This window comes from Hoplias malabaricus, chromosome 1 (genome assembly GCF_029633855.1).
Source record: "Hoplias malabaricus isolate fHopMal1 chromosome 1, fHopMal1.hap1, whole genome shotgun sequence".
Taxonomy (NCBI): domain Eukaryota; kingdom Metazoa; phylum Chordata; class Actinopteri; order Characiformes; family Erythrinidae; genus Hoplias; species Hoplias malabaricus.
In genome coordinates, this window is record NC_089800.1 from 9,390,430 (window position 1) to 9,643,400 (window position 252,971).

At 40.1% G+C, this 252,971-nt stretch overlaps 14 protein-coding genes across 32 annotated transcripts; 7 read left to right on the forward strand and 7 right to left on the reverse strand.

The window, feature by feature from the left end:
* Nucleotides 1–26,757: 26,757 nt before the first annotated feature.
* On the reverse strand, nucleotides 26,758–30,655 carry mix23 (mitochondrial matrix import factor 23). 2 transcript variants are annotated; one of them, XM_066681895.1, is made up of 5 exons: nucleotides 30,209–30,655; nucleotides 29,408–29,533; nucleotides 29,142–29,288; nucleotides 28,065–28,124; nucleotides 26,758–27,955 (listed from the first exon to the last, which is right to left on the reverse strand). In XM_066681895.1, the coding sequence occupies exons 1-5, from the start codon at nucleotides 30,305–30,307 to the stop codon at nucleotides 27,905–27,907; spliced, it is 483 nt and encodes a 160-aa protein (XP_066537992.1). In that variant the 5' UTR covers nucleotides 30,308–30,655; the 3' UTR covers nucleotides 26,758–27,904. The 2 variants fall into 2 exon arrangements, with proteins under 2 accessions (XP_066537992.1, XP_066538001.1); XM_066681904.1 differs by having other exon boundaries at nucleotides 26,762–27,955; nucleotides 30,315–30,647.
* Nucleotides 30,656–31,283: 628 nt separating this feature from the next.
* fam162a (family with sequence similarity 162 member A) lies at nucleotides 31,284–42,148 on the forward strand. The gene is made up of 5 exons (XM_066678163.1): nucleotides 31,284–31,479; nucleotides 35,614–35,694; nucleotides 36,132–36,243; nucleotides 38,537–38,645; nucleotides 39,932–42,148. Exons 1-5 carry the CDS (start codon nucleotides 31,425–31,427, stop codon nucleotides 40,043–40,045), a joined length of 471 nt encoding a protein of 156 aa, XP_066534260.1. The 5' UTR covers nucleotides 31,284–31,424; the 3' UTR covers nucleotides 40,046–42,148.
* A 420-nt stretch (nucleotides 42,149–42,568) lies between these two features.
* Nucleotides 42,569–89,720, reverse strand: kpna1 (karyopherin alpha 1 (importin alpha 5)). Of its 4 annotated transcripts, none has more exons than XM_066645949.1 (14): nucleotides 89,634–89,720; nucleotides 51,048–51,181; nucleotides 50,394–50,507; nucleotides 50,109–50,208; nucleotides 49,287–49,381; nucleotides 48,937–49,068; nucleotides 48,631–48,719; nucleotides 48,441–48,540; nucleotides 46,610–46,773; nucleotides 46,118–46,196; nucleotides 45,797–45,922; nucleotides 45,565–45,692; nucleotides 44,587–44,762; nucleotides 42,569–44,456 (listed from the first exon to the last, which is right to left on the reverse strand). In XM_066645949.1, exons 1-14 carry the CDS (start codon nucleotides 89,653–89,655, stop codon nucleotides 44,269–44,271), a joined length of 1,647 nt encoding a protein of 548 aa, XP_066502046.1. In that variant the 5' UTR covers nucleotides 89,656–89,720; the 3' UTR covers nucleotides 42,569–44,268. The 4 variants fall into 4 exon arrangements, with proteins under 4 accessions (XP_066502046.1, XP_066502055.1, XP_066502071.1 ...); XM_066645958.1 differs by lacking the exon at nucleotides 89,634–89,720 and adding an exon at nucleotides 54,642–54,757; XM_066645974.1 differs by lacking the exon at nucleotides 89,634–89,720 and adding an exon at nucleotides 54,326–54,443.
* Nucleotides 57,480–59,906, forward strand: si:ch211-161h7.8 (thiosulfate:glutathione sulfurtransferase). Of its 2 annotated transcripts, XM_066644429.1 has the most exons (5): nucleotides 57,480–57,618; nucleotides 58,382–58,504; nucleotides 58,828–58,990; nucleotides 59,094–59,152; nucleotides 59,577–59,906. In XM_066644429.1, exons 1-4 carry the CDS (start codon nucleotides 57,480–57,482, stop codon nucleotides 59,146–59,148), a joined length of 480 nt encoding a protein of 159 aa, XP_066500526.1. In that variant the 3' UTR covers nucleotides 59,149–59,152; nucleotides 59,577–59,906. The 2 variants fall into 2 exon arrangements, with proteins under 2 accessions (XP_066500526.1, XP_066500517.1); XM_066644420.1 differs by having other exon boundaries at nucleotides 59,094–59,906.
* drd3 (dopamine receptor D3) lies at nucleotides 61,874–79,254 on the forward strand. The gene is made up of 8 exons (XM_066678022.1): nucleotides 61,874–62,192; nucleotides 66,355–66,655; nucleotides 67,543–67,655; nucleotides 71,242–71,378; nucleotides 72,678–72,868; nucleotides 75,767–75,832; nucleotides 76,929–77,286; nucleotides 78,587–79,254. The coding sequence occupies exons 2-8, from the start codon at nucleotides 66,368–66,370 to the stop codon at nucleotides 78,781–78,783; spliced, it is 1,350 nt and encodes a 449-aa protein (XP_066534119.1). The 5' UTR covers nucleotides 61,874–62,192; nucleotides 66,355–66,367; the 3' UTR covers nucleotides 78,784–79,254.
* Nucleotides 89,721–103,509: 13,789 nt separating the features above from the next.
* On the reverse strand, nucleotides 103,510–118,760 carry qtrt2 (queuine tRNA-ribosyltransferase accessory subunit 2). 3 transcript variants are annotated; one of them, XM_066646805.1, is made up of 9 exons: nucleotides 118,661–118,760; nucleotides 117,763–117,973; nucleotides 117,497–117,552; nucleotides 115,185–115,261; nucleotides 114,769–114,978; nucleotides 114,249–114,448; nucleotides 110,966–111,117; nucleotides 105,735–105,840; nucleotides 103,510–105,325 (listed from the first exon to the last, which is right to left on the reverse strand). In XM_066646805.1, exons 2-9 carry the CDS (start codon nucleotides 117,960–117,962, stop codon nucleotides 105,103–105,105), a joined length of 1,224 nt encoding a protein of 407 aa, XP_066502902.1. In that variant the 5' UTR covers nucleotides 117,963–117,973; nucleotides 118,661–118,760; the 3' UTR covers nucleotides 103,510–105,102. The 3 variants fall into 3 exon arrangements, with proteins under 3 accessions (XP_066502902.1, XP_066502903.1, XP_066502901.1); XM_066646806.1 differs by having other exon boundaries at nucleotides 118,651–118,694; XM_066646804.1 differs by lacking the exon at nucleotides 118,661–118,760 and adding an exon at nucleotides 118,554–118,644.
* Nucleotides 118,761–119,050: 290 nt separating this feature from the next.
* ccdc191 (coiled-coil domain containing 191) lies at nucleotides 119,051–143,789 on the forward strand. Of its 2 annotated transcripts, XM_066645998.1 has the most exons (17): nucleotides 119,051–119,306; nucleotides 125,696–125,734; nucleotides 125,829–125,964; nucleotides 126,218–126,358; nucleotides 126,772–127,171; nucleotides 127,557–127,680; nucleotides 131,363–131,562; nucleotides 135,842–136,091; nucleotides 137,657–137,827; nucleotides 138,310–138,557; nucleotides 139,635–139,726; nucleotides 140,462–140,544; nucleotides 140,745–140,846; nucleotides 141,480–141,623; nucleotides 142,613–142,765; nucleotides 143,071–143,225; nucleotides 143,600–143,789. In XM_066645998.1, exons 1-17 carry the CDS (start codon nucleotides 119,229–119,231, stop codon nucleotides 143,769–143,771), a joined length of 2,688 nt encoding a protein of 895 aa, XP_066502095.1. In that variant the 5' UTR covers nucleotides 119,051–119,228; the 3' UTR covers nucleotides 143,772–143,789. The 2 variants fall into 2 exon arrangements, with proteins under 2 accessions (XP_066502095.1, XP_066502102.1); XM_066646005.1 differs by lacking the exons at nucleotides 119,051–119,306; nucleotides 125,696–125,734 and having other exon boundaries at nucleotides 125,843–125,964; nucleotides 126,223–126,358.
* A 52-nt stretch (nucleotides 143,790–143,841) lies between these two features.
* On the reverse strand, nucleotides 143,842–150,911 carry zdhhc23b (zinc finger DHHC-type palmitoyltransferase 23b). Of its 2 annotated transcripts, none has more exons than XM_066646018.1 (5): nucleotides 150,683–150,911; nucleotides 149,326–149,519; nucleotides 148,329–149,036; nucleotides 145,914–146,081; nucleotides 143,842–145,434 (listed from the first exon to the last, which is right to left on the reverse strand). In XM_066646018.1, exons 2-5 carry the CDS (start codon nucleotides 149,460–149,462, stop codon nucleotides 145,161–145,163), a joined length of 1,287 nt encoding a protein of 428 aa, XP_066502115.1. In that variant the 5' UTR covers nucleotides 149,463–149,519; nucleotides 150,683–150,911; the 3' UTR covers nucleotides 143,842–145,160. The 2 variants fall into 2 exon arrangements, with proteins under 2 accessions (XP_066502115.1, XP_066502122.1); XM_066646025.1 differs by having other exon boundaries at nucleotides 143,949–145,434; nucleotides 149,326–149,513.
* A 730-nt stretch (nucleotides 150,912–151,641) lies between these two features.
* gramd1c (GRAM domain containing 1c) lies at nucleotides 151,642–167,619 on the reverse strand. Of its 3 annotated transcripts, none has more exons than XM_066646045.1 (20): nucleotides 167,575–167,619; nucleotides 166,258–166,342; nucleotides 165,673–165,773; nucleotides 164,523–164,632; nucleotides 164,073–164,205; nucleotides 163,873–163,973; nucleotides 163,504–163,599; nucleotides 163,237–163,317; nucleotides 158,890–159,011; nucleotides 158,586–158,739; nucleotides 158,290–158,449; nucleotides 157,376–157,519; nucleotides 157,104–157,222; nucleotides 156,803–156,945; nucleotides 156,406–156,509; nucleotides 155,719–155,886; nucleotides 155,452–155,512; nucleotides 154,506–154,625; nucleotides 154,126–154,231; nucleotides 151,642–153,254 (listed from the first exon to the last, which is right to left on the reverse strand). In XM_066646045.1, the coding sequence occupies exons 1-20, from the start codon at nucleotides 167,591–167,593 to the stop codon at nucleotides 153,186–153,188; spliced, it is 2,196 nt and encodes a 731-aa protein (XP_066502142.1). In that variant the 5' UTR covers nucleotides 167,594–167,619; the 3' UTR covers nucleotides 151,642–153,185. The 3 variants fall into 3 exon arrangements, with proteins under 3 accessions (XP_066502142.1, XP_066502134.1, XP_066502150.1); XM_066646037.1 differs by having other exon boundaries at nucleotides 158,890–159,014; XM_066646053.1 differs by lacking the exons at nucleotides 165,673–165,773; nucleotides 166,258–166,342; nucleotides 167,575–167,619 and adding an exon at nucleotides 165,465–165,492 and having other exon boundaries at nucleotides 158,890–159,014.
* Nucleotides 167,620–168,492: 873 nt separating this feature from the next.
* LOC136665546 (uncharacterized) lies at nucleotides 168,493–173,189 on the forward strand. 3 transcript variants are annotated; one of them, XM_066643170.1, is made up of 12 exons: nucleotides 168,493–169,052; nucleotides 169,283–169,543; nucleotides 169,632–169,724; nucleotides 170,019–170,234; nucleotides 170,323–170,454; nucleotides 170,558–170,836; nucleotides 170,925–171,017; nucleotides 171,312–171,527; nucleotides 171,612–171,674; nucleotides 171,998–172,581; nucleotides 172,661–172,941; nucleotides 173,090–173,189. In XM_066643170.1, the coding sequence occupies exons 1-10, from the start codon at nucleotides 168,723–168,725 to the stop codon at nucleotides 172,442–172,444; spliced, it is 2,130 nt and encodes a 709-aa protein (XP_066499267.1). In that variant the 5' UTR covers nucleotides 168,493–168,722; the 3' UTR covers nucleotides 172,445–172,581; nucleotides 172,661–172,941; nucleotides 173,090–173,189. The 3 variants fall into 3 exon arrangements, with proteins under 3 accessions (XP_066499267.1, XP_066499276.1, XP_066499284.1); XM_066643179.1 differs by having other exon boundaries at nucleotides 172,682–172,941; XM_066643187.1 differs by lacking the exons at nucleotides 172,661–172,941; nucleotides 173,090–173,189 and having other exon boundaries at nucleotides 171,312–171,682; nucleotides 171,998–172,061.
* Nucleotides 173,190–175,771: 2,582 nt separating this feature from the next.
* On the reverse strand, nucleotides 175,772–183,719 carry atp6v1ab (ATPase H+ transporting V1 subunit Ab). Its single transcript, XM_066676220.1, has 15 exons — nucleotides 183,568–183,719; nucleotides 181,154–181,250; nucleotides 180,717–180,845; nucleotides 179,769–179,983; nucleotides 179,379–179,516; nucleotides 179,127–179,278; nucleotides 178,727–178,889; nucleotides 178,485–178,593; nucleotides 178,267–178,389; nucleotides 178,053–178,167; nucleotides 177,744–177,807; nucleotides 177,446–177,649; nucleotides 177,247–177,341; nucleotides 176,712–176,883; nucleotides 175,772–176,370 (listed from the first exon to the last, which is right to left on the reverse strand). Exons 2-15 carry the CDS (start codon nucleotides 181,233–181,235, stop codon nucleotides 176,278–176,280), a joined length of 1,854 nt encoding a protein of 617 aa, XP_066532317.1. The 5' UTR covers nucleotides 181,236–181,250; nucleotides 183,568–183,719; the 3' UTR covers nucleotides 175,772–176,277.
* Nucleotides 183,720–186,321: 2,602 nt separating this feature from the next.
* naa50 (N-alpha-acetyltransferase 50, NatE catalytic subunit) lies at nucleotides 186,322–193,668 on the forward strand. Of its 2 annotated transcripts, none has more exons than XM_066677387.1 (5): nucleotides 186,322–186,462; nucleotides 188,663–188,799; nucleotides 190,559–190,678; nucleotides 191,008–191,074; nucleotides 191,210–193,668. In XM_066677387.1, the coding sequence occupies exons 1-5, from the start codon at nucleotides 186,455–186,457 to the stop codon at nucleotides 191,385–191,387; spliced, it is 510 nt and encodes a 169-aa protein (XP_066533484.1). In that variant the 5' UTR covers nucleotides 186,322–186,454; the 3' UTR covers nucleotides 191,388–193,668. The 2 variants fall into 2 exon arrangements, with proteins under 2 accessions (XP_066533484.1, XP_066533493.1); XM_066677396.1 differs by having other exon boundaries at nucleotides 188,666–188,799.
* Nucleotides 193,669–194,990: 1,322 nt separating this feature from the next.
* On the forward strand, nucleotides 194,991–206,357 carry LOC136668510 (basic helix-loop-helix domain-containing protein USF3). 4 transcript variants are annotated; one of them, XM_066646066.1, is made up of 8 exons: nucleotides 195,008–195,091; nucleotides 196,708–196,838; nucleotides 197,077–197,169; nucleotides 197,280–197,344; nucleotides 197,460–197,497; nucleotides 198,036–198,118; nucleotides 198,224–198,320; nucleotides 198,502–206,357. In XM_066646066.1, the coding sequence occupies exons 4-8, from the start codon at nucleotides 197,298–197,300 to the stop codon at nucleotides 205,236–205,238; spliced, it is 7,002 nt and encodes a 2,333-aa protein (XP_066502163.1). In that variant the 5' UTR covers nucleotides 195,008–195,091; nucleotides 196,708–196,838; nucleotides 197,077–197,169; nucleotides 197,280–197,297; the 3' UTR covers nucleotides 205,239–206,357. The 4 variants fall into 4 exon arrangements, with proteins under 4 accessions (XP_066502172.1, XP_066502163.1, XP_066502181.1 ...); XM_066646084.1 differs by having other exon boundaries at nucleotides 196,708–196,834; XM_066646090.1 differs by having other exon boundaries at nucleotides 195,043–195,091; nucleotides 196,722–196,838.
* Nucleotides 206,358–206,730: 373 nt separating this feature from the next.
* Nucleotides 206,731–242,980, reverse strand: boc (BOC cell adhesion associated, oncogene regulated). Of its 2 annotated transcripts, none has more exons than XM_066676610.1 (19): nucleotides 242,764–242,980; nucleotides 225,306–225,420; nucleotides 224,588–224,878; nucleotides 218,503–218,649; nucleotides 216,757–216,900; nucleotides 216,236–216,529; nucleotides 214,456–214,719; nucleotides 214,042–214,307; nucleotides 213,641–213,806; nucleotides 213,494–213,556; nucleotides 212,955–213,173; nucleotides 212,427–212,605; nucleotides 210,043–210,142; nucleotides 209,817–209,939; nucleotides 209,501–209,683; nucleotides 209,023–209,222; nucleotides 208,718–208,803; nucleotides 208,432–208,607; nucleotides 206,731–207,959 (listed from the first exon to the last, which is right to left on the reverse strand). In XM_066676610.1, exons 2-19 carry the CDS (start codon nucleotides 225,403–225,405, stop codon nucleotides 207,835–207,837), a joined length of 3,126 nt encoding a protein of 1,041 aa, XP_066532707.1. In that variant the 5' UTR covers nucleotides 225,406–225,420; nucleotides 242,764–242,980; the 3' UTR covers nucleotides 206,731–207,834. The 2 variants fall into 2 exon arrangements, with proteins under 2 accessions (XP_066532707.1, XP_066532699.1); XM_066676602.1 differs by having other exon boundaries at nucleotides 208,718–208,806.
* Between the last annotated feature and the right edge of the window lie 9,991 nt (nucleotides 242,981–252,971).

Sequence of the window (252,971 nt, forward strand, 5' to 3'; positions counted from 1 at the left end):
AAGGAGCTCCAGAATTAATAATCACTCCAAAAAGTGATTACAGGCTGTGTACAGCTCAATATCCTCTGAAAAAGGAGGCCATCAATGGAATAACCCGTTTTCAACAGTTTGTTGGAAAGAGGGATTATTATAGAATGTCCGGACTCACCGTGTAGATCTCCAATTTGGCCTGTAAAAAAATCAACGACTCCAGGAAAACCGGAGCAGTGGCACTACGTGCAAGCAGTAAACCAGGCTATTCATTTTCAAGCACCAGAAGTTCCAAACCCGCACACTATTCTGAGTCAGGTGCCAGAAAATTCATGGTGGTTCTCAGTGATTGATTTGGAAAATGCTTTTTTCAGTCTGAAAGTGCACAAAGACTCTCAATTTTGGTTTGCTTTCTCTTTTCAATGGAAATCATACACATTCACACGTGTTCCACAAGGATATGCTGAGTCACCATGTTTTGCTCAATACAGCTAAGTTCTCTTTTCTAGGTACTAGTACACTTCTACAGTACGCAGATGATCTTTTGAGATGTTCTCCTGATCAGAACACCTGTGTAACTGACACTGTCTCTCTGCTTCATTTCCTAGCACAGAGTGGACAGGGACAAGATGCAGCTTGTACAACCAACAGTCACATATCTGGGACATGATCTCTCAGCAAAGGGAAAGTCACTGTGTGCAAAAAGAGTTTCTGCAATCGCATACATACCAAAACCAACTACAAAAAAGCAACTTCTCTCTTTTCTAGGTATGACTGGATACTGCAGAATGGGGATTCCAAATTATGCACAAACCTCTGCTCCACTACATGACATGGCGCATGTTTGGATCCAAAATGGCGGCGCGTGCACACGCAGCGGCTTCTCTCTCTCCTGAGTTAACAGTTTACAGCATTTAAAATGTGTTTGTCTCGTAAGTTGCAGTGTCTCCATCGTACGTTCATGTCCCGGAACACTCATACAGCCATGAATCCCTGCTTGATGTCGGCAGAAGCTCGTGTTTGGAACTGAACCCCGAACTTCGCGAGGAGCTGCGAATCCGCGGCTTGCTCAGGATACCGGCACCATCACCGACCCACAATGCTGCGCCTCGCCCACAATGGAAGTACCACAAGTGGAGCGAGAGGCTGCAGAAGAGGGGGAAACGCGGAAGTATCAGAACGAGGCTAGCAGCTAGCCCACACAAGCCAGCCATGCCCACCATGATACTGGCCAATGTACGTTCACTGGATAATAAACTAGACTATATCCACTTACTTCAGTCAACTCAGAAGACCGTGAGAGACTGTTGTGTTTACGTGTTCACAGAAACTTGGCTCAACAACAGCGTCCTGGACCACGCCGTTCAACTCGAGCGGCTAACTTGCTACCGGGTGGACCGAGTTCTCACTGGAGATAAAACACATGGCTGCGGGCTCTGTGTTTACATTAGCGATGCTTGGTGTCATAACGCTGTTGAGGTCTGCAAATAGTGCTCACCGGTAGTGGAACTGATGGTTATTAAGTGCCAGCCATTCTATCTACCAAGGGATTTCTCAGCTGTGCTGTTAGCTGCTGTATATCGTCCCCCAAGCTCTACCAACATCAGGAATGAGGCGCTGAATGAACTGTACCAGCACATCAGTGAGCAGCAGACAGCCCATCCGGATGCTTTTCTCATCCTGGCAGGGGATTTCAATCATGTAGAACCAAGGGCTGTGTTTTCTGGACTTTATAAACACATAGATTTTCCAACACGGGGCAACAACACTCTGGACCAGGTGTTCACCACATGGAGAGGAGCTTACAAAGCCCTGCCCCTCCCTCACCTTGGCGCCTCTGATCACCTCACTATTATGTTAAGTCCAGCTTTCAGACCACTGGCTAAAGTCATCAAACCAGTTCTAAAGCAGGTACGGGTGTGGCCGGATGGCTCATCAGAGGCACTTCAGGACTGTTTTAGAACCACAGACTGGAATGTGTTTAAAGTGGCTGCTACTTACAAGAACTCCACAGATATTCAGGAGTACACAGAAACTGTCTCTACATCACCAAGTGCATTGATGATGTAACTTTCCTCAAGACCATCACCATTCATGCCAATCAGAAGCCATGGCTGACAGGTGAGTTCCAAAAGCTGCTGAAAGTTAGAAATGCTGCCTTCAAAGCTGGAGACCAGGCAGGCCTGAAGACAGTTAGGGCCAACCTGTCCCGTGGCATCAGAAAGGCTAAAAGGCAGCACTCCAAGAGGATAGCCCAATGCTTTAGCGACAGCAGAGACACTCAGAGCCTGTGGCAGGGAATTCAGTCCATTACGGATTACAAACCCCCCGCCACAGACCTGTGACAGCACCTCCTCTCTACTGAACGACCTGAATGGATTCTTCGCTTGGTCTGAGACACTAGACCACACCCCGGCGCATAAATCCACCCCCTCTCCTGGAGACCAGGTGCTCACACTGTCCTCAGACAAGCTGAGGAGTGTATTCAGCAGGATCAACGCTCGGAAAGCTCCTGGACGTGACAACATACCTGGTCGTGTGCTGAAGGACTGCGCTGGCGAACTTGTAGAGGTGTATTCTGACATCTTCAGCACCTCACTGAGTCAGGCTGTGGTCCCTGTATGCTTCAAAGCCACCACTATAATCCCTGTCACAAAGAAGTCATCACCCTCCTGTTTCAACAACTACCGCCCAGTTGCACTTACCTCCATCCTCATGAAGTGCTTCGAGCTAGTCATGCAACACATCAGGTCTTCCCTCCCCCCCTCCTTGGACCCCTACCAGTTTGCATATCAATCAAATCGTTCGACTGATGATGCCGTCTCCACTGCTCTCCATTCAGCCCTTACTCATCTGGACAAGAAAGACACCTATGTCAGAATGCTTTTTATTGATTTCAGTTCTGCATTCAACACAATGATCCCCCAACAGGTCATTCAGAAATTGGACAGACTGGGACTGAACACATCACTGTGCAACTGGCTGCTTGACTTCCTGACTGGAAGACCACAGGCAGTATGGGTTGGCAGTAACTCGTCCAGCACCATCACTCTGAACACGGGTTTTCCCCAAGGATGTGTGCTGAGCCCCCTTCTATTCACTCTGCTAACCCACGACTGCTCTCCATCACACACCTCCAACCTCTTCATCAAGTTTGCGGATGACACGACTGTGGTAGGCCTCGTCAGCAACAACGATGAGTCACACTACAGGAGCAAGGTGAGCCAGCTGGCCTCTTGGTGCAAACACAACAATCTCTCTCTTAACACTGAGAAAACCAAGGAGATTGTTGTGGACTTCAGGAGAACTCGTACACAACATGCCCCTCTATCCATCAACGAGGCTGCTGTGGAGAGGGTGAGCAGCACCAATTTCCTGGGTGTGCACGTCACAGAGGACCTCTCCTGGGCCATCAACACAGCATCACTGGCAAGAAGGCTCACCAACGGCTCTACTTTCTCCGCAAGTTAAGAAGAGCAAGAGCTCCCACCCCCCATCATGATCACCTTCTACAGTGGGGCACTGCGTGGTACGGGGCCTACACAGCATCCTGCCACAGAACCCTCCAGCGTATTGTGAGAACTGCTGAGAAGATCATTGGTACCTCTCTCCCCTGCCTTCAGGATTTATACAGCTCCCGTCTCCTACGAAAAGCCCTCTGCTTGACAGGTGATCCCACCCACCAGCTACACAGCTTCTTCAGCCTGCTGCCATCAGGGTGGAGACAGCGTAGTCTCAGGGCTAGGACTAGCAGACTCAGGGATAGCTCCATCCATCAGGCTGTGAGAATGCTGAACTCTCTCCCTGCTCTGCCCCCCTCCCACTTCTGCCCCCAGGGCACACACTACTCAGCAACCTCATCAATTACCACCAATATCCAACTGTGACTTTGAAAATCAGGCAGGCACTCAATCATTTTAACCAGCCTCCAGGCTTCATATCCCTGTATTTGCACTACTGTTGACACCGGTTCTGTTTATATTGGTACTGTCACTTAAGCTCCTCATCAGACCTAACTTGTGACTTTTTCAATAGGTATGCACTTGTTCATGTTATTTAGTTGTTATACGATTATCTTGCACTATTGTCTACTCTGCCCTGTACATCCAGTATCCTACCTCCAAATCAGGTTATTGTCTTCAGTCAGTGTCCCATTGACTCATGTATGTCTATCAGTGAGCTGCTGGTATCGTATGTCCTGCACTTGTCTTCCGTTGTCCTGCACTTGCCTTCTGTTTGTTCACTTTCATATATTTATATACTTAGCTTAGTTGAATTTAGTCTATTTTTTATTAAATGTTACTGCATCTTGGAGAGGACAGTAACATAATTTCAATCCTTTGTATGTCCTGTACATATGCACAATTGACAATAAAACTCTCTTGACTTGACTTGAAAAGAATCTAACAGCCTCGTTCAAAGTAATCTGGACCCCTGAAGGGGAGGAGGCATTTGTAAATCTAAAAATGGCCCTTCAGAACGCACCAGTGTTAGCTCTGCCTAATCCAGAAAAACCTTTTGAGCAATTTGTAGATGAAAAACAAGGCTACATGACTTCTGTTCTCTTACAAGAACATGGTAACAAACTTCAACCAGTGGCCTATTTCAGTGGGCAGCTAGACACCGTAGCTCAGGGCTATCTCTACTGCTTAAGAGCAGTAGCAGCAACAAAGAAAGGCTATCATAGCTTCTAGAGAGATAGTGGGGTATGCAGTGTCTATGATATTGCTGGAAAAACAGACATCACATCTCAGTGCACTCAGATGGCTTAAATGTCACGTTATTGACAGAAATGCCAAATGTTACAGTAAAAAGGTATACAGTGTTGAACCAAGCTACTCTCCTTTCCACAGAACAGGAAGGGGAGCCCCATGACTCTCTGCACACACTGGAACTTGACTGCTCTCCACGACCTGACCTGAAAGATGTTCCACTCGATAATGCTGATTTAATTCTCTATGTAGATGGATCCAGCTACAAAGACTCTTAAGGCATGACAAAAACGGGTTTTGCTGTTGTTGCACTTTGCTTACAGGTAGCCTACCTTCCAGGTTTACAACACAGGCTGTTGAACTAGTTGCACAGACTGAGGCATTCAAACTAGCCAAAGAAAAGGCAGTCACCATCTACACAGACTCCAGGTACAGTTACAGGGTTGTTCACAGCTTTGGGACCTTGTGGAAACAAAAATTTCCTAACATCATCAGGTAAGGCAAGTGCACATCACATACTAGTGTCAGCACCTCTGGATGCCATTCTTTTAACAAAACAGGTGGCAGTAGTAAGTGTTGACACACATACAAGTGATAAAACCCCAGAACCATTGGGTAACACGAGAGCAGATGCTGCAACTAAGAAGGCAGCATCTGACCCTGGGGTGTTTTTAATACAAGCCACCATTGTTGAAGCTCAGGATATTACACTTGAGGAAATTCAAAAAACAGAACAGCTAAAGATGTGAAAACATGGCGAAACTCAGGGTGTACATTTAATGGGAAAATCGGGTTGGGACCAAACAACAAACCATGTCTACCTTCCTACTACTTTCCCTACTTTGCAAAAATGGCCCATGGAGTGGACCACTGTCCGAGGGGAGGAATGTTAGATGCAGTAAAACAACAGTGGTTTGTAAAAGGCTTCTCAAATTACTCACAAGATTTTTCAAAAAAGTGTCTCACCTGTCTGAAGGTAAACTCGACAGGTGCCATTTCATATGAACACACACATGGACATCCAGAACCTGACATGCGTTTTGATCACCTACAAATGGATTTTATTGAATTAACACCATGTCAGAAAAAGAAATATGTGCTTGTGATCGTTGACATGTTTTCAAAACGGGTAGAAGCTTTCCCCACTTCTCACCAAGATGCACTAACAGTATCAAAAATACTGTTGAGGGAAATTGTCCCTAGGTTTGGCGTTCCTAGGAAAATCTCATCTGACAATGGGCCATCCTTTGTAGCAAGATTTTAACACACATCAGCGAAGTAATTGGCATGCCACTACACAACACTGTGCCTATCACCCTATGAGTGCAGGGGCAGTAGAAAGAGCAAATGGCACAATAAAACAAATACTGATCAAAGTGTATCAAGAAACAGGGCTAAAGTGGGTGGAAGCCCTGCCACTTGTGTGCATGAGTATGAGACGAATACAGGATGTGTCCGCCGAATACAGCATGTGCTCCCAAAAGAGAAACACTGGCCTTGGAAGACGATCACATGCAAAAATATTGTGCAACATTGTGTTCTGTTTTGTCTGATGTGCACAGGAGGGTGAAAGAATCTCTACCGAGCAGTTACAGGACACATGGTGAAGCCTGGGGATTGGATCCTGACTAAAGTTTACAAGACGGCGAACTGGAAAGCCAATCGCTGGCAAGGACCCATCCAGGCACTCCTGACTACTCACACCGAAGTGAAGATTGCTGAGAGGGACACGTGGATCCACATCTCGCACTGCAAATGAGCCCCAGCCCCAGAATAGACACAACAAATTCACCATGGCAGTGAAAATATGCAGTGAAGCAAAACCTGAGACTACAGAAAGGTTCATAGACTACAGTAAAAATGTTTACTGGCAATATGTAAACTTCACAGTGAAGAGAACTGGTAATGCAAATGACACATGCACTGTATGTTCACTAATGCCACATTCCAGCACTGATCCTTTTGAATCTTCAGATTCTGAAAATACATATGATGAAATGAATAAAACTTGGATGGGTTTAGACACAACTACTTATAATCTTACCAGCAAATTTATTCAGGAACATTTAAATACCCATTCTCCATTCTCAATTCATCTTCTGAACCCTCCTAAAAGGTTTCCTATATGTTTTATGCAATATAATGGGAATGGCATTGAACCAAATAGAGAAGCAAAAGATGAGTGTGAAATGTGTTCATTTAACCAATGGTAGCTCATCTAAATGGCAGAAAGGCCTACAGTTTTCTCAATGTAATACAACTATAAATCTTAGAAATAACTCTGGGGGCATCACAACTTTTAGCTTGGACCAAAATGTGTGGCTCCCAGACTGGTATTGGTGGTGTGGGCCAGGTGATGTCAATAAACTTTGGTTCTATCTTCCTAAATTGCAGAGAGGACCTTGTTCTTTAGTACAACCTGATGCCCACCTTGTGGTGCGCTCTTTTGAAACAAAATCTAGTCGCACCGTACGCGATGTAAGTGACGTAACAGGGCTCTCTGTCCCAGATGAACATGCTCTAGTAAGTGAAACCACCAGATTTTTTGAGATACTATTCCCAAATTTTGGAGTGGGAAAAGTTAGAGTACAACTTAACAAAGTCCACTACAGGCTAGCTTTGTTTGTTAACAGCACAACCAAAGCAATTGAGGGGGGTGAAGGAAGGACTAACTGCTCTTCGCCTCATGGCAACTCTAAACAGAATGGCATTAGATATGCTCCTGGCAAAGGAGGGTGGGGTTTGTGTAATGGTTGGGAAACATTGTTGCACATATATACCACCTAATGACTGCTCTGTGCTATTGTGCGTTGACCACCTTAAGGTTAATAAACTACTTTCTGATTACAAATGCTCTGTTAGATTTACACTTCTTAACACTTGGGCTTATTTTCTCCACCACATTTTCAATATATGTAAATAAACAAATCAATATTTTTTTCAGATCAGTCACAATGTAGCAAAACATACTGGACATCTGGTTAACCAAAATATATTGGCTTCTATGATTTATTTCTTACTTGCAGTGGAATGTGGGAAAGTGACATCTGAATCTGGTGAGCGCTGATGATTTCTGGCTGGACTCCTGCCTCCTCTTTTTCTACACACAAGAAAATCCAAACAGGTGACTCGAAGTTTAATACTGTTTCTTTAATCTTCAAAAATAATGTTAATACCTCTAGCCGTCATCTGGATTCGTTCATGTCCCAAATGTTATGGCCAAAACAGAAAATTCAAGTGACTTAAACCCTGGAAATATCACTCTACCTAGACTAATTGGGCATGCCATCAACGAGTCTAGAACGTCAGGTGGCTCTACTACTGACCTCTCTGAGACTGTCTGGTTCTGTTACTGACCCCTCTGAGCAGAGACCGCTGGTTTCTGGATGGACTCCTGTTACAAATATTAAGACAAAATATACTCATTGTACACACACACACACACACACATACAGAAGAAGTAAACACATGATCATGACTATACCTAGACTGTAGGGCTCTGTTACTCACCACTCTGAGGGGAGACCACTGGCATCTGGATGGACTCCTGTTACAAAGGTAAAGACAAAAATGTACTCCTCTCTCACACACATGCAGAAGAAGTAAACACATGATCATGACTAGACCTCACTGGTGGGTGACATACAGTTCCTAGATGGACTCCCATAATGACATGAGTCAGTCTCTCTCTCTCTCTCTCTCTCTCTCTCTCTCTCGGAGAGACTCTAGGAGAACATTGATAAACAAACCCATGTCAAAATCAGGGAACTGTTTCTTTTTTATTTTACGTTTTTGTATTTCCATCTCACTCTCATCCATTGAGGTCATGTTTGTTTGTTCACATTCTTCAAAGTTGTCTATTAAAGATAACACACAAAATAAAATTGAATCTACAAAATGTAACACAAATGTACAGAAACTAATATAATTACAGAGTCAAACGTGTTGGCTGATCATCTGCAGCTGAGGTAGATGATCATGGTGAGTTTTTAGCAGAACCATTCCTATAATGCTTGTAATGAACAAAATGTAACAAATTCAAACAATCACAATTATTAATTATAATCATACACAAGATAAGATGTAAAATATTCTATGCCAATCCATCCACAGCTTCACAGGTCCACCACACTCTCTTATTACCTGCAGCCACCAAAATCCTGTTGAATCCTACACCTCAACACTAATGATAACCTTTACCTGAAGTAAGCTTCATTTTGTTTCAGTGGGAATTTTCCCCAGTTCTCATTTGGTTTCTTTTTCTCATTTAAAACATTTGAAGAGTTTAGTCCTGGAGGCCGGTCGGTTCACTTTACTGTTAGGGAATACAAGTTTTGGTGGTAAAACACACAATGAGAATGAAATAATGTTCCTTAGCAAATATATTGTTCGAAACCAAATGTCAAGATTTATAACATTCAAAAAAGCCTAATCCCCATAACATTATTCCACCCCAAGATCTTTTAAAGTCCACAAATCCACAGGTTCTTCAAAAGTGCTGGAATTGCCCAGTCCATCAACATCCAAAAATAAAATAATCCTTATAGCTTTAGCAATGCATTGCACAAGAAAACAATATGGATGGATCTCACCGGTTTGCAGGCCTCCTTCCAGTTTAATCATAGAATCACGGAAGGAATCCTCTTTTATAGATCCACCTTCATCCTATGTTGGCCTATTGTGGGGACCATTATAGGCCTATTATATTTCTATTATCAGATTTGTACTGCTGGCAAATTGTGCACAATTTCACGTGCTGCCAAACATCTTTTCGGACTGTGGGCCACCAGGCCACCTCTAAAATCCTCAACAGAGTCTTAAGTCTACACCAATGCCCCCCTAAAGGATTATCATGGAAGTAATGGAGAAAACCAGTGGTCATCTCCTTTGGCACTACCAACTGATACTTCCAACCCACACCTTTCACTGGTGTGGTCCTGTAAAGAACATCTTGCAGTATATCCCATCCAATGCGCTTTGTCTGTTTATTGAGATCAGTATCTTTTTTCCGCATCTTTACAATTTCTGGATCTTGCTTTTGGACATGTGCAATCTCAGCCAGAGAAGTGGGTAACTCCGATGGGTACGTTGGGGAACGGGGGAATAAATAAACAGCCATCACTGACACTTGCTCAGGCTCCACTGCCCGTGACAGGGCATCTGGCACAATGTTCATACAACCTTTACAATACTGAACATCAAAGTTAAATTGCTGTAGTCTCAAAGTCCAGTGAATCAGCCTATAACTAACTTTTGGACAGTTGAAAGCCCATGGTAAAGCATTATGGTCTGTAAAGACGACAAACTTTTCTCCTTCCAAATAATGGCACCATTTTTCTACAGCCCAAACCACTGCTAAGCACTCTTTTTCCGATGCTGAGTAGGTACATTCTGCCCCACGGAGTGCTCTGGAGGCATACGCAATCACTCTCTCACCCTCCAAAGTCTCCTGGGTTAGAAAAGCCCCTAATCCCACCTCACTAGCATCGGTATGCACCTGAAAAGGATAAGTGAAATCTGGTTGGGCCAGTACAGGGGGGGGGGGCATTTTTAGGGCATCATAACTCTTCTGACATTCTTCAGTCCACGCCCACTTGACTCCTTTTCTCTTCAGATGATTTAAAGAAGCCGCGAGACCTGCAAAGTGGGGAATAAATTTATAATACCACCCCACTAGGCCCAAAAACCTTTGCAAAGCCTTAATGTCTTGTGGAATGGGATAATTAGTCACAGCTTGCAATTAATTTGTCAACTTCCACCCCCCTTCCTGAGATAACATGTCCCAAAAACTTTATCTGAGTTTTCCAGAATTGGCACTTTTTCAAATTAAGAGTGAGATTTGCAGCATATTTGCAACAAGTTTGGCAAATACAGCTTTAAGATCTTCCAAATGTTGCTCAGGATTGGGAGAATAAACAATAATATCGTCTATGTATACAAAACATATATGGCCACGTAATTCTTCCAAAACTGTTTCCATAAGCCGTTGGAAAGTGGCCCCTGCATTTTTTTAACCCGAAGGACATAGATTTAAACTGATATAGGCCTAAATGGGTAATAAATGCAGTTTTTTCCATTGCTACCTGCCAATAGCCTGACATTAAATCTAAAGAACTAAAATACGACGCCCCCTGTAACGATTCTAATATATCATGTATCAAAGGCATGGTATATACGTCTTGGGGTGTCTTGGAATTCAACTTTCGATAATCCACACAGAATCGATAGGAACCATCCGTTTTTTTTACTAGCACCACAGGAGAAGCCCAGGCAGACCTAGATGGTTCTAGGATGTTGTCTTCTAACATACGTACTATATTCTCTTCTATTATACTTTTATTTCTGGGAAGATGCCTTAACCCTAACCGGTGTCTCATCACTGGTATATACATGATGCTGAATTACCGTAGTCCTCCCTATTTTTGATGAACACATTGAAGGCCATATTTGAAACAGCTCCTGCACCTCAGGTGGATGAGACTTCATCAGGGCTTCCTGGACCTCAGGGGACGCATCCATTGCCTCCCAGCTTCTGGTGGAAACTGGAGCCCACAGCCACATATAAATTCACAGCCTTTCTTAATTCTGCTGATGGTGACCAGGTCAAGTTATATGGAGATCTGTTTAAAAATGGAAACAAACACCTCTTCCCATGATTAAATACCCCATAAACTCATTCCCCCAAGTTTAACTGGACTTGAGCCTTCGTTAAAAATCTAGCTCCAGAATAAGAGGAAAAGCCAAGTTACTATTATCCATAACGTAGGTCTCCAAGGACCATACAGCCCCATGCCAGGTGTAAGTCAACTGCGTCTTCCCTTCAGCCCGGTGCGACTTACCATCATTTTCACCTTCTCTGGCTATTTTTGCCATAAACTCTTCTGCATCAGAGTATATGTGCAACCTGTATCCAGCACAGCTTCTCCTTGGAGTCCCCTCGTTTCAATGGGCATAACTAATAGATGTAAAGTTTCCACTTTCGCCAATGCCACGTGGTGAATGCCCCTCTGTTCCAGATTTATACTGCTGGCACCTTTACTGTTGGGTTTCTTTTTTGTTTTATCATTAGAAGCCTGACTATTCACTCTTGCCCAATAGTCCTTCTTTACAGCCCAGTCAGGCTCCACCATCGATCCAACTTTAACCAGTTGTTCCACTGTGTGGACAGTTCCCCTTAAACTACTGACCAAAGCTGGATTGCAATTAGAAATCATAATACGCCAAACCACCTCGGATTCGGAACGTATTAGGATTCCATTTTAAACACAGAGCTCTGAAATCGTAGGCAAAATCTCTTATGCTTTGGTCGGGAGCCTGGACGGTCACACGCATCTGTTCTTCTACTTCCATCAGATAATCAGAAGGTAAAAAGTCGGACAAAAAAGCATTCTTAAATTCAGTCCAGTTATGAACCTTTGTCTTCTCGGCCATCCACCAGCTCTTAGCGGACTGTGTTAGAACTGATGACAATGTGGCAGCATCAGCCAAAGGCCTTAGTGACAGAAAATTCTCACACTGCTCAATAAAGCTCAACACTGCAGGAGTATCCCGGAATTCCCCAAAAGTTGGAAAATCGAACCGAACAGGAGGCTTTGTGGCAAAAGTAGGAGGGCCAGACACATTACCAGAAGAGGGAGTTCTGATGTCACTAAGGTTACGCATGGGATAATAAAAGGAGGTTTGATAAGTAGGAGTACTAGAACAATCTATCTTGCTTATTTATCTTCCATTTCTCATCTCTGCGCAACAGACTTTCAACTACACCCTGCTCCAGTTGTGTTAGTGAACATTTTAAAACCTGCTCAACCTCCTCAAACCTTTGTTCAACATATCCTCTAAAACTCTGCTCTCTATTCACCATACTTTCCATTGAGGCTGAAAAATTCCCCTCCATATACCCCACCCTAGCTTGGAGGCTATGAACCTATTCTTTTACCTCTTGTATAACACCATGAATCCCCATCTACATCTCCCTGTTCACCAATATACATTTCACTCAAGAGAGAGGAAATTTCTGCAACCGTGTCCAGGCCTAGCCACTGGAGTGACATCCTGCCTCTCCTCTAAAGGCTCCTGAGTCTCAACGCTTTGCATTTCTGTTACCCCTCACCAAATATTCTATTACCCACTTACAACTTTTAAATTCCCCTACACTACAGCTCCCTGTACGGGCCACCACTGTGTAACAATCTCCCTTACTCTCTCATCCAAGGGTTAAGTTACTAAAAAGAAGTCAGTCCACTTTACTGTTAGGGAATACAAGTTTTGGTGGTAAAACACACAATGAGAATGAAATAACGCTCCTTAGCAAATATATTGTTCGAAACCAAATGTCAAGATTTATAACATTCAAAAAAGCCTAATCCCCATAACACTATTCCACCCCAAGATCGTTTAGAGTCCACAAATCCACATGTTCTTCAAAAGTCCTGGAATTGCCCAGTCCATCAACATCCAAAAAAATCCCTTCCCTTTTTTCCCTGACTCCTCCCCTTTCTTAAAGTTACATCCAACTCTATAAATGGGCAGTTTAGAAAAAGACCTTGGCTTCAAATCTCTACATCATCTTCTCATTCCTAAAATACCCCCTTTAACACACACAGTTTCTTTTTAATCTTTTTAGATTTCTCTGGCTTCATTCACTACAAAAAGAAAACAAAAAAAAAACACTAAACATCCCTCCCATGTGACGTTGTCACAATTTGTCTGGTTCCTGTAAAAGAACACAGTAAGTGGCCTTGTCTATGTGGAATGTTGACCATTTTCTTTTCAAAATCATTTTTGTCTACAATCCTTCGCTTTCCTTTTTTCTGTTATTCAAATGAAAATCTCAAACAGTTTAGAGTCAAACGGAGATGTGAAAAAGCTATCCAGGAGTTGCTGTGAATAGACTGTGCACATAAATTTTCAATCCTCTCTTAGATGATTCACAAAAGCAGTATCTTTGCTTTTCAGAAGTAAAATATCCATCCCTATGGTTAGCTGCAACATAATACAACTGAGTCTGATCACTGGAGTTGCTATGCACATTTTCAATTTCACTCATCTGTTTTGTAAGTTGAGCTACAGGATTATGGGCATTTCTTGTTAGCTTCTTCAGTGTCTGTAGTTTGTTCTCAAAAGGGAATGCTGAAATGTCATTTAGGGAACATTCGAATCGTTCAGTGTCATCGTTCAGGAAGATGGATGAGGTTATGCACTTACATACTACAAATTCTTACCCATAGAGCTTACTGCTTTGCATCAAAAGAACATGAGTAGCTTCCTTGCATAACTGGTATACTGAATCCTCATCTCAGGGTTCAACTGGAGAAGGATAGTCATGGCGACCATGAGACAAAGAAAGTGCTCATACCTCTCACTGGGAAGGATTTTTCTTAAAACCAAAGGGCCTGTATAAAGAAGGAATTGCCTAAATTCATTTGCGTTCCATCTGTCAGACTCAAAAAGGGACCTTGGCTGTTGAGCAGCCAATTCCTTCTTTCAAGTCAAGTCAAGAGAGTTTTATTGTCAATTCTGTATATGTACAGGACATACAAAAGATTGAATTTACTTTACTCTCCTCTCTAAGATACAGTAACATTTAACAAAAAATAGACTAAGTTCAACTAAGCTAAGTATAAAAATATATGAAAGTGAACAAACAGAAGACAAGTGCAGGACATACGATACCAGCAGCTCACTGATAGACATACATGAGACAATGGGACACTGACTGAAGACAATAACCTGATTTGGAGGTAGGATAATGGATGTACAAAGCAGTGTAAACAATAGTGCAAAAAAATTTTAATAGAAGGAGGTAGGATAATGGATTACAAGGCAGTGTAGACAATAGTGCAAGATAATTGTATAACAACTAAATAAAGTGAACAAGTGCATACTGGTTCTATTGAAAAAGTCACAGTTATGTCTCATGAAGAGCTTAAGTGACAGTACCAATATAAACAGAACCGGTGTCAACAGTAGTGCAAATGCAGGGATATGAAGCCTGGAGGCTGGTTAAAGTGATTGAGTGCCTGCCTGATTTTCAAAGTGACAGTTGGATATTGGTGGTAATTGATGAGGTTGCTGAGTAGTGTGTGTGTGTGGGGGGGGGGGGGCAGAAGTGGAAGGCTAGAAGTCTGCTGGTCCTAGCCCTGAGACTACGCAGTCTCCGCCCTGATGGCTGCAGGCTGAAGAACCTGTGTAGCCGGTGGGTGGGATACCAGCGGGTGGGTGGGATGAAACGTGTCAAAACATGCTTTAATTCCAAAGTGAAATCTGACATGTAGTCCTCAAGTGGAGCTGATTTACATGTGCCATAAAAAAAATGGGAACAATAAAAGGTGCTGCATGATTTAAGGAACATAATACTGGCCATAAGTAAGTGTTGCTGGATTTGAAAAATGGAATGTCGTCAATACCAAACTTTGTCAAGAGGTATTTGGAGATTTTTTTTGTAGTCCAATAGACTAGTTCTACAGCATTTTCAAAATTCTACTCACCCACAAAATCCCCCTTACTACAATAAAATGCATTCATGAGTAACATCAACACACCAAGACATTTAACATTTGTGTGGCTCACAAAATCCCATGTGTAGCCTACAGTTAAATGCAACACTGTTAACAGCATAGACAAAGAGTTCATTCATTCATTCATTATCTGTAAACCTTATCCAGTTCAGGGTCGCGGTGGGTCCAGAGCCTACCTGGAATCATTGGGCGCAAGGCGGGAATACACCCTGGAGGGGGTGCCAGTCCTTCACAGGGCACACACATTCACTCACACTTACAGACACTTTTGAGTCACCAATCCACCTACCAACATGTGTTTTTGGACTGTGGGAGGAATAGACAAAGAGTTAAACAAGCAAAATGTTTTAAAACATCTTGTATTTTGAACACTGATCTGCTGGTCAGCCAGCAGTACACCAGCAAATACCATAAATTCATGCATGTTTCACCAATCAAAACTTAAACATTGTCATTAAAAAATACATTTCCTTGCTTTGCCATCTTCTTGTTTTGGCAGTGCAGTTCCTTTACTGGACAGGTTGTCACCGTAATGAAACGTGTATAACGCAGCTCTGTAATACAGTTGATTTGTTATAACCCAGCTCCTTTCAGAGAACATGAGAACATTTGCACTTTATTAGTTATCTAGTTATTCCTTGTATTTTCTCTTCCATTTGGCATTCTTGGTGAGGACTAAAGGAAAAATGTCATTGTACACAGAACCTGTTCCTTACTGTGAAAATGACAATAAACTCTTTGAACTCTTTGAACATATATTATGTACAATTTAATTACTGAAAATCACAAAATGTCAAATGATTAGGGATGTATTTATTAGCGGTGCCAGAATCAAGGTTTAGTGTACCTTGTTTTTAAAACATTGTAATAATATATATATATCATTTGTTAAAAGAAATAAAAAAGGGTTTCATACAATGTAGTATAGTTCGAGGTAAAATACAAGATTAATAGCTGTTTATTAATAGAAATACTCTGTGTTGTTTATACCGCGACCCTGAAATGGAAAAGCGGAAAAGAAGATGTATGTATGTTTTGTTTATACTACAAAAATGGGAGTCGGATTCAGTCCACACACACCCCAATAGAGTCCAAATGCAAAGAAAGGCGTTTCTCTAAATCAACGCCCGTAACAGGAACGCCCACTTACCTTTTCTTGGCAGATATGTCGGAAAGTGGCTTCTTATTGGCGGAGGCAACTTAAAGATGAAACTGCATCAGACCAGTGACTAAAATATGCAGACATTACTCATTCTAAACTAACAATGTTTCTATACTTAATGTTACCCAATGATCATATTACATTTCTATCGAATCGTGCTACCGTGTCAGTGTCCTACCACAGCGCGCTGCCTTATCAGAACGTGCTTCCTGCATTAATACTGAAGGTGGGATAGGGAACAGACCGCAAGTAGCATGAAATTATGGGCGTTACACTGAAACGCGAGAATTGTTAAGTAAAAGCGCATGTGCAGTACATGTTTCGATTGGTAGGATAGTTTTTCAGAACACCTGTTCTATGGAATGAGATTTGTGCCAAAAAGAATCGCACAAAAAATCATCTCAAACATAAAACTTATAACTTGCAAACAGAATATCCAGTTCTGACGTTTGTGCTCCATGACTTTTGCGCGTGCTCTCAGTTTTGTGCGTGAATTTTTAAATGACAAGGTATTTTGGACTGCGCATGCGTACTCCACGTTGCAGCTCAGCAGTGGAGAGACAGTAGGGATATTACATAAACACGAAAGGTAAACTGTTAATAGAAGGTAGGATAATGGATGTACAGGGCAGAGTAAACAGTAGTGCAAGATAATCGTAATAGGAGGAGGTAGGATACTGGATGTACAAGGCAGTGTAGACAATAGTGCAAGATAATTGTATAACAACTAAATAAAGTGAACAAGTGCATACTGGTTCTATTAAAAAAGTCACAGTTATGTCTCATGAAGAGCTTAAGTGACAGTACCAATATAAACAGAACCGGTGTCAACAGTAGTGCAAATGCAGGGATATGAAGCCTGGAGGCTGGTTAAAGTGATTGAGTGCCTGCCTGGTTTTCAAAGTGACAGTTGGATATTGGTGGTAATTGATGAGGTTGCTGAGTAGTGTGTGTGTGTGTGGGGGGGGGGGGGCAGAAGTGGGAGGCTAGAAGTCTGCTGGTTCTAGCCCTGAGACTACGCAGTCTCCGCCCTGATGGCTGCAGGCTGAAGAACCTGTGTAGTGGGTGGGTGGGATACCAGCGGGTGGGTGGGATGAAACGTTTCAAAACATGCTTTAATTCCAAAGTGAAATCTGACATGTAGTCCTCAGGTGGATAGTGGTAGTCCTCAAGTGGAGATGATTTACATGTGCTATAAAAAAATGGGAACAATAAAAGGTGCTGCATGATTTAAGGAACATAATACTGGCCATAAGTAAGTGTTGCTGCAGCAGTACACTAGCAAATACCATAAATTCATGCATATTTCACCAATCAAAACTTAAACATTGTCATTAAAAAATACATCTCCTTGCTTTGCCATCTTCTTGTTTTGGCAGTGCAGTTCCTTTACTGGACAGGTTGTCACCATAATGAAATGTGTATAACGCAGCTTTGTAATACAGTTGATTTGTTATAACCCAGCTCCTTTCAGAGAACATGAGAACATTTGCACTTTATTAGTTATCTTGTTATTCCTTGTATTTTCTCTTCCATTTGGCATTCTTGGTGAGGACTAAAGGAAAAATGTCATTGTACACAGAACCTGTTCCTTACTGTGAAAATGACAATAAACTCTTTGAACTCTTTGAACATATATTATGTACAATTTAATTACTGAAAATCACAAAATGTCAAATGATTAGGGATGTATTTATTAGCGGTGCCAGAATCAAGGTTTAGTGTACCTTGTTTTTAAAACATTGTAATAATATATATATATCATTTGTTAAAAGAAATAAAAAAGGGTTTCATACAATGTAGTATAGTTCGAGGTAAAATACAAGATTAATAGCTGTTTATTAATAGAAATACTCTGTGTTGTTTATACCGCGACCCTGAAATGGAAAAGCGGAAAAGAAGATGTATGTATGTTTTGTTTATACTACAAAAATGGGAGTCGGATTCAGTCCACACACACCCCAATAGAGTCCAAATGCAAAGAAAGGCGTTTCTCTAAATCAACGCCCGTAACAGGAACGCCCACTTACCTTTTATTGGCAGATATGTCGGAAAGTGGCTTCTTATTGGCGGAGGCAACTTAAAGATGAAACTGCGTCAGACCAGTGACTAAAATATGCAGACATTACTCATTCTAAACTAACAATGTTTCTATACTTAATGTTACCCAATGATCATATTACATTTCTATCGAATCGTGCTACCGTGTCAGTGTCCTACCACAGCGCGCTGCCTTATCAGAACGTGCTTCCTGCATTAATACTGAAGGTGGGATAGGGAACAGACCGCAAGTAGCATGAAATTATGGGCGTTACACTGAAACGCGAGAATTGTTAAGTAAAAGCGCATGCGCAGTACATGTTTCGATTGGTAGGATAGTTTTTCAGAACACCTGTTCTATGGAATGAGATTTGTGCCAAAAAGAATCGCACAAAAAATCATCTCAAACATAAAACTTATAACTTGCAAACAGAATATCCAGTTCTGACGTTTGTGCTCCATGACTTTTGCGCGTGCTCTCAGTTTTGTGCGTGAATTTTTAAGTGACAACTCAGTGTCCAAGGTATTTTGGACTGCGCATGCGTACTCCACGTTGCAGCTCAGCAGTGGAGAGACAGTGGGGATATTACATAAACACGAATACTCTCTGTGATTTACTGTTTTAAAACGCTGAAATACATAGAAAGTCCGACGATATCAATGAGATATTGGTAGTTTCGTCTAAAAAAATTACTATGAAAACAAAACTTTATCTCTCGTAGATACTGGGTGACCAGATCTCAGATGGTGAAAAAGAGGACACGCCTCCGGGGGGTGATGAGCTCTCGCCCCTCGCTGCCGTTGTATACTTAGCTGAACCTATGTGTGCTTTTAGGTCCTTTACACCTTTATTTGCTACACAAAACATAGGAATTTCTTTTTTAATTCATGCGAAAACTTACATTTACGTTTCGCCATAGCTGCTCGAGATGAGGGTAGGTACATGAGTTTGCCTGACGTAAACAAGGACTACTGACGTGCAGATTGACCAATTAAATGTTTACAGAAAAGGTTATCGACCAATAATTGTAGCTCTACAGTCAGACCGACCAATCAGAAGATTTTATGCTACTTCACCACGCCCCCTTCTCACTCAAGCGAACCAATCGGAGTAGGGGAGGGCGGGACTAGTTTGTGAACGAAACGCTTCTCGAAGTTCTATGTAAGCTCTAGAAAAACAAAATCCCGGACGTTTGTGAAAGTAGGGTAAAAGAAGATGTCTCGTCACCCTATACTGATCTGAGGTAAATTCACAATGATGTCACTGTTTACTCAGGATAAAACAGAATAAATGAGCATTTATTTCTATTTATTTGTAAATTATTTTATATGAGTGCTTGAGCTCCTGTTCAGAATCCCGTGTACTAACGTATTGAACTTATTCCACAATGGCTATTATGATTTAAATGCTTACATTTTATTTTGATGATCAGAATTACTCTGTTTTTAACAAATTTCATGTGTGTATTTAGTGTTACACGAGGTCAGAGAAAAGAGAAACATGACAATAAGGAGTGTGAGAGATGTTTCTGTTCCTTTAATGAATGCAAATGTAATAAAGTTGTATTTAATTTCTGCAAAGTCCATTGTCATTTTCGCATTTTGTGAGGAAACGTGAATTATTCATTAAAAAATAATTAATCATTATTAGCAATCAGCAATGATTATAATAAGTATTATTAATACTAATAAACAAGAACAGGTGAAGTGACAAAAAATGTAAAATGTTCTAATAGTATGCAGTTTAAGCAAAAAGGGGTTATATGTTTAAATATTAGGAATGGGGAAATTCTATGAGAGCTATTTAGCAAAGTTCCTATGCGTGATATTCGGCACATGCGGAGTCCCAAGACCGAATAACACACGTTTGCTGCAGTTGAGTCGTGAACAACGTCAGTTGTCACTCAAAAACTCATCAGCCAATGGGAAGGCACCCCTGAGAAAAAGAGGTTTGTGCTAAAAATTCTCGAATAACTCAGGGATCAGACGCACATAACTCAGAGTGCTCGCACAGAGCTCGCACAGCTCGCACACAAAACTCAGAGAACTCACACAAAACTGAGAGACCATGCACAGAACTCAGAGTTTACGCGCAAAAGTCATGGAGCACAAACGTCAGAGCTGGATATTTACACAAATCTGATTCCATACTGTTCCTGCCGAAACAAGATCCAGCACATCTCAAATTTGTTGTGCATGTGTTCCAGAACCTACCCAGTAAACAATTAGCCGTTGATTCGACGTTGAAATAACGTAATGACTGCCGTCTAATCAACGTTCTCTTAAGGTTGAAACGGAAAGTTGAAAAGACGTCCAAACACAGACATTGAAAGGACGAATATTAGACGTATTTTGGACGTCCACTGACGTTATTAATTGGTCCCGAAACAAATTACTTGTATAAAACGCGTTTTGGACGTCCACTGACGTTATCGATTGGTCACCACTTAACTAACTTACTAAGATGGATTTTGGACGTCCACTGACGTTTAAAATATGTCCTTGACGGACAGACTACTTTTAGACCTATTTTGAACGTCCAGGGACGTTCCTTGTTTACTGGGTATTTACCTGGATCCAGCACCATTCTTATCAGCAGTTGTATAATTGAGTTCATCCGCTTATTAAAAGTAGGCTCTGATTAAAAGAAATCCACTCTCACTAAACCGTGTGAACTGGAGAGTCAAACTCCTCAGCAGAACCAATCAGAATCTTCTTTTCAGGTCGGGACTTCTCCAAACAGTGGTTCTTCTCCCAGTGGGTTCAGATACAATGAGAACGGATGCAGCTCATTAATCCGCTAAAACTCTTACTGACAGGTATTAATACACTTGTTCACATGTGTTTCACCGTGTGGACTTTACCAAACATCAGTCAGTGTTGTTTTTTTCTTTACTGCTACCACACTGAGGTCTGATGTTTCTTAAATGAATTCAATTTTTTTTACACAACAGTCGGTGCGTTTCCGGCGGGGCGTGTTTGTGTCACAGAAACGCTCTCAGGTGCTGAGTCTGTTTTCGGCACAACACTGTTCCACCTAAGGATGTAGAGTTTCTGGATGAACATAAAATGTACTTTGTTGTGAGAACATAATGTTCGAGCACAAAATATTTGGGCTGGATTTTGAAAACACTGCCTTAATATAACTTGCTCTCTTGTCCTGCGCGCTCACTCTACACTTACAGTCATTGCCTCAGTTTCAGCCAATCAGAAACGACAAATTACAAAGGTAATTTCTGATTGGATGGCTTGACCGCCAAGTCGGAGGTTATGGTTAGGGGGAATCTAAAAATGCCCTCCAAACGGCAACAGACACAGCCAGTCATTTTTTAAATTTTATATTCATTGAATTGGCAACATTGTAGAGTTTTTATCGGTTGTTTGTGGCCTTGTATTTTCTAGCTTTACTGAGTCAGAAATGTAGATGATGTGCTAAAAATAATGTACGGTGTAAAATAATGCTAGCAATGATTAAATGGTACTGCAGCTACTGTTGAAACTACTTTATTAGTAATAGACATTACTGTAAATGCTAAATAGATAGGTACTGATAACTGATACTGTAATGCTAAAATCTAAATAACTTTCTAAAGGAATCTTACTGCAGTTCAGAAATTGATCATGTAGAAAGAGGAAGGCAGGCTGAAATTAACCCCCTTGAGCAAATAAAAAACAACACTGTTTTTAACTCTACTGTATAAATTATACTGAGTTTATCAGAAAAGGTCAAAAAAAAATAATACATTAAGATTTCACAGACCAGGTAAGTTAAATTCACCCTCCTTTCATTCTCTGGTATGTTATTAAGGTTACATGCATTGCTTTGTCAAAGTTTACTGCATATAATACTGAAATACTCTATTGCTACACATAAATTGTGAAAAGTCAAACACACACCAATATACACAGGTGTACCTTAGTACATTACAGAGTTATAGCCGACAGAATCCTGAATAGTTAACCGCAAGCTAACTTTTGCTGCAGTATTAAGCTTCCTTTAGAAAGTAATTTAGATTTTAGCATGTCCAGGGTGTTCATACTTTAACCTCAAAAAATCTGGGAAGGATCTGGACCTACACTGACCCTTATCAGGATGAAAAATTTACAGAGAATGAATGAAAAATTGAAACGATAGTTACCAAGGTATAAGTCTATTTCTGTCTTTTTCTACAAAACACATCTTTAGTAAATACTTTGTGGATATTTCAGATGAAGCCTCATACAGAGGAGAAAGCAGCTAAAACATCTGCAGTTTTCGATACCAAATCTTACAAGACACAAGTGGTAGCTGGGAGGAACAACTTCATCAAGGTACAGCATAAACCCATGGTATTTCAGTGAACATGAAGAGTCTCCAGATTTTTATGAACTGTTGTTTATGACCATTTTGTGTGTTCAGAATTTTTTTTACCTGTTTCAGGTACATGAACATGTGTACCTGTGTGATTATATGAAGCTGCCTCACTATGGTGAAACTCTTGTGCTTCATGGCCTACAAATGTCTAAAGCCCAACATGACCCTATTGAGTACTTCTGAATTCCATTCCCTTAAAAACTAACATGCTAACACATGTTGTGCCAAACTGACTATATACATGTATACACTGAGTATATGAACCCTCTGTAGCATTAAAATCAATATAGAAGCTTACTAAACATATATATTAGTCTAACAAATGGACAAGAAATGGGCCGGGGCTTAACAGAAACATTTGTAATCAACAAAATTAATGGTGCCTTTTTTCAGTCCATGTTAGTATTGTAGAAATCCTTGAATATTCATAATACATCTTCTGTAACTGTTTATCCAGTTCAAAGTCACGGTGGGTCAAGAGCCTATCTAGAATCACTGGGCACAAGGGGGGAACACACCCTGGAGAGAGCTCCAGTCCTTCATATGGCGAGACACACACTCTTGGACACTTGAGTCTCCAATCCACCTACCAGTGTGTGTTTTTGGACCATTGGAGGGAACCCACGTAGACACAAGGAGAATAAACCAACTTCTCACAGGCAGTCAACCGGAGCAGGACTTGAACACATAAACTCCAGGTCCCTGGAGCTGTGTGACGCCAACAATACCTGCTGTGCCACCGTGCCGCCAGAAAACCTTGAATATTCACAATAATTATTTAGAGACATGTATGACATTTACAACACAGGGAAACAGACCTCTGTGTTTATCTGTATAATTGCATAATTATAAGCCATTACCATATACAGGTGCTAAAATTAGAATATCATGAAAAAGTTATATTTCAGTAATTCCATTTAAAAAGTGAAACTTGTATATTATACTCATTCATTACATGCAAACTGATATATTTCAAGTTTTTATTTCTTTTAATTTGATGATTATAACTGACAACTAATGAACACCCCGAATTCAGAATCTCAGAAAATTAGAATAATACTTAAGACCAATACAAACAAAATGATTTTTAGAAATGCTGGCCAACTGAAAAGTATAAACATGTACAGCACTCTGTCACGGGGGCGTGAGGAGTAGATTTTAAGGAGGCGGACACACTCGCTACAACACAGAATTTAATAAAGAGATAACAAAACAAACGAACTAGAGGAGAAACACGAAATAACAAGACTTAGAGACATAGGGAAAAAGCAGGAAACAATACTATAGGACTGGGGCATGAAACAGGCAGGAGACAGAACGAGAAATGAGCTAGAGAAACTACTACGATAACTATTGGGCAAGAGAAATGAGCAAGACAACAATACGTGAACAGCGCGAAACTACAAATGACAAACAACGACGAAAACAAATGAACAAATGAACAAAATGACCGATACCAGGAAGTGAGGGAAGAGGGCTTAAATAACAGAACAAACTAGACACACCTGACACGGATAACAAGGGAAACGATGAGGAGGCGGAACAAAGGTGGGGCATGAACATAAAGAAAACAAAGCCATGTGCGGAGATAGGAAAACAACAAACAGACAGAGCCACATGGAAGAGGAAAACAAACCAGAAAGTGTCAGGATGTGACACACTCAATACTTAGTTCGGACTCCTTTTGCCTGAATTACTGCAGCAATGCGGCATGGCACGGAGTGGATCAGTCTGTGGCACTGCTCAGGTGTTATGAGAGCCCAGGTTGCTCTAATAGTGGCCTCCAGCTCTTCTGCATTGTTGGGTCTGACATATTGCATCTTCCTCTTCACAATACCCCATAGATTTTCTATGGGGTTAAGGTCAGGCGTGTTTGCTGGCCAATTAAGAACAGGGATACCATGGTCCTTAAACCAGGTACTGGTAGCTTTGGCACCGTGTGCAGGTGCCAAGTCTTGTTGGAAAATTAAATCTGCATCTCCATAAAGGTGGTCAGCAGCAGGAAGCATGAAGTGCTCTAGAACTTCCTGGTAGATGGCTGTGTTGACCTTGGACCTCAGAAAACACAGTGGGCCAACAACAGCAGATGACATGGCACCCCAAACCCTCACTGACTGGAAACTTTACACTGGACCTCAAGCAACGTGGATTCTGTGCCTCTCCTCTCTCCCTCCAGACTCTGGAACCTTGATTTCCAAAGGAAATGCAAAATTTACTTTCATCAGAAAACATAACTTTGGACCACTCAGCAGCAGTCCAGTCCTTTTTGTCTTTTGCCCAGGCTGACGCTGTTTCTTGTTCAAGAGTGGCTTGACACAAGGAATGCGACAGCTGAAACCCATGTCTTGCATACGTCTGTGTGGTGGTTCTTGAAGCACTGACCCCAGCTGCAGTCTAGTCTTTGTGAATTTCCCCCACTTTTTTTGAATGGGTTTTGTTTCACAATCCGGTTACCCCTATTGCTTGTACACTTTTTTCTACCACATATTTTCCTTCCCTTCGCCTCTCTATGTATGGGCTTGGATACAGTTCTGTGAACATCCAGCCTCTTTAGCACACAAGCCCTGCTTGTGTAAGGTGTCATTGGTCATCTTTTGCACAACTGTCAAGTCAGCAGTCTTCCCCATGATTGTGGAGTCTACAGAACTAGACTGAGACCATTTAAAGGCCTTTGCAGGTGTTTTGAGTTAATTAGCTGATTAGAGTGTGGCACCAATCTTCAATTATGAACCTTTTCACGATATTCTAATTTTTTTTTTTTGAGATACTGAATTTGGGGTTTTCATTAGTTGTCAGTTATAATCATCAAATTAAAAGAAATAAACACTTGAAATATATCAGTCTGTGTGTATTGCATGAGTATAACCTTTTGAATGGAATGTCTGAAATAAATGACATTCTAATTTTATGATCAGCGCCTGTATAACAAAGGATAAGCGCAACATGTTACCAAACACCACAAGAAGCACATGACTCCTTGTTACATCACTGTACTCTGCACAAACATGGCAAAATATGGGTGTAAAGGCTTTTGGATGCACTCAATTTTATGCTGGACAACTACTACAATTGTACAGCTTAAGGCTTTATGAGAGCCTGAGAGTAAATATATGCATCAACTGCTTTATAGAAGCAGCATCAAGATCAGTGTGTGATCAGAATTTATACAATGACTGTAGAATTACCTAAACCCGCTTATATAGCCCTGCATGAGTGTGAAGGTTTGTGGCTACTAGTGTTGTGTGCAGTGGTGACTCGTCAAATCTCTTGCGGGCAATGGATGCGATGATGACTTGTTCAGTTGGTAAATTAAGACCTATCTACAGGGTAGGCCATTTATATGGATACACCTTAATAAAATGGGAATGGTTGGTGATATTAACTTCCTGTTTGTGGCACATTAGTATATGGGAGGGGGGAAACTTTTCAAGATGAGTGGTGACCATGGCGGCCATTTTGGATCCAACTATTGTTTTTTCAATGGGAAGAGGGTCTTGGGACACATCAAACTTAATGGGAATTTCACGAGAAAAACAATGGCAATGTGTAAGGTGTATATAAATGGCCCACCCTGTAGAAAACTGGCACATTCATTCATTGTCTTTAACCGCTTATCCAGTTCAGAGTCTCAGTGGGTCCGGAGCCTAATCGGGATCACTGGGCACAAGGCAGGATCACACCCTGGAGGGGGATGGCAGTCCTTCACAGGGCGACACATACAGTCACACCTATAGACACTTTGAGTCACCGACACACTGTGTATTTTTGGACCATGAAAGGAAACCCACGTAGACACAGGGAGAACACACCAAACTCCTCATAGACACTCACCCAGAGTGGACAACTGGCATTAATCAAGAATCTGACTTGACAGTGTCATCTAAAGTTGAAGAGTTTCATTTCTGTGGTCACCTCATGTATAGATTCATAAAGCTTTCTCTTTATCTGCATATTGTACAGTATTTATAGAGAGCTTTATCCAGGAGTTAATTATAAAGGTTGTTCTTTAATAAAGTTTCTTTGCCTCTACAGCAAATCAACAATCAACTGTGCTCATAAACAAATAAATCATCATTGATTTGCCCTCACAGATATTTTGAAGAGAGACCAGCTTTATCACGACTCATAAAATTCTACACAATTGTCACTCTTCAGTCTTCAGATATTTTATTTTAGGTACAGAAGTCCCAAAATAAAGAGTATTGTGAAGTTTCCACAATTCATACTAATCAGATCACTAGCTGCTCTCTCTACATGGCTCTGGCTATCCGTAAAGGGTTCTGCCCAAAATTAATCAGTGCCCTACATAGTGAGCAATGTAGGGAATAAAGTTGGGGGCCATTTGGAACACGCCTCACCTTGTATATGATTAAAGTACGTTGGGGTGAGCCCTCATGGAACCCAGTGAGAATGTATTACAAAGCAGCACGAAATAAAGAGCCTTAACATGAGAGTTTGAGAGGAGTCTGAGGCAACTTTCCACAATCTTGAAATTGCCCAAAATAGAGGTGGAACTGTACAGAACAAAACCTAACGCTGATTGGACTGAGATACTTAAAGGCAGGAAAAACTGTCTGGTTAATACAGAGCCATGAGTTTTTAGTGTAGTTGATTGCAAGATAGAAAAGAAAGAGACTCCTCCCTTTCCCGTTGGGCAGTGTGTCGCCCCATCGCCCTAATGAACAAACCACCCCTGGTTGTGTGTCATTTTAGGCAGCTTTTTATAATTTAAGTTTGAGATGATATAACACTGCACCATTGCATAACGTTGATAAGGACAGCAGCTGTATCAGCAATGTAATATTAATATAAACTCTCCAGATCCCCATTTAGAACACAAATACACAGTTACTCTTGACCCCATCTGACCTCTAAATTCATCAGGCTTTGCTGTAAACCACATCCACTCCACCACAACAACGGACACGTGTTCGCAACTGGAAAAAACTGTTTATAAAATCCATTTTGCACAATAGCTGTTTGGAGAAAAATTGGGTGGACAGCTATTTTCTTGCATCATTGCAGAAACACAGTACAGTGGGTTAATCAGGGGGACAGGGGCTTTGAGGGGCAAGTGTCCCGGCATGTGTCCAGCTGCGACCCATTTCTGTATGAACATTTCACATGTCCCATAAAGACAAACAGAACTTCAGCTCCTCTTGGGAGGTGTGAAGTAGATTCGACACCTTTCATTGAAAACCTGTGGAGAACCATGAGGGGAAAAATATGGCCATCAGTATAGGCTTCTGCTGAATATAGGTATAATACATCATGAACAGTTCACACTTATAAACACAGGTTATACTGACCTTCCAGCTGCGGTCGTTGACGACTTCTTCAACATTCAGCTCAGACTGCATGAATTTTAACTTAAAAAAAATATATATTTATAAATTTAGTTGACAGTCCCTGAACATAAAACTGGAACGGCATTACAATTAATCTCCATTAATTCTCTCAGTTTCTGTGTATATGAAAGCATTCAACATAAAGGCAATCAGAATTATTTTTTTATATTAAAACCACAATTTGAAAAAGCACTATTTAAATAAGGTTTTTAAAAAATCTGTAATTACTAATTGTTTTTTCTTCAGTGATAAAAGATTGATTTTGGTTTTACAATTTTCCTTTTATTCAAATGTATTTTAATTCCCTTTAAAGGCTAAGCACCAACTGTATGAAAGTGTCAAACAAATAAATACAGTGGAATTTGAGTTCCTAACTTGTGTTTATTGATAGTCAGAAAACATGTTATTTCTTACTAATTCAAGGAATAAGGTTTAAAAGACTCTTGGTTTGACTTCGATCACATTTACAAGAATAACGGTTCCTCTAAATTTGAGTTTAGCTTATTGCTAGGCTACTGTCATGAATAATGTTGGTTATTTAGCTAGATACTGTCATAACAGTCAGTCATAACGGTGTTTGCGCCGTTGTTCAGCTGTTGTCCACCAGTGACATCACGGTTGCGTTCAAGAATTTCCGTAGCGAGCTCGGGTTTTTCCGTCAATTTAATAAAATTGTCAGTTAAGCAAAGCAAAGCAAAGCAAATTAAGCATGATATTTTCATTTTAATTCATATTTATATATGTCAGTAACTAAAATAATGTGAAATATTCATGGAGGTCCATTAAGTGGTGCTTAGCCTTTAAACAGAATTCAGATAATTGTACTAAAAATAATTAAAATATTAAGGCAACTGACAGGCACAAGGCCCGTGTTCAGAGGACACTACATTTGAAAGCAAGAATCCACAGGATCAGTTATTACATTTCACAAAGTATCATGACCCATCAATGAAATCCAGTAAATCCACTCCCAATAAAACTATACTGAAATATGACACTGAGCTGTGCTGCCCACTGGGGGCAGGTTAGAGGCATTACCTTGGTTTGTTCTTTCCTTAGTTGCTTAATAAGTGACATGTTGTCAAATTCCTTTGCTCTTGCTTCACGTAACTGTCCAACAACTGCTGAAGTTTCTGTAATACAAGCTTTTATTGCCTTTTCTCTGCTTAGATGAGCCTCCAGCAGCTGGAGAACATGAGCAAAAGAAACAAGAATGTCAATTAGAAAAAACTGACCAAGTGAACTGGATTGTTTAATCTGTGTTAAACTGAATGGTGTTTGAATAAAACGTAGGTAACACTAACAGACTCATAGAGCTCTTTGCAGGTCTGAGTAGCATTCACTTTGCCTGAGAAAGATGCAGTGGGCACAGTAGTATTTAGAGCATGGATAATGCGGTCATCAATGTTGCGCATAGCCTTTAGCACCTCCTGAAAGACAAACACAAAGGATAATGACTCTTCTTTGAACTTTATGACAGCCTCTTTCTAAAAGTGTTTGATTATATCAACGTAATTAAAATCATTTTGTGACATCACCTTGCAGCATCTTGTCTCCAGCCATTTACACTGAAGCTATAAAGTGAGTGTTACACCTTTTTCAATGTGGATATACAGAGGCATCCAATTAGAACAATGTTATTTTACATGCCTCAGTCTTAATGGTATAGTAACAATAACAGTCATTTTAATAACTTGTGTTAAACTAAAAGAAAATACTGTTTGTAGTCAAATAACACATACAGATTTTATAAGAAGCCCTCATGGTAAATCGGCAGATATGGGCTCCTTTAATGAAAATGCATAAAGAAGACTAGAAAATGGACACTTACACATCTGTTCTAGCTGATTGCTGGCACAGGCTTAATTACTTGACCTCAAAAATGGAACATATGGCCTCTTTAAAATCAAGTACACGGTGTCATGTACACAGCTTGCTATAACCTGTACTTAAAATCTCTTACTGCAGTAAAGAAAGGGTGTGACATGTTTCAATGATGCACGATTTGTGTGTAAAAGCCCAGTCTGTGTGAATCCATGTAAACAAAGTTCATGGAGAGTGAGGTGAGTAAAAAAAATCACCTGCAGTGTGAATTTCTACATTACCTCAGCCTGCTCTAGTTTTATACACATCTCGGCAGCGCGGTCGCGAATCAACAGACGGGCATTTGACTTTTTATTAGCTCCTCCTGTTGTTTTTTCCATGTTTTACCTGAAACATTGAGAAGTCCTCACAGTTCAGAGTCCCTGCGGGCGCAGCCATGCTGAATCTCATAGGTCCTTACAGAGTCACAGCGGTCGTCACAAAATGCCCGAATTATAATCTCTACAAGTTTATGTCCAGACTTTATCACAGACTTTGGTCTTTTTACGAACTGTATGTTGGTCTCAGAGAGCTGAAACTATCGATCAGTTCCTAACTAAACAGTAACCAATAAACGAATCACTGTCTTTTTTCGTAAAATCAAAAATGTATGTGGGGAATTAATCCCAGTGAGAAATTCAACAGAAATGTAACAAAGAACATTCTGGAAAAGATTGAACGTCTGCTTGAGCTACACCTGTGATATAAAGTATAATATTTTAGTGTCTTCATAATTATTTAGGGCTATTTGCGTATATAAATCAAATATTATGTTCTATTCTGGCGCTCTTGTGGACTTCTTACCCAAGGTAACTTCACTATCAAAAGTCGTGAGGAAATGTTTCCCACAGCGAAACGTTGGGAAAGTAGATAATGTGCGGTAGACACCAACGCTGTAAATATATTTTTATAGTTATGTTTTAAGTAAACCGTCAGTCCCAGAATAAAACATTTGTTAATAATATCTTTTTGCTGACTTCCTTAGTGTCAACAAACATTTATATATCCATTTATAATAAACAGTTAGGGCAATGCATTGTGATTTATTTCTATATATCTATATTTCTAACTGAACAAATGAAGAGATATCTGCACTGATGGTAATTTTGCGGGAGGTTGGATTTCCACAAAAGCATAATTTCACAGTTAGAATAGGAAAGAGCTGAGTGAAATACACCTTTCGCTTATAGTTTATGATCATGTCCCAAATATTGACCCAAACGTAGGGATAGTAGTCCCCTAGTAGGGAAGTCATGTTCGAATTAAGATATACCCAGGGTCTTTAGATTGTAAATTTGGAAAATTTTAGAGAGACGTTGAACGCTGCACTGGTATCACCACTGCCAGGCTGTGGGTGACTTTCCCAAGCCTTCCAACTGCTTGCTTACAGATTCTGCTGGATTTCACTGATTAACATCCTCTTTAATCTTACCCTGCATTCATTATTTTCACATAAACATGATTTTTCAGGCTATCAGCAGAACTCGTACCGCTACTTTTGGCACAGTTGTCGGTGAGTGTCTTATTTATTACTTTGTTTTGTTTTGGGAAACAGCTTTAATAATTTTACTAGCTCCCTTAAACACATTTATAGCTTCAGTATTAAGCCTAGGTTTAAAACTAGATTTTAATAGTTAAAACTAAGCCCTTTATTTGGTCAATATTTTTTGTTCAAATCCCGTTCCACCTTAAATATCCAGTGCGCCAGAGTGCAGCTCTTGCACAGTTAAGGTGGAACGGAACTGTCGAATTTTAATTTTTGTCTTCGATTAGTCTTACAACACCAATAAAAGTCGTTGATTATAATGAATTTTATATATGATAATTATACATAAAGATTTTATAATATTTATTATGTTAAGATTATATGACAAGCCTCACTGCAGGTAATTTACAAATTCATCTTAAAATATAAAAACAATAACATTTATTTGGTACCACTTTGCTGTACAAATGATTAAAGTCTTATGAAATTGTCGTTTATTAACTTGGTCAAAAAGATCAAACAAGTGGTAAACAATTAACCGTACACATAAATAATGAGGGCAGCACTGTTGCTTACTAAGTTGTGATAGATAGATAGATAGATAGATAGATACTTTATTGATCCCCAGGGGAAATTCAAGGAGCCAACATTCATCCGTATTAAACACTTTATCGATCAGCTAGCTACATATACAGCTATGACAAGCATATGAGACCCTTATTTTATTAATGTGCTATACATAGTTATTAATATTTTGGGTTGTTTATGACCTGTGTAATAAACACAATTTAAAAAATGAGACGTAAAACTGGCCACTGTTTCAGAAAGTAGTCTTAATGTAAAGTTATTATTTCGTCATATTTGATAGATCTTCACCTGTATTCAGAACAATGTCCCTGATGGCATACAACACTGTGACTCATCATAATCAACACAGGTCAACACAGTTCATTTAGATTGAATCAGCTGCTAGTAGTATACAAGATCTCACTGACTGAGCTGTCCATGCTGTTTCATCATAGTCATAATTTGGTGCAGATGTTTTAGAATTTTCTGTAGTGTATTTATTTGTGTCGTAGCTTTTGAGTCCAGTCTTGGTCTTGCGAATGCAAGTCAACAGACTTTTCTCTGTCTCAACATATTTATGTCTTTTCTTGTCCCAGTGGTCTGGTTCTTAAGTGCCTCCATTGGAGAAATTTGGAAACAGAACTTTCATATATTTTCATTGAATATCAACAACATATGGAACAGAAGAAAGCCCTGTCGCTGTATGTTTAAATAATAGCTACACTCTGTTCTTCTTGTTCGGTATTCAATCATTGAAGATTATTATTTGAATTCTCACTGAGTTGAGTTGCGTTTTTATTTTACCAGGCCGGCAAAATCTGTAATCACGTCCTTCAATTATTTTAACAACTGTAAACCTGAAGCTCATTGTAAATTCTACCTCATGGTTGCCAAATCAGAGACAGAGATATCAAAGGCTAATTTTCCAGCTGTGAGGATTGAAAGCATACAGAGAGGTGGATGATTTCAGCAGGCTAAGTTATATTATCATACTGTATGTTTTAAAATGTTATATATCTCAATATCCATCATTTTATTTCTTTACTACGTCATTTGAACACAGCAGATGTCCTTCACGGTGTGTGAAAATGTGTCAATGTTGACTTCCATTGAAAGTTAAGGTTTTTCCTTCTCCAACAATGTTACTATTTTAGATATGTGTTTTTATTTGTAAAGCAATAATATAATAAAATAATTTTCAAAATATAATATCAACCAGAGGGAGGCACAGTGGTGTCGCAGTCACACAGCTCCAGGGGCCTGGAGGTTGTGGGTTCGATTCCCGCTCCGGGTGACTGTGAGGAGTTTGGTGCGTTCTCCCCGTGTCCGCGTGGGTTTCCACCCTCTCCAGGGTGTATTCTCGCCTTGTGTCCAATGATTCCAGGTAGGCTCTGGACCCACCGCGACCCTGAACTGGATAAGCGATTACAGATAATAAATGAATGAATGAATTTGTAAATAAACAATTGTGATGAATTATAAATGGCTTCTCTAGGTATTTTCATTTGATAATTTTAAAGTAGGTGCTTAGTGCTTAATGTGTCCTCCTGAAGGTGAAATCCTGCTTTCTGGAACAACCCCCACAACTTTTAATGTTGTTCACACTTCACTTTTGTGGAGCTTTAAGTGTTTTTTGAGTGTGGTGTGTTCTCCCCGTCTCCGCGTGGGTTTCCTCCGGGTGCTCCGGTTTCCTCCCACAGTCCAAAAACACACGTTGGTAGGTGGATTGATGACTCAAAAAGTGTCCGTAGGTGTGAGTGAATGTGTGTGTGTGTGTCTGTGTTGCCCTGTGAAGGACTGGCGCCCTCTCCAGGGTGTATTCCTGCCTTGCGCCCAATGATTCCAGGTAGGCTCTGGACCCACCGCGACCATGAACTGGATAAGGGTTACAGATAATGAATGAATGAATGAATATCAACCAGCCTATAAAGCTTGTAAAAATCACCCACTCAAAACAAAATTATTAATAGACATTAAACATAATAAAAGAGAATTATATAGGAGACCAGAAAAATGTAGCTTGCCTGGAACCAAAATCTGATTTTATTTGCAAACTTTTTATTGAAAATGCACCATCGAGATCAATGTGTTTTTGCAGCAAGTCAGAGAAGATTTGTTTTCTTTTAAGCCTCCATTAAGGCACCTGGTCAAATATAGGGGTTATAAAGTTAGTTTTTACCAGCTCTTGGCTTGAGGTCATTAATGAGAGCAAAACAGACAATGATGGCTAATTACAGTTATGAAAGCGGCTTGTATATAACTGCTAGGGAAACAGAGGAGGATCTGAGAGTTAGTTAACGTTAATATTAGCTGTGTTTAGGTTGTGAGAAAGCGCTCTAAACAGGCAGCAAGTTAACGTTAGTCTCTGGCCATATCCCAAACTGCACACTGCTGCACTGAATATTATGAAAATACATATATACCACCCTTAGCAGTGATTTCTGTAGTGTAGTATGTTAAGTTCCATAGTGTGTTGTTTGGGACACAGCCTCATTCTCTAACATTAATGTTAATAAAATGCTGTTCCACTTCATTATAAATGCAGTATTTTACTGCCTTATCTACTTAGGAATCAGCTTATAGCTAATATTTTAGGTATTGGCTGGGCTTTGAATCAGCAAATATGTCCCTCACTAATATCAAACCCCCTCCTACGCCCTTGCACCTGCCTTTGCTCATTTTTGCACAGATTTAAAAGTGAGAAACTGAAGCACACTGATGATGTTAATGTTGTATCTGGTGTTATAATGTTAAGCAACTGGTTTAGAGATAGGAGTTGATATTACTTCAATAAATTACTTGTATGTGTATTTTATTACAACTTATTTGGGGGTGATATGGAACAGGTGGGTTGCAGAAATTTCCCTTCGTCTGAGATGGGGAATAATCGAAAAAGTTTAAGAACCACTGATATAAACCAATCTAAGTTTTGACTCATACTTGAGGTGTCGCAATCTCTGTCTTGACACGGATTGGATGTGTCCCAATCTCGGCTTGGGTCTTGCCTCCACAGCTCTATTATGTATTCTGTTTAGCCAACTGTTTAGTGGAGATCCAATCATCCAACATTTCTCAAGAAAGCAAGGGTATCACTTAGTAAACCCCAACTTGTCCTAAAGGTGCTCCATGACTCCAGAGAAAACAGTTGCACTGCTGTGGAGCAGAAGAAGCTTTTCTTTTTTTTTGTTACTTTTCCGATTATTAATAACATTCATGTTGTTTTATGTGTGGTTCATTTATCACAGTTTAACTTTTAAAGAAAGATGTTTCTTTTATGTATAAAAGAAAGTAACAAATGAATGAAAGGTATGTGCCACACTATTCATTCCATTAATGTGATTATTTTTACCTGTATCCAGCAGAACACAGTCTACTAAACATCGGCATCACTGTGACTCATTAAAATTACATTAAAAAACACCACATTGCGCAATACACAAAGATTTCCACATGCTCTGTGACGTTTAATTTTGTGTGAAAGTGACACCTCTCGCTGATGTATGTGTGAGAGATAAAGTACTGATGTTGTAGGATTCTGTGGGTCTCTGTGCTGGCTTTTAAATTTTAAGCTGTTTTACTCGTGTTTCCCCCCAGGGCAGTGGTGGAGAAATGCCCTGAATACAGCAAACAGGAGGCAGCTTTGCAGTAAACCACACGAACCTGTTCCAGCACATGGTTAGTGCACTTAACAAGTTCAGTCTCTTTAGCAAGCAAGGATTTTATTATTGATTACATGAGAAAACACAGTTTGAATGTTTCACGCACAGATATTCTGATATGAAGCCTAGGCTTTCATATCTGAGAATTGCAACAGCTTCTTTGCTGATTTGCAAACTGGAGTGGTATTTAGGATTGATGCTTTGTATCCAGTATGGGGCTTCGCTGCAGTGAACTTAATGAGGCTGCTCCATAAGGAACTGGATGTATAAACACAGATGATTTTTTCCCTAAGGGTATGGGCTGAAGAAAATGGGGTTACACCCAAATAATCTCTGAAATACAGAGCATGGGAAGCAAACATTGTAGTGGGGTTAAGTCTTGAGCTCAAGCAAGGGCCTCATTCACGTCATCGCTGATCCTGTCTCCTTCATTTCCCTTGATTTCATTAATAGCACAGCGAACCGGGTTCAAAGTGCCAGGCTACCGGCCATCAGACATGGACAAGAAGATTCTCATATGGGCTGGACGCTTTAAAACCAAGGAACAGATACCAGAGTTTGTGTCGTAAGTGCTTTCTTCCTGTTTATGGACTGAACGAACCAAACGACCTCACACCGTGTTATTGTTTTATTCCCATTGGTGTATACCGTGTGCTTATGAAGTTATTTTGCAATGGCGCCTGCTCATGACCTGAACACGTGAGGGTCTGTTCTGGAGTTCAAACAAAGCACATGGCTGTATGATTAATTGATGTAATTGCTGATATCTGCTGTGACATCAAAGAATATCAAGGGTGTGATTGTTTAACATAAAGCAGATGTGACACACACACACTAATACGATAATGATGGGATGCAGGGCCTAACTTTAAATTAAATAAACTATAATATTTGTGGCTTGTTGGAAAGTGATTCATTTCCTGTTAATTCTATATTTTATTCTGATTTTCTTATACTTTGTTTATGGGACTGTGTATGCTCCCACTAACAGTGGGAGAGAGTGACCAAGTAGCAACCTAGTGACATCTCTGTAAACTTAAACTTACTTTCTTCACACACGCATGGCTCTAATTCACCTCCAATAACCTCTACACACACCTCAATACAACAGACTTATTTTATTGTTTTTTGTTGTAACACGTTGTTCATACATAAATGGGGAAAAATATATCATTTTTAAATGACATTTTCAGTAAATTAATGCATTCATTTTTGGATCTGAAGCTCATACCACCACAAACGCTATGAAATAACACAACCCAGTCTGTTTTTTGTGAACTTTCCAAGTCAGAATGGGATAAAATGTGCAGTTCTGGTTTTGTGCTGCTTTTGTAGTGTCTCCAATCACAGCACTCAACCCGTGTTTCTGTGAGTGCACAAAGACGAGGTTAAACCTAGCAAAACAGGCCTCATTCATAAAACGCAAGCAGAACAAATTTGCTCATAAAGCATTCGTAAATCATATTTCTATAAATATCCAGATTCATCTAAATGACCCTAGTCTTAATGTTCGTAGGTACAAATGAAATTTACACGTGCCCCTGAAAATAAAGCGTGCGTAAAGTCTGAAAGATGCTGAAAGTATCATCTGACCTGACTGAAAATTACATAAAAGTTATTTAAAATAATTAAAATTCACGAAATAAATAATAAATTAATAAATAATCAAATTTCACAAAAAAGTCCTCTTCCTAATACAGCCTGTTATTCAGAGCTTCTAGCATTTAAACATCAATAATTTGCTAAATCATTTTGTTACTCAGTACGACAGTTACTTAATTGGGATCATTGCAATATAAAAGAGTTAAAAGTCTATAACCAGAGTTAATAGCTAATGCTGCGCTGCTGGATTTAACAGACAGCTCGGCACAGAGAACTTTATCGTCTCTGGAGAAGATACAGGGGTATGGTTTTTTAGCTGAGTGATGTCTAGGTGGTCATTTCACTATCGAGATCCATTCTTTTGTATTTGTTCACCATTGTAGAACACTGTACTGTTCCTGAACCTGTGCAGATATCTGCGTTTGGCTCCTTGGACACTGGAGCGTTTAAAACATGAATTTTAAGACCACAATCATTCAAGCATCATCCCAGGAATTTTAAGATGTATTGTGCTTGACGGACTGTAACTGGCGCGAGGATGTGCCTGCCCAAAATTATACAATCAAAGTGTATTCTCGTGTGTTTACTCTGTGCATGGTCGTACACCTTTTAAAACTTGGCTCTTGCAAATCAGCAACAAATCCACAGCTATTTATCCCTGAGAGACCTTAGTATGGAAGGAGATTAGCCTCAAAATACTTTACAAATGCGTAAATGTTAATCAGCTGAAATGTTAATCGTTCTCAAATATGTTTCACTGTTCACAAATGAACACATCCCAGTCTGTGTCTCACGGTCTGCAGTTTGTACAAATACAGGTACATTCATAAATACATAATTTTATATGAAAATAAAAACATTTATTTAAATTTACATTGCATATATTTGTAACGTCGAAGTCTGGAATTTTTTTTTTATTTTTAAAATGTAGAATCTGCGTTTGTGAATCGAGTCACTCTTGTGTTTTTCGTGACATGCATTCGTTCATTTCTTCTCACGGGTTTTTGGATTTTGAGACTTTCCTTTCACATTTCACCCGCTCCAAATACAAATGCAGCCTGATCCACAAACGTGACCAGCAGGCGAACAAGCCACTGCTCTAGTCTTGGACTAAATGTCCTAATTCCTCTGTGATTTAATTTCGTTGACAAATGACACATCAAGAGTTGCTTAGTCTGCCATTGTAATCATCAGTTTCATATCTGAATGTCAGTTAATCAATGTGAAGGTAAAGTTAAATTGTCTCTAACCACCAGATTCGAGATGATCGATGCAGCCAGGAACAGAGTTCGTGTTAAGGCCTGTTACGTGATGATTGGCATGACCCTCGCTGCCTGCTTCGTCATGGTCATCCTGGGAAAACGGGTAACTGATGACCACAAGAGATATCAGAACTATAGGTTCTAATTAGGTTCTCTGTCTCTGTTTCCAGACCTTTATTATGGAGCATCAGCTGATTCAATTTCGGAAATTATATTTGAATTTCCATGGATATAAGAGCTACTCAGGCCATTATTCATTTACATTTCAAGTAAAGATCAGTTTAATAAAGATAACCTACTTATCAACAGTCTGGAATAAAATCTCTGTTGATGCAGATACATGTATTAAACTACACTCTTGCCAATCATCTGACTGGTTTTAGTAGTAAGAAATATTTTGATGATGGATTTGTAGGGGATTCCATGGTCATTGACAAGACTTGACAATAAACTTGTAAATTCAAAATATTGTGAGTTAGTTTCACTAATCAGATTGATATTCATAGTAAATGTTTACTGCCACTGCACTAGCACTCAACTATTTACAGGATCCACTTTAAAATAATTCCACACTGGCGAAAAATTGTGTACTTTCTGATGCCTCTACTATTACCCCATAATTGGGGGATCACATGTGAATACAGGACTTCTTAAATTAGACCTTGCAGCAAAGAACCATATATATATGCCGTTTACATTTTTTAATGGACACGTTCACTGGTCCAGTCGTAGCTGTGAAGATTCAGGTTTTCAGTTTGAGCTTGTACGGGGTGGGCCTTTTATACGGATACATCTTAATAAAATGGGAAAGGTTGGTGATATTAACTTCCTGTTTATGGCACATTAGTATATGAGAGGGGGGAAACTTTTCAAAATGGGTGGTGACCATGGCGGCCATTTTGGATCCAACTTTTGTGATGTGTCACATGACCCTCTTCCTATTGAAAAAACAAAGGTTTGATCCAAAATGGCCGCCCTCCCCCCTCCCATATACTAATGTGCCCCAAACAGGAAGTTAATATCACCAACCATTCCCATTGTATTAAGGTTTATCCATATAAATGGCCCACCCTGTATTTAAATGGAAAAATAGTGTAAGAACAGAATAAATGCTTTAGTAACAGGGCGTCAGTGTCCACTTTGAACGGTTCTTACAAAAAACATCACATGTATGGTTCTTTATTTCAAGTGTTCAGTTGTCTTCTGTCTCTCCCTGGATTAGTAGAATGGCCCTACCTTCTCCCCCATCACTTAGTGTAACAGATAACACACATCTGAGCAGATCTTATTCTCCTCTAAGCATTTTGAGTCATCCAGTGGCTTTGTGGTAGTTTGAGAAGACCTGGAGGTGATGTTTTCCATTTTTAATTTTTTGTTTTGCCACTGCAGGCTGCAAGCCGCCATGAGAACCTGACCACCTGGAACATGGAGAAGAAAGCTCGCTGGAGAGAGGAAGCTCAACGAGAGAGAGAGGAGGCTGCACTCGCACAGAAACCGCAGTGAGGACCCTCTGTCCCTCAATGAACCAGTTTTCTAAGCACCCTGGGTACCTTAAACAGTCACTTTAGCAAACAAATCAGAGTTTGTGTTATTCAGTATCAGTGGGTCCCTGCTTAATAGAATAAATCTAGCAACAGCCTCTGATCTTTTCTGAGTGATATGGTGTGTTGAGCAGGTGCTAGACATCTGGGCTTTTCCTTTAGCTTATGCAACTTATCATATACAGATACAGGGTTGGACAATGAAACTGAAACACCTGTCATTTTAGTGTGGGAGGTTTCATGGCTAAATTGGACCAGGCTGAGAGCAGAGTGTGAAGGGTTAATTAGCAGAGGGTAAGAGCACAGTTTTGCTCAAAATATTACAATACACACAACATTATTGGTGACATACCAGAGTTCAAAAGAGGACAAATTGTTGGTGCACGTCTTGCTGGCGCATCTGTGACCAAGACAGCAAGCCTTTGTGATGTATCAAGAGCCACGGTATCCAGGGTAATGTCAGCATACCACCAAGAAGGACGAGACACATCCAACAGGTTCAACTGTGGACGCAAGAGGAAGCTGTCTGAAAGGGATGTTCGGTTGCTGACCCGGATTGTATCCAAAAAACATAAAACCACGGCTGCCCAAATCACGGCAGAATTAAATGTGCACCTCAACTCTCCTGTTTCCACCAGAACTGTCCGTCGGGAGCTCCACAGGGTAAATATACACAGACGGGCTGCCATGTATACACTATCCTGCAAGAAGAATGGCTTAAAATCCCTCTGACCACTGTGCAGGACTTGTATATGTCATTCCCAAGATGAATGGACACTGTATTGGCCGCAAAAGGAGGCCCTACACCATACTAATAAATTATTATGGTCTCAGTTTCATTGTCCAACCCCTGTATATTAGATGTTTTATATGTAATATGCATCACCCCATAAGTGATTGGTCTCCATTTTGTAGAATCTCGGGTTTTGTCAGATCCTTATTTATCTCTGTGGTTTTTTTTTTAAAAATCATAAGAAACACCTGAATGTTTCAGTAACTGAAAAATATACTATTAATTTGAACAACTTAAAATATATTAAGATTATCAATTCATGCCACCTATTGAGAACTATGTAACACCAGGTGTAAGAACAGAAAGAAGGAATTGAGTTCCTATGTTAGGAAGCTTTGTTCTTGAGGGCAACGTGTTGTAAACAAAATTTAAAAGTTTCTGTAATACTGATATATAAAGGAAAATGGGTTATTTCTAGTTTGTCCACAATGAACCATTCATTAATTCATTCATTGAATTCATCTATAAATGCTTATCCTATTCAGGGTCGCGGTAGGTCCAGAGCCTACCTGGAATCATTGGGTGCAAGGCGGGAATACACCCTGGAGGGGGCGCCAGTCCTTCACAGGGCAACACACACTCACACACACACCTACGGACACTTTGCAGTCACCAATCCACCTACCAACATGTGTTTTTGGACTGTGGGAGGAAACCGGAGCACCTGGAGGAAACCCACGCGGACACAGGGAGAACACACCAACTCCTAACAGACAGACACCCGGAGCGGAAATCGAACCCACAGCCACTGTGCCGCCCCACAATGAACCATTTCACATCAAAACACTTTCAGAGCCTATTCTCTCTGAAAAATGGGGTCATGGGAAGGAGGGGTGAAACAGCTCTGGATTTTTGGCCAAACAAGAACCTATTTTATATTATGTCAAGTGAGAAGTCTTGAACGTTTTATATTATAAAAATATGGTGGAGCATGTTTAATATGAACAGTGGACCTGCAGTGTTCTGTTTCAGCTCCATTAGCTAAACAAAGCTACACAATTACATAATTAACAACTGTGTGAATGCACCTAAACACCTTTATATTTAAACTATATACAAACGTATTATTGAAGTTGAAGTAAGAAACCTAATTGTAAATTCTGTTCAGTTTATAGCTTTCTGTAATACTTAAATACTGTGTAGTCTTTTCGGGGCAATTGTTCTGAAGTCTTATATTGTATAAAGTTCTTGAGGGCTGGTCTGACTCTGTTCAGCTGCTGAAAAGGCTACAGGTGAGCTTGAAACATGCTGCTTGCCAATTAAAATTTTTTAAATGTTGAGATGTCTTATTTTTTACAAATTAGAAGGGGCTCGGTTTATAAAGATGGATATTTTGATAGAATTTGTGAATTTATACTTTTTATGCAGCTTACTTTGAGAATGTGTTTGTTCAAAAATGTTGGGTGGCATTTACCTGCACAGCTTCAGTAATTTCCCAGTTTAAATGTGGGATTCAACTCATGAATTTTTTCATTATTAGCCACTGGACTAAACTTTGACACTAAAGCGATTATATAAAAAAATCAAAACAAAGAACTCAATATGAACACAATATATAACTGTCCGGTTTTCATAATCAGGTGTACTGACTGACAGTGATAAATAGAAGTGTTCTGGACATCGACTATCGTGTCCATTCAAAAAAGGAAAGAATGGAAAGAGCATGACCACGGGACTTCATGAAACAGCATTTATGCAAATGGCTTAACAGAGAACAGTCACACAACCTCAATACAACAGCAGTATTGAACACAAAGAGCTAGTCATATTTCAGATATAAAAAAGGAATTTTGTAAACAATCCTATAGCTTTTGAGCAAAATTCAATACTTTCAGGTTTATTTTGAATTCATTAAGATTGTTTTTTTTTTTCCTTATTTAATTGTGTGTATTTTCATACTCTTTCACAAGGAGGATTAATTATGGCACCTTTGGTACGGACAGATTCTACCCCAAAAAATAACACTTTAAAGGTGCTAAAAGGCAGCCTTTTTACTTTGCATGCTTTTCTCATATTCTTTCTAGTTAAACCACATGTTTATATCTGAACTTGGGTCTGCAATCAACATTATCAGACAGTCTTTAAAATTTGTTTGTCGAAGGGGGAAAAAAAAGCCAAGCCTTCAGCTCATTAATAGTCCAGAGAGTCTGACTGGTGGAATAAGCTTTAGAACAGGCAAAGTTTCTGTTTTTCAGCCAGGAGTGAGGCGATGACTTTGCACTCGAATATATTTAGTGTTTTTAGTTTTGTTAAGAATGCCCTGTGATTTGGGCGCAGGTCATACACACAGCATTCATCCTCAGTTCCTGAGGAGGGCAGAGAATGTGGACCAAAAGATACTGCATGAAAAGGAAGATGGTTACAATTTAAACCAAGGTTTTCTGTCCTGAACATAAAGTGCTGATTATAATGAAAAATAATCTTATGGAATTGTCCTCTTAAAAATTCCCAAAATGGTACGCACAAACTGGAGGAGGGGGTGCGGGGGGAGAGTCTTTGTCCAACAGTCTCAGTGGGTATGTAGAACTCCAACTCCCAGAATTCTTAAAAGGTGCAAATGCGTAATCATAAAAGGTAAATCGGGTTGGAGCCTGGACAGCCGGTTTTCAGTCACTGTAGGAATGCATGAGATTAAAAGCAAAAGGGTTTTTGCCAAAATGGCAGTCAGTCACCAAAGAGTCTGGACGCCTCTGTCTAGACAACAAGAGTTGTCTTTTTTAATAATATGCTCTGATCTTAAGTAGGTAAAATTGTGTCGCCTTCAGTAGAAGTCTCTTTCAATCTTCAGAGCATACTGGCCATGTCATGCCTCTCTTTATTTTTGGGAGCACCAACCAAGATGCGCGTACACAGTCAGACGGTCAGTCCAGTGTTTTCTAAACGGATGAAACTTAAGATCGCATACAGGCCACCCATCTCAAGAGTCAGTATTGCGGTAAGCAGTTTATTCCAAGCTTCCATCAACTCGTGGCTGGATGCGGAGTTGTCCTGGTTTGTACTGGATGGGATTGGTGCTTGGAAATTTCTTAGGACTCTTTCTGGGTTTGTGGTGGATTGATGTAAGACTCTGAGTGATGAGAGTAATTATTGGGGGATGACTTAATTTACGGAGTGGATTAAAATCATGATAATCATGTACTTTTATCTTTTTGAAGACACTGTCTAGCTCTGGTGCTATACGTCTGGAGCCATTCTTTAGACCTGGACCAATGATAGCAGGGCAGAAGAAAGCAGGAATGGTGGGCAGGGGGCAGGTCGACCAGCAACACAGGCTCTTGCAATGTCACACTCTTAATATTCATGATCGTATTTAATCATTCATTCTCTCTGGTGGGACTGGGAGCATCTCTCCCGTTTGCATGGGTTGTCTTGAGCAGGTTGGGAAGAAGATGTTAGAGCTGGAAGCCCTCGATGGGCGCCTCGCACTGCTGGAAGAGGAACTGTTGCTGCTGCAGGTCAACTGTGGGCGCCAAGGCTGGGTCTTCGTCATCGGGGCTGAAGTAGCGCTCGATCAGGTCAAAGGCCTTCTGATAGATCTCCTGATTCTCATGACCCTGCAGGAACTCCAGCTTATCTAGTCCTGAGGAAAGGGCACAAAATTGATTCAGTATTGACAATGTACTACAAAGTAAAGCTAAGAAATAATGGACACTTATAGCCACCTATATAACCTGCATGTCCAGGAAGCAGTGACTGTTGCTGAGACTCACCATATGCCTCCTCAATGAGTGCACAGTAGGGATTAATTCCTCCTCCTCGTTTAGCCTCCAGCTCTCCCAGTCTAAGAATGTTCTCCAAACCATTCAGAGCCACCTGCACAATCTTGGAGTCCATTAGGGTCAGAAGGTCACAAAGAGGCTTGATGCAACCCAGCTCCACTAAGTGTCTGTTTGGAAGAGATGGAAGCAAGTCAGTGTCAATTTAATTATACAATAAAAATATTTGTCTTTAATCCTGCATCAAGGTTTCACCAAGGAACTAATGCACATTTCACAATTACAGGGGACATCTAACCAAGAATGAAAAGCCTGTAAAATACACATGGAGAATTTGGCTGTCTTTCACCAGTAAAATAGAGAGGCACTGTATAATTAATACTGTCTTTGAATACTATCTTTATTATTTAAGATATTTTAACAGCAGTCACACAGCTCCAGGGGCCTGGAGGTTGTGGGTTCGATTCCCGCTTCGGGTGACTGTCTGTGAGGAGTTGGTGTGTTCTCCCCGTGTCTGCGTGGGTTTCCTCCCACAGTCCAAAAACACACGTTGGTAGGTGGATTGGCGACTCAAAAGTGTCTGTAGGTGTGAGTGTGTGAATGAATGTGTGTGTATGTGTCTGTGTTGCCCTGTGAAGGACTGGCGCCCCCTCCAGGGTGTATTCCCCGCCTTGCGCCCAATGATTCCAGGTAGGCTCTGGACCCACTGTGACCCCGAACTGGGTAAGCGGTTACAGATAATGAATGAATGAATGGACCTGTTCTTGAAATTTGTCAGCGTGTAATGCAGCACAATCCTGATGATATTAGCTTAATCCATTTCTATCAGTTGGCTTCCTTTTTGTAGCTCTTGGACTGAGTCACCTTTCACATAGAACATCCATAGTCATGTAAAGGACTATTTTTCATATGCATTTTAAATATCAAGAGAGATAAAAGCACAGGGACCCAGTATCCTTTTCCTTTCCTGACCTGATTTGCTCAGCAGAGCCTCCAGAGGTGGCATTAGTGATGGCCCATGCTGCCTCTTTTCTTGTACGAAACTCTGCCACTTGAAGAATATGGATGAGAGGAGGGAGCAAACCTGCATCTATCACCATCTAGAGTGAGAGGGGGAAAAAACAAGTATGAATTATATGTACAGTCTTACAGAAGTCAACACGGTTTACAACTCACTTGTGCGCTGAGCCAGGAAGAGCTCTACCTGTATCTGTGCTCGGTTGCCAGCAGTAATATTGGAAATGGTCCAACAGGCTTCTTTCTTAATGGATTCCTTAGGGCTACTAAGCAAATGAAGGAGACTCTGCAGGGCAGAGCAGTTCAGGATCACCTGCTCAAACAAAACACAAGAATCAGTGAACATCAGACACACATGGCCAGTTTACAGGAGGCAGATTGAGCCAAAATGAAAAATAAAGAACCCACTGGGGTTCCCATTTTTGATGGGAAAAAATAAAAAGCCATTCAGAAATGTAGCAGTGGGGGGTAAATATCATTAAAAAATGTGCAATTGTACTTTTATTACCTGTGTCTGGAGGTCATCTCCTGTAACAATGTTACCCACAGCTCGAAGAGCAGGAGAGACTACTTTATAATCCGAGTGTCTGCAAGAAAGAAAAAAATTATTACAAAAGACTGAACTGGCTGATCACAGTATGAATGTTATTCTTGGTGCATCTGAGCTCCATTTCATTTATTTCACCGCAGATAATTATAATCCTGTGACTAAGCTTGGATAACTGTAAGTAATGTGTGTCTGAATGAAGACTCCAGAATACTGGTGTTCTTAAATTATTTTTAGTAAAATTTGTGTCAGAGAGAAACTAACTATTATTCATTCAGTTAATTAATGAAATTGTCATGTGCCTAATTCTAAAAGTAACTTGAGCTGAAACACTCCTTATAACATTAGCACAAAAAGGCAGGTGTAATTAGTTTTATTCTGACTGGGTATATGTAAATGTAGTTTTCTGTTATGCTAGAAAGGTCCTGTTTAACCCTATGTGTAGTATCTTACAAGAGCAGCTCCACCAGTCTGCGGCACACTCCTGAGTCTATCACAGCCTGGATCTTGTCGTTGGGGCCATCAGACAGGTAGGACAGCGCCCAGCATGCATCGGCCAAGATATCTGTGTCATTCACAAACAGCAGCCAGGACAGAACGCTGAGGCATGGTGACACCTACAAGCACAGAGGACAAACACACACACCTTAATATTCAATCTAGAAGAAAGGACTCATTAAGTAAACATTCTGAGACTGTGTCCCCACACCAACTGCACACAGGACTCCAATAAAGTGCATGTTTTCTAAAGCAGCTACATGAAGCTTAGCTTATCGTTTTGGCTCAATTAAAATTAGTGTTGCACCGATACTGATACCATATCTGTATCGGCACTGATACTGGCAGGTAAACACAGTATTGGTATCAGCTACAGAGAGCACTGATAACATACTGGTGTGTTTGAAATGGCCCACTACTCAGGACACACCCCATGAAGCAGATACTGACACGCATGCACGCAGGTCGAATTTACCAGATTGTAAACAGACTGGGTATTTCACACTATACAACTGTTTTTGTCGATTTTAACATGTTACAAGACCCCAAACTCCCTAACCAAACACACAACTCACATTTCCTAGGAAACAGATAAATACGTATATACAAGTCTCTGCGGTTATAGTTTGCGCTGCTGTTTGTATAGATTCACAAAGAAAAAATGGGTCGTGGATGTGAAATCTGTAGAGTGTAGCTGTCTCTTCACACTACAGCGGGAGTTGGAGATTAGGAGAATATCTCATAGTTGCGGCTACGTTCCACCTTAAATGGTTCAGAAACTTCGGTAGCACGCGCCAGTGTTGCGTCATTTAACGTGGAATGGAAAAATAGAATACAGTTTGAATAAAGGCTGTAACAGCGTGTTTTGTGGCTCATGATGTTCTCCTACAGGTAATACTCACTATTTGGGGACATGTGCATCCAACAATATGTACCGTATTGTATTTTTCGTAGTTTTACCGTTTAATCCGTCATTCGCTGTAGAGCTCCACTGCAGGCGCCTTTGTTTACATTCTGTGCTCTGTTCTCATTGGCCTTGAGTTGGTGGAGAGTTTGCACTACGCGACTACGTCCAAAGTCAGGTTGAAAAAAATAAAACGCTTGATACTGGTCTGAAATGCAATTTCGAGGCAAAAATATTTAGAATCGGGCTAAAAGTAACCCCAGTTTAAGGCATGGTAAAGAACACTATCTTCATTCAAGCAACCACATAAAGGCACGCTAACACAGGTCAGCACCAGTCCTTAAAGTGCATTTCACAGACGTGACAAATATTCTCATTACAGTGTAAAAAGCTGTTCAGTCAGGATAGACTTCCTATTTGTTTTTCCATCCATTTCTTTGTCAAGGGAGCAGGTCCCTTGCAGTGCAGTTTATTTCAAAAAAGACCACAATACCAAAGGCCATCTATATGAATCAAATAAGATGTGAAATAAAAAATTTTAAAAAGCGTGACACTAAACATGCCACTATGAGGCAAAGAGAGCTGGAAACAACACCATACCTTCTTTGGTTTGTGCAGCAGAGTAATTTATGGTGCTGTTTTCATCCCTTTACCCATTTTACCAATACTTGCTGTTTCCAGTTGATACAAAATAACAGGTATACAACCCAAATTAATGCATTAAGCACAGTGTGGTGCATTGTTCTGACAACTGGCTCAAAACATATTTCATACCTTCATAATACTGCACTGAATACAAAGCAAAACAGCAACACCATAAATGTTATAAAAAGTGATTAAATAAACTGAAACTGAAACTGCAGATTCTGCCCTGGCTCTCACCTTTGAGAAGTCTGGAGGCGGATTCTTCCCTCTGCACAGGTTGGAGAGAGCCCACACAGCATTCCTCATCATAGTCAAGCGGTTCTGTTTGGCCAGGAGCCTGTGAAGTAGAACCACCATTTTAAGACATATCAATGATATATGTATAACATTGTACAATAATATGCAATGTAAAATAATAACAACTTACTGTATGAGGGAAGGTAGAATGTTGCAATCCAGGACATAGTCCCTGCACTCTGTGCTGTCACCTGCAATGTTGCCTAAAGCCCATACAGCCTGTGACCAAACAAATCAGAAAACCTTAAGTTCTGTCACTGACCTACTGCATTACTCATACACAGCTAAGAGCACAAAGCACTGGCAGATTTATTTTTGAGACTCTGTATATCCTCGGCTGGCTGCATTCCCTCCAAATATGTATAACTACTCACATAAAAAATTAAAGTAATAACAGTGTCATTATTCATAAGGCATAATTAAAGGTGACCAATACCTGTTCTTGGACATCCTCAAAGTCTGAGCTGAGCATCTCTATAAAAATGGGCACAGCACCAGCCTGAATGACCACACGAGTCTGGTGGGATGTGCCAGATGCAATGTTCGTTAAGACCCACGCTGCTTCAAACTGCGGAGACACAACACTCATCACCATATGTCACCATACAGACATCAAGACGCTGGAAAGATTTACAACATAGACACATTCCTAACGCATGAGTATGTCCTGAGAGTGTCCACCCTGAATGAGCAATGGACTCATGGCTTCTGCGGGTCTGAGGAAGTTCAGGCTTCTGACCCATTCAACACCTGAGCCACATTGCAGAATTTACTGTGTGTCTTTACCTGTAGTGTACAATTCTCCCTCCTCTTCAGGAACTCCACAAAGCGCTCCACCACACCAGGTGTGGCAATGACTTCATCAATGGGGGGGTTAGGTTCTAACAAAAAGTGAAAAACAATTATTTTAGCAGCTATACATACCACATTCCTCATTTATCTTTATGTTGATGGAGTTACACAATGTAACTCACAATAAACAAATATTCATTTAAAGGGGACATATTATACCTCTTTTTAAATAAGTTAGAATAGGTCTATGGGCTATTTACAAAACATGTTCATGAAGTTATTTGAACAAAATCACTCTCACATAAAGAGATCTCACCAGCTCTATTCTTCCCAGTTTCAGTCCCTTTCAGAATGAGCTGTTTAAGGGCTCTGTCACTTTTATGCAAATAAGATGTTGCTGGCCATTCCCCACCAATATCATGTTTCCGTATGTGAGTGGTGATGCCAGGGTGGTTCTATGCAAATTTCCTTATTGTGACATAATAATAAGGGAGCCATTCAAACGGCCCGAGGAAGCATATTCCTGACACCAAAATCTTTCAACTGACTCAGAAAACAGATGGATGGGTTTTTTTTTTTTCGCGCTTGGAGTGTTTATAGGAGCAGCAGAGACCCAAGTGGAAATACAAAAGCATGTAAAACGTGAGTTTGCATAATATGTCCACTTTCATTTTAAAGTAAATTATATTGCTCAAATTCACGTATGTGTGTCACTTTATTGTTCTCCAATATTATAAATACTGCAAGGCACATCCAGGCCACAGCTGGTCAAAGTAAATTTTTCGAACTAGTAATGTTCTGTCCTAGTATGTGTACCTTTTGATAAAAGCTTTCTGAAGCGTTGTGTTCCCATAAGTTGCTGTTCAGGAGAACTAGAGAAGATCATCTGGGTCATGTCCTCAGAGATAACACCTCCCTAATGAAGAAATAAACAAATTCATATATAAATATGGATGATAAACAAACAGACTCTTAGGCGGATGAAACAATAAACAAGCAAATAAACTGAAATATAACTACATTTTGAAATATATAATGCTGTATCCATAGGAAGATCACTGGTATAATTCAAGCCATATGATTGAAGTGTTAAACTCTTACTGTGATTTGGTCCATGTTATTGACCTGGGACTCCAAGTAGCCACTATCTGACATGCCATCATCCTCCAGTGTGGAGTCTTCATCCACCGTGGCCACATTTCTTCTTTTGAAAAGCTTTAGGACCACAGAGACACAGAAAGCGTTGACTGATTATAGGGAAAAAATCATCAAAGGTTCACTTTAATCTAGGAATGTCCCCCAAACTTGATACTGAATGGGAATTAGACAATAGAATACTTTTCAAAATAGTGCTCCAACATCAGAACTGGCACATGGACATTTCACATACACAAACAAACACAAATAACAACTATTGCAATTACACTAAGCTATAAATTAAACCTCCTCCCCCATTAGATTTCCCAATTTTAATTATAAACATAATATTAAATCTGGCAAATAACAGAAAAGAACCAATATATGTACTGGTAAAACTATCTAGATCCCATCACTTTCTCATTATCACTGAGCCATGTTAAATGCGGCCTTCAAATCCAAACTGTCCAAAAAGATTCTTCCAGCACAGACATGAGCAGTCCTGGCAACTCCCACTGCCAAAATTTGAGTTTTACCAGACAGGTAAGTGAAGGATGCAACTAAAATTAGAGTGGGTAACCAAACTAAAGGGCCAGTCAGACTGCCCTCTAATCTTACCTGTTCATCTTTCTTTTGTTTGCGTAGCTGCAAGCCTTCCTCCTCCCTCCTTCTCCTCATCTCATCTGTATTGAGTGATTTATTTTTATAGCTTCGGAGTCGCGCATTGTCCTTTCCCTGACTCATGGTGTAGCCTATATGGAATGGGGAACACCATGTACAGTTACTACTGTGGTCAAAATCATGGATCATACAAAACAAAATTATATATGGCAGAGAGCATGCATCTGGGAGTTATCCCACAAAGTATGATCTCACAGTTATCAAGCTAAACTTAAGCCAAAATTGTTGACGGTCCAACAGGAATCTCCCTCAGTTCCTTTCCTCTTAAACAGACATGATTTTGGGCTCAAGTTATATGGCTAACAAGAGAAATCCTGCTTTATGGAATACCCCCTGGAACATCAAAACAAACTAGTGTTGGGCGATAAAACGATATTGATATATTTCGTGATTAATTTTTGCTCGATAGCGATGATAAGCTTTGGATAAGAGCTCAATAAACATTCATTTCTATTCCTGGTAACACAGCCAACTACACACTATCAGGTGCGCATACACGTGCTATTACGGTAAAGAAACAGGCAATCACATGAATTTGAGAACTTAAAAAAGACTATATTAGGTTTAATTCAAGTGCTTGTGTGTGTGTGTGGGTGGGTGGGTGTGTATATATATATATATATATATATATATATATATATATATATATATATATATATATATATATATATATATATATATATACATACACACAGTGATTCTGGGTAGGCTCTGGACTCACCACAACCCTGAAGTGTATAAGCGGCTAAAGGCAATGAATGAGTGTGCAAAACTGAAACCTTTCTAGCTTTCCCACTGTTATAAGCACTGTTCTAAACCTTATAATGGGTTAAGTGCAGTCCAGCACTTGGAAATGTTTATTTATTTATTAACTTATTATTTTAAACTCTTCTTAATCTATGTTTTTACTAGTTCTTGCTTTATTTAAAACTTGGTGGTAATGCCCTAAGAATGTTTTTCATGACACAAGACATAAACAACTTTACTTTTTTTTTGTGGTAAGAAAATTATTCACTCTGCTCACAGCCCAACCCCACTGTTGCACTCTTCTTAAAAGCATTTTACTACAGACACTGTAGGTCTGTAAGTTAAGTTAATAAACTCATGTGTCATATACTTCAGTCTTTATTTTGATGAATAAAAATGTTTTTCTGACATCTCATTTAGCTTTGATTTACAACATTTACCATAATTGTACATTGAAAAAAATTCAAAAGACAATACATTATTTTTATTTACACAAAATTGAATGCTAACACTGAGGGTTAGAACCACACAGCTCAGATCAATGCTAATAAAAGGGAATCTGAGTTTGTTCGTTTTTGTTTTAATGAGGTTTGAATTCATCATCTGTAACCAATTAATTCATTTTTTAATTCTTTAAAAATGTCTTTCCTTGACATGAAAACTGAAACTGATCTGAAAACTAATTTACCTGGAACATAGTCTCAGCCCACCCACAAGTTGACGAAGAGTCGGATAACTTCAGTGGATTGACCTACCCTCACTGTCAGGATTATGCCAGTTGCATTCTGATAGGCTGTCTGTATGTCTGTACCTCCAAATATACACACTACCAGGAATTGTATTGTATTGGCTCTGCTGCTGGTCCGACGTGAATCATAAAGACTTTCCCCTTCTACACTTCATGCCAAAATAGCATGTGTGATTGGTCAGTAAAATCCAGTGTTTCTTTAGTAAATGCATTTCAGTACAATCAGGCTTCCAACAGCTCTAACAATTATGAAACAAGTAAACTGTAAGCGATAAACGTAAAATTCTAAACCAATGCACAAATTTGCTTCAACAACAATAAAAATGTTTGTGTGCACTTTGTTAAACTAAACTACTATTTGCCATCTCTTGCTGCCATGCACACGTAATCCAGAGATCAAGAATAAAACCCTACAGGCTGCTCCAACTTTCATTAAAAACTGACGGCCTCTAATCAAAACAAACAACAAACAGGCTTTCGACCTGCAAGAAAGTATAGGAGCACTCTGTGGAGATAAAGAGAAAACTGTGCCTAAATTTCTTATAGCTTTGGTACATACTATCAGTGCTTTACTTCATATTTACTTCATAAACTGAACGGAAGGTCTTGCTTGTGTACAAGTTTTAACCCTTGCAATGTCAGTGCTGAATAAAAAAGCTTAGGTTCATTAACAACAATTATTTATTAAGAGGAGGTTTTACCTCCCTTGTTTTCCTTTTTTTGCTCTTGAGAGGTTTTATACCAACAAGCTGGTAATAATTATTTATATAATTACATAATGAGATTTTTAAAAATATTTGATAATATTATAGTATTGCTGACTGACCCAAACATGTCAGGCATGTTTAAAAATATTACTCTTCTGAAAACTAAAGAAGCTTGTTACTGAGGCCATTAGGTCTAACATTAAATGTATATCCCACAAATAAGAATTAGAAATGAAACGTCCTATATCAAATGATGCCAAATTAACATCGCAAAATTTAATCAATGACTGAGTGGCTTTTAAACATACACATAATCCATCTGAATCTAGTAAAAATGGAAAAGAGAAGAGGGGTTTCTACTGAATTCACTGAAGTGCATTTACATAAACAACCACTGCTAGCAGCTTAGCCTAGCCTAACCAACGCTAACGTTAATCTGCACCACGCAGACCCGTGACGTCTAGGGCTGATATAATTTCAGCGAGGTACTTCAGAAAATCTAGATATTCTTGGTATATTGAGTGTGACGATGATGTTTTGCGTATTAAATATAACGTAAAATGTGTTAAATGTGAGAATAAGACGACTGCTGGGCCATTTAAGGTGGAACGGAAAATTCAAATAAAAATATTGTCGAATTGAACATACACAACAACGTTATTACAATGTAATCCAAAGATTATGAGATCTACTAAGCATTTTAATACATTAGACATTTTGAAAGAGAGTACAACGAGTGTTTATCTAATATACTAATAAGAAATATAATTAATTTGATGTTTGTATTTAGATGGATGCGTCAGCCTTTACTTCTTCAAAAGCATTTTCAAAGTTATCAAATGTTTGCCTAGCATGACATTTTTTCGTTGTTTCGATTTAAGTCATCTTGCCCATCTTGATGATGCTGTATTTGGCTCAATACTTTGCCCTCAGGCGCCAGAATGGAACGTTAAACTACTGCACCATTTAAGGTGGAACGAAAAATTCAAACAAGATGCTGGTAAGGAACCCACTTCATCCTCATGCAATCTTCTGAACTTAATATGTTCCGGCAGTAGATTAAACGTAAAGCGTGATCGGTTACTGCGTTTTTGACTGTATCGGCAGCTGTAAGTTAACTAAAAAGAAAATCAGGAACACAGCTAAATAGACGGGTTCGAGAATAAAGCCCCGCGGCCCCGGTGTGCGCATGCGCCACAGCCCGCTTAGCCTTCACATTTCTTTGCTCACGTATGGTGATATTTACAGCCTTTCTCGTCAATGTTTGTCGTCTCCTATGTTTTAAATAAATGATGGCTGTGAAAAGTGTTAGATCCTGTTAACACAGACCTGTTTAAACGCCGTCTCTCTTCAACCCGTCGTCGCTTAGGACCGCTTATCCGGAGCGTCTGACCGGTATCGTGCTACTGCGCATGTGTGACTGCGGAGATACAGATCAATTGGCGCATGCGCTGTCAGTGACACCGTGCATAAATGTATACACAGACCAGCCATAAAATTAAAACCACCTCATTGTTTCTACACTCATTGTCCATTTTTATCAGTTCATCTTACCATATAGTTGAACACCTGTAGTTCTACACTTCTAGACTTAAGATTTTTTTTATGCACTTAATACTTAATAGCCTCTTTATCCACACTGACGTGGTGGTGGTGTGTTAGTGTCTTGTGTTGGTACGAGTGGATCAGGCACAGCAGTGACACTACTGACAGAGAATAATCCACCAACCAATAATAAACAGCCAGAGTCATGTGGGCAGCATCCTATGGCCTGTGATAAAGGACTAGAGGATGATGAACATAAACTGTGCAGCAACAGATCAGCTGACCCTGACTTTGCATCTACAAGGTGGACCAAGATGGTAAGTGTGTCCAATAAAGTGGAACCTAACACTAACACAGACCACTGAAGAACAGAATGAAAGTGGTCTAACAAATCAGAGCAACAGATTGCAGACTGCAGTCTGTAATGGTAAAACAACAAAGTGCATATATGTATGGAGAGGAATTAGTGCCAAATTAAAAAGCAATCACTGCAACAGGACAATGTGAAATGCAATCCACAATTCTATGCTTTTAAACAAAGACGTGCGGGAAACGTGCCATAATGAAAAGCAAATAGTCATTAAATTGATTTAATGTCGCTCTGTCTCTTACCAGATTTCCATTCAAAGAAAAAAAAAATGCTGAATTGAACACAAACCACCGAAAAATGCAATAAACTCAACCATATTGTATTCCACTGTGTGGCGCTGTGAATGCGCCAAAGCAAAACTGCTGAGAGCAGTGCTGTATTCGTGCCACAATTGAAAAGCAATCACTATCCAATCACAGTCCTCTACCGAATTTAGGGCGTGGCTCTTCAAGGGTTTTAGAATGTGGTTCATGGATGTCTGTGTTTAAAAGTATTCTCACGTATATTTCATTTTAATGAGACGTTTTTTGAAGTATCTCATGATGTAAAACAATGCAGTTGTGTACTGATTACATTTTGAGGTGATTGCATTCCATTTTGACACTAATTCAGCATGTCATTTTAAAAATGCAAATTCTCGTGTATTGTTTTTCAGTAAAGAGTACAAGCAACGGGAAAACAATCTACTTGTTTCTTTGATGTGGATTGTGTGGATTCCACTTCACATTGTCCTACTGCAGTGATTGCTTTTTAATGTGACAATAATTCCTCTATCTATATATATAAATAACTTGCACTGTTAAGTTTTGTTTCACTAAGTGTTTATTGCTGCAGAAAACTGATGTTTGTGGTATGTCTGTGAACACTCCTGTTGAAATATTAACAAACACCCTCTTCAATGGACTAAGTTGTTTATTTTTAAACAAAGTGCATCACGAATATACGACTAGTTTCTTTTAGTTATTATTATACATATATATATATGTACCAGTCATGTGGGCATAGCCTGTTTAATTCTAAGGGATGAAGTGAGATTGGAATATGTAGGAATGGCATAGAAATATGAAATGTTACTGTTTTATGTGCTAATAAACCTACAGTTTAGTTATAGCTTAAAGGCTAATCACCAGCTATATGAAAGTGTCAAACAAATAAATACAGTGGAATTTGAGTTCCTAACTTGTGTTTATTGATAGTCAGAAAACATGTTATTTCTTACTAATTCAAGGAATAAGGTTTAAAAGACCGTTGCCCCCCCCCCCCCAACGGTGTTCGGAAACTCTAATAGGCGTCTTGCCTGTGACGTAGACGGTGGACAACAACTCTAGAAGTCGCACTTAATTTAATGCGAAATGACGAAAAGGTGTGTTGTTTTTGGCTGCAATCATTCAATGTACAGTGGGACATCTGTGCACAAATGGCCCAAAGATCCCAAAATATCCAGAAAATGGACTAAATTTGTCAACTTTAAACGGGCACATTGGAAAGGACCGTCCGCTCACTCCGTTATCTGTAGCTCATTTCACTGGCGCTTTTCCAACAATATGGGCATGTAAGGACACCAACGAAAGGTGTTCAAGAGCCTCTGTAACATGGAGGTAAACAGGGTAAGGACACTCACTTCGCCTGTTTTAGTTGGTGTTAGTTAGCGTTAGCTTGACTCGCTAAACTCGGTGGCTCAGATTATACTCGGCTACGTAGCTGCATTACGGAGGTTTATAGTGTCGGATGAATTCGAGTTCGACTTCGATCACATTTACAAGAATAACGGTACCTCTACATTTGAGTTTAGCTTATTGCTAGGCTATTGTCATGAATAATGTTGGTTATTTAGCTAGATACTGTCTTAACAGTCAGTCATAACGGTGTTTTACCGCGGCGTTGTTCAGCTGTTGTCCACCAGTGACGTCACGGTTGCGGTCAAGAAATTCCGTAGCGAACTCGGGTGTTTCCGTCAATTTAATAAAATTGTCAGTTTTAAAGCAAATTAAGCTGCTATTTTCATTTTAATTCATACGTATATCTGTCAGTAACTAAAATAATGTGACATATTCATGGAGGTCCATTAAGTGGTGCTTAGCCTTTAAGTACTGGACCTTAGGGTTAGGAAATAAAATTCAAGAAAAAAAAAATGTAAGATATGAGCCTTTTAAATGTGGTTTAAAGGCCGGCAGACGCCAGGGGGCAGCACAGACACCGAGTTATAAAGAGACGAGCTGTCTCTCTGTGCCGCATTAACTATAGCGGTAGACATGACATTCTTTTCAGCTTTACGGCGCTTTAACTTGGCGTTAAAACCTATTTACTCCTTTTACTGCAACGGAGGAGGCACATCTGGCCGTGGACTCAGAACAACCTCTTTCAAATGGAGCGAAAATCCTACTAAACGTGGTAAAAAAAAAGAATATAAAGCTCTTAACATTACCTAGACGTGATGAAATCTGAAAATGAGAAAATGTGTTCTGTTCTTCAGATAATTTTTCTTTTTTTTACTATTTAAATATATGGACTGTGGACACAAGCTGATTTGTTGAAAAACTCACTAAAATACTTATAGCTTTGGGTTGAAATCTCTCCCTTTCTCTCTCTGATGGTGGGGGGTCAATAGCACAACTTCCCTAGGGCTTGTTTCTTATCATAATCAGGTAACATGTACACACAGATAACATGCCGTACACTGAGCTATTTAAACATGCTCAGTCCCAGGTTTTGATAGGCAAAAATCTCCTTCTCTCCTCTATGAATCCTTTCTTTATCTTCTGCCATGTTTGGCTCTGAGCTGTTACTATGTGCTGATCAAGGCAAGATCTTTGATGTCAAAACCAGTGAATGCCATCTGGTCATGTGTAACAGCAGTTCTAAAATCTATTCTCTTCTCCACTGGGAAAACGAGGGGGAAACTTTTTAAAATAAGTTCTCAACAATGATATGATTTTGCCTAAAGTTCAAAAAAGTGTCAGAAATAATATGACTTTAGGCACAGTATTTTTTTTCCAGTGTATACAAGATATATGGATGAATTATAATAAAGATCACATGATTAAAAAAAAAATCCTGCATTATAATCCTTTAACTCCGTCTCAGTCTAGAAGTTACATTTGTGGTAGTAGCGTAATTTTACATCTAATTAGAGAATCTCATTATTCTCCTTCAGATTCAGTGGTGAGCTATGAACAGCTGAAAGCGATGCTGGCCAGTCGTAGTGTCCAGTTGTTCGACATCCGAAAGCCAGAGGAATTCCAGGCAGGACAAATTCCTCATTCTGTCAACATACCATGTAAGGAGACTGTCGCCGGCACATATACCTTGCTGAAATTGATGAACCCTGACTTTACAACAGCACGTGTTATACATTTAGGTCGTTTACATTTATCCACTATTGAGCCTCCAGCATTTTAGCTGCGACCATATACACTTATGTTATGAGTACGGTTTCAGTCTGCTTGCCGAGACAATATACATGGCAGCCCATTTTCCAACATATTTTTATTGAAAAGAATGAAACGGATATTACTCTTAATATATAATGTACAGCACAGATGTTTGCTTGTTTTAGGGTGTACGCTTGCAGTTATGCTGTTGTTTATTTGCCTTTCACAGTGGAGCAGCTTGAGGAATCACTGCAACTCCCTCTAAAGGCTTTTAAAAGACAATTCAAGGTGAATGCCCCCAAGAAAGAGGACAACAACATTGTTTTCCACTGCCAGAGAGGCCGCAGGAGTTTAACTGCTCTTGAGATCGCCTGGCGATTGGGATTCAGCAGGCAAGCCACAATCTATTCTCACACTACCAGCTCCACACTTGTGTTTACTTCCAATTACAAAGCATGCAGTGCTGAATTATAAGTTTTTACTTCTGTGTTTCAGGGCTCGTCATTACGCGGGGGGATACAGTGAATGGGCTGAGAAAGAGAAGCTGTAACAAAGTACTGTTAAAAAAAATAAATAAACAGCTGCAAAACCATGAATCATGAACAGTAATCATCTGTAGTTTTTAAAAGATTAAATGAATATCTGGGATTTTAAAGCACAAATCATTAATCATCCCTGATATCCACACTTCATAAAAGCAATGCATTAACTCAAGGACATCAGGGAATGTTTTTGGGGTTACTAGGAGTTTGACAAGCAAACAATGCAAAACCAACTTCTTAGACTTAATTTAGTGAATGTATTGAGACAATTATTTGTTGGTTTCTTTTTAAAATTAAATTAAAACAGTGGACGCTATAATAAAACTATAGGGTTGGCACTAAATACGGATCATGTATTACTATAACAGACATTGATTGTGTGTGTTTGCATGAACAGTTTGAAAAGATGAACTTTGCTCTGCTTCTTTGTACTTAGCACTTTGTTCAGATCTGCTACAGAGATATGAGCCTCAGGTGAAAACTAAACATGGAGAGGCAGCGTTTAGCTCCGGCGCCGCTCATAAATGGAAGCAGCCGACTGAGAACATTAGAAGACCCCCGACTTTAGACACTTTTAAATCAAGACTTAAAACATTCCTGTTTGAGCAGCTTACAGCTCAGTTTAAAATACACTACACTTTAATTCTGTAATGACACTTTAGTTCTTTTCTTTTATTGTATCATTTTAAATTGTTTTAATCATTTAATCATTTTGGTCTTTTTATGTGTTCCCTTTTACTGCAATATTTAAATTTATGCTTTTTATTCTTGCTTTTAATTTAACTGTTTCTTCTGTGAAGCACTTTGAATTGCTTTTGTATGAAATGTGCGCTATAAATAAACATGCCTTGACTTGCCTTGCCTTTGTATCTAAAAAGACTTTCATAGTAATAACTAATGTATTACATTGTTTATGGCATACAATATAACTGCATAAAACTGTGGATCCGCCGTAATATACATTAGAGCCAGAAGGGGGAAGTACAATGATACTCTTTCTTTCTGAAGGGCATTTCTATAGCGTAAAGATAGGTACCTAGTGCAAAGGTTCCTTAGAACGGACCTTGAGCATCTAGTCAAACTGATAGGGGGATAGATGTGGTCACATTTACCTCTGTAAAGACCTCTCAGACTGATGCAAATCTCAAGGTCAGCACATTTCTCAGACTGATACCAAGCACAAGGTTAATATCATCTCAGCAAACTCCTGCTGAAGTGATAAAAGGCCAGTCACAAACAGCTTAACAGTAGAGTATGGATGGATGTGCTCTGAAAATAGATTCGGAGTCCACTAAATACCCCAGGGGATCATCTGTTTTCAGGGGTTAAACTGTGCATGGCTTCCTGGTCTATTTATTCAGCTTTAGAGTTTGAATTATTAAAAACGTCCTCAAATGAAAATGGAAACTGGAGTGTTTAACCTTGTTAATATGTTCATTTGGTGTTGTTTATACATTTGAAAAGTATCATACGTGAAATAATCGGTCAATGTAACGGATGAGCATTTCCATTTTGAAACTGCAATGTCTCAAAACACGGATTCAGAGAGAAAGGTTCATGACATCACACACCTGAGGAACTACTAAAGTAATATATGATTGTTTTATTTGAAGTAACATAACTTTCGGGTCTTTAAATATGTTTATTATTTAGTTTATATTTTACACCAAAGTTTTTCGATATATATACACATGTGTGTGTGTGTGTGTGTGTATACATATATATATGGCTGCCAAATATTGTGCCTCATTCCAGTCACACAGCACCAGGGACCTGGAGGTTGTAGTTACAAGTACCGGAAGTGACTGTCTATGAACAGTTGGTGTGTTCTCCCCGTGTCCGCGTGGGTTTCCTCCGGGTGCTCCGGTTTGGTCCAAAAACACACCCCAGTAAACAATTAGCCGTTGATTCAACGTTGAAATAACGTAATGACTGCCGTATAATCAACGTTCTCTTAAGGTTGAAAATGAAAGTTGAAAAGACGTCCAAACACAGACATTGATAAGACGACCATTAGACATATTTTGGACGTCCATTGACGTTATTAATTGTTCCCGAAATAAATTAATTCTATAAAACGCGTTTTGGACGTCCACTGACGTTATCGATTGGTCACCACTTAACTAACTTATTAAGATGGATTTTGGACGTCCATTGACGTTTAAAATATGTCCTTGACGGACAGACTACTTTTAGACCTATTTTGAATGTCCAGGGACGTTTCTTGTTTACTGGGACGTTGATAGTTGGATTGCCGACTCAAAAAATGTCCGTGTGTGTGTGTGCGCCCAATGATTACGGGTAGGCTCCGGACCCACTGAACTGGATAAGCGGTTACAAATAATGAATGAATGAATGAATGAATGAATGAATGAATGATTATTGAACAACAGAGGCAAGAAATCAATCGTGTCAGCAGGCATAGTAAAGTATAATATGTCCTAATGCAAATGAATAAACAGCATAACTGAACACGGGAATCCAGCTACTTTGTATTTGATGTGAGATATATTATAAAAATTAAATAAAATATTGATTCACTTGACTCATGAGTCGATTCACCCACTGCATTGAAAAGAACCGGTTCAGAAGATACTAGTCAAACGCCGTGACTGCTGATACTAACAGCAGACGTTGAAAACGGAAAATCAGCGTGAGATGAAATAACTTATATTTTTGGGAAATAATGCATTTTTATTATACACTTTGTTTAAGGTGTATGGATTGGCAACACTGATATACACCTCAGTGAGCTGTTACATCGCTGGGTTTATCGTGTTCGGGCGCGAAGCAAAAAACTCTCCTTAAAGAAACGAAGATGTTTGTCGAGATAGATGACCGTTGGAAGACTCATAAAATTCGCGGGGACCCTGGTTTAATGGAGTTATTCTACAGGAAGTCGGAGTGAGGATGAACCTGTAGTGCTATGTGTTTCAGAAAACCTAGGTCTGAAAGGAGAATGGAAAAAGTAGACGAACTCTCGCTGTCCAGGTAACTTTTATCTCCAAATGCACGTCGACGCATTTACTTAATCGCTGGAGAAACTTCACAGGTAATTACACAAATAATGCACATTTTCACCGAGGGGATTTCAAAGGGGGATCTGAAGGGCAGAACTGAACTTTCAAGTTGAAGGTGTTGACGTTTTCATTATTTTGGGCTTTATTTCACGGAGTCCTTCTGTTGACATCCCTTAAAAACACATGAATAAAAATGAAACAACAATGTAATATTAGATCTCACGCATTGTTTAGTCATCGTCTTTTAAAACCTCACGCTCACGCCTTATTACGTCATTCCCAATAATAACATATCTTACTGTTATGCCTTTAAGTAATTCCTATATGGAATGATGTCGATAAATCTATTAAATTGTTTCTATGCATTGAATATCTTCTTTCCACACTTTATTAAGTCTATTTAATGCATTTATGATATTTCCATTAAAAGTAATTCTATTAAAATACCGGAGTCATTCAGTCACTTTATCCAGTTGTTTCTTCAGATTATTAAGTGGTTATATTTAAATTTCTTATTTAGACATTCTTGTGCATGTATTAGCTTATGTCATTGGCATGCCTAAGGGATGTTACCAGCAGGGCGCCGTAGTTCTTTTACATTTCTCCTAATACTGTCTTTGCTCTAACTCAGAATTACATTCACACAACATTACTGTATTGAAGAGAGATAATTCTTGCTTTTGTGGTACACCAAATAAATAGAATGCTTTTGTTTGGACGGTTTCTCCTGAGTACATCATGTTTCTGCTGTTGCGGATTTCAATGAATAAACAAGCAAACAATTGCCTGCTTCTCTCCACATCACCCCGGGGTTAATTCAAACTGAGCATACAAATGGAGGTCTAATGAAGACTGACCCAAACCAGTGTTTTTCCCTCAGGTGCAATTAAAACAGCATATATTAATACACTCTTAATGGGAGATTGATGTACCGACACGGTCAATATGGACATACAGTAATGTGGGAAAAAGTAACCATTATTTTTTGCTGTCAAAATTGCCATTAAGTCTTAATTTCTCAGGAGACATTTCTGAGGAGATGTAAGATAACCACTTGCAAAAAGGGATAAGACAAAGTAAACTATTGAACAAATAAGAGCTTCCAAAAACATACATTTGCAACATGATAAAAGTCTACACAGAGGCAATGGGCTCCATAACAAACCTTCAAGACCCTGAAATCCACCAGAAAGGTCAACATCAGGTAAAATAGTCTACGCTTGAATCTTCTATCTTGCTTCAGATCTGAAAAATCCCAGTGTTTCTGTCCACATATCCCCAGTCAGAAGAAAATCCAGCACTTTGAGTGTGAATGGTTGTGGGGATGTCAAGGAGGCTTTGCTGAGAAAAGGAAATAGATCATAATAAAGTAAATTTGTCAACAAACTAATGTCTTCAGAACAACTGACTGTCTACCCCAGATCACAGGCCTCAATATTACTGAATGTGTTTGGGATTATCTTGCCCATAAAAGTAGATACTACACATTTCTAAGAGCTAAGCTTAGTGCTGGGTAAATTATCCCTGTAGACATCTTAAAAAAGCTATATTAAAGATTTGTCTGTAAATAGGGTTCAAGTACGCTGTGTGTAGAAACCTATTGCTTTTGTTAGGGTTTTTCTTATTATTCTTTTTCTCCCGAAAAAGTCGTTGTGTGGAAGAGTCCGTAGGTCGTACAGACACCCCGCTTGGAGGGTAGATGTAGTCTGTGTGCATCTTGATGGACAACAAAAATCAGCCTGATCGACCTGATGGTGGCGCTATAGAGAAACAAAATGCCTTTATGTCCATATCTCCTACCCCATGTAACGCAGAGACGGAATTCTTTTTCCCCCCTGATTCCTCAGGTCAGACCCTACAAAAAAGCTTCAAGAACCCATAAGCTCGGCCCACTTAAGTTTTGAGCTAATTTGCATAATGTGCAGAAATCACACACATTTTTGAGTGTGAACTGGTCCAATATGGACATATGTGGTATCAGCAGAATCCTAAGAATGCATTCCCTGAATGTTACGATACTTCACATGCTTGATCCCTATAAGGGTTGGAAGATATGTTTACTTGGTTGTGCAACTGCAAGCCTAGGGGGCGCTATAACAAAAAAAAAAAATACGTGAGTTACATCTTACCAATGCATTCAAACTATACAGTCATGCTCACAGTGAGTCAGTAATGCTCACATCAGCCCATCACCCACCTCTCCCATTCCTTCACACACACACACACACTCACTCACACACACACACACAGACTGACAGAGGCCCTCAGCTACTCTTCCCTCCCTTCAAAGACACAGGACACCAAGGACCACCTTCTAAAACACTACAAAAACTGTCCCAAATCAAACCAAATTGATACACGTGTATGTCATTACTCTGAAGTGGTGGGTCAAATATGATCAAAATACACATAAAGGTGGTGCTACAATTGGGAAGCAACCGGTTGCATAGTATTTATTTATTATGGTGCCACCTGTGGATGCAGTAACATCAAAATGAGCAAGATATATTCTGAAGCCCATGGGAAAAGTATCTTGATTATTTTCATAATATATGGCAAAACATTTTTGATATACAGCTATATTTGTGTGATTTTCAACCCATCAGCATCACTGCTGGCCTCTCCAAGTGTCTCTTTAGACCCCAAGTTCCCTATAAGGAAAATTATTAGTTTTGCTGCAACCTAATGCCAATATTTTACAGTTTTTTTCTTTACGTTCCTTGAGAAATTAGTGTCCTGTACCTCTTCAAGTGGCCATTTACCCCTCGCCAAACAGGAAATACCCTTTGTTATGGTGTGTTTAATTAAGTACTGAGTATATTTCTGATGTTTACACTTGTTTCTCACCGAGTAGTGTCCCTTTAAATGCCTGGCGTGTTAAAAGGTGAGAGCAGCACTCTGGCTGTAGAGCGACCTCCCCCTCCTGCATTTAAATGCCCACCTACATTTTATATTTATATATATCTACGGGCGGCACGGTGGCGCAGCAGGTAACTCCAGGGACCTGGAGATTGTGGGTTCCCTCCCCGCTCCGGGTGACAGTCTGTGAGGAGTGTGGTGTGTAATCCCTGTGTCCGCGTGGGTTTCCTCCAGGTGCTCTGGTTTCCTCCCACAGTCCAAAAACACACGTTTGAACCCTTAGATAGCCGCTAGTGGCTCTTCTTAATTTTTATAATTTTCTATTAAATTTCAATTAAGCAAAGAAATGCTTGCACGTAATTGATGTTCTGACCAGACAGTAAATGAACGATGGGGTCTGACTTGCAAAGTACTGTATGTAGTCTCATGTGAATGATCCGTGGAAGCATGACTGATATTCCTTATGGCTTATAAGCTGGAGCACACAGAATTCTGGCACATCTAGAGCCTTTAGGGAGCAAACAAAATGGCAAAGCTCACCTTCTGAGCACTGCAATCAAGAAAAAATAAATATTTAAGAAGCTTATAATGGATCACTTTCTTCTGTCTTATGTTTTTCTATTTCTCTTTAAGATGAAATCTGTGAAACCTCAATATACTGTTTTGTTCCTCTATGCTTGTGGGTATCTCACAAGATCTTATAAAGCAATATGCAGAATTGACCAAATGGAATTTATAATACAGATTTTTAAGTTAAGGTCAAGATGAAATATGATTTTCTTTCAAAAAGAAAGATTACAGAGTGGCATATACTTGTCCAAGTGATTTTTAGGGCAGGGGCTTCTGAGCAGTGCAACTGGTCTGAGCATTGTCCCTGAATTTTGATCCCCAGCAATACTTCAGCCATGTAATGATAGAAATCAAAGAGAGCAAAGCTGTTCTCGCTCTCTGTAGTAGGGAAGGATGGCCCTAATTACTAGTTCACAGATTTAAATGTTCCAGCAGTGCTGCAATACCTGGTACATATACCAGCACTACTTACACTACTATGTCAGAGTTCTGCTGTGCAGAGAATGGCTCACCACCCGAATATCTGATTAATTGGGACTGGTAAACTGTGCAGTAGGTCTGTACATGATACATAGTAAATATACATGCTAAATTAATTAGTGAGTCTTCGATATTGGAGTCTTATCATTACTTTGTGCACTGAAATTGTGGCTTGTTATCCGTCATGTAAGATACATGGAATGAAGCAAAATTGTTTGTGGGTATTATTATAAACTGGTTAATGTGATTTTTTTTTAGCATTAATCAGTATCTTTGTTTCCTCAGGACTCTCCCTCCAATGGCAATGTTTCACACCAGCGAATGGCTGCGGAATGATTCAGAAATGTCTCTAGGCCCTGGAGCAAACTCCAGCCTGGTTGGGGGCATGGAGGATGGCATGCAAAACTACTATGCCATGTTCTATTCACTGCTCATTCTGGCTATTGTGTTTGGCAATGTCCTAGTATGTTTGGCAGTGCTCAGAGAAAGGTCTCTCCAGACTACCACTAACTATCTCGTGGTTAGTTTAGCTGTGGCTGACCTGCTGGTGGCTTCACTTGTCATGCCTTGGGCTGTCTATTTGGAGGTGAGTGTACACAAACCTAATGAGGTGATTAAAAACCCGTGAGCAAAATAGAAGAAAATTGTTTCGTTCTTTCATAGCAATTGTTGCCAGGTTGGACATGCTTTGAAAAAAAATCCAATTCACTGTGATGAAAAATGATAGCAATCAAAATAAAAATAATTTGAAATAATGCTCTCTAAATTCAGAGGGAGTCACAGGGGATGTGTGTCCATCAGGTGTTATCTACTCCAAACAAACAACAGCTTCTACAAAAGAACACATTTATAAGTGGAGGTTTACACAGACAGATTTATCATGTTATCATTCAGTTGCTCCAGTGGCTGCTTTGTCTCCTTTTTAAATTGTGGCATTGGTTGAGGTCATAGTCCCATGGAGACCCAGAACACAGGGCATTTTTCTTTAAAGCATGTATGCTCATTTAGCAGTTCAAAAGGATCACATTGTCTGCTCTTAGGTCTCTGCATGGCCCCAAATACAGACTGAGCTAATAATAGCATTCTTTATGAATGAGAATAAAATTGCAGAAATGGGCCTAGGAAATCTGTTGATTTGCTGAGCCAGTGCAGAGATGACACACTCAATAACGTCACTGGAGAACCTACATCTCTACCAGAGCTTTATTGGGACCGTCCATCACTGGTGCCCAGGACAAAAGAATGTCCACCTGTCTGCCCAGTGCTTCTCATTCACAAAGATTTACAAATTACTTGTCTATTTTTCTTATTTTTGTGGAAGTGATACAGCACAATACTTAAATATTCAGGAAATGGCAATAATGTTGGACCTAAGCAAAAAATGCACAATTTTGAAACGCAGCACACATCCTGGAAACACATATATATGTTACTCAGAGCATTTTTTCCTTTCCCGCCCTGTCACTCATGCAGGTGGTCGGTGGTGCTTGGCTCTTCAGCCGTCTGTACTGTAACATCTTTGTGACATTGGATGTGATGATGTGCACTGCCAGCATCCTCAACCTGTGTGCCATCAGCATTGACAGGTAAAGTACCCTTGTACCTATTCTGTTCAACTAAAGATTCCAATTACATGAGCTCTTCCTCATGCTTAAATGAAAGCCAATGTTTTGTATGTTCCATAGCATGAATTATGAGTGACACTGATGTGACTCAATGTGTTTGTAACATGCATTGCTATGTGCCTCATGATCTAACTGCCTTGGCACTGTATTACTCAGAGGACTTTAAGGTACCGCAGTCTCTCCTTAAACATATTTATATTTCATCATAAAGTGTGCCTCTTAAAATTTAAAGTGATCCTTCTAAAACCTTGACATTCCCACCCACTGTGGAATTAATATGTTTCTGAATCATCAACTTGGTACTGACTTCACATGCATGTATGTTTAGATTATGTTAGTTATTTTTTCATTCACACAGTTCTTGCTTCACATAATATTTCATGGCTTCAGTGTTTCTGAAATGTCAACAGAGTTGTTCATAGCTAAAGGCATTTTCTACACTTCCTATACTGATTATACACCCAAGGGATTGTGTGCATGTCTGCTTAGGTTCTCTCAGTGGGTGTTCAGTTTTCTTTATTGCTAATGCCTTATTGTTAATAAATTACTGGTGAGTCAGGGACAGGTACATTAATAACACCTTCAAATAGTGGGCTACATCGGGCCTCTGTTTTAATTTAAACAGCTAAAGAGGATAATTCATTCATTTTCTCATTCATTCATTATCTGTAAGCGCTTGGGTCCAGAGCCTACCTGGAATCATTGGGCGCAAGGCGGGAATACACCCTGGAGGGGGCGCCAGTCCTTCACAGGGCAACACAGATACAGTCACACACACTCACACATTCACTCACACACACGGACACTTTTGAGTCGCCAATCCACCTACCAACGTGTGTTTTTAGACTGTGGGAGGAAACCGGAGCACCCGGAGGAAACCCACGCAGACACGGGGAGAACACACCAACTCCTCACAGACAGTCACCCGGAGCGGGAATCGAACCCACAGCCTCCAGGACTGGGGAACTGTATGACTGCGACACTCCCTGCTGCGCCAAAAAAGAGGGAAAAAAGACAAGAGAGGACTGAGAATAAGTGTTTGAAGGAGAATTTTGTTATTTAAATGGTGTAGAGCAGCAGTCCTTAAGATTTTATCTTGTAAGCTGAAAGCAATACTATTTCAGAGTGCGCAGGGGAAATATAATAAAGGGTATCAATGTGTAGGTGCGACCATCCCTGCAAAGCCTAATATATTTGTAACATTCTAAAAACAGAGTGGTCGGGTAGGTTTTCACAAGGGTTTTTTGGCCATGTCACACACATCTTTACAAATTTACATCACTGAGGATGTGTTATCTTGTTTTTGTCTTGGTCTTTTGTCTTGTTGTACAGGTAATATTTTATTAAAAATTATTTTTTATGACTGTCTAATAAAACTGGTCCAGGTCTCCCTTGTAAAAGAGATCAATGATCTCAATGGGACTAACCTGGTTAAATAAAGGTAAAATTTAAAAATACGTATACCTATATTATAATGTAAGAGTGTACAGTTGTATTACCTGTATAGCAAATTAGCGGGTTAGATAGGTAAATGTATTTTATTTTTTTCACTTCAGTTGCTTGAAAAAAACATAGCTGGCAAGAATATTTCAGGGCTATCCTTGCTGTCCTATTTTTCAGGTTTTAAAGCTGCTACATATAGGTGCTGTCCAATGAAAAACATGTATATTACGGGAGAAGGAAAAATATCTTCTTAATATCAATGGAAGTCAATGCAAAAACATTTAATTCCAAGTAAATTTAGAGCCTTTTTATTTTTCCATTCACCATGAAATGTTGACACAGTGTGAAGGACAGCTGCTGTGTTCGTGTGATGTTTAAAGTTAAAATTGACAAAAATGGACACACTGTACATGTTTTTCACTGGAATGTGTCAAAATATAAAACACAGAAGATGTGTAGATTCTCTGGTCTGCAAAATATAATGGCAGACCATTTAAGGTGGTATTCATTTTAATGTGACCGTTTCTATGAAATGGTCTCTTATTAAGGTGGAAGCCTAAATAAAATGGCTGATTTTTTAATGAGGATTTTCTTAAAGGTGGCCTGCAAAATATAAATGGGAAATTTGTTAAGGTGGTATTTTTTTTAATCTGACCATTTCTATGAAGTGGTCACTCACTAGGAAATGGAAGCCTTAATGGCTAATTTTATTAAAGTGGAATTTATTTAAGGTGGCCTGAAAAATATAATGGGAGACTTAAGGTGTTATTTCTTTTAATGTGACCATTCCTATGAAGCGGTCACTTACTTAAGGTGCAAGCCTAAATAAAATGGCAGATTTGATCATTTAAGCAGTTTTGCATGTTTGATGTCCTATTCCTATGCCTCATAGACAAATAAAAAAATAATTAATAAAACATGTTTACTTGTCTCATTAAATCACCAGTATCCTCTCAGATGTCACATAGAAAGGGATGCGGTATACTTTAAATAATTAGTTACCTGCATGAACAGTTCGCTTTTTGTATGAAACCTGTATAATTAAAAGTACCAGAGCCAAAGAAAAATAAGCTTAGATTTGGTAGGATTTCTCACAGGTTGTTGGATTGGGGTACAAGGCCAATGTATTTGCATTTTCTTCTTGTATGCAAACTAATCTTAGCTATGCCTAATTCCCAAAGCAGAGGCACAGTTTTCTATGAATATAAATCTTTCTGTGGCATTATTTCAAACTCAGGTTCCACATCTAAATTTAACACGCTTAGACTAGACTAATCAGGACACAGCTCTTCAAAGCACTTAGAATTAAAAGATGATTTATGGTTACGCTGCATAGCGAAAAGGGACAATCTTTACATTGTCTCCTAAAGTGAAAGTGGTTTCCTCTTTTGGCTTGTGCTAACGATGCATAGCACAGCTGGGCCCTGCCAGCTTTGCACTTTTTTTTTTTCATTTTTACTCAGTGTCCCCGTGGGGGAATCTGCTCATTATTCATGATATTAGTTTAAAAAAAAACATGAGCAACTGCCATTTTAAAATTCTTTTGTAAGGGTGCATAACATGGACTTAAATGTGTTAAAGTTGTTGGATATGGTGATAAGAATAGGCAAAACTATAAATTATGATTAAATTAGTTGTCTGGTTCTGTGACAAGTACAGAGGCAATAAAGTTAAAGAAATATCTTGATCTTCTTTAAGCAAATAGCAAAAATGGAGAAGCAATTTTGTAGCTGTTACTCCACACTGAGACTGAGAATTCTCATCATCCTTCACACAATTGTACAAGCTGGTAGTTCAGAAGAGAATGTTTTCTGAACTGTGCATGTGTGCTTGGTAACTTTTTGTATAACAGAATGGTTAAGTTACTTGCTATTCATGTGGAAGATGGTGCCTGAGAGCCTTTGAAGGAAATGCTTATTCCAAAGTGTACATTTTTGCCAAAATGATGGCTGCATAGTGCTATAAGAGCAGTTTAATTTGATCTCTTCAGTCATCGCAGGCAAAAACATAAGATTAATTAAGCATCCCCAATCAGTGACGAGATTCAGAGTCAGTGAAATGTTTTACATGATTTCCTACAATTTTCCTTTTTTTTTCTTTGCAGGTACACAGCTGTGGTGATGCCTGTCCTTTATAACACGACACACAGCTCTCGTAAAAGAGTGTCAGTCATGATTGCCACTGTGTGGATACTGGCCTTTGCTGTCTCTTGCCCTTTACTATTTGGCTTTAACACCACAGGTAAGATTGAATTATAGCTGTGATCACTAGGAACACTAGGTAAATATAGGTTCTGTTCTCCCTATTACAGATCAGTGGATCATCACAATGATTTTGAAGCTGTATTGTAAGGTAGAAATATTACTTAGTGATGTTTTAATAATAACACAAATGTGTACATAAACATATTATAAATCTGTATTTATTATTTTTAGCAGCTGTTCTTTGCTAACAGTTAAACGTTCCCAATACATTTCAACATAGTGAAAAATAAAATACTTTAGTTAGTGGTAAAAGCACTTCATGAAAATGAAAATGAAATCAAAGGGCATTAGATTAGCAACAGTCTGAGCTGAGAGTTTTTCTGGAAGGTTGATACTACTGATACCTTTCAGTCTCATGCTGTATAAAAATATGGAAGTAAAATATTTGGACCAGAATCTTCAGCCAATTCATTTATGCAATCAGTAAATGAGTCTCATGCTGGGTTGTAACAGCTCAGATCATATTCACATATTAAACCTTTTAGGAGTAAGGCAAAACATTTCGACTATGGCTCCCATCGGATTTGACCTGGTCCATTTAACCTTAAAAGTTGATGGTAAAGGGAACTTTAATTATGCTTCCAGAGAACCAAAATCAGACAGATGTGCATCCCATAGACCTGAGCAGATGAGGATATTGATTACATGTTAAGGCACAGCTGACCTCCTCACCCATAACCGTTTACCACATCATGGAATCTATGTTTAGAGTACTATAAAAGCTATTATAGAATTCCTACTTTAGCTGACAGTTATTGCTTTTGCATGATGTAATGGCATTTAGCTAAAAAGCCTCCTCCGGGGTCTCCGGTTTCCTCCCACTGTCCAAAAACATGGAGGTTGGGTAAATTGGCTTCCCTTATAACTGCCCTGGTGTGTGAGTGAGTGAATGAGTGTGTATATGAATGAATGTCTGTATGTGTGAGTGAATGTGTATGTGCCCAGATATGGATTAGCGCTCTGTCCTGGGTGACACACTAGTGCCCGATGCAGTCCTCCAGGTGGACAGTCGTTCCTGGACAAGTGCACGTTTGGCTGCCACCTCTCACAAATGTGTGTGTGTGTTGAATGTTGTGCTGATTGTAAAGCGTCCTTGGGTTTCTAGAAAGGTGCTATATAAGTTTTACATTAAATTTAAAAAGCCACAAAGCCCCTAAAGGATGTTCCCCTCTTTCACTTGCATTATCTCTCTAAGCTACAGATACAGAGTCTCTGAACATTGTCTCTTGTTATATATGATACCTATTGTTATTTGTGGTGTGTGTTTGAATTGCAGATGACCCCTTGGTGTGCTCAATTTCAAACCCGGATTTTGTAATCTACTCATCGGTGGTGTCGTTTTACTTGCCCTTTGTGGTGACATTACTGGTGTACGTTCGCATCTACATCTTCCTCAGGAGGAGGAGGAAAAAGATTACCTTCCGCCAGACCAGTGAAGTTCAGCTAGAATCTACACAGCCATCTGCAGTAAGAGCCCTGCAGTAAACTTACAAACTTGTGCCAGATCAAACCAATCATCTGTATTTGTGTTATTTTATGACGAAATAAGACTATAAGAATGTATACTTGGAGCGTTTTCCCCTAAGTTTAGGTTGTTTACACACAGTGAAAAATCAAAGCGCACCAAAATGTGTCACAAAATGTGTGAGAACATTCTCATACAGGAAGAAGCTCCTTTGTTGTGGACTTGTTGTGCTGACAAATATACCAGGTTAAAGTACACCTACAGAATGCATTCTCCTTCCCCGGTTAGCTGCTAAAGTTTAGTCCTTTCTTTGTTTACATGTTCTGCTGCATCCCATAATGCAAACACACCTGGCTACAGACACCGTTTAGCTCAAACTTGAGGAGCTCACCTGATATTTGGGTCGGATCTCACATTCTCACCACAAACGAACTGCTTCAGAGTTAGTTTGGGACCGAACTGAGACTACATCCACTCAAGGGTCTCTGTGCGGCTGTTTTGTTCCACATCCGAGTGTGAGGACTGCATTCACACCTGCACAAACTAACAAACGCTGTTAACAAACCAGAGTCTGATTTAACCAGACGACAAATTGCAGGTGTGAAAACGCACTTACAGTAGCAGACCTCAAATACTGAGACTGTAGACTGGTACAATCAGTGTGTATTTGTTCTATTGTTGTAGTTCTGTTTAATAACCTGGATGACAAAATAGTTTTTTAATTATATGGATATATTACAAATTATTTTTAATCAATGTTATTATTACTATAATTTTTATCAAGAGCCGATTAAAATTAATTAGAATGTTTAAACTGTAAAAAATCCTTTCACCTGACTGGTCTTTGAAGGAGCTGCTGCCTTTACAAAAACAATTTGAATATCCATCTACAGTTAGAAAACCAAAACTGAGTTGTGAGCAGCTATTAACTCATTGTATACAGGTATCTGTAATAGATACTGTCATAACGTCAGGAAAGAACATAAACAGCAGTTCAGTCTGGCCCTAAATACTCAGCATCATCGTCATCATCATCATCTTTTCTGCTTAATCCATCAGGGTCGCGGTGACAACAGGGCGAGCAAAGAAGCCCAGACGTCTCTGTCCCCCGCAACTTCCACCAGCTCCTCCTGGAGGGATCCCCAGATGTTCCCAGGCCAGCTGGAAGATATAATCCCCCCAGCGTGTCCTGGGTCTACCCTGGGGTCTCCATCCAGTTGGTCATGCCTGGTATACCTCCAGTGGGAGGCGTCCAGGAGGCATCCTTATCAGATGCCCAAACCACCTCAACTGACTCCTTTCAACACGAAGGAGCAGCGACTCTACTCCGAGCTCCTCCCTAGTCACTGAGCTCCTCACCCGATCACGGAGAGTACGCCCAACAATCCATCAGAGAAAACTCATTTTGGCCGCTTGTATCCGTGATCTCGTTCTTTAGGTCATTACCCTGAGCTCATGACCATAGGTGAGAGTAGGGACGTAGACTGACTGGTAAATTGAGAACTATGCTTTATGGCTCAGCTGCATCATTGCAGCTGTTGCACCTAACCTATGGTCAACCTCACGATCCCTCTTCCCATCACTCGTGAACAAGACCTCGAGATAATGTTTGTCTGGATCGTCACTCCAGACCTGTCCGCCATGGGAGACCCTACTGGGAGCTAACAGCTCCTGACAAAATAGCCCTGGAAGTCATCCAAGAAGGGGCTCTAAATACTGCAGTGTTTATTGCATGAACATTTTAACTGGCTTTTTCAGCAGACTTACTTTACAATCATCAGTAATCAGATTTCCTCTGCTAGCAGCAGCAGGTCCGCCAGGTCTTAGAGCACCCAAGTTTCAATACATTGTTAATATGGAGAAAGACAAAAACGCTGGTGAAAATGAAAGATTTGGGGGGGCTAAAGAACATTTAGGGGAGCTACAGTCTAACAGGTCTAACAACGTCCATGGTTCCAACAAAGCCATTCTGGTGCTGCACACTCCTGGACTCTTAACACAGGATTTGTATTCACTGGAGCAAAGTGGCACAAAATATGATTTTTTTGGGGGGAGGGGGGAGTTTTGCTTTTCATAAACCTTCTTTTTTCAATATCTGAATTTAATAAGGCCAAGGAAAGCTTAGGTACTGAATGACAGCTCTGCTATGTGCCTGGAGCGAAATTCAGTACTTGAATTCAGAGAAAGCCCAGAGTAGGGGGCTTAGGAAACACAGAGACCTGGATCTCATTAATTAAGAGTCATTATATGCTCCTCTGGGAATGGACTCTTTTCAAGAACAATATTCAATCACCTTAACTTCAAACCTGCTTTGCTGTCAGGGAGACAATGATGAACTAAAATTAAGTATCATCCTAACTTTCCGCATAATTAGCTTCACAGTTCAAGACTTCTTAGCTTCGTTGCTGTAAAAGACATTAACATGTACTGACCTTTGACCTGTAATTATTATCTGAGAAATAATTAACATTTATGATAATTAATAAATATGTATATTTCATGCTGGGAGCTGAGGGGAGCAGTGGGGTCTCCTACTGAATACAGTGTTTCTGTGCCATTTAATTAAATTAGATTTTCAGGGCATGGGATGTACAGAGTGTATTCTTTATTCTTTGTTCCATTACTCATAGTTCTGTGTGCATATGAACAGAGCCAACGCGAGTGTGTAAGGGCAAAAAATCATTTTCATGTACTCATGTATCTCACAAAACGTGAAACATTCTTCTCTACCCTTCTGCTCATCTTCCTTCTCTCAAACCTCCACAGTTCCTTGTACCACTCTATCATACCTATCTTTTTTTAATCTCCATACCTAAACGTCTGCTCATTCATTCCTGTCTTTTTCCATCTGGCACACCTGTTTCCCTAACTTTCCCTCTGCCTCTGGCTTTTCTCTACAGGAGATTTGTTTGCAAGAGGAGACTCGCAAAGAGAGATGTGACCTGTCTCCCATCAGGATCAAAGTGGTAAATGTGTATATAACTGTGTGAGTTTCTGTGTTAAATATGTGAGATTTTCTCCAAATGTATGAGTATATGACTTTAAAAAAGAATTACGCCTACATTTGCGGCCTCAAAATTTGTCATTTAATTTATCAGGCAAGTCTGTTTCCTCTTGCAATTCTTGCAATCTTGAAAGACACAGATACAGCCCACAGGTAGTGCTCTATGCCCCTCCCTTGCTTGGGCTGTCACGCACTGTTTGTCACACCAATTTCCATGTTATCAGAAAATAGTTCAAAGATAAAAGGAGGAGCTGGCTTTATTTTGCCACTGTCTGACACAGCTTCAGCACACAGCTGCTACCGAAGCCTAAATGATCAGGGATGCGCAAGAAGCAGGAACCCTGATATAATAATGATGCTTAACGATGAGTCAGGTTTGAATTTATGCTTGCATGCAGCAAATGACCAGCCCTTGGCCATTAATAGGAAAACAAAAACACTTTGAAGCATTGGCTAATTAGAAAAAAAGTGAAGTGATGCGCTGTAACTCTCTCCTCTTTGTCTGTTACATGATGCACAGAAAATGACTGGAAAATTAGTATTCAGTATTCTAGATCTTCTTACTAATACTATTCAGATAAAATTAACATTCAATGTAAACGTATTTACTTTAAGAATTATTATCTAATGATATTATTAATGCGGTGCTACTTTGGGAAAAAATAGCTAGTGATTCTCAATCTAGATCCAGCTGTCTCAACTCCAGCCCCAGGCACTCATTCTCGTATCTACACACTGGCCATATCGTGTACGAATACATCAATTTGCCAGTCAGTATCAATAGGAAGGCTGAACAAAATGTTGATATATGCCTTTTCAAAGACGAATGACTGACTAATTACTCTGATAGACATAAGCTTTTTGTAATATACTTTGTGTATATACTGCCTCTGCCCCAAATACCTAACCTGATACACTATGCATTGACCCTAATGACTTGATCAGGTTTGCATAGGTATGCAGAGCAATTGCTGAGTACCCTGAAATTGATCAATATTTTATGGCTACCAGAGATCTGAGTTTAAGAATCACACTTTCATCTTTCTTTCTCCACCTAGGAAACCACAGAGAATGTGGTCCGCCCTAGGCTCCTCCCTGGCTGCCTGCGACGTAAACGACCTCAAACAGTCCCGGTTGAAAACTCTCTGCTGCCCCCAATGGACTTGCAGAATTATTGCAGTATTAGCCAGGCATCCTTCGCCCGCACTGAACATGAGCCCTATCGAGAGGAAGAAGAGGGTCGAGAAGAAGATCTAGTAACTACGAGGAGCTGTAAAATGAAGGAATTGTCTAACGGACAAACTCAGACAAAGCTCCGGCCAGCCTCTAAAGTTCCATCGCATGTTAATAAAGCCCGCTACAGAAGCATGCACTCCAGAGAAAAGAAAGCCACACAGATGCTGGCAGTTGTACTGGGTGAGTGCTTTTAATTTCAAGAAGGGTTCTTCATTAAACTGGTTTTATTAAGGGCAAGGTCATGAGTTACAATTGAGGAGTACATTCTAATTTAGGCAGATAATTTAACTGTTTAACCATAGCATCATAATGTTCTTAAATCATCTACAAACAGTTTCGAAATAAGTGGTGACCTTTATTAAAATGCAATATCCACAAAAAAGTTAGGACAGAAGAGTGTTTACCACACTTTAGTGTTTAAGCATTTGGGATCTGAGGATATTAATTGCTGTACTTTATAAGAGGATTTTCTTAAAACAATCAAGTTGGTCAGCCAAAACATAAAAAGCCAGTACTTTGTTGGTTCAAAAAGGTTCAAACGAACGTTTTACAAATAATAAATAACAGATTCTTCTTTTAACTGCATTTTATAAAGTGTTCCAACTTTCCCAGATATGTGGTTTGTAAATCACTCTGGATCCAAATTAAACAATCGTGGAACACGATTGAATGCAGATGAATTATCTCCACCCGACGCGATAAAAATGTTTCAGAAAATGTTCTGGTTTACTCCCTGAACTAAGCTATGCTTTCACTTGGAGGGCTGCTGTCACAGAGGTTAAGAGCCACTGACACACAGCCCACCTGTTTGTTAGCCATCTGTGATTTTGAAAGAAAAGCCACAGGATCACAGCTTGAACATCAACTTCTGCTAGGGCTTTATTAGTTGTCAGCCTGGAAAGAGGCCACCTGGGGAACACTGAACAGTGAGTGCCAAGGAGTTTCATTCAGAAGTATAAACTGGAATAAGGCTTTGGAATCTGAGATGTGCAGATCTCAAATTTGGCAGCAACCAATTTCCCACAATTAGCATCATGTCCCGCACGTCACCGTAGAGGCCGATGTTCACTGAAGTTGATAAATGACACTGAAGGTAATCTGAGGTGTCTGCTTAATTGGGGGTGAAATGAAATTACACTCGTGGCAGATGTCTCCCCTGTAGCCCTGCAGCAACAGCTCAAAGCCAATTGGTCAGGGTCCTTTTGGGATCAAACCCGCATTACCCAAGGTAAATATGTGCTTCTGGGGATTCAAAACAACTCTGGGTACATTTCAAGTGGTCTAATACATTGTAGTGAAAATAAAAGCTGTGAGATGTCTAATTTTCTTCATAATTTAAGTGTCCTACACGGACACCTATTTAGCTATATTGGCAAACTCTGGCAAAGTCCATAAGGACAACATGTGTTTGGTGTTTTAATTGAGTTCAAGCCCAATTTCACTACCCTGTGTGTTTGTTGTTTGCATGCCTATCCTCCAGGGGTCTTTCTCATCTGCTGGCTTCCCTTCTTCGTGACTCACATCTTGAATACTCACTGCAGGAAATGTTACGTGCCACCCGAGCTCTACAGCGCCTTCACCTGGCTGGGCTACGTCAACAGTGCTCTCAACCCCGTTATTTACACCACCTTCAACATTGAATTTCGTCGAGCGTTTATCAAGATCCTCACTTGTTAATTTTGAACAACTAGGGTCCTGTGGTTTCTGCCACTTGGGACACAGATTGAAGAATGAAAAGGAAGAAAGGAACTTGAAAAAAAATTTTTTTGACGGGACACCTGCTTTGAACAAAAAGCACTACTCTTCCTGTGAGTGAACTTAAGAAGTCGAGAACAGACTAATTTGAAACTTGACCACTGAATAACAGACAGTCTGAAAGCAAAAATGGTGTGGCCTGAGCAGTATCTGTCTGCCTAAAAAGAACTGTTGACGTAACCAGAATTTGTTCCATTTGCTGCCTTGTTCCGAGCATCTCCTCTCATTTCAGTGGTTTCTTTGGAGTAACTCATATGTGTTTGCATGTGTTTATGATTTAAGAGTTTGGCATCTCTGAGATATATAGGAAGCATTAGAGTTGTCATTTGCTGAAAGGAGAACTGAAGTGGCCAAGGATGCTTTATTTAAGAACAATTGGTGGAGGGGAAGCACCATACCAGTTGGAATGTGTTTGTATTGTGAATTAAAGCAAAATGTAATCTCTCTTGAGCTCTGTCCTCATAAATCTGAAGTACAATCCTACAGGGAGAAAAAGCTAGAGAAAATGAGAACAGGATGGCTCAGTGTGGGACAACTCCATGCAAAGCAAGAAGGGGCTGAGTATTTTAAAAAAGCCTTTAGTGGAAGGCTCAGTTGGAAATCAGCAGATGGATGCAGGCTGATAGTAAAGGAGAGAGAGAAGAACAGAGAGAACACACCACACTCCTCACAGACAGTCACCCGGAGGAAACCCACAGGGACACAGGGAGAACACACCACACTCCTCACAGACAGTCACCCGGAGAAAACCCACACAGACACAGGGAGAACACACCACACTCCTCACAGACAGTCACCCAGAGAAAACCCACACAGACACAGGGAGAACACACCACACTCCTCACAGACAGTCACCCAGAGGAAACCCACACAGACACAGGGAGAACACACCACACTCCTCACAGACAGTCACCCGGAGGAAACCCACGCAGACACAGGGAGAACACACCACACTCCTCACAGACAGTCACCCGGAGGAAACCCACGCTGCGCCACCATGCTGGCAATGGCAATACACATATTAATGTTAATTTATTTTTTATTTTTAAATGCACTTTGATCTCAGCATTTATCTTACATCAAATATTGCTGAAAAAAATCTGTTATATATTTTAAAAAATATTAAACTGGCATAATTATCAAAGTTTTTTGACAAATTTATAAACCCCAAAACCGCTTTGCATTGTATGTATTTAACCCTTTACTGCATGGTGCTGCCATATAGCAACATTGGCTGACTCTCCTATGGCCTTTTAGTTCCTGAATGGTCTTAAAATAATGGCTTTTGTGCTCAAGCAGTGCACTCATTATATTGTATCAAGAAACAGACTCCAACTCAATAGTGCACAGTTTGCTAGGGAGTATATTTCTAATTCTAACTAGAATATAATTTTTACAAATAAAAGCAAACTGAAAGGTGCCATTTCTATTTCAATTCTATATCAAATTTTATTATGGTGCAAAAACTACATATTGTATTGTGAACATTTTGTCTTAGACCACTACCAAAGGAAGATTTAACAGCTCTTAATGAGGGTGGGATAAACTTGAAGAGAGTGAAATAACTGGACTTTTACCACATATATTTCACAGCATCATTTGTCCTCCCATCATTCCCCATTGTAGTCCAGGCCAATTTACTCCCACATCTTATCCACACAGTAAGGCTGAACAGACCAACACACACACACACACATACACTAAAAAATAGAAAATATAAGTGCCAGTATTCACACATACAAATATCTTCTAAATATTCTGAAAACTGTTGCACAAAAAAATAGACATTTTGTACTTTGAGTCACTAATTGGTCATTAGGGAGTTGAGAGGAATGGTCTGATTTTACAGATCCGTGTCTGTATCCATTGTATTTAAAATTAACTCTCACATGTGCCTTATTTAGGAAATATCTACATATTTAAGTTAAGGAACATCCTGTTTTTTTAGTGGAACAATTAATTTTACTAGAAAAAGCATAAAGGCAAATTATTTTTGTTCATTATTAATGTAGTGAACATATTGGTTTTAGTTAACATTACAGCAGGTAAGTAAATGAGTGTGTGAGAGAGGAGAGAGACACTGGTGGAGTATTCTCCATGACAGTAAATGCAGAATTTAATGAATGCTTGATATGGTCTGACAACATAGAGGATATGGGTATCACTTGAGATCATTACTAGAGTTAAAGTCTGTACAGGAACTGTCTCTGCACACTGCTTTACTCTTCACAAACACAAATGAATAAATATACTCCATGCGTAATATAAAGATACTGAATAGTGATCGACCGATATGGGTTTTTTGATTGCCGATGCCGATTTTTAGACCGAGGCATTATCATGATTTATTTTTACAGAAAACCCTTCAAATTTGTAAAAGAAACCATTTAGAGTCCTGAAATATATATGAAGTGGTCAAAAGCTTATGAAAACCACGAAAAAATGTAGGCGCTTGTCTTATTTTTGGAAAAAAATGTTAGTGACTATAAACTGAAGAGTTCGTGAGTCCCGTTACTTTTTTCTTTGTAGAACTTGTTTCTCCAGGGGTCTACTTTCATCAGGTAAAATTTGGAGTTGATACCTCCTACTGATCTGAAGTTATTGAAGCTGGAGCAGACAGTGGACAGATGGCCTCTCCAAGTGTCTCTTTAGACCCCAAGCTCTCCGTAAGGAAAATGATTACTTTTACTGCAATAATACAGTGTATATATCTGGTCTAGACCTAATGTCAACATCTTACTGTTTTTCTTTACTTTCTATGAGAAACTAGTCTCTTGTCCCTCACCAAGTGGCCATTGACCCCTCACCAAACAGTAAAAACCCTTAGGTATGGTGTGTTTTATTGTGATTTATTATGGTGTGAGTATATTTCTGATGTTTACACTTGTTTCTCACAGAGGACAGTGTTCCTTTAAATGTCTGATGTGTTATAAGGCGAGAGCTGCACTCTGATTGGCTGTAGAGCAAGGCAAACTCCCCCACACCCCCTGCTGCATTTAAATGTCCTCAGTGAGGGAAATGTAACTAGTAAAATACATCAAAGCTTTGAAACATGTTTATTGACTTGATTATTGTTTGTGGAGCTTGTGGCTGCCAAATAGAACCGTTTGAGTCTCTTTTGCTGTGTCTGGGTCTGTTAGGTGCTGAATACATAAGTTCTCTGCTGCGTGTTTGTCCCTTCTCCTTGGGTGCACATCGCCATTACTCTGCCCCTGATTGGTCTACAGACTTGATTGACATGTCATTTGAAAGCTGCGAGCCTAAGCTACATGGCAGTAGGCTTGACATGGGTCCACGGGGATCATATTTTAACTATTGTTTGGCCAGTACTCTTGACACAAACATGATGATTACTCACGAACGGTTTGATGGAGAGATTCCATTTAGTTTCGTTTTGAAGAGTAAGCGCTGCTGTGCTAATTTTGTGTGTGAGCCACTTGTGGGCTCTTCAGGCTTCGAGACGCAGAGGTTTTGTCATTGATGAGGAAGAAACCTGAAGTTTGGAATATCTTATTATATTTTGTAGTTCTTGAGATATACTGACGGATATAACCATGAGAAAACTTCAACTAGTTCAAAATGCTGCAGCTAGGGTCCTCACTAAAACTAGAAAATTTGAACATATCAGCCCAGTTTTATCATCACTTCATTGGCTGCCTGTTAAATTCCGCATTGACTACAAAATTTTGTTATTAACATATAAAGCTCTACATGGGCTTGCTCCTGAATATCTTCAAGATACAATTTCCTATTATGAGCCTCCACGTTTACTCAGATCACAGAATACTGGATTTTTAATAGTTCCCAGAATTCAGAAGGCCTCAGCTGGGGGAAGAGCCTTTTCTTATAAAGCCCCCAGACTCTGGAATGATCTTCCAGAAAATGTTCGGGACTCAGACACAGTCGCAATCTTCAAATCTAGGCTAAAAACACATTTGTTTAGTTTATCTTTTGGTAGCTAATGCTCCCCCATAGATAAAGGCGGCAGATCCGGGGGGTCCATGGACACAGGGAATTATAGTAAACTGAGACGCTGGTGCTGTCGTCCCGCCGCTTCTCGCGATCACTCAGGTTTGTTGACGGTGGAGCGGAGGGATGCCAGTGTTTCAGGATGCTCCCACGTCTGTGTGTCCTTCTGGTTCTCTCCTTTTAGTTAAAGCTGTCATAGTCAGATCTGCCGGAGTCATTAGCCACACTCTGGAAATTTTCATATTTTCTACTTTACAAACACCAAACAGTTCAAAACTAATTCCATCCCTTTACATCTTTCCGAGTAAACAACTGCCCACCTGTCTGTCTGGACACTGATGGATGACTGTCGAGACCCTCCTCCACGCTTCAGACCAGCTGCCCACGCTCCAGCAACCACCAAGTGCCTTGAAGCTGTCCCTACACTGAAGTTCTCACGGACTACTAACTATCATCACCAGTAGATTGACCAGAGGAGGATGGGTCACTCCTTGTGAGCCTTGGTTTTTCCTTGCCACTGTCGCCCCTGGCTTGCTCACTTGAGGGTTTACATTTGTTTTTACATTTCATGTCAAATCTTTGTCTTACTGGAATTCTGTGAAGCTGCTTTGTGACAACATCAGTTGTGAAAAGCGCTATATAAATAAATTTGATTTGATTTGATTTGATGAGTGATTTTTTATAGGCGCCGCCAACCAATGAACGAAATGAGGCTAAATTTCCCCTGGGGATCAATAAAGTATCTATCTATCTATCTATCTATCTATCTAAATAACACTGGGTTTCTAGGTTACAACTATCAACTATCATCGTTTTTGATGCAGATTATTGAGTGTATATTACAAAGAGCAGCCAGTAACAAATAGTGAGAGCTGAAGAAGAGAAAATAATTCGTACTGTTTTCTCTGATGAGACGTGGCGCAGCAGGTAGTGTCGCAATAGCACAGCTCCAGGGACCTGGAGGTTTTGGGTTCAAGTCCCACTCTGTGTGACTGTCCATGAGGAGTTTGGTGTGTTCTCCCCGTGTCCGTGTAGATTTCCTCCGGGTGCTCCAGTTTCCTCCCACAGTCCAAAACCACACGTTGGTAGGTGAATTGGCGACGCAAAAGTGCCCATATGTGTGAGTGTGTGTTGCCCTGTGAAAGACTGCCCCCCCCCCCAGATTGTGTTCTTGCCTTCCGCCCAATGATTCCGTGTAGGCTCCGGACCCACCGCAACCCTGAACTGGACAAGCGATTACAGACAATGAATAATACTTAGGTGAGTTTGAATATCTGAACATACTAGAATACTACTTATATGTTACATTTCTAGTTACCCATCTTTGAAACTTTAGGGATCTGTCTCAAAACTTCCAATGTGCAGCATCCACCTGGATGAGGCGATGGCAGCCAATCCACGCCAGTACACGGACCACACACTACCTGTTAAGTGAAGTGACCACAGAGGGGTATTTGCTGGACATTGGGTTACAATACTCTTTTCAAACAAATTTTCTGGTAGATTTTATGACTTTAGAGATGTCTCATCCGAAGCACAGCATCATTTGTTCAGTACAGTGGTTGCGTCACTACACTTGGGTATGGGGATCCACGCGGACCACAGAGACTGCACCTCCTGCTGGCTCCAAAAACACCACCTCCAAAAGCCATTCAAGCTTTCAATGGAGGTCTACCATTCAACTGCTGGTCAGTCCAAACCTGAAGAAAATCTTTCTAAACATGTCTTGGTTGATCGTCCACGTTCAGTGTGGGAAACAATAGTCAGTTTGATTTTAGGCCAAATCATCAATTGGGCCTATTCACATCTGAAGGTGTTTGTGTGTTTAGCTCCTAAGGTGGTCTTGGTTGCGCCTGTGTGTGCCTATGCTTTGCCCAGTGATGATAACATGGCAATGTAAAGCAGTAGTGGGTAATGTAAAGTGAATGATAGCTTTGTAAAATGTGGGGCTGCATGAAGAGCCTATTCATCTGCTCCTCTTCCCCCAAATCCCCCTCTATCCAGCATAGCATCCTGCTGTGTTTTGCATAATAAGAATTAAGAGCAAGATGTCAAGCTCTGCATGACTAACATAAAGAGACTCAAAAACAATGCATTTAAACAATGCAGAGAGGTGGAGTGGGGCTTACAGTGAAAAACCGTATGCTTTCTCTGTGGACTTAAGGTCCTTCAGGGAGGAAATAAAATGACCCCAAAAGCCTAGGCAGTGTGGATTCCTCCGAAATATATTGCAGCAGAGATATGCAAATACACTGGCTGAAGCCTCAGCACAGTGTTGGGGATGTTGGTTAATGTCAACAGTACCCTGCAGCGTTCAACCCTCACAAGTAGTAGTTTGTAGGAAAACTGCATCAGAACAGGAGAAAGGGGATAGTTTAAGCACTTTAGTAAAGTAGTTGGTGGTTGTTTGTCAATTTTTAGCTGGACCTGATATTTTCATGTTGGGAGCCTGTAACTTCTTTAGGCAGCTGGGAAATATAAAAAAATCTAATTGGAATTACTGGAGATCAGGGCAAAATTGGATCATTGGGACTTCTTAAACTACAAGCAAACATCTGTGTAGCAAGAAAAACAAGCTCATTGTTTAATTATGTTTAGCAGATGAAGACATTCATTCATTGTCTGTTACCGATTATCCAGTTCAGGGTCGCGGTGTGTACAGAGCCTACCCGGAATCACCTATAGACACTTTTGAATAGCCAGTCCACCTACCAACGTGTGTTTTTGGATCGTGGTAGGAAACTGGAGCGCCTGAAGGCAACCCACGTGAACAAAGGGAAAACACACCATACTCCTCACAGACAGTCACAAGGGTGGATACTTGAACCCAAAACCTCCAAGTCCCTGGAGCTGTGTGACTGCATCACTACCTGCTGCACCACTGCCCCAGATGAAGACAAATCTCTTTTTTATATATATTTCTGTTGGTATAGCCCAGGAATCGGCAACCTTTACCACTCAAAGAGCCATTTGGACCTGTTTCACACAGTAAAGAAAACACTGGGAGCCACAAAACCCTTTTGAAATTGTAAATGAAATAACACTGCATATAGCAGGGTCTTTTTGCCTTTGTGCTATGTGTAAACAAACTATACTGTGTTACATTTATGAAATCAATGAACGACTGCAGAGAAAATGAAATAACATTTCTGCATGCAACAAAACATTTTTAACTCCGAAAAAAAGACGTTGTGTTGACGGTTAAGTAAAATACTCAGTGTCTATTTGAGTCCTTGTAGTAATAGGAAAAAAACCCTGAACTTAAATTATCCACTGGCAGCAAACAAAAATGTTGTCCTCTCTCTGCGTGCCGTCATTATTTTACTGGCGCCATCACCGGTCAAAAAGTTAAAGAAACCGCACACTGGCGGGTGTCGCACATTGGAAGTTGTGACGTGTATTAAGAGCAACAAAAATATTTTAATATTAAATATTCAAATATTTTAGATGTTACAAGATCGCCATAATCTTCATAGAATTACATTTTGAAAATGAACGAACTAAAATAAAATACACTTTAATTAAATACTCATTAATTATTTTCAAAAGCTGAGCGGCATTAGAGGGATCAAAGAGCCGCATGCGGCTCTGGAGCCGCGGGTTGCCGACACCTGGTATAGCTGCTTAATATGGGGAGTCATTAACATTGATGAAATATCACATCAATTCAAGCCATTCAAGGTCAGGAGTCCAAAAAACTTAATTAGCCTCGCTTTCTCTAGCAGGGGGCAACATCTCTTCCCCCATCATATAAGCACATTGCAAAAAAAGGTACGGTAGAGGTACGTTATTGTTCACTAAAGGTACAAACATTGTACATGTTCATTTACAGGTACAACAGTGGTTTTAAAATCCAGTTCAGTTCCCAGGTACATTACATGCTCTTCTCCTGAAGGAGAGGTGAACTCTCTAAAATAAAAGAACATAATATAAGTCCTGGAGATGAAATGGGGTCTGAAACTAAAAAACTTTAAAATCTACAATTATTATAGAATAAGGTGCAGTTACATTTTCTAACTAAAGGTACTGAATATGTACCCTTGAGTGTACCTCCATAGTAATAGTTTTTCTGACAGCTCTGGACTGCTGTGGGCGTCTGTTATCTGAAATAGGCGATCTGGGCCTTTGGTGTTCCTTTCCAATGAGTTAAGATGTACTGTGCTGTTGTGTCAGCAGCAGTTCAAAAAAGAGGAGGGGCCTGGCTTGTCCCAGAGGAATGTTTTTGCCTTCCCCCTCCCAGGTTGGTGGCATTGTATGTGAACGGGGGGAGTCCTAGCTAGCAGGATGGATCTGATAACTGATATGTTTAATGTATTGCTATATTATACTGTGTGATTCTGTGGATATAAAAAGTGCACACACCCATGTTAAAATGCCAGGTTTAGTGATATAAAAAATGAGATCCAGACAAAACATTTCAGAACCTTTTCCACCTTTAAATGAGACCTGTAACATGTACATCTCAATTAAAAAGAAACTGAAATCTTTAGGGGGAAGAAGTAGAAAATAAAAAGCAAAAATAATGTGGTTGCATAAGTGTGCCCTAATACTTTGTTGAAGCACATTTATGTTATTATAGCACTCAGTCTTTTTGGGTAAGAGCCTATCAGCATGGCACATATTGACTTAGCAATATTTGCCCACTCCTCTTTGCAAAAATGCTCCAAATCTGTCAGATTGCTGGGGCATCTCCTGTGTACAGCCCTCTTCAGATCACCCCACAGATTTTCAATCGGATTCAAATCTGGGCTCTGGCTGGGCCATTCCAAGACTTGAATCTTTTTCTGGTGAAGCCATTCTTTGGTTGATTTGGATGAATGCTTTGGGTCATTGTCATGCTGAAAGATAAAGTTCCTCTTCAGCTTCAGCTTTCTAGCAGAAACCAGAAGGTTTTGTGCCAACATCGACTGGTAGTTGGAACTGTTCATAATTCCCTCCACCTTGACTAAGGCCCCAGTACCAGCTGAAGAAAAACATCTCCACAGTATGATGCAGCCACCACCATGCTTCACTATGGGTATGGTGTTCTTTTGGTGATGTGCAGTGCTTTGTTTTTGTGCCAAACATACCTTTTGGAATTATGGCTGAAAAAGTTCAATCTTGGTGTCATCAGATCATAACATTTCCCCCACATGCTTTTAGGAGAGTTCAAATGAGTTTTTGCAAAATTTTGCTGGGCTTAGATGTTTTTCTTCGTAAGAAGAGTCTTCCGCTGATGCATTTTGACAATGAGATCCCTCTGATGCTTTCGGAGCTCTCTACAGACCATGGCTTTTTCTGTAAGACGCAACTAAGAAGATGTCAGGAAAAGCATCCTAGAACAACTGAACATATTTGGGGTTATTCAGAGGCACTTTAAATGATGGCAGGTGTCTACTGATTCCTATTTAACATGAATTTGAATGTGATTGGTTCATTCTGAAAACAGCCACACCCCCAGGTATAAGAGGGTGTTCACACTTATGCAACCACATTATTTTAGTTTTTTTATTTTTACTTCTTCCCACTAAAGGTTTCAGTTTGTTTTATAATTGAGATGTACAGATTATAGGTCTCATTAAAGGTGGAATACATTCTGAAAAGCTTTGTCTTGGTCTCATTTTTTTATATCCCTAAACCTGGCATTTTAACAGGGGCGTGTACACTTTTTATATCCACTGTACATGTAGAACATCTGTGATGGTCTATGCACTGGAGCTGGATGATTTGTTGGCTCTTTTGGGGTGTAACATCTGGAACGGGGCAGCACAGAAGTCGCTGATGCAGTGATTCACAAATGATGTATTGCACAGCTCAAATTATATAAATGTACTCCAGCGAGTTCCTCCCTGCTGTTTGAACATTGACATGGTGCCTTTAACAAGCAGAACAACTACAGCTGTGCTTTGTTTATTTATTTATTTATTTTCCATTTTCTGCTGCTGGTTTATGAACATTAGCCATGTGTGTTTTGCAAGGGACTCAGGAACAGTATGGTTTTGTAAAAATTGAATCAGGAAATAATACTAATCATATGAATATAACACATTAGTCATTATGTCTGATTTGTGTCTCTAAAGCAAGGGAAGGTGTATATTATATTGAGCAAAAGTCAGAAATATCCCTTCATTCCTTGAATTTCCAGGAATAGACAGGAACATGACATTTTTCTGATTTGAAGCAAGAGTGGCACTTGAATTAATATTATCTCTCAAAGATGAAAGCTTTAAGTGCTGTTTATCTGATAGAGACAGATTCAGGGGTCTGCCAGGTGTTGCAAACTTGGCTGAAACTCCTTCTCCATTTCCTCCTTATCTTTTTAATCATCATTTACTGAATATTTGGAAACTTTGCACTTATTTTTCTTTCACTTTCACCTCCCTCATAAAATTGGATTATGTTATGTTTAAAAATGAAAAGCCTTGCCTTGATGGCTGTTTTACTGGAAAAAATTAAACGAGGGAAGGGTGATCTTTTTGGTGGTCACTTTTGCACAGGACTACAAAATTATATAGTATGGTATATTATAATGTATATATTTGACAGATCTATTTGAAGAGATCACATTGACAAATCTATGGATTTAAAACACTATTTTCTACGTAGGAAATATTCTACACTGTCTTATTTTGTTTTTTATGTAATAGTTTCAGAAGAAACTGAAAGTGCATCTTAAACATATGGCTGCTGTTGACATTTTCACCTTATCCATACTCTCAGCTGTTGGATAGCTGTGCTAATGATCAGCATGTCATAAATATTTAATTCTTCAATGTCTCATCCTGAGTATTGGGAATAGACACATGGAGAAGGAAAATGCTTACCTTCATCACCTTCTGTCCTCATTTCCAGAGCTAACCCTCATTCTGTCATTTCAGAGCACCCTAGCAGCCTCAATATGTAGGACACTTCATACAGCATGCATTCTTCCTACAGCATAAAGGAAGGAAAAAAAAAGAGTGGTGTGTAGGAGAGGGCATGGGCATTGTATGGCATGTAAGTAGAACATATTTGTGGGAGAATATGGAGGGAAAGAACACGGTTGGATGGAGTAAGTGTCTGTGTGAGGTTTTTTTTGTTGTTGTTGTTCAAGCTAAGTTACTGCATCAGCACCTAATTGTGTGAAATTCATTTCCAAAGGATATGGAAAATTCATAAACAAAATAATCACAATATAATTAAACCCAGAGACATAATGGCTGCTTAGTAATGTCAATTTAATAAAAGGCTTCTTTACAAACACAAGGAGTAGAGTGATAAATCAATGAAATGAGACCGTTTATGTTTGTCTTATTATACTCTATTAATGCATGAGTGGTCTGAATACGGTCGCGCAGCAGGTAGTGTTGTAGTCACACAGCTCCATGGACCTGGAGGTTGTGGGTTTGATTCCTGCTCCGGATGACTGTCTGTTGGTGTGTTCTCCCCGTGTCCGCGTGGGTTTCCTCCGGGTGCTCCGGTTTCCTCCCACAGTCCAAAAACACACGTTGGTAGGTGGATTGGCGACTCAAAAGTGTCTGTAGGTGTGAGTGAATGTGTGTCTGTGTTGCCCTGTGAAGGACTGGCGCCCCCTCAAGGGTGTATTCCCGCCTTGCGCCCAATGATTCCAGGTAGGCTCTAGACCCACCGCGACCCTGAACTGGATAAGCGGTTACAGATAATGAATGAATGGTCTGTTCAAAACTGAATATGAATTTTAGACAAACATATCTTTGCTAATTGAATTTTGGCTTAAGAGGAAAATAGTGTAAAAGTCCATTTTTGATCAACCATTTATTCAGCAGCTGTATTTCTTCCCATCTCTCCGGGTCTGATGATATCTATGAGCTGAGGCATATTGTATAAAGTCTAACATTAAGTCAAGTCAGTGGATAATGCCTTTTGGATCCATCTGGTCTCTGCGTTTCTGTATCCAGTGGCACTGCTGGGTTACTGACCGACTACAATGAGATGAGTGAGTTGACAGATGATGTGGATTTGTTTCCGCCTTCTGTTTTTCCACCTCTCTAATACTGTGCTCTTGTTTGGAACCCCAGCTGCAATATCTGAACTCATTAACTGAAGCTGTAGACTGCATATTGGGGCCAAGTGTGTGCCACAGATAAATCAATGTACACACCAGCCATCATCTGTGATCATTCACTTGATGAATAACATGCACCAGTGAGCAAACACACAAATGGACCAACCATTGTGTTCCCTCTCTTCTTAATATTTACAATTTTCGCAGCTCTCTGTTGTGTACTCCCACACTCTGGAATGGCAGTCAGCACTTTCCTCTTTGTTCCTAAAAGTTCCTTATTCTCTCTCCTTCTCATCCATCTCTCTCTGGGTTAGTGAAAGTGAACCGGCTGTCTCTGTAAGGCTCTTTCCTAAAAGGTGCAGGTAATGGAGTTCTATTGCATTGGGTGCAATATGCATTAATGCTTGTGTTTTCATGGTAATGGGGCCAGCCGAGAGGAAATACACTTTCTGGTGCCTGGACCATTGTGAAACCAAACAGGGGAGCAGCATGTATGATGAGGAAGGTATGAAAGGAAAGCTTGTGCATGTGTGACAGGCAGATGGCAGAGTATACTTATATACTGCATCAGTGATGGTTTAAACAGACTGGTGTTTACAGGCAGACATTAATTCATTCACTTAATGACCACTTTAACAGAACCTGCGCCATGATGAAATAGGCGAATTCAGGGCATTCATTTACGTGTAGCTTATAATAAGATATAACTTCATCTCAGCAGAGTATAAAACCGTTGCTTACTCCTTGAAATCAAATACGTGGGATTCAATAGAAAGGATCGATATTGAAGCAGATCCAAGCACATTTTACTGCACTGTATTTTGGTCACCTGAGATATGAATAAGTAATGATTCTGTTTTTTTTTTTTTTGCATCTTTGCATTTGATTTATAGCACTATTGTAGATAATAATAATAGTAAAGTGCAATTATTTGTCATTGTACAACATACAACGAAATGTGTCTTCTGCATTTAACCCATCTGTGGCAGTACACACACACACACGGCTGTGAATACACCCAGAGCAGCGGGCAGCCAGGGGAGCTTTGGGGGTTCAGTGCCTTGCTCAAAGGCACTTCAGCCAAGGATGTTCTTGTCGGTCCTAAGGATCAAACCAACAACCTTCCTTTACCAAGCCCGGTCCTCTTACCATTAAAAGCAGTGCATGCTAACAATATCCAGGTTAAATATTTCTTAAACAAATAATTATCTTTGTTAGTAACATAAAGGTGAAAGAGAACCAACTCTTGAAAAACATAAATAAATGACTAGATAAGGACATAAACCCAGGTTTTATACAGAAACTCTGGATTTCATTTGAGAGGAAAGTAAATAATTAAATAGCAGGTAGTGCGACCCAGCAGAGGTAAGGCAGAATTATTCTTTTGAATTGAGGTTTTCAAAGGGTCGGACATGCACCATTAGGAATTGCAGGTGGGACAAAGAGAGGAGGAGTGATTGAGAGTGATTTTTCAAGCGTGTGTTTTTTTCATATAAACAGAAAAAGAGGAAAAGCTCTTACTGTAATGTGCTGCAGTTTATTTTATTTAATTTTCCAGTTATAAATACACAGTTAAAAACCTGGACAAATGAGATGATTTGATCTGATAGTTTTATAAACACAGTTCTTCTGCCTTAGACTATGTGAGTAAAAATAAAGGGTATAAAGGGTATTCAAAAGATGGGCTTACCGTTACAGTTAGTAAAGTGGATCTAAATGGTTGGATTTATTATAAAGTAAACACTGAATCTTTGCTTATTTACTGTTTGGCAGAGAAACTTCAAGACATACAGCTGCTACATTTTTTTCATCATTCTCTTCCACACATGGTTTAACTGTGCCTTAGGGGAAATGAGAATATTCAGTTTTCAAGCAACATAGATCCCTTCAAAAAAAAAAAAGTGCCAGCTGCTGTTTACATTGTAAATATAAATATGCAATTCTTTGTCATTGTACAGCATCCAAAGAAATGTGTCTTCCGCATTGAACACACACACACACACACAAGTGGACAGCTATCCCCGGCACCCAGAGAGCAGTTGTGAATTTGGTGCCTTGCTCAAGAACACCTTAGCTGTGCATTGAGGGAGGATGAAAGTGCTGTTCCTACACTCCCGCCACTCCCAATTTTCCTGTTGGTCATGGGAATTGAATTAATGACCTTTCAGTCCTAAGCCCTCGTCTTTGTCGTGAAGCAATTCTTAATGGCATGTAAATATTATAAAATGGTTAAAAATGGCATAGAACCCTGTCTTAAATGCAAAGTACACGTCTCCTTTTCCTGTAAAGTTACTAGTTTGGGGATTTGTGTTTTTGTTCTGACAATACCGTGCTATGTAGATTTTATTACACGTCACATTGATTTCTCCAGTATGAATAGGGTTTAAGTTTTTATTTATTTAATGTGAATGACTACAGTTTTAGTGAGGCATTCAGTCATCTAATAAAACCCACTTAGAAAGTGACCTTCCAGATCTGGCTGAGTTGTGAATGAGAATTCTAAATTCCTGTTGGCTAAAACACTGAAAAAGTCAGGAGTTAGAATGTGCAGACTTTCTTGTTCACTGTCTTTCATTTGAAGAGCACACAGTTTTGACTGAGTGTATATTTTTAAACACAAATTTACACTAAACAGTTTAATATTTATTCATTTATTTAACATGCTCAAACTAGCATAAAGTATAGCAAACAAACCCCTTTCCTGGAAACAAACGCTACAGGCAGGCGTATATTTTTATTTATGTATTTTTTTTTTGACAACTCTATAGTACACCACTGCTCAAAGCCATCTGTACCTCTGCCTGTGCAAAGGACTAAGAGCAGGACGGTACAGAATTAAATGCCCACTGCAAGCTTAAGCCTGTAAATGTACGAAGCTTTCACAATTCAACATGCACATCCAACACTGAAATTAAACACATTTTCAGGCTTTCTGTTTAACTCGTACATCCACACTTCATAAATCTGGCTCTCTCATCCTTTAGTGTAATGCGAAAGTTGGCCTTGACAGTACAGGCAGTTAAGCATTAGTTCCAAGCCAAGTTATCAGATTGGAATTGAACCAGCAGCAGCATCTATAGCAGCCCTGCTCCAGCCTCCCTGCTCCACTATCTATCACTCGCTCTAGGACAGCAGCGAGACACACATACAAACCCATTCTAGCAGTCCTCTTCCTGACTGTGACTAATAATGGAAGTCCTAAGTCCTCTGGCCACCAGGGGGCCATATGACAGAGGCAGCACTCGAAATGACTGAATAAGTAGCGGTGAATTGGGAGCCATTAATCTGCATTTGGCATTTACATTAATTTCAGAACTCAAAAAGACTCTGGTAGTGCACCATGTGTTTCCAGGATAAGACATATCATTCCCTGATCCAAGAGCCAGTTGTGGCAGCCTCAGAAGGTCTAAATGTTCTCAAATATGAAAAGTTAAAAAGAACAAGTGTCAGTTCTACTCAACACAAACAATTTCCTTTAATACTTAAGGGTCTTTTAACAATGGGAAATAAACATAAAGCATAAACATAAAATACAGTTCTGTGACTACCTTTCATTTATTACATTGTTCACTTGTGGAAAAGGTGGCAAATATTCCACTTTTAAGTCCATAACTGTATCTGAGTGTTATTACAACCAATTTTATTTTTAATTTAATTTTTGACAGTTTGGACAAATATTCCAACAGATTTCTTTGAAAAAGTAAGAAAATCTTCCAGGCAAAAATTGTTTTAATAATAAATAAATACTCAGAGTGTGGACTCTGTAGAAGCTGAGAAAATAGTGTTATATGTTGACGCTTTACTGTGATTTCTGATATTTCACTGACTCTGAAAAATGAATAATTTATGCCTCACGGCTGCTATGACTGAAAATTAAATAAATAAAGTGTAGCTTCATAGTTTTCACAGTACTGTATGATACTGTAAAGTCGATAAGTTAGAAATGTTACATTTCCATTGGTCTGTACTACACTTTCAAATCGAACAAACAGTATGGATAAAAAGAGTGTATATATATCTGTATGTATGTATGTATATATATATATCAAAATCAAAAACATGCATCTCTCCATTTTTGTCAATTTTTAATTTACTACATCACTTGAACAAAGCAGCAGTCCTTCACACTGTAAAACTTTCGTGATGAATAAAGCAACTAGACTACTAGTTTGTGAACTTTCATAAATTTCCCAAATCGCTTAACCGCATATACCATTGCAACAAGGACACTCTGGGGATTGATTTAGTGTAAATATTTTGCAGTTAGAGCAAGAATTGATCGTGTCATAACGAGTTAATCACAAAACAGATTTTTGAAACTCTGCACGCTGAGCCGTTCTGAAAATACATTGAACTCAATGGGCGATAAAAACCCTCCCTAGTGCCGAACAAAAATTCATAACTCAAAAAACATATTTTCCAAGGATCTCAAATTTACAGGTGCTAGAAAGGGGAAATTTCTCTAGGTGAACATGTAAGAAAGTTATGGGAAAATGTTCAGCTGAAAAGTGGAAAAGCTTTCTGGGCAGAGGAGCTAGAGTGCAATTATATCACGCACTCTAACCATCCCCCATTCAATTGAATGGAGGGATAAAACAAAACGGATGAGTGCAAGAGGTCCGAAATTCGAGTCCCATTGCGCCCAGGTCCAACCATGTGAAATCTCATGGCCACAGCTTCAAAACTGACCGAGTTAGAGCAGGTTGACATTTTGGCCAATGTATTCCTATGGGATATATTCCCATTTTGGAAGCTTGTATTCATACAGACTTACAACTCACATTCAAACTTGCTCACATTTAGGAAACGCTCCACAATGGATGCTGTTCATTGCTTTGCAACAATGACATTGTGTCCTTATATAACACAACACAATTTAAATTTGGAGAAGTGGAAATTTAATTTTATCAAATACAGACAAGATACTGTGGGAGGTTCATCCAAGTTGTAACTGCATACAGTTCTCTCACATACTTCAATAAGAACATGTTCTGCCGTATCAAATTTTACAGGAGTTGTTGGGCATGAAAACACACACAAAAAAAAGCCTGCCCAAATCAATGCTGACACTTGTTCCAGATCAGTTTTCTGTGTAGCCTATGATTGGTTGTCACTACCACTGATACTTAGATCTACTTGCAGCTCAGAACATAGTATTTCTCTGAACCAGAACTATTTAAACTAGCCAGTTAATTTAATCAGACAAAGAACCAGTGGTACTTCCAGAATGCTGTCGGATGGACTTGATCACGTTATGGTTTAGTCCAGTTTACACTGTTTAAGCTGATCTGAAGATCAGATAAATGTCTTGATGAGCTTCATAAATACCTACGCTCTTAAAACCTAATAGAGCATAAACTCTCCTATTTTAAGGCGCAACAAGATTGGAGGAGCTTTTTTAAACTTCAAATTTGATTGCATTTTATAAATAGCATTTGCCCCACAGTTTCCCTGATGTTCATTCACTCACTATAGCTCTCTCAGCTGTTAGGAGGTGGGGTGGTCTTTCACGCCTACATGCAATAAGAGATTCCACCCAATTACTGTCTCCATGAGAAGATACGTGGGTTCATTCAAAGTTCCTCTTCTCCAGTGTTTAAAAAAAAAAAAAAAGGCCCCAAGGGATTCCTGCTTCAACAAACCAAGTATAAGCTTCTCCAGTGTAACAAGGCTGAAAGTTTAATGCCTTGTCACCCGATAAGTGTAAGCAATTATATTCTAATGTCACAGTGTCATATCAAATGTGTTAAATCCTGCATGTTTATCTGCATCATGGCACATCAAATATGTATTAAATTCATATTCAGAGTTAGCTTTGCTCCTGAAGGTTGAGATGCTCTCCCTGAACATCTCCATTACCTGCTGCCAAGGCATAATACAGGTCCTCACACAGCATAGGGGGATGCTGCATGTTCTAATGCTGTCAGTATAAGACCCCATCAAACAGGGTTATCGGTCTAAAATTAACTTCTCGCTTCTTAATTCAGGCTCTGGGCATAGTATTCTTACACATACACTATACTCAACACACTGCACTGCATATTGCCTGCAGAATTATAATGTGCCTGTTTAATAATTAAATTAAATAAATAAAGCATGTTTCATATATATTTAGCAGCTCAAAATTCTTCACAAACAGTAAATGAAATGTAAATAAATAATTATGAAGTAAAAATAATAAACAATATCCATACTAAAAGATGAAACCATAAATCAAATTATAGCATAATGTAGACTGACGTTCAGTAGGGTAAAAAAGGGTAGTATTTAATTAATTATTAGATTAAAGACCTGTTTTCCCGTATGTTTTTAAAGTCTGTTCTGAGCTGACAGTCTGATTAAAACAGGAGTTTTCCATCCATCCATTATCTGTAACCGCTTATCCAATTTTAGGGTCGCAGGGGGTCCAGAGCCTACCTGGAATCATCGGGCGCAAGGCGAGAATACACCCTGGAGGGGACGCCAGTCCTTCACAGGGCAACACATTCACTCACACACTCACACCTACGGACACTTTCGAATCGCCAATCCACCTGCAACGTGTGTTTTTGGACTGGGAGGAAACCGGAGCACCCGGAGGAAACCCACGCAGACACGGGGAGAACACACCAACTCATCACAGACAGTCACCCGGAGTGGGAATCGAACCCACAACCTCCAGGCCCCTTGAGCTGTGTGACTACGTGCTGCGCCACCGTGCCGCCCTAACAGGAGTTTTATAGTTTGGAAACCTAATAACAACCAAAAAAAAATCATTTTCTATGTTTCCTGTATTTGTTGGGTTGATGTACCTCAGAAATATTGTTGAGGTTTCAACACTAAACAGAAGGTACAAATTATTGCCAGTATCTTGTTTTTTCCATGAATTTCATATATATTTAGTTAGGAACAGATTCCCAGTGGCCACACCGCACGTGACATGTTTTTTTTTTTTTTTTTTTGGGGGGGGGGGGGGGGGGGTCAGGGGAAACATGGTGCAGTGACAAATCTCAAATGTCTGACTGTAGAAATGTGTTGGTTTGGTCACTTCATTTCATTTTAACAACAAATAAAATGTGGCATACAAAATATAATGCATTCTAGCCAGAATAACAGACACGCCGCCCATTCCACATTAAATAATTCCACGCTCTGTTCCACATTAAATGTCGCTATAATTTTGTTTAGTAGCCCCTCCCACCCCTCACCTTAAATTGAGAATTTCTGAGATCCTTTCTATGTTGAACAACATAAATAAATTTCAGGATTAATACGTTTCTTTAATGTGACCCAAATGAATACCTTAAAATGATTAACATATTTTTAATTATACCAATAGGTTTTATAGCATTTTTTTGTGTAACATATAATTTGTAATGCAAAATACAAACAGTCTCTCTGCATACTTTTGGATACAATATCCTCAAGAAGAGAACGAATGGATTGCAGTGCTTTTTCTTAATGGAGCTCATAATGAATGCATTGCGCAATAAATTCACAAATAAAAACTCAAGTTTCAAACTACTTATATTTAAATTCAAAAGTTAACATAAAATGAGGAAAGAGTAGGAGAATGTTTGAGTGTTGAATTAAAATGATACATTACACAAAAAAAACTTAAAAACATATGTACATCTAATAAATACATTCTGATGTAGCGTGTGGAATATCAGTCTAACCTGTAAATTACTAAATAAAATGACAAATATTATGATAATTGCCTCAAAACATTAAAATAGTAAAATTTAAATTTCCAGAGTGACTGAGATCTTAGAAATCTACAGAACTGTTATAAATGTAATACATTATTTACTTATTGCATGCAATTTATTTTAACATTTTATTTGATCATTTTACCATTTATTTTATAGGTATCATAATTATTTAACTAAGGTACATGGCTAGGTATTTTCAAGAGATGTTATACATGCATTTTACATCAATGTTAGTCTCCACCACATATGCTCCACCCACAAATATAGTCTGATACTTTCAGTGTGCTAATCTAGCCTCACGGTCAGGATTCTGGCAGTTGCATTCTGAATGGCTCTGTTTACATCGCTGTATATGCATTTCTCTGTTTCGTTGTGTACTTGCTCTGCCTGTAGTAGTAGGCAGTTCTTGGACATGTTAAGTAGTGAAAGGTACTAGACTCTCCCTAGAGATTCTTTAAAAGCAAGACTACATGAATATCTGCATTTTCAGTGAGATCTGAAATTATGATTCATTCAGTCCTTATCTGTAACCCTTATCCAGTTCAGGGTCGCGGTGGGTCCAGAGCCTACCTGGAATCATTGGGTGCAAGGCAGGAATACACCCTGGAGGGGGCGCCAATCCTTCACAGGGCAACACAGACACACACACACTTTCATTCATACATCCACACCTACGGACACGTTTGAGTCGCTAATCCACCTACCAACGTGTGTTTTTGGACTGTGGGAGGAAACCGTAGCACCTGGAGGAAACCCACGCAGACACAGGGAGAATACACCACACTCCTCACAGACAGTCACCCGGAGGAAACCCATGCAGACACGGGGAGAACACACCACACTCCTCACAGACAGTCACCCAGAGGAAACACACGCAGACACAGGGAGAACACACCACACTCCTCACAGACAGTCACCCAGAGGAAACACACGCAGACACAGGGAGAACACACCACACTCCTCACAGACAGTCACCCGGAGGAAACCCACGCAGACACAGGGAGAACACACCACACTCCTCACAGTCACCCTGCTGCGCCACCGTGCCGCCACAATTATAATTCAATCATTTTTCATTTGATTTGGGGAAAGAAAAAGTCCAAGAAGGCATTTGCAAATGTAAATGTAGGTGGTAATGTTGCAATTGGGACTTTGGTTAGCTGTATCCTAATTGATTAAATAATTTCTTAGGGTGTTGCAGTAGTGTTTTTGGTGCTATGGAAGACTTAAGAATCTTGATTTTCATGGGGATAATGATGATTTGCGGTAATGTTATCATCAAATGATTATTTTGTATATGTTTTAGAATTTGTGTGAGTTATATCTAAATAAACATTACTAATCAGTTTAGTCACTAAACATGACTAATACGTTTTTTGTTTGTTTGGGTTTTTTAGGTATTTTTGCTGAAGCGACGTCATGCCTGAATACGTGTAAAGATGTCAAGACCAACCAACAAATGATCTAGGTTTTTATTTTACACATTTAATGCTGTAATGTAATAAAGTTTTTGATTTAATCAAATTTTCCTGTGCTGAATGGCATTGTCACTGGAGTTAATCATAATTCATTCATTATTTAAAGTTTCATGTTTTACAAATTTTGTAATAATTATTCAGTCTTTGTGACGTATTTTGGTATTTATGTGGTTTCCACCAATCCCCTATGCATATTCTGGTGTTTTCTCTGACATACTTGATGCCTGGTGCAAACCATCTAATCAACAGGACTCAACGTGAAAGGAAACAAACCTGTCTTTGTCAGCACTTTTCACATTCACAGCTCATTCTGATGTGTGTGAGCTGCCAGGCGGAATGAATATGCTGCTCCATCTCTCGGAGCAGAGGTGGCGTTCCGAGGCTGCTGTCTCTCTTGCTCTGGGAGCACTTTTCATATCCTGATGGATAGATTTGCTTCACCTTCTGTTTGATGCACTAACTCTCACTTGACACAAGGGAGAGACAAGGGGGTGCTTTGTTAATTTGCAGGGCCCTACGCATCTTCCGTAGTGAGCGTATAGGGCAGTCCGGCTCTGGTTATGGATGCGTTTTTCAACTTTTTACACAGCCCCCGTGTGGCCCAATTGTATAGCGTCAAAATAGGTCCTAAATTTCTGAGAACCAAAAAACAGAATCCATAACTAATAAATGTCATTTTGTAATTGAGAAAACTGTCATTAATATTGAGAGTTATAAAATAGTTTTGTAAACAGAATATTCCTGTATATAATCGTCTAACTTTAATATTCTTGAATAATCTGTTTTCGCTTTCATTCCGCCTTTCCTCAGCTGCGCCTCTCAGTCTCGCTCTCGCCTCCGGAAGTTCCTCGCTTTTGACCTTTGACCGGGGCGGGATCTAGACAGTCATTGGCTGCTTAAGTTAAGCCCCGCCCACCCAGCTGATTAATGACAGTTTTCTCAAATATAAATTGACATTTTTTTGGTTATGGATTCTGTTTTTTGGTTCTCAGAACTTTAGAACCTATTTTGACGCCATACAATTGTCCTATTTGTTGAAAACCTAAATTTGGTTCCCCTACTCTTTTAGGCACAAAAAGAGAAAAAAAAAGAACAAAACATCATTTAGAATCCTTCAAGATTTAAGGTGGGATTATGATAACTGCTTTATTGTTCTTGGTGTGTGTGTGTGTGTGTGTGTGTGTGTGTGTATGTATGTATGTATATATTAGCCCCCCTATGAACTTATATATTTTTTTCAAAATTTCCCCATGTCCTTTTATAACAGCAAGGTGATATTTTGTCCAGAAGACTAAAGTGAACATTATTGACTGGCCTGCACAAAGCCCTGACTTGAATCTCTTTGAAAATCTGTGGGGTGAACTGAAAAAGAAGGTTCATGCCAGAAGGCCATTAAACCTGGAGGAGCTTGAGAGATTTGCCAAAGACGAATGGGCTGGGATTCCTTAGATGTTTCAGAGACTTGAAAACTACAGCAAACGACTGCAGGCTGTTCCAGGAAGCTGATTCTCAGTCTTGACTTATTCTTTCTATGGATTGTGGTAATATATAATACATTGCAACCTCTCCACAATATTTAGGGCCTGTGCATTATTTTTATCGACAGCATGGTTCCGAGTTAAAAATGGATGCATATTTAAAGCATCTCTCCATTGTAAGCAGATGGAAAACATCCACAAATTATAGATTTGATCATATTTATGATTATATATTAGTTCAATGACTAAAACTCAAGCCCTCCTGCAACAGATTATGTGAATGATCAGCTTAGTGTAATCATGGCGAAAGAGCTGTGCGTGTGCTTATCCCTTTGGTTAAAGGGCACTGTGAAGACAGAGGTCAGAGACAGCCGAGAGGGTTGACCATAAACATAGCTCTTAAGGGTCACCACTTCTTCGACTGCAAGTCTGGAGCAGCAGGCCATTATAATAAGAATTTGATACTATGTCAGAGAGCGCAATACTGAATACTAAATAAGTGTGACCTTCCCTAACACCAAATTGAATCACTTGATACTCAATAAATCAAACAGCACCACAGGGAAATACACACTTGTCTATCCTCCTGCCTGCAAGGAATTGCCAGCATTCTCAACAACTTTTAATTCATAATGCAAAGCTAAACTGCCCTTCAGCTGAGACTGTTCCATTAGAAATAACCAACCCAGGAATACACAGTTATGAACAGGGCTATATTGCTTATGAAGGTTTTTGGTGTCATTAAATCACTATGATTTGGAATCATTGGGCACAAGGCGGGAATACACCCTGGAGGGGGCGCAACACAGGGCAACACAGACACACATTCACTCACACACTCTCACCTACGGACACTTTTGAGTCGCCAAACCACCTACCAACGTGTGTTTTTGGACTGTGGGAGGAAACCGGAGCACCCGGAGGAAACCCACGCGGACACGGGGAGAACACACCAACTCCTCACAGACAGTCACCCGGAGTGGGAATCGAACCCACAACCTCCAGGTCCCTGGAGCTGTGTGACTGCGACGCCACCGTGCCGCCCCTGCTGCATACACCCTTATCCAAATACACACATCAGCATATTGCCATATGTATATTGAAGACATTTAGCCATGTAAAATATCTATTCTCCTAATATATCAAACATGTTTATATAGCCCACTCCCTGGATAACCACCTTAAAGTGGTGGAGGGGTTTGCATGCCTGTGTGAATCTAGGAGCTGTGTTGTCAGAGGCAATAGCCCCTAGTAGGGTCTCCCAGGGCAAATTGGTCATAGGTGATGGGCCAGACAAAGAGTGATCCATAAAGACCCAGATGAAAACAAGAACAACAGAGACACAGACTCCCTTGCCCGGAGTAGGGTTACCGGGGTCCCACACTGGAACCAGGTCTGGGGGAGGGGCCCCTTGGCGAGCGCCTGGTGGTCTGACTTTTACTCATGGGTTCCGGCAGGGCTCAGCCCGAAGGAGCAACATGGGTCCACTCTCCTATGGGCCGTACCTGTGGGAGAGGTAGTAATCTGGATCTGGTGCATTGTGGATCGGGTAGCAGCTGAGGGCTGGGACCCTGGCATTCTGACCCTCGGTTACTGAAACTGGCTCTTGGAACATGGAACATAGAAGAGCCTGAGCTGGTGTGCCGAGGTTGAGAGATACCGGCTAGATATAGTTGGGCTCACCTCGACACACAGTATGGGCTCTGGAACCAATCTCCTTGAGAGGGTCTGGATGCTCTTTCACTCTGGAGTTGCCCAGAGTGAGAAGCGTAAGGCAGGAGTCTCGACTGGCCCGGGAACGCCTTGGTATACCCCCGGATGAGCTGGAAGCCGTGGCTGGGGAGGTCTGGGTTTCTTTACTCGGACTGCTTCCCCCGCGACCCGAACTCGGATAAGCAGTGGATGATGGATGGATGTTTAAGCATGACAAACCACAGCTTGTTTGTGAGAATCTATATTTACCCAGTTAACAACATTCAAGGTAAGGCTGGACATGCATTATAAAATGACTACACAGCAACGTTGGAAATGCAAAATGTGAAAACGTTTATTGGTCTGACTGACCTGCTTTATTTTTGACCAATCTAAAATTGGTTATGAACTTTGGGTTATGTAACCACCTTGGTGTAAACAAATAACGTCTGTGGTCGGTCAGGATGTCGATAGTGCATAATTAAAGGTACACCTGGGGAAGCATTTGGGGATTCAGTGCCTTCCTCAAGGGCACTTCAACCATGCTCAGGCCAAGCTCAGTCCTCTAACCATTAGGCCATGGCCCTTGGCCACAGTTCAAAGTCTTTGAGTCCAAATTTTTAAATCCCAAACTTCTGTCATCAGTGGTCTTTAATTCCACATCTCCTCTGAAGATTTACCCATGCTGGTGGTCTCTATTAAATCATTCTATTAAAGCATGATGGCTATTTGAGTGGGGTGATTATCACCACTATGTGTGAACTTTGGAGTGTTTGAGTGGAGGCCCTCTGTGGAAAGCTGTTCCACGTGTCACAGCGTCAGAAACTTTTAATGAACTGGTTGGTGCTCTCTCTGCGATGCTAATTGCCTGAAACGAGCAGCAGAGACCTCCTGTTGGCAAGTGCCACTTGCTGGCTTTTAAATGGAAATGTTGCCTGCTGTCATTCGCAATGGCTTTTGGTTGCTGACGCATGTCTTACACAAGCGTGTCCACCAGCAGCCAGCCTCCAAAGAGTGTTATTCTGTTTGCAAACTTGAGCTCCTGAGAGATTTCAGTCATTTCATCAATTAACTATATCCCCTTCATTCAGGTGTGTGGATCCTATGAATGGAAGCAATGATAGAGCTGCTTCCTGACAGCCAGAAACAGCACATTAATTTTTTTCTTTCCTACATCCTCTGCATCTGCTTTCATATGGATATATATTCATGGCACCCAAAACAAATTCAACCCTATATGGACTACAGAGAATGAGGAGTGAAGTGCATATTTATTTTATTTATATATTTATGTTTTTTTTACACAAGAAATGTGGTGTTTCTGGATGAAAGAACCAGACGGATGGCATGCGATGACTACAAAGCCCTGTGTATGTACGTGCATGACAGGGTTCATAGGCTTCTATGACTAAACCTCCCATGAGCCACTGTTTATTCAGTTGTTAAAAATACACTTAAAAAAATGTCAGGAGAGAAGCATGACTGCAGGGAGCTGCAAACTCAAAAGCAATGTGTTGGACCTGGAACATCTATGGTTTCCAAAACATATTTATATTTCTACAATTACACATACACACATGTTGAGCTTGTTTACTTATTTATGCAAATACATTTATAAAATCTTTCTTATTTTTCTTGCCAGAGACGCTAAAGTTTCTCACAATCAGCTGAGCTCTTATGCGTCACCAGCACCAGCAGCAAAGTGATGTTAAACCCATAAAAGCTCAGGATTAAGAGGAATGAATACAGTTCAAATTAGTACCTCTGAGACCACTCAAAGGATTCTTATAATATTTTTTGGTCACCTTTATGAGTCCAATGCGTAAACAGATGGTGACGGAAACCCTCACATTATCTTCATTGCATACACGTTGTTCACCAAAATGCTCAGTCACTGTAAATCTTCCATTCTCCCAGGTCTACTGTGTTCACTGTAACACCCTGTCCTTCAAGTCCTGTAGCCGGTCACTGGCCACCGCTGCTCTCAAGGCACGAAAGAATCCGAGGTAATGAGCTATGTTGTGAAGCATTAATAACACTCCAGTCAGCAGTTCATTGGTCATCAACAAATGATGGATGTACGCCCTTGTATGATTCTTACAGCAGTAACAGTCACACCCTTCTACCAGGGGACGGAAATCTTCCCGGTACCTGAAACAAAACAGTCACTTTATCAGGGTCATTTCACAGAGGTTCCCATTTACAGGTGCTGGTCATATAATTAGAATATCATGAAAAAGTTGATTTATTTCAGTAGTTCCATTCAAAAAGTGAAACATGTATATTATACTCATTCAATACACACAGACTGATATATTTCACGTGTCTATTTCTTTTAATTTGATGATTATAACTGACAACTGGTCTTTTTATTCACCCTCTAATCACTAATGTGATCCAAATCCACAACTGAAAGAAATTAAGTGGAAATACCAACCGGTCAACACCTGGTCACCAGCAGGTTGGGTGTGAATAACAGAAATACTGGTTCCAATGATCAGATTACAGAGAAAAGCACAATAACACAAGGGTATCGGTGGCAGAATTGCTCCTTGCGTACCTTGTGTCCTTCAAATTTATCTCAAACTGTGTCATATTTTCAGGGCCACTGTCTCCATTTTCTTTGAGCTCTTTCACAGCAGACAGCTCTCCGTTTGACTCCAACACTGTCACACAAACAGACAATGTTCAAAAGCATTGTTCAAAATCAGAGACCACCCTCCATCAATTTAACTTTCAAACAGAAATGACAAGAAAATAAGAAAATGGGACTCCTAACCAGCATACAATAAATGAGCAAAAAAAAAGCTGCTTGTGTTCTCTGATCAACGGACTTTTTACCCCAAAGCGCAGCCCTGAACATCAATGAGGTGTTATGAGATTACCTGGATTGTGAGAAGCAGACAATATAACCACGTTAAAATACTGGAAACATATCCCTGTACATTTCTTTGAAAAACTCAAGCAGAAGCTGTCTGTTAAAAAAGCAAAACCTGGAAAACATCAGAGGTCTCAGTGTAATTTTCAGTTTGATAAACTTTATGGACTTTCAGTTCAGAGAAAAAAATATATAGAATTCTGTTGAATAGCACTAACCTGATTAACCTGGTTCTCCACTTCACAGAGCCCTGTTTTTTACTACAGTCAGATTTCAAGACACTTTGTATTCGACTTACACAAACACACTTTCTCAAATAAATCCTCCAGCCTCTCAATCCACCGTAAACAACTAAGACTGCACTTTCCTGAACTCATCGCCTGGGCACAGAGGCTCATAAAAATACACACCAGTACCAGTTCACTGGGGATAGCTCCTCTGCCCAGTAGCTTCATTAAAGAGTGATCAAGCACTGTCTTGATGAGAGAGGCGTTCCAGGCAGCAGAAGGGCAAAGAGCACATCTCCTGCATTTCTGGCATGTGCCCCAAAACAAGTGGGAAAAACCAGAGGGAGACGACGAGGGGCTGGCAGAAGAGAGAGAACGTGCGTTAAAGGAAGGAAATAGAGAGAGAGAGAGAGAGAGAGAGAGAGAGAGGGATGGGGTATGGGGGAGGCAAGTACAGATGTAAATGTGTCCTGCAGTGTCAGAGAGTGGTTAATCAGCCTGAGGCACATCTCCCTGCAGCGTGCTCCAATTGCCCAAGAGGAGACATACTAACCCCCATCCCAAAGCCTGAGGTGGACTATATCCCACCCTGAACTCCCTTCTCTCTCTCTCTCTTAATTGATTCACTCTATCGGAACCTCTTTTACACACCACTGACTCTTATCAATTACTACAGCCAGTGATTTTCGGCCCAAAACAGAAAACATACATTATGGATTTCCTGTAGTCCAGAGATTTGTACAAGTGCAATAAACAGGACAATAACAAAAATTTACTTTAAATAAAATAACTGCTTGCAGAGGAGGCAGTAACGCCTCAGGAATTTGCACACTGGGTTTGTTCACATCAACAAAAGTCTTGGACAGATTTCAGGGAGGAAAAATAAAAAATAAATAAATAAACACACACACACACACACACACACACACACACAAATATGGTATTACTGCAATAATAAATGTTTTATTTATACTGTATATTTTTATGTATTTCTACCTTCAGGAATATTTTGACGTATACAGCCATGGCTGATGATGCTTTAGTGCAGCATCAAACAAACCCTGGGGCTTCCAAAGTGATTTCACACTCCTTTATATGGTATCTCTCATCTCATCCCGAAGACACACAAAAAACAAGAAAGCAAGCTCTGGGTTTTCAGTATCTGTCAACACAGTCATTGTATAAAGTGCGTTGATTAATCCATTATCTGGAACTAAAAAAAAAAATGGAAGGATGACCTCCTCTCAGGAATCTTGCAGCAAGGTTATTATGAGTGCATCTGATGCTCTTATGAAAGGAATACTTCTTAATATCAATCTGTTGCATCTACAGTGAAATGTTAACTACAACAGAATTCAATTTTGATATTATTTTACTTAATAAAACAGTTAAAGAAGCATTTGGGCAGTTGATCAATTCTACGGCCCCTAGAGGAGACGTGGGTAAAAAAAAATAATTAATTCAAGTGAACGATTTACAATTCGTTCAAACGATTTACTTAATTCGAGTGAACGAACTGCAATTCGTGCACACGTTTTAGTTAACTGAAGTGAACAAATTATTAATTCGTGCGAATGATTTAGCCAACTCCAGTGAACAAGTTAGTAATTTGTGCGTATGAATAACTAATTCACTTGGGGCTTCGTAGAAGCCAGCTGCCTTTTGCCAAAATTCTTATAAATGTTCGAGGCCTGGCACTAATGACTGCGGTCACTGCACATGAAGTAAAATGACCTTATTTAGCCCATAAAGACAAAAGATATCAGTTCAGTATTTATCACACTGTGTACATATAGATTATTAAGAGAGTGTATGGAAGTGTTGAAGTAAATGGCGTGCATCATCTTTTTGGCTGAGCACTAGAAGCTCATAGCTGTCATTTGAACACAATGACACCAAAATAGAATAATTATTTGATTAATTAATTATTATAATTATAATATTCATTCATTCATTATCTGTAAGCGCTTATCCAGTTCAGGGTCGTGGTGGGTCCAGAGCCTACCTGGAATCATTGGGCGCAAGGCACAAATACACCCTGGAGGGGGCGCCAGTCTTTCCCAGGGCAACACATACACACTCACACATTCACTCACACACACTCACACACGGACACTTTTGAGTAGCCAATCCACCTACCAACGTGTGTTTTTGGACCGTGGGAGGAAACCAGAGCACCCGGAGGAAACCCACACAGACACAGGGAGAACACACCAAACTCCTCACCCAGAGCGAGAATCAAACCCACAACCTCCAGGTCCCTGGAGCTGTGTGACTGCGACACTACCTGCTGCACCACCGTGCCACCCATAATTATAATAAAAATTATTAATTATTATATAAATTAATTATTGGATCGAATTCCAGAGCTCTATAGTTTACACAATTGTCCTGTTTATAACTTAGGGGCCATAAATTAATTCCTGTGAAAGTTGGTTAGGAACTGCGTTTTAAACATGTGCTTAAATAAATAAAGAACAATATGTAGGCTTAGTTAGAAACAAACTGAAACATCCTTCAAATAAACAACAAATAAACCAAAGAAATAAATAAGAAATAAAGAAATAAATGTTTAAACAAATAAGAAATATTACATGTAGGAACTAAATTAATAAAATAAACTTAAAATATATTTAAACATTTAAAATAAAAATAAATATAAACAAATATGAATGTAAATAAATAAATAAATAAAGAACAATATATACATATAGGAAAGAAATTATCAAATCATTTTCCTTAAATCCAGTGGCCTTAAATCTCTGTTGTATAACCCTTTGTTGGAAAGAAACAATATTCTTTTTTCGCGAATCCAGAGATCATGTCTAATATTTTCACAGCAGGTAGCCCTTCTGTTCTTGACATCTAAGGACTGACAGCAATTTCATTTACACAATAAATCGCAATATATTCTGCTTATATTTGGCAAATATTTGCGAGACCCAGGATGAGCGTGTGGGTGGGCTTTTTGAACAGCAGTAAATCTGTCTATGTATTTCACAAATACTGTATAACTGGTGTCCTATATTTTATTAAATTGCAATGAGATCTGAAATGAAAGCATTCCATTGGTTTAAGATTTTGTTGGTCCCATCCTCATTAAATTACCATATTTAACTTGTATGTCAAGATGTCTTATAATTAGTTCTGTTAAAACACATTTGCTGCCATTGATTGACTGTTATGCCCTGTGTTTAAAATAGTCTGCTTATTTAGGACTCCTATATTTGTTTTACACTGTAAGAATAATTTGTTACTATTAGTGTTAATCTTATATGAAATTAACTTATATGATCTTTTGGTATAAAACTGTCTTCAACTGTAAAAGTCAATCAGCGTTAATTTCATCACAGATGTGTTGAGAGAAAATTAAGTGTAGTTTCTCCGGACAAAAATATACATGTTAAAACAGCTGTAAGTTCCCAGTTTGCTGCATAACAAGCCCCAGTAGGAGGGACCGAGACTCCATTGGCTACGGCACTGAATAATTGACACCGGACTCTGGCTGGATTGGCTTAATACAAGTGATGACTAATGATAAGCGCATTTAGGAGCCGGAGTATCTGCTCCTGTGTCTGAGGAAGCGCAGTGGAGCTTCTGTCTGTCTCAAGCAAATCATCCGTCTTAACCTCAAAAATACGGGATAAAACGAGTTCCGTATCGGTCCAAAACACAACGCAGCCTTTAGAGTTCACATGGGAATGTTTGCAACCCCAATCATATCCCCTCACGCTCATTTGTTTAAACTTTAATTGATTATGTCATTTCTAAATTCATTGTTCTTTATTTATTAATTAATTTTAATTAAATTAATTAATATTAATTAACATATAAATATTTTAATTAATTTTACATTTCTTTAATTAATTTTAAGTTTATTCATTTAGTTCCTACATGTAATATTCCTTGTTTATTTAAATATTCATTTTTATTTATGCATTCTTAATTGTTCATTTGAAGGTTGTTTCAGTTTGTTTCTAACTAAGCCTACATATGTTTTTTTATTTATATAATTGCGAGTTTAAAATGCTTGATGTCCCTGCCCGGGGAGGCTGATGCACAGACAGGAGCCTAACCAACCTTCACTGGAATTATGTAAAATATTTATGGCTCCCAAGTCATAAACAAGACAATTGTGTAAAATGTAGGGTTCTGGAATTGGCCTTCTGCTCTAAGCATTTTGCCTGTGAGTCCAGTGACGTATTTTTGATAGCGTTTTCTCACTTTTCAATTTGTGTTCATAATCTAGAAGTCGTACCCATAATAATTCAAGTCGTATGCGTAAGTCTTTATAATTGTACATTTTTGAAGTCGTATTCGTATAAAACACACGTGTGTGTACAAATTAAATATTTATGTACGAAAGTTTGTTTTTGACAGTAATCTTACTCCATACATGAGTCAGTTACTTCAGATAACATTCTCTGATTAGTGGACATTTCCAGAACATTATTTATAAGTATAATTGGGCAACATCCCATTGGTTTATGTTATAAATGTTTTTTTGAGTTAACTGTTTTTTTTTTCTTTTTTAAAGTACAAGGCTATAATGGTTTGCTGCTGATACTGAGAGGTACAGACCTAGCTGAAGCTCTTGAGGTATGCCTTTAAGTTGGGCTTAAGAATACTGGGCTCTGGAATGTAGTTTGATTGTGGACAAAGCCACAGCTGTAGGAGGCACTGTACCTGCACTCTCTGAGTCTGGAGTGATGGTGAAGTTGAAGTTGAGAGCGCATCCTCTCTCTGTCACCTGGAAAGGGAAGAAACCTTCAAACAGATCAACTCCAGCTTCCACCAATGCGATCACTTCATCCGGACGACCAACCCCCTGCAACAACCTGGAACATGGCCAGAATACACACTTCAGAAAACAGAGGTGAAGGGGGAAAGGGTTGATTTCAGAAGTTGCTTAGGCACTGCTTGAATAACTGCAAAATGGATTACCTACAAAACTGCAGCGAGAAAGGCAAATTAATAAATAAGTAATAAACAAATAATTCCTTGGACTTGAGTTCAGTTCCATTCAGAGGGGAACATGAAGTATTAAAGGGGACATATTATACCTCTTTTTAAAGAAGTTAGAATAGGTCTATGGGCTATTTACAAAACATGTTTATGAAATCCTTTGCACAAAATCACCCTCACATTAAGAGATCTCACCAGCTCTATTCTTGCCAGATTCAGTCCCTTTCAGAATGAGCTGTTTAAGGGCTCTGTCACTTTTATGCAAATAAACCACTGCTGGTCATGCCCCATCCAATGTTTGCGCTGAGCGTTTACCACACGTGAAAATGATAGAAAACAGAGGTGCTATCGAACCCTATATGTTCGACTATGAGTGTTTAACCAAAATTTCAAATATGCCAGTGTTAGTGTGATTGTGTGAATATAACGGCAGTATTTAAGGTGGAACTGAAATTTCTAAGAACTCGACTGCACTGGTATGTTTGGAGAGGTTTAAATGAATACTAGACAGTACAAATACATCAGTATAGGTTCATTTTTCAGTTTCAAAGTTTGGTTCATGACACTGTGGCACTATAAGGCTTTTAAAGTCATGGAGAGTAGCTGCGCAGTGCACGCCACCTCATTCCTACAGCTATGTGCATATATTATTATTTAATAACAATCCAACCTCGAGAAGGTTTACCTCACTGCTGTTCCTGGAGCTCATTCTCATGGAGTCTTTTTTTCCCCTCTTTTCATTTCCTAGTTTCTCTTCATCTTCTGATTATACACAAACTCTCCCTAACATGAGACGAGTGGCCTCTGTTAATTTGCGGGACCGTACGCAACGTGTGCAGTGAGCATATGGGGAGGTCTGCCTGCACAAACACCTTCACGAATACCAGGGTGGTTCTATGCAAATTTCCCTAGTGTGACAGTAAGGGAGCCATCCAAACGCCTCATAGAAGTATATGATTCCTGACACCAAAATCTTTCAACTGACTCACAGAAAATGGATGGTTGCTTTTTTTCATGCTTGGAGCATTTATAGGAGCAGTAGAGACCCAAGTGGAAATACAAAAAGCATGCAAGAAGTGAGTTTTGCATAATATGTCCCCACTAATAAATCACTGCATCTACAGCTCCTTCTGCAGCCTGTGCTATGTTGTGAAAACCTTTTACTCATGAATTTCAAGACTCTGGGCTTAGTTTAAAATGAACCAAACCAAGTGGAGCAGTAAAATGAGACTTTTGTGGCATGGCCTTTCTTGACAGCTTATCAAAGCAGAGGCACATGAGTGACAGGCATGACACACCCTAGCGCACCCCACCATTGAGCGACTAAAAGAGTGCTCCGCTATCTAATCACCCAGCAGCACCCATGAGAACCTGCAGTTTCTAATTAGACTCCACAGTCCTTGGTGGGAAGGATGCTGTCAAACAAGACTCTAAAGCTAGTAGTGTTGTATGGTATACAGATACTAGAAAAGTATCTCAATACTTTGTCATAAAAAAAATGGTACAATACCCCATATCATTAGTACCAGTACTTTAAGGAGTGCTTTAAAATAAGAGTAGGTATTTTCAATGAGTGCCACAGGGGGGTAGTGTAGCGCTTTACCTCCTCTACCGCCCTCAATCATTTTGTTGCTAGTTTTAGCAACTTTTCAGACCATACAGAGTGTTATTTAAAAAATAAAAATAAAAAAAAAATAAAAATAAAAATAAAAAGACCTGACTAGCACCAGAGATTTTCTGTACAAACCTCACCTACTTTTTACAGGAGAGAATTGCTGGTAGCACAACAGCTCCCTCGACGCCAGCTCACACTCAATGAGCTACAAATGTGCAAAAAGTGCTGCCAAAGACACGTTTGCTTTCTTTTATATTGAATTTATACTTTTTTCTGAACTCCTGAACTGAGATGACATAAGTGATTGAGGCATTCAGCTTTATTTAAAGTCTTATGAATGTATGACACAGGACAGAAGGCGTGATTGGACTCAAATGGTGCAACGTCACGTGTCACACTTAACAATTAGATACCAACAATTTTGATCGCCCTCAGCTTGTAGAGAATGTACATTACTTTTCCTGATGTTTTATGTTTTTGCCATGGTATTCTTTTAGTATCGGTATCGATATACTTAGTCAGGTATCATATCGAATGTCAAAATTTTGGTATCGTAACAACACTAAAATCTAGCTTTAAGAATCTAATGAGTAACAGCCAGCTTTCTCCGAATTCCCCCCTACAATCAAACACTGCGGGAGAAATCATAGCCATATACTGCATTCATGAGAACAACACAATATTTGATCCTAAAGCTACTTTTCCCTCCTCCCAGTTTCCACTGAAACAGGAGCTTGGTGCTGATGTGCTTGCCATGGCTCCTGGGGAGGATGGAGAATTGCCATGGCTGCAGAGGGTACGTAATCAAGGGAGAGCAATGTAAGCAAGGTGAAGAGTGTGACAGCCTCACACAGAGAGGAACAAATGTGCTTATGGAGGGTGAGGATGCGTGATTGTGTGTGTGTGTGTGTGTGTGTGTGTGTGTGTGTGTGTGTGTGTGTAAGGCTTGATTGATATATCATTTGGTCTATATATAAATATATCACACAGGGCCTGACCAAGTAATTATTTAGATAATAAAATCATCTGAAATTAAGGTTGATCAGCTTAAAAACAGCTAAAACAAGAGCTTCTGTATGCCACACTTGACAGCGCTGCTTGCATGGGATTCAGCTGTATATGATCCTTTCTCATTTAAAGAAACAAGTGCTGAAACAGGTCCTTCTAAACAGGGCTGCTTTGACAGGGGACGAATGATGCAGTTTCAATTAGACCCCAGGTAAATTACATTAAATCACATCAATGAATTCCCAAACAAGCAACTATTTAACTTAACAAAAATGATCAGGGCTTCATTTCGCCACCTTTCATTGAGGCAACAATTCTTCAGACCTTTAATATTGTTTGTTGTGGATACAAAAGGGAGGATGACACTCCTCTAACTTTCACCTGGGTTTTTCTGGAGGCAGCTCTGCGGTCACTGCAGTAATCAGCTGACTCCTCAGGTCCTGTTCCATAGCAGGGGACTGGAAGCCATCCAGGACAAATCCCGCCACCGGACGCTTGGCCGTCTCCCGCGCTGATCTGACCCTTTCCTCCAGAATATCACCTCCCTCCACCACCCCGAAGATCTCTGCCTGCTGCAGCTCCTGTCAGCCACAGGGAAGATGCTTAGCCAGCAGGTTACAGTGCCTGCCATCACAATTTTGTGAGCCACAAAAGAACAGAATCTTTTTCATAAGCAGAATTTAAAGCTGCTCACTGCGAAATGCACTGACAATGTTCATCATTTTGTCCATATCATATAAATATGAGTTGCAGCAAAATGATTAAACATTTTTGGCCCAACATAGGCAAACAGCAGATAAGGGGCAGCTCCTGTGCAAAAACACCAGAGCTACATATAAAATACAATTAAATGCTAGGAGTACACTGCTCAATATTGACAGTTGGACGTATATTGACGTACCTGCATTTTTTGATGCAGTATCAGACATTCGTCCAGGTGAGCTAGAGTGCGGTCCACTGCTTTGCGAACCCTTTTACGTGAAGTGTTTTCCTGCCACGTCTCTCCATCTGCCATGCTCTGATAGAAATCTGGCTGAATAGCCGCCTGCAGGGCCATGAACTTAGCCACGGTCAGCTCTATTCTTCCTCCGCTGCCCCACACTGACACAGTCTGCAAGTCCAAACACACAGGTAATTACTTATACTATATACGATATAGAACAAAACCTCTTCATCTCCAAAAGAGCAAATCTATGAAAATTGCAAAGTGGCATAATATAAACTCCAGCTAACGCTCAAGTAATCACTAAAGAAAAGTAAAAAGAGCCCTTAGACATGATTTGACCTTGTGCACACATTAACTGGCTGACCCCTGACCTTGTTAGTGATGTGGCCAGTGGGGCTGGTGGTGCTGGGGTCACGGAGGGAGCAGTAGAGTGCCGTCTCATGTAGACCTGTTGGAGAAAAACATAAAAAACATTTGATCACTCATTACTTCATTCTTTTCCTGTGATCTAAGAAACACACAAGACTACACTAGAGCTGAAAAACCAAAGAATCCCATCTTGAAGGTGCGTCTCGGAAGGGGGGGGGGTAGAACTGCTGAAAAATAACAAGCAGTTTGGGGCAGGTTTATTGGAACATTAGTTTCCTGGTAACTGGCAAATAATAGAGACTGTTGGATGTTTAATGGTGGTTAGAAAGTTGAACACCAAGCATTTATTACGTGTTTTTTTATCAGAAGTGAGAGAACACTGAAAATGACAAAATCATGAATTCTATCACACAATGAGGGCTGCAGTGAACACTACACATCACTACTAAAGTCTGTCTCTATGTCCTTTCCCTTTAAAAACCCTTCTGGGCACCATCAGCCAGAAATTTCTGCTGCGTATTCCTGTGCCATGCACAAGGAAAAGCAATAGTTAAAGTGAGCTGTGACTCCTGCTGAAAGCATTACCAACCCCAGCATATCATAAGCATCCAAAATATGAGCAGCAGGCCATTTGAACTCTAAATAAAATAGAGTGTATGGGGGATGAAGGCTTGAACAGAGTCAAAAGATAAAGCTGGATGTTCATCACAGCAAAATAAATAAACAAAATAACAAAAGGATCCTATTTGAACCCCTGTCAAATTAATTCACAGAGGAAAAGGAACCAATAGTGGAACTGATGAATGTGGCTGTGCATGCACCATGCACATTCGCATGAAGGGTCCAAACAGATTTGGCCTGGGAGCAATGATCCATCACAAAGACTGGCTGACATTTACCTGAACCATAAAGCAGGAGACTATTTCCGATCAGAGCAAGATGCACAAATGTAAATACAGTCAAAGGTGTTTTACACCAACAGGAAACAGTGGCCGTTTTATCACTTTTAATTAGGAACTCAGGTCATTGTCCCCTCTGGCCACCTTCAAACAAGGTTGCTCAAGTGAAACCACAAAATGAAGTCCGTAAATACATTCCTCGTTTCTATTGTAAATACTAAGGGCAAGTAACGGCTGACTGGGTCTCAAAAGCTCTCCCTCACCCTGCCTGAAAACCTCAGTTTAATGGGGTTCACAGAAGCTGACGTAAAAACCTGAACCTTTCAACTGATCAGTACACAGCTGCATTTTAAATATGAAGACAAACTCAGTGAGCATTATGTAAGTGCAGCAGGTGTCCATATAACAATTCATATTTTGGACAGAGGATCATTTTCAAAATGCTTGAATTACCAATATTTCCATGGGATACTATGAACAGCAACTTCATTTCACTCCTCCACAAAGCCATTACCATATAGGAGGGTTTTTTTTTTTTTTTTATAAAAAATACCTCACGATCACAGTAATGACTTAAGTAATGTACTTCAAGGACAATTATTTGAATTAACATTATGAAGGTTCTATTATTGTATTTCTTTATCAGTCAAAACAGACATTACCTATTGATTTTTCAGGTTCAGAACAGAAATCACAACACATATTTACCATAAATATACACAGAAGCCACAACAACTTAATAAAAACAAGTTTTCCAGGGCTAACTCGATCCACCTTTTACCTTTACTGCAGGTTATATTCTTTGGGACAGTTGATTTCAGCAGGTTCTTCTACATGTCCAAAGTTCATTTCATAATTCATTCATTCATTATCTGTAAGCGCTTATCCAATTCAGGGTCGCGGTGGGTCCAGAGCCTACCTGGAATCATTGGGCGCAAGGCAGGAATACACCCTGGAGGGGGCGCCAGTCCTTCACAGGGCAACACAGACACACATTCACTCACACACTCACACCTACGGACACTTTAGAGTCACCAATCCACCAACCACCGTGGGAGGAAACCCACGCGGACACGGGGAGAACACACCAACTCCTCACAGACAGTCACCCGGAGCGGGAATCGAACCCACAACCTCCAGGTCCCTGGAGCTGTGTGACTGCGACACTACCTGCTGCGCCACCGTGCCGCTCATTTCATAATATTGGTTATATTTTCTGCCTTCTCACAGCTTATTGTCAATTCTACAACTGTGAGCAGACAAACACACTGTGGGTCTGAAAGGATGTGGACCTGCCAAAATAGTCACTGGCACACCTTCTCTTGTGCAGCAGCCAAGTGATTCTGAGCACATCAACCAACAGTATCATCATCCTTACAAAATGATACGTATTTTTAACAGAGAGCATTCCTGACCTGCAAACTTCCTGACACCTTCTTTAAACTCCTCCAGAACTTCATGGTGTTCTGCACTGAAACAAAATGAAACCATCTTGAGAAGATTAACAAATAATATCTTAGCCAATGCAGTTATACTAGCACTTATTTCAAGGAAATTCTAAAAAAGAAAACCAAATGTAACAAAATGTTTTTTGTCGAAGCCTATGTCATTTAAAAGTCTGAAAGTAGATTTGTAATTATTCATGACTGACATTGTTCATTATAGGAACATATGATCTTACAGACTGTCCAGTGTTACATGTGTGACCGCAGGGAGGTTAGTCAGTGTGTGGAGGGTGTCCTGGGTTAGATGAGGCACAGTGGCACAACGAGTGTAGAGAAGACAACCCGGCAGTTCTATAGAACACTGTCCTGAGTGCCCAAAGGCACTCAGAACACCCAACCGGCATCCCCTCACCACCTTACACAACTCCAGCTTCATCCCACCAGGCACTGTGTACAGGCAGAGAAAATAAGAAACGGTAACCATGGTTTGAAAAAAAAAAAAAAAAACAGTCACCTTTTTGCCCCTCTTTCTCAGTTAGTCACATTACCTCAAGATCAATTTCCAGTATTTATTTTAAAAAGTAATGATAATTACATATACATTAATGTATTAATATAGCAGTAACTAATGATTCTATAGTTTATTCAGGGTTTAAAATCCTAGACCTATTTTATCTTACCACAAGTACAACTGGTATCTATAATAAGAAGTGTAACATGATAATTAAAATAGAGGACTACATATTACAAAATACAGTAATTGTCTGGTCCAGAAAAATGGCTGCTCTTTTGAGTTAAAAAAGCAAATCATTAGAAGGTTTTGATTGGACAACTACTGCAGTAATTAGTATATTTCCACGGGCAACAATTATTATACCGTAGTGAGTAGCTTCTCATTTCATAAACAACTGATAGAAGATGTCCACTAAAAACACAGACTCAAATTAACACATTCACACACATCATAATTCCCTCTTAATAATACACATTCATAACAACCCAAACACTTTTAATAACACACACTCACCATAACACTCACTCATAATAAGCCATACTCCTAATAAAGGACACTCTTAATAACACACTCTTAACAACGTACACTGCGCACACACATACACACACACCTAAGCTTACCAGTGTCGTGAGACACGAGGAGCAAGTCGCAGGGTGATTACGACCGGCCTCTGGCTGACAACGTCATCACAAAATTAACGCGACGATTTAAAAAAAAAACATAAAACTACAAACTACAAATAACGAAAATATGTGTTAACCTCAGGTATCTGTAGAATAATTAACGTTTTCAGGAAAAACGAATAAAAAACTACCTATCATGTGGTTACCAAGGTAACCAAGCGACCACGCCGCCGTTTTCTAAGAAGTGTCGGGATTTGTAGTTTTAACCAGTAATGCGACCGTTCAGTGGAGACCTCCGGGCTCAACGGCAGGACTACAATTCCCGAAATAGAACTCGCTCATGAGTTCGACCTATGTTTTGATTGTTGAGTAGCTAGTAGGGTTTTTTAGTATATTTCGGAGTTTGATTAAACGGTTTAAACTGCATTGAAGTGTGCAGCGTTTTTCTGCACGTTCATATGACTACAGATTATTTCAACAAAATAATGTTTTTTCGGTAAGCCTGTATAGTCTAATGTATTTTCATTTGAGACACTGCCTTTTCTTTATAGAATTTACCTAAAGAATGGCGAATCAAACACAGATGCCAAATATTTTTCGCTGGAAAAGATTTACAAGAAATGGAATCCCATCAAACACTGAGGCAAGTCAGGTCTTCTTTTCTACTCCTTTCACAATAAATAAAGGAAACATTAAAGTTGTCAGAAATGCAGAGAAACGACGTAAAGGCCCTAAGTGATTTATTGATTAGGTCATTGATTGAAAATTCATCTCTAAAACTGTTCGTTAAAATGACATGCTTGGGCGTTATTCCAAGAAAACAATCCCATAATATAGCAAGCCGTTTTAACATTTAATAGTGTGACCAGATTTACATTACAGGTATCTGCAATTCATTTATGATGAGACATAATTCTAAATTAAGATATCTCTAATTATATTATGACTAGGGGAAATAACAATTTGAGATACATTTTGAGTAGTGTAAATGACGTCAAAGATTTGGAACTAAAAAGGAAGTTAAAAGGAAGCTCCAATTCAAGATATCTGAAATTAATTATTGACTATCTTAAACTTTCATTTAATTAATTCATTCATTCATTCTCTGTAATCGCTTCTCTTGCTGGACCAGTTTGCAGCCGTGAAGCGGCGGGGATGAGAATCAGCACCTCCAAATCTGAGTCCATGGTACTCAATTGGAAAAGGATGGAGTGCTTTCTCCAGGTTGGAAGTGAGATCCTGACTCAAGTGGAGGAATTCAAGTATCTCGGGGTCTTGTTCATGAGTGAGGAAGGTTGACAGGCGAATCTGTGGCGTTTGCAGTAATGCAGACTCTGTAGCGGTTCGTTGTGGTGAAGAGAGAGCTCTCAATTTACCGCTCAATCTATGTCCCAGCCCTCACCTATGGTCATGAGTTTTGGGTAATGACTAAAAGAATGAGATCGTGGGTACAAGTGGCTAAAATGAGTTTCCTCCGCAAATAGATATAGATAGCTCCTCCACGTCAGTTCCTCCAGAGCCAGTTGAGGAGGTTCGGCCATCTGAACTGGATTCTTCCTGTATCTTCCAGTATCTCCCCGGAAGAGCTGGAAGAAGGGTCTAGGGACAGGGAGGTCTGGGTTTCTTTATTTGGACTGCTTCCTCCATGACCCAGACCCAAATAAGCAGTGGACAGTAGATGGATAGTACAAATTAAATACCTTTCATTCATTCATTATCTGTAACCGCTTATCCAGTTCAGGGTTGCGGTGGGTCCAGAGCCTACCTGGAATCATTGGGCGCAAGGCGGGAACACACCCTGGAGGGGGCGCCAGTCCTTCACAGGGCAACACAGACACACACACACATTCACTCACACCTATGGACACTTTTGAGTCGCCAATCCACCTACCAATGTGTGTTTTTGGACTGTGGGAGGAAACCGGAGCACTCGGAGGAAACCCACGCGGACACGGGGAGAACACACCAACTCCTCACAGACAGTCACCCGGAGCGGGAATCGAACCCACAACCTCCAGGCCCCTGGAGCTGTGTGACTGCGACACTACCTGCTGTGCCACCGTGCCACCCAAATTAAATACCTGATATCAGAAATTCAATTTTCACTAATAACAATTATGGCACCCCATACTCACAGAGCACCTCCCACAGAATCTCTCAGGGGAACACTCTCATATGCCTTCTCCAAATCCACAAAGTACGTGTAAAGTAGAGTAGCTCCCATGCCCCCTCAATCATCTGTAAAAAAAGTAAAGAGTTGGTCCATAGTTCCACATCCAGGATGAAATCCGCATTGTTCCCCCAAAATCCTAGGTTTGACTATCAGATGGATTCTCCTTTCCAACACCTTGGTATAGACTTTCCCAGGGAAGCTGAGAAGTGTGATGCCACGATAATTAGCATACTTTCTCTGGTCCCCTTTTTTAAAAATGGGAACCACCACCCCTATTTGCCAATCCAAAAGCACCGTTCCCAAGGTCCATGCAATATTGTAGAGGCGTGTCATCCTAGACAACCACACAGTACCAAGTATCTTCAGCAACTCTTGGAAAATCTCATCCACTCCTGGGGCTTTGCCACTGCTAAGCTTTTTCACCACCACAGCCAAGGAATTGGAATCTGACACCCCAGACACTTCTGGCTCTACCTCCTATCCAGGAGGTATGTCTCTTGGGTTAAGGAATGCCTCAAAGTGCTCCTTCCAATGCCCAACAATACCCTCAGTCGAGTTTAGAGTTTCACCATCCTTACTGAGCACAGCTTGGACAGTGTCTCTCTCTCCCCCCTTCCTGAGCTTTTGGAGTATTTTCCAGAAACTCTTTGAGGCCGCCCAGAAGTCATTCTCGATGGCCTCTCCAAACTCCTCCTGTGCTCTGGATTTTCCTTCTGCAACTGCCACAGCTGCAGCCTTTTTCGCCTGCCAGTACCCATCTGCAGAATCTTGAATTCCCTAAGTCAGCCAAGCCCAAATAAGACAAAGCTTCATCAAAGCTGCCCAGGTGCTGTTGGATGACTCAATAACCCAGTACTCTGTGATCCAGTACTCTGTGATCTGAGTAATCGTTGAGGCTCATAATAGGAAATAGTATCTTGAAGGTATTCAGGAGCGAGCCCATGTAGAGCTTTATATGTTAATAAGAGAATTTTGTAATCAGTGCGGAATTTAACAGGCAGCCAATAAAGTGATGGTAGAACTGGACTGATATGTTCAAATTTTCTAGTTTTAGCGAGGACCATGTCTGCAGCATTTTGAACTACATACATACATACATACATACATACATTTTCTTTTCCGCTTCTCCATTTCAGGGTCGCGGTGGATTTTGAACTAGTTGAAGTTTACTTAAATTTCTGCTTGTGCATCCTGACAGTAGTGTGTTACAATAATCAAGTCTTGAAGTAATAAAGGCATGTACCAATGTCTCTGCGTCCTGCAGGGATAAGGCATTTCTAATCTTGGTGATGTTGTGAAGATGTTAAAAAACTGTCCTAGTGATACTGCCTATGTGTTGATCAAATGATAAATCCAGGTCAACTATGACGCCAAGATTTTTTGCTGCTGAACCAGGTTTAACTGGAAAGTCAGCAAGATTTAAAATTAAGTCTGATCATTTATTTCTTGCCACTTTTGGACCCAAAAGCAGGACCTCTGTTTTGTTACTGTTTAGAAGGAGGAAGTTACGCAACATCCAGGCTTTCACGTCTTTTACAATATCCTCTATATTCTTTAATCTGTGTTTGTCATTGGGCTTGGCTGAAATGTAAATGTTACATGTCTGTAAATGTTACATAATAAAAATGCGTCCTTTTTTGTGACCGGATTTGTAATAATGGTGGAGAGAACCTCAAAAGAAGTGAAGGTTTCACATTGTTTAAGACTGATATCTAGGGTATTTTGGTAAATTACACATACTCCACCTTCTTTGCCTGATAATCTTGGCCTATGTACATGATTATAGTCTAGAGGGGTGGCTTCATTTAGTGCTAAATATTCATTTGGTCTAACCCATGTTTTTGTGAGACAGAAAATGCCAAATTTATGATCACTTATAATATGTTTTACAATGACTGCTTTTGAATTTAGTGATCTTTTTTTGAGTAACCCAAATTTTAGATCTGAGGTGTTGCTGCTATCATATGTGTATGATTTAATATTGATTAGGTTGTTGAAACGAGCTGATTATGTTTTTCTACATTTACATTTAATTTGGGGCAAAAATGGTTTAGCCTGTCTGTCTGCGGCCTGGTCCCGGCTCTGGATTGCCAGCAGCGGTTTACACTACTCTGCTGACTAACTAAAAGACTATGTGCTATGCTGCAAGAAAGTAAGGCAGCACCTTCCTGCGTGGGGTGGATACCATCCCTACCTATAAGACTATCCACCCTCAAAATGTAACCAATTGTCTATAAAGAGCAGAGCAGAGCAGAGCAGATTACTGTCGGACATTGTCTGGGTCGGTTTAATCACCTCTCTAATATTACCCTTAGTTACCTCAGACTGCCACAGATGAATATCATTGGCTCTTACATGAATGACTATCCTCGAATATCTCCTATTAGCTAACAGTCTAAGGTTGCCACTAATGTCCAGCGCTTTGGCTCCCAGTAAACAGCTAACGGTTACTGCTGGTGCCCCTAAAGGAGTAGTTAGTTTCACATGTCTCCTATAACCAGAGTCATTGCCTGCTTTAGTCTCCCATGTGTTGCCAAGGTTGCCAGGTGTGTTTGTTTTAACCAATTTTGAGCCGATGCTCCATTAATGAAAAATGTTCATAAGTTTTATTAAATTACCGGGGGAAATACAGAAAAAATACAACGTAGAGAAAGAGACTTAACCTTAACAAACAAAAAAAAAGATTGCTGTTACTTTTGGTCAAGCCCAAAAAAAGGCAACTACACCATAGAAACAAGCTCAAAAAGCAACCCACATCTATCAATATTTGTAAATGACTTTACTGAAAAGTCTTCTATAATATGCAGACCTGGCAACTTTTACATGGCGCCAAATGTGCTATGTAATTCAGCTATGTTTTGACTACTCAGAATAACAATTTAAGATTTCTACCATCACATTCTGAATCGTCAGAATTATCATTTAAGATATAAGAAATACAAAGGTAAATAAGTTCAAGACATCTGTAATTTATTTGAAGATATCTTAAAAGGAATTCTGACTAGACAAAATACTATTCTGGATCTCTAACTTGGTTTGAGTAGTCATTACTTTCATTCAAGCTTTAGTTTCAGATATCTTAAAATATATTTAAGATATCTTTAATTGGACTTATGACTAGTCAGAACAAAAGGCAAGATATCTCTAATGTACTTTTTGACTAGTCAAAATTTAATTGTAGATATCTGAAATATAAGTCAATAACTAATTTCAGATATCTTGAATTGGAGCTTCTATTTAAATCAATAATAAATTTGACATCATTTACACTAGTCAAAATGTAATTAAAGATATCTGAAATTGTTATTTTGTCTAGTAAAAATATAATTATTCATTCATTATCTGTAACCACTTATTCAGTTCAGGGTTGTGGTGGGTCCAGAGCCTACCCGGAATCATTGGGCGCAAAGCAGGAATACACCCTGGAGGGGGCACCACTTCTTTACAGGGCAACACAGACACTTTTGAGTCGGCAGTCCACCTACCAAGGTGTAGGTGGACACTTGGAGAACACACCAAACTCCTCACAGACAGTTACCCGGAGCAGGACTCGAACCCACAACCTCCAGGTCCCTGGAGCTGTGTGACTGCGACACTAACCTGCTGCGCCACCGTGCCGCATCAAATATAATTAGAGATTTCTTAATTTAGAATTATTTAGAATTATTTCTAGTCATGAATGAATTGCAGATATTCATAATGTAAATCACACGATTTAATGTTAAAATGGCTTGCCATAGTCTTTGGAGCCCTGCAGTTTCAAAGTGGAAATGCTCAATCATGGCACTGACTGCTTATTTCACTCAGGATACATCAACTAGCATGTAAACAATAACATAGAAATTTTAACAAAATTAAACACTTGATTATTATTGCAGATGGTTTTAAATGAGACATTTATATCATTCCCATGGCTTTCCCAAGTGGTTACTGTTTTTTACCATTTTCTACGTACGTGAAAGGTTCACCCCAAGTAATCTAATTTGAATTGCTCCTTTCTGCACAATCATTTAAAACTCCCAAATGTTCCCAGTTTTGAATGGAATCAAATGTCCCAATAGTTTAATGTTTTGCATTATGAAATATACCATTCATTCATTCATTCATTCATCCATCCATTCATTTGTTCATTTTATATAACCACTTCGTCCTGTTCCGGGTTACAATGGGTTACGCATCATTGGGTGTAAGGTGGGAACACACCCTGGATGGGGTGGCAGTACATCATAGGGCATCACACACTCACACTCACATTATCCACATCTGTCGGTGGATCACCGGTGCTCACTTTTCCTTCCAACGGGTTTTGGGAATCAAACTCATAACCCAAGGATCATTTCACATCAAAATTCTCTGAATGACTTAGTTTAAAAGTTCATAACACTCACAGAATGTTAATATTCATTTTTGCCAGTCCACCTGCGGTCCTAATGTGTAAGGGCTGCAATTGATCCTTTTTGGTGGAATTACATTTCTGCAATTTGCCTGAACCTCTTAATCACTGAAATTTTACTACAGACTAGACAGTCTGAGTTTAACTATTTCCACTTTATCAACACTCGGTTCATCTGATTCTACATAAGATGTTCTCGACTTAATGAAATCCAGCCAGCAATATTAATCAGAAAAGGTGTCAACCTTATTTATCTCATAGAAAGTGTGGTTTATAGACATGAGGGGGAATTATGGTGCATTAAGCATATTTGAGCAGGGACAGGGTTATTAAACAGATTACTAAATAGAAATGAATGATTTGAGCAGTGTTATCAGGGAAGGAAGGTCACTGTAGAATGCATAATGTATGTTTTTCTTCTCTTCCTTTATAATTTGTCCTAATCTGTTTAAACCTGATTTTGCAGGTGCTGTTGAATGATGATGATATAAAACAATGGATGAAGGTCAGTGTAGCAGATGCATGGATGTAATTAAGAGATAATATTACACAAAAATATCAAAGTAGCTTAAAGTCTGCTGTATTTTTATTTGCTCCAGAGAGTCGAGAGTGCGTCAGAGTTTGCCATGTCTAAAGTGTTTTCGCAACAGAAACAACATACTGTTAAACAAAGCCAGGCTGTGGCACTGCAAAGGATGGAGCAGCTACAGGACCATAATGAAGCATACAGCGAGGGTAGGGTTCAATCAAATCCTCACAGCAATGTTTCAATATGTTTCAATATCTTTCAATATCTAGTGTAATGCTTTTGTATTAGAGTGTTACAAAGTCAAAAAGGAGGAGACACACTACCAGTTAATAACTTTGCTTGTCTACAAATTTGTTGCTGTAATATGTATTTGTTGTAGGGCATCGTCAGCATTTTATGGGTGTGTATGTATGTTGGGTGTTTTGTTTTTGTTCTTCTTCTGTCTTGTGCATCCCACAGCTCAGGCTATTCTCAGTGACTGGATGAACACAAAGCTGCGTCTGGAGCTGGAGATGGATGAGTATGAGGATTGCTTGACAGTTTCAAGTATAACGGAAACTCCAGAGAAGACAGCAGACCTGACCTACAGCAACTTTGATGGTGAAGATTTATGTGATGTAGCAAGTAGGGCTGTATAATATAGATCAAACATGTCTTGGAAAAAATGAAAAATACATTTCATGTTTCATTTCCAGAGAACTCTTTGTGGCAGATTTGTTTTTAAGATTGCTTATTTTCTTATTGATCTAATTATTGATACCTTGGTTTATTGTAATAATTATGAGTCAGTTACTTGTACAGGGATTAGACTTAATCTTGGACTGTGTCTTTCACTCAATAAAGAAACTCCCTTCTAGTCTAGGACTAGATTTAATCTGTGACTGGGAATCCAAATTTATATGTATTATTATTGTAATTATTATAATTACTACTACTTTTTATCTATATATTTTATATTAATTAATTATTAAATAGTAAATCCCATTTTCATATTCACTTTTTTTTCCTGCTAGATATGTATTGCCATCTTGCACAGGAAGATGAGAGTTTGGAGGTGAATACGTTTCTTCAGGAGCTGATGGAGTGTGAGGTGCTTGACTCTGGGGCAGTGAAGGGTCTCAGGATGAACTCAGAAATGGAGAAAAAGCGCAGTGACCCTGGATTGTCCATGCAGCTGCGCCACCAGCATGTTAAGGAGAGACGCATATGGAAGGACAAGGAGCGGGAGAAACAGAGACAAGAGCAAGAGGTGAGGAGGGAGGCGAGAGAGGAGGTGCAGAGACAGGAGCGTGAGGACCAGAAGAGGAGGAGACAGAAGTCCCACAAACAAGAAGAGCTCCTGCAGCAAGAGATCATACGACTCCGCAGAGAGATGGAGGAAAAGAGAAGCATGGATCAGCTCGCACGGAAGATGTACAGTTCACCTTTATAGCATTTAAGCACAAATTTATTTTACACAGTTTCACACCTCAAAAAACTGCCCAAATTATCTAACCTTTCCCTCAGACTGAATTTATTTGATGTGTGTCATTTATGACACTGTATTCCTGTAATAGACGTTAAGGGATTCACTTACAGGAATTAACCCTAGTCCTGGACTAAGCTTTATCCCTGTCTGCAAAACCAGTCCTAATATTTCTACAGTGTTTATCCTACTAGCAACATTTTAGGACCTGAATCTTAATCAGTTCCAGATAGGGTGGTCACTACCCGTTTACACTGAGTAAGCATTATCTACACGCTATAAATTGTCAGCAGTCAGAGGAAATTCTATTTCTCCTTTATTACTGTTGAACAGGGAGCGAGAGAGGCTAGAAAAGCAGCGAGTCAAACAACAGTCTGTGAAACTACCGCCTGGCTCTGTCACACAGAGGCAGCTGCACCACAGAGAACAGGAGGCAGAGGCAAGGCTCCACATACAGGTTAGCACATTTTAGCATTTTAAGATTATATATATATTATATGCAATAATATTATTTGCATAACACAATATTTGTCACTGTCCAGTTAAAAACATGTATCTCCATATTTATGGATATTTAATTTACACAGCAGCTGTGTTCATGATGAATGGACCAATAGATGTCAGGAACGCGGGGGGGCGGACTGACGGAGGCGGACGCACTTGCTAAAACACAAATACTTTATTAACAAAACATAGAAACTTTAACAGAAAGCTAACACTCAGGGCGCTAACAGAGACAGACACAATGAGGGAAGCTGACTAAACTAAACTACCAGGAGCTAGACAGACTAAACCTAAAACAGAGAACTAAAGCAAACAGGAAAGACAGACAGACTAAAGATCTTGAGGAAGCTAAGTAAACAGAGAGCTAAAGCTAAACCTAAACAGAGAGCTAAAGCGAAACCTAAACACAGAGAGCTAAAGCTAAACCTAAACACAGAGAGCTAGAGAAGACACAACAGACAGACTTAATAACATAACACAGAAAATGACTGAGACAGACAGACCAGACTGGGTAACATCACACTGTAACAATGGAAAAGAGACCAACATGACATGGGGCATGAAACGAATGACCGACAAACAGGAACTACAGGAAGGGGACTTAAATACAAGACACTGACGAGACGCACCTGAGACGGATAACAAGGGGGCAGGGTAACAAATGACAGACGAGGAGGCGAAACAAAGGCGGGACTAGGGCGGAGACAAGGACAATAACAAACAAAGCCATGTGCGTATAAAGAACATGGCAGGGACAACAAACCTGACAGGACCAGGGCGTGACAGATGCCCCCCCCTGAACGCGCAACTCCCGGGGCGCGTACACCTAAACCCCCCAGGAGCTGGCACAGGAGAGGGCACGGAGAACAAGACAGACTAAGACAAGGAACCATGGGAGACAGGACTCAGGACAGGACGGGAACAGACACAGGAGCTGGGGACACGACAGGACCGAATATATGAGATGGGAAATGGGACATGACAGGAGACTGACAAAGGGGGGCAACAAGAGACTGAAAAAGAGACGAGAACGGACTGGACAGGACGGGAGTGGACACATGAGACTTGACGGGAGACTGGACTGGAGACAAGACAGGTGACTGAACGCTGGACGGATACGGGGACTGGACATGAGACGGGACTTGAGACAAAACAGAAGGTTGAAACGGGGACTGGACAGGACTAACAGGGGACTGGACATGAGACAAGACAGGGGGTTGAAACAGGGGTTTGAAACGGAGACTGGACAGGGCTGACAGGGGACTGGACAGGACTTGACAGGGGAACAGGGACCAAGACATTCACAGGGACTGACACAAACACAGTGACCGGGACAGGGACAGAGACAAAGGCTGACACGGGCACAGGGACAAGGACAGAGACAGGAACCAAGACAGGGACAGACAAGGGAACCAATATAACAGGGGGGTGCCCAGGACTGGCTAATGTCTGTGGGGCAGTCTGAGGAACCAGCCTGGGCACAGTTCTGGGGATCGGCCCTGAAGTCCTTCGGGCCGACCTACGGACATGAACAGGAGCGGCCGTAGCCACAGTCACGGGGACAGGAGCGGCCGTAGCCACAGTCACGGGGACAGGAGCGGCCGTAGCCACAGTCACGGGGACAGGAGCGGCGGGTGCCGCCATCACGGGGACAGGAGCGGCAGGTGCCGCCATCACGGGGACAGGAGGCCCTGCAGCGACGTCCACGGAGGCAGGGGAACCTGCGACGACGTCCACGGAGGCAGGGGGACCTGCGACGTCGTTCACGGAGACAGAGGGACCTGCGACGTCGTCCACGGAGGCAGGGGACCCTGCGACGTCGTCCACGGAGGCAGGGGACCCTGCGACGTCGTCCACGGAGGCAGGGGACCCTGCGACGTCGTCCACGGAGGCAGGGGACCCTGCCGTGACGTCCAAGGAGGCAGGGGGGCCTGCAGTGACGTCCAAGGAGGCAGGGGAGCTTGCGACGACGTCCACGGAGGCAGGGGAATCTGCGACGTCGTCCACGAAGACAGGAGAGGCGCGCTTCGCGCTCACGAAGACAGGAGAGGCGCGCGCCGCGCTCACGAAGACAGGAGAGGCGCGCGCCGCGCTCACGAAGACAGGAGAGGCGCGCGCCGCGCTCACGAAGACAGGAGAGGCGCGCGCCGCGCTCACGAAGACAGGAGAGGCGCGCGCCGCGCTCACGAAGACAGGAGAGGCGCGCGCCGCGCTCACGAAGATAGGCGCGGCTGGAGGTGCCGCGCTCTCGAGGACAGGCGCGGCAGGAGGCGCCGCGTTAATGAAGACAGGAGTTCGTGCTGCTCGCCGGGCTCGCGCTGGAGCTGTAAAGGGTTTAGGGGGTTTCACAGGCGCACCCATTAAATCCCTCAGAGGTGCGCCTCTGTTAGCCCCAACTCCGTCGTCACGACGTTGGAGGCTAACAGCCCCTATCCTTAACGCCCCCCCAAAAATTTCCCTGGACCTAAGGGGGTAATCCACCGTCGAGGGGGGAACTCCAGCACGCTTCTTCCGCCGGCTCCTTCGAGTCCCGCTGGCGCAACTACTCGATTCACGAGTCGACTCCTCAGGTTTAGGAATCGGAATAGCGCCAGGCAGGAGCTGGAGCCGGCAACTCCCGCTGTAGCAGTCCTTCTGTCCATAATTCGGCTCTTCTGAAGTCCTAGAGGCTACCATTGCACGAATTATGGACGCTTGGACTTCTCCTAGTCTCCGAAAGTAACTGTCTGTGCTAGCTGCGTCCTGGCGGTCGGTCATTCTGTCAGGAACGCGGGGGGGCGGACTGACGGAGGCGGACGCACTTGCTAAAACACAAATACTTTATTAACAAAACATAGAAACTTTAACAGAAAGCTAACACTCAGGGAGCTAACAGAGACAGACACAATGAGGGAAGCTGACTAAACTAAACTACCAGGAGCTAGACAGACTAAACCTAAAACAGAGAACTAAAGCAAACAGGAAAGACAGACAGACTAAAGATCTTGAGGAAGCTAAGTAAACAGAGAGCTAAAGCTAAACCTAAACACAGAGAGCTAAAGCGAAACCTAAACACAGAGAGCTAAAGCTAAACCTAAACACAGAGAGCTAAAGCTAAACCTAAACACAGAGAGCTAGAGAAGACACAACAGACAGACTTAATAACATAACACAGAAAATGACTGAGACAGACAGACCAGACTGGGTAACATCACACTGTAACAATGGAAAAGAGACCAACATGACATGGGGCATGAAACGAATGACCGACAAACAGGAACTACAGGAAGGGGACTTAAATACAAGACACTGACGAGACGCACCTGAGACGGATAACAAGGGGGCAGGGTAACAAATGACAGACGAGGAGGCGAAACAAAGGCGGGACTAGGGCGGAGACAAGGACAATAACAAACAAAGCCATGTGCGTATAAAGCACATGGCAGGGACAACAAACCTGACAGGACCAGGGCGTGACAATAGAAAAGCTCTAAAATTACTTGGAATAAAATCTTTTTACATTTACTTCCATTGAAAGTTACGATTTTTTTTTATTCTCCTGTAAATTTATTATTTTGGGAGAGACATGTTTTTAATTGGACAGCGACATAATGTTATTATATTTTTACAGTGGATTATTAATGATGTGACAACAGACTTTGCAGTGCATTCAGAAACACTTTTCGGCCTGGTATTCGGTGGTTCTAGAGAAGAGGGTTTTGCTGGGCAAGGCAGCGGCACTCTGTGATTGGAGGAGACAGCTGAGGGCATGGCGGGCATGGAGAGCCCTTGTTTGGGTGAAGAGAGAGGAGAGAGAATCCCAGAGATTGGAGGAGGAACTGAGGATAGATAACAGGCAGGAGGACATACACAAATGCACACACACACACACACACACATACATGCCCACTGTTCCCATATTTGCACCCTAACACCCCTCATTTGTGTGGGTTTAAGCTCCGCCTCTCTGTCTGTGAGGAGTGTTGTTTGCCCCCCCCCCCCCCCCCGTGCCTGGGTTTCCTCCAGGTGCTCTAGTGTCCTCCCACAGGGCAAACACCCATGCTGGTATGTGTATTAGCTATTAAAAAGTGTCCATATGTGTGAGCAAATTTGTGAGTGTCTGGTGCCCTGTGATGGCCTGGAGCCAAGTTCAGGGTTTTTTCTTTGTGCCTGTGCCTTTCTGCTCTGTTTCTGGGTACACACCCACCACAACCCTGAACAGAAAAAAGCTGAAAAAACAGACAAAGACTGAATTCTGGAAAGTTGTATTTGAAACCTCTTTGGGGGTTTGAAACTTGTGCAAACTTTAAATTTAAGTACAAAAACTTTTTTTGACTTATCAAATTCAAACTTGTTAGTTGCAGGAATTTTGATGTGTTCTCTTGTTGCCGGACTGCCTACTGGGCAGGCCTTTGAGGCATTTGCGCTTACTGACTGACTGACACCTAATGTTGAAACACGAATGCGTGAGTAGGAACTGTTAATTCAGCCGTATTTCACAGAGAGAAGTTAAGTTAGCGCCACTGCACCACTACACCGTCTGTTGTTAATTCAGCAATATTTCACATTCCGATTATGAAGTAAATTTGGAACAATTCAGCAGTGACCAGAGGTCCTCTTTTCCCTGGACAAGTACTATTTTTAGGCCCTAAAAATGCGTGTTCAAGGGGTCAGAAAGTTGAGAGCTGAATTGGGACACACTCACGCCGCTTCAGCACTGTAGGTCCACCATCCTCCACTATGAGCAATTCAGTGTTTTACTGGAGCTTCGAACCGAAATGTGTTGAATGTTGTTGAGGTAATTAGTGATGGCAAAACAAGGCTTCATGAACCAATGGGGCATTCCAGCCCAAAGGTTCACCAGGTGTCACTTTTTGCGGGGTAGTGACACTCAAAATGAAACGATTACGTGTCCCAAAGAATCAGAGGCCTCGTTTGTCATCAGTCATGTATTTTTTACGGTAACAATACAAGCCTCAAACTTTACGCGCCCCTTTTTGCTTGACACAGGCTCTTTGCTGCCCTCCTCACTTGCTTTTGACCCTCATGTGTCACCCACGATGCACCTTAATACACCTCTTGCACAGTAATACTCGCTTATGACTGGAAAGTTTTCCTTCCAGTTTTGGCACTGCTAAACAACCAAACTACAGATACGGATGTGACAGCAAAGAAATGCACAGCCAATCACACTGGTCATATGTGTTACGGGGAGGTAAGACTCGAGTAGAGAACGTGATATAACACTTTCTGCAGCTCTAGGTTAATGAGATGTTGACAGATCAGGGTTTTTTTTAAGGGGATCAAATCAATAATCGCTGGATATTGGTGGCAACACATCACCTCTCTCCATGCTATTTCTATGCTCTTACTATAACAACACTAATACATGGACACATCTCACCGTTACTGACTTTCTGATGAGTAAATTACATCTGCACAGCTTTTTGTTTAATTTTACACGAAAATGGACAAAATCTCCAGATTATTAAAGCCAGAATATCAGAGCGAGGTGTTACTCAAAATAAACGAGGCTGTGAATATGTTACAGCAGCATTTTATCAGTCGGACCCTTATAGAAATGTAAGTCATAAATATCTAGTTCCTAATGATGTCCTGTTACTTTATCAAGTGTTGATTACTTGGTTGACAAAACATTAAAGTGCTTGGTTTTACAAATGTTTAAAAACTTAAATGTTAAAATGTTATCTTGTTGCTTTCTGGTAAACGAGTTGCTTTAATGTCATCTCAACACAGTGCTTCAGTTTTGTAGCTTTGTATGAACAGAAAACAACAGGCTTTCCATGATCATACATACACTGTCAGGAACTATTTTTATAATTTGTTATTATTTGTTATTATTGTAAACAAAGACATTGATATGAAGCACCGAAGCTTCTCCAGACCAGGTATTTTGGGCATTCCTGTTTTTGAAATACCAGAAACACTCCTGTGACAATTCTATATGGCTAATGGCGGTCCGGCTAAACTAGGCTAACCTAGTTTCACTTTGTTTAATCTCTTTGTTGTCCCTCCAGCCCGTCTGACCACCATGGGGTCTAGAGCTTTTACATTTACATTTACATTTATGCATTTGGCATTTTTATCCAAAGCGACTTACAAAAGAGGATCTAACATTCAAACTACAGCACAAATTATACAAAATACCTTACATTAAGTGCAATATGCCAGGAAGTAATAAGTGCATTAAAGAAAGACATTCAGTGCAGAAGATACTCTCAGAAGAGCTGGGTTTTCAAGGATTTCTTGAATGCGGAGAGGGTTCCTGTTGCTCTGATAGTGCTTGGAAGCTCGTTCCACCAGCGTGGTACCAGAGATGAGAATAGCCTCGACTGACCTGTACGGGGAGTTGGTCGTGTTAGTTGGCGCTCCTTTGAGGAACGGAGAGGGCGGGCGCTAACGTATGGTTTTAAGAGTCTATTGAGGTAGATGGGAGCAGAACCAGTGAATACTCTGAAGGCCATCGTTAGTGATTTAAATTTGATGCAAGCAGCTAAGGGTAGACAATGCAGCTCAACTAATAGGGGCGTGACATGTGCTCTTTTAGGTTGGTTGAAGACCAGGCGTGCTGCAGCATTCTGGATCATCTATAGCGGTCTCACAGCACAGGCCGGAAGACCTGTCAGGAGGCAATAGTCTAGACGGGAGATTACTAACGTCTGAACAAGGAGCTGTGTTGTATGTTGAGTTAGGTATGGCCTAATCTTCCTTATGTTGAATAGGGAGAAGCGGCATGATCGAGCTACAGTGGTAACGTGATCTGCGAAGGTCAGCTGGTCATCAACCATGACACCTAGATTTCTTACAACCTTGGTGGGAGCCACTGATAGGGACTCTAGCTTGATGCTGATGTTGTGGAGAATAGCTTGCTTGGCTGGGAGGACCAGTAGTTCAGTTTTGGATAAATTCAATTGGAGGTGGTGTTCCTTCATCCATGTAGATATGTCAGAGAGACAGTCAGAGATTCGAGTTGCCACTGAAGTGTCTCCTGGAGGAAAGGATAAATAGAGCTGTGTGTCATCTGCATAGCAGTGATAGGAGAAGCCGTGCGAATGTATGATTGGGCCTAGAGAGGTGGTGTACAAGGCAAAGAGGAGGGGTCCCAGCACTGAGCCTTGGGGCACACCTGTGGTGAGGTGGTGTCGCGCTGATGTTTGTCCAAGCCATGACACATTGAAGGATCGTCCAGTGAGATAAGACTCAAACCAGGAGAGTGCATTGTTCTTGAAGCCCATGTCAGTGAGTTTGTTTAGTAAGATGTGGTGGTTGACCGTATCAAATGCTGCTGATAGGTCAAGCAGAATGAGAACTGAGGACTGACCTGTTGCTTTGGCATCTTTAAGAGCTTCCATTACTGACAGAAGTGCAGTTTCCGTCGAGTGGCCGCTCTTGAAGCCGGATTGGTTCGAGTCAAGAAGGTTATGTTGGGAGAGGAAGTTTGTTGCCTGGTTAAAGACAGCTCTTTAAATGATTTTAGACAGGAAGGGGAGGAGAGAGACTGGTCGGTAGTTCTCTACTATAGAAGGAGCAAGAGAAGGTTTTTTGAGTAGAGGTCTTACTTGAGCTTGCTTGAAGGTGTTTGGAAATGTTCCAGAGGTTAGTGAAGAATTGATTACATGAGTGGCTGCGGACACAATGGACGGGGCTATGGTTTGCAGTAGGGTGGTAGGAATGGGATCCAGTGGACAGGATGTAGGCTGGCCACCTCTAAAAAGATTTGATACCTCGCACCTTTTAGCCGCACCGTCCCCCATCTTTGGAATTCCCTTCCACCGGACATCTGTAATATTGACTCCCTAGACACTTTTAAATCACGCCTCAAGACCCACCTGTTCAGGACAGCATACAGTCTTTAGCCTAGTCCTTTGATTTTATGTATCTCTTTAATTAGCTTTGTTTCTACCTGTTGTCTTGCTTTGATTTTCTTATGTACGGTGACCTTGAGAGTCTTGAAAGGCGCCAAAAATAAAATGTATTATTATTATTATTATTATTATTATTATTATTATTATTATTTAATAGATGCAGTCATTGCGGACCATAAAAAACTCATATACTCAGCCAGCAGCAGTGGTTTTGGTCTGTGTTTTGAGGTGTGTCTGTTTTCTCTGTAGGTGCTGTCAGGCTGCAGTAGAGAGCGACCGCAGACGGCTGTTGAGACGCTGTCTGAGTGGCTGGCGTTTGTGCTGTCGGATGGAGAAGGAGTGCCGAGAGCTGCTCACACAGCAGGAGGAAACCAGGAGGAAAATGGCTGCCCTGATTAGTGCAGCTGCTTCTGGGAGTCTGAACACAGAGAAGGACAAGCAACAGTCGGTCACAGACACACCAAATACACACACCATGACTGAGGGCAGCACTCAACCTGTGAGTGAAATATATTCTGAAATAATCTGAACAGTGTACTTTTAAGTTTATTCTACTATATACTGAAATATATTGCCATATCATATTATATCATGGGCAGCTCGGTGGCGCAGCAGGTAGTGCCGCAGTCACACAGCTCCAGGGACCTGGAGGTTGTGGGTTCGATTCCCACTCCGGGTGACTGTCTGTGAGGAGTTGGTGTGTTCTCCCTGTGTCTGCGAGGGTTTCTTCCGGGTGCTCCGGTTTCCTCCCATAGTCCAAAAACACATGTTGGTAGGTGGATTGGTGACTCAAAAGTGTCCGTAGGTGTGAGTGAGTGTCTGTGTTGCCCTGTGAAGGACTGGCGTCCCCTGCAGGGTGTGTTCCCGCCTTGCGCCCAATGATTCCAGGTAGGCTCTGGACCCATCGCGACCCTAAATTGGATAAGCGGTTACAGATAATGGATGGACTATTTGAAAATAAAGCAGAGGAACCAAATACAAAGCCATGTTTATTTAAATTTTATAAGGTATATTACCTTGTAGGTTTGCTTCAGTATATTAATTAACTTATTGGTTGCAAGCATAGGTCCGAGGGGTATACAACCAAATGTGTTATATGTTAGTCTCCTTCCACTCTGTTCTTCAATGGTCATGACCACCACCACAGAGCAGGGTATTATTTGGGTAGTAGGTGGTTCACCCTACAGATGTGGGGGTGACTTGTTATTGTGTGTTTCAACGGTACGACATATTAGTGCTGCTGGAGGGTGAAATTTTTGTCACTTCTTAGGCTAAACTTTGGAGATTGGACACTAAACACAGAACCTTTTGATATTGATATGTATCTGTCTATTTAGGAGTTTTGTATGGGTATATGATATAACATTCATTCATTCATTCATTCATTATCTGTAACCGCTTATCCAATTTAGGGTCGCGGGGGGTCCAGAGCCTACCTGGAATCATTGGGCGCAAGGCAGGGAATACACCCTGGAGGGGGCGCACAGACACACACACACACACATTCACTCACACCTACGGACACTTTGGAGTCACCAATCCACCTACCAACGTGTGTTTTTGGACCGTGGGAGGAAACCGGAGCACCCGGAGGAAACCCACGCGGACACAGGTCCCTGGAGCTGTGTGACTGCGACACTACCAGCTGCGCCACCGTGCCGCCCCTTCAAATAGTCAGAGTCTGCAAAATAATTACTCACCTTGTTTTTACTTCTTCACTCTAACGAGAACTTTCCCTTGCTGAATATTCAAAGGCAATATAAATGTGTCCCTCCTGGCTTTGTTAGTGAATGCACGGAAACATTGTGTGAGTAGGAGAGATAAAACCGAGACACAGAGGATGGAGTTAATTAAACTGAAAGTAACTGTAAATAGGAAGTTAGATAGTGCAGACGTATACGTTTTACTTTGTCAGCTCTCTGACTGCATAATTATGTGCGGCCCTGTGTGCCACAACACTGAAGAGATATGATAGTAATAAAGGATTTTCATATTATCCTCTCCAGACCTCACTGGGACAAAATTTCACAAGGTCGTATACATACACTTTACCCCCACACTCAGGTACCGGCACCAAGGGCCACCTCGGAGCCTGCCCCGACTGACAAGAGGAAGGCCACGCCCACTCAACCATGGCAGGTGACACGTAGACATGCTGCTCTCTCACCGGCCGAATTTCATCAGGTTCGACAGAAGATGGCCCTGAATAGCACCCCTTGCTCTCAGAGTGCAAAGGTGATTCAGGAAAAAATATATAAATCTTATTGTGTTTAAATGATGGTTTAACTCAAAATCAAGTGTCTACAGTTTTCCCATTTTACTTCATGGCCTGTGTCTGCACTGTGGGTGTGTCTATTACTACAGAGTAAACAATCTCTCTCTCTTTAGCTAGCAGTAGGGTAACTATCATTATCAATATTGAGTTGGACAATTTGTGTTCTCCTCCAAGTGTGTTGAGCTCCAGTTACTTTATGTGAACCACAATTTAAAAAAGAAATAGTATTTTGCTTCACATCCTTCACCCTCCCTGCTTGGTAGAGTTACGATTGTACAAGACCTAATAACAGGGTGGAAATTGATACTTAATGTCTTGAATGAAATGGATGAAAATGAGGTATAAACATTTTTTATTGTTAAATATTGTTAGTTTATAGCCTAACTATGATTTTAAGCAGATGTCTGTTTTACTAACCTGATGGTTAAAATTGACCCCGGAGGTGTGTGAAGGCCAGTTTGCTCATCATCATGCAGCACAGCAGCAAACCATCGCTGAGCAGAGACGTCTCCTCATAGAGCAACAGGAGCTTATTTCACACCTGCAGGAGAGACAGAACTTTCTGGAGCTCCAGCAGGAGGCAAACAATGCTGCAGCATCAGCAGCAATGACAGAGACTGCCCAACTCAAACACTCAGCAACTCACAGTTCCATGCAGGCCAGGACAGGTGGAGGAGCTGCTGAGACAAGGTACCTTCACACGCAGACCACATCCAGTGTATTCATACATTCTTTATCAACAATCCCGCAAGTATTTTTTAGCTACGTGATGCACTTTTGGCTGTTTTGTAGATGAATATATAAACAGTGAATATTTATTTAAAAATAAAAATGTAAGCATATTCGTGTTTCACAAAGGTATCTATTATTCCTAGTTCATTCAGTCCTTATCTGTAACCCTTATCCAGTTCAGGGTCGCGGTGGGTCCAGAGCCTACCTGGAATCATTAGACGCAAGGCGGGAACACACCCTGGAGGGGGCGCCAGTCCTTCACAGACACACACATTCACTCACACACTTTCGAGTCGCCAATCCACCTACCAACATGTGTTTTTGGACTGTGGGAGGAAACCCACGCAGACACAGGGAGAACACACCAACTCCTCACAGAGAGTCACCCGGAGCGGGAATCGAACCCACAACCTCCAGGCCCCTGGAGCTGTGTGACTGCGACACTACCTGCTGCGCCACCGTGCCGCTTATTCCTAGTTTGTTTTCCCCTTTCTTTTAAGCAGGACATAACTGTTATAACAGTAGATAGTTTGGTGCAACTGTATTTAAAAGAAACCCCATAAAGGTGTAAATATTGGCAGAAATATGGAGCAATGCCACTGGAAAATTGAGGAAAATTGATTGTTATTACATTCCACTAGTCTCACATCTTCATAGAAAAACTGATGAAGCAAACTTCAGACACACACTTTGGCAATTGACTAAATTTGGGTACGAGTTGTAAACTGTGTAAATTAGATTTTTGCTTTAAAATCAGCATCTTTCTGTTGGAGGCAGCATACAATGAGATTATTTCAGGATCAATCAAAACCTCATTTTCAGTCTGCCTTGTATAAAAATGAATTCATCAAGAAAGAAACCACTGTAATCCCTTGTGGCTTTGTGGTTTTGTGAGCAGATGAACAGGCTAATGTAAGAAAATAAAAACAGAGAGATGGTGAGAAAGAGCTAAAGAGTATGTATGTGTGTGTGTGTGTGAGAGAGAGAGAGAGAGAGAGAAAGTCACTGAAGTATTCTTAAAACTCACACTTCTAGATCAAACAGTATCTCAAGGGAAAACAGCGCTGTTCATCCAGCCCCCAAAGCCACGCCCAGTCATCCAATGGCCCCTCACCCTGTAGTACAAGGTCAGTTTTACATACAAACACAACACACATTCACATAAAGCACTGTGCGAAAGTCACACACCACCTTCCAATTATTATTTTTCTAGTCAATAATAAGTGAACAACAGCTGCACCACAACAATCAGTCAATAATATCCAGTGAACAAGTCAGTCAACAACATCCACACAACAACAAATCAGAAACAGCCAGTCAACAGCAGCCAAGTTATTTACTGTATGTATTTAGTCAGAAACAAGCAGACAACTTATTCAACAGAAATTAAATTATACAATAGCTCAACAGCAGTAGCTGTGTGAGACAGAAGTGAAGGGTGGCCTCAGACATTTGCAGAGTACTTCAAAGGGTCTGCCAGTGTGACGGCACAAATCCTTTTCTGCAGTAAAATAATCCGACAGAGAAGTCACTGCTTCTGAGGCTGAATTTAGTGCCATGTGGGAGGACTGAGAATAGAAGGAGCAGTTTACCCATACAGGGCCCTATAAGGGCTCATAGGTGTGAGCATGAAAAATAACAACACCCCTTCTCTGCTCTGAAGGTATAAACGTTAAACACAGAATCCATTCAAAACAGTGATTACACCCACACTGAGTCACTCACCAGTGTAGACCTAAATAAAGCCAAACTGAAATAGAGATCATAAGCCATACGCTACTGATTGAAAGTTAAAACTAATGATTAAAATAATATGAAGGCAATGTAGTTCAGTTCTCTCTCTCTCTCTCTCTCTCTCTCAGCCATGGAGGAGCGAGCAAAGCTACGTGAGGAGCGCAGGAGAGAGGTGAAGGCTATGAAGAGGAGGAGAGACGAGGAGAAGCTAGTGAGTAACCAGAAAAGACTAGACAGTGCTGGTGATCTAATGCCTCTCAGATTAGCCCTGGCTCAATTGTATGGGTCTGAAGCTGTTACTGAGGAAAGGAATAACAAATAAAAGAACATTTGCCAAACGTAAGGGAGACCTGTGCTTTAAGACCACGGTTAGGCTTTAGATTTGTTGATACCCCTGATTGTGTTCCTCAGGCTCAGATGAAGGCTGCAGAAGAGGAGAGACTGAGGCAAGAGGAGGAGGAGAAACGCATAGCAGCAGAGAGGAGGAAGGAGGAACGGAGGCAACAGAGGGAGGTGTGAGCAAACTTTATTAGCAGTTTCCCCACACCACTGCTGTGTTAGCACTCTCAGTTTACCAAGAGAGATAAATATGTATATAGAGATGCTAGCATCCAAACCATTAGTTTTAGTATAACAATGATCAGATTTCACGCTCCAAAGCCTTTCACCACCAGAAATAAATCTCAGACAGCTAAAAACTATGCTCTGTCAGACTGTGCTTACTTTAATGGACCTGCACTGTCCTCCTAAATCCCTGACAGAGGAGAATTTGCTGAGAAATCATTTGTATCTTGGTACAGGCCCTGGCACCCACTGCTTAATTAGCTTTCTCCACCCCTGACAGAACAGCATAGATCATCTAATATCAATCCCCAGCAGTTTTATACATATGATCTTCTTCACAGCAGTGGTCTGAATGTAATTTAGACCCATCTTCAGCCTCTATTCCCTTATATGCTAAATAGGCTCCTTAGTTTGGCTTATGTTAGTGTTCTGGGCTTAATTTATTAAATATTTTAGAGTATAAGACTTTGAAGCACGTTGAAACAAAGTGTAAACACTAGAGAACTGGCCTTTTTAAATAATAAAACCTGGCAAAGTCTTATTTTAATTTATTTTGCCAACAACGGCATACTTTGTGTTTAGCGGGAGTTGGAGAAGCAGAAGAGAATACAGCGAGAGCAACAGTTGTTGAAACAGGTGCGAGAACACTATCACAGATCACTGCTGCTGTACAGAGGCCTGGCACCCTGGAAACGTCTGATGGAGGAGAGTCGTACCAACACTCAGGTCAGCACATGCGCACAAATGTATTGAATTATTTATCATAGTAATACAACTATATATTTGAATGATAACCCATGTCATTTTATTTTTAAAGACTGCAGATGGTATTCAAATGACCAGAATGTTTTATTTATTTATATTTGCTTAATGATATTGGAACAGTATTGACACTAGCATGGACACTCATACAGTGGCAGACCAGACCAGCTGTAGCCTTTCACACAGCACTGGCTCCAGTCTTTGGTTTTTATAATGTTTATGGTTGATTGTTGCTTTGGTACCTGTCGAAACACCTGTTATGAAGATGGATTAAGAGAGAGAGGGTGGATGGGAGGTACAGGAAAATAATGGACGAAATTGAATCAGTATAACTGGAGGCTGGGTTCGTACAGCAGCGATCGTCATCCCCCTGATAAACCCTGATTTATACCTGTGAGAGAACTATAGTCTAAAATCCAATTAGTGCCAAAAGAAGCTAGCCTTCAGCAAAGGAGTGCCTGGTAAGCAGATGGCCTCTTGAGCCCTTCTGGGAGAAACAGAGTTGCGCATTGAACCATAAAGATTCATTATACACCAGTCTGCATGCCCCTGCTGTGGTATATATGCCACCGTTGTCTGTTCCATGCTCAGCCGTACAAATTTTAGCTGCCCCATCAGGATGTATGGAGAACATATTCACTTCATTCAGCCCCGGGACAACACTGGTGTCATGCACAGAAAACTGAGAAAGACTGTCCTCCAAATTCAGTGTAAAACCACTCAAGGTCCTCGGTTATCCGCAAGCACGAACACTACACAGTGACATCTACACTTGCATTTATGGCCTTTGGCGAATGCTCATATCCAGTGCCAAAATTCTAATTATTTTAAAGATGTAGGCAAATGCAGAGTTAGGAGTCTAGCCCAAGAAACACTATAGAAACGCTGTGCCCACCACACCCTTAGAGCACAGAATGATTTGAGCAATATATGAAATTGTGTCTTCTCTACAGAAAGCTGTGGAGCATCACAGTCAGTTTCTACAGAGACGCTGCTTCCTGTCCTGGATCCAGGACACTCATGAGACCCTGTCTAAGAAAGAGGACTCTGCTGAACAGCTGTACTGGAGCATTCTGCTCAGGAGAGCTTTCTGCAGCTGGAAAAGAGTAAGAATGGCTTGAGAAGGTTTTACACTAGCTGTTGGAACATTGGAACTTTGCTGTGAGGATTTTGATTGCATGTATACCCAAGAATATTAGTGAAGTAATGTAAAAAATGTACTACGTAGGGCTACACAGATCTTCAGCACTAACAGAGGATTGGCATTGGGCATGGTGACTTTCTGTCAGTTTAAGAGCCTTAGAAGGAAAATACTGTTATTTATTTTTAAGATTTAAATTGCTGTTATCAAATATTAGAATTTGAAACGAATGACTATTAATTTTTTTCTTGTCTGCTGCTGCTAATTCAGGTTAAACAAATGCAGTGTGTCCTGCAGACGAGGGCTGAGCACTTTTACAGAGCTCAGACTCTCAGGAAGGTGTTTAGTGCTCTGCTGGATTACGCAACTCAGGAGAGACTGAAGACCTGGGACAGAGAGAGGCGGGCGGACGAACACAATGCCAGGTTAGCAGAGCACAATTCACCACAACTTCTGTCTCTGACTCTTGTCTCTTAGCAGAGAATATTGTGTCACATGCCGCAGAACAAACAAATCATGTCATCACTGGAGGTTAACCCCCACAGAGCCAAGCAAAGCTGTAGTTCACTACATGTGTTGTGTGTGTGTTGTTCAGCAAATCATTAGGATACCATTTTGAAATGACTGGTCTGAATTATTAAACAAAAACCAGATTTATTTCGTGAAATAATTGGTACATACTCTAAACCCCTACGACTGTAAATCTAATTTGGAATGCTTGTGGTTATGAGACTGAGGAAAGAGATGGTGTCCCTAAATGCCTGAGGAAATACAAAAGAGCTGTGCATGTGCTGTATAGGCGGTCTGTGAAAAGGTGTTTCCGTGGCTGGAGGCGTCTCCCGGCTGCCCTGAGGGAGGAGGAAGTGAGAGAAGATCGCAGAGAGCGGCTCCGGAGGAAAGTGGCAGAGATTCTTCCAGACTTCCACTCCTCGTCTGTGGACACTGTGTGGAGGCCGGCGCCATCTCTGTAGTGCAAACACGTCTTACACAAACACACATACACACTGGGTTCTCTGTGTCTGTGGACTGGCAGTTGGTGGAATTCAAAGATTTCTGCGTGCAAGCAATGTTTCAATTAAACTTCCATAAAAAGAAATTCCATTATTGCAGTTCAGCCTAGTTTCTGAAGATAATCTCTTTTATTTATTCTTCTGAGTCACAATTGAACCAAGCAGTTTGACACTGATGCCTTATGGTACACACCAGGAAATAAACCCTTTCTGCATGGCTGAAACAGACAAAACTGTGTTGTTGTTTTTATATATACTCTATTTTTTGGAGGCTTTAACTGGTAAGCCCGTTTGATGTTTTGATTCATAGATGTGACGCTAATCGTTGTGCCCTGATTTCCTAAGCATCGCAAATCAAGTAGCTGTCTGATAGATATCAAAAACATATCCCTTTTGTAGAACATAATAGAACATGAAAACACAAAACACACACATACATAATATCCTCTGGCAACATCTGTTGCAGCTCGTAACAAAACATTCAGTGCACTGCCATCAGAGTTTTAAAGCCATCTGGATGTGGACACATTATTGTGCTGTCTCTTGTTTATCTACATCCTGGAAAGGCACTAAATCAAGTTGCATAATAAAACAATGTGAACACGACACATATTTAAAAAAAGATAAGAAATTCTGAGGAGCAGAGAAAGCAGAATCAACGGAGCAGCTCTGAAAATAAGGTGTTATGGTGTCAAGGGTAAAATATGGCTTATGACTCACACAGACAATGAGCCAGGTGAACAATTAGCTATATTCACAGGCAGATTAACACCTTTCCTCTCCATCTACTTACACTGAAGATGCATTGTGATTAGATTATAGCCAGAAAGAATGTAGCGTAATGCTGCCACCTAGTGGATAAACATGCATTGCTAACACCCTCTGCCTACATGTGAAAATGTTTGGACCCATCACTCAAGTGACCTATCTGGGAACTAATTGTAATATTGTTCAGTTGATTTTCTAAGTGAAAATACATTAACCCCTTCTTGACAGGGATCGTAAATAAGGTGTTTTTGGTGATTACAGTTCATTTAAGCTTTGTTTACATATTTAAAAAAAAAAAATAGGTGTCATATATTTTAGTTAATGTTTTTGTGCATTAAAATGTGCAGGAGGCTGTCCCCTGCAGAGGAAGTGTTAACATATTTTCACTTAGTCAAACTCATAATTTGACCAGGGGTAACTTTGATCTCTCTTTACTTTGATCTCTCTTTACTCCTGGCTGCAATAAAGTCTACCCTAGGACAGCAGTTAATCAGTACCTGACCCTTGAGCGTGACAGCTTTCCTCTGCCTCCAGTAAGTCGCACTTTGTTAAGGTTCTGTTCACAGGCCCAGATGTCTGACTCTATACAAGGTCCATGGGTTTGAGGTCGGCCGGCTTCAGCGACTGCCCCATGGTCAGGAACTCTGTCCAGTTGTTATAGAAGCCACGGGAATAGACGCCTGTGTCGATTATAAGGCCCCAATAAAGACTGCGTCCAGTCTTGTCCCTCAAGGCGAGACGAGCCTCGCGTTCTGTCACATTGTAGCTGATGTTGATCAGCTGGAGGAGCAGCAGATGAAGCAGGCCCAAGGTCACTATACTGCTGTACCAGGCACAGGTGAAACAGAGAGCTGAGCTGCAGGAATACACACTTGTTAGAATTGGTAAACTGATGTATTCTTGTATGATGTATGCAGGACAGATAACCAAATATAATAATAATAAATAATAAACAGAAGAATAATATTTGTACTACTACTATGACGACTACTATGACTACAAATTATAATAATAATTGTTATTGTAATAATTTATTTTATTTTATCCATTTTTGTGACACTTGATCGCCTTAAATCAATAAATATGGGGAAATAAAATGTAGAATAAATGAAGTACTTGTAACAAAACATCAGTGATAATTTACAATCAGTACTGGTTTACGAAAACATGTGACACTGAAAGCCAGTGTAATGGAATCAGCAGGGGGAGAAATGTTCAGAAATGGGACCATAACATTAACTAAGACATGCAGAGGGGCCTAGGACTAATTCAACATAAAGTTACTGTGTGCAGTGTGTGTGTGTGTGTGGTTTAATATTATGGCCTGATGCTCACCTGTACTGGCTGTAGATTCCAGGGCAGTAGAGCAGAGCGGTCAATGAGCTTTGTGTTGGACACACGCTGCTCAGGACAAGGCTGATCCCGTACAGAGACGTTGACAGGAAGAAGAGAAGCATCAGGAGGAAGCTGCAGTGATTGGCCTGTCCCACACAGCTGTTAATCCTGCCAGAGCAGCACCAGTTAGTAACACATAACTACCCTGAACAGTAAAGAAATGTTTTAGTAAAAAATCTTATTTACATTATTTTATCATCCCAGATACAAACTATCAGCCAAGGCAAGTTTACTTCTTTCATTTATTAATGGTGTTGCAACTGTAGAATCCAGGTGTGCTGTGGTAGCTAATTTACCAAGGTGGTCTGGAGGACCTGCTATTGTCCATTTTATTGACAACAGTGTGTCATACATCTTCAGACAAAACATAAGCCGGTTTAAAGAGAATGTGATTAGGAATATGATGGCAAGTGATATAATATTAAGGCTTTCATTTCTAGTTAATCTGATTTGCATCCTTTACTTGGCTGAGAGACTAGATTTATGAGTTGATTTAAGGGAAACACTATAAATTTGGCACTGTCTTTGAATTAAATCTATTCTAATTTATACCTATTTCATATAAATGTATTTAAATCTTGTGTTCTTTAGTTTTAATATTGCATCATCCCTAATCATATACATTTCCAGGATGAGGTGAATTCTGAATCATTTTACTTCCAGAAGCCAATAGGATACTGACTCCATTAGTACACAGGCTAGCTAATCAAACACACAACTAACATTTTCAAGAGTTTTCATACTGCTAATTGTGCATTAAACAGGGATGCAGTGTACTTATCTATTCTACTTATGTATAATCCGTGTCAACAAATGAGTAGTCTTCCTCTGTTCCAAAGAGTCTTTTTGTATTTTAATAGGGCCTGACCGATATGAACACTTATCAGCACTGAAGAATATTTGATAAGATAAATATTCAGACAACTAAACATATCTGCCCAGAATAATTGTATACACCCAAATATTAAACACACTCCAGTTGGTTTAAACAGTGCTTTACTGATTAACATGGTTGTCAGCTGGCAGGTATTAAATTTTGTAAAACTCAAGTAGCAGAAACACCAAGTATGTAAGGAATATTCATAAAGTAAAAACTTCATAATGCAGCCTTAAAACAGGGAAATGGACTCTTACCGTGCAGGACTCTCAAAAAAGCTACGTTGCCTGTTCTACTTATTAAAAATATTTAAATGTTTACACAGAGAGATTTCCTAGATATTAGGGGTAAGTAAACAATATTTGCATTCCATGACATTATTAAGACTTCACTGGTGCAATTTCCATCGATACTGACATATGTGATATTTCACTGTGAATACCACCAGATTTATCCATCCATCCATCCATCCATTATCTGTAAGCGTTTATCCAGTTCAGGGTCACAGGAACACACCACACTCCTCACAGACAGTCACCCGGAGGAAACCCACGCAGACACAGGGAGAACACACCACACTCCTCACAGAGAGTCACCCGGAGGAAACCCACGCAGACACAGGGAGAACACACCACACTCCTCACAGACAGTCACCCGGAGGAAACCCACGCAGACACAGGGAGAACACACCACACTCCTCACAGACAGTCACCCAGAGGAAACCCACGCAGACACAGGGAGAACACACCACACTCCTCACAGACAGTCACCTGGAGGAAACCCACGCAGACACGGGGAGAACACACCAACTCCTCACAGACAGTCACCCGGAGGAAACCCACGCAGACACGGGAAGAACACACCAACTCCTCACAGACAGTCACCCGAAGGAAACCCACGCAGACACGGGGAGAAAACACCACACTCCTCACAGACAGTCACCCAAAGGAAACCCACGCAGACACAGGGAGAACACACCACACTCCTCACAGACAGTCACCCGGATCGGGAATCAAACCCACAATCTCCAGGTCCCTGGAGCTGTGTGACTGCGACACTACCTGCTGCACCACCGTGCCGCCCCACCAGATTTATTTATTGCTTAAATTATATATTGGTCAGGCCCTACTTTTAATGTCACTTGACTTGGAGCTAGAGATGCATTTATGTGATTTACTGGATTTGTATGGTCCTCAGCGCTGACTTTTTTTTTTTTTTTTTTTACCTGGATCAAATGTATAAGCCTATTTTCAGACATAGACTTTTAGACATTTTTGACAAGGTTTTGACTTGTTTCCCTGAGACCCATGACATATAAATATCTTTAAAATGACATTTTATTAAATAAGATGTTAAATACATTTCTGTAATATTCATGTAACCAATGTGACAGGCCTTCCCGAATGCCTGAGTTGATATAACTAAATCGATATCTGGAGAGATAAACTTGGAATGGCATATTACTCAATAAAACGCACCAGACACAATGGTGGTCCAGTCGCAAGACACAGGCCCCACAGATCCTGCAGTGTCCGGCTCTTGGGGGTTTCACCACCCTGCAGACAGTACACCAGTTCTTCCTTCCTCTGTCATTTTGATTTACACAGCCCAGAGCATTTTCAGATTCAGCCCCCTCCTCTGAAGAACTCAAACGATTGGCAATCACAACCTGGTGCCATGACCCATTGCGGTAGGTGGGGTCCATGTCCAGTGGAGGATTCTGGTAGGTAACTGTGCTGTGAGTTTCAGAAAGGTGAGGTTTGACATAACCCGGCCCTCGTTTGGTACGCCAGAGGGCGGCGAGCGTCAAGGCCACACCTATCGTTATGACACCCACCTGCGCGTTACTGACATCACTTCGTGGAACAACCTCAGTGAGGAACAGGTAGTACATGTAGAACAGAGAAAAAAGTGCCAGGCTGAGGAAGAATAGAGTGCGCCCTTTCTTGCGGTGGGTGAAGTAGTAGTACCAAAGCACTAGCACAGGTAGTGCCGTTAAAATCACAATACCCAGCAGGTAATGAAGAGCCGCTACGTGCAAGAGGACAGGAAGGAAGATAAGAGGCGGGATCAAAGACAGGTCCACTTGTTTAGCCCCTGAAATCCAGGGCACTCGCAGACGATCGCTCACCACAGCTGCCACTAGAGACACAGAGTCTGGCTTCTGAGACTCTCTCTTCATCCACCTGCAAAACAGAAGACAACAGAATGTGAACAAAGACATTGGATGATGCTAGATCCATTACTCTAGAAAGTGTAATTGCTCTGCAGTCCAGTGATGGAGGGATTTGTAGCATAAGCAATGCATTTCTATGGAGATTATGCAAGAAATGGGTGCACAATGAAGTACATAAACTGGACCTACATAGACTGGACATGTAGCATCATTTTTTTTTTTACAATTCCTGTAAGTATGACTGCTCTGTCCTAATCATTAACTTGATACAGATGCTTATACTAAATGTTGGACCTCACCTATCACAAGCCTCATCCAGATCCTCACAGTCACAGCAGCACGCTGCTATATGGCTCCGCCCACCGCGCCGGTCCACATACTCACAGCAGCATAGCGGCTCGTCCTGCTCCAGTGCTTTTTTGGCTTTCTTCTTCATGATGGCAGTGGGCTCATCCAAAAAGCACAAGCCCAGAAGGACAGCATCCACCTGCAGCTAGCCCAGGAAAGAAGACATGGATGGAAGTGGGCAGACTGTTTAGAATCTTACAGATTTCAGCCTCATCAATTATAGACACTTCTAACATGATTGACTAAATGGCTCAGATTTCAGACCTGAGCCATTCATTGAGTTGTAAATAATGGAGCCCATGTATCACGTGGCAAGACTCAGGCAGCCTCATTGAAACCATGAACCAAAAAAAGCACAGGGCTTGAGCTGAACTGATAACAAGCTCCTGCCATTACTCACTCTCCCAAACATCCTCCAAAGGAGATGTCCTAGAAAGCTTGTCCCTTTGGAGCAAATACATTGCTTAAATAGTCATATAGGTATAGGATAGGTATTTTGTTAATAACACCTTTAAGAGGAGCTGTGAAAGATGTTTGTTTATTTGAGCTGGGGTTTTTTTTTGGCTAACCAGCCGGTCTTTATACTTTGCACTATAGGTGCAGTTAAATATCATCCAGCTACCTTTCCAACAAGTGTTACTGACCACAGTCAACAGACCACCCTGGTGCATTTTGTGTACAACTGACTGAATGACATTTAAAGGTCTCTTTTGTCCTGAAGCCAGGAGAGTGGACGTTAAGGGTGGAACAGTCGTCCTTCTATGCCCACTCTTATCGGTCAGGACCACAGCTCCTACCGATCGCAGTCAAGGTCAAGAGCCCCCAGGGGATGCACTAAGCGGAGTCATTCAGTAGGAAGCCCAACCTCCCGCCACCCACTGCTCTATTGGGGCAAGAACTGGTAAAAATGCCACAAAACAGAGGATGGTGAGGATCTGTGAACTGATGCATCTCATTGGTTCAGGATGCACCCAAAGCCTTAAAACAGTGGTGCTCATTGAGTAATGCGGTCTGCCAGTGACTTTAGAGAGCACAGAGACAGTAAACAAGACGGAAGGGGACAGATAAGCGTTGTCCATTGTTAAACAGCCTTCGTGAACAGTCACGCCCTCATAAGCTACTTGTTTCGTGTTGCTGAGGGGTAGGACAGTCTGGAAAGTTTTTTTTAAGCCGTTGGCTCCATTTCCTTAACTTGGCTCATGTTCTGAGCTACGCCTACTTTAAAGGGCATACCGTTGCTGTGTTTCTGGCTTAGACGCTGCTGATAGCATTAACAAAGTTACGTGAAGAAAAACACGCTTCGTCTACCTGTTTGCTGTAGACTGTGAGCCATTTCGTCCTGTCTCCAGTCCGAAAGCCTGGAACCCTCCAGCTTTATTCTTCAGGAGCGTGAGTGTTTGTCCGCTACAGTGTGCGGCGTTCGCCGGCAGCTCGGTGTAAACGCCGTTGATCAGGAGCAGAGCTTCCGTTAACGGCGCTCGCGCTGGAGGTTGGGGCTGTTGCCAGCTCCGTGTAGCTGCCTGTGCTAAGAGTGGGGAAGTTGCCAGGTTCCTCAGCAATAATCCCTCCTTTCGTTTTATAGAAACCATAGGGTCCAGATGTGTGCTCTTAATATATACAGTCATATGTTCCTTTCTAACTGAACCAAGCGTTCTGTGCATTGTAGTACACTGTTACAATTTATTTTGGGGGGGGGGGGGTGAAAAGTGTTTAATTATTATACAATTAATATTGCACAATAAAAAGTAATAGGTAGCTTTTTGTTACATTTATATCTGTTTAATTTAAAAAAAATTATGAAAATATGAAAATAAGTGTTACAATGTTTCCCACAGGTAAATTAAAACGGGTAGAAATTTAATTTGTAATGAAGAAAGGCTATTTCAGTTTAATCCTGAACCTCGTTTATGAACTGAAACTAACTGATAATAAACTTATAGTTTTTATGGCCAGTTCAGTCAGTCAAGGTGTGTTTCTAATCTCGTAATGAGGATTTCCCTCAATCTGGCAACACACACCAGAAACGTGCCTTTTCAGAGTTTTGACGTCAATGGAGACGAACGCTTTAGAGGTGAAATTTCACTGCTGCCTTACAGCACTAAAGACACACACACACTTGTATGGAAAAGTTTGTACATTCCTGTCTATTTTTTGCTGATCTTTTGCAAAGAAACCATACCTAAGCTTCCCTAAAAGCTTCGCAGCTGCGTTATTTATTTATTACTGAAGAAACACCTGTTTATTTTTTGCTGAGTAAAACAAAACAAAATAGTTTTCACAAAAATCAGTGACAGAGCTTTTATTCAAGGTATAAATAAACACATTTTCAGCACAAATACCATATGGGGATGAAGGAAGCAAAGGCTAAGAAAATAATTTCCTGAGAAATATAAAGATGCATGGGTCACCCTTTGAGATCTGCTTCAAACTTAAAATGACCACAAATCACCATCTTTTGTCTACATAAGTACACTGAGTGCCATTCCTAAGAACTACTGTACGATCCCAAATGGTGACAGTGTAGTGTAAACATTTATTTTTAAAATAATCAGGATAAATCCAGCATCAGTACACTTTATATATGTACAGTAAAGGCCTCCTGAGAAGATAAAATATTTCCAAAGCTTAAAAACATTGCAGTCACAGTACCTTTAACATAAAATTCCATACAGCCACAGACTCTGCTAACATTCAGCTGCAGCTCTGCCCCAGACAAAGACTGAAATATGCAATCATTAATAAATGTCCTAAAACATCTGAAGTTTCCTTTAGCCACTGGTTTAAAAACAGTAAAGAAAACGATTCAAGCATTTGGTCAAGCCCAGGTTAGAAGTAGTGCTTTAACAGAATATCTTTCTAAAGTAATTACTGATTCTAACTCACACAGACATGGTACAAGGCCCTACAGAGTGTCTGTGGTGTTATACACAGGATAAAGGTTTTACAACAGCTGTGCAAATCAACAGGCCAAACTATTTTCAGAAGTATTTAAACTAATCAAAAATGAATCAAGGGAATGTAAGTGGATTTACATTGACTCGATTAAAATGACTCGATTTTCTTTGTTTTATGCAAAAATATCTTAAGGAATTAATCTCTTAATATGTTAAGCATAGTCATTCTGAGTGGTTTTGCTGAGCAGCGGGTTTTTCAGTCAGAACTGGTATCAGTGGTGATGATGATATAAGAACCAACATCAAACGTTTGATCACAGAAAGTGATTAGAGAACATGATGAGCTCTACGCAAATACTTAATGTTTGAGATGATGGTTTGGTATCATTTTGAGACCAGCTTATAATTCAATAAGATACATTTTTTTCTCTTCACATTTATAACCATGACCATATTTAAAACCATTTACTCTGATCAACACTTGACAAGTGGATGTGGAACATACATAAAATACTCATATTTACATAGTGATTTCTAGTTCTGTATAAATAAATCTGAATCATATGTACCTACAATTAACCGTTTCACTTCAAACCACTCTGAAGGACTTTGCTTACATCTCATTCAGAGACTTGTGCAATATTTCTAGGGGGAAAAAACAAAACAAAAAACTGTGGCAGACGAGCTGTTTTCTTACAGGGGCAGCAGGCCTGCGCTGCTCCTTGTGCCCATCACTGAGTCTCACTCACTCGCTTAAACACATTCCGCCACCTGTTACCAAAACACACACACAGCCTGGAGTGGTAGCACCCAAAGGCACCCTGGAGGAACCGTCTCCATGGTGACGCTCCTCGACGTGGGCAGACCCTATAGGCCAGATCCCCCTGAACTCCAGTGGTCACCAGGCACTGGGGCTTTCATAATGGGTTGGAGGTCTTGTTGTGGTCTTGAAAGTTGTGCTGGAGCACCACCAGAGAGCTGCGTAACTGTGGAGATAAACAGGAGCTATCACAACTAGCACAAACAAACACTCAGCACACCAGAGACTGCTCAGCTAAATAAGACATGTCTGCGGAGAGAAGACATTTTACACCAGCACAGTGATCCCTTTGCCACTGAAAATAAAATGTATGTGTAGATTAAACTAAGCTTAGCCAAGTTACTGGGATAAGTCAGTCTAAACAGACAGGCTGCTGGCATATCAGCGATTACATGACTACTTAAACATCTCTCTAATTCTTCTCTTATTTATTTTTTAATATCTGTAAAAAGAGTGCATTTATTTAATGCAAAACCCATTTCCAGAAATGTTAGGACACTTAGTTGAAATGCAAGAAAAACCTGAAGTCTGTGCATTTGTTAATTCACTTTTAACCTTAACAGACAAAAAATGTGTTTAAAATTACATCTATTTGTTCAGTACATTTACAGGTTCATGCCATCAACACAAAACCTGGGGTAGAGGCATGTTTACCATTGTGTCACATCACATTTTCTTTCAGCGACCATTGTCTGGTTCCTCATGATGCATGATACATTTTCAATAGGAGGCAGATCAGTCAAGTACTGTTTTTTCCTTACAATGTGTATGGAACCACGCTGTTGTAATCCATGAATGAGGCCAGCATATGTCTCTGCATTATGCCAATATAAGCATCTGCATTGGATACTGATGTCCCCAGTGACATCACAGATGCTGTTTTTGGCACTTCATCTTTTGCACATAGAATCCGACATCTGTTGTTTTTTCTCCTCCAAAAACTGGACTCTTCTGACCACAGAATACTGTCCATCTCAGATGACTTCAGACCAACAGAACTCACCAGTAAAAGATGGGAAAGTGTAACATTAACATACCTGTTCTAGGAGGTTTATGGAATCCTGGAGCACGGCCCTCAGTAAACGGGTTTCCTCCTGGCTCCTATGGAACACAGTCTGCCTAGGGCCCAGGTCAGGGGCCAAACTGTGGAACAAGGATCAGTACATTAAGAATTTGTGTGTCAGTACCAAACAGTAGTCATCCCTGCAGACTGTTATGGAGTCCATCAAAACACAGAAGACAGTGCTACACCAATATATAGAAATGTGATGGACACATTCTATAATGTTTGTTTTTTTCCTAAGTGTGATTATATCATGAAAAACGTGCACATCTTTAAATCCCATCACAAAAAATAACAAAATATCATTCCAGTATTCATGAATCACAAGATAATGTAAAAACAAGCAGTCCTTACTTTTCCTCTGCTCTTTCCCTCATTCGCTGCTTTGTGCTGAGATACATACGATGGGCGACGTCCTCCATTGCCCACAGCTTAAAGAACAACCCCAGGTTCAGCAGTGTCAGGATCAAAAGACTGAAAAAAAGTAATCACCGTCACTGCAAAGACTCACATCTATTTATACTATGTTATATATCATGAATTATACAACAGTGAGGTCTGGTCACGCACTCTGATTGGTTGAGAAGTGTACTAAAGCGTTCTTAATTTCGCAATAACAGCATTTTTTTTTTTATAACCACTGTATCAGTCCGCTGAAGGCCGTTGCTAAAAACTCTACACTGCAGCTCAGTTGTTGTTATCACATTTTTCACTGCTAAATTAGCTGAACTCTTATGTTTAACTTGATATAAATGGAGACTGATGGTGGTGACTGGCACTACAGACCGTTTAATTCAACATAAATACAAAACAATTTTTTTTAGCTGCACATTCAGGGCATCTCAAATCATTCCCCATTCTCTACATGGTGCACTAACATTACATGTAAGTCATGACTGTGGGTTGAGAACCGCACACAAAATATTTAAAATTAAGTCATGCCACCGTGGTTCAATATGAACTTGTGTTATATTAGAATTATAATGCATCATGGCTGGTTTCCCTTATGGCGCACTACAAAGGAAACAGGCAGAAATGTGAGATAGTGTGACTAGTGTGAGCTGGCGCTGATCAAGTCTGGGCCATGAGTGCAGTGCAGTAGAGTTAGTTACTGTGACATAGCAACAAGCTACTCGTTGAGGAACTTTTAATTTGGCGGAAGGATTTACTAAATCCATGAACATTTTGACACCACTTTCACAACTCTGTTCATATATTTCACAATTTATTACCCCAACTGTTGCATAAAAGCAATAGAACACTCGACCATGCACAGCTTCAAAGTGTGCCACTGACTCACATTATACTCATTCCAGCTATTATGGAGGTGATGTTCCACTTCTGTTTGCTGTTCATGTCCACTGTAACACAAAACCAGGGTCACTATTAGTTAAAGAGTATACGCTTTCCGACTACTGAACAATGATGTTTGCTAAGTTTGTATTACAGCAACAACATGACATACTGGTTAAATCACAAAGAGATTAAACATGTACAGCTGAAAACAGTGAGAGGATAGGCCAGTGTTTCTGGTGTGTAGGTATAAGTGAGTGCATGAAGCAGGTACCCATGCTGCCGTCACGGTGCTGCTCTGTATCCGCTCCGTACTGTTTGCCTGGTCTCAGATGCTCCTGCATGGTGCGGCTGTAAGTCCTCCGTCTTCGCCGTAAACCACCCTTTCCAGCATCAACTGAACCTTGGGTCAACTCTGCCTCCTCCTCAAGAAGCTCTGCCTCTGAATGATAATAAATAACATTAAATATACTGTTTTATATAGTCATGTTGTATCCTGTCATGATTTGCATCTTGACTCATAGCTCACAGCTTTTAAACTGCCAAGAAATCTCCTAGAATGAATGAAGCAAATGACCATATTTGCTTCACTCATACATTATTTGACTTTAACACAGAACAGTCCAGTAAAATTAAATTGGAAATATTAACAAGTCACATTTCAGACAGCCTGTGCTACAAAATACCGTAAAATAGGAAACAATTATCCTCTTAACAGACCTTTCATTGTACTTCTTCTGTAACTATGAAATTATTCAATACCTATAAATGTGCAATTGCTCAGCAGAAGCAGCAAGCTATTTTCTTCCACAACATTGTTTTGTTTAAAAGACATACATTCTAGTTAGAATTATCCGTTATAACATTATCTCCAATAGCTCCAAGATACATCACCCTAGGGACTGGGGCTAGAGTCAGAGGTAAACCAACTAAAAGGAGCACCTCTAAACTTGATACTAACCAAGGTGTCTGAAATAATCCTCCAAGCCACTCCATGAGTTCTTGGTGATGAAAGACTTCACAAAACCCCATGGCTGCTTCTTGTACTTCACATCTGTATAAATTCTTAAAGGGGAAAAAACATCAAGGGTAGTATATTTTAAGAGTTTAACACTTGACTGATATAAAATTGTTAAATTACAGACAGTAACATTTGTTAAACCTCATCCACATTTAAACAGACTCCAATAGATTTAGTTGTGAATTGTCACGTTTTTAAAAATAAATGTTTTTAACTAATTAATTCATTAACCCTATTTACTCAGGGTGAAAGCACCATTCTAAAATTTAAATAGACATTATCTGTGCATTTCTGAATAATACATCAACTGGGATCTAGTGCACCATGGCAAACTTACCTAAGCCTGCACTTGCGCTTGGAGATGCGGATGATACAGAAGCGATTCAGAGTGTAGAAATAGTCGTGATAGGGAACATCATGTGTGTAGACTTCAGCATCCAGTAGGTAGTACTGTCCCTCCCTAGACTCCTTATATAAAGTCTTATTGACAACAATAGGAATTGACAATAATTTTAATATTGTGAAAAATGATAGAACCTCTAAGTAAAGGATGATATATGTTTCATGAACACTGTCAAACACAATCCTCCAAAGCACACAGCAAAAAAGTGTGAGAAAAACTAGGAACGAAAGCCAACCTGATTTTCTGTGGCTGTGGAATATTTGCCCACTAGTGGGTTGTTGATAGTGATGGTGTAATTCAGAGTCCTCTTCATAGAACCAGACGCTTCCCTCTGCCAAGTAGAAGAGGTCACGCCTGCCAAGGGAACAAACACAGTTGTATCACAACATGAGAATATAGATGCAAATAGAAAACATAAACTGGAGAATAAAAATAAATGTAAAATAATTTTGGGATTAAAAATACAGCTACAACAATTTGTGTGCTTCCCCCACAATTCACACCCACCTGTAATTTTCCTGGCATCCATAAATCGCCGGAAGAAATACGAATCATTGAAAAGCAGCTCAAACATTTTCTCAGCACTGATTCGGAACACCCTGTTCATGAACAGCCTTCCTTGTGATGACTGCGACACACAGTCTCGCTCAACTGCATGACAAAACAAATGAACAAAGTAAAATATGTTAGTATTGGCATGAACACACAATTAGTGATACAATGCAGACTGTTCATTTCAGTGAACCAAAGTATGTGTAAAAGATTTACTGCTTGTCATAGGACAAGCCTTTTCTTCAGCATTTGTACATTTCTCTACATTTTGTTGTATATTTTTACGATTATTAGTTCATTTATATTTTTATCAAAGATTTATTGCTGGTTCGGCTTGAATGGTTTCTAGAAGGGCACTAATAAGTGCAGCACCAGGTTTGTAATGGAGAGTGAAGGGGAGAGCGGTATAAAGTGTCTCCAAGGGAGAGAGAGAATTTGAGCAAGTGTTTATAATCGTTTATCATCGTGTTTCAGTAATAAATTTAGACCCTGAATGATTCTATTTCATATGTTTTATATACGAAGGGCTCCTGCACTGTGGTGGTTGAGAGTGTCTTTCTGTCATTTAAACCTACTGTGTGTGCGAGTACTAAGCGTCACTGATATTTTAAAATCATTTTCATCACGGAGTAACTTAATCCCTGAAACTGTTCTCGGCAGAAACAGGTTTCAGTGCATATACACAAGCATAAAAAAAAGGTACCAAGTTATCTGTTTTAATATCGGCTAAAATTCCAAGATCAGACAGATAACAATAACTAAACAAATCCACATATCAGCCGCCTATATATGGTCCATCACTAATTATATATATTTGTTAAAAAGCAAAAGTGGTGGGACTTTACACACATGCCCAGGTAATCTCTCACCTTCCTCCATGCTGTCAGAAAGACTGTTTTCTGACACTCTGTCTTCATTGGCATTCAGGTCTAAGGACAGCGAAGAGCGCTTGGACACTCGTTCATGGCTAAAGCAATGTAGAGAGAGGTCAGGACTTCTCTGGCGAGATGCAGTGCTCCGAGTGTCCTCCTGTTGGAAATGTAATTACAGTAAACACACAACAGCAGCTAAATCTGTAAATCGGCATCACATTATGACATATTCGATTTAGAAAGCACACTGTATAAAACATGTTAAATATTAATACTCCAAAAATGTACTTTACCCCGTTTGCAGAGAGATTGCTCTGCAGCCCAACTGAAGATTGTGTTTCATCTCCCAGAGGTGTGGAGGCCTCATAGGACGTGTCAATCTGAGTAAGACGTAGTGTGGACGGTCTTTCCATCCTTCCAATGTTATCTTCGGCTTTCATGTTTAGGCTACGACAAAGGGTGTTTTACAGGTACAAAATCTGATAACTGCAAAATGTATTTTAAATTATTTAAATAAACTAAAATACAGCTATGACAAGGACATTCACTGCTTTGTGTGAGCAAACATGTTCACTGTGGTGTGTTTGTGTCACTTACCTGCTCTGTGTGTAAGGAATCGCGTCTGATGACATTTGCAAACTTTCCATCTCTTCATGGCTCAGACCCAAGTCATTGCCATAATGCTGTTTGACCATCTGCCACAGCTCGTGCCTGCTCAGCTGCTGCAAAAAGAACTAAAGAAACTGAAACAGCCACACAACACAACTCGCATTACATTTCTTCTCAGCGACTGTAGAGAAGGAAGCTTCTGTCCGACACCAGATAAACCCAGCACAATGTACCTTTTTAATCTGCCTGACCTACCAGCCGAAAACAGCCCTAACCTGATTTTACAGTTGTTTGTGGAGATGCAATCAGAGTACCGCTGCTAGTGGGAGTGTTAATCTACCCTATACATGCCCAAATGTTTACAGTCACCTGCTCATTTGATATGAATTCTTAGTATTTTTATACCTTTACTGCAATAACAGACTTAACACTGGATATTTGACCACTGCATTCAGCCATGAGATGGTTATTGAGGCACTGATGTTGTTTGAACACCACAAATGTGTTAGATAGAGCTAAATGACTCCAGAGAATCCAGTTTCACTTCTCTACCACCCAGTCCTGAGGTTGTAAAACCTCTAGCTAACATTTAGCATTGGGCATAATAAGCGGAGTAAGCATCTGTAACCATTGGGTAAAAGACATATTAGAAATTTTTAGACACCTGTTTCCTATCACTGTCACTGGGAACAGTTTCTGAAAATGCTAATATATGAGTCTTTGGAGACAGAGTAGGTTCATCATATCATAATACAAATAAAGCATGCAAATTACTGCTGACTTTCAGAGATACTATCTTTTTTTTTTTTTTTTTTTACAATTCATATCACAATGAATAGAGCTATAAAAGTAGGTGGAACTGATTTTTGATTCCTTCAAGTCCCCCATCCAGTCATTTAAACTCCTAAAAACCTCATCTCTGTTCAGAATTAAAAATACACAAGTGATTACATAAAATAAAAATAACCCTTATAAGTCTACACCTTCACTCATTATGTTTGGATCTATAAATATGCAATTAGTCCCAGTGTCTCTCTCCACCCACTCCTCCACCACACACCTGTAGCTCAAAATGTCCCCCCTTCAAGTTTGCACAATTGGTTCCTTAGATTTATGATGTAAGAAACCCTAGCAGTCAGTGTCATGTTTTTGTGACTGTTTTTTGGAAAACTGTGCTTACACAGCAGAAATGCTCAGCTGTGACCATGAACATGTTTTTCAGAAATGTAAAATCTTACAACATATAAACAATTACACTGACATAGTTAAACAACTCCTTTTAACTTGAGAGGGACTTTAAATTATTCCACAGTAAGTGTTGAATGGGTATCTTATTCTGGCATTTATTAAATGTGAAGAGTTGATCCAGGACTGATCATCCAACATTAGTACCAGACCTTACTGAAGTTTTTAAAGTTAAAATACATCAAATCATCACATAAATGTTTTTAACATCAAGTATAAAGCCTTCCCATAACAGTAGAGAAGACAATTTCGTTGAGCAGGTGTCGACAATGGATTTGGCTAAATAACAACTATATCCTTGCAGTAGACAAACATAAAATGTTAACGAAGAACTTCGGATTTAAGCTTAAAATAAACAGCATTCATAATGATTCTGTCTATTAAGCGATTCAGCATTTGCTTCTCCATCTGACCACAGAATTCAAGAGCTTCGTTCATCGCTAAAATACAAAACAAACGACAAATTTAATCTCCAGGCCACGACTAAAAACGTTTGACACGCCTAAACCTCCTAACTTTAACTTGAAGGCATTCAGATAAACAGTAGTTCTCCTAAAAAGTAAAAAGTGTGTGTGTGTGTGTGTGAGAGAGAGAGAGAGAGAGGAACAAGACCAACGACAATAAACACTAGCCACAAACCCAACAGAACATACGGCGAACATTAAAAGGCAAAAATAACCGTCTTTAAACTGAGCCTGGGCATCAGACACGGTCAGGAAGAGTTCAACTAACCCAGCTGTGTCGGTTAGGCTGAATAAAAACAGTATGAGTGGGTTTATTCATACTTACAGCGCGGTGAGTTTCACCTGTAGAAGGCCTTTGGTGAACTATAATAACCTGTGATCTGTCACAGCACATAAAAAAGAGCCGAGAGCAGGAAGTATCTGCGCTATTTCATGCCCTACCCGTTTTCAGGCAAATAAATAAAAAAAATAAAAAAATAAAAAAAAAAACACCGCTTTTACGTTACGGTTAGATTGGTAAGTGTGGATATCCTCGGTGAATAAAATAAATATCACAAAAATAATGTTTGTTTATTTAAAGATTTTTGTTATTTTTCAAACATTTCATATCTTGGTTTTTTCTCAATACCTGGCCTAAATAACATGTGTTTGCTTGTTTTTCATTCACACAACACACAAAACTCCTCACAGAGCGGGACTCGAGCTGCTTGTTTTCAATTAGATTTTGCACAACATTATAAACAGAGACTGCACTGATTTCCCTTTTCATCAACAAAGATTGATTCAAATATTCTACTAATTTTAATGTTCTTATTAACAATTTAAATTCATTTCTTTTATTGTGAAAATTAAATATAAAATTCAATCAAAGCCCTTGCACAGATTTCTTTTTATGACATCATATTAATTAATGGATATAGTTTTTTTCTCTTTAGTTAGGTCATTGTAGCATCCCCATTAATACAATGTTACCAGAATTTGTGTTTATGTTGTATTACTAACAATATTATTGGATATTTGGATGTCCAGCATAAACTCTTTGCTAGCCCCCCTTTAGTTTGATGTAGTGAACATGGAACCTCAAAGTACCAAGAATATATTCTAGACTTCTGTACTTGAACTCATTCCAGAACAGCTCCACAATAAACTCATCCACCTCAGTGGGCTGGCCCTCCGTCTGCCAGTGAATCACCAACTTCCTCATAGGCAAAGAGCAGCAGGAAAGGCTGGGAAAATTATCATCAGGACCTTTAATTATCAGCACTGGTGTCTCCCAAGATGCACCAGTGTTCTAGTCACTGACAAGTCTTGCTAGCCTCCAGGCACAAACTGCAGTGTTGTATTAAATTTTGAAAAAAATAAATAAATAAATGGCCACTAGTGTTAACCTGTCGGGTTTGCTCAAACGACACACTTCAAGTTTCAGGAAACGTGCACAGAATATCTTAGCTGACCTGTCAAACCTTGACCACCACCTGTTTCAGCTCCTTCCCTTAGGCAGATTCTTTGTCCAAATAAGGGTTAAAACAAAGTCTGCAGATAATCATGCCATCATAATTATACAACAATTATACTACATAAGAATCACTGCATTACTGACTCACCCTCACACTCTTGAACAACCAGAGTACATAAGCTTCTTTATGCTATTGACACACTTGTATTTAACTTTTTCTTAACTTGTTATTCTATTTCTTATAATTTTGTATATTTATTATATTTTAGTGTGTTCATCTACTCTTACCTGTCTGACACACTCAGCACTTTAAATACACGTATAACGTGTTCAGCTTTACAGTGGTTGTGTGTGTGTGTGTGTGTGTGTGTATGCATCACACATTTTTATAATACTCAGGTTTACATGACTCAGTCTTGTGAAAGATCTATTGTCTGTTATTGTGTACACTTGTTTGCTGCTGTGTAATCAAACCTTATTTTTAAAGAAAAAATGTTTAACTGCAAACACACTCGGTGATTAAAGCCTAATTCAGATTCAAAAACTGATATTGATTCTCAGTGTATAGATTCCATGGTTCATGGGAGGGACTTTTGTTCAGAAATGGATGTTGTGTTCTCATGTAAAGTAGCAAGCCACACCCAGAAAGGTCAATGAACTTTAATATCCTCGTGTGCTGAGTTTCTGCTCCACCCAGCTCCAGTTTCTGAATCAAAAGAGCAACATGTGGACTGTAACATTAACATAAGCACAGGGAGTAAACACAGGGTTTACTCTGCACTGGACACAGGGGTCACTGGGACTAAAGTCCAGCTCAGTTTGGGGACCCTCTCTGCTCAAACTCAAACAAGACCTTGTAAACAGTCATGTGAACCAGAGGAATCATGTGTACATGAGGTCTAATACTGAAGGGCTAAAAGACCCTGTCATGGAAATGTTTTTAAACAAGCGATAAAGTTTTGAAAATGTTAGAATATTATTTATTTATTTATTTATTTTATTTTGGAGATGCTACATACTATATCCTCCCACTGACACAAAGTTTAAGGAGTTTTCAGCCCCGACAAATACAATCAGAACAGACTCACTGTTATAAAGCAATGGCTAAACAGAAGAATATAGGTCTTTTGATGAATGTGAATTAACAGGTTTATGTTTTTGGAGGCCTACCTTATCCATTAATATATTCTGCCACAGGCGAAAAATGGTCTGGTATGATTTCTCCCTCGTGGAAAATGATGTGAAGAACAGCTAGTGGAGAGGACAAAAACAGATTTTACTGGTTTTTCTGAGTTTATGTTTTGCATATGATAAAGTACATGTAAACTATAGATTATAGTGAGTACAATAACCTTACAACAGAGTGAACGGAAGCCTATTACTAAAATGATTAAAGCGTAATTTTAACTAAACAGTACCTTCAATATTAAAAGTTACCTTGTCTGTGTTGGTGTAGATCTGAATGGCATTTGGGATCAGTCGTGCTGTCTTCTCCCTCGACATGGATGCAATATCCTTAATATTTATCATTAGCTACAACACAAAACAATGAACAAATACTCAGTAATAACCCTGTATCAGCTCTCCAGCTACCCAGCTCAATGCCTGGTGTAAGCTATATAGCTCCAATGGGAGCTACAGTCCATGAAGCAGTTCTCTATCTTATTATAATAACAGAATACTATCAAATCCTTACAAAAATGTTTCAACATCTAAAGACTTCCCAGAAGGAAAGAGGCATTCCCTGTTAATATCCTTCATTTCATTAGAAATGCTTGTTGTCTGCCAATTTTTGACCATATTTACCTTTGTTCCCCAGAAGACATTACTGTAGAAGCAGAGCCAGTTCTCTGTGAGGTAGATGCGACCTTGCAGTAAAATGTCCTTTTGCAGAGCACAGGTATAATCTGGAGGGGAAAATGAAAAAGTAAAAGGTCTTAGAGATGCAGCCCATTAGTCTCTCTACTTTCTCTCTCTCTCTCACACCCTCTCTCATACTCTCTCACCCACTATAAGTCTCTCCAACACATCCAGTTCTTTGAATATTTTCTTGAACTCCTCACTCCTCTGTTTGTAGCTATTAGGAGATTGAGGTGACCCTATACATTGTCCAGTGATGTCCAGACCCTGCAATGGGACCTAGTCGCAAAAGGTGAGTTAAAGTTCAGCAATTATGATCATCAGGTTGTATCAAGAGGCAAGTAAAACCATGTCAAGACCTGCACTAGACCACTGAATGTACTGATTAAAAAAGTGGAATTCTAAACACTGCTGTTTAGATTAAATCATGTACTCCCAACCCATATGACTCAATAAAAATGTTAAAAAATAACTAGGATTAAAATCACTTTACAATAACTTACATAAAACATTTTAAGCCTTGTCATGTAAATTACCATTTTTATAGATAACGTCTGTGCAGAGCAGTGATATTTAAACTTTCACGCCCTTCTTACCTCCTGCTCTGAGTTCTCTGAGTTCCCCCTGACTTCTGTAGTTTGATTTCCCTCCTCAGACACATCAGTGCCTGCTGCTGACTTTGCTACGTTGGTCATCTTCCTCTCACCTGGGTAAAACAACCAAAACTTCATCAGCTTCAACCATGAACAAGGCAGGGGAAATGAGGCAAACCTAGCCTCTTTACAAATCTCCTATGACATATGACATGTGCCTTAAGCTATTTAAAGTACCATTCAAGGTGAATTCAAATATGACAAACAGGCTCATCCTGCCCTAGATTTAATTCTCAGACACTCATTTACTCTCATTGTCTCTCACACTCAAAAGACCTGGAAACAAGGAGTCTGAGAGCCTACAAACAAAGTCGACACACAACTGGTGATAAAGAATTTAGCTGAATATTCACTCAATAAGCAGCATTTTCTTATTTTCTCTCAGCCTTGCTCCATCAATAATAATATCTACTATTGCTTTCAGTTACAAAATCTCAAAAGACCTTATAAAGGCAGATAAAACATTTGAAAGACAAAATACTAAATACATATTAAATACTAACTGAAGCAACAGAGTAATTATACACAAAAAAATGTGTCTCCACTGACATTGTACTAGACATATTAGATACAAAACAACCAGTGAATTTTCAAGTGAGATTTATATGTGACACTGACAGTGGTAAAATCCTGGTAAAGAAACTGGGGACAAAATCATAATGTAAAGTATTTTTAAAGCAATGTCACAATTTAACCATTTTTAGTGTTACAAATTCTGAGGAGCTTTTTTAGAGCAGTTAAATGCTTTAGTTGTACTGTTGTCAGTCCTTCTGATTCTGAATGCTTTTCTAGTAAAAAAGCATTTCAACAAGACTGGTTAAATCTCAATCAGCAGAAACATTACAAATTTGGATGATTAACCAATTAAATCTGATGTGCTCCTACCTGTGAATCCTCTGGTCCAACATTAACAAGTTTAATCCAGTGCAGACTGATTCCAGCATAGATAAATTATGTACAAAGAAAATAAAGAGTCAAAGTTTTGCTATGAGTAGCAGCTTATTTTTCTTCAGTGAGAAATGTCTAAAAACATCCCATCACCTACTTTTAAGATGCAGTGTACCTGTGTTGTAGGTTGGAGGTGTTTTCTCACCTGGCAACAACTGAACCTCTCCAGAGAGAACATACCATTGACTACTGGAAATGAAAGAGCATTGCACAGAAATATGCATAGCATATTTGAAAGGGGAGGGCCTAAAAAGAAAAACAAAGACAGGAGAACAATTGGGCTGCATTCTGGTTTTTAGTCTTTGTTTGAAAAAAATATATAAAAAATATTTGATCAGATAAATTCAGATAAATGTTTATTATCTGAATTTGAGCTGAGGCTAACATAACACAGATGTCACCAAAAATGGCTTCAGACAACAGTCACGTTTAAATAGTTTCTCTATTTACTACAAATAGGCTTGATGGAAGCTCCAAGGCGAATGGAGCTAAGGCATGGAATGTTATTTTCATGACAATACAGATTCCTATTATATTAGTGTTAAACTAAAAAAAGCAACTTCAGATACCAGCCCATGATTATCTGTTACAATTGGAGTCAAGTGGAGTGTTCAATTAATCTCTTTAGAAATCATTAATATTCATCAAATCTGATCACAGATAGAAAGATACAGACAAATAAAATAGCACAATACAGAAGATAAAGTGAGATGACATCAGCAACATTTACTGCAGAAGTATCCGGACACTGCACTGGAGCAACAGGATTCCAGAGAACAGAGTAGTAGATCCAGTCCTGCAGAGCAACATCATCACTGAGACATGAGTCACACACACACACACACACACAAATAACTGACATTATCACCATTATTTCATCAGGAATTCAACTATGATCCTCAGACACAAACAGTAAGAAGAGTGCAAAAAAGCCCAACCATAAGGTTTGTGCACTGCATAGTAAATTCCAATTGAAAAGGCAAATTAAATACTAATAAGAAGCTCCTTATTTACATCAAAATGTAGTCCTTTTTTCAAAGAGTGCAAAGTCTGCTAACAAATCTTAATAAGTCTCCTTCTACCGTTATTGAAGTAATATCATCTTATATCTCTTAATCAGTAGCTTAACATTGTAACACCTGATACAACATTAACATCAATGTTCAGAAATACAGAAAATTGTCCTGCTAGTTAAACTGTACTTCCGTTTCTCACTTTTAAATCTGTGCAAAAAATGTTAGTATATTCATAGTATTCAGTACAGCAGTAAGCAGTTACAGAGGCTGTGCTGTATGTTTACAGTGCTTTCTCACAACCTGAACAGCTAATATTATTCATTCATTCATTATCTGTGAACGCTTATCCAGTTCAGGGTCGCGGTGGGTCCAGAGCCTACCTGGAATCACTGGGCGCAAGGCGGGAACACACCCTGGAGGGGGCGCCAGTCCTTCACAGGGCACAGCTAATATTAACGGTCACTAATTCTCAGATCCTCCTGTTTCTCTAACAGTTACATATACAAGCCGCTTTCATAACTGAAATAAGCCCTCATTGTTATCGGTTGTGCTTTCGTTAATGACCTCAAGTCCAGAACTGGTAAAAACTAACTTTATAAACCAGACTCTGACGGTGAATCGAAGGCCAGTGAAGCTGATGATTGGAGCAGCTTTATATTTCAATAGGCGCCTTAACGAAGGCTGTGGCGCATTTTCAACAGAAAAATTAAATTGTATATAAGTATATTGGTTCCAGGCAAGCTACATTTTTTTTCTGGTATCCTATCTTATGTTATTTTAGTATGTTTAAGGGCTATTAATGAATCCATTGTGAGTGGGCACTTCATACTAAATAAACGTTATGGTCAAACTAACTTTACCGTGGTCCCGCACTTTGAGAAACGCTGTGTTACACAGGAACAATCTGTTTTCAAACAGTGCAGAGTCTGCTAACAAATCTTAACAAGTCTCCTTCTACCTTCGACCTTACTAACATTACGCAGAAACATTTCACAAATGCTTTGAACCAACTTAATTAATATGCATCTCACCATCAGAGCTGCTAAACATTTTATTCGAAAAATACAACGAGATTTCTTTCAGCGTGTTTAAAGACGCTTTTGTTTATCTTCATTAAAATTACTCTGCCCAGCAGCGACACCTGACGGAGAGGAGTATGTTTCACTAAACAGTTATGAACGGTTTTCCAGGCGACATTTGATTCTGATCTGTATTTACTGCTCATTATAATCCAACAAAACTCAACCAAATTAAAAATGTAAGCTTTGAGTTACACCACTCTTTTCAATTGCAGATCTGCTTTAAATAATTTTTGTGCAACTTTCATATTTAAATTTTTTTATAATGATTAGCATGCGACAAGAAATTCACATATGGTAAAGAAAAGGATAAATACAGACATTATATGACAGGAATACGAAAAAAAACCGTATTCATAAAATGTATTCATATTAATAATTGCTGCTAGTATATTTAATAATTATTATACAGTGCCATATATAAATATCAATATTTATGACTAAAATACTAGCTTCTATAACAATAAAAAGAAGAAACAAATGATATAATTATTTAAACTAATAATACACAAAAATTATACATAAAATAAATATTAAAGAATATATAACTGCTCTTCAATGTTGTAAGTCAAATAAATTCCACAGTTATAATTGTTTTGAAGGAAGGTGATTATCTGCAGTAGAAAATGATGTACATATCACTCTGGTTGTTGGCTGGATATATAATAACAAATCTGCTATCTGATTGGCTGCAGGTGATAACCATGTATCCAGCCTGCTGGCCCCACCCACTGACTCTCCATTGTGCTGCAGTGTGTTTGAGGAGTGATGTCATAAAAAAGAACAGTGATGTCATTGCAGAGTGGGATAAAAGGCAGCAACTGTTACTAACATCAAACCACATTCTGTTGCAGTTCTGCAGAAGAGACACTGAATTTGGGTTTGTTTTCCAGTTGCTGTGTTTTCAATATTTTCCATTGAACAATCTGTCAGGCATTTTTAAAAGAAAGAAGATAACCGAACACGAGTAAAAAAAGTACCCTGCTTGTGGGCTGAGAGCTTTTTGGAGACAGTCCAGGAGGACAGTTCTGACGGCTGGAGAAAAAATATTCAGTTACCTGGTAGAATCTACATTGAACCCAATAAAAGTGACCTCCAAGATGGAGCTGGATGTTTGTGTGGAGAAAAAGGAGGATGAAATAACCCAAGACCATGCAAAAGTCCAGAGCCAAGAGGAAATTTCCAGAAAGGTCTGGGCCTCAATCAAAAAGACCACCCCTTCTAATGCTGACCTAGGATTTTCAGCTCCACCTGTTCTCAGAGGGTCCAGCTTTTGTGAAGAAGTAGACAGCTTGATGATGGATAGGATGTCAAGTAACACAGAACGGGTCCTACATAAAGCCCACCCCTCCACATCTGGGCCCACAGTTGCTTGGAATGTCGCTTCTCTGCCTACCAGTGGCAACCTTATAGAGCCCTCCAGCAATGAGGTGAATGAACAGGGATGGGGGACTATTCTACATATAATACTGTATGCAGAGGTTTGTGTTGTTGATTTTCAAAATTTGCAGAATCTGTGCCATATTTGAGCATTTTTTATGATAAATCTCATGTAATCACAACAGGGATGTTCATTGTTACTGTATAAGGTAAGATTCTCTTTAGCAAATCTATTATTATTTATTTACTAATATTATTATTATTATTTTCCAACATCAAGTGTTCAGACACAGAGGATTTTGAGGCCGTTGCTGAGGAAAGCAAAGACTGTGAAGGTCAGGGAAAGAAAGCAGGGATAAAATATTCCCAGGATCTTGGAAATGAAGAAGGAAACATTCTTGTTCAGAAGGTGCAGACCTCATTCTTTAAACCACATATTATTATGGTGGAGACCTGTCCTGCTATTGCTAGGCTATTTCCCACCTGGCAGAATGACACGGAAGCGCAGGAGGAGGATGATGATGAGGAAGCTCCTGAACAGGTTTGTGGGAGATATGTGGAGTTACTTTTCATATTCATTCAAGAAAAAATTCAGCAGTCACATTAGAATATCTGTTATTATCCCTCAGATTTCTGGGCCTACTGTTGCTTGCAGTGCTGAGGCACATCTGCCTGCCAGAGGCAACTCAACAAAGCCCTCCAACAATGAGGTGAAAGAACAGGTAAGCAGGTGGGATGGGGACTAATCTGCCTATGATACATATACTTGTATGAAGAAGTTTGTCTTGTTATTATGTGAAAATAAAAACATATTGCACGTTTGATACATTTTCCAATTAGTATAATCATAATTATCCAATATATATAAACTGTGCTCTACAATTTGTAAAAACAATGGCATTTTTAAGCATTTTTATTATAAGACTCATGTAATCAGAACAGGGATGTTCAATTTTACTGCATAAGGAAAGAGTCTTTTTAGCAAATCTATTGTTATTTACTTTTCTGATTTCTAGGAAGCTCTTGCTGTTGACCTTGAAATTGAACAAGAGTTCACACTGGAAAGGGTCAGCAAGGAGCATAAGGATTGCGTGGGAGATGGAGACAAAGAGGATAAAGTTCCAGTCCAGCCGGCTGAGACCTCATACTCCAAACCAGCCATCGCTGTGGTGGAGATCCGTCGTCCTACCTCTGGTCTGTCTCAGGCCTGGCAGATTGACACAGAAGGGCAGGTTTGTTGGGGGCTGTGGAGACACTGTTTAAATACACTGAAGAAAAACCCAAGCAGTCGTATTAGAATATCTGTGTTTCACTCCTTAGGCTTCTGAGGAGACCGTTCCATGCTCCAAACCAGCTTTCCCAGTAATTGAGACCCTTCTTCCCACTGCTAAGCCTTTTCAGGCCTTGAAGGACATCACCAGAAAGCAGGAGGATGAGAAACCTTATAGCGAGGTTAGTGGGAGGGATGTGGAGACACTGTTTAAAAGCACTGAAGAAAAACTTCAGCAGTTGTATTGGAATGTCTGCATTAACTCTTCACACACATGTTGTTAAGATTCATTCCAACATCAAGAGTCCAGACACAGAGGAGTTTGAGGCCATTGCTGAGGAAAGCAAAGACTGTGAAGGTCAGGGAAAGAAAGCAGGGATAAAATATTACCAGGATCTTGGAAATGAAGAAGGAAACTTTCTTGTTCAGAAGGTGCAGACCTCATCCTTTAAACCACATATTATTATGGTGGAGACCTGTCCTGCTACTGCTAGGCTATTTCCCACCTGGCAGAATGACATCGAAGCGCAGGAGGAGGATGATGATGAGGAAGCTCCTGAACAGGTTTGTGGGAGATATGTGGAGTTACTTTTCATATTCATTCAAGAAAAAATTCAGCAGTCACATTAGAATATCTGTTATTATCCCTCAGATTTCTGGGCCTACTGTTGCTTGCAGTGCTGAGGCACATCTGTCTGCCAGAGGCAACTCAACAAAGCCCTCCAACAATGAGGTGAAAGAACAGGTAAGCAGGTGGGATGGGGACTAATCTGCCTATGATACATATACTTGTATGAAGAAGTTTGTCTTGTTATTATGTGAAAATAAAAACATATTGCACGTTTGATACATTTTCCAATTAGTATAATCATAATTATCCAATATATATAAACTGTGCTCTACAATTTGTAAAAACAATGGCATTTTTAAGCATTTTTATTATAAGACTCATGTAATCAGAACAGGGATGTTCAATTTTACTGCATAAGGAAAGCGTCTTTTTAGCAAATCTATTGTTATTTACTTTTCTGATTTCTAGGAAGCTCTTGCTGTTGACCTTGAAATTGAACAAGAGTTCACACTAGAAAGGGTCAGCAAGGAGCATAAGGATTGCGTGGGAGATGGAGACAAAGAGGATAGAGTTCCAGTCCAGCCGGCTGAGACCTCATACTCCAAACCAGCCATCGCTGTGGTGGAGATCCGTCGTCCTACTGCTGGTCCGTCTCAGGCCTGGCAGAATGACACAGAAGGGCAGGTTTGTTGAGGGCTGTGGAGACACTGTAAATGCACTGAAGAAAAACCCAAGTCGTCTATTAGAATATCTGTTTTTACACCTCAGGCTTCTGCGCCCACTGTCGCTCGCATGTCTTCAATGTCCTCAAACAATGAGGAGAATGGACAGGTAAGCAGGTGGGATGGGGAAATATTCTGCATATAATAGAGTTGTGTGTGGAAGTATGTTTTGTTGATTTTTTTTTTATTAATATCATGGTTTATTGCTGAATTTAAGATGTTATGAACAATAAAATGTGGCCTGTACAACAAATATAGCATATTTTAGACTTTTCCCAATGTCTTAAATAAGAATAAATATTATATATTAATAAACCATGCTCTGAACTGTGCAGAAACAATTCCACATTTGGGCGTTTATGGTTACCAAAAACATGTAAGTAGAGCAGGATTGATAAATTTTGCTACTGCTATTGCTTTTTTTTTTTTTAGGAATCTCTTCCTGTTGATCCAGAAATTGAACAGGAGTTCACACTAGAGAGATCCGGTCTGAAGCGTAAGGATTCCCTGGGGACTGGAGACAAAAAAGAGAATGTTCCAGTCCAGTGGATTCAGAGCTCATACGTTAGACTGCCATTTCAGGCCTGGCAGAACGACCCAGAAGAGCAGGAGGATGAGGATGGGGAAGCCTGTGAACAAGTTTATGGGAGAAATATGAAGACACTGTTTATATGCACTGATAAAACCTCATCAGTCATATTAGAATATCTGTTATTATCCATCAGATACCTGTTCTTAAGTTTCATCTCAACAACAACCTTCTGGACACAGACGAGGTTGAGGCAGGTTGTGAGGAAAACAAAGACTGTGAGAGCCAGGGAAAAGAAACAAAAGGAAATAATTCCCTGGAAGCAGAAGATGAAGAGGAGAAAGTTCTAATCCCATGGGTGCACGCCTCATACTCCAAACCAGCTATCCCTGTAGTGGAAATGCGTCCTCCTACTGTGAGGCAATTTCAGGCCTGGCAGAACATCACTGAAGAGCAGGAGTATGAGGATGAGGAAGCTTGTGAACAGGTTTGTGAGAAGGATGTGAAGTGCACTGATTATTAAAATGATATGTGCACTTATTAAAATATTTGTTTTTACCTCTCAGACACATGTTTATGAGATTCAGCCAGCAGAACCTGTGGTAGAGGCCCTTTTTCCTACTGCTAGAAATAAAACAGTGAGAAAGAATTCCCTGGGAGCTGGAGATGACGAGGAGGAAGTTCAAGCCCAGAAAGTTCAGACCATATATTCTGAATTGGCTAACCCTGTGGTGGAGACCATTCCTCCCACCGTTTGCCCATTTTCATCCTTGAGGAACAACACAAGATGGAAAGACAGTGAGGGCCAGGAAAAGATAGCAGTGAGAAAGAGAAAATGGTGGAGAAGGTGAGGTTTAGAACTTAAAGTTTGGAGCATTTGAACGTTAGTGCTTTCTGAATTGAAAGCTTTATATATGAACCTAAATTAAATTTACAGCTATGAATTCATTGATTTCCTTTTTTAACAGTGTGATCTGTTCTGATCTGATTTTAAGGCTCCTCTGCTGGCTGCCTTGTGTTGGTGCAAGATCTGGCAAAAAGCACAACTAGAGTCCATACTCCAGCTTCATTCCACATTAAGGAATAAGACCACAGTAAAAATAAACTGTGTAGAAATATATTTGTCATCCTTCAGTTCTTCATTGCTGTCTACAAACATTGTCTGGGTTTTTCTGTAGTATTCCCAAAGATTCTCAATGGATTTTAAACTGAATTCCTTCATGCCATTCTGACTTGAGCAGTATACCATACTTTATTGTGTGGGTGCATTTTTTAAATGTTTTTTCTCCCTTTAACCTAAGAGTAAAGCTACTGAGCTTCAAGTCTTACAAATATTTTATAAACAAGGCACGCAATAAGTACAGAGTAAGTACCTTATAAGTACCGTATGTACCTTAATATAAAACAATTACTGCGTACGCAAAGGGTATGATACAAGAAATATGTGGTTATTACTGGTTAACTTACAAACATTTTACAAATAAAACACGTAGTGCTAACTACATTCAGAATCCATTGCACTTCTAAGTATAAATATAGATTCATTCATTCATTATCTGTAAGCGCTTATCCAGTTTGCAGTGGGTCCAGAGCCTACCTGGAATCATTGGGCACAAGGTGGGAATACGCCCTGGAGAGGGCGCCAGTCCTCCACAGGGCAACACACACACATTTACTCACACACTTTTGAGTCGCCATTCCACCTACCAACGTGTGTTTTTGGACTGTGGGAGGAAACCCACACGGACAACACACTAACTCCTCATAGACAGTTGCCCGGAGCGGGAATCGAACCCACAACCTACAGGTCCCTGGAGCTGTGTGACTGCTGCACCACCTTACCGCCCATAAATATATTACAAAATTAAATTGAAAGTATGACAATTTATGCAAGTTACTGTAATGACTGTAATGTTTTATAAATAAGGAATGCAGCTACTAATTTGAATTCACTGTGTTTCTGAATGTAATTTAAGATCTTTTAAAATTATTTGCAGTGCACATACTTTCATTACAGGCATTAGCATAGATTCGGCTATGTACATAAAATGCCCTAATACATATAGTTAAAACAGTGTAAAATATCTCAGAAGTATGTTATGATGTGGTAAATCACATGTCCTAAACCTAATGAGCACATACCACCATGAAACTGTGACTGGAGTCAAGCCAGCCTCAACTTGAAAAAGCTTGGACAAACTACCCCCTCGTTGTTTTGGTAGAAAACTGCGTATTCTGAACATCGCTGTAAGAGTCAAAGAGCATGAGAGTCAATGACAGGAAATGAATGTAATATATATATAAAATTAGAATATCATGAAAAAGTTCATTCATTCATTCATTACCTGTAAGCGCTTATCCAGTTCAGGGTCGCGGTGGGTCCAGAGCCTACCTGGAATCATTGGGCGCAAGGCGGGAATACACCATGGAGGGGGCCTCATGAAAAAGTTGATTTATTTAATAATTCCATTCAAAAAGTGAAACTTGTATATTATACACATTCATTACACACAGACTGATACATTTCAAATGTTTATTTATTTTAATTCGATTATTATAACTGACAACTAATGAAAACTCCAAATTACAGTATCTCAGAAAATTGGAATATTACTTAAGACCAATACAAACAAAATGATTTTTAAAAATGCTGGCCAACTGAGCAGTATGAACATGAAAAGTATGAGCATGTACAGCACTCAATACATAGTTGGGGCTCCTTTTGCCTGAATTAGTTCAGCAATACGGCGTGGCATGGAGTCGGTCAGTTTGTGGCACTGCTCAGGTGTTATATGAGAGCCCAGGATACTCTGATAGTGGCCTTCAGCTCTTCTGCACTGTTGGGTCTGGTATATTGCATCTTCCTCTTAAGGTCAGGCTAGTTTGCTGGTCAATTTAGATCAGGGATACCATGGTCCTTAAACCAGGTACTGGTAGCTTTAGCACTGTGTGCATGTGCCAAGACTTGTTGGAAAACGAAATCTGCATCTCCATAAAGTTGGTCAGCAGCAGGAAGCATGAAGTGCTCTAGATCTTCCTGGTAGACTGCTGCTTTGAACCTTGAACCTCAGAAAACACAGTGGGCCAACACCAGTAGATGACATGGCACCCCAAACCATCACTTACCATATTGTTTAGAATGCGCAGTTCTACCAAAACAATGAGGGGGTTAGTTTGAGCAAGCTTTTTCAAGTAGAGGCAGGCTTGACCCCAGTAAACTCTGCTAATGCCTGTAATGAAAGTAGCTGACCATGTCCTTCTCTGTATGTCCACTGTAAATAATGTTAAAGGATTTATTCATTCATTTTCTGTAATCTCAAAAAAATGTTTGTAAGATACCCAGTAATAACCACATATTTCTAGTATCATACCTTTTACTTACTAAGTACTTATTTTATCTTACGGCTTACTTGACAGTTACTTATTCTGTATTTACTCAGTAATTAGCGGGCTATAATTTAAAGTGTTACCAAATCTTTGAGTGTAAAATTTGAGTGCAGTGTCATTATGGGCAACGCTCGTGCTGAATAGTTCCTGTACAGTCTGTGGTCTAGCCTGTTATGAGACAGGACAGTACATCGTGTAGTTTGTTTACCATGTTAAAGAACAGCTGAAATTATTCCAGGATCAGATGCAAGGATAAAAACAAGACCACATCACTGATACAAGCATCTCAGACACAAACCTGTACATATGTCATCATTACTTTATTCTTTCATCACTTAAACTCTGTCACATGAGCAGTACAGAAGAGAAGTGCACTGCTCCAATCATACAGCAAATACAAAGAACAATACGGCTTAAAACAATAAAACCAAACAGAACACAGGTAACCACAATAACTGCTGGCAATAAATATTAACTCTGTTTAAGTAATCACGTCTCGTAGATCTTCTGTACAGAGAAAAAAAAAAAGAACGATAATTACACCAAAATGAATGCATGAAATTTACGGATAGGATGACAAGAAAAGTTCACTGGAGAAGCAAGCAGTGCTGGGATTATTAGGTAGGAATTTACATCCATAACACACACACACAAAATGAACAGAGATGTCTTGATGCACAAGAATGGCATACTACTGCTACATAACAAGGGAAAGCAGAGCAGCGGAATGTGTGGAGAGAAGGACAGCTGGGTTCAGGTGCAGTGTCCCAAGGGATGACTGGACTAAGACAGGAATTTAGTCCTCCAGCGTGCGGAAGGCATTCTGCATGTCCTCATGCAGCTGGGCATAGTCTGCTTTAATTTTGACCTCACCCTCCTTCACGGGATCCTGAGAGAAAAAGGAGAAAGATAAATTGAACTTAAACCAAAATGTATCTGTTGTTATATTACTTAAGAAAACATTCTTTCAGCTGCCTCTAAAAATGATTTTGGTTAAAATACTATGAACCACTGGGCAGGGAAAATGATTAAGCCAGGGAAAAATCAACAGTCACATCGTAGCCGAGCCGGACTATTATTTGTCTGATTCATGTGCGACTAAAACCCAAGAAAACACCCTCTGTTTTTATTTTAGGGAATTATTGCAGGAAATTGAAGTTCAGTCATTTGAAATCACTAACATTAGTCAGGCCACTTTGCAAGATCTGAAATGTAAATTTACAGGCTTACCTTAAATTTCATGGAGCTGATCTTGTAAAGGATCTCTCCCATGTGTTCACGGATCATGGCCCAAGTGATCTTGTTGTCGCTCTGAGCTGTGGTCTCTACCGCATGACGAGCCATATCATAGAAGGCGATCATATTTGACAGGATGCCCACCGTCTTGTAGAATGGACAGAACCTGGAGAATTGGAATGAAAAGATCATTAGCTGTAATTTTCATACTCGTGATTGTACATGGTATTCATTAAATAACAGGGTGCATACGGCTCTGAAGAATGGTTTGCAGGTAATAAGAGAGAGTACATACTGGGTCATAACGATATGTACAAAATATTAAAAACTACAAAATCACAGTGTTATATACTGGAGTGTATAGTTATATAATGGAAATAAAAAAAAGTCCTCTTCAGAAGACAATTAAATAATCAACCTAAACAGATCTCAAATTTTTAAAACACGTTTCAGCATGAAGCTCCAGAATTTGAGAAACATGGATTTATATGATTATATTGAAATATACAATTATATTTGATGCAATTACCTGTCATAAGGTGTGTAACCGTTCTGCTGCAGGAAATCATCCTTGATTAATTTAGCAACTTCTAGTGTGATTTTATCAGTCTCAGCCAGCGAAGCCTGAGAAATAGCAAATAAAAGTTAATGTTTACTGATACTTCAGAATTTCACATTTTCAAATAATTATCATATAAAAATTGTGCAAGATGTGCATGCTGTCTCACCTTGCCCACAAGCTGGACAATCTCAGCCAGGTCCTCTTCCTCCTGAAGAATCTCCTTGGCTTTGGTACGTAGCGGCACAAACTCAGGGAAGTGCTTGTCATAGTATTCATCCAGAGCTCGTGTGTATTTACTGTAGCTGATCAACCAGTTCACTGAGGGGAAATGCTTCCTCTGGGCCAGTTTCTTATCCAGACCCCAGAAGACCTGAAAAGGAGGGAGAGAAATAGAGATAAAAATTGCACAACAACAAATAGAGTGTTACTGGTTTGCGTATTAACCCAAGTGTAATGGTTCTTACCTGAACAATACCGAGAGTTGCAGATGTCACAGGATCTGAGAAATCACCACCAGGGGGCGACACACTGCAGAACCATACCAAACTCATTATTCTCCAAACATCAGTGAAAAAGATAAGGCTAACACGAGTTGGATGTAGGCTACAAAATATTATACTTAATTTGCAAAAGAAACTACATTCATATTTATTACATGTTTGTTAATGTTCTCACAGTAGGAATGTTGATCTGTAGTCAGTTTATAGTTCACACTTCTGTGGCCCAGGCCTTTCCACAGTACAGCACCACCATTAGTCCAAATATATACTCACGCGCCCACTATGCTGACACTGCCCTCTCGTTCTGGATTACCGAGACATTTCACACGGCCGGCGCGCTCGTAAAACGATGCCAGTCGAGCTCCCAGATAGGCAGGATATCCACTGTCTGTTTAAAAGACAACACACAAACAGTTAAAGAAACAGAGATGCTAATTCATTACTTTGTTCAATTTAAGAACTGCAAAAACATGGATTATCCATTCACCAGCGGGCATTTCTGCCAGACGGCCAGAGATTTCTCTTAGAGCCTCTGCCCATCGAGAAGTGGAGTCAGCCATCATGCTCACATTGTATCCCATGTCCCTGAAGTACTCAGATAAAGTGATTCCTAAAGTAAAGATGAAAAATAAGCAAAAATACGTTATCTAAAGGAAAACAACATCCATTACAACTGGCATAACAAGCTTTGCAGTGGAGTCTGACCTGTGTAAATGGACGCTTCTCTAGCTGCCACGGGCATGTTGGAGGTGTTAGCAACCAGAGCTGTTCTCTTCATGATACTTTCCACTTTGCCATCCACCTCCATAGTAAGCTGTTAAATAAGAGCATAGTCCAAGCACATGAACTCCATCCATAATCAATTACAGCTAGCATCCACTAATTAGAATGACATCTCTGAGAGTTTAAGGTGTTAGAGATACACTGTCACAAAAGTATCACCTCACCTCAGGGAAATCTCGGAGTACTTCAGACATCTCATTCCCACGCTCTCCACAGCCCACATAGATGATGACATCACTGTTGGAGTACTTGGACAAGGACTGAGAGATCACGGTTTTGCCGCATCCAAAAGCCCCTGGGATAGCTGTGGTCCCTCCCTGCACACATCTGTGAAGATAAAGTGAAAGTGTCACAAAACCTATAAAGAAAGCAGGAATGAATGTACATAAAATAGCAAAAGTGTATAATATGAAAAACAAATACTCTGATTATTTTCTCTGGAACATCATTGATAGGAAACACCTCAGCAAAACAGCAGTGGCCACATGGACCACATATTGTGATATGTATGCTATTTTGCACACCTCAAAACCTTGTTCACAGAAACCTAATCACGTCACTCACGGGAAAAGGGCATCCAGCACTCTCTGGCCAGTAAGCAGTGGGTGGTTAGCAGGTAGTTTCTCAGTGACCGGTCGAACCTGACGCACTGGCCACACCTGAACCATCGTGAACTTTTCTTTCACCCCTTCAAACTCCAGCTCCAACACCACATCCTAAGCCACACCACACACACACACCAACAACAATTCCAGGTCACATTGATGCTGATTATTATAAATACAGTGATTTTACAGTTTAAAGCAAACTGCTCACAGAGACATCGTAGTTTCCAGGGGGAGCCACGTAGGTGACAGTACCGCGGTTCTTGGGCGGCAGCATGATCTTGTGCTTAATGAGAGAGTTCTCATAAACCAAACCGTAGATGTCACCTCCAGTTATGTGACTTCCAACCTGAAAAAGAATTGAGGAGTAAGCATTTCATTTAAAAGAGAAACTATTCACTAAATACAAAAATAATACCAACAAGTCATCACTTGCATGTTGATGCATTTGCATCATTATTGTTTATTGTGTGTAGGGTTGTGATTACCAATTTATTATGTTTTGTTTTTCTCACAAGTTTTAAAAACCAGCACAAAAAAAAGAGGTTCCACCAGTTTAATTAATTTCAGTAAACCACACAGACTATTTTTAAGCAGTTACCCGTAAACTCTTGGAGGGAGAGAACTCCCATTTCAGGTCCCGGTTCAGTGCTCCAATGTTCACTCCTCTGGGGATGTAGATGCTCTTGGTCAGGTCATTAATATCTTTGAGCGGACGCTGGATACCGTCAAAGATAGAGCCCATGATTCCAGGTCCCAGTTCCACAGAGAGAGGCTTCCCTGTACGCAGCACTGGATCGCCAACAGACACACCAGCTGAACACAGCTTAGGAAATCTAACACACTCAAAGAATTCAGAGTCTGAATGCATCATGATACACTGAACTAAAGGTGGAGGTTCAATTGCAACCAATACTAAATAATTTTATGCATTTGCCACCTTGAATGATCACTTTAGCTAGGGATTTATAGTTCTTAAAGGACGCAGAGGCAGCTCTCCATTAAAAAATACTAAATAAACATAAACTGTAAACATCTCCTTCCATTTCAAAGCTCATCATTTAGTTTGCTTGTTAGTTCAACATGCACCATTTAGTTAAGCCTATGATGGTTGTGTCTGTACTGAATTCCCTAAACAATACAGTATAATAACTTCATTTTCACTGTATTACTTATAATATCAGAGATCTAAAGATTATACAATATTATATATATAATATATATATATTATATAAATAATACTCTGTTCTATGTAAGAAAGAAGCTTCTTTGGATTTTGAGATCTGTGGGGTTCCCGGAAGCAACCCCCACTGGATAAAGAGGGATGGAATGTGTGTGTGTCTTACTGTACAGCAGTCATTAGATCGTAAATGCTCTCTGCAGAAACAAACCTTATTGGTCACAGCAGCCATTAAAGAACATGAGTTCAAATATTACAATAAAACTATTCCAAATTTCTGTGTTACAGAAAACTCTCGATTTAGAGAAAGGCAGCAACTTAAACTCTTCTGATTAAACATGTGTCTGACTCAGAGTTGCTGAAGGATACAGGTTTCCTCATACACCTGAATGGTAGCCATATCCCCCTCCAAACGGATGATCTCTCCCACCAGCTCACTGTGGCCTACTCGCACCAGCTCGTACATCGCTGCCCCAGCCATGCTGGAGGCTGTCACCACTGGGAGGGAAAACACAAATATAGTTCACTTATGGCAAATATCAGTCTTTCTGAAGCATGCATGTATTACTCCAATAAACTTATAATGTGCTGGGATTCTGCAATGTCAAATATTTCACAATGTTTATGAGGCTGTAAATAAAATAAGAAACTAACTATGTCAAGATTTAAGTTATAAATACATTAATATCAACAAGTTAACACTTTCTTTTATTAATACCCAGAATGTTCGATTGTCAAATATCTAGACAGATAACAGGATTGAAATATGAGAAGTGTACACAAGTCCTTTCATCTGTGTCACTGACCAGGTCCAGACACGCCATGCACGTATCCAAAGTATCCCTCACGCTCCTCATCACGGATCTTCGGAAGCTTGGAGAAATCCATGATTAAAGTGTGTGTCTGGGGGCAGATAGAGAGTGACAGCAGCCATCATTAGCAGGAACAGAGCAGCAGATCACTGACCAGTCTCCTCAGACTTCACTGATCAAGATGGACAGGAAAATGCACCTTTTCATTTCGTCAATGTCCAATGAAAAACAAGCATCTCCAAAATGGCAGTTTTACAAGAAGGAGAAGGAATAAACTCTTAAATCTAAAACCTTCTTAAATTTCAATGAAAGTCAATGTGTAAAGATTATACCAGGGGCATTATTAATCCTGTTTAATTAAATTAGACATACTGTAGTTGAAACGTTGATGGCTACACGAATGGTAAACTGTGTATATGTGTCAAAATATTGCGTATAATACATTTTGTATCATTTTGACCTTAGAAAAATCACAGCATTTTGTGATATTTATGGAGCAGTCACATGACAGCAGCCCGTGACTGACTGACTGTAATGAAAAGAGGAAGGGGGCAATTAAACTCTTGAGTAATTCTGGAGAGACTGTACTCATTGCCACATCAGTGTTTACAGCTGTATGGAAATGGAAAATATAAATGGGATTGAGCCCTACTCATTCATTCCAGCAGTAAAGGGATATACATTCCCCTCTTCCCAGGTTTTATTTTTTTTTTAACTTAATATATTACAATACAATGGCTTGTACAAAAACAACAGACAAAAATCTGACTTCATCCCACATGTGAGGAGACAAACAACAAAAAGCAATGTGAACAATGCATGCCGTTATAAGTGGTCTCCTGTTCCTAAAAGTCTAGCCAAAATCTAACAAATTTATAAAAACAAATCTAGCTGTATGTCCACATTTAAAGGAACCCTTGTGAATAGAGGTGGACAATATTATTATTTAACTTACTATATGATAGCGGCACCCTAAGAAGGTTCTGTTGACGTTTAATTGGTATTGTCAGTATGATACTAGTCTTCTAGTGAGTTCCCTCTGATATTTAAAGACCCCCTCCAGTGAAAATCAAGGTTTTTTGTTTTATACTTTGTTAATATGACAGCGCAGTGTATTTATATGAGAGAAGAGGAATCACAAGAGAAATAAGCAATTAATGCCATGCCTGAGCACTTCTGCTTTGAAACTTCAGCATTTTAAAATCTCATAAACACAAATTCTGACAAAACCAATACCATCAGTTTGCTTTTGAACTGCAGGTTAATGGTGGAGGACTCAGTATGGATAGAGGCAGTCACACACTGCATATTAATAGATCCACACATTATTAATGAAGGTGAAGGCTACGTCATAACTACTTTTAAAGGCATTATAAACTTTCATTTTTACTTGGAAATAGATTATACATCATTAATTTTGATGAACATGTGTTTTAATGATTGAGGTGCACCAATTTTGCACATTTACAAATATGGGGGAAAAAAAACATAACATTGCAATGTAAATTTTCAAAAAATCATTATGTTTCACCCCCTATCACCCAGTCCTTTCTGTTAAGCAACTGTCACATGATGCTGAGAATTCAGACTTCTCCATTAGGCTCCAATGACAAAGTAACATGATCTTTAGAGCCTTAAAAGCACGATAGAACCTGTGTTCGTCACCTATAATATTTTGGACATTACTCTTGTATTCAAAATAATGCATATAAACAAAAAACGCCATACAGAGGCTGCAGTTCAGTCTTTAGGCCCATTAAGACACAGCTAGTCACATCCTTGTCTCATCACATGACCGTCAGAACTGCCTTCAGCTCGGGATTTTCCGTTCCTCCTTAAATATTGCACCAATTCTCTATTACTTACGGTGTATGGGAAAATTCACATAAGAGACCTTCTCTTTAAAAACAGGCAAATTATTTAAACAGGTAAATTAATTCAATACTTAATGCCAAATGACATTTTTCAAATATCAATATGGCCCGTCACTGGAAAATAAAATTATGTACTAATTTAATAAATATGGCAAACCTACAAATCCACGTATTCGTTCATTTTAAACGTCAAAAAAATAACTGAAATCAGAAAAATGCCTCATACCGCTTTGGCTAAGCATCGGTACAGTGTGTGTGTGCTTTCCCAAGGTTATAAGGAGGTTTGACATATGAAAATACACGAAATCCATCATTAATCCAATGAATATTCAACACCAATAGTCGTAGGAGCAGTAATAGCTAAGTAAAATAAAGTTTAGTTGAAATATTTATGCATATCAGACAAAATTCGCCCCGTAAATAACGTCAATGAAAAACGGCGGAGAAAGCAATGAACCGAGCTGGACGCGACCACATACTCACACAAACACGACGATGGACGAACAATGCCCTACAAATATAAACAGTGAATACCTGACGTGAAGAGAAGAACTGGGATCTGTCAAAGCTGTTTTCCTAGAATAAAACCGATGAGTATAAGCTGCTAGAAAGGGTCAGCTGACTTCATTCACTCGACGGTTGTAGTGCTGAGTGTGTGCAAACAGAGTGACACAGCGCCACCGTCAATGTATGGAAACATTGTGTTTATTCAGGTTTGTAGACGCCCCGTGTCTTCAGTGAATTCATCTGCACTACGCACGATTTTTTGTGTATTTTTTATTTTTTGTGACAGTCACGTATCTGCTAAAATACAGTGAAATGGTCATTCAAATGCAGAGTTGTATGGTTGGATTAATGCCAAATGCACAGACTCAAAAAGCTGGTCTGGCTCTGTGGTGTGGTCACCTGAGTAGAACTAGGCGAATTAACTTGGGGAATGCAGAATGCAGAAGACCACATTTTACAAAATGTTCTTCTGCATGTTGCATGCAATTACATATTTCCACCAGAAAGATCATCATTTCCCCAGACGTACCAATATAGTGCAGCTTTTAAAGTTTGCCAATCGTGGATGTTCAACAGATTTTAATCTTTACAGTTAAACATCGACTCAAACTCTGACTTAGCTCACCATATTCTACATATTAACCAACGTTTTTATTGTAATGGCACCATTACACACGCAGTACTGAATATTGAATTTTATTGGATTAACGTCAACAATAAAAATAGCACTGCTGTCTCGTCTCTAGAGATTTGAAATGTTTAAAAAAATTTCTGACTTCTTGACCTGCAGAGACTTTTATTTTGTGCTCTGAACGTGCGTAAAAATCACGCCACGTCCTGTGAGTTATTTCTGCCCGTGCCTGATTCGATTCAAAGAACCGATTCTTCACAAATGTTCACTTTAATGAATCACATACATTTTAATTAACCGCATTGATAACATATTTATTTTCAGTGAATCAGCTCATCGTGTTTGTCATATTATTGCGCTACATTATTATATACTTATTCTTATTATAATAATTATTTTACAGGACTATTATATTCGACTGATTGGAAAACAACATTGTTGATTTATTGTCTGTTTGGACCGCTTTTGTTTAAATTGCAATTCGTTACAAACAGTGGGCGAGTACTTCTGCATCTTTACCAGACTTGGTCCTTGTTTGCATGATATCTAAGTCATCTTTTTGATCCATCAATACTGCCTGGGAGAACGTAACAAACATATTGTAATATTGATGCTTTGGCCATTTTGTAAACTCAAATCGCGTTTGCCAAACGAATTTTAATTTCACTGTCAGAGGATTTCGGACCTAGATAGGTGAATGTAGAAAAGTTATTTCAGGTAGTGATTCGGTTCGTTTAGTAATGACAGCAGAGGCAGGGACGATTCCTTTAGCGTTTCGGTTCAGTGAGTTAGATCAATAAATTCAGCTCATTCATACGAGTCGACTCTTTCAGATCCCAAACGGAAATTAATTTTGTTGCATATCACAGCACATGTTGCCAAAATTATATATTAATGTTTTTTTTATTTGTTTGTTTGTTTTTGTTTATACATCAATTATATGTAAACATTACACTCTAATTTCTAATACACCAAGTTTAAATCTCTGTTACACAGATGAGCTGCTAAAAGGCCAAAATCTAAACTGTTTATGTCTTATTCAAGATCACAGTGGATCTGGGACCTACACAGAATCATCGGGAGCAAGCAGGAACACACCCTGGACAGGGAACTCCCCGATTACAAAGCATCTCACACTAGATTTAGATTTGTTTTTAGGACTGTGGGAGTGATCTGTAATCACCAAATGAAACCCATTACTCCTATTCATCATTTTTCTCTGAGTATAAAGTGTAATTCCAGTGTGATTTGTAGGTTAATTTGTAATTTATAGTAAACATTGTGGCTCATTACATGAGATGAATATGGACGAAAAATTCATTGTGAGTTTCAGAAATAAATAATGTTTGCTATATAGCACAATACTACTGAGGGAGTAGGGGGCCTTATGCTGCTTTTCAGTGCATGCTGAGGTCCAACTCGTTTATCAACAAGGTGTAGTTCATGTGATTGTGTGGGAAGTTAAAAAAAAAAAACATGGATGCTCTCAATTTTTTTGCCATGTCATGTTGAATTAAGGCTTTCTGTGGGTGTTTTTTTTTTTAATATAATGTTTAAATGTTTAAAATATGTTTAAAACTCAATTACTCTTAAATTAAAATAAAATTGTACAGTATTGTTAGATATTACACAAATGCCATGTTGGGGTATTTTGCAACTTTGAAACTGCAGAGTATCATTGTCAGTATCAAACCGGATGATTCAGATAGAAAGGTTTTCTTGTCATAAACCTTATTAACCAATCCCATGGGGACTAATTGCATATTTGTTCTGTGCGTCCTCAGTGAAGGTATTTAGTTAAATGTAAAGCATTAGGGTTTTTTTTTTTTTAAATAACTCGTAAGTCTGTAATTCTGATGAACAGTTTTTAATTATTTTTAAAATTTATTACAGAAGGGGGTCTTCATGTGTATGAGTTTGAGTGAGTGTAAGTGAATGATTTAACATTTTCTACACATTATTTGTGGCACTGTTTCATGGCCCATGAGATGAAACATTTAAACAGTAAGAAGCCGTGTGAGATTTTAGATTAAGCCTAAATGAGCAAATGACTCAAGTTCGGGCCAAGTTACGAGTTGCTGAAAAAGAGCCGACTCCCGACGTTCATGTAAAAGAGCCAATTCAAAGAGTCGACACCTTGGTGAACGACACATTGCTACTACATACATGTGGAGGGTCCGGAGAGAGTGGAGCTCTGCACAAACTTAGGACAAATCCTCTGTGGTTTGGAAATATATTATTAACGTCCTGTGCATCTTTCATCACAGTCAAGTTATTTTAAACATGAAAGGGTGAGTAAAACTCTCCGCGATTGTCCATCACGACTAAAGTTTTTTCTCTTTCAGGCGGCGGGGGGAGGAGGGGGGAGTTACTGGTCGCGTTAATGTTAGCCGCTTGCCACCGTTAGCGCCTAATGTTTCACAGAGTAAACAGTGTGGGTTAAAAGTGGTGTTTTCCAGTTGAAGTTCAAGTGCCGTTAAACTCAACATAGTCTATGCAAACAAACACAGCGAAAACGGGACTCCATAGGACGTCTTACAAATCTAGGGCTTGTTAGCTACTTCTTCTCCAGCTTTTTGGGGATTTTCCGGTCCACCTTAAATAATGCAGCAGAACGCGAATGCTTCGCCATTTAAGGTGGAACGGAAAATTCTAAGTCAAAGCCTACTTGAGCTTTACGAAGCGAGGTGTATTTTTAAGTTAAACACACATCTAGCGTTATTACGTATGATTGTAATTCAGGAAGTCTGTATTATTTAAGATTTATTTACATCTTAATTGTTTGTATTTATTGTAATTAGCTACAACGGACCGTGTAGTTTGCTTTTATACTGGATTTCTGTCCACCTTAAACCAGGCGACAGAATGCGACTGATGTCCTATTTAAGGTGGAACTGCAAATTCCAGTGCAGAGCTAACAAGTACCGCGTTGAGATAGAGTCTGAAAATGTTGAGTCAGACCGAGGAGAGTCAGCTGGCTAAGTCATTAGCATGCTAAGTTCTACCCATGCCTGATCTACACTAAGAAGCTATTTGCGTGTCGGAGCCTCTTTTTAAAACCCCCACGTTTTAGGTTAAGTCAGTAAACGCAACATTTTAGTGTTAGAATAACCTCCCCAGTATTTAACACATCCTGTTTGTCCATAAAGGTGGCACACAAGGTAGCTCAGCTAGCCACCTGCTCCTAGCAGCTTAGCTTAGCTTCATATTAGTTTTTAAGTTCTGTATGGACATACAGATGGTGGTTAAAGTTTATGTTAGTTGGGTAGATAACAGTTATTCTAGGAGGAATATTACTTGTAAAGTTTCTGTTCTGTCATTTTAATCTCTAAAACCCATCTCTGTCAATTACATTTACATATGTAGAAGCAATTTCTAACAGAAAAAAACCCAGTGCAGTTGCATCTAAACCAGTGGTTTAGCTGAAACTCCTCTTCACCTTCACTTTATATCTAATGCAATCAGTACCTGCCTCTGTCCTTCCTGCCACTTTGCTGCTCATATGAAGAACCCTGCCCTGCAATTTGACAAAATTGCTTTATGTTTGTTTTGTAAACAAAAAATGCTGGCTGTCAGAATTTGCTGCTGTGGGTTATTTTATAGTTTGCTGCAGTTTCAAACTGGAACTTTTCATGTTTGAACATTTAAAACAAAGTTCCAGCTTCAATATCATTGTGATGCTTCACTATGCTGTAATAGGGAGAATAGAGCTGCTGTTTATGCAACTCTGGGCTCAGCACTGCAGAAACTGTGCTATGTAACTTTTGGAGAAGGATAAGAAACTTTAACTGGGTGGGAATCAGCTGAATTTGATGATGTCTGATCTTATATTGTGCATTAATATAAAAAACATACATCACAGGATTGTGGGAACTAAAGTGTGATAAAGTGAATTTACAAATATTGGATTTCTGGACATCACAATTTGAACGTATAGTACTTTAATCCAATTTGCGATGTTAAAATTGTGTGGGGGGATTTAAATGACTTAAAAGGCAACATGACTAAGGCACACTTAATTAGCTAGACGGACATCCTAATAAACTGTACTTGACATTCTCTGGTCATCTTATCCTGCCACTGACCTTAGCAACGTTGACCTAAAAACACTGACCTGCAGCTGTTGTCGTTGTGGAGGGTTAGCATGCAGTCAACCTATAAATACCTCCACACTCCTTGTGTGAAGTGGAGGCAATACAAACATGTGCTGAGTACATCAGCTTGATAGTTGTGATGTGTTGATCAGTGGTGTGCTGTTGCTTGTAGCAAGTTAATAGCAGGTTAATAACTTAAGTAAGCTTGTATCCTTGAGCATTTAAACTAACAACAATCTAAATTTAAGAACTGCACAATGTTTGCATACTGCTTATGAGGGTGGGAGTTTTGTTTAATAAAGTGTGGTTGTAGTTTCAAGATGTATAGCATACAGCTCCCATTTTTCATTTTCTGGAAACTGTGACAGTCCAGTTGACCGTTCTGCTTTTGTTCCAGTAGCCGGATCGAGCTGGGGGACGTTACCCCCCACAACATTAAACAGCTGAAACGTCTGAACCAAGTCATCTTCCCCGTCAGTTACAACGACAAGTTCTACAAAGATGTGTTGGAAGTAGGAGAGCTCGCTAAGCTAGGTAAGATTAGTCAGATTAATCTGCCAGAATTTAAGATGTTTTAATATGTTGATTTTTTTCAGGTTTATTTTGCTCAGTTGCTCTCAACAGGTGTAATATACCTTAATACATTTGGGTGATGTGGTTAAAATGAGATTTCATACTTTTGAAGGCCCTCTCACAGTATGTATCCTGGTGTTTTTCTAAGATTTCCCAGACAGAATTTGCTTAAGAGCATGGGTCACCAATCTTATCCACAAAGGGCCAGTATGACTGCAGCGTTTCATTGCAGTTAAGCAGAGCACACCTGATTCCACTTGTTTAATCAACTAGTCTCCTCTCAAAGCAGTTAAACAGTGTGTGCTTCTGTTTGGTTGGAACGAAAACCTGCAGCCACACCGGCCCTTTGTGAATAAGATTGGTGACCCCTGCCTAAGAGCGTCAGCACGTTCAGGATTTCATGTAATCCTGCTGTCACACAAGGGTTTGACAATATGGTCTAAATTCCTATCATGATGTATTTATAACTCTGAAATTGGTATGAACAATAGCCACAGAAAAACTGCCAAGATGAAACAAGAAACATGACATCACCATGAAACACTTGGATTTGTCAATACTAATTTTAAAGTCAATAAAAAAAAATTGAACTGATGGCAGCGCCCTGTAATGTACATTAGTGACAGATGATGTAACTAATGTATGTTGAAAATGTTTTTAAAAGTCATATTATTGTATCATTTTTATATTGTGATTATATAATGATATCGAATTATTGTCTAGTTCTGTGTCACACTCTTTTTCAGACACTGGCCCAACCTGCTGTAGATCAATTATTGTTGTTGTTATCTTAATGTGTCCACTTTTAAAATGTTGTAGTTTGTAGTTACAAAGTTTGCTCTAAACCAGAGGTGTATACAGGGAGAGTTGTGCCAACAGAAGTCCAAGATGCTTGGTCATGTGACTCATGCAGGCTCAGTAGTTCCAGGAAGCTCTAGGCAGCCAATTTAAATGCATATAGTCAGGGAGAGTAATTGCGCATTTTTGGTAATTAGTCTTCAAAAAATGCATTGATTTACAGTATTTCTATAGCACATCGACCTGTGTATGTGGTTATATGCTTAAAATAAAAAAAAGCTATTTCAGGATTATGATATATATATATATAATATATATATTACTGCTTTTTAAACTTGTACGATAGTCAGTATGAAATATATCCTATGGTTTCTGATAAGTTAGGAGGTAAAGAGTTGTTCATAAATCAGTTAAGATTAGTTTTCTAACACATCATTGTGGTTTCAGTAATCCTTTATGAGACTAATGTAAAAACTATGATATGAGATTGGACAAAAGGTCGAACATTTGTGTAGAAATCTAAAACCGGTACATTAAAATATCACATCCAGCCAGGACATTAAATCATGTTTGTTTGAACATTTAAAATTATTTTAATCATGCACTTATTGCCACAATTGATAAATCTCTAAAGAAAAGAGAAAACACTAACAGATCCTAACACATTGTAGTTGGTCCATTGCAGTTAACGGAATTGATGCAATTCTCTCTCTCTACAGCTCTGCTCTAAATCAGAGTCATTTCCTTTCAAGTCATTACTTAGCAATGCTTAGACTTTGCCAACCAGTTTGTGGCATCTATAACAGACATTTGTATCAGATTTGAATAATATCCATGATACTTTGGAACTTGTTTTAATAGTCATTTTACTATCTAATTTCTCATCCTTTTATAAATAAGATCTGCTTCTTCTCTTATGCAGCATACTTCAATGACATTGCTGTCGGTGCAGTGTGCTGTAGAGTGGACCACTCCCAGAACCAGAAGAGATTGTACATCATGACACTTGGCTGCCTAGCACCCTACCGCAGACTGGGCATAGGTAGGGTTCATTTTAGCTAATGCAAAGCCAAACCCTCACCTTCATATTCAAACTTTAAATTCAGCTTCTGAGCATTCTTGTCTTTTATTTTCATTTACCACAAGCAGTTAAATATCTCTAGGTATTTAACCCCTTGCAAGACATCTGCCAGTATGTCAAAATTTTCCCTCACTCCTGTAACTATTGTGCTAATAAATGTAGGGTTGCAGGTTATTTTTTAGTAGTTGTGTTTGTAATCCTTTGTTTAAATATTTTACAGGGTGCTGATGAATGTGATTAATGTCTGTTGTTGAGAGATTTATAATGCCTGTATTAACTCTGTGTAAAAGGAACAAAGATGCTAAACCATGTGTTGAACATTTGCGAGAAGGATGGCACATTTGACAATATTTACCTGTAAGTTATGATTGTTTTGTGAGTTTTGATGAAACAGCAAACTCAGAAATAAGAAAAAACATGAAATTGAATTGTGATTCTGTCAGCTTAATAATACCTTTTAATGCTTCTTTTATTTTGTTTTTCCCTGTTTAGTCATGTGCAGATCAGCAATGAATCTGCAATTGACTTCTACCAGAAGTTTGGCTTTGAGATCATCGAAACAAAAAAGAACTATTACAAGAGGATAGAGCCTGCAGATGCCCATGTTCTCCAGAAGAGTCTGCGTAGCCCGTGTGCACCACCAGCGGGAGAGCTGCAGAAGGCTGAGTAGGAGCCCACGCAGGAAAGATTGGCCTCGGCCCGTGCTCCCAAAATGGAACTGTGACAGATGCCCTGGGGTCTATAGATACACCACTTTTCAGAGGGCAATTTAAAGAGAAAAACAAGTCCATGAAAATTGCTGCATTTTATTTTGCAAAAACAAAACTTAAGTCCCCATTGGGTTTTTTTTTTTTTTTTGGTTGTTTTTTTTTTTTTCCCCTCTGTTTAGAGATTTCAGAGTTTTTTATTATTTTTTTTCCAGGCAAAATACATAAGTGCTCCAAAAAGCTGCTTACTTGTTACAGAGTAGACATGGTGAAGGTTAACTATGCGAACATAATGTTTGCATTTTGTTTTAAATTGTTTAAAGGCAAGGGGACATGACAGCTGTTTGGACAACACAATAGAACTAAAAGAGGCTGAACCCTTTTAACATAGGACTATTGTTGACCATAGTTGGTCCTAGCTGGCAGCCTTGGAGTCGCGCTATGGATGGTATTGGTGACTTTTGGAACTCGTCACCTCACCACCTGGGCCCAAGGACTCATTGGAAGAAAAAGCTCTTGGTGGTTGAGACATGGTTGAGGTGGTTTTACAGGCAGTATGCAGTGGAGGACCATTGCATATGATGCTGTGTCTTCTGGTGATGTCAACGTCTCCAACCTGCCTTGAAGCTAGCCCAGAGCGGAAATGGATCTGACAGCCCCCTCACACCAGGGGGGATCTTGGCTGGTAAAACAGTTCGAGAGTGTTTGAGATTTGTGGAAGTAGACTCCACTCTCGTTTCTGAATGTTTTTGTTTTTTCTGCCCATTATTTAATACCCCCCTCATATTTTTGCATATTTGCTGATTGGTTCATGGCTTTTCTTGGGGTGCTGTTGGTGCTTCAGATTGGAGAAATGACTGCGACTGCCAGTTATGGAGAAGAGGTTTGCTGTTGGTACCTATTTCTCAGAATTTATGAAAGTTGCCTAAAGTTGGGCCAGGCTTTAAAGCATGTGCCTTGCCATAAGCTCACATGACACCTCCAACCAGGCTGATAGGCTTTTAAAGAACACTATAAAATACTGCAGTTTTCTACCTATTCTATTATCTATGGCATCCATAGCATACAATTCCCACTAGAAAACTCATAATGGAAGCTAGTGGGCATGTGCTTTGATTTGAGTTTGTTATTGGTATGGAAGCTCATTCCATCCCAGGTAGAGAAGAAAAGGAGAATAACGTCCTAGTTTTACTTCTCGTGATACTAAAGATGCTGGAATAAGTTTGAAACACATTATTTTTTCAAGTGATTAATTTACTGTTTGATTTTTTTTTTCCACAAAATGACTGTACACAGGTCATCCTTTGTATTCATTATTTTCTTGATTTTTAATAACATTTTCTATAAAGCATTTCAGAATCTTGAATGTGACATTATTTTGAGAATATATCGTAAGATACTGCTCTCAGAAATGTGATATATATATATATTTTTTTTCATCCTCAACCTGGAGGGAATGGGTCTCTGTACAATTGACCATATTCTACAGATCCACCTGATCAAAAATGCTGGTGAATTACTTGAACTAGTCAAATAAATATATTTTTTCCTGTTGCAGAGTTACAAAAATGCACTTAAATTTGCTGCATTGTCTTTTTGTAGCATTTCAGAAATTACATTTTGTAGTTAATTTAGGGTAATTTTCCGACCTTTTTCATGCAGAGTGTATAAAAGTAATAAAGCATATGTAGATTAATATGAATACAGAATGTGATGCTTTGGCAAAGCAAGCGATTAATTCCTGGATCTTCTATAAAGGTAACAATGTGGTACAAAGTATTTGCCTCAAAAAAAAAATTCTTGAGGGTTGTGAGTTTTGTTTGATAATCGTCTTGGTCTGAATTTGAGTTTTTCAGAGTTGAATCTCTATGATGTAAAACAGGTTATTTCATTTTTAACACGAGAGCAGGTTTAAATCTTAGCAGCCTCCTCTTCAGCAAACTGGCAGCTAAAACTTCCCACAATGCACTACTATCATTTCAGTGATGTTCACTGTCAAACATTCTTTTCCTAAGTGCACTGTGGGATTGTTGAATTTTGGTTATATAGGTTCCTTATGTAGAACTTGAATTTGAGAGTTGGACCCCAGGAGAAGCCTTGACGCTGCATGCCAGGAGGGACGTGCCCTCTTCATTGTAGTTCAAGCATGTTTTTTTTTTTCTTTCTGTTCTTTGGAGAATTTTGTCTTTTCTGGAGCTCTATATTGTAAAACTTTTAAACCTCTAAATAAATAAAAATACTATTTGCCAAAACGTTGTTAAACTGTAAGTGCACAGGAGACAGAGTGAGAATTATGAATGTTTTTTATGGAATAAATATTAGTGCATTAATGGACAGTTGTTGAGACAGTGAAGTCACAATGTGACGTAGTTTCAGGCGCCAGACCATGCCCCAATTACTTTTTTAGCTCGGTTTATACCCTTTCACTCTCCGCACACACCACCACCACATCTCCCTTCTTCTCTTTGACCACTTAAGACCCGCGGGGTGGGACACCCGCACGGAATTCCAGCCCAACCCTCCTGAGTTCGGCCCCCCCTCTCTGACGCATCTCAGGGTGTGGTCTATGCTAGCAAATTAAGCATAAGTCAGGGCAAAATGGGACATTTACTGATGAAAAATCTTTGCCAGTGCAGTTTAGAGCAAGACTGTTAAATCCATATCAGAGTAATAAAATGTATTTTCAAAGAAAAAAATTGTAACTTGGTAATCGTGTGCAAAGATGCAGTGCGAGTACACGATCAAGGACATCAGTTTACAAGTCAGATATTTTATATTTACCAGAGGGTTGTAATGACTATGTCCAACCTCATTGTTAACATTGATTGAAATATTTCAGTTATAAATCTAGCCTTTTTTTCATTTCTGTCTATATGTTCCAAATTATTGTGATGACCTAATTTAAGGTGCATCCATTGCTGTCAAGTGTTTGACTATATGCAATCAAATCTTAACAATAATTATCCAATATCTACAATAAAAAGTCTAGGCTGTGGCTCCAATATTAACAACCCTAATTTTGGAAAGAAAGCAGGTTTCAAAGATATGTTCAATCTTGGACTAAACTGTAGTACTTTTTTTCAGTCATGGTATGTTTTCTAGCATATAACGACTACCAAATGCTCATGATGACAAAGTTAAACACTTGATTCTTACTGGATAGTGGTCTTTAAATTCTGCTGGTTCATAATTTTAAGCCAGGTGCTGGAAGATAAAGGGTTTGGCTTTTTGTCTACCAGAAGGAATGAACTTTGCTACAATATTATAATTAGACACTCTTGTCCTTTCTTATTACTGTCTTGAAAATAGCTGCATCTTTGGATTGTGTCAGTGCGTTCATTATTGAGTCTTGCATCATTTAGAATCTAATTTTTACTATTTATTGTGAGACACATTCCTCAAAGCAACAGTAGGATGCAGACAAGTGGAAGATGTTCCAAAATTGCCAGTCAATTGATGATCTCAGAATTAGCCACGCCTGTTTGCGTCCTCTTAGCTCCTTATTGATCCAATTTCTGGTTCATCGTCGTGATTGGTCGATTCTTTACTCGTTCCCGCCCACCTTTTCTGTGTCTGGCAATGGAGAAAATGGAGTGAATAAAAAAGGATCAACAAAGTTTTTAACGGGGGGATGGTTTTAATTTGACACATAATGCAGGAGATCTAGGTAAGATTTACGTGTTTTGAAATAATATTTGGAGATGATAATTGTTATCCTTATAGCCCCAGTTTGCAAGTAACTAAATATGAGCAGCGGCTAACGATGGCTAGTTGTTTTTAGCTCTGTAACTAAACCCCAGCGGCTATGGACAGCTGTTTATAAAAATTAAATAAAAGTATGTCCGCTTTATTTTACGCTTTTATCTCTGTTAAACGTGTCTTTACCTTCTGGATCTTCTACACAGCGCTGGCTTTTATCGGTTAAGGAGGTATTTTAACAGAGCTGGGCTGAAGTTGGCTTCCTCCTCGGCAGCTTCTTATTCGACTATTTCGTTCCACCTTAAATAGTGCAGCAGATGCATACACTATTTAAGGTGGAACGTATAATTCTAAATAGAAGCTGCCGAACAGGAAACCACCTCCAAACATCTTTTATATCAGACGTTACCTGAAATATTGTCCACATAATTCCTTGCTCTCAGTGTTCATTCAGACCGTGTAAAATTAAGTATTATTCAATAATAATTAATTCAGCTGTGATGCTGGCTAGTCTAGCTAGCATTTGCCACAGCCAGCTAATGCATTAACACTACATGCTCGTGTTTTTAGTCTTGGTTTGAACTGCATACATTTCTTCGGAGCTTTAAAGTGGGTTTAACATGAATAAAACACAATTAGCTCCGTTATTTCTATACTTAATTACCCATGTCACTTTCAATGTTGTTTCTTTTAGTCCAGCCTGGCTAAAATAGACTGCTGTCTGGAATTATACGGCCTGATTTGATTTCAAGTTGCATATCACAATGTATTTGCACCAGCAAATTGTGCTAATGATAAATACTTTAATAACAAAGATATTCAGATTTCGTGAAATATAAACTTCTTTTATATTGGCTGTGTGTTTCTATGGAGATCATTCAAAGTGTCCATTTAAGCCATGCAGACACTTTTTGGAAATGTTAATCATGCATGACAGGTTAAACTTGCATGTTTGAATCATCTGTCATGTATGACCAGGGTCATAAGATCACAACTGCACAAAGGTGTTCAGTCCAATTGACGTGACATGAATTCTTACTCTCTGTGCTAAGTTCAACCCTGTAGGACATCCCTGTCTTTTGGCAAGCTTTCCATTCAGTACAGTACAGCCCCTTTTCATCAAAATATTGAGGAAACATAGCTTTGCTGACTTGTACCAAAATGTCCCCCTTATTTCAGAAGAAATGTTGAATGCTATATTCAGCTTGCCTTTTGTGTTATTGTGTGTTTTATGACACATGGGAGATTGTCAAACTGCAAGAAAATCCAATAAAGTTTCAGAATTGTCATAAGTCCACCTCTACGTCTGAAAACTCAATCACTGCTTGTGTGGTCACGTAACTTGACATTGCATCATCCCTCACACTGCACATAAAGCTGAAATAAGACCCGATCCCAGAGTTTAATGGCTTACTATCAAATTGGCCTTAAAAATGGGTGGATTTGGGGGGGGGGGGGGGGATGTGCACAGTGTATACCTGTCAAATGTATGTGTTTGAATGGGTGCATCTTTAAATAGTGGAACACATGCTATATTCAAGCGGTGTCAGGTAATCTGTCTTGTCCCCACTTGCCCTGTCCTAGCTCTGCTCTCTCAGGTTCAAGGCCCAAATCAGTTTTGCAACATCTTTACCATTGGATCTGTTGCATGGCAGGCAGACTTGAAGATTTGCAGTTATTTTTGAGAAGTTGCAGACTCCAGTTAATGGTTGTAGGTGTGAAACTATTTTCTGCAAATACAGATTATTATTATACAAGTTAATGCTGTAAAAGTACTGATTTGATTTTTATTCTACAATTTTTCACATCAAACAAATAGAAATAAGGTGTCCAAGTTTTTCAACATAATTAGTAGTCAGAAATATTTGGGGAAATTGGAAGAAGCCATTAATTTCTTCTTCCAGTAATGATGTATTGAATTTTTTACATCTACTAACTCCCTACATCATTCAGGCTATAGTGAATGCTTTCCTGAAGATCTCAGAGCTGTGATTCCTGAGACGTTTAAGCTGGCGAATGTAATACACCTTTGCCCACTGCTGAAAGGTAATGTATACAGCACTAATTATTTTGCTGACATGTAATTTAACTAATGTTTCTTTGTGTGCTGAGTTGCATTTTCTTCTGTTCTTATTGTTGAATTTCTGGTATTAAAGGCTGCAGTGAGAGGCACAATGCCAGAAATAATAAGGAATCAGCCTGCTTCTCAAAACCCTACACGGTATGTGTTATATTTTGCTCTACAACATAACTGTCAGATTTTCTTATCAAATTAAGCCTTCTGATTTAGTTGTTGGAATGATGGCTATGTACTCAATCCATTTTGGTTTCCTCAGTGTCAGGAGGAAGAAGAACAAAGAGACACACAATGCAGGTGAGAAAGCAGCATCACAAGCCATCAGAACTTGCTTAGCTGTAAGATACTCTTAAACTGCTATTGCCACAATTTTTAAAGATGGAAAGATTATCTAAACATGTAAGTGGCTGTGATATTGTTTTGATGCGTTAAGTGGCAAACTATTTAAAGTGCCATATTCATTACAGTTTTGTTTTATTATGGGCTGTTGGTATTTAGCCAGATATAATAAGTCTGTTAATTTATACATGAAGACTCTCTAGTAGCTAAAATCAATGTGTGGGTTTCCCATGGTTTTATTCCTTTGATTAAACTTTAGGCAGTTTATAAGCAGAGCTGTCAACATCTGTTATACATGCCTACATCTATTATGATCCTAAAATTGTTCTGAACACCATACATTTTCTCCTTTGAAACTGTGCTGCTACCAGTTCAATATATCTACATGTACCTTAAGTGCCATGTATTCAGTCATATCATAAGCCATGCTTTTCCCGCAGCTTTTTGTTAATGTTTTTAAATTAACCTATTCAGTAAACATACATTTATTATTCAGTTGAAAGACACCGCAAAGAGAAGATCAATGCTGGTATCAAACGAATTGGAGACCTCTTGCCCTGCTCTCAGGCCTTAAAACAGGTATCACAAAAATCTGCTTCAATGGTGCAGTTATTTATATATATATATATATATATATATATATATATATATATATATAATGGGTAATATCTTTTTTTCTTACAGAGTAAAAACATGATTCTTGGAGAAGCATTTCGTTACATCACTGAGTTAAAGCAACAGAACGATGAAATGCTGCTTAATGGAGGAGACAAAGTTCAAGGTAGGGGACTGTTCTGATGGCTGAGATAAAAATTACCCTTTGTTTTCTAGTAATCATAATTTGATTCCTGTGCTGTAGAATTTTTCCTGCATGAAAAGTGCAGTTTTTCAGTTTTTGTAGAGAACAATATTGATGTTTCTTCAACTTTATGTTAAGAACGATATTGATCATGTCTCTGCAGCAGAGGAGATAAAACGCTTACGACAGCAGTTGGAGGACCTGAGAAAGGAAAGTGCTCATTACATTGAGCTCCTCAAAGCTAATGGTATCAACTTTCTGGATGACCCTACCATACACTGGAAAGGCAAGCAGCGCTGTGCAAAAGTAGCCAAAATAATGCCAACTCATTTGACACCAAAGGGCATAATTGTATATTCAAATGGGAATTCTACAGCTTGTTCTTCTGCTAAAGCATCCAGTCTTTCAGATCCTGTTTCTCACACTGATAAGCAACCAGTAAGTGCCATAACCATCCAGCCATCTTGTGACGTACAACTGGGAGCAGGGCAAACACTTGCGGTATCAAATGAAACACAAACACAAATAAATGACGTAATAGTGTCCTCTGTTACACCCTCACACATTCCACTGGCAACTCTGATTCCTGCTGTGTCTAAACCTTGCCTGGCTGTTGTAGAGCAGTACACTGCTGTTGCACCAGTTGCTCCAAAATTGCCCCCTCCAGTGAATTATATAACTCTTCAAGGCTTATGCCCCAAGCTTGCAGTTACCGCTCCTCTTCAACAAACACAACCTGCCAACTCAACATCGAGTCTAGCATCCTCCACCAGTCTTACAGTACCTCTCAGAATTCAGCCTTTAATTAGTCTTACATCCTTGCCTCAAACTATGATCAGTAATACCACTTTGTCTGATGCTTCTTCAGTGTTTCAACAGGACACAGTCAGATCACTTACCCATACATTACCAACCAACTCTACGCTTCACAGGGCCAGTTCAGCTAGCAGCACCCAGACTACATGGACAACACTACAACTCACTGGTAACACGGTGCAGCCTGTCTGTCAAGCTCTGGCTACAGAATCAAGTATGTCTGGTCAGAATGCTCAGCAACTGTCTGTATGTCCCGTTCTGGCAAATTCACCAGTGCATCCCACTCAACTCAAAGTACAAACCCAAGCCTCTATGCAACCGCAAACACCTGCACCAGTACATACCCCTATTCGGCCTAGGCTTCCCCAGTTGCTTCCTGGTCCTCAGACAGCTGTAGTTACTCAAACATCAATTTTACCACAAGCAACTGTGGTATCTCAATCTGCTGTACTTCATCAGCCTTCTATTATACCACAGACAGCATTACTGCCTCAGCCACAAGCAGGTATAGCGTCTCAGCCTACAATATTACCAAAAGCTGTTCCTCCAGCTCAGTCCCACTCTTACCCAGCCATACAACCGAAGCCTCAACTTCAAAATGCTATACCATCTCAGCATGAGCCCCAGCCTGCAATGCCATCTCTGCCTACAGCCCATCCTGTTGTGATAAGCCAGGCCCAGTCTGCCATTGTGCCTCCACTTCAGCACGCTGTTGTGCCCCAGCCTCAAGCTGCAACACTTCCAGTGCTTCAGACAATGCAGGTTCTGCAGATGAGCTCAGATGGAACGCCAGTTATTGGGAAGACAACCCCTCAAAACAATCCAAATGTTGTTATTCTGCAACAGGCCAATCCATGTCCAGCACCACAAGTAATTAGAGAGGATGTGACCAATCAGACAGCATGCCAGCACATAGTCATAATCCAGACACCAAGTCTGACACCTGCGCCACATAGTTGTCAACCTACTGTCGTGACCACTACAACCCCTAATTTGCATAGTCAGGTAACCACTTCGAGCTCCCCTTGCAGCACAGCTGTTCAAGCTAATGTATCAAAGCAGCTGGTTCACATTCTTCCTCGACCTTCAACACAAGTGCCAACACAGGCACCCCAGACAATCACTGTGAATGGACAGGTCTACGTTTTACAATCAGCAAAGTCATCAGAGAAGGGGAACTCTCATTTCAGCCAAAGTGCTACACCAATCATTCAACATACCAGTGAGGAATTCAACACGGACGTTGCGTTAAATTGTTTGGGTGCCCTCACAAACCTTAGCCAGAGCATTGCACATGTCACAAGTCAAAGCAATGTCCAGCTGCACACTTTGGGTCCTCCTTCCTACACTACAGTGCAGTCTTCTCAAGCAAAGCCTGTCTCTGCAGTCTGTGTTTCTGCTGAGACTGTTCAGTCCCCAGCTGTACCAGTGTCATCAACATCAGTCAGTTGTGCAGTTAATATTCTCCCAAGGAAGAGTAGTGCAGTCTCTGAAAATCAGTCAAAACAGATATGTGTTAAAAGGGCCAGATCAGCTAAAAGGAAAGACTCTAAACAGAAAAATAAATGCCAAATTGCTGCAAAGCCAGTGCTTGAAATTGCTTCTGAGGGTACAGAAGGTCATTCATATACTACAACAGAAAAGATCATGAATTCTGCTGATCAAAATATTAGCAGTAAATCTAACAGTCAGAGCAGCCCTGCAGTCCTTAGTGTTGCTGTAACATGTAATTCCTCAAATATCTGTGCAAGTTCAAGTAGTAGAATAGCTGACAATTCTGTTTGTTCTTCAGTAAATGGGTCTGATGTGGATGGCGTAGAAGCATCAAAGGGTAAAGAAAAAGCTACTGATACCTCTGCTTCGTCTCACAGTCTAACGGTTAATACTGCTGTAAGTTCACCTCAGGGTAGTTTTGCAGTCCATACGAGTAGTGTAGTTTTAACCTCTGATACTGAGCTTCAGCCAAATGATTCCGCTGTTAGTATTTTGACCTCACAGTGTAGCACATTTAATGCTAGTTTGCAAGGGTCAGGAACAGTGATGAGGGACAGTTCCACAAAAAGTATACTCACTGAAATGATTCCGCCAAATAAATTAGACGTCTCTAGTTCGACAAGTTGCAGAACCACTGAATCATCCCAGAATAAAGCCACATTGACCAGTGGGTGCACTGCAGAAAATAAATTGGTGGTTTCATGTGCTGATTCTGTACTTCACGAAACTCAGACTATAAATCCAGTCACCAGTGTTGGTGCAGCAAAGAGGATACCAACAGGTAACCTCTTGCCAAAAATTCCACAAGTTCAGACTAACCCCACAAAAGGGGGTAATGGTAAATTGGTGGACTTGCCACATATTCAGACACAGTTTCCTTTGTCTGCAACGTCAGCTTTGTGTTCAGGGCCATCTACATCAATATCCACAGACTCAACCGCCCCCATTCTGCCTCAGGAATCCAGAAATTTAGACACTTTTAATAAGCCACTTAAACAACCAGACATTAATATGTCTATAGCACCCACTAGCCATGTTAATTCTTTGAGTACCAAATTTGCAGAGTCAATTCAGAACAGAGAATCTGTCAGCAGTGATCATTCAAGTGAGACTCCAGAAAATTCAACACAGGAAAATTCTTTCTCTCAGAAAGAGACTGTTCTGTCACAGGAGGTACCTGCTTTGGGAAGTGAATCCTTTGAGTCCCCACTAGTGACAAATCGAGAGACTGAATCACCAATGGCAGGAGGTTCAGGTAGCAGGGGATTTTCTGTTGCATCTTTACTTCCAACAGGACATAATATCACAAGCTGCCCCAATACATTTGGAGCTTTTAGCTTCACCTCTGAGCAGGCAGAAATCATAGCAATGGCTGCTCGAGCTATATTTGAGCAAGACAGCCCAGGAAGGAGGACTGGTAACTGTAGTAGTGACAACACATCAAGTACGACTGCTACTGGATGGGACCTCCCAAAAGCACAGCAAACCTCCATCACCAAGGAAAGGGTCACAAGTCAGCAAATGAAGCAAGGAAAGCAGACTGACTCAAATATGTCAAAGACTCCGTCCCAGGTTTCTGTTCGAGGTCCTCTGGTTGAGGTTTCAGGCAGTGGTACAACTGGGGTCCGCCTTCCGCTGAGCATGGCTTATTCTCAGTCTCAACATAGCACCCTCACTAGTCTTAATGTCAATAACCTCATCAGGCCAAGTTCTGTTCAGCCTTACCCTGGGTCTCCAAACATTGGTCAGCAAGTTTCTGTTCCATCACCTGGAGGGACAGCAATTATGGGAACTCAGTCAACATCTCAGGTCACCCAAAGCTGCTCGGGTCCTGGGCAAGTTAATGAATATACCCCTTTGAAAAGTGCCCAGATGCGAGCACATGTAAGTGCTGGGATAGCTGAGCGACATCAAAAAGATATGCCAAAACGCTCTGCACAAGATGATCTTGTTCTTCCTATTAACAAGCGTTCCAAGCCTTGCCCATCTTCCAGTGTTGGTAGGATAGATGTTAAGGCGACAGAACATGTCCAAGTCATGACTGGACAACTGGCCACAAGCTCCTCAAGGAATCACTCTGATGGTGGAGCACCCCTGTATTCTGGGAACGCTTTTATGAGCAATGTGCTTCGGACATCTGAAGGACATTGCCCTACTCAGCTGGCTCCACATGAACAAAATCAGTCTACTGTGGTTCATCTCCAACAGGGTCACACACAGCATGTCACACCACAGCCTGGCCAGAATGTGGGAGGCAACCTTTATCTCAAACATCAGCAACAACAAGAACAACAAAGACATCTCTACCAACTTCATCACCACCTTACACAACCAGAACCACAGATTCACAATATTCAGCAGAGGTCTCTGTTGCAAGATCAGCATGTCCACAAAAAGAGAGTGGTTCGTGTGGCTCAAACAGGACCCCCTGTGGTTTTGCAGAAACAGCATCATTTGGAAAAGAGCGGGGTACAACAGCAGCAGCAGCAGTCTCAGCAGCACCAACAAGCAGCTCAGCAGCACCAACAGCAAGCTCAGCAGCAACAGCAAACCCAGCAGCACCAACAGCATCCACAGCAAGCACAACACCAACCACAGCAAAAACCCCAGCAGCTTCCACAGCAGCAACCAACACACCAACAGCAAATACAGCAACAGAGTTCACATTCACGGCATCAGCATCTACAGCAGCAGATTCAGCAGCAACAATTTGGGAGTAGACAGGAAAAGAATTGTGAGGGCCAACAGACAGGTCCCAGGGCTCATCAAAACAGTCATTTAAGTCAACAGGACCATCAGCCTGGGCAGGATCATGGAGCTATGCAACGACTGATGAGTTCTCGCACTTTAGAGCAGCAGCTGACCTCGCAGGCTAGCAATCCTGCTTCTCGTTCATCAGAACTTTCCTGTACTACATCACGACAGGAGCGCCATCGTCTCTCTAGTTATTCCGCTGAAGCACTTATTGGGAAGACTTCCTCTGCTGGTGACCAGCGTCTGGGCCTTCACATGCAGGCCTCTCGTGGCAGTTCGCAGGATCAGTCAGAATTGCAAGGTTATGTTGACTCCTCACGTGGCAAAGGAAGTATTGCACACAATCCCCAAAGTAGGTTGCCCCAAGATCACTCAGGAGCTGCAGACATCCAACGAATGTCAGATTGTTTGCCTTTTAAAACTCTTGTTGGTGGGCATCAGCTAAGCAATTTTGAAGTGCAGGTGTCTCGCAGTGGTGACATGAGCAGTAAATCTGTGGCACCAGTTCAGAGGGGCCCTCAAGTACAAGCAGGATTCCGAATAGGGGCTGGTCCTTCCGGAGATGGACGTGCCCGTGGTAGTTATGGGACACATCCCTCAACACAGGGGGTACAAGCTAGCACAGCTCTGTCACGTGAGCAAGATGCATGCCACCAGAGCTTTATGCAAAGTCTCTTGGCTCCACACCTTCCTGAACAAAGTGGACACCAGAGGGCCTCACAAGGCTGTCCCCAAGTAGGCGTGGAGTATAACTGTGGTCCTGGAGTTTCTTCTGGAGACCTACAAGCTAAAGCCTCAAGTCCTAACTTGCACTCTACACAGAATGCTCCTTCCATGCACCTTGGGGACAACAGTAAAGGACACATTTCTCAGGTTAGTGGAAACTTGCATGGCTCTGGTGTCAGATCAGTTTTACCCCATCCTCCTCCTACATCACACAGTAGCTCAGATACAGGGCGTGTGCAAGGTTCCACCAGGTCACTTTCATCTGTTGGTCAAAGAACCCATCATGTTGGACCAGATCCACAGAGCACAAAGATCCGTCCAGGAGACCGATCTAGATCGGGCAACTTGAGATCTGTAAACTCATTTGAAACTGAGGGTTCCTTGCCACTTCCATCAAGCGGAGGAGTACTGCTCGGACGGCCACAAGCAGGTGGTGAACCTCGGCGCAGAGGTATTGTGCGATTCATGGCAGATGGTGCACAGGCCAGCAGTGACAACAACTTGGTGTCAGATCAGCATCTCACCCAGAACTTTGGCTTTTCCTTTATTGCTGAGGGAGGCATTAATCCTCCACCTCCTATCAACGCAAATGCTTCATTTATTCCCCCAGTAAGCCAGCCCAGTGCCTCACGCACTCCTCTTCTCCCCGTAGAACCTCAGAACACTCTCCCTTCCTTCTACCCTTCATATTCACCTGCTGCTCATCCAAGCCTTCCAAGTGAGATTCCGATACAATATTTCTCTAACCAGATGTTTACAAGTCCAAGTGCTGATAAGAGTAGCACTGCCCCTCTGAACAATCGTTTCGGCTCTATTCTGTCTCCTCCTCGTCCTGTGGGCTTTGCACAGGCAAGCTATCCTCTGCTTACAGATATTACCCCAATGCCTATAGCAAACTCCTCTGGCATTACCCCTCATTTATCCAATTTTAACTTGACTTCCCTATTCCCAGAAATAGCCACAGCAATGCCCCCTGATGGCTCCTCTATGCCCATGTCCCCTTTACTGTCACTTGCCAACACTTCCTCATCGGACTCCAGCAAACAGTCTAATCGACCAGCCCACAATATCAGTCACATACTTGGGCATGATGGGACCTCTGCTGTATAAAGCTGCAGTAACACAAATGAAATTTTGGCTGCACATGTAGTGCTACCTAAATGTAGCATTAATTTTCTGTAACTGAAGTGAAATGTTGATCACCCTACATGTCTGGGCTGTGGTGTGGGCCATCCATTTTGTGTTTCTGAGCCATTTTAAGCCCAAAATACTGTCTGATATATTTGGATTAATTGATAATAATCAGCCTTTGCTTTATATGAAGAAGCATTGCTTACAGTGGCTTCATTTAATTTAATGATTAATTGAATTTAATCAAAGTCTATTTGTTGTAAGTAATATATATTTTGGTCATGGTTCAGTGAACAGCCTTGTTTAAGCCTAACCCTAGACTTGTGTTTTTCACTTACATGAATACTTATTAAGGTGTGACTACATGATTAAAGCATCTCGTACCAGGCGCCACAACATATAGATGCTGTGTTTTTGTTAATGATCACAAATTTCAGTGTCAACTGTTAATATATTTTCAAAGGACTTGTTTTGAACAAGTTCAGTTTAAAAGCGTTTCCTGTCTCTTAAAGAGAATAAGATTTCCATCAATTACTGGCACCGCGACCCTGAATGGAAAAGTGGAATAGAAGAAGATGATGATGATCAATTACAGGAATATGGATGAGTTAAAAAATAACTACACCCTGAGCCCTTTTGTCTTTTACAATTGAACTGTGAGACTTATAAAACATACCAGCCTAATATAAAATGTGAAAAATATTCTCAAACATCCACAAAAGCCCCATTGATGTTGGGGTGAGTTGTGCCTCTGCTGCACTCTTCTAGTTCAACTCTGCTAGAAATTTGATGACATGTCACAGAATGCAAATTATTGAGCCAGTGTTCCTGCCCCCTCGTGACACCCTCCTTGTGCCTTGCTTGTACTGGAGGATAGGTATGTGTCCACATACACCTTTTCCCTCTGCATTGTCCTCCTTGCGTGGAATTCCTTTGTTATGGAGAGAGACCCATCTAAAGAACCCCTCACAACGGGCCTCTTAATTGTTCAACTCCAAGTGGAGTTAGCTGAAGCCACATGGTGTAGTTACCCTTTAAAATACTTTGACCTATTTATGTAAATCTATTTGTGTTGTGTAGATATTGTAAATACACAAAGGGGATTATTAAAATGTTTTTGTTTTGTAATTTGTGTTGTGTGTTATCTTTGTAATGAAACTTGTTTCAATATTCTGAATATTTTATAATTAACAAAACATATAGTTGTTATACTGTGATCTTCTGAGGTCATTCAATATAGCATATATGTTTGGGAAGACATCACAAGTAAGTTTTTCAAAAAAATGTAAGCCCTGGCACAGCATTATTACAGATTATTTATTTGTAGGACTAGTGTGAAAGCATATTCTTGTGTAGGTGGTGTAATGTGAAAGAAACGTCAGGTAGGTTTTTCTTCAAGAGCTACCGCTAATGTTCTACTATTCAGATGCAATGAAGAAAAAAAAACAATTCAAGCTTATGATTTCTTAGCTTTATTTACATGCAATAGTGCTTTAAGTCATGTAACCACAATAGCTACATCCACTTCTAAAATGAGTTGTAGATTCATGTTTTCCTTCATTGTTTCATAGTTCAGCACTCTGAAGAAGGCTAATACTGATGCAGTAGTGTATTACAGTCCACTTAAAACTGTAAAGTGTGGTCTTCAGAGCTAAACCTGATTTCAAGGAGCTTGATTCATCATTAATTGAACAAAAACTTGCATGAGTCTGAAGTGCTGACCATCAAGAAGACTGAACTGTGTCTTTAAAAACATCTCAGTATAAATTCTACATGAAGCTCCTTAAAATCAGTTAAGCCTCTAAAAACCAGTAAAGTCTAAGGTAGGTATGTTCTTTCCAGGTTTCCCATTCAGTTATTAAAATATTCATAGTCAACATTACTAATGGCTCGGTGCTTATATGTTGCATACAATTTGTTAATACTTTGTTAATGATGAAATATATATCTTCAGTTTATATATATATATACATATATATATGTATATATATATATATATGTGTGTATATATATATATATATATATATATTAAAAAGTGTTGAAACACTGCACCAAGAAGCCTACCACCACCTATAATGCCACATTTCATTCAGCGAGAAACTTTGCAGTTACATACAATCAAAATTAAAATTCTGCAGGTGGCAAATTTACTACACGACACAAGAGGAGGTCTGTTGCTTAAATACTGCATTTTGCTGTGTTTTAGTTCTTAAGAGAGTTGTCTTCTGCCACATTCCAGTGGTCTCAACAGATGGTTAATGTTCTTTTGGGTTGTAAAGCATGAACAGCACTTTTTATATCTGAAGTAGCCAGGCAAAGGGGAAGCTTATTCTTGCCAGGCTGTTTTGTCAAAAAGATATTTGCTGATTTGTTAAGAACTCCCTTTGTCCTGGTGGTGACAAGCAAACAGTAATACATGGTTATCTGATATAAACAGTCCATATATACAGGATAACAAAACTACTATTTACAAAAGCATAAATATATAAATATAGTATCTGTTATACAAAAATAAATACTGTCTCTGTTCTTTTTTTTTATGTTTTTGGGTCCTTTTTATCCCTCATTTCTTTGCTCATCTGTCCCATGGTCCTCTCTCTTCTAGCTGAGTTTCACAACGGATCATGTTGATTTCTTGTTGCGCTGCATCTTGGAGTTTCAGTGTGGGGCCAGAGTCGGAGGCTGGTAGCAGTGGCAGGTCTGGAGAGAACAGAGAAATGGTCATATCTTAGTAAAAAATAATACATGCAGCAGATCCCTGGTCAAATGACAAATATCAGTTGTGTTTTTAATATACAGGGGGTCCTCGACTTACGACATTGATCCGTTCCTACGTCGCGTCGTAAACCAATTTTCGGTGTAAGTCGGAACATACGTACCTACTGTACGTAAATAACATACTGTAAGCTCTTATCCTATCCTAACACCTATCCTTCTCGGTCCCGAGCCGTGTAACCGTGTATTCTTCCGCCGCGCACACCAAACACGAAGTTCGTGTTACGACGTTTACGACACAAAACTTCTTAAGTCGAAACAAGTATTTATACAGTAATTAGGAGATGTGTCGTAACCACGAAACATCGTAACTCGGTACTGACGTAACCCGAGGACCTCCTGTAATGTGTTATACAATGTTAGTATGTGGCCTCTATAAAAATGAAGATCTGCTCACCTGCATTTATCTCCTCTACGTGCAGTGATTCTGGGAGATTGTGGTTCTTCTCTGTGTGTTCAGAGTGTTCCAAATGTTTAGTGTACTGAAGGCCTGGGTTCAGGTGCTCTATGGTGGAGTGGTGTGGTTCACAGTTGCCCTCCTCCTCTTCCTCCTCCCCAACATGAGCAGGAATACTGGCCAACCAACAAGACATGTTAATGTCAACTTATCATCCACACCCTTTTCTAGGTTCCTTGACAGATGTACTCCTCAAAATAAAGCATATTAAATCCTGAATTCTCACCCATTAGAGTAGTGATAGGTGTGTGAATGTCCATTGGAAAGTCTCTGTGGCAATAACGTCCCACACTCCATTTCACAATCTGCATCCTGCTGCAAAAGAAACACACAACGCCTTCATGACCTACTCTTTGTTCTGAAAATGATGGGTTCATTTCAGTTCACTGAGAAAATGACCTCAGTCTTTTATTTGGCTTAATACAGGGAAATGGCCATCTGTGGAAATTAACTGTTAGATACAGACGAAGCAGGTAGATATGAGGCTATAAAACTGTGTTCAAGACAGTGTTTGTGTGACTCTGTTCTCACCTGATGTAGTCCAGGGAGGCAGTGGTGTTTTCCATTTGTAGTGTACTCTGCTTTAGCATTGAAGGCTGTGTGCCCAGGTGTCAGGTGTGGGTCCAGGGGGCAGTGACCCATCAGAACTCGGCCCTGCAGTGGAACCATGGTGTACTGACAGGAAGACAGTGGCGCCGCCACAGAAGAAAAACACAGATCTGGAGTTTGTTCTGAAACAACAAGACCTGATTTAATTTAATCTTGTAGAGAAGCTGTGACTAGAAATGCAAAAAGAAAAGAAAAATCTTTGTAACTAAACACTTCTTGTGGAGCAATTCCTAAACATGAATGTGTGTGTTTGTGTGTGTGTGTGTGTGTATGCGTGGGTGAGTTACAAGCCAAGTCCAGTTCCATCAAGTGGTTCACATCTATAAAGCATCTCTCTAATAGGTGTGGACATTTCATGATGAATAGACCAATAGAAATATTTAAAGTAAGCGTTGCTCACTCTGCTTGGCCCAGGCTCTCCACAAACAGAAGGGGATGAAGGCCACAATGATGAAGACAAGCGCCCCCAAAACCACCACCCCCACAATCAGATACGGCAGGTCACTGGGGCGAGGGACTGGACCCCCGTGGTCTGGACGGTGAGAGGACGTCTCTGGGGTTGTGTGTTTCTGGTTTGGTCGAGCTGAAAATTTAAATAAATACGTTTTGTATCTTAATTTTAAATGATTTCACTGTTTTAAACATTCTATTGTTTGTAAAGACACTCAGAATGACAACACGGGAAGAATCAGGAGAAGTAGCACAGAGGCATATACCTTTAGTTTCTAAGATGACCACATTTCCGAACTCGCTGACACCTCCCTCATTGTAACACTGCATCTTAATATCGTATGATGTTTCCGGCTGCAGGCTGGTGATGGCATGCCAGTAACGGTCTCCTGCACAACACAGTATACAGTTCCATCAATATTATACTCTCCCAAACACAGCTCCTGCAAACAGGTGAATGTTTGAGCTGCACCAAATCTCCTCGGGACTTACCGTCCACTATGTCTTTCTTGTAGTCGCTGTCATTGTCACTGTCAGTGGGGCGGTAGAAAATGTAGAAGCCGTAGATGGGTGTGTTATTCACTGATGTGTACTGAGAACAGAAATAAACATATTCCTTTCATTATTGACCACCTCTGTATTTAGATATATTACTTAAAAAGAGAGCTATCTAATCTGTTTATTACACGTCATTAGCAAAAAAATCCTGGGATGTTACAGACCAACAGATAGGAACTGATAGCTTTGACATGTTTGGATGTTCATTCATTCAATCACTGTCTGTAACCACTATCACTGGAGCCTACTTGGAATCACCGGGCGCAGTGCAGGAACACACCCTTAAGGGGGCACCAGTCCTTCACAGGGCGACACACACTCACACCTACAGACACTTTTGAGTCACCAATTCACCTACCAACATGTGTGTTTGGAACGTGGGAGGAAACCGGAGCACCCGGAGGAAACCCATGTGGACACAGGTAGAACACACCAAATTCCTCACAGATAGTCGCCCGGAGCGGGACTCGAACCCCCAACCCCAGATCTCAAGAAATGATATAATCTTATTTCACACCAAAACTGCATGCCTAAAAACACCAGTACTTAATCTCAACCCAGGTTCAACTGCTATGGAGTCTTAGATTTACGTATGTGGTTTCAGACACTGTACAACACGTTGTTAGCTATCAAAATAAATAAAAGATTAGGCATTATTAAAACCAGTAGTAGTAGGTAAGCAGCCAAGTATGAATTCTGTTTACGCTCCCATTACTTGTCTGTTACATTAAAAGCACTCTTCTATGGAGAGAGATTAGTCTCAAAATACTTTACTTTAATGCGTAAATATTAATCCACAAATTAAACACAAGTCACAGATATGTTTCACTGTTCACAAATGAACACATCACACTCTGTGTCTCACAGTCTGCAGTTTGTACAAATACAGTTACATTCATAAATACATGTTTTTGTTTTTCACAGATATATCACAACTTTATGCGAAAATAAATACATTTGTTTAAATTTACATTGCAAATATTTGTAAAGGCAAAGTGTCGAATTTAAAATTTATTTGTAAACTGTAGAATCTGCGTTTGTGGATCAAGTCACTCAAGTCACGTGTTTTCCGTGACGTGCATTTGTTCATTTCCTCTCGCGGGTTTTTGGATTTTGAGACTTTTCTCTCGCATTTCACCCGCTCCAAATACAAATGCAGCCTGATCCACAAATGTGGCCAGCAGGCGAACAACCTACCGCTAGGTGGCACTGTTGTTTTAGGGCGTGGGGGCCAACTTAAATGGGGAAGCATTTGCGCAACATTTAATGTTGAAGTTCGAACAAAAAGCCCCCAAGCCGCTGAATTCAGCTTCATATCACAGACAGTTAGGAGGGGACCACTGTGGAACGCTTTTGAAGGTGCCCTAAATTGAACGACGTTAAAATCCAGGGGAACTTCCCTAATTTCGCTGCAGACTACAGTTGTCAAGTAAAATACGTTAAAATCATCCCGTATTTGGACTAAAACCGTGTTGTTTATTGGACTGATACGGGACTGATGTGTTTCGTAATTTCGAGATTGGACTGTTAAAACGGGTGATTTGTTTCAGACAGATTCTCTCCCTCAGCCGTGGGGAGGGGCAGATACACCACGGCTCCGAAACAGAATATGCGCTTCTCATTGGTCATCGCTTTTATTTAGCCAATCAGCAGCCAGAGTTAGCTGTCTATCATTTACTGCGTCAGCCAATGGAGTCATAGTCCCGCCTACAGGGGGTTGTTTAGCTGCGGCCCTGAGAGCAACAGGTCAGTCCTGAGACACTGGGGAAAACAACAGTGCCACCTAGCGGTGACTTGTTCGGCTGCTGGCCACATTTGTGGATCAGGCTGCATTTGTATTTGGAGCGGGTGAAATGCGAGAGGAAACTCTCAAAATCCAAAAACCCGCGAGAGGAAATGAACAAATGCACGTCACGGAGAACACGTGAGTGATTTGATCCACAAACGCAGATTCTACAGTTTACAAATAAATTTTAAATTCGAGACTTTGCCTTTACAAATATTTGCAATGTAAATTTAAACAAATGTATTTATTTTCGCATAAAATTGCGATATATCTATGAAATAAAAACAAATGTATTTATGAATGTAACTGTATTTGTACAAACTGCAGACTGAGACACAGATTGGAATGTGTTCATTTGTGAACAGTGAAACATACTTGTGACTTGTGTTTAACTTGTGTATTAACATTTACGCATTTGTAAAGTATTTTGAGACTAATCTCTCTCCATACTCTTCAACATGTTACAGTATCACATACCAGACATGAGGGAACACACTTGAAATAAGAAGGAATATAGTTGAAGTGTACTTACAGTCCACTTAAGGATGATGGTGGTCTCGTTGATAGCTTCAGAGTAGGTGATGTAGGGTCCATCGACGGGCCGAGGGTTGGTCTGACTGCTGCCCATCACTGCATAGGCTTTAGAGGGGGCACTCGGAGGACTCGCCCCCAGCACATTCACCGCCAAAACACGAAACTTGTAGGAGGTCCCTGTGAAGCACAAACCATTAAATGCCATTAAACAAACAAACAATAAAACTGAGTTTGCATTAATTTAAGGGCATCCTCTAAAATTTCTCTAAAGTTCATTTAATACCATGGGGCTCAAAAGATTCAGTGGGACAAACAATGCAAAACACATAGACCTAATTTTATAGAGCATACGCTATAAATAGTAAAAATGGTTTGAAATGTCATATGAATAAAATGTAAGAATTGTTTAAATTATTTTGATCAAGTTCTATGATGTTAAAAGGCAATTTTAAATAAAATGTATTAATATAACATGGACTTTGTTGATGTTGGTGATGTTGATGATGATGATGACAGTGAAGCTCACCTTTCTCCAGGCCTTTGATCTGCACTGAAAGGCGAGATGGGGAGATGTTGTCTTCAGCTACCTCCCACTCACTCCCTCCTCCTCCTTCTTTCCGCAGCTTCTTATACTCCACTCGGAAGCACTGGATTGGGAAGCCTCGGTTTCCACGGGGAATCCAAGTCACATATGCAGAGGTTTCTGAGGCTGTGGTCACTGTGGGTCGGTCTGGAGCTTCAGGAGCTGCAAAGCCAAAAACAGGGCATTAAACATTGGTACAAGTCAATTACTGCAGTAAAACATTTACATATAACATATACAGACACCCAAACACGGAATCACACCAGAACAAACTTACTGTCATCCTTAATCTGAGTTAGGATTGAAAGAGATGAAGAGATAGAGAATCAATATTAGTATAGAAATATAAACCACTGGAATCAGATTAGTACAATATATACTGTATAAGAGTGGGTCCAGAGAAGCAGAAAAGGACACCACATAGTTACGGGTGTTAAGTGACTTTGTTTTGCTCAGAAGTTGAGGGATCGAGAAATACTTACGAGATAGACGCGATGGGGGCATTGGTTTGGGACGCTCGATTGCTCCACCTAGAGTTTTGCGGCCTGCAGGGCAAATTCAATCATTGAGCAATCGTGTAATGAAAAGGTTTGCTGTATATCCTTCATGTCTCTGAGTTAAAACAGTACCTTTGCCAGTTCTGAAGGTCATCATGGCGGGCTGACCGAGTCCAGCACAGTTTTTAGCGGCCATCTCCACTTCATACAGACTGGCTGGCTGCAGCTTGGCCAGAGTGAGTTTGTTCTCCAAACCAGAGATATTCTTGATGGTCCACTCGCCTAAAGAATCACCAGCCTAAAACAGGAAGTGGGAGAGGGAGAAAATAAATACCACACATTTTAAATAATGATTTAATAACAATGGAATACAGCATAAGAAAACAATAGCTATCCATTTTATAATAGATTTTAGCCAATGTAAGGCCATTACAGAAAACTTTACAGTCTGATACTGTTTGAGGAAAATGAAAATGTGTACTGATTATCTTTTAAAATGAAAGAAAGCCAGAGAAATTTCACAGGATCTTAACCTTTCTGTATTTGATGATATACTCCAGCACCGGTGCTCCTCCGTTGTGTCTCGGTTCCCAGATGAGTTCGTAGTAGTCGGCCGTTCCAGTGCGGGGCTGGCTCAGGATGACTGGAGCCTCGGCCGGTGAAATGTGTCCTCGGATTTCTGAGCAGTCCACCACCAAACCTGGACTTGGTGCCACAGGGTGGGTCAGAAACGGGTCCCGTAAAACTTTATCGGGACTCAGAGGGCGAATGAGGGGCAGCCGGCCTGGACGAGAAGGCCCTGGAGGGAAAAGAGTTTCAAACTTGCAGTACACAGCAAGGTCCAATCATATCAACCCCATATACTACAGTGTAAATTATATAAAGATATGTTAATAAATCTTTACCATGCTGTTTCTATTAAAAGAATCTCGGCTGGTGGTACATACCGGTGAGAAGTCGCACTGCAGCCTGAGCTCCTCCCACCCAGTTCTCAGCCAGGCATTGATACACTCCGTCGTCCTGTGGCCCCACGCTTAGTACACGCAGTGTCTGGGGTGTCACGCGGTGCCGGGAGGATGGGCTCAAGGGACGAGCATTGTGCAGCCATAAGACGCTGGGGGTCGGGTTTCCTCGAACCTGACAAGTGAACCTCACTGTGTCCCCCCACAATGGCTCCTGCTGCTGCAGTTCCACACGCACCTGAGGAGGCTCTGAAACAGAGACACACATATGAAAGGCATTAGTATACAATTCTGTCATGTACTACTGAATATAATGAAGTAATACAGTTAGTAGATAGCACTCACTACTATATATACTACTACTACTACTACAGTACTAGTCTGTAAAACCTTGCTTCCTTCATCACTCAGCTTCTGTGTCAAGGTTCAGGTGTGAATATGCAGGAGCCCCCCCTCCTGCCCTCGTCTCTCTCTCTCTCTCGCACACTTTCTCTCTCTCTCTCTCTCTCTCGCGCACTTTCTCTCTCTCTCTCTCTCTCTCTCTCGCGCACTTTCTCTCTCTCTCTCTCTGAGCACTTGATGGTTGGCTGCTAGTGAATCAGGCAGCTTTCATTAGAGCAGCAGCAGAAGCCTTGGCTTAATTAATCACAGCTGCTGAAAGACGAGCCCACAAAAACAACCTCATCAGTGTCTCACTACACCGTCCTAAACACACACACACATGCGTACACGCGCAAGCACACACACACACACACACACACACACCCACCCTATTGGGCTTTCACAATGCCATTCGTTGTTCTATAGACGAAGCACTTTCCATTTCCCAGCATGAAACTTAACCACTACAGGCTGTATTTTCAAGAACCTAGATCTGAACCAAATTACTACTTTAATGATTCTCCATTGAAAAGACAACAAAATCCAGGATTAACTTTAACGTAAAAGAGAAATACTCCGATACTCAAAAAGAAAACTGAAAACTAAAAAGATACACTCTTTACAACTGGTGGTTGCACAAAAGCAAAACTGAGACAAACAATGCATTATTGTCCAAAAGTTTGTAAAAGACAACAACATAAAATTAGCTTGGTGACAGATACACGCGCTGGACTTGCTTTGAACTATCAACTTATATTTTCAGAGACTTAAATAAACAAGACATTTTACAGGACAGACATGTAGGCAATTTACATAATTACAAAGAATATTGTAGTGCAAAAAAAGTGTCCCTAGGTGTGAGTGTGTGAGTGAATGTGTGAGTGTGTGTCGCCCTGTGAAGGACTAGCACCTCCTCCAGGGTGTTCCTGGATAAGCTTGAATGACAATGAATCAATGAATTATTGAACTGTATTGCAAAGTTATTAATTTCTCACTGTTGCCAAAGTACTTTAAATACTTTGCAGGCCATTGTTTATATGTCTTTGAGATATCTATACTATATATACTATCTATAATCCTTTCACAACTGATGAAAACCTACATAAATGTCTACAAGTGACTGTCTTCATAAAGGCTGCTTTAATCAGTATCAGCCTGGAAAGTGATGACATGATGCTTCTTGGAATTCAAATGTATAGTAAACTTAGGTGAGTTTCTGTCATTTAGCTTTAACATGGCCTTATGAAAAATACAGTAAAGTCTTATCATTGTTGAATATGTAAACCTGGAAAGATGTATCACTTTATCACTCTATCGAAAATCATATTCATTTGTGAATTCGGAACTTTTGAGTTTTAGTGTGTGTCAATATATTGTTACTGACCGATTACTTGGACGTCATACAGCACTGTGGCGGTGCCTGGGGTGCCCATGCCGTTGTGTGCGTGGCAGGCATACGTGCCTGAGTCCCCCTCGCTGACAGCGTCAATAAGCAGGTTACTGAGGAGGAAACGTGTGTTGTTTTGATGCTGGAGATCATGTCCGTCCTTGGCCCAGGTGACTTGTGGGGTGGGGTAGCCACTGGCCACACACTCCAGAACCAAACGATGACCTTTCCTCACAGTCATTGAACGGGACGCCGGTGGGTAGATGATCCGCGCCGCTTCAGAGGTGGAGCCTGAGGATGTAGAGGTAAAAATAACATACTGTAATTATTTCTAATTAATATGAACTGTGAACATATTTTTTTGTCAAGTTCTGGATATGATCTTCATTTCTGAAATATGAAATACAAATGTTCATTATAAATTGGATGAACTGAATTCTTTGGTAGTTTTCTCAGCTGCTTGGTTCATAATTCAGGAGAACATCTGTTTTTTTTATTTGCTGTCAGAATTTACTTACGGCGTATGCGGAGGCGGTCAGTGGAGGTCGATGTTTTGACCTCCTGAGTGACCGGGTTGTATGCAGCACATTTGTAAGGCCCTTCGTCCTCCTGCGTTGCATTGGCGATCTGCAGGTTTCCTGATGGCATTATCAGGTAATTCCCTACAATCACAGACAAAGGAAGAAAATTTCAGCTCCACAGAATCAACACAACACACATTTCTACTGTCTTTCCTCACCAAATGTCTCTGTGTACTAGCAATTAACACATCTACTTATAATGGAGTTTATAACCCAACGTTACCAACATGTTGCTGCATATTAATAATTTTAATGTATAGTTTTAATGGTGTATATATATACCCATTCAAAATGAACACATTTAATTTAGAGTCGATTAAGAGTATTCTTCTACCTGGCTGTTTTGATTTACCTTCATCACCAATTTAAAAGATAATATATAGAAAAATATTAATTTAACTCATATAATGTTTCCTTTATTCAGCTTTGTGCTTTCAATTAAGTAAAAAAATAAAAAAAAGGAAAAGAAAAAAAACCCCTCAAACTCCTTATTTATTATACTGGACTGAATAACTGAGCTGAATAGATGAGAACTGCCTCTAGATCTGCTTTCAGGAATGTATCAGAGCCCTGAAGACCGCCAGGGGGTGCCATAAAGTCTGGACAAAAACAAACAGCACTGAAGACTCACTTACTGTGAGTGAAACAGCAGCTGCCAGAGAAGCACATACCAGGCATGGCAAAAGAGAGCATTTAGAGATGACATAAATACATGACGGCAGAGATAAACAAAATATTCCCACGTTCCAGCACTGCTGATATGTGCCTTATCAGAAGGCACTGATAAAAAACAGATCCAGCAACTTCCAGTCAAACCTGTGGAAAAAGTGTACAGTGCTGCGCAAAACCTTAGGCCAGTCTAGGAGACCAGTTAACTATGTAAAGTTGTTTATCTGTGTATAACCTGTGTTCTTGCTGAAATACTATAAAGGTTTGGTATTTGATATATCATAAGCATTTATAGTACACAAAGTAAAGTTTTTAGTAGTTATTGATAAGTGGTTATTGCTTTAATTTAAAGAAAATAAGCACGGTGGTTTCATTTTAACGGCACTCTGGCTGCTACATACATTTCTACAGTTTCGCTTGCAGCACATAATTGAGTTTATCAAAGTAAAAAAAAATCAAAAGAGGGTTTTATAAACAGTTGTAAGAACTGGGCTCCGTCACTGCCCTCTAATGGAATTCAGACTCCTTGTGGCTTTTTAATATGAGAATGTATAATTTTCAACAGAATTTACATGGTTTATCATTCATTCATTATCTGTAACCTTTATCCAGTTCAGGGTCGTGGTGGGTCCAGATCCTACCTGGAAGCATTGGGCGCAAGGCGGGAATATACCCTGGAGGGGGCGCCAGTCCTTCATAGGGCAACACAGACACACACACACATTCACTCACACCTACGGACACTTTTTGAGTCGCCAATCCACCTACCACCTATGTGTGTTTTTGGACTGTGGGAGGAAACCGGAGCACCCGGAAGAAACCCATGCGGATACAGAGAGAACACACCAACTCCTCACAGTCACCCGGAGCGGGAATCGAACGCACAACCTCTAGGCCCCTGGAGCTGTGTGACTGCGACACTAACCTGCTGCGCCGCCGTGCCACCCTACATGGTTTATCATAAATTATAATTTATTCAAATTAATCCATAGCCAGGATTAAGGGCAACTGTACCTTTGGATGTCTCGAGCCATTCCTGTTTGACACTGTAGCGGACCTGGGCTTTAGGCTGACTCTCAGGAAGATGACACTCGATCACTGCTGTGTTCCCCTCATCCACTTCAATCTCTTGCTGGTCATCAGGCTCAAAGTCTCTCAGCTCTGGATAACACATAAATAGAAAGTAAATAACAGCAGTGGATAGATGGTAAAGGTATGGTAATAATGCATGGAATAAACTCTAAGGGTTAATATTGTCCATTTTTTATTTCTTGGCTGTGATTACTTCATAAATCACTCGAATAGTCGATAGATTACTTGATAAGTAATATGCTCTGCAATGACAGCCACAGGCTAAATCAAATGGCACATAAAGGTATCGGACAACTTGAAGTTAGATGAAAAGATCTGAAGTTCGATGATGTTTAGATGAAGTTTACAAAATGGGGACTCAGTGTGAAGAGTCATTTGTAGGTCTTAGTGGGATATCAAATGGTCAGAAACCCAATAGCACTGTGTAACGCAGAGACAGAAAGTCTGCCTGCCTTGACCTTTGGTGTGCCCAGGAGCTAAAGTGAGGTCACAGGCCAAAAGTGACCTTCCTCTTGGGTTTCTTCCAAGAAAAACCAGTTTGGATTTCAATGAAACAGCCCAATGCACCATAATTGCATGTGTGTGTGTGTAAATGTTTTCCAAAATAGATTGATTCTGTCCTGCTCTAACTTAATCAAAAACTATTGATCTCTCCTTTAATGAACACAGGGCTGTCCTGCTGTTCTCTGAGCTTCTATGGATGGTTGATTTTCATAGGGTTTTGTTACATTCCTTGGCAATTCAGAAGCCTCTCTGTCATGCATAGCTGCACAACATGCTACAGACTGTACATGCAGAGTACCGTTGAGCCTCTAAGTTGAATATGCTGCGGTAGTGTTAGAAGTGGGACTTTTTGAAGTGAATTATGTGGAAAAACTGAAATCAAAAACGGTACAGAGTATACAAAGAGTGAGCATGTTTCATAAAAATCCTCACTGTTAATGTGAAAAACAGAACATGACTATCAGTTCCACACTCCGGTGCACAGAATTTCCAGAGCAAGGGCCAACCCTGCGCACACACACACACACACACAAAATCTGGACAGAAAAAAGGCACCAGCAGTACATTCACAAAGTACTCTCAAGATCTGCAAACTTCTATATGATAAGAAATATGATTTCTGTTCCACGTTTCACTTATTTTACTGTATTAAATCTAATTAAACTTGACTCATTATGGCAATATCCACAATATGCTCTATATTTTCCCTACATAAATGTCCATATATTGTTATATTCTACCCTCCTCAAATGTGGATTTATCCTGTTTTACTACAGAGTCAGGACATTTTTGTCCTTGCACACAACACACACACAGAGGAGTTCCAGAGGAGATGAGCATCCCAGGTTAAAGAAAGAGTTCGGAGAGAGCCAGTGTGATGCTCCGTTTGTGAAATCAATCAGGAGGCTTTTATAACTCTCCCCAGCCCCCCCCTCCCAACACACACACCCAGCACTGCGCAACTCCACACGGCACAATTTTAATCCGCATTCCACACACACAAACACAAACAAATGCACACGCACTCTGTCTCAGGTGAACCATAGAGGTTGAGTGGATAAGATAGAGAGACAGAGTGGACATATATATGTGACATCTGACATTAACCCCTTAATGCCGAAGCTGCTATTTCTGTATGGCTGACAACAGAAGTGTAAAGTAGTGTGTGAGGGTGTGAGGGTTTGCGTTCTGTTCCTGGTTAATGTAACCATTGGGGGTGGGGGGGGTGTGTGTTTTCAGACCTCTGAAAAGTGTTTTTTAGGTAAACATCATTTTTCATATTTAAAACCTGAAATAGCAAATATTTGAAAAAAAACAAAGCCATATTTTCCATTTAGGTTTTAATTTAATTTAACACTGAATTCATTTTTAGGATTACAGTCAGGTTAGTCTTAGAAAATTCTTACATATACTCAGAAATATAAAGCAAATGGACCATGTTATTATTACATATAGGTACATATTCATAAAACACAAATGAAAAATGTGTATGTTTGGACTTAAAAACAAACACAAAGTACATATGTGTGTATGTGTGTGTGTGTGTGTGTGTGTGAGTTCTTGAGGTCCTGAGAGCAGGGGATGCTGGGAGTCACTCAGGATTAATGGTATTTATAAAATGGATTAGCTTCGCTTCCAACTTCACTTGGCAATGCTTTCATACATGCTGCAGGCTTACTTAGCATTCATCATTTTTATGTCTAGAGCTCTGGAGCCTGTGTGTTTGAGTGTGTGTGTGTGTGTGTGTGTGTGTGTGTGTGTTCTGGTTCCTGGGGAGACTGGAATATGACATTAAAACTCATGCAGAGAAAGTAACTATTGTGCATATTGCATCAGTTTGGAGAGAGTGTGTGTATATATGTGTGTGTGTGTGTGTGTGTGTGTGTGTGTGTGTGTGTGTGTGGTAACCAGTTAATCAAGAAAAAATCTGAGTCAAAGTTTGAGAGCATATGAGAACAAGAACCTCTGTGGGAGATTGAAATCAGTGTTTGGAATGAATTAGTGGTGCATTATATATGCAATATGTGTGTGTCTCATTTTGTTGGTATGGGTGTCTGTAAGTGTGTGAGTGTGTGTGCCATTGTGTAAGTATGGGTGTGGATGTGTGTGAGAGAGATTTGGGAGGGAAATATAATGATATCCTAAGAGTTATCACCATAAATTCTGTCACAATATTTTCTTCTGAGTGTATACTGTGTATCGTAAGTACTTCTACAACAGTTACTAACTGCACAGATCATAAACACACAGACTTAGAGCAATTACAGGGAGCCTGCTAGTTACCACCACAACCACCACCACCAACAACAACAATAATTGTAACTAAATATAAAATTAAATATTTAATGTGTACACATTTTGACTTTAAAGGTCCCATTCTTTTCCCACACTTTCTTTTAGAGGTCCCATTCTTTTTGGGGGACTTACAGTGACTTGACAGTAATCAGCAGGGATTGTGTGTCTATTTCTCAGTAAGGACTCCATGACTGCTCCACATTCTTTTAGACCCATATTGGTTAACTGGATGTCAGCTCATTTATATTTACAATATGCTTTATTTAACTTGCTTTCCTTTACTTTTTTTGACCTCTTAAAATGCCATAAGTTGCTGTTGAGTCCAAACCTCTATGACACTTCAGTTATTTAAGAATAATTCAGCCAGTTAGCAGTAACAGTGTCTGTAATTACAGTGTAATAATGTTAAAGATGTAGTAAGCCTGAGGCAACAGATTTACTGGTGCATTATTTGAAATACTGTGATACACGTAGTGTATCATGAAAATATAAAGCATTGAAAATATAAAGTTCCACTCCTGAACTGTAATAATGCAGTGAAAAGAGGACACAGAGAAGAAGTCAGACTCAGTGAAAGAGAAAAGAAAACACTAATAAATCCAGGGAGAACCCTACAGAGCCACAAGTGCTTTCAAGAATCATGATGTTATATTTCTGCCATATCGCCCGACATTCTGTGAGACCGGGCGGCAGAAGGGAGTGTGTTCTGGCTCACAGCGAGGGGAGGCTGGCTTGTCTACAGAAGAATTTGAGTGGAGAGGTTTGAAATAAAGAGCAGGCGTCCTCACAGCTTCCCCGGTGGGACTCAGTTCAGACAGAATTCTTACAGAGGCAGATACCAGAGAGCGCCAAGAGCTTTCACAGAGCAAAAACAAATGGGTAAAAAATACCACAGATGTGAAATATGGAGACAGAAGAGCCATGCACACACACATATGACTCTTTTTAAAGTAATTCACTATTCATACATCTTATATATATATATATATACACACACACATTCACATCATGTTTCTAATTATAGGTATATTTTATTACATCTAACATAATAATGTTATTTTTTTCTGGTCTTTTCCTGCTTTTAGTTTCAAGATATTTTTCCTCACTCCCAAAGTTCAGGCTTAGAAGCTGGTTGCATGTTTAACATGAATTGTAGACCTCACCTGAGTCCTAAACCTACGTTTTTGCTTTAATTCTTTCAGTTTTACAACTGAAACACAGAGCTATTGAACCAAAAAACGTGCACACACTCCTACAAGAGCTCCCTGGCTGAGGGAGGAGGTGGTCTTTATTAAATTAGAATGAAAGGCTGTTACAGGGGCCCCAGCCCACATCTGCAACCCAACAGCCTGATTCATAGCGGAGAGACCTTATCAATTACATCTGATACACACACACACATACCCTAACTCCTCATTCTTAATGCTGCAGGAAATAGGAGTAGAAGTATAGAGAGAGGCATAAATGTCCAGGGAGAGAGGGAGGGACAGGGATAAGAAAAAAGGGAGAGCAAAACAAAATAAGAAGGAAGAGGGGGAAATGAAAAACAGAGGTAGGAGGAGAAAGGAGACTGTTAAAGTCAAAGAAGGATTGAAAAAAGAGGAAAGGTGAGGTGAAGCAGGGAGTGACAGAGAGAGATAAAGGGGGGTGGGGGGTAGACAACGACTGGACACAAAATATTAGAGAAGGTTATCTTTAAGAGAAAAATTTAACACTCCATAAAAGTGGGAGAGGGAAAGAGGGAGTGAATGAGAGAGCGAGAGAGAGGGTGAGATGATGGAAAGAGTCTGTGTCTAACTTGGAGACAAAGTCTCTGACTTCATGTCTCATCTTCACAGTGGATCCTGTCTCAACTAGCACTGCCAAACACTCCGTTCTGATCTCACACACACACACACGTCAAATAAGTACACTCCCATTTGAATAAAATATCTCACAGTAACTGTCTTTCAGTGTACTAACTCTGGACACTGTTGATTTTTTTTCATGTGGAAAAATGTACAACTGAATCAAGTAAAACTCAACACATTGTTTTTTCAGTGTAACTACACAAACTCCTGAATATGTCGATTTCTCCGTTTCCCCCTAAACACACACTCTGAGCTGCTCCAGAGGAATGTACTGGAGAACAGGGAGGAGACCCTGCACTAATGGACTCTCTCTTTCTCTCTCACAAACACACACACACATTATGGAAGGTCACATTACACATTCTCTCTCCATGCTGGCTCCAGACTTACAGTGAAGACACCAATACACACAAAAAAAACCCCAAAAAACCAAACAACAACAACAACAACAACAATACTGCACTAAAATCTGGTACTTCACCATTAATGTTAATTTTCTCACTACATATTTCCATATTCCCAGCACATAGCCACATGCTAATAATGCCTTACTAACTGTGTAGTACTCACCCCATATTTATTAGTATTGTATCCTAGCACTGAAACTAACACTGTAGCACTGCATTCCAAACACTGTATTATGAGCTCTGTATAACAAGCACTGCATGAGCAATAGTTCATCCTTTATTACTAACACTGCATTACTGCTAACGCTGCATATTTAGCACTATATTAGTGGTACTGCATTACTAAATGACTACTAGGTAATGGCTCTTTACACTAAAAATTTAGAACTACTTTTTGATGGAACAATACGACAACATTAAAACATATGTTGGAAACAATGTGTGAGTTCAAATTCATCAGTTCAAATTCATGAGACAAATTCATCATTGTTCCTACTCAATCCTACTAAATTTATTCTTCCTTTTCCAGCATCTTCCCGGGATTTCAGAGACAAAATAACGCGACTCGGTGTGAAGGTTCCAGTGCATTAAAAATCACATCTTTTTTACGTGCGAACAAATGGTATTCGGTTTGAAAAGGCCTTCATACACGCACTCACATTTCCTTCCTATTGTCTCCTTCTTTGCTCTTTCTCTCCCGCATTATTAGCTGAACTGGGAATAGTTTTGGAGCTGGAGGAGTGGTGACTATATGCCAACACACAAATACTAACCCTGTAAAACATCATTGTAATAATCCATTCCAGTACAATGCTAGTATGTGTGGGTACAATTTCAGGTTTAGATGTTTAGCATCACTGGTCAGGCAGGGCAAGTAGAGATCTCAAATTTGAGGGGCCTGGTCATGTGTGTGTGTGTGTACATGAAATGTGTCTGAAGCTGTGTACTCACTGGCTGCTGTGACATTAGCAGGAACACTAGCTCTGGCTCCAGCACTAGTAGTGGCCACACACTGGTATCGGCCCACAGTAGTATTCGAGAGTGAGGAGATGACCAGAGCTCCAGGCTGCATCACCAGTCCAAGCTTCAGCGGCTCTTCTCCATCAGCTTGGAGCTCACGGCCATTCAGACGCCAGCTGATTCGAGCCTGAGGAGGTCGCACACTACAGCGCAGCACCACACTGCCGCCCAACTTCTGTACTACAGACACTGGCTCCTCCGTAAACACTGGGACATCAGCATCTGGGGTACAATCAGAGAAGGTCAAATACAAATCCCCATTTTATATTTTACATACAGCAATCCCTCAAATCTGCTAAATTATTGGCCAAATGTATATCTTCATATTTGGCCAAAAAAAAAATTTATTTTGCAAATACTGCTAATGCTAGTAATAATAAAACATTGAATATATGGACAATTTAGCCTTGTCTCATGTGCTTGTGAAAAGTCTTTGTACCTTATATTGTTGTGTAAAGGAGTGTAGTCATAGTTTAATATAATATTAAAATCAAAATAGATGATTATATACAGACATATTCTGTTTACAAACATGTTTCTATAACACTCAATATTAATGACAGTTTTCTCAATTACAAAATGTCATTTATTGGTTATGGTTTCTGTTTTTTAGTTCTCAGAACTTATTTTGACGACATAGAAGTCTTACCATTGAGAGTGTCAGCAGCATCAGCTCCTTGTAGAAACAGCAGAGCTGAACACAGAGCTATGAGCACCGAAAACCTTCTTTTCCAAGGTATCTCCGACATCTTCCATACACACACCTACCAGAGAGAGAGAGAGAGAGAGAGAGAGAGAGAGAGAGAGATTGTTGTCTCGTGCAAAAATCTATTATAAAACAACGTATCTAAGGCAGTACAAAATGCACCATTGTCATTCAGCTGTACCTTCAACATTATATAAGACAGACCCGGAAAAACCTCACTGAAATTATGTGCTTTCTTAGGAGCATATGAATATCATGACTCATTCAAAAACACCTGCATAACATCCACATATCTGAATCAAGATGCTCATGACATCAGAAATCCTATTCAACAAAATAAACTTTCGCTTGATTACACGACAAATCCTGCCCCTCAACTGTTTCCCTTCAAAATGAAAAAACCCGTGTTCTCTGGTTTCTCATTACGGTGAAAGGGATTTTCAGTAACAGTCACTAAAGGCTGTCCATCTTTGGCGTGACCTGGTTACTTTAAGGGTATTTACACCAATCCTGGGTGAAATTCAGACTGTAGTCCCACAGCTTGTTGTGGGAGCCCGGATAGAGCTGAGAAATATGACCCCCCCCTGAAGTCAGGTGTAAACTGATACAGGTAGAGGCCCACAGAGAGGAGAAAACAAAGCCTACATTCACACACACAGATGTAATGGTCACCTATATTAACAGCTAATGCAGGAAGGGTAACTCACTCTCTCTCTCTCTCTCTCTCTCTCTCTCTCTCTCTCTCTCTCTCTCTCTCTTTCTCTCTCTCTGCCAAGTTTGCTGAATTCTTTCCTGTCAGGTTAAACTAACAACTTCCCGTCAGGATCAGGAGGGTGGTCCAATAGCTCCCAAACTGCAAATCTCTCTCTCACACACTCCTACCCTCCCTCGGTATCTCCACTCCCCCTTGGCCCCCCACTCTCTTTTTCTCTCTCTCTGTCTCTGCCCTCATCATTTGAATGTAATGATTGATGATGCTTCACAGAAAGATTCAGAGCTCCAAACATAGAAGGAAAGAATTGGACAGGGCTCCAGAAAAAAAATAAGAACATTGAAAAATCAATCCAGATTGTGTCTCTGGATTTGAAATGTTTTTTTTTTCATCAAAATATGTTAGGTATTAAGCCATTAGCCATTAGCCTGAAAGTCCTCCTCCAGAACAGAGTGTATTACAGGCTTTGGGGGTTGACCCTAAACAAATGTTTTTCCTTCTCAATGCCGAAAACAAACAAAACGTCACGGTGTCTGGGCGAAGGTCCGTAGAGGCACGATTTAGTCTGGGCTTTTCCAAAACGAAAGGGCTTGTCTTTCTCATTTACATGAGTCCGGCCGTATGCACACACACACTCGTACACACAACCCTTTTTGTATCTGGTCACCAGAGCAGAAAAGACTGGAAGCAGAATCCAACCCCAACACTAGAGGGAATCCATAACAAAGTAAGCAAGCCTCTTGTCCACCTGACCAAACAGTCAACACTCTTCCCAACATCACCCACACCAGCGGTTTGTCCAGAATGCTTCTGCAGAGTCGGATGATTAATCTGTTGATTGCATTTTTCCAAATCTAAAAACAGGTGTCGTTATATTTCCTTGGCCCAGAATGTCTGTTTTTCAACAATCACTCCTTCTCTCTGTGTCTCTCTTACTTTCCCTTTGTACATGTCTGAACTCTCTCTCTCTCTGTCTTACTTTCCCTTTGTACATGTCTGAACTCTCTCTCTTTCTCTCTCTCTCTCTTTCTCTCTCTCTGTAACTGTCTCTCCAAGTCTTGAATTACAATTAGCATTCTTTCCACGGGAGTGATAAAATGCAGCTTTCAAATGCTCTCAGCATCTGTCCAAAAGTGAATGTCTTGCCAAAGCCCCGGGATAACAACTGGAAGCTTTTTACCTCAACCTTCACTTCCATGAAGTCTGCTTTAGTAATATTAACATCTCTCTAACAGTAATACTTTGTGCTAAAAACACTACCTAAACTTCACTAGTAGCTTCTCTGCTAGCTTCAGTAAAATCAGGGCTGTTGCAAACTAACTGCGAAGACCACATGCACTGCTACTGGCTGAATCTGGCCAACTTGCCAATTACGCATCTAGTGAAATGGGAAGTTCAACAGAACAACAGTAAATGGTCAATCTCCCAGTTCACAGCTGAGATAAACAAGCAAAAACACAAACATGTAAACAGGCGAATTTGTTTCTGGCCACTGATTATCCTCCAAATAGAGCAACAGTTGTAATACCTTTGCCACCATTTCTCGCAGCTCGGTATTTTGTGTAAGTGTATGGCCAGTCTGTGTGGTCAGTGAAGAGGACAGCTGTCCTGACCGTCTGTCTGTGGAAGAAGAGTCATTCTGCTTTTACTGGTCAACCACCTGTTCCAGGCATCAAAAGTTAAAGCCACCTCAAGATACACACACGCACATACAAACTCGAACACTCGAAACACTCCCACATCATCACATCAGAAACGACACATGTTCGGACAAATACTGAGGAGAATGCGGGTCTGTGGAGGTAAACCGTATGTGAAAACATGGGGGCAATGTGGCTAAAGGCATGCCTGAGTGTGTGTGCGGGGGGGGGTAATGGCGGTGGTGTAAAAACAGCATATACAGGGTGGGAAATATCACATCATGTTTTCATTCTCGTGATAAATGACTTTTCTAAGTGTATTCCTGGAACTCACACAACTTCCATGAAAAAATGAATCACCTGGAACAGGGCTGGTCAATAATTCAATATCAATAAATCGCAATATAAAATGTTTCAATAACAATGATGAGATTTTAAAAAACATTTTCAATATTTCAATACACATTATTTACAGCATCTGTCACTGACTGACGTTCATTAGAGGGTGCTGCCCAGTTCACTGCCCCCACTGTTTTAAAGTTAGTTTAAAAATATTAATATTGACTAAGCCAAGAGGTTTATGTTTGATGTCATGATTCTCATTTGTTATGTGAAGATTTGCTGTGGCTTTTATGTTGTTTATATTGATATTGTAATTATACAGTATCGACTAAAATGTAGATAAATATTGTGATATACATTTTGGCCATATTGTCCAGCCCTAACCGGAACTGTATTTATAAAGAAGTGTAGAGGTTGGAATAGAAATTATTTGATGGTTCATTTTTATTTCATTAACTTTCATGAACATCTGAGCTCCTGGACACTGAGGTAATCATTCATAAACAATTTTTTACCGAGTGAAACACTATTAGTAAATTAGGGTAATAATGCACCTTCAACAAGAGCTTATTAGAGCTAGTAGGAAACAAACACTTGGTATACCACGCCATTTTGTGCAGTGCTTTGTGATTGGTTGGTCTGTGTGTTTGTCAAAAGATCATTTTACAATCAAATTGGGCAGTTATCCAAACCAAGGTCAAGGGACCTTGTGTCAATCTCCACACTTAAAAGGCACTCTGTGCTTATTTTTGTGGCTGCAGTTGATTACAATATTTCTCATATCAAAAATATTTGTATATGTTTTCCTTTCTGCTCGTGGATTCTGCTCGTTCTTGACAAAACAAAAACTTTCCCACAAATCCTCAAAAAAAAAAGAAGCAAAATCATGATGTGTAGCATGAACTTTAATGTGAGGTATTGTGATGTTGTGCCATATCACCCACTCCTTGCAGAAGTCACTAGATAAAGCCTCATTGTCAATGAGCCGGGCACATTCTTCTCGGGCCAATCGGACCACTGGTGCACCCCCCTCCCCTCGCCTGGCCGGTGTGGATAAATTCATTTTGACAACCCTGCTAATTGGATAAAACCCGCTCTGCTCGGCCCCGAGCCCTCTCACGCCGTTCACATTCCATCTGCTTTCTGGCAGGGAGGGAGGGGAAGAAGAACGAGGGGTGAAGGGAGAGGGTTTAGCTCCTTCTGAGGAGTTGAAGCCGAGCTGTTGAATATTTATTGCTCCCCCTTCTCCTCTCTCTCTCTCTCTCTCTCTCTCTCTCCCTCTCTCTCTCTTTAGCCATTTACGTCCTTCAAACCCCTCCTGCTCCTTTACTTCTCCAACAGCCCCCCCCCCCTTTAGATAAACACATGCGGTGTCAAGTGTGAGGAGTGCGGGGTTCAACTGGCTGCTCGGGCCCGCGGCCCACAATGTCCTGCCGAATAGCTGCCATGCGGGAGGCCCGTTGCTCGGGGCGACGCTAACAGGCAGAACGCACCTTAATAGAGTGGAGAGTCATTGTAAAGCAGTGAGCCGGCGCACGGACAATAACCTCCAGGCCCCTGCGTGAAAGGAGAGACGCTTCTCTGAAGGGCCAGAGGAAGAGCTGATGGGCTCAATGGCCAAAAGGAGGAACGAAAGGAAGAAGGAGGGGTGGCGGGGTCTCATCTCTCTAACCAAGAGTGGTTAGAGAGATGGATGTCTGGGGAGGGGCTGAAGGGATTAAAAGCGTAAAAAAATGCATCTGAAGGAGCATCCGTTCTGGAATGTTAGAATTCATTCTCGTCAAAAAAATTAAAATCAGTATTTTCAGTTCATTGTAATTTTTAAATGCTGCCCTTTATTCAGTGTATTGGCAGTGTTTGAATAATGCCTTGTAGTACCATTCTTTTCATTTTCAGATATTCTTTTCAGATATTATTTGAAAACACCAAGTGTTTTTACACTGTTAACATGTCAGAATAACAAACCAACAGAAACACTCCAAAAGTACTGTCTCATAAGTCTCCACTCAAAATCAATTTAATTTTAAACCAAAATCTTTGGTTTGAAATGAAATTTTTAAAAATATTTTCAAATATATATTTGTATATATAAAAACCATACACACATACATACTACCCATGCCTCTCTGCGACATCTAGTTATCTATTCATTAATAAATACATTAAATAAAAAAAATTAAAACACTGAAATCAAACAATACAAAATCCCTACCACCAGATCAAACCATGGAAGAGAAATTAGATTTTGATATTCCATGGTGTACTGCATCATTTCTACAGAACTGTGACCCCTGAGATTAAATTAGATTAGAGATGAGATTAGATGATGGATGAGAGTGAGGGGGAGGGGGTATATGCTTATAAAAAGAAGAAGTTCAATGGAGGAGGTGACGGCAGAGGAGCAAAGGGCCCAGTGGGAGAGAGAGAGAGAAAGGAATGGATGTGAGGATGGGTGTTCTGACCTTGTGAAATAAATCTGTTGGCTTTTTGGGTTGAGTGAACTATAGGCGAGCGAGTGAAACAAGCTTTCAGTGGAGAGGAGGTAAAAGAGCCTCATTCACATGGAGCCACTTCAGCCCAACAGTGGCCTGCTACTTAACATCTAACCCAGGCTTCCCCTATCCCTCTCTCTCTCTCTCTCTCTTTCTCACAGAGAGCACGGCATTAAGAGTAAGAGTCCTGTAGAACACAGCAGAATCAGGTTCATTTCAGGAAATCTGGTTTGACGCCTCACAGGTTTGATTGTAGACTGAGAGAGTGCACAGCTAAAGGTTATCAATACGACACCAATGGCAGCCAGTAAATACATATAGCTGGGTGTTAACACAAGAACAAGCACCTCGCGTAACAACTTTGCACGATGCGACTGAAAGAATATCCAAATGTGTAAATCTGGATAGAGAAATCTACTAAAATCCTGAATCCTTAATAGATCCCAACTAGGGCTGAGTGATATCGCAAAAAAATGTAATCTCCATTTTTAATTTTTTTCATATTTATAAACGATTCTCAATTACGATTTTGATTATTTTAGTTCTTACATAATGCAACAGAATGATCTAATTTTAATCACATTTCTTTATTAGAAGGGATTTTAGAGATGCAAAATAGTATCAGCACATCTGTAACAAATATCACATTTTGCAACTAATAGTTACTTTTAAATTTCCTTTCAAAGGACTGAAACTAATTTGTAAAAAAACGTTAAAACAAAAGTTTAAAATAACAATTTCCAATTAACAATAGTAAACTTTAAAAATAACCTTAAAATTTAAGCAATATAATTAGGGAAACTAATAATAAATAACTAATAAATGCAGAAATTGCACATAACAACTTTGAAATATAATACACCACATTATTTGAAGTTTGTATCATTTGTACTTTTCAGGTATTGATGATTGTTTATTGGCAATGTCGCAAGAGATGTGCTAATACCACTAATTATGTTTTTGGTTGCTTTTTAAATTGTTTTTACTGCATAATTCTTTCGTTGTGATTTAATCCGCTGGCAAAATCTCGTTCTTCCTCGACTCCTTCCTCGGGTTCTAAAGAGTAATTCTGTTGGAACAGCAGGTGCAAAACACCTTCAGTTTTTTATAATTTGTGTGCTAATGTTCCATTCTCTCTTTCTCTGTGCTGTGCTGGTTCTGACATGCTTTAAGCCCGTTTGTTTTACAAATTTGCACTTTCGATTTACATACTAAACCAGCACGTGACAAATACAAACCAGGTCTCGATGGAAAGTCAGATTTCTCTTATTTGGAAAAAATAAGTTTCTCTAGTTCTCTAATGATGAGCAAACAGGTGATAAAGATTAATTTGTTTTGTATCACGCGGTCAACGTTCCTGGTTCCACAGGGCTAATAAACTCCTAAGTGAAACACCGCCTGTCTCCATCTTAAAATGTTTATACTGTACGTGACTGGGATCAGTGTGTGGGGCAAAGGAGGCAGCATTTATCCAGTTTAGATGGGTTTTCAATCATAATGCGTGAATCTCAATTCATATTAAACAAATGAATCGTGAAAATACCCAGCACTAATTCCAGTATATTACAGGAGACATGTTATGGGAAATTCACTCTTTCGGTACAAGAGTACATTCATTTGTGGATCTGGAGCCCTAAAATGAAACTTCTGCCTACATCTGAAAGCATAGGACAAAACAAGTCAATCTGATGTCAGTGCAGACACTTTAGAAATTTACCAGAGAACTACACAGTCTCAGAGAGGTGAGGTAGACCAACTTATTCATGGAAAAAAAACATCATGGAAGCTGAGGCCAGTGTTCTCCATGTTAACAGGGCTTCTGGAAGGTTCTCATGGAGTTGAGAGACGTGCAGCAGGTGGAAACTCAGCAGAATGCCATTCACGCTGTCTGGACGCTCACAATCATCCTTCACAAACATCAGCCTCTCCCATGCTTGAAAATTACACATCAAAAGCATCACTAACGAGGTCAATACACCCCCCCCCCATCCCACCCACCCCCCATCCATCAATTAATGAATGGCAACCCTGCAAAAAAACATTAATGAGACCCAGACTGAGCGAGGGGATTAACGAGCAAAAGATCAAGCCAAGTCTAGGATGGCCAATCAATTAGGCCCCAGGGCATTTGCATAATTTATATAACAAGGTCGAATTAGCAAGTGCTCACTAATTACTGGATTTCAGCAGCGTGAGCAGCATGGTCACATTCCAGCACAGTCTGACCACAGGTGGGCTTTAGAATCCCACCAGCAGGAACCATCAGATAGGCTTAGGCTATCTATAGGCCCAAGCTGGTCTTAGCTGACATCAATGCACTGAACTCATGACAAAAACACGACAACTTACCGCCAATGTCCTCTGTAATTAATAAATAATTTACACATTTTTGGCAGATGTTTAAAATATGAAAAACATTATAAACAAGCTTAACTGAACAATAATCAATCACAAGATCAAATTTTATCCTTCTTTAAAGGGAGCGTACTATCACTTGTTCAGTGCATGTGCGCATTCATTTGGTGATCAGGAGCCCACCAACCCACACACTGTGAAACAAGACCACCAGCCTGTTTTCTGTGGGCAGGCCAAGTCTGACTTAAAACGTGTGGTCGTGATTTTTTGCTGCCTCTTATGTAGAATGTGGAGAATTTAGAACTGACAAAGTTAAAGGAAGCAAAACAAACACAGGCGTGGAGAAATAAAAGTACAGTGGAACCTCTACTAACGAACTTTCCAAGATACGAACCGGGCATTTGAATATTTTTTGCCTCCACCAACAAACCATGACTCTAGAAACGAACCCGAGCCTCCACCGAGCCGGCGGCTGGAAATGGCCACTGACCCCAATAGGCGAGTCTCCTAGCGCGCCCAGACTTGAGTGAGCGTTTAAGATGAGCAAATTGTAGCTTTAGCAATTTAGCATTAGTGTAAATAGCAGACATCGAAATTCGTGCTAAGTTAAGCCGTATCTACGCTTCGTCTAATTTGAGGGTTTTGTAAACATATATCCGTGCAAAAAGGGTGACTTTCGGGGTTAATTAATTAATTGCTTTTTTAATTGCTTTTCCATTATTTTAAATGGGGAAAATTGACTCGAGAAACAAACATTTTTTCTTACGAACATTTTATCCAAATTCGTAGGTAGAGGTTCCACTGTACTTATTAAATATTGAGAGAGAGAGAGAGAGAGAGAGAGTGAAAAATGCTGTTGTAGTGTTTGATCCTTGTGGTATTTTGACCAAAGCAGGTCACAGACATTCACTTACAGAAATAGGGCAGAATATGTCTCCTTTTAACTTTACTGCATTCCATGTTCCTTAATTTTTTTCACTGTTCTATGTTCCGTAAATGCAGCTGTTCTTCTTACGCACCTTATCTGGATCCACAGAGAGCACATTTCTCAAGAACATACGGACATCAAGGTCAAACTCTAATGGCCTAATCATTGCCAGGAATAATACAATCAGCAAGGGGCATTAGACAGCTATGAGCTGACATCAAACCAGGGGAAGTGTGCTAAGAGCGAGAAGCATTTTTAAGCCTTAAAAGTGAACAAACTGTACTAGGCCTCACCAAGGCAGTAAAATCCCAAGCTCATATAGTTCCTGTAAAAGTCTCTAAAGCTTAAATATGTATTGCTTTGCACAGGCACACTTATTCTCTTTTAAAGGGGGAGGGGGCGTTCTGGCAGAGCCTCCGTCAGAGTGAATGGAACCAATTTGAAATCAAAAGCAATTTCTCCACATTATTCAGCTGGAACCCGGAGCACACAGACTGGCTGTCTGCTCACCAATAAGCCTTTGAGTGTGAGAGAGTTGGAGGAGAGAGAGAGAAAGTAAGAAAAATACAGCCAAATAGGAGAGGAAAGACAAGAAAGTGTGTAATACAATAGTAATAAAAGATGCATAAACTGTTTAGAAAGCACTCATTTGTGTGATAAAGCTCTGTTGCCCCAGCGAATGACTCCAAACAGCACAGACACGACAGAGGTAAACACACCAAACGAGGAAAGCAAACAACGGCAACATTTTAAGCGAGAAAACAGAGCAGAGGGGAGCTGCTCTGAGCAACGCTCGCAGTCGTAGGGGCTTGGCACTTCCACACACACTCCTGTCCACTGTAAACACCTGCAGGATCCGTGAGCACACAGTTTGTAGACACATCAAGGCACGCGCCAACCGCCGGATAAACAAACACTTACCGTCTGAAAACAATACAGTAGCCTTGAGCTTCTGACGCTACACTGTACGCCTCAAAGTATTTCTATTACTGGATTCAGCTACTTCAGGGCTGGGAGAACCAATGGGGATTAAATACTATATCACAATACTCATTACTTATTCTTAATGCTTATTAATACGTAATAATTTGAATGTATTTCGTTTTTTAAAATGACATATTTTCAAGTGAAACTGGAGCCTTGGGGGAAGGGTATAAAAGGATTTTATCTATGGTCTTTCTAAACAGTGGTATTGTTGGTTAATATTATTATTCCATCTCCATAGGCCTTGGCTGATGTAATCACGTCATATGGTGTTTTACAGGAAGAAAAACAATACACTTATATTTAAAAAATGTATATAAATGTATATAATACGACACAATAAAAAATACTTTATGGACTCGAACATGAACCAACACGATAAATAAGTGCCATTTTGTCTGCAGATTGACTCTAGGGACAGAATATTTCCAAGATACACCCAGAAAATTATGTCATCACAATCAGGGGTTGACATCTCCTGTTGCCCTCTTTATTTCTTATGGTGCGCTCAGGGTCGCTCTTGTTTTTACTTGTGGTGCAGTGTCCAGTTTCCGTGTGTCAATTTTCTGTACATATGCACTGACACCTCTGACAGGACAGAGAAAACGAGACCGCTCCTAAGAGCTTGTGTTGCACTATTTGGCCGCAAACACCGTTGACAACAGTGAACTGAAGAACAAAGTTCTGGGAAGAGTCTAGGCTGTGGACCTCGGAGTGAGAGTCTCTGTCATCACTCCAGGAATCTGTCAGAACCGTTTCATTTTGTCCCATCCCTGCATCCTGACTCACTTCTACAACTCGATTTGTCACCATCCATCCATCTATCTATCTATCTATCTATCTATCTATCTATCTATCTATCTATCTATCTATCTATCTATCTATCTATCTATCTATCTATCTCCAAATCACAGCTACAAATAGCCTGCTCTCACAGAAATAGAGTGGGTGCATGTTGCTCTGTCACCTTCTGCTGTGAACACAGGGTTAGGTCAGTGTGCCCAATGTCCAGCATCAGTTACAGGTGTTTAAAGGTGCTTTCTATGGAGTAATGAAGGTCCACCGCACAAACGATACGAAAACTGATTATAAGCTGATCCCAACCTATTTTTCTTGAACACAACCAGGATACACAACCAGTTACGATGCTGAAACGATTCCAGACATACAACCTAGAGCTACCAACATAACGTCACACAACACGAGTTGTGGTTCTTTTCCCCTTCAGCTTTTTCTGTTGTACTGGTCTGACATATTATTAGTTTAAGGATCATTAACTGAATAAAGTGAGGTTTAAGGAGTTACGGTGCATTGCTGTTTCTTTTTATAAAATGTGGATTAACTGAGACTGAGTGTACAATGAGGGCAAAAACGTCCCTCCAAAGAGCTCTGGGGTGTGTTTTTGTGTGAGAGAGTGTTTTGGAGTGTGTTTGTGAGTGCAACATGGTGAGTTTTTACTCTCTGAATGAGTGTTAGAGTGAGTGTGTGAATGGAGTGTGTCTTCATTTCTCTTGGCTCGTCAAACTGCCCTTAATCTCTGTACACACACACACACACACACACACAGGGCTGTTTGTCCTCGCACACAGTCACTGCTTACTTAGTTGTTGTGAGTCTGGAGTTCATCACTGGGCTCGCGACCCGGTGCCAGACACACTCAAGCAAACAAAAGAGTGTGTGTGCAGGGGTGTGTGTCTGTGTGTGTGTGCTTAAGTTTGTTCTTTTAAATGGAGAAATGTACAATCATGAGTGCCTAAAAAAAAGCTGCACTGATATGAGAACGATGGTCCAGTATTTATGTCCTACATTTCTGGACTCCTAATCGTCTTTCATTTCTACAGGGTTTTCGTATGGAGTTTGTTTCCTTCTACTCAATTAAGTATTTCTAATTTCTTGAAGTCTTAATTTGAAACTGTTCTATTAGGATTTGTTGGTATTCAGCAAGAAAAAAAGAGTTATGTCAGTACTGATTTTGGATGAATATTCTGCAACTCCAATACGTCCTAAAGATATAAGATGCTGCTCATTCACTCCTGAGAAAGCTGCTCCATGGCCCAATACCCTGAGATAGCTCTTGAGCTAATGTTTGGCACTGAGTATTGCATGGCTGCTCCAGAGAGGCTCACTGTATTTTACGTTATTCTATGAAGACCATACAAGATGGGTGTGCATTTTGGGATGTCTGTGCCCCTTAATGTAGCTAAACTCACACAAAATAAGTGGTGTCTACAAAATGTATTGTGTCTAACGCTACACAAAGTGAACCTGTGTGTATTGACAACAACGCAATTTTTGGAAACCAGTACAAAGCATGCAAAATACTGCTGAAACATAATCACAATATTAGTACTGTTTTACCAATATTCTGTCCAATTCATGCAGCCCTGCTGATTAAAACCCTTCCAAGAACTTTTTCCTCATGTCAAGGGTAGTGTTCCCAAAAAGCATTGCACGCTAACTGTACTGCATTCCACCAATCAGAGAGTGTGGAAAATAAAACACACCTGCTTTTATAAGCATACAGCAGAGGTGCATAATCTCTGACCTCGCAATGATTTGATTCAGCTGTGCTGCTTTAGAAAATGATTTGCAGCGTTATATATTTCCATTTTCAGAGATTCAGTTAAATCTGGTTTGATTATCATTACCATTATCTGAATTATATTTCTGCAGATTTAGAAAATTAATTGTTATACAGTGTTGGAATACAGACAATAAAACACTATGCAAATAGGCTAAGGATTAAATTAATATCATGCATACTGGCTATGAGTGATCCTTCTACAATTCAATATCATGATAATTTTAGAATAAATCACAGTATTCAATAATGAATAACACCAATAGGACTGTATACTGGTAGAATCAATGCTTTTAACTCATCTTTAGTACACAGCTTATTAAACTGTTATAATTATTCAAATTTACACTGGTTATAAGTATTTCATTGTGCCTCAAATCACTCAGAGAAGAAACATCAGCTTTCTAGCACATGGCAATAAGGCCCTAATGGACTTCAAGCTAAAGAAACTGTCATAAACCATGCACTTAATGGCTGTGTCTTTAGCATAACAAGGTTTTGAAAAATAAACCAAGCAGCAAGCTACTCTTCAGCAACAAAACAAAGCTTGTATTGATAATGGATGGCTATAACATCAGTAAATCCTCAGCCACGTTACTTCAAGGATCTCACAATAGTTTTATGAGAAGTAATATATTTAAACCAGAGAGCAAGTAACATTAAATTCATGAAATGCACTGTATATGATATGAAAACACTGCAAACCTCTGATGTCAGATCTAAAGTGTAGTCTGGGTTATTCTGAGCACACATCTAATGTCTGTTGAATGGTCTGAATGCACATGTGAACTCATTAAGATATTTGCAAAAATATACACCATTTTATCCAAATCTATGAAGTTTTGATGAAACTTGATTCCTTAGGTCAGTGGTTCTCAAACTCTTTAGACCAAATACCACCTATTATCAAACCAAAACATCCAAGTACCACCTATGATTTTTACCACAGAACATTTGCACCCCTGGTTCTTCCTCTGTTCTGGGGGTATACGGTAAAATCTTGTTTGATTGGTTGCATGTTTTTGTTGCTTTTTATTTACTTTAAATATTTACTTGCTTAACACAAAATGATCTAAAATAATGACTAAAAATAATTTATGGGCAATAAGCATTTTAAAAAATAACAGATGAATAGAGGTCAATTTAATATCAGTTATGTTCTTTAAAAGGCTACACGTGAAAACAGCGTGGCATGTGGGGCAGGTGCTCACAGTGTCTCTCTGCACTTGTAGCAGTTGGTGAAGGAGGGGCAGCACTGTCTTAAACCTTGTTTTGGGGCTGTAATGATGCGAAAAACGTTTTCCTTCAGCCGAGTGTTTTCTTCTATTTTGTCTTCACGTACAGAATTCTCACTTCGTTTTTCTCTATTTTTGTCTCTGGATTTAGTCCTTCTGGACTTCGGAGTATTTCTCGGGCTTGGTCTCAGCTTGTTTTTCCCGTTTTTATAATAAATTCCAAATTGCTCACGTCTGTCTCTAGCCTTTACTTACGTCCAGTAAGCAATTGAAACTGGGCTTACTTTATACAGATTTCTCAAAAAAACTGAGGGACCGTGTTCCCTCTTTGGAAAAAAATGGAGAAGTGCTGTTCCCTCACCCACTGTTCTCTTACACACATAATCAACTACGGAATGTAAAACTTTAGATTTTCAGTTATGAATAAATTTGTTAATTAAGTAGTATTTTTTCAAGGTTATTTGGCATACCACATTTGCTGCTTCATGTACCACTAGGGGTACGCAGACTACAGTTTTGAGAACCACTGCCTCAGGGCATCAGAAGGATCTCATCTGGAGAGTCTGGGACATTATAGTATATTCCCAGCACACTACAAATAAATGTGTTTTATTAGAGCTATCTGGGATATCAGTACTGAAAAGTTAATATCATGATAGCAATTAACAAAAACATATTTTATACAGCCCTAGCCACCCAGACAAGTTTCCACTCTTGTTAAAAAGCTTGAGATTTCCATCCCAGTGCAAGTGTAAGTATGTGAATGAGCTGGAGATGAAAAGTCCAAGTGCTAATGTAATCAGGCCCTTCCGTTGACTCGACAGAGAGCCTACACCGCAGGCTATGCAAAAGCACTACACTGTAGTGTGCTTTTAAACTGGGTCTCTGCTCGCTCTACACACCAATAGGGCACAGTCTCAAAAATCTTCTTCTACACTACGTAGTACACAATGTAGTGATGTACTTTTATAAATCTTTAAAGTGCACTATTTAGGGAGTAGGTCACTGTTTGGGACAGAGCAGAGTTTACATGAGGTGCCAGGAAAGTAACTAATCTAACTAAGCCCACACCAGGTCTGAGGAAATCTCTCGCTTTGAAATTGCTGCTGTCTGCATCTCTGTGTGTGGAGGAGAGGAGTTCATGTTCCTGTTCTTCTTCAATTCAGCATAAACAATGTCCGCTCAACTTCTGACCAATCATAGTCGTTGTGGTCTGTGTCGACACAAAGCATAGTTACATTTCCGGAGAGGTGTGCGTAAGGCTACGCTGTAGGCTCCAGCGTATGGTTCACTTTGGCATGTTGCCTACGGCATAGGTTTGATGCTGAAGTAGAAATTGGGCTTTAGAGCACTAGATGCTTACACCCTGACCGTGTAAAAGTCTAGAGAATGGCTTGGAACCAGCAAAGTGACAGGCTCAACATTCCACTATGAGAAGATAATCCTGATTGGAGAGTATCTCCAAACTCACACACACACACACACATACACACAAGCTTGAAGATGGTTGCCTGGAGGCTGTTATGACTGCATGAGCATACCCGCTCAAGCCGACATGAAAGTCTACCCTGAGGAGGGTTTTTTTTTCTTTTGTGAATTAAGAGAAAAGTTACACCCTTTAGAAAAACAATAAAGCTTTCCAAAGTCTCTGCTAGCACTGCAAAACCTTCATTCCCTGCCAGAAACATGAAGCTTTCCCAATCAGGAGTAGAGAGTGACCTGAGGCCCTTGCGAAAAGATAAGTCCTTGTGTCCATGAACAGTATTTAACAGTAGTGGTATGTTTTGGTATGTCAATAAATTACACCACAATGTGTTTTTATGAGCATATTTTGGATATGGATAGCACTTCAGGAACATTAAATAACTGCAGGTTTAAGATTGATGTAGCTGTCTTAAAAACATCTTGTGTCTTCTTCAGCATAGTGCTAGTTAAAATCCCACAAACGTCCATGTTAGGCTAAACTGTCTCTGCTTAACAACATGTGCTGCAAAGCGTGTAAGATGTTGAACCATAAAAAATATTTTCATCTTCATTTTTAAAGCTAAATATGAAACTGCTGGTACATTGCCTGTTCAAGACTTAGGAATCTCAAGACATGTGTCATGATCACCTACAAGTATTGACAACGCATTTTTCTGATGTTTACTTCAAGATGGCTAGATAGACCAAATGTATTTTACCTCTACAAAAGCAAAATACATACCATTGCAAGGAATACATGAAGAAATTTGGGTTCTATGCTAGGGCACTCCTTATTCGTCCTTCTAATAAAGCATGATTTACATAATCTCTTTTATAAGTTTAGAACTAGTGACAGCACTTTACCGGAGTTTTGATATAGGGCACACCTACGCAATCTAGTAAAAATAATACCTAACATTGTTTACCCTCAAATTAAGAAAGGCAGTTCATCAGGTAACAGTGTATGTGGTTTTATTAAAGTGATAAATTCATTGATTACACTGAATAAAAGTAAAGTCACAGTCCAGAGGAACATAAAGGAAAAATAAAGAAAATATAATAAATTCAATCCAATGTGTTTGAAGCTACTTATCTGAAAAAAAACTTTAAGTATTTTCCCAGACCAGATTTTATTGGTAATATGGCAAGTCTCATTCAATCTTTGTCAACCTGACACTCAATACCCACACATCCCTCCCTCCAATGTGCCTCTATCAACTTTCTCAAATCCCCAGCCTAACTCTGTCTGGGCCCGGCTGAGGGATACCTGTTACACCCAAAGAATTTAGGGTTGTGAGGGCATGTCGGCAGAAATCTGGGCATCCATCTGTGCACAGCTAATAGGCCATTCACAACGCTCTCACCAAATAAGGTCAGAACTCTATGAAAGCCAACAAGATAATCAGACTGGAATCAATTATGGAATAACTTTGATCCACCCGACCGCCAATCATCATCAACGAAAACTCTGCTACCAAAGAGTTTTTTTTTTTCACTTAAACCTCAGGCTGAGTTTGGATGCCTGTATTTTTTCCCTTGTGTCTCTGGGACGTTCCTAAATTTTACCAGATGTTTAGGACTCTTGACCAAACTCTCGCATGTTCACTGTAACAAATTTCTTCTACATTGGAAATTTAGCAAAATGGCACCTGGACTCTGAAAGGTTAGAAACTCGACCTCTTAATGCTGTTCACAGAGTCGCCCTGAAGCCCCTCACAAATCCTGGAAGAAATGTTTTGCAGCTTCCAAAGTCACTCAGTTAGCTGAAGGAAAATCTACTTACTTTTCTTAATTGTGTTAATACCCTCCATTAGCTCAAAAATACAAGTGGATTTCAAACTTGTTGGTTACTTTCTGGAAATCAGTATTAAAAGCCACAAAGCCTGAATGTCAGTACTGACTACTGGAAAACATACTACTGTGTGTAAAAGTTATAAGAATTTATTAAAACGGTGGTTAAAACAGGTTTCATTACAAAAATATATAAAACAGTTCAGGAAAAAACAGGTCAAACACACATAGGACTTCAGTGTTTGTGGGGGCTGAAACTTGGGGTGCAGCTCTATCACGTCAACCACAACAGTGAGGCCTGCTAAACATATTTTACATATTTACAAATACTCCTCCTAACATTCCTATACTAATACTTGAACATTTAAAACGTCTTTATGAACGTATGCCTTTATAACACGCTTATAAACAGCATAAAAACCAAGAAGAGACTTTTGCCCCTGAAGCCCCGGAGCGAAAACTTCTCCTCATCCCTCAGCTTCACGACACTACTCAACAAACTACTCTCCCCTGGTTACGAATGTTGCCAAAACCCGTGTTATTACAAACTACCAACTTCGGAGAATATGAAACCGCTTCTGCAGCCAGTTTGCTCTGGTGTAAAGCACACTGGAACTTTGTAATCGTAACTAAACAAAAGTTGCAACAAGTTAACGTTAACTATAACGTTAGCAGCAACTTCATTCTTTTAAAGCTCTTCCAAACTCCATAAAGCGCGTTTAACTCCTTAAACATCTCCCCCTGGCGCTTAAATACGCCCCAAATCAGGGTTAAAACACTAAAGCAATCCTCGCACACAACTCTGTTTTGTTGCTGTAGCGTAGCAGGCCAAGGTACCACCGAAACAACACTTGGAATGTTTTTGAGGGATACTCACCAAAAAACGTGCCACAGCTCGAAGACGGACTCGGTAACGATAGCGTTATTTTTCGCTGTTCGCGTTTCAGAAGTGAAGTCCTTAATTCATAAACCAAAATAAACAACAGCAGCGGTAGCAAAGAAAATGAGAATCTGGAGTTTTTTCCTCTACTAGCGGAGTAATTTACTGCTGTGGGACCGACATTTTCTCGGGCTCCCCTGCTTTTCTCCCATTGAAAGGCCGTTTTTGGATGACTGAGTTCCACACTGTTCTCCTTTAGCGACGCTGCAGCGGCTCCGCCCACTTTCTCCAGCCGAAGGAGGCGCTTGAACAATGGGCTACGAACCCCCAGCCTCCGCGCTACACCAAAACCACCGCAGCTCCACAACAACAAAAACAACACCAAACTCCCTTACACACAAACTCAAGGCACTAGCCCTGTATTTTTCCACCAAATATCTATATACAATGACTATTAACTTCTGGGAAAACGTATTGGAAATAGATTTAGAGACACCAAACCCGCTCTACTGCCTCTTACCCCTCCTACCCCAAGCCCCCACTTCTTACCCCCCCACCCCCCACCACCACACACACAAACACCCCCTTCTCTACTCCTTTCTCCCTGATTTGGTATGCCATCGGCCCCTCAGAGTTTGTATTGAAGCCTCTGCTTTATTGAAGCCCCGGTGAGGGCGCAGCTGTGGATAGAGGAAATAAAACAGAAAAACACCATTATCTCCCAAACTATCTCCAGAGTGAGTGTAGGCATGTTATGATCTACCATTATGTCCATAAGTATTCGGACACCTTCTCTAAATCAGCAACTTTAATGTGCTCACACTACACCTCACAGATTACTTATCATATAATTAAACAAATACTATGAGAGACTGGGAGTCTAGAGCCACTGCACATGCCGGGGGCACAACATGCCAGATGTCAAGCCTGCCAGCACTAAGCCGTGGCACTGAGGAACTATGCTCTCTAGAATAATGTAGCGCCATCCAGTAACCCCTATAAGAATGGTGGGAGCAGTAAGTTAATTGTAATTACAAATTATTTTAATACAAAATAAATGTTTTTTATATTTGGCTTCATAAACTTACAATCTCTCTCTCTCTCTCTCTCTCTCTCTCTCTCTCCCTAGTTTCTCCCCTAGTTTTTTTATATTTATTTTTTTTAAATATTTGGGCCTGTGGTCCAGCCCAGTCCATGAATAAAGGTTGTTCTTAGTGGGATTGGCAGGCAGGACACACACACACACACACCTGAACACTTACCTCAGCCTGGAAAGCTTGCTAGCTCCACTTGCCTCACCCCTCAGGTGGACGTGTGTGTGCGTTTGTGTGTGTGTGTGTGTGTGTGTGTGTGTGTGTGTATGTGCGGCGCTGTGTGTGGTTGCTCTCTTCTGCTCTTCGCATGCCATGTCAGAGCCACATGTTTTTCTTTCTGGTTTGCTTGGCATGAGAGGCAATATTACAGCAGAGGATGAATTAGATCCTCCACTCATTAACTCCTCAGACTTTCAGCCTGTGTGTATACAGCTGCAGCACACACACACACACACACACACACACATGCATGCACACACATACATACAGTATACAGACCTTGTGAAATTACACATTTGTTTGATGGGACAAAAACTTGTCCCAAACAATCTCCACTTGAGATCATTAAAAAAAAAAAGTTGCTGTTTAAAAGTTGTTCTAATTTTATAATGGAGCAATAAAAATGCTTTAAACGGCTTGAAAATCAATCTTGTTTCATTATCTTCCATTCAAACTAAGAATTGTTTAGTTGTTTGTTAATTGTTTCCTTCTATTGCAAAGGTTTCATTTCAGAGACATTTTTTTCCTGATAAAGACTATATTGTAATAATTTTTAAATATTTATTTTGTGCATTAAATAATATGATATTTCTGCATATGCCATACAGGTAGGTCGCAGTCACACAGCTCCAGAGACCTGGGGTTGTGGGTTCAAGTCCTGGTCCGTGTGATTGTCTGTGAGGAGTTTTGTGTGTTCTTGATTGGCAACTCAAAAATGTTCATAAGTGTGAGTATGTGAGTGAATGTGTGTATGAGTGTGTGTCACCCTGTGAAGGACTGGCAACCCTCCAGTGTGTGTTCCCGCCTTGCGCCCAGTGAATCCGGGCAGGCTCCGGACCCACCGTGGCCCTGAACTGGATAAGTGGTTACAGACAATGAATGAATTAATTAATATTTTTAATGTTTTGGGACAAATAAATGAATACATGGATTTGTGCTCTGTGCACACACACACACACACATACAAAGTCACAGAGTTGATGTTGAAATTGGATTCTTTTCAGTTGCATTAGTTGTCCTCTGCTCTGATAAGGCACTCTGTCATGTCAAGCAGCCAGGTAGTGTGTGTGTGTGTGTGTGTGTATACAGGTACTCTTAGAGGTTTTGCTAAAGTACTTTGTGTTACAGTGTGGTGTGACTGCCTGAGCAGGGAGTAAAAGCCCAGTCTGCCCATTAATTAGGTGTCCAATAAATTTTAAAGTGTTTTTTTGTGTAACATATAATTGTAAATTCATATTAAAATATGCTCCAGCTTTTTTCTCATTTTATGATAACTACTAAAAGTATCATATTAAAAGCAAGAATAATTTCCTTGTCACTGCATTGGTTATGAGCTCCATCAAGGAATAAGCTTCACAAAAGCATGTGCAATGGTTTGTTCTGTTGTTTGGGATAATATTGTATCCAAATTTACATTTTGGTTCATGGCTGTATGTAAATTGCCACAGTTTGTTAGATAAATCTAATGGTTATATTTGTGTTACAGACATCTACCTTGGTTTCAGTTTGAGTTTTTCTTTGGTGATGAGTAACCTTGAGTAAGCTATTCACTATCCACCTCAGTTTATTTCTGTTTCTATTATACATAACTTCAAGGAGCAAGCCTCAGGTCCCACAGACAGAGCTGTTTTGACTGAGTTTATAGAATAGTTAGAGTTAATAAGGAGTTAGAGTGATACATAATGTGTGATGATGTATAATTATCTCACTGTTCTCACACAGATGAATCCACAACTAAAAGCCCTGAATTAATAAGTGTCAGTGTGGCTTGTGGTTTTTGGGGTTCAGATGGGGTTTAGATTCAACCTAATGCACCTGAGCTCAATGAGTAAATGTGTGTGTGTGTGTGTGTTTATGTACACAAATCTTTTGTGTTTGTAGTGAGTCTTTGGGTGAATTAGAAAATGTGTGAGACACATTATTATCACACATAGACACATAAGAGATCTATAATTATTGCATATATACGGTTACATAAATATAAAACATGGGACACATTACACAACATCATTACAGAGACATATCATTACATATTACAGAGAGAGAGAGAGAGAGAGAGAGAGAGAGACTTAGAAGAGAAAGTGAAAAAGAGAGTGAGATAAACAGATGGGGAGAGAGAAAGAAAGGAATAGAAGTGGAGAGAGAAAGAATGAGAAAGGGAGTGTGTGAGTGACAAGGGAGTGAGAGAGAGAGAGAGAGAGAGAGAGAGAGAGAGAAAGAGAGAGAGAGAGAGAGAGGGTTAGAGAGAGAGAGAGTGAGAGAGATTTAGTTTTAGTGGCCCCTTCCCCCTCTATACGCACTGTTGGCTGAATTAGTTGTGGACAAAAGGCTTTGTGGTCAGGCCATGAAAGGGCCATTAAAGCACGCTGCTACTGCAGAGGCCCGGCCGGCAGGGGACGGCCTCCCAGAATGCCTCAGGCTCAGCATGTAGCAATCCCAGCATGCACTGCTCCCTGTCAGTGGCGCCCCTTCACCCTCACAGTGTCATTAAAGCACTGACAGATTGTTATGTAGATCAACGCACTGCCTGAATCATGCAAAAAAAGGACAGAGATTCTGCTGGAAACTCAGTGTACGGTTGTGGCCTGAGGCTGTGCTTTTCACTCACACTGAGTGGACACTGTCCAGTTATTTTGGGGGTTAGGTTTGAAGGGGTGGTGCACTGCTCTTGTGAAATTACCCATGGTGTGCACCAGGTCTGCCCCATGTGGTGGTGTTTGATGTGACCCACCAGAAACTATTACTAACCTTCACTTTCAGCTAATCAGTACAAACCTGTTTTTACACTCTACAACTTTCCAAGAACATTACATTTATTTTTAATCAGCATTCATTCCAACTCCACCCATTAGCTATGACCACGCCTTCCCAGGTCACATGATGCTAAGATGGGCGGTTGTACGCTATAAATGATTAAATCAGAAACAAAAATTTAAATGCTACACTAGCTCGCCTATGGGTTCTTAGCTGTGTGTTAGAATTTAGCTAACATAAACATATTGGCTATTCTAAACTAAACAACCTTTCAAAGTCACACTGTAAAACAAACCATGATTGGTTGATTGTCTGATGCTACGCTAGTTGTTAGCCTGATATTTTAGACCTTAGGTTTAGCTCCTAAAGTACTAGAAATCTGGTTTTTATCCCGAACACAACAAAGAGTTTTACTACATTATTTGCAGACACAACAATAAGATATAGATATAGAGTAAATCTTACAGATATGTTTTATTTTTTTCACTACAGGGTAATAATAAGGCCTTCTCTGGAGCCTACAAGGCTGTGAGGGGGTACCACTGTGTGCTTCAGGAGAATGAGGGTCTCTGCCCAAAGTCTCTGCTTCAGTCTCTATCCTTTTTATTGAACACCATCACCATGGTAACGACCCCTGCGTGTGGTGTCTCCTGTTGACCCCAGCAGCTGTGTCACTTCCTCACTGTGACAAAACTGGGACAGAGTCACATTCGTTCACACACTCTCTCTCACACACACACAAACACACACTAGTTGGTGTCTTTATGGAGTCATGAGTGTGTGTATTTGTAGATGCCAATGTGCTGTTAAGTCTTGTTTTGTCAAAAATTAATTTACACCACTTTCCACAAATCCATGTAATTAGAGAGGTTTGGTGTTATTTAATTTCTCATTCAAGTAAAACTATTATTTTGTGGTTAAATAATGACTCAAGCAGAATATCCTGCTAAAACCAAAAACTTTAAAAAGTCTACTTAAGTACATGTATTTAAGTTTATTCAAATTATACTTAAGTGCATGTATTTGAGTAAACAAAACTTCCTACTACACACCAGTGGGTGTAAACCATCAACAAAGCCACGCTTAGTGTCCAGATTGTGCCCCGGTGAACTATATTATAAAAGGCATATTATACTAACCTACCAAATTAGCAAAACTAATTCAAACAGTTTGTAATTTGCATTCAGAGGGTTTAAAAAAGACCCCGTAAACAAACAAACAACGAAAGTGGCCTTTCACACAATCCTTAAACACACAAATCACACTTCAGAGTAGCCAAACATTCCACAAACCTCCAGCCCTTGCCGTTACACACACACACACACACACACACACCCACACACACACATGCATGCATGCCTGTGCAAATCAAAGCCTTGTGATCTAGACCCTCAGCCTGCAGGACACTTAATTTCCTGCAGTATTATTGATGTTATTGTTTTCCGGAATGGGAGAATGCGTGTGTAATATGCTTTTATTGTTGTTATTCCATTGTGATTACTCCGGCCGGGGCGGCTGCTGCCGTGGCAGTGTGTGTGTGTGTGTGTGTGTGTGAGTGTGTGTGTGGACTGGGTCGGCACGGTAACTCGGTCCAGATGCTCTGGGCTGCGGTAATTGGCCCTGGAGCCTCTGAAATCCCCGCGTCGTTGGGTGCTGAGCGGCTTGTGTTTCAGAGCCATTCTGACACGGACTGGCCCGGCCTTGGTCCAGGTTAACGACCCTACTTCTCTTTCATGGGAAAGGTAGTGTTTCCAACAGCATAAAATGTTCTAATGCCAGGATAAAGTATGAGGCTGTTGTTGTTCATTTAATATCACATATTTTTTTACCTTTAAACATCTGGATTTTTTTCCTGTTATTATCTTTAAGGTGTATTTAACACAATATAATGTTTTTCAACTATGAAACAGCAGAGGGAGTGTCATTGTTCAACACAGTAGTAAAAAAAGAAAAAAAGCCTTGGAACATTGTCTAAAATGCACATGTCCAAAGGTTTGTAGCCCTTTATTTTTTATGTATTCAGTTATTAGACCCACTGTGAACACATATCTCCAGTTAGGTATACACACAATTTATATAATGTCCATTGTTAAGGAACTGCACATGAGCCTAAAGTCACCACGCTCAATGCCAGGTGTTCGTTGGAAGGGTCCAAAGCCTCCTAGCAATGAGGTGTGGAGCAGTGGAACTGTGTTCTATGGTGGCACCCCATTCACTACTGGTACACTAACAGAAATGGTCCAGACCTCTTAATACATTAATTATACTTAAACTAATAACAGTAGTTTCAATGCCACCATTTTGTGGATACTTACATTTGTATGTCCATGGAATTCTGCTATTTTTACTTATCAGCTAGTCATCCATTGCATCTATTTTGTGAACACATTCATAAACACACATATGATACTCATGCATTTATCCATACAATCAAATGTGGCTTTAGGAGAAATCCAAAGCTGTTTCCATTACCATGCTTGAGTTAAAATGAAATGCTAGAAGATGTGAAGGTTTTCTCTCTCTGTCTCACTGACGTACACTGTCTGGCTCGTAGGGTGGAGTGTGTGGGGAGCTTGGGCCTGCAGAATTTAGGGCTTTTAAAGGCAGACTTTGGCCGGCACTGGCAGAGGTGAAATATGTCAGGGATTTGACATGTTCTTCACTCCCGAGCCGTCTGCACACCTGCTTTTATGATCCACACAGACCCTCACCTCCTACACACAGCTCTATATCTTTATCCTTTTTTGTCCCCTCATTTTTCTCCCTCTCTGTCTCCCTCTTTTCTCCATTCTTCTCCCCCTCACACTTCCTGCACTCTGGGCCTTGCCAGACGGTCGTAATTAACGAGGAAAACGATAGTCCCCACGGTCCTCTGGCTCTCCACTAGGCTCCCTGTCCACTCCCTATGTGTGTGTGCATATATATATATATATATATATATAGTGTGTGTATGTGTGTGTGAGAGAGAGAGCGTGTGTGAGAGTACCTCTGTGGATTAGTGTACATTTTGTGTGTGTGTGTGTGTGTGTGTGTGTGTCTGTGTGTGTTTGTGTGTAGACCCCTAGTGTATAAATATATAAATCCACCACTCCTTGTGTATATCAGCATTTATAAGTATGTATGCGTGTCTTTGTGTGTGTTGCTTCTGTGCATGTTTGTGTACCTTTCCAGGACAGAAATGGCACAATAAAACCAAAGGAATATATATTGTAATTAAATAAATAAATCAATTAATAAATAAATAAAATAAACAAATAATTTTTATAAAAACATAATAATGTAATCCATATCAGACTCTGTGTTAATGTTCATCCATGGGAAGACAACTAACTATGATGGGTCTGAAAGGATGTGGAGGCCAACAAAAAGCCCTCACTCAGAAACTGACAAAACAGAAAAGAAATTGCTTGGACAGGCCACAGAGCCCAGACCTCAACAGTGAATATAGATTGTAAAATATTAAACATAGGAGACATATGTACAATCCCATGTCCTTAAATTGTATAAAAACAAACGTGTGTGTGTGTGTGTGTGTGTGTGTGTGTGTGTGTGTGTGTACCTATGCTCTTGGCTTATACTCCTTTTTTCCTCAATACTTCTTTATGTTCAACCTCAGCAATGAAGCATGATCTCACTCCGCTACAAATAACACACACTCCCTCACACACACAACGACTTCTCACACAGCCTTGCAACCTGGGAGCTATAGCTCACACACACCAACACAACAAGCTTCCTGACAAAATTCTCAATTTACTGGTGTGCACCACATGCTCCTGCAGCGCTGAAAGCATACACACACACACACACACACACACACACACACATACACACACTGGTGTTTTGGCTGAGTTAATGCTTGTGTCAAATGGTTTATTATGCCTTGGTGTAAGGGCTGGGAGTAACTGTGTGTGTATGTGTGTGTGTGTGTGTGTTTATACTTTCAGTCTTAACTCTCTAATTTCCTGCTTAACTCATTAGTAGAGTACATTAAGTCATTTTAAACTTATTGAAGAATGTATAAGGACATTAAAATGTAGCAGCAGTACTATAGTGCACTCTCCAAGCAGAGACTTCACAGTGGTCACTGCATGTATTCTGCAGATAATACAGATGATTTGTTAATAGTGAATAAATAAATAAACAAAAAAACACTGAACAGCACAAGTGTACAAAACTGTATGTCTCTGCATTTACCCTCTGTATTGATAGTTGTGAATTAGTTGTCTTGCTAAAAGGGCACTCCAGCTGTGGATGTTGAGGGAGGAGAAACATCTGTTCCTTCCAATCCCCATTACCCTTTTCCAGCCACTCCAGAAAATCAAATTTTGGACTCAAGCCTTTAGACAGTGGCTGCCACTATCAAACTCCACAATGTTTTTGCCTTTCACTACATGTAAGTAAATTCATGCCTACGTGCTTTTCTTCGGACAACAATGCAGTTAAGATTATTACACATGTATCCAGGCACAGTAACTTGTAGCATTGGGTAATAATTAAACCATAGTGTTTAATGTGAGACATTCCACTGTGCATACACACATCCTGAATAATCTCCACAGAAAGGCATGGAATAATAATAAAAAAAAAGATGCTCTGGAACAGTTGCATAATCTGCCTGGTGCCAAGTGTGGCTTAGAGGGATATGAAGCTTCTAGCATTGATCTGTGGAACAGTAGAACTGCGTTCTCTGGAGTGATTTAAGGAGGTACATGATCCAGAACTAATCATCCAACATCGGTACCTGACCTCACTAATGCTCTTGTGGGTGAATGCTGTCTAATTCTCTCATGTTCTCACATCCAGTCTTCCCCTGACGAGTGCTGCAAAAAACGCAACAAACACATATTACCTTTCATAACCAAGCCACAGTGTGTGCATCAGTGGGTAGAGTGTGTGTGTGTGTGTGTGTGTGTGTGTGCTGTTAAAGACTTACTTTTAAATGGACTCGCCCACTGTGACATGCCTTCCTCATCTTAATGGCATCTGGTCACGACTTCTCCCCGGATAAGAACAGTGGACCATTCCAGCTCATGGCCATTCCAGAAGAGGACTGATAAGACTTCCTCTGATTTCTATCTGTCACTCACAGTCAAAGACAGGGTCGCACACAGACAACCCCCCCACCCCACCCCTTCCTCCCACACACACACACACACACACACACACACACACACACACACACACACACCACACACTAAAGTAAATAAACCATCACATAGGAACTACATTACCCTCTCTTTCGCTGTCTAACACACACACACACACACACACACAACCACAGAATCAAAACAATGTGGATAGCACAATATAAATGGACATTGAGGTAAGAGACACTAGAGGCGCCCTCTTCACATTTGATATTAATATTAATTCACTGTGAATTGATCACAATGATCTGAATCTGATCCAATCCATATACTGTACATTTACAGTTGTCTTTTAAATGTGAACATTCAGATGGAGTACATACTGTAATGGCAGGAGTATACAGGGCCAGAGAGAGAGAGAGAGAGAGAGAGATGCAGACAGAGATAGAGCGAGAAAAATATGTCATAATGGAAAAGGAGTGAGCACAACAAATTTGTGAAAACTCTTTTCTCCAAAGCACATTTTGACTCATTACATTTTGTTGGCTTCCCTTCTTCCTGAGCTCCCATTACTTGTGGGGTCCCACAGGGCTTAGTACTCCAATATTGACCAATATTGTTTTATATGTGCCCAGCTTCCATTTGGCAATGTCAAAGTTAACCATAATCTATCGTTGCTCTCACACTGATGAGAGCAGGGAAGTGTTCTCAGGGAGTGATAAACGCACAGACTGGACTCAATTATTCACCTAACTGCCTAATTTTAATCACCTGAAGTGAATGTGGGTTCTACAGATGGGAAATAGCCTATTTGACCAATCTTGAGTTATTATTCTAATCAGGAGAGCCTCATTTTAGAAAAGAGGTCTCCCTGCTCTGCAGAAATAACAATCAATAAAACATTCACAGACAGCAAGCAAATGAAAATCAGTTTTACTTTCAGCAGATGTTAACACAGAAGAACAAATGGCCCTGCTTAATTACACATTAACAATACATGCAACACCATTTTATTCCATGTTTCAGATGCAACACAATAATTCAGCTT

Bases quoted from the DNA above. Each gene is read 5' to 3' on its own strand.
- mix23 (XM_066681895.1), bottom strand. From the start codon at position 30,307: ATGGAAAAAACAACAGGAGGAGCTAATAAAAAGTCAAATGCCCGTCTG. The intron at 28,125-29,141 runs GTAATGCCTCTA...ATTTTTTTTAAG, and splicing joins TAAGGAAAGAACAAACCAAG to TTAAAATTCATGCAGTCTGA. The intron at 27,956-28,064 runs GTCAGTATAACC...GGTTCTCCACAG, and splicing joins TCAACGACCGCAGCTGGAAG to GTTTTCAATGAAAGGTGTCG.
- fam162a (XM_066678163.1), top strand. From the start codon at position 31,425: ATGATTTTTCAGGCTATCAGCAGAACTCGTACCGCTACTTTTGGCACA. The intron at 35,695-36,131 runs GTTAGTGCACTT...TTTCATTAATAG, and splicing joins CGAACCTGTTCCAGCACATG to CACAGCGAACCGGGTTCAAA. The intron at 36,244-38,536 runs GTAAGTGCTTTC...TCTAACCACCAG, and splicing joins CAGATACCAGAGTTTGTGTC to ATTCGAGATGATCGATGCAG.
- si:ch211-161h7.8 (XM_066644420.1), top strand. From the start codon at position 57,480: ATGACATTCTTTTCAGCTTTACGGCGCTTTAACTTGGCGTTAAAACCT. The intron at 57,619-58,381 runs GTAAAAAAAAAG...ATTCTCCTTCAG, and splicing joins CGAAAATCCTACTAAACGTG to ATTCAGTGGTGAGCTATGAA. The intron at 58,991-59,093 runs GCAAGCCACAAT...TCTGTGTTTCAG, and splicing joins TGGCGATTGGGATTCAGCAG to GGCTCGTCATTACGCGGGGG.
- drd3 (XM_066678022.1), top strand. From the start codon at position 66,368: ATGGCAATGTTTCACACCAGCGAATGGCTGCGGAATGATTCAGAAATG. The intron at 71,379-72,677 runs GTAAGATTGAAT...TTTGAATTGCAG, and splicing joins ATTTGGCTTTAACACCACAG to ATGACCCCTTGGTGTGCTCA. The intron at 72,869-75,766 runs GTAAGAGCCCTG...TTTTCTCTACAG, and splicing joins AATCTACACAGCCATCTGCA to GAGATTTGTTTGCAAGAGGA.
- kpna1 (XM_066645949.1), bottom strand. From the start codon at position 89,655: ATGAGGACAGAAGGTGATGAAG. The intron at 48,541-48,630 runs GTAAGTTGTTAT...TCTACTTCACAG, and splicing joins ATTCTACCTTCCCTCATACA to GCTCCTGGCCAAACAGAACC. The intron at 46,197-46,609 runs GTAAGATACTAC...TCTTTCTTGCAG, and splicing joins AGACTGGTGGAGCTGCTCTT to ACACTCGGATTATAAAGTAG.
- qtrt2 (XM_066646804.1), bottom strand. The intron at 115,262-117,496 runs GTCAGGAATGCT...TTTCTCCAACAG, and splicing joins AGGTGTCAGGAAGTTTGCAG to GTCTACATGAGACGGCACTC. The intron at 114,449-114,768 runs GTACGTCAATAT...TGTGGCTGACAG, and splicing joins TACTGCATCAAAAAATGCAG to GAGCTGCAGCAGGCAGAGAT.
- ccdc191 (XM_066645998.1), top strand. From the start codon at position 119,229: ATGGCGAATCAAACACAGATGCCAAATATTTTTCGCTGGAAAAGATTT. The intron at 137,828-138,309 runs GTGATTCAGGAA...TTGACCCCGGAG, and splicing joins CTTGCTCTCAGAGTGCAAAG to GTGTGTGAAGGCCAGTTTGC. The intron at 143,226-143,599 runs GTTAGCAGAGCA...TGTGCTGTATAG, and splicing joins GCGGACGAACACAATGCCAG to GCGGTCTGTGAAAAGGTGTT.
- zdhhc23b (XM_066646018.1), bottom strand. From the start codon at position 149,462: ATGAAGAAGAAAGCCAAAAAAGCACTGGAGCAGGACGAGCCGCTATGC. The intron at 149,037-149,325 runs GTGAGGTCCAAC...TCTGTTTTGCAG, and splicing joins CTGGATGAGGCTTGTGATAG to GTGGATGAAGAGAGAGTCTC. The intron at 146,082-148,328 runs GTGCGTTTTATT...CTGCTCTGGCAG, and splicing joins CTGGACCACCATTGTGTCTG to GATTAACAGCTGTGTGGGAC.
- gramd1c (XM_066646037.1), bottom strand. The intron at 156,510-156,802 runs GTAAGTTTGCCA...TTCCCCTTTAAG, and splicing joins AAGCGCAAGTGCAGGCTTAG to AATTTATACAGATGTGAAGT. The intron at 155,513-155,718 runs GTACCTGCTTCA...TTTGTGTTACAG, and splicing joins GCACCGTGACGGCAGCATGG to TGGACATGAACAGCAAACAG.
- LOC136665546 (XM_066643170.1), top strand. From the start codon at position 168,723: ATGGAGCTGGATGTTTGTGTGGAGAAAAAGGAGGATGAAATAACCCAA. The intron at 170,235-170,322 runs GTTTGTTGGGGG...TTCACTCCTTAG, and splicing joins AGATTGACACAGAAGGGCAG to GCTTCTGAGGAGACCGTTCC. The intron at 170,455-170,557 runs GTTAGTGGGAGG...CATGTTGTTAAG, and splicing joins ATGAGAAACCTTATAGCGAG to ATTCATTCCAACATCAAGAG.
- atp6v1ab (XM_066676220.1), bottom strand. From the start codon at position 181,235: ATGGATTTCTCCAAGCTTCCGAAGATCCGTGATGAGGAGCGTGAGGGA. The intron at 178,594-178,726 runs GTGAGGTGATAC...CTTATTTAACAG, and splicing joins TACTCCGAGATTTCCCTGAG to CTTACTATGGAGGTGGATGG. The intron at 177,342-177,445 runs GTGAGACAGCAT...GCTATTTCTCAG, and splicing joins TTGTCCAGCTTGTGGGCAAG to GCTTCGCTGGCTGAGACTGA.
- naa50 (XM_066677387.1), top strand. The intron at 188,800-190,558 runs GTAAGATTAGTC...TCTCTTATGCAG, and splicing joins AGGAGAGCTCGCTAAGCTAG to CATACTTCAATGACATTGCT. The intron at 191,075-191,209 runs GTAAGTTATGAT...TTCCCTGTTTAG, and splicing joins ACATTTGACAATATTTACCT to TCATGTGCAGATCAGCAATG.
- LOC136668510 (XM_066646075.1), top strand. From the start codon at position 197,298: ATGCCAGAAATAATAAGGAATCAGCCTGCTTCTCAAAACCCTACACG. The intron at 197,498-198,035 runs GTGAGAAAGCAG...TTTATTATTCAG, and splicing joins CAAAGAGACACACAATGCAG to TTGAAAGACACCGCAAAGAG. The intron at 198,321-198,501 runs GTAGGGGACTGT...ATGTCTCTGCAG, and splicing joins TGGAGGAGACAAAGTTCAAG to CAGAGGAGATAAAACGCTTA.
- boc (XM_066676602.1), bottom strand. From the start codon at position 225,405: ATGTCGGAGATACCTTGGAAAAGAAGGTTTTCGGTGCTCATAGCTCTG. The intron at 214,720-216,235 runs GTCAGTAACAAT...TCTCTGTTTCAG, and splicing joins GTATGACGTCCAAGTAATCG to AGCCTCCTCAGGTGCGTGTG. The intron at 209,223-209,500 runs GTGAGCAACGCT...TTGTTGTTTCAG, and splicing joins GAGAGCCTGGGCCAAGCAGA to AACAAACTCCAGATCTGTGT.